Source organism: Dryobates pubescens, chromosome 1, assembly GCF_014839835.1.
Source record: "Dryobates pubescens isolate bDryPub1 chromosome 1, bDryPub1.pri, whole genome shotgun sequence".
Classification (NCBI taxonomy): domain Eukaryota; kingdom Metazoa; phylum Chordata; class Aves; order Piciformes; family Picidae; genus Dryobates; species Dryobates pubescens.
The window spans coordinates 4,024,251-4,312,608 of NC_071612.1; the positions used below are offsets into that span (position 1 = coordinate 4,024,251).

The 288,358-nt window shown below is 43.5% G+C and overlaps 1 protein-coding gene across 1 annotated transcript; it reads left to right on the top strand.

Moving 5' to 3' along the window:
• The first annotated feature begins 20,714 nt into the window (after positions 1 to 20,714).
• Positions 20,715 to 154,966, top strand: LOC104305110 (contactin-3). Its single transcript, XM_054180035.1, has 21 exons — positions 20,715 to 20,733; positions 53,456 to 53,590; positions 90,160 to 90,255; positions 106,546 to 106,749; positions 107,654 to 107,756; positions 108,978 to 109,162; positions 119,820 to 119,956; positions 122,151 to 122,280; positions 123,456 to 123,606; positions 133,374 to 133,501; positions 134,908 to 135,083; positions 140,359 to 140,476; positions 141,535 to 141,693; positions 141,812 to 141,961; positions 142,698 to 142,768; positions 143,631 to 143,865; positions 144,045 to 144,160; positions 145,838 to 146,024; positions 149,711 to 149,823; positions 151,938 to 152,106; positions 152,724 to 154,966. The coding sequence occupies exons 2-21, from the start codon at positions 53,536 to 53,538 to the stop codon at positions 152,822 to 152,824; spliced, it is 2,784 nt and encodes a 927-aa protein (XP_054036010.1). The 5' UTR covers positions 20,715 to 20,733; positions 53,456 to 53,535; the 3' UTR covers positions 152,825 to 154,966.
• Positions 154,967 to 288,358: the final 133,392 nt, after the last annotated feature.

Sequence of the window (288,358 nt, forward strand, 5' to 3'; positions counted from 1 at the left end):
AGGTTTTAGGAGCCAGATGGACCAGCCTGGTGTAACGGTTTGGCTGTTTGTGTTTGGTATGGTTTTCTTATTTACTGCTGGTAGAGCCAGGAGTGATTGATTCAGGTTTGCTGATGAGATCTCATCCCCTGAAAAGCCATTGCCTGTTCTCTGTTAACAGCATATTGTACAAAGAAAAGTTTCTAAAACAGTAATTTGGAGCTCCTTGTAGTCCTCTCCTGCACAGCTATTTGTCCTGGTTAACATGCACCCAATAATGTAACTGTCAGAATAAATCACAGCAGATGACACTTCTCCACATGGGTGTCACCAATTTCAGAGCTCAAGGTTCTGGGCTTTTCCTTTCAGGCCAATGGAGAGGGCTAGTTCTGTCTGAAATTTGTTGACCCTCAGACAGCCATAACTCTTAGCAACCTTCACTGCAAAAGGAATCAAAATACAAATCAGCCCTCTAAAATACGAGAACTGTGTCCTTTTTGCCTCTATTTGTAATTCCTTTTCAATAGCTCTATTAGAACTCCCACAAGCAAACCCATGCAGATCAGCTAGTGATTATAGACTGCTGTTCACCTTATCAGGGAAGCTGTCAATACATCTAGTTAATGAATTTATTTCTTTTTTTTTTCACGTCATGGGAATTTTAATTAACAGTTTATTAACTCACGATCCAATTCCCTAGAGGTCTCAGTAGAAGTCAGGCAAATATATTATGCAAATTCTTGTGCATTCTCCTAAATTTAGACAATTTCAGGTCCAGAATTATTACAACAATTTCACAGCACTGCAGATCCAGCTCTGGCCACCCCAATTATCTCTCTTCTCCAGAATACAGGAGACATAACTTCAAGCCATCATAAAAAACTTTATTAATGTAGCTTCAGTGAGTGCCAAGCATTTTTACTGCAGTGCAACAGAAAGCTATCTCCCACATTACAAAACTTGAGCTGTTTTCCTTGGCTTTCTAAAAAGGCTTTCTAAAATTCACAAGGATGAATAGTGGATCCAATTCAGAATCTGCATGGAAGCTTCTCTAAATCCCTGCAAAAACAAACAAGATTTAAGGCAAGAAGCTGCTGTTTTCTGAGCTTCAGAAGAGTGAGGATTGGCTAGGGACTGTAGCAGCTCTACAGCTCTCTTTTTTCTCATAATTTCCAAGGGCTGCAAGTTTGTTTGCTTACACACTTATTGGTGTGAGCTGTTTCCCCTTCAGCAAGTTTTTGCTGGTAACTCTGGTAGCAATAACTGATTTTAAACTTCTAAGTGTACTCTGAACTGCATTCTTCCCGAGATTTCTCAGTCGATATCCTGAACATTGGATCTCCCTGATTTTCAGGAGAAATCCAGCATTGATGTTTGTGAAGACCTGACCATTGTGCCCTGGAATCAGAGGCACCTGGATGCCTGACAGCCTGGCAGGAAGGGTCAGAGGTGAAGTAAAAACAGATGCCACTGAATAGATAAATGCTAGTATCTGCTGACCAGTGTATCATGGTCTCCTCCATTGTGGAGAAGCTGGGCAGCACTGACCCAAGCTGCTGCAGGTCGAGGCCTAAGTGGGGGGAAGAAAGGGCAGAGGAAGCCAACAGCCCAGACAAAATGAGATACTGTTGTGTCCTACCATCAGAGACCAGGAGAGCTCTGGTGGGGTCAGTCAGCCTGGGATTGTTTTGTGTAACTAGCCCAATGTGCCTCCAGCATGGTTCTCATTCTGCATCATTCATATGACAGGAAGTCTCAGAGGGATTTCTTCTACAGAATGGTCTGGGTTTGGAATGCAAATATCCTCTCTCAGTAGGGTTGCTTTGTCTGCAACAATGTTATTTTCCTGTGTTTGGGATAGATTCTGTACTTACTGAAGTGCTGAAGTAAAACAAAATTCCCTAAGATCATGGTAAGTCTGGCAGCTGCAGCAAACCCAGCTATTAAAACTGAGCCTGCTTTGCAACTTTGATGCCCACTGGTTCCTTCAGATGTAAAGGTTCTGATGTGCTCTTTGAAAATGTTAGTTGTCATGAGGGTTATGATACAATTAGACTGATTGCTTGTCAGTTTATATTACTGCTGGTCAAATATCTGAAACTCCAAATTCAAAGCCTGTCTTTGAATTACAGAAGACAGCTGCCAGAACTGGCAGCTTAAATATCAGAACTTCATTAGCTGTGCATCAGCCTCCAGCAGATGCTGAAGCTGAAGGAAGCACTCCCGCAGAGGCAATAGGAAGGCAGCAGCCAGGGCAGTGATTTGGGGATTCATGGATTTCCCAAATATATCCCACTGAGACTGCCCATCCCTGTGTAGGGAATGTTCACTACCTGGGAGCAGGTTTGGTTTTCTTTACTGCTTTGAGAAGTTAAGTGCAAACCCCCAACACTCCGTGGAACAGACAATGGAAATCACTGACCTGGATAATCCACTGGATGGGTGGAGGAGGAAGAAAGACAAATCCTGTGCATCACTCCCAACACAGCCAAACCTGCCGTGGGAGAGATGTGTACATTGCCCAGGGTAAGGGCCACTCTCCATTCCACAGGAGTATCAAATGTACTTTGAGAAATCAGAAGGTCTTTTTCTGAACTCTGAATGAACTGTTGCAGTTCAGGGGCTGTTAACTAGTGCAGACGCTCGAGGTTATGAAACTGTAAAGATAGATTCCTGATCTTGAGGCAAAATCCTGGTGACAAGGCAAAATGAGGAACAAATACAGCTTTTCTCCAGCGTAATAAGGAACCAAAGTGAAAGAACAGTTTGGAAACTGCTTCCAAGCCACTTAAGGAGAGTTTTTCTTTTCCACTCATTTTACTAGGCTTTTAATCAGGCCAATTATGGAAAGAACAAAATAGACTGATAGAAACTAGAGAGGTGTAATCACAATGTATGCACCCATTTGGAAATGGGGCACAAGGTGGACTTTTTACTTTACACAATATTTAATGCTCAAACTTTGGAAAACATTTATTTGGACTGGCAGAGAACATAATAATCTAGTAGGGTTTGTAGGCTTCTGTGGAATGCGAACTATAAAATATATCATCTACAAATTAAGGTTCAAAAGGTGACATGGGATCAGGATGTTAAATAACAGCATCTTTCCCTACGCTGAGTTAACCGTTACAGCAAAATTTATTGCCAATCTGGCTACAACATCTGCACAACTATAGGAGTTGTTAAAGAAAAATGAAACTTGTCTTCCTGCCAAAGTTTGGAGAGGCTTAAACACAAATTAATATCCCTAGGAAATCCTGCAATGTTTCAGAAGAATTATCTGGCTGGCAATCCCTGCTGCTTTTCAGAGGGAACAAAAAAATAATAAAATAAAGTGGGTTTAAAAGGCATATTTCACAGTGCAGCTACAACTTGCTCCACAGAAATTATGGTGCTTTGATACAATCACTTTCACATTTTGTTACTGTTAAGGTAAATTTATGCTAATCACACTTATTTCTAACAAGTCTGATGCATTGAACATCTCTGATACTTGAACATCTCTCCTGTGAAGAAAAACTGAGAGACCTGGGGCTGTTTAGTCTGGAGGAGAGAAGGCTGAGAGGGGATCTTATCAATGTCTATAAGTATCTGAGGGGTGAGTGCCAGGATGAATACATAGAATACATAGAATAAACCAGGTTGGAAGAGACCTTCAAGATCATTGCGTCCAACCCATCAACCAATCCAACACCACCCAAACAACTAACCCACGGCACCAAGCACCCCGTCAAGTCTTCTCCTGAAAACCTCCAATGATGATGACTCCACCACCTCCCCAGGCAGCCCATTCCAATGTGCAATCACTCTTTCTGTATAGAACTTTTTCCTAACATCCAGCCTGAACCTCCCCTGGTGCAGCCTGAGACTGTGTCCTCTAATGAAGGTGCCAGGCTCTTTTCAGTGGTGCCCAGTGATAGGACAAATAACAATGAGTACAAGCTAGAACATAGGAGGAGACACTTCTTTATGGTGAGGGTGACAGAGCACTGGACCAGGCTGCCCAGAGAGGTTGTGAAGTCTCCTTCTCTGGAGACTTTCAAAACCTGCCTGGAGGTGTTCCTGTGTGACCTGCCCTGGGTGATCCTGCTTTGGCAGGGGGGGTTGGACTCAGTGATCCCTGGAAGTCCCTTCTAACCCTTACCATTCTGTGATGCTATAATTCCATGAGTCTGTGATTTTCTCTCTTGCTGTCAGTGAGGACAAAATGTGTTTCTGTCGTATATGTGGCAAATTTGCAATCGTGACTTCTGTGTAGCTACTTCTTTTCCCCAGCTTCATTTCCCATACTTCATCTAAAGACAAAAAGAAATTGCCTGCAGGTCTCAAAGACACAGGCTCAGCCTTTATGAAACCTTCTAGATTTTTGTTTCAAAACTGCTGGGAAAAATCCAAATTGCACGTTATTCATGGAGAAAGCTTCAGCCAAGAGACAAACTATTTGCCCCTCATTCTCAACCCATTGTGAATGAAATTATTTATTTTATTTATTTATTCTCTCATTTTAAAATCTGAAAAAAAGCTCAAACATTTTTCAGATTCAGAAGTTGGTATTTGTTGACCACACAAAGCAAACAGTCAACTCTGAAAGTCATTCAGGTAGTCAATAGATTAAGTTGGTTACAATTCTGTGGCTATATGATATCTTCATTTTCAATTCCTTAATTTTCAATGAAATCACAAAGAAATTGCTCCTTGACCAGCCTGGTTCCTGTTCTAGAGCCTACCTGGGTGAGATTGGTTAGACTTGATGATCTTAGAGGTCTTTTCCAACCTTAATATTTCTATGATTCTATGAGATATGCTTAAAGGTATTTGAAGTCCCTTCTTGACATTTAACCACTTAGCCATTCTTTCAATAAAACATCCATCCACCAGTTCCTTTTAATTACTAGATTATAAGAGATTAATAGTACCAAGACATTTAGTCACTCGATGGCATGCTGCTTCTCTTTTTATCACTGAAACATGATGCCTACAGTCTCTACTATAACAGACAATGGAAAAGCAAATAATCAATACTGTTAAATTTTTAAATCTGAATTCCCTCTTCTTCTCCCAAGGCACCTCACAGAGGACAGGGGTCTTGGGGCTGTTTCATTAGCCAGCAGGAAGCTTGCAGTTGATTACCAAGCACCATCAGACTGGCTACAAGAGATGCCAGGATTCCTGGCTCAGGGGACAATGACAGCACTGCATACACTACTGGAAAACTTCAGTTTCCAATTGCTAAGCACAAAGAAGAGAACGTCAGTTACAAGGGAGCAGCCCTCAGTACGAACTTAGATCCCAGCTGACAGTGCTGAGCATGGTTAGGTGCTGAGATGCTGAATTCATGACCTGGAAAAATAAACTTTCATTAACCAGTGGTTGAGGGAGATCCAGAAAGCAGGAAGCTAAACATCCTTTGATTCAATGAAATCGTTTCATGGATTGTAAGAAATGCAGCACAGAGATGGCAGGAACTTCCCCAGCAGTGTAGAGAGCACTCTTCATTCCTGTTCAAACTGCAATAAATTTATCTATAGCATTTAAGGAGCGTCAGGACTGTGAACAATGAACCCTGTTCATCATACTTTTGTTGTTATGACAACTTCTGGCTGTGGATTTCAGCTAATTAACAGTAATTTCTTTTTTTTCCAGAACGTCTTTAGCTCCGGACTGACTTCACATCTTTGAAGCCAGTTGGTTCAACAGGAAAGGCACCACCCCCCCCAATTATCCCATAAGCACCTCTGCATATGGTGAGATTCAGTTCCACCATGGGACTGATGGCAGAAATTTTTCTTCCTGACATACTGAAATAGAATTGAGGTGAAGACTGCTGGAGTGGGTTCAGAGGAGGGCTGTGAAGATGATCAGAGGGCTGGAGCACCTCCCCTATGGAGACAGCATGTGCAAATTGGGTATGTTCAGCCTGGAGAAAAGAAGGCTCTGGGAAGGCCTTACAGCAGCCTCCCAGTACCTGAAGGGGGCTACAAGAAAGCTTGGGAGGGACTTTTACAAGCCTTGTAGTGATAGGATGAGAGGAAACAGATTGAAGCTGGAAGAAAGGAGATTTATACTGGAGATTAGGAAGAAATTCATTATAATGAGGGTGGTGAGACACATGAACAGGCTGCCCAGAGAGGCTGTGGATGCCACCTCCCTGGTGGAGGTTCAAGGTTTGTGTTGGATGAGGCCTTAAACAACCTGGTCTAGTGGGAGGTGTCTCTGACCACAGGAGGGGTTCGGAACTGGATTATCTTTAAGGCTCTTTCCAGTCCAAACCATTGTATGATTCCATGATTCATGGCTCTGGGCTTTCAAACTCACACAGTCCTCTAAGTGCCAGTAATGCAAGTCCCTCATGCATATTTGATGGCTGCCTTGGGTGGCAATATCCCTGCCTTTAATGTATGTGCACATTGTGCAGTTGCTGTGGGAACAGTAACTTTGAGGCTTCATGGTTTCAAAAAAAAAAAAAAAAAAAGAGAGAGAGAGAATGTATTTATAGACTTTATTTATTTTGCTTATGAATCAACATGTTAATATTGATGCAATAGAAGAAGAAAGCAAAACAAACTTCTGAACAGAAAGCACCACATCAAACACTGATCTGTTTTTCTCTTCAGCAAAGTTCCCAGAACAGGCAAAAGTGCAGCAAAGGAAAGGGGGAAAAATTATGAAACAAGAACCAGACAAAAGAGGAAGAAAGCAAGCTGCAGACATCTGAGTAGCTGAATCAAGTTGTTGAGGGATCAAGTTTTATCAGTCATCTATTACAAGATGTTAGAATTGCCATGGGGTTCTAGAGAACTGGCCCAGGCACTCTGAAGCTCTTCTAAGGCACTAGGTCAATGCAACAGGCTGCTCAGGTAATCGCCTCAGTGGTTTCTAGGTTCATCCATTGGGTTTTGAATTGTCACAAAACGGGGGGATTTGGATCTGCTTGTAGGTTTTAGCTTCATCTGAGCTCCCTTGAGGGCTATGCACTCAGACCCAGCACCTCTCTCACAGCCCGGCACTGCCCTCACTTTTTCAGTGTGCGTGATGCTGGTGATGGTGCAGTTACAGCTTCACCACAGTGCAAGGTCACATCAAAAATAAATCATTAAGGAGATAAGAAAAGAAGAGTCATCTCACAGGTGGCCCTGTGAGGTGAGATTGTTAATGGAAGTCAGATGTTTCTGTGGTCAGGCCAGGTGAGTAAACCACTATGGTTAATTTACTGAGCAAAGTGACTGCACAGAAGGATCCAGAATGGTCTCTCTCCACCTCCCAGGGCACGAGTGAGGTTTGGACAGGCTGGTTTTGCACTTCCCTCTCAGATGTGTCTTTTATTTGCACTTCACTAGTTGAACTGCTTGATTTCAAGGAAAAGTGAAAGGAAAGGACATTCCTTCCCCTCACAGTGAGCTGAGTGCTGGGCAGAGGGCTGGGGAAGCAGTTCTTGGTGTGTGCATGAAGTGACATGAATATGTATGAGGCTCTAATTGTCTCACACAAGTAACCAAGGTGCCTAAAGACCTGGGTGTCCTGGCTAATTGCTGTAACCAATTAATATAATAAGTTGGAGTCCTCTAAGTCCATACTGTCCAATGTAGCTTATCACAAGAGCAAGGAGTGAAGTTGGCTGCAAAAGCTGCCTGGAGATGGGGAGCACTTAGTGTTCCCATTCTCAAGGACAGAAAAGGTCACAGCCAGGCTGGCAGCATCCTCTGCTCTCCTTAGTGGAAGAGAGATGATGCTGGGGCAGGTAGGGCTTCCCTGGTGCCTGAGGGTTGTCTGGCATTGCTCTTGGTCCTGCTCATTTTATGCATCAGTCCAAGTGAAAATGGTCCCTGGCCAATTCACTTTTCTTGTGCTTAATGCATGTGTCACAGCAGTGTTCACCTCGAATGTCCAGGAGATGACTGGTGGTCCAAGCTGCCATGTCACAAGCAGCACAGAGCACATTAGACCTGGCAGCTGCCAATTATTTGTGGCATTTGAGCAGATGCCCCATTTCACCACCTTTCCCTCTTCTCCACCTTCCCTCAACATGGGCTTGCTGCATTTTTATCTGCACAGCCACAGTGGTTTTCTGCGGCTCCTGTTTTATCCTCTTCCTTTTTTGACTCCAGACAAACCTCTTCCTTAGTTTCATGCAAAGCATGATAAAGTTGCCCATCTGCAACATTTCTATCCATCTTGCAGCAGTTTGTGGGTGCCAGCAGCATGTTATAGTTTTCTCTTCTTTGCCTCCCTAGTATTTAAAATCCCTTTATCTGGGTCTTTAATTTTATTTCATTCTGCTACATCTTTCCCTTTGAGCACATTTGTACTGCTTTAGTTTGAATTTGCTTGAGTCTCTAAGAAAATCATGTGATATATACAAAAACAGAACAGTTTTTGTAGAAAGAACATTCTACTGATTCAGCAAAGAGACACAGTAGATATTTAAGCTGGAGTATTACATGACTATAAATTTTTTGGGGGTCCAATAAAATGAAAGCTTCTACAATAAAGCAAATATATCTGAACCACAATCTCCAGATCATCTCCAGATCATCTCCAGACCATCTCCAGAGGTCACTTCCAACCCCTACCATTCCTTGATTCTGTGAAACACATAGCAATTCAAAGCAACAGTCATGCCTGAAGTATTTGCTTTTATTAGAACACAGTTCTGGACAGAGAAGTTGGCAGAAAGAATTGTGTCATATGCACAAGAGTCCATCCTCTGCTCTCCAGGATGATTGCAGCTCATTTTGGCAGTGTAGCTTTCTCTGGCAGTGAAGCACTCAACAGTGGGCTGAGCTTTCTGAGGGGCTGACCCCATGCTGTTTGTACCTACCTCATTCCAGATGCAGTTACTTATGCATAAAGCCAGTTCTAGGCTACACTGTAACTTAATTCTGTGATTAACGATTTTGCTTCGGTGGTAAATAAAATCCCTTTCCTCTACAGAGGGACAATGCTGGAGCCAAGGGAGAGGTCAAGAGTATGCTGGCCTCGTCATCTGCTGATTATTAAGTTTTCTGGAAGGTAATTGTTTTTCTTCTTCTCTGATCAATGTAGGCTGGTATCCATTTAATCTGCAGTCCACAGCCACCACATTTTATAGCAGGTGAAAAATGAAGAACCCCAAACCTTCCTGCTAGGCTAAAGGAAATGGGTTTTGCTGACTTTCTGTCTGTCTCCATCCTCCACATGGATGCCACAGCTATTTTAGATTAGAACATTATTGCCACTGTGTTGAGTGGATTTTATATGATGGTATAAATATGTCAATTAGTATTTCAATTAGCATCCATGACTAATCCTGCCCACGCTGGGAAGTTGCAGCATGCAAGTCTCTAACCAAAGAGTAGGTTTTTGTTTCTTTGTTATTCGAGTGTAATGCCTGTTGGCAACTTCAATGGTGGGGGATAGGACAGAAAATTATAAGCTTCCTTTTCAAAGGAAGGTGAAGAATTGGCTAGAAGCATTTCAGTAGAGGGTGAGGTCTTAATTCTCCTGTATTATATGAAATTCTATATTCTACTTCACATTATGCATCAACTCCTACAGACTTCCTTTTACATGGTTGAAGGCTCTGAAGTTTCTATGAACTTTGTAAGCAATTCTCCTGTGAAGAAAGACTGAGAGACCTGGGGCTGTTTAGCCTGGGGAAGAGGAGGCTAAGAGGGGATTTTATCAACATCTATTAATATCTGAAAGCTGGGTGTCAAGCTGAAGGTGCCAGGCTCTTTTCAGTGGTGTCCAGTGATAGGACAAGGAACAAGGGGTACAAGCTGGAGCACAGGAGGTTCCACCTCAACATGAGGAGACTCTTCTTTGTAGTGAGGGTGACAGAGCACTGGAACAGGCTGCCCAGAGAGGTTGTGCAGTCTCCTTCTGCCTGGATGTATTCCTGTACAGCTTACTCGAGGTGATTCTACTTTGGCAAGGATGTTGGACTGGATCATCTTTGGAGGTCCCTTCCAACCCCCAACATTGTGTGATTCTGTGATTCAGTCACACAGCTTAGTTATACTCTCCAGCTGATAGCACAGCTCCTTAAAGTCTTATACAAATAAAGTTACTAACTTTAGGTACCATCCACACCATCATATTCACTCATGGTAAGGTCATATTATACTGCCTTAATAGTGTAAATATTCCTTTTATTACTTATTCTAGTGGAAAGTGTCCCTGCCCAAAGCCTGGGGGGTTGAAACTGTATAATCCTTGAGGTCCCTTCCAACTCTGACAATTCTGTGATTACTAAAAAATAAACAAAATCTGTAAGCAATTAATGGGCTAAGATTGAACACTGAAAATAATCTCTAACCTTCAGGTGTGATCGAAGCACACTACCAAATAAAACCAACAAACCCTTGGTGTTCACACTCTGTTTTGATACAACATCTGAAATTCAGGTGTTTCTTTCTCTTTTTTCATTATTTCCTTTATGCCAGTAGAGGGCACAACTGTTTAAATCACATTCATTTCACACACAGCCTGCCATAACAAAAGCAATTAAAAAATCCATAGGAGGGGATAAAAAAATGTATATATATACATCTATTTCCAATAATGAACATTCTGTGGAGTTTGGCTGCATTATCCAGGAACAGATAATTGCAAAGAGAAGGCTTTTAAATGATTTTGCATTCCAGAACTGCCAGAGAGTTTGTTTCTGTACAGTTCACTATCAAAAAAAACCCCACAATATTTTAGGGAATGGGAAGAAGGGAATAAAAGATAAAGAGATGGCAGTGAACAATTAGAATGAAAGCAATATTAATGTAACCTCCCCCCCCTCAAAAAAATGAATTGGCTGTTTTTAAATAATGGGGATTGGAAGGTCTGGGATTTATTTTTTTTAATTACAATTTTGTGTATAAACTTGGTAAACTTTATATAAAAACATTCCCCCTCTCTAATGGGAAACCAAAGCTTGGGCTAAAAAAAAAAATAATAGAATAGGATAGAATAGAATAAACCAGGTTGGAAGAGACCTTCAAGATCATCGCGTCCAACCCATCAACCAATCCAACACCACCCAAACAACTAAGCCATGGCACCAAGCACCCCATCAAGTCTCCTCCTGAACACCTCCAGAGATGGTGACTCCACCACCTCCCCAGGCAGCCCATTCCAATGTATAGAACTTCTTCCTAACATCCAACCTAAACCTCCCCTGGTGCAGCCTGAGACTGTGTCCTCTTGTTCTGGTGCTGGCTGCCTAGGAGAAGAGACCAACATCCACCTGTCTACAACCTCCCTTCAGGTAGTTGTAGAGAGCGATAAGGTCACCTCTGAGTCTCCTCTTCCCCAGGCTAAGCAACCCCAGCTCCCTCAGTCTCTCCTCACAGGGCTGTGTTCCAAACCCCTCACCAACTTCATTGCCCTTCTCTGGACTTGTTCCAGCAAGTCAACCTCCTTCCTAAACTGAGGGGCCCAGAACTGGACACAGTACTCAAGGTGCGGCCTAACCAGTGCAGTGTACAGGGGCAGAATGACCTCCCTGCTCCTGCTGGCCACACTGTTCCTGATGCAGGCCAGGATGCCATTGGCCCTCTTGGCTGCCTGGGCACACTGCATTCAATCTTCCATTCAATAGATTTAGAAGTTATCTAAAAAATTGTAAAGGAAAAATTAATTAACAGAAAGAGAATCCAGTAGGACAAATTTAAGAGAATACAGGAAAATAACCCCAAAACCTAACTTATTTTCTTCCCCTTTCTGCCCAACTTCTGTAAATTTCTGAAGATAGCTATGTGCAAGATTTCAGTGAGTAGAAAATCTAATATTGGATTTATTCTAACCCTGAAGTTTCAGATGTTATCTCCTAGCCAGCTAGCCCACTGCTGTCAAAAAAAAAAAAAGAACTTGGAGAAAAATATTGAAGGATGTGGGAAACTGGCAGCCATGGATACAATCACTGCTTGTGATAAGGATATGAGCAGGGTCAACATGGCTGAAAGTACCAGGACCCCACCAAGCCATCCTAAGGCAGGTTCTGGCTGGATCATTCAGCATGATGCCAGGAACTGAGCCTGAGACTCTTGGCTCTGCAGTGAGCTTAGAAGGGATAATAAGAATAATATAGAAGTGGAGAGCAATGCATGAACTAGAAAGTGCTGGCTTTATCAGGGCTGTGCAAACTTTTCCAAGTAATTTTTGAGTTTGTGAACCTCCACAACTTAAAAATGGTTCATTTTGTCTTGCACTTCATTTTTTGCTGATGTGCTTGCTGCAGATGAAGAGCAGATTTCCTGGTGCATACAGTTACTCTTAAAATAATCTGCATAACTAATTGAGCAGCAGGGTAAGTGATACTTAGCAAGAGCATCCTTAATACATGCAGCTTCCAACATCTCCCAATTCCCTTAACTTTCAGGTGTCTTTACAAGAGAGAGTGCCAATAACTTTCCAAATCTTAGCTGGAAAGTAGTAAGAAACAGCAATCTGGACATCATGTCCCTCTTGGAAATACTTAGCACAGTGACTGGCCTAAGCAGTGAGGTAGTCAGAGTCCTCCAGCCCCTCAGGATCAGCAGAGCATCCTCCTCCACCAACTCCTTATAGAATCATAGAATTCTTAGTGTTGGAAGGGACCTCATAGACCCTGCAAAACAGGGACCAGCTGGGAAGAGGAAAGAACAGTCAAGAAATGGCTTTATTCAGAAAGTGGTGGACTGTGGGAATTACCTCCCTGCATCCCTGCATCTGTATCTGAAAGAAATGGCCTCCCTTATCAGTCCAATTATTGTCCAGAATCATTCCTTTAGATTCAACTCATAACAACCCCCACGCCTGCAGGAGCGGCAGCACTTTCTCCTGACCAAACATCCTGGCTTATGTCCAAGCCACAGCCTCATGTACTGTTCCTTAACATTCACATTATAGAACTTTTCACTTGAAACTAATAAAATGCTAAGGCATTGAAAGGAAAGCAGCTGGCAATTTGAAATAAAGGGACAACAGAGTGCTGATTAAAGAGCGTGAGCTCCAGTTGTATTTGGAGGTGTTCTGGTGTGGGATGGCAAGGCTGTTCTGGAGTATTTCCAGCACAATTCCCACAATTTGGAGAGTCCAGAGGAGGGCTGAAAAGATGATCAGAGGGCTGGAGCACCTCTCCTATGAAGACAGGCTGAAAGAAATGGGGCTGTTCAACCTGGAAAAGAGAAGGCTCCAGGAAGACCTTATAGCTGCATTTCAATATCTGAAGGGGACCTGCAGGAAGGCTGGGGAAGGACTGTTTAGAAGGGCTTGTCGTGATAGGATGAAGTGCAACGGTGTGAGCTGGAGCAGGGTAGATTTAGGTTGGACATAAGGAGAAAGTTCTTTATGATGGAAGCAGTAAAATACTGGAACAGGTTGCCCAGGGAGGCCCTGTCCCTGCAGACATTCAGGATCAGACTTGATGTGGCCCTGGGCAGCCTGATCTAATTGAAGGTGTCCCTGCTGACTGCAGCGAGGTTGGACAAGATGACCTGATGCAAGCTGTGAATCAGTGACTGGTAGTCAATAATATTAGCAACTTGAATGTTCTCAGACTCCCTTTTGTTTGATAAGTCTATAAATATTGTTAAATTTGCTTCCAGCACGTTGAGGTCCACCACTGCCCTCACGTTGAGATGCAATAATGTTTTGGTTGGAGGCCACTGACATGCTGTTTTCCTCATTGTTTCTGTTCAAAGCACATTTCCATGGGGTCATTTGTATTCATACAGATGCAGAGTTTTCCCATCAGGGTATTTATAGATCTCAGAATTATTAGTACTTGACTTAGGCAAGTATTCCTAACCTAGACAGGACTTAAAGTGTGCATTTTCCCAGAGACAAACAAATACCAGCTGAAATACTTCACCAATCTGAAGCTCTTGGGGCATGTTTTTGTCTTGTTTATCTTCAGGTGTGCTGGGTTTTATTTTGCTTCTTCATAGGTCAGCGTTATTTATGCTCATCGTTTTATCTGGCTGCATCTGATCTTGCTGACAAAGTTTAGGATTAAATGCACTTACCCTTTTTTATCCCCTCAGACATGTTTGGGATGCCTGAGCTAACTCATGAATGAAAGTGCAGGGTATTAAAACCTGAAGCTACTTCATCATATTAAACTTTAAAATGCCAGATGATTTTTAAGGTTCTACACACAGAACTATGCTGCAGGAGCACCACTCTATGGATGGATGGAGGGTGCTGTGTGAGAAGTGCTGGGCTGATGGCTGATACGATGAAGGCAGTTCCTAGTATTAGTGTGTCATGACTGCCATGAATTTCCCAGCTGGAACTGAAAGCTTTGGACTGAAATCCAGCATTGCATTTGGAAGCAAATATTGCACCATTACAGAAATAACTTGAAAAATATGGATTCTTTTAAGTTCTGTGGAGTAGAATGAAAAATCACTGTCACGCTAAGAAGGGAAGGAGGAGTAGCCTGCTCTCTCCTCCACTCCCCCTTAGCATGACAGTGACACAGTGGTCATACTTCAGAGTGCTTTTAAGGAGTATTTCTTTGCTGGTCAAAAATTTACTAACCGTGTCTTTACTGGCAGTGGCTGCCTACACTTTGGTTTCCGTTTTCCGACCCTTAACAGCAAACTCACCGTCGTGGTTTGGATGCATTTATCCTCTGGGCATTCACCTCTTCAGAAGTCAGTTTGAGCCCAGGAGAAGAGTCATTTCTCCTCCTGAGAGAGCCTTTATGTCATGTGAGAGCTCCTCAGCACTCGAAACAAAACATCTCATTTCTTTAATACATTAAACTGAGGGCTTGGGTAGAATGAAACCCTCTATTCTAGTTCCAGCAAATGTTCTCTATTTAGTAAACTGTTGAACAGTTCATCAGGCATTGTGTTTGGACAAAGGATGGCAGGGATGGTGGAAATCTAATTTTGCACTTAATTCTATCTGATTAGGAAAGTTACCCAGCCCATAATTTTGCTTTCAGGACAGCCATAAAATGTCCTTGCCTTCCGCTGAGTTGCTTGCCAGGCCTCCAGGCATCAGGTTTGTTTCTGCTTAACACTTCAGCTCAAGGTTGTCAGTTAATAGGTAATGATAAGTACCAATCCATTGCATTTTAATAGATATGATAAAATCAAGCAGAAGTACTGTGGAAATAACTTGATATATAGGGAAGTAGTCATATTGTAATGCCTAGTAACTGCAGATGTTCAGATTGCTGTAATGCCATTAAAATGAGGATCTATTAATGCACAAATATTTCAATGGCACACAAAAGCAGAGCCAAACAACACACACACACACCCCCCCAATTAAAACAAAGCTAAAGTTGCCTGTTTATTAGAATTAGCTTATTATCACTTATTCATTCCTAATAGGTGGCAGGCTGTACATCTCAAATTATCATGCTCTCACTCTGTTCTCCTTCCCACAGTTCACAGATTGCTTTTATGCCTCCATCCACCTATACATGAAATCATTTCACTGTTTTAATTTTCTCTCTCTGTGATTTCAAGATATTGTATATCAGTTTGCACTCACTGGGCACTTAACCTTCCTATTATCATTTTCTTTCTGTATCATGCTCTCCAGTACAATTGCACTTAATTCACTTTCTTTTATTGGTTTTGTATTAGTCACTGTGGTCTGGTCTAGGTCCTGCCTGCATTAAGGAAATTTGCATCCATATAACACCACTGCTGCGGTTATTACAGCGGCGTAAACCCTTAATGCATAGAGTCTGTGTCAGGGCAAAGTGAGGCTTTCAGCACTGCAGTTTAATCCAGTCACATAATTAATTTCCTTAATACAGACAGGGCCTCTCATTAGCCTCCCCCCCACAGGTCCTTCCCTCCTGCTGCTCCAAACACCAGTTACACTCTCCATTTATTAGCACAAGCAGGAGCTCATGGAGACAATGAAATGGAAAATTTAAGATGCTGGCAATTTAATTGATTGCATTTGATGCCAAAGAAGGATTATCCTTGACTTTGATAAACTGGACACAACCATTCCTGGGTGCTTCTAAAACCGCTAAACTTTTTACCACAACAGCCTAGAGAGAGCAGGATTATACAAAAGAGTGACAAAATGCACATGGCCATGAGCATGAGGAGTGTGTCTGATACAGGTATCAGCACTGGGAATATTGAGTGATGACTGTGGACCAAGCACAAGAGATGAAATACACATAGCCATGAGCATGAGGAGCATGCCTGACATAGGTGTCAGCATCTGAAATATTGAAGATGACTGCGGACCAAGCACAAGAGACAAAATGCACGTGGCCATGGGCGTGAGAACCACGCCTGACATAGGTGTCAGCATCCAAAATATTGAAAGATGACTGTGGAGCAAGCACAAGAGACAAAGTACACATGGCTATGTGCATGAGGAGCATGTCTGACATAGGTGTCAGCATTGCAAATATTGAGAGATGACTGTGGAGCAAGCACAAGAGTGAATAAAGTTTATGCCCTGACACCACCACAATAGGGAGTCTCCTGTGCCCTGAAAAAATAGGTTGTTATCTTGTGATGTATATATTAAAAATACCATCTAGGTACCACATTTGACCTCAGTCTTAAAAGAAATGCAGAATCTAGTAACTCTGCCTGCAGATCGAGGCCTCAGATAAGCCGATATCAATGTTGGCTTATGGAGAGAAGCATGGCTTCAAAATTAGATTAAATTTACATTAAGAACTTGCCTATGGGAATAAGATTGCCATAAATACTACTAAGGAAAGTGGATTTTCCTCCCATTTATCTTCATCCAAAACATAGAATCATAGAATCAATAAGGTTGGAAAAGACCTCAAAGATCATCAAAGTCCAACCTGACACCCAAGACCTTATGACTACTAAACCATGGCACCAAGTGCCACGTCCAATCCCCTCTTGAACACCTCCAGGGATGGTGACTCCACCACCTCCCTGGGCAGCACATTCCAATGGCTAACATCATATATTTTGTCCATATATTTTCATCATTGTCATTAAGTGTCTGAAAGTGTGATTGGAAAAGGGAAAGTGTGATTGGAAAAGGTGGGCTACTATAACCCTTATACATAGGATCATAGAATGGTTTGTGTTGGAAGGGACCCTAAAGATCACCTAGTTCTAAGCCCCTGTCATGGGCAGGGACACCTCCTACTAGACCAGATTGCTCAAAGCCTCATCCAACCTGTCCTTAAACACTTCTAGGTTTGCAGCCTCCACAAAAGGACAAAAACCTACATTTTCATCTGTTATTTATTTTATTTTAATTTTAATATTCTACAGTCTAGTGGCTGTTTCAGATTAACCAAGTTATCTACCTCCAAAGAAACTGATAGCTGTGATTGTCAGCCATAAGACCAGACTAATGATCCATCAAGTCCCATTGACTATATCCCATTCTGACAATGTCCTAGGGGTCTTTTGCAAAACAAATTCCCTTTAAGCTTGAGGTGAGTTGGTATTTCTGCCAGGCTTATGAGGAAGCCTTTGAAAGCTAAAGCAACTGGGAGACAAGCTACAGCTACCTGAAAGGAGGCTGGAGCGAGGAGAGGGCCAGCCTCTTCCTGGTGTCAAGCAACAGGACTAGAAGAAATGGTTTCAAGATGCATCAAGGGAGGTTCATGATGGATAATAGGAAATATTTATTCATAGAGGGGGTTGTCAAACATTGGATTTTCTGCCCAGTGCTGTGGTGGAGTTACCTTCCCTGGAGGTAGGTCAAGGGTTGGACTGAATGGTCTTTGAAGTATCTTCCAAAAAGATGTATTCTGTGATCCTGTGGTTGTGTTTTCTGGAGGAAATCATAGTGGATCTGAGTCTACTTGCTAGTGGTAGCTAAATTTCCATCAAAAATTCAAACCCCCAAGGTTTGTCCAAGCAGACAGTGGACAAGAGCAGGGCACAAATGGTTATGTAGGCAATTCATGGGTTGAAAACCTGAACTTGGCAAAGAAATATTACTTGAAAGTTGACACAGCAGCTATGACAGTTAGCAGAAAGCAATCAGGGGGATGTAGTTAATGGGAGCAAGTGCTCAGCTGACAACTTAGCTCTCTGCCAGCCAGGATCAGGATGGGCAGGGTTAAATTGGGTCTTCCAATTAAATTATTTATTAATTGGGAAGTTTAAATAGCATATTCATTTACCTGCTTACACTCATGGTTATAAATTAAAGTCTGGGGTGGTTTTATTTTTTTTCCACTTTAATCCTTAGGAAGCATTAATTAAGCAACACTAGAGTAGAAGCATCTCTGCTCTTTGCATATAATTTCAGAGATGTTGACAGTGATGTCTGAATGACAAGTGGAAATGAAAAAAGCCATTAAGCCAAAAGCAGCGTGAAACCTGCAATTAACTTGTTATTAATGAACATATACATTACAGTTGGTCCAGAAGCCTGAGATGGCAGAAGGGCACCATAGTGTCAGGTACTGTGTGAAAACATGTCACCCAGACAATGCCACTCGGAGAATTTACTGCCTCCAGCTTGATTATCTTCAGTAAGTGATAGTGCATGTTTGCTGTGTTTTCTGAAATGAATACAGGCAAAAGCACTTAGAAAACCACTATTTCTACATGCCTGGTTTGCTATAAAATCAGTGAGGGAGAGTGCTTTATGTCCCTTTTTACTTGTCATCTCAAAGATTAGAGTCATCTTTTCGACCTCACAATCTCATAAAGTGCCTCTCCGAGAAAGTTTTTTTAACAAAGCATCTTTTTCTCTGTGCAACTTGATACCTATGATAGGAATTGAAAGTCCTTAACTTAACTGAACTGAAAGAAAAAACCCAATATATTAGTTGGCCAAAGCAGTCAAATTGTGGGGCTGGGTTGGAGGTGACAAAGGACACCAGGGAAGGCAAACTGCAGAGTGCATTTTCAAAATTCTAACAGCTCCTGTGGTCAGCCAAGCATAAAAATACAGGCTCTCCTTCTCATGCTGGTCTTGCACAGCTAAAGCTAATATTTCCAAGTGGAGAACTATGCCATAGGTGCCTGACCTTGTCAGCTCTCATAAGCCCAAGTGAATCGGGTATAGTGAATACGTGAACAGCAGCCCTCTGAGGAAGCCACATCTGCATTTTGGACTTTGCTCCTGGGTCTGTGCTCAGACAGTGTCCCAGAGAGGTGTCCACAGCCACCATGCTCCAACCTGTGCTAGAGTTTGCTGTAAAACTAAGGCTTGATTCAAGTCCTATCATAACACTTTGTGAAATAATAGCAATAAGCTAATACCATCTTCTTCCAACCCTGAAGGTGTTCAAAAAAGGACTGGACGTGACACTTGAAGCCATGGTTTAGTTGTCATGAGGGGTTAGGTATTAGGTAGTAGGTTGGACCTGATGATCTCTGAGGTCTTTTCCAACCTGGTTGATTCTATGATTCTAAAGTAAAAGCCCAAAGTGGAGTTTTGGCAATGTGATGGATTTACCATAACTGTAATACATCATCTGAGCTACAATACCAGGCTGAGTGCACGCTCCTGCTCTTCGCCAAAGCTGAGTTGAACCATACTAGTGTGAATCTCAGTGCTCAGCTCAGGAATGGTAACTCGTTAAATCACAGTTATTCTATCAGCTTTATGAGTCCTCTGTGATCACACTCTGCCAATTAAAAATGCATCTTGTTTTTCTGAGGTAATTCATTTTTTGACATAGCTTCCTCACACTGCTGCCACATTTCATTACAGAAGTGACTATGTTTCAGTGCTGGACATTCCTTAATTATAGACTTGCACATGTGTAAAGAAGTGAAGATGCCTCTTTGGGTCAGGGCTCCTGTGCTAAACCCAGGTCAACAGATGCTGCGCTGAGTTTCTACTAGTCCCAAAGGAGATGCCACCACTTCCCAGCCATCACATTTCAATAATTCACCACAAAAAACAGAAAGAAAGGGAAGCAGAGGTGGCAGCAATTTATATCTTACTCGTTGGAGAAGCAAACCGTTTTCTTCTTGTCCTTCCTCCCTATGCCCAGAGAGCAATGCATCACCACCCGTGTCCAAGAGCCCTCTGGGCAGCAGAGGATAGTCACCAAGTTTTTCCCTTCTCTGGCATCAACAGCTTCCCTGTGGCTCCAAATCCCTCCTTGGTGTTCAATTCATGAGTTCCAGCAAGGCAGAGTAGGCTAATGTGCACTTTATTCTAATGCATGCTTTGCTGTGCTTTGGGATCCTGAAACATAATAGAGGTTTCAGGAAACTTATTGCTATTTGTTATAGAACCTGCTAAAGAAAAGGGCTTATAGGAATTCAGCTCAGCCTTAATTACAGCAACACAGCTATAATACTGCGATCAGCTGGAGCCAGATTCAATAAAATCTCCATCCGGCTCCTGCACAGAGACCTACGTGAACCTGATTCTTTCCCTGGGCTTCCAGCCCAGAAATTAGATGGAGTTTTTATCTAAGCTCTTACGCGTTAACTTTCTCCACAGACACCAAGCTCGCTCAGCCTCGCGGGAGAGGGCAGCCCCAGATAGCACTCCCTCGCGGCGGGAGCGCATTTACCCCGCCGGGCTCGCTCACGCCATGCCGGGTAAGCCAAGCTTCCCCGGCCGCTCCGGGAAACCGCCGCTGCCTCGCCTCTCCGCTCCCTGCCCTCATTCGCCGGACGGGGTCCAGCCCGTCGCCGCACCGCGGCTGGGCTCGGCAGAGCTCAGCCGGGCTCGGCAATGCTCGGCTGGGCCGGCCCGGCTCGGCCCCTGGGCGGCGGGGGAGCGTGTGGGCGGGAGCCAGCCCGTGCCCGCCCCGCCCCGCCTCGCCGCCTGAAGCGCGGCGCTCGCCGCTTCAGAAGAGGCGCCGGGCGCCGCGGGAGCTGCAGGATTACGGTGGGTGGCTCTGCTGAAAGGGTTCAGGTGAGCGGCTGCGCCTTCGACGGGGAGCGGCTTGCTTTGAGGTGGGCAACTTTCGGGGAACAAAGTTGGTCTTACTTCGGGGTGGCGGCCGAGGTGTCCGGCTGCCCTCAGCGCTGCCACTGTTGGGGTTGCTGCGCCCCGCGGCATGGAGGGAAGAACCGTGCCCAGTTCTGTGCCTGGGCCTGTCCCGTGGGCGCCCAAGTTGCTGGGAGAGCGGGGCTGCAGTCCGGGCACTGGCGGCGGTAAGCGCGGGGAGAACGGCCCCGGCTGGGTCGAAGCCGGCAGCAGCCTCGGGGTGCTTGAAATGCTACGGGAGGGGTCCCCGCCAGGTTTGGGGGAGATAGCGGGGTTTGGGGTGCAGCTCGCCGAACAGTCCAGCACGGAGCGTTAATAAGCATCACGGGCACGGGGTACGTGCTCCTGCAGCACCGGTGCGAACCCACAGCTGCTGTTCGCCTGATAGATTGCCTCTAATTGCATTAGCGAAAGCACCTTTGCTCGCTGCCCGCGCGACCGGGAGCAGCTGTGAAGCTTTTCCCTCTCCCGAAGCATCTCCAGCTCGGCTGCAAACGCTCCACGAAACGCGCTTTGGGTCCCCAGCCGCTTTCCGAGGGGTTGGAAGCGCGCGAGGGCTGCGGGGCTGGGCGCTGCTGGGGTCCGTCTGCTCGGCCTGACCCGAGAGGCTGCGCTGGGCTCTAGAAACTACCGAAAATAGGAGTGGGCTTTGCCTTTTTATTTTTTTTTTTTTCCCCTCCAGAAAATTGGTTTCAGTGAGTCTGGAGTTACTCGAGTTCTTAAGCTGTGCTTCGCTGGCTTTGATTTTAATTAAGTAGTAATAATTGTCTCAATTTCTGAGCGTGAGTCTATGAGCTTTTCCTCTCTGATGTCAGTGGGAACGCTAAAAAACCAACTCAAACCCCACAGCCCTCCAGTGAAGGCTTTTTGAAGAGCTTTTTCTTTTTCTTCCCTTGCATAATCATTGTGCCCTTTCTGTGAGGCATTTGGGGACCGTTCAGTCACCGCTGAATTCTGACAAACCCAGAACTTTCCCATCAGACCTGGTGGAGAAGATTGAGATAGAGGTGAAGTTTCAGTGGCATCTCTCTGGGTGTAGTGGCTCAGCGCAGCAAAAGCCTCTCCTCTCCCTCTGTAGCTCTCTGCAACAGCCTCTCTGCAGGTTTTGCCTGCTCTGGTGTTCATCCTGTAACCAGTGATTTGCTTTCTCTTCTGGAACTTTTTGATTTTTATTGATGATTCATACCTAGCTGGGTGTGAGCTGCTGCTGTCCTCAGTGTAACTCAAGGTTACCAATTAAGTGTGATGCCTGGCTGTGATTAACCTAAATCCAAGCACCATTTTGTGTTGGAGAGAGATCAGTGCATTTCTGATGTGAAATGATCCAGCAGTAGCCTTGGGTGTTAGCTGGTTAGTCATGATTACCTTACTGATGACATTGACACACACAAAATCACTAGCATACTGATTTTGGGCTGTCCTCAGAGTGCTTGCTTTACACAGGGGGAAATAATACCGGTGTTTATATGATGAATGCAGACACAGAAACAAAGAAATCAAGACTTTACGAAGGATCAGCAAAGTCTCCAAACTATTGACTGTGGTATTTTGCAAGAGAAACTTGAGCTATGGCTTAAGCTGCATGCCAGGTTTGTTCAGTGATATAATTTTTTAATGTATATGGGAAGTTATGAACAAATGGTGGAAATGCTGAGCGAAGTTCGAAGTATTGAAAGTGTTCTGCTACTCTGTGTGAAATTATTCCAGAAAGTTATTTATTATGCAAGAGACTTCCCAGATTTATCTGGCAAGTGAATTTGTGAGAGCATTGGAGGAAAATGGTGTAGTGGAAGTGTATCATTCTTACTAAACATGCTGCCAACTCGATGTTGGGGCTGCAATTTAAAGGCACGTTGATGCCCCACGTTTTTTCCCCCCCATGCTGTGAACTCTGTAGCCTGCTACACAGGCACCTCTGTCGCTGTTCAGGGCTCTTACAGGCATTATATACTTTGTGTTCCTCTTAAGTGTTGCCTTGCACTGAGAATGAGCTATAGGCTTTGAGCAGCAAGCATTGGTGGTTTCTTGTGTGTGTAAAGCAGGAGGAGGTGCTGCTCTGGTCTGTGTTGTCAGAGCAGAGGATCAGCAAGTTGGCACTGGCATTTGCTACAGGATTTCTGGCGATGCTGTTTGTGAGGATGCTTGTGTAATGAATGAAACATCAGGTAGGGGCTTGCCTAATTAATCTGCGTCTTGGTACCTTTTATGTTAAGGGAAGGAATTGTAGGTAGACTCCTGAAGAAAGCCTGTGGGGTTCAGAGCTGCTGGAAAGTGGTGGCAAGCTCTGGCCCTGCATGTAACTCCCATAGCTCCGGCAGTCATTCAGTTCCCATGCTGGTGACCTTAGAGTCTTGCACTGAAATCCATGTGTCTATCCTCTTGTCTGCACACTTTGCAAATCTCTGGACTTGGGAAATAATGGATGTGAGAGTTATAAACCTGCCAAAACAGCTTCTTGGCATTCCTCAAGAGCAAGCCACTGTAGCTACACAGGGATGCCATATTCTCATGTTGCTTTTCTGCAATGTTTCTATTGGAGTTTCCCTCTGCAAATAAACACTTCCAACTAATCGTGCAAGGGGGATGGTTTTGGGGGATTTCCTTTGAGCAAGATTCACTGGTTTTCATTTTGTGCTGCACCTTTTATGTTCTTGTGGTATTCTGCAAATCATTTCAATCCTTTTAGATTTTATCCTGGAAGAGATAGTCTTGCAAGAGATGTAAGCTGCGGGGTTTATATGAATGCAAGTGGTTATCAGGGTCTGCTTTGGTATTAAAAGACACAGATTAATTACAATCTGCAAGCAAGGTATTTGTACACCTTTGATACAATTAAGGGAATGGTGGGGTGGGGTGTGATGCTCCTGCTTGCCTACAGAGAAAAGGAAGAAGTTACTGATGAGGCATGATCATGGCTGGTGAATGTCTCTCCAGAGCCTAACGATGACTGTGGATGGTTTGAGGAATAATTGCAAGATGGGGCTTTATTCACTAGAAAATGGGAGGTCTGTTCAGATGTCAAGTTACTTCGTGTGTGGATTAGAAGCTGTCCTTGGTGCTGAATTTGGCATTTAGGTCTGTCTTGTTCTGATTCCAAGTATGTAACCTTCTAGTTCATATTTGGAAGCCAGTAGATGATAGAGTATATTCTCCAGAGATGCACAGACACATTGAAGTTGGATGCCATTAGTTACAAGTGGTGGGAAATGAGTTGCTTGAGGGACTTCTGTGGTGCATGTCCTGCTTAGGTTTATGTTGTGCATGGATGATGTAAAGACAAATTAAATGATGCTTTGAAATCAGTTTTTATTGAAAGAACTTTGGGCATTTATTGTTTTGAATCTTTAAAACTGAATGTGCCACAGAAACTGACGCAAAATGGAGACTTGCCTTGATACTCATGCTCTGAGATGGTTGCTGTTGCTCCTAGCCTTAGCAAAACATATCTGCAGTGATAGTTAAGCCCTTCCATGGACTCCTTTTGCTGTTGTTTTGCACCTCTACAGCTTAAGTTTGGCTCAGAAGCAGCTTCTTTCAGCCAAACCAAAGAAAGATCATCCAGTGATTATCCTAACTTAAAACAATTAAAATGCAGAAGCATAGAGGTGCTAGAGCTGTAGTCTTTTCTTATGCCAACATCCCCACCTTTGATTTAGTGAAGCTAGTTAGTCATAGCCCTAGCTTCTCAATGTAGGCTTGAATATCCACCTCTTTTTTTTTTTTTAGCATGTGGTGTAGGAGAATACATTAGAGGAAAAAAATAAAGAATCTTCAGTGATACCTTGTAACTTACCTTAACATGGGAAAGGATTAGTCAAAGGCTGCAGGTCTGCAAAATTCGAGTGCTTTCCTTTTTACAGGTATTGATTCAGTGCTCAAAAGGCCACATTGTTCTAGTGTCCATTGAGACAGATGAAAAACAAATCAAAGTTGATGGCCTTTAAAAAGAAATTGTATCCAGAAGGGTACTGTTAGGATAACAAAAAAAAATGGGAGAGGGGGAAAAAATAAGAAGGTTTCACTATTAAATTTGCTTCATGAAATTTACTGTACATGGGATTTGTGGGGTTTTTAGTGTGTTGTCCAATACAAAGAAACAAGAAGCTGACAGAGTGAAGTGGCAGGAGTTAAATCTTGGATTCTCAGTCTTGAACTTGTTTAAGGTGCAAAGTTGGTGGGCAGCAGGTGAAATAATGTAGATGGTTGATGGGTTTTGTGTCAAGCTAAAATAAGCATATTGAATTCTGGTCTGAGAAAAGATCAATTGAACTATAGCTCATAATATTTACAGCACTGGCTTTAGGTGAAAGAACGTGAAGAAACTCTTTAGGTTTCTCTTTTAAATGTAATAAAGTATAATACAATTCCTTAAAATGGATGGCAATTCAATCTTGCATAGCTGATGTGGGGTTTTAGCTCAAATTATAATTTAGAAAGATTTTTCTCTTGGGGAAAAAAAAAAATATGTTTAATCAATATAAAGAATAATTAACTGGTAAAGTTGCTGCATTTCCAGTTGAGCAAAACAGCAACCAGAGCTACTGAAGTTGTGCTCAGCCCTGAACAATCAACGTCTGCACCCTACTCATGCTCTTTGGGCTAAACCTGCCTAGTGAGAATGGACAACCTGTGAAACCAGGCCTTGGATTTTAGTGTTTTCTGAAGCCTGATGGCACACTGGAGAAAACTTCTCTTTTTGCAGCATTTGGCTGTAAGTCATGAAGCATTTGAATTGTGTGCTGCAGGGCTTCTGATGTGGTGAACCCCCAGAAAATGAGCCATGGCAATATGGGTTGTAAAAGGCTTTTGAGCAAGTGGTTTGGATAATAGGAAGAGAAACCCAGAAATAACCAGAGTTGTCTGGGAGGTTCTTATTGATCAGTCAGTTATTGGGTGCTGGAATGAACAAGAGTAAACCTCAGGGTTTTTCCGTGAGAGAGTTACATTGCTCACTCACACGCCAGTGCACCAAACTCAGTGAAGTATTTCTTCTAACTGCTTTGCTCTGAGGTACTTTTTTTTTTCTCTTTAAATACTGGAAATAAGCAAGTTGTTGTCAAAGAGACTAATTCCAGATGGGCAGGCTGACATTTATGGTTATGAAGAGCATGCTCTTGAAATTTAACACTTCACTGAAATGTCCTTTTTGTTGTTGTTTTTCCTGAGCTGCTAGCTGCTTTATTTCTAGTCTTGTAGCTGAACCCAAACACTGAAGGAAAAACCCCATGCCTAACCATCACCACCAAAACCAAACAAAACCCAAACAACTCTGACAAACTACCACCATCAATAACAAAATGGGGGGAAAAAGGAAACAAAAATCATGCAGAAACCATCCCACCACCTCCCAAAAACTAACCCCAAACCAGTCTCTCAACACAGGCTCACTTGCTATGCAATACTTATGTGACTAGATGGATATAGACAGAGTTTGATGGAACAACAGTGCAGGGATGAGTGGAAGCTGCTTTTATTTCAAGGCTTATTTCTTTTGGCTGTGATGTGCAGATCACAGGCTGAAGGGTCTCTGTAGTACTGTTAGTTTTCTGACCAGCAGTTTGAGGGGAGAAATACATGTTATGATGACAAGGGGTTAGTAAGTGTGAGCATGGAGGAGCTCACAAAGACTCTGTGCAAGTGAAGTCTGACTTACAGGATGGTGCCACCAACCTCTTTGTCATCCTGGAGAGCCTTGTGTTGCCTAGGAGGTTACAATTCCAAGAGCTGCAGATGATGCAGGACACCTGTGCTGAACCTCCACCCAGGTGTGTTTCTGGTGGTGGCAGGTGTCTCTGCTTTTCTGATTTGTTTGCAGCAAAAATCCATGATGATTAAACTGATTCAGCTGTTAAAAATCAGCCCTCCACACCATGTTGTAAATTAAGAGGACTAAATAAAGCAGGTTTTTTACCATGCTTGTGTAGTGCCATGCCAGGGAAGCTGTGAAATCAAGACCTCCTCTGCTCAAGTGAGCTGTGGTGAATACCACACAAGAAGCACCACAGGCGCTGAGTAGGGACAGGCTTCGTATCTCTTACTATAGATCTATTTAGTATGTTATTTCATGGATTCATAGACTGGTTTGGGCTGGGAGGGACCTTAAAGATGATCTAGTTCCAACCTCCTTGCCATGGGCTAGACTGCTTAAGGCCCCATCCAACCTGGCCACGAACACTTACAAAGGCCTGTAGTAATAGGATGAGGAGCAATGGCTTCAGACTAGAGAAGAGTAGATTTAGATTGGATGTTAGGAACAGCTTCTTCATCATGAGAGTAGTGGAGCACTGGAACAGGTTTTTCAGGGTGTAGTTGAGGCCCCATCCCTGGAGTATCCAAGGAGAGGCTTGACAGAGCTCTGAGCAACCTGGTCTAGTTGAAGATGCCCCTGCTGACTGCAGAGGGAGTTGGACTAGGTGACCTTTGGTAGTCCCTTCCAACCCAGACCATTCTATGATAACTGGGGAAAGACACACTTGTATGTTCAATAGTAAAGGACAGCTGCAAAGGTCTGTGTTTTACTGTAGTCTTAAGACAGTAGCTTGAACTGAATTGAAAATCAATGGTTAAATTCAGATTACTGCATTTTAATCCAAGCAGTAATGGCCCAACCTGGCACTAATTGTTTTTAAAAATGCTCTTCTCTCTATTTCCATGTTTTGTTTACTGACTCACTTTAAAGGGAAAAAAAAATACCATCACTTCTCCAGCACTGCTGAAATCACAGTGCTGGGTTCATGGTTGGGGAGTGTGTTTCAGTTCAATAGGCCTTGACAATTCTGAAGAGGATTATTGTTCAACATACTTAGGTCTTTTATGAAATTTAAAATATAATAAATTACAGCTGTTTTGTGGCTGTAAACCTCTCTTGGGAGTAAATTGGTAGGGAAAATGAACTGGTTTTTCACAATCTGGCTCAATGTAAAGTGTGGCCAGCATCCCTGTTGCTTGTACTGAGGTCAAGACAATCATTTTTTAGCATATTGCACTACTTGACTACATAAGGAGCAATCCTGTCTAATTCAATCCAGAGCAGGTCAGTAAATGATAAATTTTGTTTAGCTTGCAAGCATACTGATTTTCACAGTTCATTTACAGAAGAATCATACATCTCTGCATTTGAAGATGCTCCATTTGTTGAAGTCGGTGTCTCTTGGCGTTCCCAGTGCAAATGTGTGAGATGAAAAATACTGTTTTAATGGCATGTTATTGTGGAGATATTTCACATGGAGAATTTGGGAACTTGAACTGGTATGATTCATGCAGAATCCATCATTTACTTTTCCTGAATGTACCCAAATATTTTGACTTCTTCTTGAGCTGTTAAGGCTTATTACAGTTGTGTGGATGCCTGTCCTGCTGGTTGAGGATAGTCTATCTCTAAGCCCATGAAAACAGGGTCTGTCTTTGCTACCACCCAGCCACTTACTGGGGGCAGGGTGGGAGGTGGGGATGAGCATCAGCGTTTTAAAGTGGAGCAGGTAGGTTTAGGTTGGACATGAGGAGGAAGCTCTTCACAATGAGTGGTTAAATACTGGAACAGGTTGTCCAGGGATGTACTTGAGGCCCACCCCTGGAGATATCAAACTTGATGTGTCCCTGGGCAGCCTGATCTAGTTGGAAGTGTCCCTGCTGACTGCAGGAGGCAGGGTTGGATAAGATAGCCTTTGAGGGTCTTTTCCAACCCAGTGCAATCTGTGGGTCTGTGCCACTTACATACTGAAGCAGGTAGTAACCCCTGGTGGTCTGGATCTTGTGCGTGCTGGACGGTAAATCTGTTCTCCATAGTGGTGGGACATACAGGTGCAGGGTCACATGCAGTTTTTGCATGCCAAACTCGTGGCTAAAATGTCAGCATTTACTGTGATGGCTTTTTATTTGAACAGTAACTTTTTTGGTGCTTGCTGCTCTAAGTGTAGTGCAGGTTGTTGTGTGCACAAAGCTGAGGTGGTGAGTGGGAGGAAAGCTTTCTTCAGCATCCTGGGTGATTTAACATCTCAGTCAAGTGTGATGTAGGTTGTACATATACAGCCTTTTCTTTGTCATTTATGTTTTACCAGAGTAAGTTATAAAGCAGAATATAGGTTGATAGCATTTCTGCTAGGTCAGTGCTTGACCCCCAGTGCCTCCTTCCCACTGAAGTGTAGTGCTCTGGGAACATGTGCTGGGCGATTAATAACAGTAAAATGTTTGTTGCACTTCTTAAATGCTCTGAAGAAACCTGGCACAGTGATGAAGAGCTGCTAGCATGTACTCTACCACATGTGTTGATGTACTTTGAGTCCTTGCCTTTATTAACACTGGTAGAAGAACCTTTATGTCCTTACCTTTTTAGTATTTCAAATCTGAGCATCCAAATGCTGTGGGAAATAGTGGTGAACACTGCCTCAGTCCTTCAGAGGAGTTAGGGGAATATATATCTAACTTCTAGGTTATTTTGTTGAGTTCTCTGTCTGCAGTTAAATATTGTGCTGTGGGAAATTATGTTCTCCATTGCCATAAGAGAGACCAGAGGGTGTTTATTAATAATTCTAACTAATTGCTGCAATCTATATACAATTTTAAAGCAGCAGGATTCTAAATTGAATGGAATGGGTAGGTTAATGATTATATAGGTAGGTATTGCATATTATTCAAGTACTCTAGGTTTGAAGGTGGGATTTTTGTAATTATTTTTTTGTCCCTGGCACTTCCCCAGTTATAGGAGAGAGCTGTTAACAGGATCTTCCCTAACTCCTGTTGGCAGTAGCTGTCTCCTTGACGATATGTTTCCAATTGGAAGCTTACAGTTAGCTGGTGAGGAGGATTTAATTTGGGCTCTGGTGTAGTTTGAGCCCTGTAGTAGATGCTTAGCAGTGATGCCAGGAGGGAATGTTACTTCTATGGGTGGGGCAGGGTCTCAGGGTTGTAGCAGCAGTCTTTTTCTTTTGCTATAAAGCAATTAAATCCCACTGTGCAGTTTTCTGTTGTTGCTTACCTAGCAAAAAATAGGGCTGGCTTAAACCAGCCTCATTAGAGAGGTCAGCTCTGTATTAACAGTTAGCATTTATTGAGGTGGTGGAACAGGGCTTTGTTCCACTAATTCTTTGGCTGTTAAGTCCTTCCATCCACTCTTCTCCATCTCATCTGTAAATTTTGGTCACTTTGAATACTCAAGGAGGCGATAGTTGTAGAGAAACCAGAAGTTTGTTAGAAGGAACAGCTGGTGCTCTTTTTATCTTCTCTTGCTGCCAACCATGGCTGGTGAGAAGGGTGAATCAAGGGCATGGTCACAGAGGGAGGCTGTTCCATTGAAGGTTGTACTTCATCACAGCCTTTCAACTGCCCTGAACATCCAAAATGATGTAAAAAGAGCCTGCTGCCAGCCCAGCCTGGTGGTGGGATGCCCTGTTTCAAGCTGTGTACTTGAATCTGCTTGTGTGGAACTGAGACTGGAGGGAAGGAGCAGAGCTGACTCTGGTCTGCCGTCAGCCTTTTAATTTTTATGATGAGGGGGTTTTCTGTTGTGGTTTTAATTATTATTTATTTTTGGACAATGGAGTATATGCCTGAAAAATTGGTAGGCTGCTCTTCCCATTTTGAGTTACAAGGGCACATTATTATTAATAATTGCCCTTGAAATGTGAACTTGTGAAGCACTAACAGTTTTTCCATCGTGTTGATCTGTACTGAATTTAAGTTTCACTTCATTGGCCCATACCAAGGAACTCCTTAATGACATCAATTGTTTCCTTTTTAACCTTGGGATTTAAGAATATATTGCCCTAGAGTTATTAAAAGGCAATTGAAAATATTTGTGCTACTTCACAGGGGGATATATTTAAACATTGATTGATTGAAGTTCCAGCCAGAGTAGCCTTGCCACTTTTGACAGTGACCCAGTAAGTAAGCCTTAGTTTTGAGCATTGCCACTGGCTTCTGGGCCATTCAGGTCTGCATCTGGCTTTTTAGGAAAATTCCTAATGTTCTTGTACATGAACTGGCATTTGTTACACACTGATGCTGGCTCCAGCACTTTCCTTTCCATCTGTCCTAGTTTATCCTTGTAGTGACTATATATATATCAAGTGTGGGTTTTTAACTGTGCAGATGAAGGTATGAAGATGAGTATGTGCTTTGGATAGTCTAGGTGGAAAGAATGAGGCTTGGAACTTTTCTCTCCTCATTTGTAGGAGGGTGCATGTAAATATGTGAAATGAGTCCATCTGTTAGCATAATGGCTTGAAGAGAGTAAGGGGTATGATTTATTCAGGGTTTCTAAGTGGTTCGGGTCACTGTCCTTCCAATGAAGCTGAAGCCACAAGATACAGGGAGGTGACACTTCCCCGAGACCACAGGTCAAACCGGTAGATGAATATTAATATCAGATTATCTTTTCCAGACATGCTTTCCTATGTCTGGATCTTATGAAATGGACCCTGTGTGGTGATTTAAATCAATGGCAAATGCTGCTGAGCAATACCTCCAGAATGTTTAGTGAAAACCCCAGTGAAGGCTGTTAGTAGTAGGTGGCTGAGCTTACAGCAGAAGAAAGGGAATCAACTGTCCGAACCATGAAGTCCTAACTTGATATGTCAATCACTTTTGTCATGTTTATTCTCTCACTCATGAGCACAAATACTTGCTTTAATAACTAATATGTGGATTAACTGATAGGCAAAAGGCTAAATTTTATGAAAGCTCAGCTAAAATTCACGCAGAGTATTATGTATGTGCTTGATTGTGTCCCCTTGCATTTTCTTGTGCCCAGTCCTTTTTTTTTTGTTTGGAAAACACTAGAAATTCAAAGATGCTAAGTCAGATATTTTGGGATCTTCAGGGAGACAGCTTGCAAAGTATCTCAGTCCAGTGCTTCAGGTAGATGTGTTGAGTGGAGAAGATGACTGCTTGCTAGTCTAAGTTTGGGATTTGATTGGGGTAGTACTCACTATTCCTTAAAATGTCATCCTGAATATTGAGTTGAGTCTATCTACTGGAGTGGAAGTGAGTAACAGTGAATGGAAATGGGACAGAAATCTGCATCACTGTGTCTATGAATGAAGTGAGTGCTGAGAGGATGATGCAAATAAACAAATGTGAAGAACTAGATAGAATCCCTTTAAACAGTGACTACTGAAATGTTGGTGATGTGTTTAGTGAATGTCTGTCTTGTGGTCTGTGGAATGCAATTTCTGGCAGATGACTTCAAACGCACTAAGACGTCCTATGGTGTTGACTAAATTTGTAAGCCTTCTTTTAAAGTAACTTGAACATAGCTCTTAAACTTTGTGGAATGCTGTTAGGATTGCTATTTCATCTCTTCAGATGGAGAGATTTGCAGAGGTGAGGAAAGGTGTGGTCCTGAAGTTCCCTGCAACTTGTCACTCATCTTGCCTCCCAGGGGAACATAGGTGGAAATGGTGTGTTAATTAGTCTGATCATTATGAGTTGGTATCTGTAGGTAGAACAGAGACTACTGGAACACTTCATTTTAGTGCTGACTTTCTTGTGCCTTCTTTCCCAAGAGCTTCTTGTCCTCCGGCTCAACATGTCTAGTTGTCCAGCAGGACGTCTGCTTTTCCCTAGGGGCGGGTGAGGAAGGGGGTGAGGGGAAGCTCTTGGGCCTCCTCTGAGGGAGAGGTACAACATGATGCTCAGCATCTCTGCTGAACCAATTGCTGGGATTTTTCTTTCCCCCTTTTTTTTCTTTGATAAAATCTGAGAAGGTTAAAATGGAGAAGTGTTTGATTCTTCATTATAAGTGAATTGATTTGTCCATTTTATCAGTGCTGTAACCTGATTTAAAACAGGCAAACTAAAACAACTTGGAGAGGGTTTATGTTTATCAGCCATATGGTATACTGGATTTTTAATGTATCAGTTGCTAGCTACCACACTTTATCTTCAGGAATTTTCTTACTACTTTTGCCATTAAAATCTGAGACAAGCTGCCAAGGTCAGGAGGTTGCAGATGATGCAGCCATATTAAAAAGGGAGGGAGAAAGTTTAGAGTGGAAATTGGAGTCTTAGGTAAAACCTTCCTGAATTAATTAGTTGAGGCTGAGTCGTGATGGAAAATAAATATCACTACATGCGTCCTGGAGTTTTTGCCACTTCCAAGTGATGTGCAAGACACAAGTTTGTAAGTCTCCTTGATGTGTAGTCATTGGCTTACAGGACAAAAAAAGGCAAAGCTAAAGCTTGGAGAAGAGAAGGAAGGTAAATAAAACTGACTTAGCAGCCAGGAAGGAAGGAGATATGGCTAAGAATAGAGGTAATACAAATTTGTTTAATCCCTTCTAGATAGGAAAGATTTTTGGGATAACAAGTGAAAACTTAAAGATGTCAAAGTGACTTAGCTTTTTCAGAGCTATAATCCTTGAGTTGAGGGTGATGTACAGGGGATCAAATCACCCGTCTCCTTAATAACCCTTTAATTAAGCCTACATCAACTCTGTGATTTTGGCCATCGCAGGTCTGACAATTGGATGTACCAGCATCACCTAAGGAGAGAATAATGAGTAGATGAGGATACAGACTAAATCAGCATTGCTGCTGAAAAAGCATTCCCTGACTCTAAATGATGAAGTCTTTTAATGAGGAAACCAGAACTCTAGTTTCTAAGGTTTGTGTTCTTCGTGTGGTCTTTAACATCTGAGTGTTCAAGCCTATGTTTTAGCAACATGCACCCCCTCCAGATAGAGATTTATTGGTTCAACAGAGATGTTCGAGATACTCATTAGGTTTCTGTGCATGTCATTAGTGGTGTATGGAAAGCCTCTATTTATACAACAAACTTTTTACACTCTAGGAAGGACTGTTCTGTTGTGGTAAACTAAAGCTCTCGTCATTCATGTAGAAAGATGGAAGATGTGTAGGTGTTTGCTTGACCAAAAGGTTGCCTGTTAAAGCTGGCAGAAAGTGGTTGGCTACACTGATGCTGAAAATTTTTCTTTCTTTTAATTCTTCCATCTTCATGTTGAGGTGGAACCTCCTATGTTCTAGCTTGTACCCATTGTTCCTTGTCTTATCTCTTGGCACCACTAAAAGGAGCCTGACACTTTCATGTTGACACCTACCCCTCAGATCTTTATAGATATTGATGACATCCCCTCTCAGCCTGCTCTTCTCCAGACTGAACAGCCCTGGGTCTCTCAGTCTTTCTTCACAGAAGAGACCTTCAAGTCCTGCAATCATCCTCATAACAGAAGCTATGGAACTCAGTGATGCTGTAGGCAGCCCTGATAAGCTCTGTTGCCATCATCACCCAGCTGTGATGGACATGTACTTAAATGTGTTTTTCTTCTTGACAAGATAAAGGGCAGCAGCTGCTCATGTGTAACACTTCTCCCATTCTTAGACATTTATTTGTTTGTCTATTTTCTACTCTTGACTAAGCAAGAGTTAGCTTTTGTCCCAGAAGAAGCTAAATTAATGTAAACAGGAGTTATTTTCCTATTCTTCCCTCACTTTTGAGGGTATGCTCTTTCACAAAGCACTTTTCCTCTTGTTGCTTGTCTCCTACTGTTCTAAAAATTCTGTTGGAAGTATAGTGAAAAGGCAATGAAGCCTTGCAGAGGACTGACAAATGATTTGTGGATTCAGATACAATTACTGGAGTAGCTGCATATACACAGTAGTTTTCCTTTTGTGTATTTAGCTTAGTCTGTTTATAGTTTTTTGGAGTTTATCAATTTATTACTACAATTGTTGCAACTATTGGATTTGGAATCTCATGTTGGCTATTTCTCATCTTTGCTATTGCATTGCTAAAGAAACTGGAAATCTGTGTGGCTCTGCTGAAGAGCTGTTTGTAGTGTTGTAGTGAAAGCTGAGGTATTGTCTGCTTGAACATAATTTCTCCTTGATAAGACCTCTTCTGTTTGCATTTTAAGCCTATGTCTAATCATGCTATTCTTCTGTCACAGTTACATGGAGAACAAGTAGGGTTTCCTTTGCTCTTTTCCTTTGGAGAACAACAAAAGAATTGTTACTTTTGCTTGGCATCTTGTTTTGTAGTAAGTTCTTCCATGCCTTGTAACTGTAGTTTGCACACTGGAGAGTTCCAGGTTTTCATTGGGTAGATATAGATCAGAAAGCCCTTCTGCAAAGCATCTGAAATAAGTGTATCTTCATCAAGTGAATCTTCAAAAGCACAGCCTGAGAACTGGCCTCTGTGAATCTGCTGTGGTGGGCTGTGCCTTCATCTGGTGTTTGATATCACTGTTATATTTCCCCTGGAAGTGGTGATGGTGACATTTGCTGCCCCTCCATAAGGTGCTGGAGTCCAAAAAGGGAGGATCATGGACTTTTCTCAGTGTTTTCCATGTCGCCTTAGGCTTTCATGAGGAGCATAGTGGTTCTCTTGTGTTCATTGATCAACTGAGTAAAGCTTTGATTCACCTTAATCAAGATTGTTGTAAGACTTTTCAGGTTTTGAACTTGTCAAGAATATTCTTGTAACAGGATAGGGATTAAAACTGTTATGGGTTCATTGGTTTACTTTCAGACAAAAAAATCCAATCATAAATCTTTTGACCAGAGTTACTGCAGTATTAATGCTCACTTCTACAAGTATTTCTAGATGACTGCTGCTTTGTCAGGCTCCACTTAAACTGTGAAGTAGTCTCTTGCCCATACTGCCCAAGTTGGAGTTAATTTGCAGATGCCCCATGTCATGCAAGGAAATGTCCAGGAAAAGTAGTATGACATTGGGCCTTTGGTTGTCTTGGTTCTGTGGCATCTTCCATTGGTAAGAGGGCAGAATCACAGTACTCAAGAGGTATCTGTCCCAAGTGTAACTTAACTTTAAAACTGTTTTGATAGCACTGGCTGAATGTACTCCAGAGTTAAAAGTTGTGTAAGCTCCTTATCTGAAGCTAAGCAGCTTAAGGAAGTTGCAAAGCTTCAGCACCTCGTGCTTCCTGCTGTTGTGAGCTATTTTGACATAGTCTTCTCTTCCCCCAGCATCTTAATATCCTTATGTTACAAATTCTGATGAACTGCCTCGTTAACTGCTCATGCCTGTGTTGAACTCTCAATTGGTTAATGCAGAGTAGCCAGCGTTCTTGCCTGGGTCATTTGATGCCCCCAATTCCTCATGAGGTATCCACTGCCTTTCTGGGAACCTCACCGTGTTTTGGTAGAAGGTGTTTCCTGGAGCTTTCTACATTACAGTAGGAACAGACATGTAAGCCCCAGACATATAAATCACTAACAACAAAGATGTACTTTGCCTTTTGTGTCGGAGAATGCTGCTCTTCTAGAATGTAATAGTCTACGGTAACACTTTGAAGAGAGCCAGACTTGGAATCTGTTGTTGGTCCATACAGCATCATCCAGAAGGGGAAAATCATATTTGTTTTCTCTGCAGGTATCTTAGCAAACTAAGCAGAAGAAAATAGTCTCCCTTCATCTTTTTGACCCTTTACAGTACTATAACAAAAGGAATCTTCTCCCAGCCTTTGGTTCCCTGTGGCAGGGGGGAAGAATCAGCATTTCCACAATATTTTCAGAAAAAACTTAGTGCATTAGTTGGGGGACTAAGCACTGCAGCCACTTCACTGTCTGCAATCCTAACTTCAATTTCCTCCAACTCCAAATTTGTAAAGATCTACCTTTTTTTAATATTCTTTTCCGAAAGACTCAGTGAATTGTCCAATAAGCCTAATTAAGGTGGTAATGAACGTATCATTCTTGGATTAATTTATTCCTCTGCTTCCTGGGAAGCAATATCAACTAGTGATTTGAATTAGTTAAATGACACAAGTGGAAAGAGGTGATTTGAGATGCACAAACACTACTGCAGTAGAGAACACAAGTGAAATGTCCATGTTGCAGTGATGCTACACAGATTTACACTTTACATGTGTTAAATTTAACCTGTGATGGCTATATGGAAGGAAATATGCAAAGTTATGCTCATGAATCAGGGGGTAGAGAATTGGTAGTGTCTATGTTTCTTTTTGACCCCAACCAGGTCAGGTTTGGCTTTGGCAACAGAAAACAATGGTGGTGTTCACATACACACACCCTGTCATCATAGTAAGTGATGGCAAAAGGTGACTATCAGTCTCAGTTATGCAAAGTCACATTCATTATACACATGGATGTTCCCAGTAAACAGCCAACCCCAGTGACCTGGAGGAAGGTGGAAGGAGCCTGGTGGGGTCTGTTTCTACAGCTGCTGCTCCATGGAGCTGGTTCCTCCCCCTGGCAGCTACAAGCTGTGTCCTGTGGTGCTGGCTCCAGTCCCTATTTACTCTACAGATACAGGCAGCTATAATTCTGGGCACACTTGTTATTTGTGTTATTCACCTGCTTCCTCTGCAAACCCTCCTGAGTGATGTATTATCCTGATAAATTCACAACTTTTCTCTGCATTGTGTGGAGGACCTTGGGAGGGGAAGAATCCAACCCTTCTTTGTTTCACTGGCATATGTTTTACATTTTATAGACTTTTTTTAACTAAAAGAAACTGGTACTTCTAGAAGCAAAATCCCAGCAAGCCTTTATCATCAATTGATGATGGTTCTATCATGGTATTCTTTCTCTCCACCATGTCAAATATATGCAGATCCAATTAATATTAGAGGAATGTGAAAGAAGTCTTGAAAGCTGCTTTTAACATGAGGCTTCAAAAAAAATCCTGCTTCCTGGCTTCATTGTGTGTTCAGGTGAATTTAATGCTCTTGTAGTCAAAAAAGACTCCAAAAGCCTTTGTAGAAATAAAATTACTTTTCATGACTTAAACACGAGCATTGTGGGCACAGCTTCACATGCTCTTGCTCAAGATTTTTCATAGATGAGTTTGTACTTTTGTGTTCTTGCTTTGACGATACCGCTTAAAGACCAGGTTGCTCAAGGGCTCATCCAACCTGTCCTTGAGCGCCTCCAGGGAGGGGGCATCTGCAATGTCTCTGGGCAATATGTTCCAGTGTTTCACCACTCTCACTGTAAAGAATTTCTTCCTAATCTCCAGTCTAAATCTGCCCTTCTCCAGCTTCAACCCATTCCCTCTCATCCTATCACTGCAAGTGTTCTTCAGGTGTTGTCATATACATAGAATACATAGAATAAACCAGGTTGGAAGAGACCTTCAAGATCATCACGTCCAACCCATCAACCAATCCAACACCGCCCAAGCAACTAACCCACAGCACCAAGTACCCCGTCAAGTCTTCTCCTAAAAACCTCCAGTGATGGCGACTCCACCACCTCCCCAGGCAGCCCATTCCAATGGGCAATCACTCTTTCTGTATAGAACTTTTTTCTAACATCCAGCCTGAATCTCCCCTGGCGCAGCCTGAGACTGTGTCCTCTTGTTCTGGTACTGCTTGCCTGGGAGAAGAGACCAACATCCGTCTGTCTACAACCTCCCTTCAGGTAGTTGTAGAGAGTAATAAGGTCACCCCTGAGTCTCCTCTTCTCCAGGCTAAGCAACCCCAGCTCCCTCAGCCTCTCCTCATAGGGCTTATGTTCCAAACCCCTCACCAACTTTGTTGCTCTTCTCTGGACTCGTTCCAGCAAGTCAACCTCCTTCCTAAACTGAGGGGCCCAGAACTGGACACAGTACTCGAGGTGCGGCCTAACCAGTGCAGTGTACAGGGGCAGAATGACCTCCCTGCTCCTGCTGGCCACACTGTTCCTGATGCAGGCCGGGATGCCATTGGCCCTCTTAGCTGCCTGGGCACACTGCAGGCTCATGTTCAGTCTACCGTCGATTATATGCTGTGTTCCAGCATAATTTCCACCTTCCTTCTCCTGTGCAGTTAAGTGTGCAAAGGTCTTACAAATACTTTTAGCAATTAGTGTCTTTCATGCCATATGTCACAGTTTGGATCATGATGATTTCATATTCAGCTTAACTTCCCCCTGTAAGGAAGAGTAAGAATTTAAGCTGAATGTTAGGAAGAAATTCCTCACGGTGAGGGTGGTGAGACACTGCAACAGGTTGCTCAGGGAGGTCATGGATACCCCCTCCCTAGAGGTGTTCAAAGCCACATTGGATGAGGCCTTGAGCAACCTGATCTAGTGCAAGGCGTCCCTGCCCATGGCGTGGGGGTTAGAACTAGATGATCATTAAGGCCCTTTGCAACCCAAACTGTTCTATGAATCTATGAACCCATTTAATATGTGTTGAGACAGACATGTACCTGGTTTTCATAGAAAAATGTTTCTCTTGATGAGGGTAACTCCAGCAAATTGTAACCCAGAGGACCTCTTTCTGTAGGCACCCTTGGAAATTGCTAAGGGATGCACACCTAGGTCTCACAGGATTAGGAAAAAGGCCTTTCGAGGAGCCTTTGCTGCTTTGACTACAGCAGAGGAAAATACAAATTCAGTGACAGATTGAAGTTCTGTAACATGTCTCTAGTGTAGCTGTTCATAAAGGATTTTTTTGTTGTCTTCTGGCTGCTGCTTCCCCTCCTGGCTGCAGACACAGATATGTTGTTAAACTACACAAACAGTTTCCGCTCAGTGCTTTAAATAAAAGGTGGTTGTGTATCTTGCTAAAGGGAGGAAAGCAGCTTGGCTGCTTGTAGCCTGTGGCAGAAGGGCTGAGCTTTCTGGTTCAGTGGTTTATTGGTTCTTAAAGAATTATGAATTTAGTTTAAGGTCATTTTTGCAAGTGCTTTCTCTTGGCCCACAGTACACGATTAATAGTGAGAGCAGCACCAAGTGCATTGCGACGTGAAGTGAACCTTGGAGATCCAGAAGAAAAACAGCGTCTTTTGGGGTCTGGGCCTTGTTGCTGCTTTAGTCTTAGTCACTGTAGAAAAGCTTTTGTTGTTGTTGTTTGGTTTTTGGTGGTTTTGGTTTTTTTTTCCTTCTCTGATGAAAAGGTAAAGAGGTATTTGGGAAGTGTAGGTTTTGTGAGGCTGTATTTCACACTTCCTTTGGCTCCATGAATGGTTTCAGAACAAGGTTATTAGGATGAAATAAATCTTCTCAACCTTAGAAAAAATAATTAAATTGGGGGTTGCTTTTGTATCCCCTTCTCTGGTGTAAACTCCATGTGCTCTCTCTGTGTGGCTCTCCAGCAGGTGTGTTTTCCTGCCAGGGCACTTAGCATGGTACTGAATAGCTTACAAAACCCTTAGCATCCCTTCCCCTGTTCTTTTCTTTCCCTGGCTTTTGAATGTCTGTCAGACAGAGATTTCCTAATTTGAATTTAGTTCCCATGTCAACAACTTGATTTAATTTTTTTAATTTATCTTTTATTTCCAGTACTTTAGATATTCTTAGGTTCATGGTGCCTGAATGTTATCTCAATATTGCTCTCTGCTCCCAGTTCTGCTTGGTTCTTCATAAAGCAAAGCTGTCAAGCTTATCCAGCAAAGCTGATGTAGTCTGTATCACGTCTAACCTTGTGCTGATATTTAAAGAGATCTTGCTAAGTAATTTTATACACTGCAATTTGTGAGGCTGCTGCTTTTTTTTTTAATAGCCTGAAAGTGAGGCCTTGTTATGCAGGAAGGATTAAAGAGGTGTTGTTTTGGCTACAGATCAGCTGTGGTTGCATGCATTAATTTTAGAATCAGACCCTGAAATTCCTCTTTTAGTATTGGTGGAAGAGAACTCAGTTGACATTTAACCTGTAGTAGTCTGCTTTTTTTATATTAATGGGTCTTGTGTCCAGACAAGAGCCAAGTCTCAGCATAAGTGACATGATGCTCATCAGTAAATTTGCGGACGACACCAAGCTGGGGGCAGGAGTTGATCTGCTGGAGGGTAGAGAGGCTCTGCAGAGGGACCTCGACAGGCTGGACAGATGGGCAGAGTCCAAGGGCATGAGATTTAACACATCCAAGTGCCAGGTTCTGCACATTGGCCACAGCAACCCCATGCAGAGCTACAGGCTGGGGTCAGAGTGGCTGGAGAGCAGCCAGGTAGAGAGGGACCTGGGGGTACTGGTTGATGGTAGGCTGAACATGAGCCTGCAGTGTGCCCAGGCAGCCAAGAGGGCCAATGGCATCCTGGCCTGCATCAGGAACAGTGTGGCCAGCAGGAACAGGGAGGTCATTCTGCCCCTGTACACTGCACTGGTTAGGCCACACCTCGAGTACTGTGTCCAGTTCTGGGCCCCTCAGTTTAGGAAGGAGGTTGACTTGCTGGAGTGTGTCCAGAGAAGGGCAACAAAATTGGTGAGGGGCTTGGAACACAAGCCCTATGAGGAGAGGCTGAGGGAGCTGGGGTTGCTTAGCCTGGAGAAGAGGAGACTCAGGGGTGACCTTATTGCTGTCTACAACTACCTGAAGGGAGGTTGTAGACAGACGGATGTTGGTCTCTTCTCCCAGGCAGCCAGTACCAGGACAAGAGGACGTAGGCTCAGGCTCCGCCAGGGGAGGTTTAGGCTGGAGGTTAGGAGGAAGTTTTGCACAGAGAGAGTGATTGCCCATTGGAATGGGCTGCCCGGGGAGGTGGTGGAGTCACCATCACTGGAGGTGTTCAGGAGGAGACTTGATAGGGCGCTTGGTTGCATGGTTTAGTTGATTAGGTGGTGTTGGGTGATAGGTTGGACACGATGATCTTGAAGATCTCTTCCAGCCTGGTTTATTCTATTCTATGCTCTAATAATAATCTCTAAATTATACAGAGCTGGGATTACCTGCTGGTATTTCCTTGCTTATTGTATTTTTTCCTTCCCTTTGCTTTCCATCATAGCAGTCTGGGCACTCTCCTTCCAGTGGTCAGTTAAAAAAGCAGATGCATCTGGACCGATGCTGAAAGTCCTACTGCCGTGATGAAGGGTTACAGGGGTGCGTGGGGCAAGACAGAGTAAATGAGGAATAGGGAAGTGTTCTATTCAAACAACTAATTTAAAAATACCATATTCTGTGGTCTTAACAGTAGCCATAACATTATCAGATTGTTTGACAGTGCACTGTCCTGTACAAGCTAATCAGCCACACTAATCAACTGAACATCTGTAATGGCTTTAACATATTCTCCAGTGGGTATTTTCTGCCTGTTCAGTTTAAGTGTTGCATTCTAGTTTTTTGTTTTGTGTTGTTTGGTTTTGTGTTTTTTTTCCCCCTGTTACAATCTCACTTTGGGGTTAATAATTCTGCTCCTAGTTTGAAATTTGACTGAAGTGCAAGATTCATTGTTTTTTTTTTCAGGCAGTGTCCCATAGTTTCTGCTTTAAAAAACCTTTGCATAAAGATATGTGAGCATTTTATTTCTGCTCATAAGAGAGGAAAGTCTCTCAGGCTGAATAACTTTTTTTAAAGTGAAACTTCATAGGCATCAGTGCAGATTAAGCTGCTTTGGTCTCAAGCAAGAAGGGAGGGGTGTGGAAACCTCCTGGAATGGGTTCAGCTATAGCCATTCAGCTGTGACTTTGAGCTTTTCTTTCCTTTCACATCAGTGCTCTATGCTGCAGGGGATTATTTTCTTGCATGTGACTTTGAGTGAGATAATCACAGACAAGATAGATTAAGGATACCTGTGGCCATATCTCCTGAAACTGTTCCCTTGCTAAAATTGGTGAATACTTCTCTTTGGCTCTGCTGTTCCCAGGCTATAGATAGATCAAAAGAATAAGAAAAGGCTGGTAAAGGCTGTATATAAAATGTTATTTCACTTCTCCCCCCTCCTTTTTTTGTCCCCTTTGTTTACCAATACTGAAAGCACTCTTGCTGTTTTGTCTTCTTAGTATCATATTTGGGTATTATATTTTTTTCTTGGACAATTGAACAGAGACAATGAATGTCCTCACCCATTGCACATTGGCTGCTAAGCTGTAAACAACTGTGGCTGTGGTGCATGTGGGGAAATGGAGCTGCGCCTTAACTTTGCAGGGTGAGCTCTCAGCTTGGAGCTGCAACGATGCATTCTCCCAGTGCTGTTTTTCTGCACTCTACAGCCACGTAAGGTAGTTTGAGAGTTATTCCCTGTCAGGCAACTGCTCATGTAGTGCACCAAGCATGGCCTAGTGTTAAGCTTAGTTTCTCCATTGCTGGAGGCAGTTTGAAGACGCATTGAGCTTTGGAGCAGAAGATTCTCCAGAGGAGCCTTTTGCTGTTGGCTTCCCCACGCAGACTCCTCCATGGATCACCACTGAGTAATGTTTCCAATAAAATCTATCCACTGTGTACATGTGGGTTTAAAGGCTGTTGTACTTGGAGATGTGTGCTGACCTTAAAAACAAGGATTTACTGCTAGTTCAGTGATGTATGTGACACCTTGCCCTTGCCTGCCATGGCAAAACCTGTAGATGTCTAATAGCTAAAGAAGAAACAACAAAGGATCCCCTGTGTTCACCTGAAGGCTTCTTCCTCTGCTGATCTGGCCGTGAGGCAGAAAACAAGCCTGTGGGGTCTGTCTCGGGTCAGCCTGCCTGTAGGTCATCTCTTCCTCTAGGCTGGCTTCTGCTTGGAGAGAAAGAAAAAACAAAATGTGTGTGAAGCATCTGGAAAGATTAACTTTCTTGGGTGGAGTAATGTGTCTCACCAAAAGGTTTGCATCAATTTGATGTCATTTTACTTCTAGGGAGTTTCTCTTGCTATTGGTTGAGAAACATTTAGTGAAGTAGTAAAATACCAAATCTGCACCTTTAATCCTACAACTCTATCAGAGGATCCATGTAAGGGGATAATTACCTGTCTTAGAGTCATGTAATGAAGTTGTTTTGGTTTGTTTCTACTATCTTTATAATGACTCACTGGTAAGGTTTATATGAACAGCTGAATCAATGGTTAAAAGTTTTATAGCTGACCAATTAGACCCAGGATGGAATTTTCTCCTATATTACAGTTCAGATTCTCAGTTTAATGAAAAGCTAGAATAGAAATGTTGAGTTTCTGTATGCTCTCTTGTAGTGAGAGACCAGAAAGGCTGGAATACACATTGAGTGGTTTTGGGAGCAGCCACGTTTGTTATACAGAGCTTTGTAAATCCAAGTCATTTTTTCCTCAGGAAAACTACTCAAACACAGGGGCCTGTTGGTGTCATTTTCAGTGCAGTCTGTTGTGGAGAACATTTCTGTGTTGAGTTCTGTGTGCTTTTGAGTCACAGCTCTCTTAAAAAGTAATATGTCAACACTTTCTGAGTGGATTGACTTGTGGTGGTGTTTCATCCAGTGGAATATAGCTGTCTGTCTATGCTTAGGGTTATTGTGGTGTTGGTTTGGGTTTTTTAATCTCTTCATATTGGGAGAGAGCCTGGGAAGTATTTTGGGGGGGTTGGATTCCCTTTGTTGGGTTTTCTTTGTTTCATTTGTGTAGGTGTTCTCAGCCTATTATTACTTTATAGTGTTTCTTTGCTCCCTGCATTCCTCAGTAAAGGTGAATATGGCTGCTTGAATTTCAGTTACTGGGTTTTAAAGCATCTTTCAAGGGTGGGATGAGTTTCAGTTGTCCTACATTTTGATGTTATGTGGGTATACTGTGCTTCTGCATGGGATAAACATGAGGGAGAATGGCACTTTCTGGTAAAAAAAACCCAAACAACAGAAACCAACCAACCAAAAAAAACACCCCCCAAACTAGATGGTATTACAATGAGCGAAAGGATTCTTGGGAACTCATCAGCCTTTACATTTTTGAAGTGGCAACTGCTGACAAATTGCTATAGGTAACCCTTGGAGCCAAGTCATCAAGACATAAGCAGCATTCCTGGGGGGCCCTGGCCAGAGGTGGATTTTAGGGTCAGCTGGAAAAAGGCAAGAGGTACAGATCAGCTTTGTTCTGGCCAAAGAATATCAAAGTGAAATTATGTATGCAATGGGAAGTGATGAGTTATATTTGAGCAACCATGCAGGATAAAAGAAGCTTTTGAAGTCATGAATTGTAGGAGATGGAACCAAAAGTCTTTTGAAAGAAATACTGCATTACTTGTACCTCACCAGAGACTGCTCTCTATACAATACAAAGGCTCCTTGCATGGCAATGAGGAAGGTCTAAAAAGTAATTCTAACAGTCAAGGGTCAGTTGTATTCTCAGAACTGCCTCATCAGGAACATGTCTTGCCATCCCAAGGCTTGCTGTGCTAATGGTCAACAGGTACTCTGGCAGCCCTGGGGAGCTGGTAATATGAGCACAGATATCACAGTCATCTGAGCTATGGAAATAGGAATCAGGTAGTCAGGTCCTCCTTTTCCCCCCTACTGCAGCTACACAAGGCATAGTTCATCCAACTTTGTGTTTGATTTTTCTAGTAGCCTTGATTTATTTAACATAATTCTAGACCCTTAGGTTATTTTGAAGTGATTTGTGACATCTTGTTGTCTGGGTTCAAAGAATGTCTGACCTCTGGAAGTACCTGTCTTGGAACACTTGGTTGAGGGTGATGACCCATATATGTTATCCCAAGGATGCCTGGCGTTGGTAAGTTGCAGGGGAACAGCCTCAGGCATACAAAGTATAGGAACAGGGGCTTGGAAATAACAGTGGAAATACTTTATTTGTGACAAGTCACTCTCCTGGAATTAAAAAAAAATAAGGCTTGCTGAAGTTGGTTATTGGCTTGAACTATCGTTATGCCAAGGAAGGAGGAATTGATGGACAGAGTGCAAGCTGTGTCATCAAGGGTGCATTGCAAGTCTAACCTTGCAGTATGTTAATCAGAGCTTTGAAATGCAAGAGGCTGTTTTACTGACATTTGTGTATTATGGGCTGGCAAGGTATTTAATAATTGACTGAAGTGTAGAGGAATGTATCTGTGTAATGGTAATAAATGGAGGTGTTTAAAGTAGCAGCAGAAGTTAGCTTTTGGCCACGACTGGTGAAGAGTAATATATATGTATTTAAATTTTAATGACACTTGTAGGGAAGTTGAAACTTTTCTTTGTGCTAAATAGACAAGACTCCTGATTACCAGGGGGAAAGAATTTTCACCAAGAAGTTTCAGTCTGGAACTTTTAGGTTGCTGTATAAAAAATAGTCCTTTTCTCCTGTGCTGTTTGTAGGTACAATTTTGGCACTGAAGAGAAGAACCTAGTTGGAAATTGGAGCTTGATGGTAACTAGGGCACGCAGGCTGTGTGCAGATGATCACTGCAGCAAACCTGCAAGCCTGCTCTTAGGGCTCCAGAGCCATATCATGGAGCAAGGACAGAATCTGTGCTTGCATCCACATTAGGACTGTGCTTTTGCCATTTGAAATCAAATGTCTGGGCTGCCTCTGCTGTTAATATTGTCATAGGAGATGCTTTGCCTAATCGTGTCTTAACGCTAGCTCTTCTGTGAATAACAGTCTTGTCTATTTTTCTTCAATCAAACCTTCAAAATTGTATGGGAAAAACCCCAACCTAACTTTTTGCTTGTTTGTGTTAAACTAGTTAATCAGAAGCCCTAACTGACTGGACAGAAAAAGCAAATTGTGTCAAGATAAGTGAGGTATCAAATGTGAACTTTGGTACAAGTCTGTGTTGTCTCCTCAACTTGTGTTTACTACTGTGTGAGTGCTTCATGAAGTAATATAGAAAAAAAGCAATATAATTCAGTTCAAATTCAAAACACACATATTGAATGTAAAAAATTAACCCACCTTATGAGCATGCCAACAGCAGAAATAGGCATGGTGAGAGTAACTTAAAAAACCCCATCAAACTGGAGTCACTCTGGAATAGGTCTTCATAGAATCATTAAGGTCAGAAAGTACCTTTAAGATCCATGTATGTGTGGTCTGGAGTTGCCATTGCTTAGACTTCCTGATTTTAAATTGTATCAGGAAGTTTAAATTGAAAGAGTTAAAAGATTCTGATAAACATTTCCTTGTAAACCTGAGCAAAAAAGCCAAGCTGGTTCTTTTGTGAAGTGTTCCCTTGAGTGTCCCAAAATTGATCAAGGTAGGCTGTCTCCACAGGTGCTGCAAAGTAAACCCCTCTGGCTGGGTTTAAAAGAGGCTCTCAAATTGGTGATAACAGAGTTGTGGAAAATGGTTGCCTTAAAGTAGGATTTCTGAGGACTTCAAAATGAATGTCCTTCTTTATTTCCTTTTTGCAACTTCAGTGTTTTGCTGACTTGGGTGGAATAACTCCCTGTGGTGAAAGGCTTGGCTCAGTTAAAGCTTTGCTCAGTGGTTACAGCTCTTAAATGGCAGAACTGCAGATTCTGAGTTCAGTAAACCTGTTGGTGTGTTCAGAGAGGGTTTTAACAGCATGACAACTAAGATCTGAATCAGAGATTCTCTGTGATGCTGCCTGTAGAACAATTAGTATGTGGGGAAGGCGGGCATTCGGTGACTACAAATGCTCTTTTTCCAGTGAGGAAAGGAAGGACTGAATTAAATGTAAGGCTAGGGGAAGATGCTCTGTAAACCAGAACCTCCAGTACATGCCACAGAGATTTAGGTAAGTGCAAAGGATGGATGGCCAGGTAAAGCAGGGGACCATGGACAAAAGTGTCAGTAGTCAGACAGAGAGTGATAAAACTCCCCACAGAACAGTTGCTGGTTCTCCTGTTTTAAGCTTTTGTAAATGAGTTTTGCTTAAAATGATGTTTAATGAAGTCTCTGCCAATGACACACTGGAGATGACTTTAAATCCTACTTAGTGCTTGACAATGGTTTCTCTGAAACTTTGTGTTCTCTTTGTGCTTACAGTCCAACTTGATCAGGATGATTTGTCTATTGTCGAAGTCCCTATAGGGATAGAAAGAAGAGCCACAGGCAGCCTCACAACTACTGCCTGCAAAGGCTCCTTCTAATGAGTGGTGCTACCATGCAGCCATGGAGCAAAGATCTAATGAGACCCCAAAGGAGTCAGAGCTGCCATGATTTTCCTTGGAGCACCATTTGAAACTTTTTTTGGAGTCGGGCACAGTATTGCTCAGCAGGGGTTTTTTAACTCTTTTGTCATATTAGTTCTTTTAACTGGTCAATTCTTACTCTTGCAGGTGCATTGGATGCATCTGCTTTGCTTTCAGAAGCATGCTGCCAGTGCTGACTCTGTAACAGCCAATACTTCCTCTGCAGCCTTGCATTTGTATGTTGTTTTTTTTTTATAAAGCCTTTCAATCTCAAACACTACTTGGATACCTTGCTCTCCAGATTTGCTCCTAGGCTCTGAGCAACCCGATGTGAGGTGGCCCTGCCCATGGCAGGGGGATTGGAACTAGAAGATCCTTGAGGTCCCTTCCAACCCGAACAATTCTATGATTGTCAGAGTTACTGGCACAGATTGCCCATGGCAGAGGCCCTGTCTCTGGAAGTGTTTCAGGTCAGGTTGAATGGGGCTCTGAGTAACCTGATCTTATTGAAAATGTCCCTGCTTGCTGGAGGGGGGTTGGCCTAGATGACCTGTAAAGGTCCCTTCCAACTCAAACCATTCTATGATTCTATATCCCTGCTTACTGCAAGGGTCTGGATTAAATGATCTTTAAAGGTCCCTTCCAACCCAAAGCATTCTGTAATTTTATGCATTCACTATTTTCTTCAAGGAACAGAAACCCCTTCAGAATTTTCATCTTGAACTGACATCATGTCTGCATCAGTGGGACAAATAATTTCACATAATAGAATAACAAAAGTTGTGATCAACTCTGGCATTGGCTAGATCCTGGGCTTATTGCTTCCATATGCCTTTAGCACTTTTGAGTTGGATTGATAGCAACAGAGACAGATCCCAGTGAGCTGGTCTGTCCTGGTATGAAAGCCAAGTCCAGACACCAGCTGATGTTGGAGAAAGACTAGCTTGATTAAATCATGTGCAAATTTAGTACTTCTGTAGAGGCTTTGGTTGGGTTTTTTGGGGTGGATTTCCAAAATCCTAGAGTAGTGGGTTAGTTTTTTTTTCTCTGTAGATACTAGATGAGCCAAGAATGCTTTCACCATGGCCCTGGTTTCTTTCTGTCTTAGAGTGAGCACTGTAAGAGGCAGAAGCTTGAATTAATGATGCAGAAGATAACAGTAATTTTTCACAGCTAGTAATTTCATTTTGAGGGAAATGAGAAATGGATATTCCTCCTCCTTCAAGAACTGGGCTACTTGATGTTGCTGAGGGCTATCCCACGCTCATCAGTGCATCTTCTCTTTACAATGCCCTGTGGAAATAACTTTATCATTAGCTAGAGAATTAATCTCATAATTTATTGAGATGAGATTCTAATAATTCTTTCCCTTTGCAAAGGTATGCTGACCTCTAGTGCCAGTACATCAGTTCATTTGCTGCTTTGTGGTTTGTGATCAATACAGAAAAAGTTGTTGTAGGTCTCCGTAGCTCTCCTAAGTTCCAGGAATCTCTGATTCATTTAGGCTGGGTGACACCACAAATTCCTTCAACTCCTACTGGTTTAACTTGAACTTGTCAGCCAGATCTGACAAGTTCCATTTCTGTAGACTGCAATAAAAATTCCACCTTTGGGGAACTGCTGCTTTTTACACTTGGCTCTAGGTAGTAAAATTAAGGTCACTGAATAAAATTACCGACTCTTGAACCTCTCCCTAACTTGCTGTTTCTTTCAGACTTCCTTGTCCATCACTTGCTGTATGATCTGAAAGCACATAGGTTTTGGAAAGCTAAATTTGAAGGAAGGAGAATCAATTTGTTTTTTGTTTGGTTGGTTTTGCTCTCTGTGCTTTCATCCTATGGAACTTGTTTAGCTGTTTGGGTTTTTTTTTTCTTACTGTCTTGTGATTGTCTTCAACAAGCTTTTCAGAGGAACTTAATTACTTCTGAAATTCAAAGACATATATAATAAAGTAATCACAGAATGTTAGGGGTTGGAATGGACCTCCTGGAGGTCATCTAGTCTAACCCTCCTGCCAGAGAACACTCACCTAGAGCAGGATGCAGAGGGTGGAGTCCAGGCCAGTTTTGAATGACTTCAGAGATGGAGACTCCACCAGCTCTGTGGGCAGCCTGTTCCAGTGCTCTGCCACGTTCAAAGTAAAGAAGCTCCTCCTTGTGTTTAGGTGGAACTTCCTCTTGGTTTTAATTGCTCTACTGAATTAGTCCTATAGAAAATCAAATCTGGGTTTGGGGTCCCCCCCTGATGTGTTCCCATCACATCAGGTTTCATTTTATTATGCTTTTAAAGTATCTTGGGCTTCTCCTGCAACCTGAGCACTAAGACTAGGAAGTTTTCTAGCTTAAAATATGTACTTAAGTTTCCTTTTGCATATTCTGTGGGTATTGCTGTTTCTTCACCATCTTTTCCAACCAAGTGCTGCTTGTCTGTCTTTCAGGCCTTTACATACAAAGTGCTGGACTTGTGTGGAGCTAATTAAAGTGCAGGTATTTCCCAAAGCACCTAAATGATGGTGTGGACCTGCCCCTTTGCTTCTGCAAAGTGAGGGGGAGGTCAAGTTTATTCGTTAGTATTAATATTGCATAACTCTCTCTTTGTAAGCTGTGACAAGTGAAACCTGGCAATGAGGTGGTCAGAAGGTAGGACCTGGGGTTTTTTGGTAGTCGCTTTTATTTTCTTGCCCCTTTCTGAATGTGGATGATATGAAAAACAACCATGGTTATCTAGGAGCTCTGAAGGTGGCAGAGATGCTCATCAGTGTCACCTGATTTTGAATCCATTTGCAAATGATTTCCATGTGATTGATAATTGGAATGTGTATGTTATGAAGAGCAGCTCGCTGCAACCTTTCTAATGTAACGGATTTTGACGTGTTACCTCTGATGGGGATCTAATTTTTAGATTAATACAATCATCTTAGATTAACACAGTAAGGCTGAGCTGCAGTGCTACTCAATAATACTTGATTTTTAGAGCAATTTCAAGAGCAACAAGCTTACTCCAGTGCTAGATATTCACTGAGAATCTATAAACAGCTTAATATGATTTTTTTGGAGCATTTTGGCAGAGACAACTTTAGTGCCAAAGGAAGACCAGGGAGTCCGTGATGGGTCTCATGCTTCCTGTACCTCCCAGCTGCACACTGGGGTGGTGTGAGCAGAGAAAATCCTCTTTTAGTTTCCTTGTTTTAGTGGGAAGGCTCTTGCTGAACGGTGAACTGAGGAGAAGCTTCGAGATTGTTATATTTTGACGTTAAATGTGGATGCATATGAATTTACATCATCTTTTTGTAAGGAACTGACATGTGGATGAGCATAAGGAAATGTTTATCTGGCTTAAAGCTATAAATTTGAACACTACTAAGTGTCATGTTTTACAAATGAAATTTTGGGTGTTCAGGAGCAGATCCTAGATTAGCAAACTCTGAGAGACCAGAGAGAAAATGAAGCATTTGAAGTAATTTAAATCTTGCAAGGTTACAAGCTGCTAGCTACCCTTCTCTCTTTTAGATATTAAAATGTATTCAAATACAATGCAGGCAGAGGTTGAGATGTATTTTTATTATACCCACATAATACACTTTTCCTTTTTTTTTAGGTTCTACTAAAGCCCTTTTTTTTCCTTTCCCCTGGCCTGAAACAGATCTATGCTGTTCTACTTTGCCCTCAGCACTTAAAAAACAAAATCAAATTAATTTAGCTTTTCCATCTCTTTTTTTTTTTTTGCCTGCCCTTCTAAGATTGCAAGAGAGCTGACATAGAAGAGTGACCTACTTTAGTATTCTTACTCCACCTCCTCCCCTTTCCCTTCCTGCCCTTCTGCTTGTCCTCAATGCTTGGGGCAATCATCACAGAAATAAAATCACTGGTTTCCATGGGCTGGGCTGGGGATGTTTTGGCAGGGTTTTGCATTGCAGCCCAAAACTGAGGGTATCCCAAGATGCTGCTTTGCCACTCTAGGGTGGCACTGGCACAGTCGTGGCTTCTGATGGCTATGGAAGCAGCTGGTACTTCAGCAGAACAGCCAGCTGTATCCTGGGCCAGTGTTTGGTTGTCATGCTTCTGCTCTGTGGCTGCTTATGAAAAACATTCCTTAGGGGATGGCTTTGTAGGTGGCCCTTGGGAACATGAAGTGGTGGGTGAGACTGGTTCCAAGCTTTAAGTTTCAACAAAAAGGATTATTATTTTTTTTATTTGCTGGGGGTGTTTTGTTTGGGTTTAATTATTACTGTTAAAAAATAGTAAGGTCTTGGACTGCTGATCTGATGCAAAACAGGTATCTGCCTTCCTTTATATGACTTCCTTAGCATGAGGAAGTCATCTGACCTTAGGGTTTTTTGGCTCCAGGATAGGGAAAACAATAATGTTGTGTGTGTTGTGGGGGGTTTTAAACAAGCAGACTTATCAGCAGTTTATTATACTTGCATGATTCCTCTCAGAAACCAGTGACACTTCAGCTGCAGATGATAAACTTCTTCAGATCTTAAGGGCTAAGAGAATTAGGTGCAATTCCTCAAACTGTCTGATCCAGAGAGCTGCCTAGGGGTGGAACATGTCAGTGTACCCCTAATTTTCGGTACTTGGGAATTGCTGTAACCCTTCAGGAAGCTTGCTTCTTGTACCAGCTTTGGCAGCAGATACCTGCTGAGTGATCAATGCCTACCGCTTGATAGAAGCGTGAGGGTTTGGGTTTGCCTAGTTTTTGGTTTAGAGGCATATAAAAAAAAACCAAAACCCAGACAGCAGCACTTTTGAGAGTAGAGAGGAAAGTATGCCTCTGTCAGCACTGTGTTGCTGCAGAAGCTGATACCATATCCTGTGTGAGCTGGGATTGCAGGATGAGAAAAGATACAGTTCTTGTGGCAAAGGTCCATAGGATGTTTTTCTGGGATGCTTAAATTCTCCTGGTGAGTCACGAAGCAGGGTGTGTGATCTCTTCTGGGGTGCTTAGCTTGAAATTCAGACCTATTTACAGAAGTATTAGAAACTCCACTGTGACATGAAACATGGTTTGTATGGAAAAAGCACATTCAGCCATTTGGTTCCTCAATTAATGGTTGCTTGCTTGGATTTACTATTTCTGTGCAGTGATTGTAATCTTATTGCAGAAGGAATCATTTGGTCTCGTCAGTGTACTACACAACCTCAGATTTTGCCCAGCTCCTCTTTCTTCAGAGAAAAAGGAACTGTGGAAGTGGCATGCACAAAATAAAAAGGTCATAGTTGTCTCACAACTTCAGAAAATGTACTGTAAAGCTGCTTTAGGATAAGAAAAATTAAAATAGCAATGTCACAGCCAGCCTAGGTAGACCTTGGTAAACTATTTATAATCTAGCCATAAGAAGAGTGGAAATGGAAGCCATCAGATGAGTTCATAGCATTGCACCTGATGCACTTGGGTGCAGTGTACTCACTAGTGTTGGTTGGTTGGTTTTTTTGGAGGGGTTGCTAGGTCTTCCTCTTTAGATTTCTGCAGTTCTGTTATGCATACCGAGTGCAGGTTGAGTATGGAGAGCAAGCAAAGAGTAAAGGGTTAGAGAGGGCTTTAATTAAACCAGTTATTGCACATGTTCAGATTGTTGCTAGCGGAGTCTATACAAGGCAAGCTCTTGTAACAAATGCATTAAACTACTGCATTTTGTGTGTGATTGCACCTCCTGTACTCTCTCTTCCTTCAAAACTTCTGTTTCTTACAAATAAATGAATGTTGGAGGGTGGTGAGAATCTACTTATCCATCGGTTCTGCTGCTGCTGATTTATACAACTTCTACCACCACCTAGATTTCTAAATGTAGTATGTGTCCCCTTCTGTTAAGAGCTAAGTCACAGGAAAAAGAGGAGGAACATTAGAGGATCTGACAGCTTTATGTTTATTAAAAAGTGCATTAACAAGGAAGCTGGTTCTTAAGGATCATCATGGGATTCACTTTTATGTTTGTTCTTTTAACAGGTTAAACCGTGCCACCTGGAAGACTAAAGATACAGTTCACCTGAGACTGAGCCACAATTACTGAATTTAGGTGACTGAAGATGCTGCTGCTGTGGAAACAGCTGTTCCTGGTATCATTTGTTGGCTGTCTTGGAGGTAATAATACACAATTATGTCTAGCTTCCAGTTTAGAGCTATGCCTAAGTCTCCAGATTTGAACTGCACTTCAGAAATAAAACCTTAGAGCTTTTGAAATGCAAATGTTGCAGAGTTTAGAAACCAAGCATGCAATACATACCTTAAATAATGCATTCATCCACTGTTAATATTTTGTAAGTGCCATATATCTTTCTCCAAAGTTACTACATCAGGCTGTGCTTTCAAAGCAAGATGGTGATACTTGACTACACGAAGGGCGTTATTGGTGATGCATGCATTGTGGGTATGCTGACTTAAGAGCTGCAATGTGTGTTTTTCTTTAACTGGAAACTGTAAATTTTTCCTGTCCCTAGAGAAATCAGCTGCAGCTTTTGTCAAAACTTTGTGTACTTCAGTATGGGTTTATTCATGAGGAGTAGAGCTATGTTATCACTGTACCTGTTCATTTCAGAGGTTTGATTTTTCCAACTCTGCCAGACAGTAATCCAGCTAATTCTCAGGGTTTGGAGCTTGTGCAGCTTTTCAGGTCTCTCTCCTGCCATGCTAGCTCTTCTGAGTTGTTTTTCTTTACCAAGGTCAAAGTTCATAGCAGCAGCAGCAGAAGTCACTCACTTTCCTTGGTGACTTCTTCATTCAACATGCATTCTACTTGAGCATCCTTAGTAATTCCAGGGGTTGTGTGAGGAGGACAGGAGAGTTCTGTCCTCAACAGCTGACTTGTGAGCCAACATTATGCTCAGGTGGCCAAGAAGACCAATGGCATCCTGGCCTGGATCAAAACCAGCATGTCCAGCAGGAGTAGGGAAGTGATTGTGCCCCCTGTATTGGGTCCTGGTGAGGTCATAACTTGAATGCTGTGTTCAGTTCTGGGTGCCAAAGTACAGGAAAGACGTGGAGATCCTGGAGCATGTCGTGAGAAGAGCAACAAGGCTGGGTGAAGAGTTTGGAGGGTGTCATATGAGGAGCAGCTGAAGGAGCTGAGGTTGTTTAGTCTGGAGAGGAGAAGGCAAAGGGGAGATCTTATTGCCCTCTACAGCTACCTGAAAGGAGATTGTAGTAAGGCAGTTGGTCTCTTCTCCCAAGTAACCAGTGATAGGATGAGGGGAAATGGCTTTACGTTGTGCCAGGAGAGGTGTAGATTGGACATTAGAAAAAGAGTGGTGAGGTGTTGGAACAGGCTGCCCAGGGAGGTGGAGTTGCCATGTTCTTTTGAAAGACAACAGTAATTTCACTCTGAAGTTGTATCTTTTAAAATTGCAGGGTATGCAAATCTTCTGGCCTCATGTAGTGACTTTAAATATGTTCTTTTATTTTAAATTAGGGAAGACCCCTTTGAGATAATACCTGGGGTAACATCCAGACCCAGGAGGGTAGGCTAACTCTTGAATAGCACGGGGTTCATCTTTGTGCTGTGTTATGAGCAATAATATAGAGAAATGTGTAAACATCACCATTTGGAGAGCTGCAAGCAGATTTTGGAGTGTGAACTGCAACATCTGCAGAACTCTTGGTGTGTCTCTCAAAGCTTTGCTTAGATCTCTTTGACCTTGGTAGTGATTTGTTTGGAGAACAACATAACCTACTTCAACAGGGACTTGGGTTTTTTTATCCTTTAATCTTTCTTACATTTTTTTATTTAATGTCATCTCAGTTCTTTTGGGTCACATTTAAAAGGTACTTAGATGAAAGCAAGTTCTGTTTTGCTGCTCATTGAGGAGGGGTGGCCTTAAGGATAATGTGAAGGTTTCTTTCCTTAAACAGTATTAACACCAAGTGTAACAAATGATTTTCCTGATAAAAACATCTAGTCATAAATGCAGCTCTGTGTAAGTGCAGCAAGAGAGACAGAATCAAAGGAATAGTGTTAGCTGCAAGTTTGCTAATTCACATATCTCAAAGTTCAATATTTTAGTACCAAAGCTGGTATTGACTGTCATGAGGTAACAGAAATGTTTCTTACTCAGCTAATTGCTAGTAGATTACTTAATTGCCAATGACCATTGCAATAACAAGGAAAATGTTGCTAACCTTTTGAGGCACAAATGATTCTGGCCCTGTGTAAGGCCTGTGTTGATCCTGCTAGCCATTCTTTGCATCTGTTTCAGTTCATCTCTCCTCAATTAGGATACTTCCCAAATGTCAGTTTAGTAGCCTTGGGGAGTTGGTAGATTGGAGGGACCAGCAAGAAGTCAAGCAAAAAGCTATTTTTCACATTGCCAAAAGCCAGATGGGTTGATGGAGCAGGACTGCTTGGAAGCCTTGAGCACCCATAATTGATAATATATATCCCTGACTTAACACTGCTGTAGTGCCATCGTGAGATTGTGGCTCGGAGTTACTCAGCACTTGCAGAGACAAGACTTGGAGCCAGATGTAATTTGCTGAACAGCCTGAACTGAGCATTTCCAGCTGCCTAAACCATCTCACTCAAAACAGAAGGTCTTAGTCCTGACATGCAGTTCTATTTGGAGACTGGGCATGTGTTTAAGGCTAACATTACCTGTTTGCTTCAATCCCTTGAATGTTATTAGTAGACCTTTGGATCAATGTGCTTCAAAAATCCACTTGAGAAGCCTGCAGCTGAATTTTATTTCAAGACAGACTTTGTTGTTAATGATGTAAAACAAGTTGTTAAACCATTCTGAGAATATTTCTTTTAACCCATCATTAAGATAAATGAGCAAGTATTCTGATTATGTGGAGCAGAATTTTTCTTGTGCTCTGCTGATAAACAGAGAGACCTGCCTGCAGTTCAGTGTTGTGGAATAACATTGCAGCTACAGAAATGGAGAGATACTGCTGATCTTGGCTTACAAACTTTGGCATTCTCTATCTTTGTAGGTAATATGTTTCAAACTAAATTCCCTTGGTGCAATGTCCTCTACTGAATTGCCTTTTGTTTATCCTGTGTGAATCTTCACAGTTCATCAAAGTGGAGATGTGAGAGTATCTAATGAGAGAGAAAATAAATGGTCCTTGGGTTTTTGTTTGTTGATGTGTGCTTATATCTGTGTGACTAATGATCCTGCAGTCTTTTTGTCTATTTACCTTGGGGAGCAAAAAGGTGATTAGTTAGCATTAAATATATATATATAGAGAGAGAGAGAGTTTGACAATGTCTACCTTGTTAGGAAAGGAATTTTAAAACACATACTTTAATATTATTATGTTTAAATTACTCTGAAGAACAACTTCAAAGGTAAATGAATAAAATATGCCAAAAATATGAACAGAAAAAAGATGAAAGTAAGCCATGATCTGTGGTCAAGTCATGAATTGATTCTGTGTTACAGCTTCTCCTGAGTCTTGTATAAGCTTCCTCCTCATCTGAGTGATCTGGTTGATTTCACTTAATCTTGGTTCCCTCACTTCCAGAATTTGGGAGGATAAGCACACTGCAGACTGCTGGTGCAGTGCCTGGTGAATATGGTGAACATCTGAAGATAATGAAGGTTAACAGCTATCATAGGCTCACAGAATGGTTTGGGATGGAAGTGGCCTTAAAGCATCTACTTCCAATCCCTGTGTGATTGCAAGGACATCTCCTACTAGACTAGGCTGCTGAAAGTCCCATCCAATTTAGCCTGTTGCAGTGCTTCAACACCCTCATGGTGAAGAATTTATTACCTTATAGCTAAGCTAAATCTACTTACTTCCAGTTTGAAACTGTTACACCCCATCCTATCACTGCACTTGCTGAAGTTGTCTCTCTCTCTATCTTTGGTGTATTACTTCCCTTTAATTACCCCAAGGCTGCTATAAGGTTTGCCTGGAGCTTTCTCTTCACCAGGCTCAAAAACCCCCACTCTTAGCATAGGAGCCTCCTCAGAGAGGTCCTCCAGTCCCCTGATCATCTTTGGCCAGCTCTGGAGCTCCTCAAGTAGGTCATTGTCTTTCCTGCACTGGAGGCCCTAAAGCTGGACACAACACTTAGTGGGGAACTCAGGAGAACAGAGCAGAGAGGCAAACTGGTCAGAGTATGATTGCTTTTCTTGGCTGCAAGTACACACTGCTGGCTCATACTAATTTTTTCAGCCACAGTATCAGTATCACAGTATAACCAAGGTTGGAAGAGACCCCAAGGATCATAAAGTCCAACCTGAAATCCTCATGCCCTTCATCAAGTCCACCAACATCCTCATGCCCTTCTTAGCAAGGCTACTCTTCATCTGCTCATCTCCCAGCCTATATTTGTGCATGGGATATCCCCAACCCACATGCAAAGCCTTGCACTTGGCTTCCTTGAGCTTCATGAGGCTTGCATGGGCAAGCTCTCAAGCCTATCAAGGTCCTTCTGGATGGCAGAGTGGCCCATCACAGAAGTGTATAAACTGCTTCTCTGCAGTTTGCATGACAGCTGCTTTTTCTTGCCACTCTTGCTGCTTTTGGCTTAATTTTGCTGCTGCAGTTCAATGCACTGCTCAACTAGAGAGGAGGAGTAAACTCTGTGGGGAATGACTCCACCAGCCCCAGCTGGCACCAGTGCTGTGCAGGTGCTCACCCAGCCTTTCCCAGCAGTACTGGTGTGATCACTGGCATTAGATTATTTTGGTTTCTCTTAATTTGCTACAGTTGTTGGCTGCTTTCTCCTGCTAAAGCTAACTGCTCTTTTCTCCATAGAAAAGGTATCTTTTTAAAGTTTCTCTTGAGAATTAAGAGGAAAAACAACTTTAGAAGGATGTTTGAAGGGGAAAGAAAGCTGTGAATAAAGAGAAAGTTCAAAGAAAAGAAACAAGGAGACCTGTGTGTGTAAATGCATAAAATTTTTGTTCTTCCAGAGATGAAAGGGCACATTTCAAACAGCATGTCTAGGGCCAGATCTGTAGAATTCACTAGGACTAACTTTCTCTGCTAGGCTTTATGTGCCCAGATTGGATGTTAGGAAGTTATTCCCCATGAAGGTGGTGAGACACTGGAACAGGTTGCCCAGGCATGTGGTGGAAGACCCATCCCTGGAGGTTTTGAAGGCCAGGCTGGATGTGGCTCTGGGCAACCTGGTCTAGTGTGAGGTGTCCCTGGCCATGGCAGGGGGGTTGGAACTGGCTGATCCTTGAGGTCCCTTCCAACCCTAACAATTCTATGATTCTAACTCTTTGCCACCACAGATAGTGTATCCTAGCAATGTCTTGAGGGTGCTTTGCAGAAGTAAGGCAAACAAAACCATTACCATTAACCTTTTTCCTCCAGCCATTAAAACATTGGCAAAAATAAGACTAAAACAAAACCCCCACTGAGCCAAACAATGAAACAAAAAAACCCCCAAACAAAACAGAGGAAGAAAAACCCTCCTCAAACAACACCAGAGCCCCAATCAAAAAACATTTGCATATACAGAAACTCTTTGGATGTTGAAGCCTGCTTCCTGTTTTGTCCCTTTACACTGAAGTTTGCAAACAGGGAGGTTTTCCTTCTAATTCCTTATTTAATAGTATATTTGATATTTAAAACTAGATCATATTATGTATTTGTCAGTTCTGATGTTTTCATGGGTTTTGCCTTTTTTTTTTTCATTTTATTTATTTCTCAGTCTAACACAGGAAAATAAAAACCCAAAACCTAAGCCCTCAGGCTCAGTAATGTCATGAATCAGATCCACAGCTTTCCTCTTTATTAGTATTAGGTTTAGGAGACTTATGAAATGAGAGAACATTCTTACTCTTTCTTGATTTTCCAAAGAGCATGAAGATAAACCTTCTGTGTACTTACTGATTTATTGTTACTATTAAATTGTGCCATGAGGAAAGCAGAAATATCCTCTTCAGAGGAAATCCTTGGCTCTCCATACCCAGAATACCATTTCATGAGGTGAGAGGTGATTTGTTTGCTGGGGGATGTGCAACAGATCCCAGTCAGGTTCTTGTTTAGACCCTGCAACTTCTGTCTCGTAGATTTGGAGAGGCAAAAAGGGGATCCCACCGACAAGTGTGGTATGGGGTCACTTTTAAATATTTTTAAATTAAGGTTGGAAAAAACCTCCAAGATCTTGAACTCCAACCATCTACCTAGCATGTCCCTGACCACTAGACCATGTCCTGAAGTACCACATTGTCTTGGTTTTCCAACGCCTCCAGGGATGGTGACTCTACCACCTCCCTGGACAGCCTGTTCCAATGCCTCGTTGCACTTGTTCTGGATCCTAAATACCAGGATCATTACCTATACCTGGATCAGTGAGATCCTGTTCATTCTAAAATCTGGTGCAGTCTCAGGAGACTTTCAGAACCTACCTGGATACATTCCTGTGTGACCCGCTCTAGATGATCCTGTTTGAGCAGGAGGGTTGGACTTGATCTCTGGAGGTCCCTTCCAACCCCTACCAATCTGTGATTCTGTGTGGAAACAGGCTTGAATGTTTGTCAAATCCTTACTGGCCAGCTGATCTGGAAAGCCAGTCCCTTGCCCTGTACCAGATGTGTGTAGAGATGCACTAGTCCATGTTTTCCCATCAGCCTGGGATATATATATTTATTTTTGAGTGCTGCTGTAGGATCTACTCACAGTAATGAATCTGGCCTCAATCCATGCTACCTTGAATTTGCAGGAGCAGTCTGCTTGGAGCTTAGTCTTCCACCCAGTATCCACAGGGGCGTTTGTTATCTTCCCCTTGATTAGCACTTAGGTGGTGAGATGTTGTTTCCACGTGGCTAAACATCTTCAGAAGATACAAGAGTGCTTGGTTTGTTTTGTTGGTGGGTTTTGGTTTTGTTTCCCTATTTCTTGAAAACAAGGGGTGTACAGCACATCAATATGTCGGTGATTCAGCGTAGATGTGGAAATAATTCATGTTTCTGGTGAATTCTTGTATTGAAACTAATCCCATGTAGGAGTATATTTGTGGTCATAAATGTGTAATTCTTATAGTAGGTTTCTTGGACATTGGCAGAATTCCAATGATACCTTCCCTGGTGCAAAGGAGATACAGCTCTTGGAAACTTGCAATAATTTTGATTTAGTTTTCAGTGAGGAGTTTCTGTATGGGAATCCATTTGTAGGAGAAAATATAGATCTGTCATCACTTACTAGTGTGCCACTGCTCTTGTTAAAATTCAGTTTTCATTAAGAGTTACAGCATTCAGACAGAGCAGGGCTATATCTTAATGCATAATGGGTTTGCATATTAATAGTAATATCCTTTTTGCCCATTTCCCGTGTACAGCCACAGCGCTAAAATGCATCTCTGCCAATAGTGACTGTCAGAACTGGTTAGCCTGGATTGCTGGTGCATTGCTAACAGGCTTCTTTACACTGATAGAAAATTCTGTTTGCTTATTGAATTAGTTACAAAATGAGGAACCAATCTTAGAGTTCTGTTTTTCTATGAATTGTTTGATATCACAGGCATTACCAGAAAGCAGAATTGCTGCTGTAAATCTTAAAAGGCACACATTGTAGATATCCCTTTGCACTTAAACCCAACATGTTATCAAGCTTCTACTCTTCTATTATGGTGAGGAAAAAAAAGATTATGCAGTGAACAGCCTGGTATATAAAATCTGGCAGGCAAGAAATTTGCCCTGCTGTAGACATCTTTCATCTATAAACTGACAGATGGTGGTAGCTGATTGGAGACCCAGTTTCACCTCTTACTGTGAACCAGTGTAAAACTCACCTTTGCTTTCCTGCTGCAACTCTTGCTCTTAAAAGACACATAGAGGTGCCGAGGGCATGGTTTAGCTAGAATAAGAGAAGGCTTGAACTTCATAGTCTTAAAGGTCTTCTCCAACCAAAATGATTCTAAGGTTCTGTGATCATCTAGTACACTGTGCCTTAGCAGTGTGAGCTTTTCTGTTTACAAGCTGCCAACAGAGCGCTCTCAAGAAATGCTTTTTTGAGCTTGTGTTAGTTCTTCATCAATATTGCAATAAAGGTGAGCAGCAATGCAGAATTATGCTAATCTGCTAACTTGGAATGAAGCAGTATGTAAACTTGGGAAGGTCCAAAGCAGAGAAGACTCTCATTGACTTCATGGACTTCAAGTTTGGTGGATTTACAGGAATCTGTATTCAGTGATGGGCATATTCCTATCAGCTGCAATATTCCCTAAGCTGGAAAATGATGTGTTTTATTAAAACTTTTTGAAAAGAGACCTTAAACACCTAGGAAGAGTCTCCTCATCTTCTACTTTGTTCTCCAAGCTGAAGTGGTTTTTTGGAAGCCACCACCTCCTTGCTGCAGATATTAGAATAGAATACATAGAATACATAGAATAAACCAGGTTGGAAGAGACCTTCAAGATCATCGTGTCCAACCTGTCTAACCTTAAAGCCGAGTACTCCCTCCAGACGATTCACACTCCATTTCAATAAGACAAATGCTAATTTTATCATTGATTAACCTCATCAGGGAGACTTTATGGCATTTGAACAGAGAAATTTTGGCTAGTGGCAATTCAATTTTTTCCAGGAGTTACCAAGAAGAAATTTTCAAGTGCTTTATCTTGCAATAAAACATGGCTAATGCAAATACTCTAAGCATAAAGGCTGTATGTCTTTATCTACAGTCCTTGTTCCTAGTTCAGTTAAAAGTATGGCAGAATATAGCAAGTAATTTCAATATATATATATGTAGTAAAAGGTTATAGAGCTTGGCTGCATTTAATAGTAACCCTTACCAAAATACTTGCTCAAATCTACACTTATTGATGATACACTTATATTGATGATAATGATGATAATTCCCAGTGCATTGAGACTTCTATTTCCTGAGTTTCTTGGTATTTCATTTATGCCTACTTGTATGACTCCTGTCTCCAAAAAGAAGTACATTTTGAAGGTACATAGCTGTTCCTTAGCATGTAGCATGGCTACTGTGTGATGAGGGTAGGACAGAAACCTCTCCACAACTGTTGGTTTTGGGTTAGCAGGGCCTAACAGAGGATACAGTCTCAGGGTGCGCCAGGGGAGTTTTAGGTTGGATGTTAGGAAGAAGTTCTATACATTGGAATGGGCTGCCTGGGGAGGTGGTGGAGTCACCATCATTGGAGGTGTTCAGGAGGAGACTTGATGGGGTGCTTGGTGCTATGGTTTAGTTGTTTAGGTGGGCTGGATTGGTTGATGGGTTGGACACGATGATCTTGAAGGTCTCTTCCAACCTGGTTTATTCTATGTATCCTAACCTGGCAGGGCCTATTTCTCATTGCCATTCTAACTTTGGCAATGCAGGGTTTTAGGAGAAGCATGGTCTTGGAAACTGTTGTAGAACAAGTAGCTTCCACCCTAACATCAGGCAGCTTTCCCCTCCCATCCTTTGGTGATATAAGGGAACTCTAGGAGCTATGTTGAGAAAAGGCTGTGTCATCTGCTCTCTGCAAGCTGGGATCCATCTTTCTTCCTTCCTAAAACATCAGTTTATCACTTCTTTGTCCCCTGGCAGTGACTATTAAAGCCATCCTTCTTTACTTGCCAGGCTGGCCCTGCTGAAGAGATAAAAGCTTAGAGCCTGGCTGGTTTGCCTTTCTTCTGCTGGTTTGTATAATGAAATGAAGATAAAGCTTTCACTCATTACCTGGATAGTGTCCTACTGAACAGGTATCCTGTTGTTTCTTCTGCCTTTTGATAACAGACTACCCAGAGGCATCCCAGGCTTGCTGTTCATCTGTTTTCACTGATTAGATTGCTTTCAGAAGTATCTGTCCCTGGTTATTGCTGAAGAATAAATGATGGTCAAAAGGGATGAATACTCTCATCTAGTGTGTTAGCACCTGTGGATGCTACCTTTAAGCTTCTGTTTTGTATCTGCAAACAGATCTAGTAGTGCTCATTGCTTTACAAAGACTGAGATTCACAGATTGCATTGAGTTGGTCATCTTGTCCAGTCCCCTTCAGTGAGCAGGGACACTTCCAACTAGAACAGGCTGCCCAAGGCCACATTGAGTCTGATCTTCTTGTGTCCAGGAACAGGGCCTCAACTGATCCACAGGTGAGTCATACTATAGAAATACCAAAGTGGGTAGGGGGAACCCCTTTCTTCTGCAAGCAGAAGGGTAAAAGACATCTGGGAGAAGAGGAATGCAAGGGAAAAGAATTCTGGGAGAAGTTTGCTGTGCAGAACGTGATCTGTACCAACCCCTGACTTGGGAAGTTCAGGACACCATGAGGAGGAAAGATGTGTATGAGTGCTTGTGAGTGACAGTTAAAAAACACTGCAGTGTAAAGCTAAATAATTTGGCAGATGTTCTGGAGAACAACAGAACTGAGAAGAAATACTTCAGTTTGTACACTTAAAAAGCCTTCCAGAAGAAACTGTTCTGATTTTGTTGTTGTTAATGATCGTGTTCAAAATGCATGCTTCAGATTTTTGCTTTTCAGTAATTTTAAACAGGCTGCTTGTGGCTTCTTGGACAGAAGCTTTATTTTTTGCCACAATTGACCTGTTAGTTTAGTAACAAATGGGATAATATTACCCTTTAACTCTTCCAGTACAAGATCAGTGATGAGATTTTGGGGGATCAGTATTTATCAGGGATGAGAGCACTATTTTCACACTGAGTTTTCAGGAAAAAACCCAACGTACAATTGTGAAGCAAAAGCTTAACCTCAACCATATTACAATACACATTTGAAAACCTAAGCAAATAGAAGCTCATTTATATTCTTGTCTGATTAGCACAATCAGAACTTATTGATGCTAAAAGGAACCAAATTTCCATAACTATAAACAGAATATTAAAATATAGCTGGCTAATGTAGCATGATGGTTTGGGGTTCTTTCCCTTCTTGGAACGAACAAATAGTTGTGACTTTCTCCTCAACTTTTTAGGAGTGTTTCAGCAAAGTCAAAAGCATTTCAAATGCATGCCTTTTGGCAGGAAACTAGACCTTTCCTTGGGGAAATTCTTCTTGTGCTCTTGGAAGAGCAAGCAGATGATGACACATAGGTGAATGCTCATGATTGACTCCTGTGCAGCCAGGGGTCAGATGTTCAGGAACTGACAAGTCAGTGGAGAAACATTTTAACATTGAAACCACTTTACTTGAACCTGGCATTGTGAATATTTGCTATTTCAGTTCATCAGAGGAGAAGAGAGCCTTAATGAAGAAGGGGAGGTGTGGAGGAGCTTTACGCAGTGCTGTACAGTAAGAAACTCTGTATCCAGAAAGCTGTTTGCCTGTGGTGTACCTGGAATAGCTTAATGCAAAGGATGCAGGGAGCTCTGGGTTTTGAGGAGACCTGCATTTGAATTGTAGTGGCTGTGACCTTGTGTAGGTGACTTACACTTCCATTCAGATTGCCAGCAAAAAGCATAAAGGTGTTTCCAAGTTTTTGTGCACTCCCAGTGGTCTATGTCAAGAGTCCTAGACCTGGGAGATACTGCATTGTTCCAAATGCACTTTGCAGCTTGTTCCTATCTCTTAAGTGTCATTTTGGTGGAGAACTACCAAGTGTGAGGAGTCAGTGGATTAGCAGAGGCAATGAAGTAAGTCAGGAGCTTTTTTAAATAAGCAGGAAAGTTTCCCAACCCCTCTGCAACTCCTTCACCATTGCAGACTGGAGAGGCTCAAAACGCTACCTTGTCTCTTGTGAACTGCAACTCACACCTTGCACACGTTTACTTTGCAAAATAATTTGGTACATCTTGCAGTGCTCTACAGCAGGAGACAAAGGACTGCAAGGAAAAAAAATTATTCCTTTCCTCTTGGCAGTGTCTGTGCAATAAGAGCTTTAAAGTGTTTTAAACTTCAATTAAAACCAGCTTAATTTACTTCCTGAGGGAGAGTAGGTTTAAACTGAATCTTTGGAAGTTCTTCAGTACAGGGTAGTGAGACTGCAATAGGTTGCCCAGGGAGGTTGTGGATCCCTCCTCTCTGGGGATGTTCAAGGCCAGACTGGGTGAGGCCTTGAGCAGCCATGTCTAGTTCAGAGGTTGGAGTAGATGATGTCTGAGGTCCATTCCAACCTAAGCTATTCTATGAATGTACCCCAGTAGAAATCTTGTAAAGGCATCTTAAAGGAGCTTCAGATCTGCTCCTTGGTCACTTTTAGGAGGCCCTTGCCTAGCTTGGAAGCTTTATATTTTTCAAAAGCCTCCCAGAAGCAACTGTTCTCCTGCAAATAAGAACCAGTCCTGAAAAGCTCTGGTGCATGTTCAACTTTTAGCTACTTCATTCCAGATTATATTCTGGTCTGTATGTTGCCAAAGATCATCCACCGGTAGCAACTTTAGGAATTGGATCTTTTAAGGTTTCATCATATTTCTCATTTGTAGGGTTCAGCATGTAGGGAGATCAGCTAGCATGTTATTTAATGAAGCAAGGCAACTGTGAGGATCTGTAATGGCAGGAAATACATTTTTCCCTGCGTTTTTCAAAACATGGAGAAACATTTATCCTGTATCAACAGCTTGAAAATGGCACAGATTCCTTCCTTCCTGTGATGTTTTGTGCTAGCTGGGAAGCGATTCCAGCAGGCTCTGATAAGAAACAGTGGGTTTTGAGATAAACTACTGATATTAATGGTGCCTTGACTTTTTGGGGAGAGGGGGTGGTGTGACAATTCCTTCCGTCTTTGAAATGCAGAAGAATTGCCTTTGACTGCAACTGTGGAGAAGAAAAGAAATCTGAATTTACTGAGTAGCTTATGCAAAACTTTACTGCAGATCGTAAACTGTGGTTTAAAGAAAGAAAATTATGTGGTTGAATCTAATTTATTTTTTTAATGTATATTTTATATGTAAACCATAAAGATTAATTCCAAGTCCCAGATCTTGCATCCAGAGCATTGATGCAGGGCGAACATATTTGGGTTTGTACAAGAGTGTGCAAGCGAGCGACAGCAGCGAGCAGCAGATTGGAAAATACTCCCATCTTCTCCTTTTTTTCATTCTAAAGTTTTTTTGGATCTTACCTTGAATTATTATATTCTGAAAATAGTATCTGAAGGGAAAATAAAATTACATGAAAGCATGAAGTGAATGCAGAAGTAAAAGCAGTTTTTGCAGATCATAACCTTACTGGTTGGGGTGGCAATTTCAATTCCATTTAAGATCTCATCCTTTTTATGTTGGATTAAGTAACGGTTTTTGTCTTCTTATTCCCATAGCAACCTTATCTATCTCTCTTTTTTTATTTTTGATGTAAATCTGCTCATCTCTATCTTTCAAAGCTCGTGCATGAATAGCTTGTGAAAGAGGGGAGGATGGTCAGGAGAGACGGCAGAGACTTTGTGGTGTGGGAAATGAGGGGAAAATATTTTGGAGAGAGAGAGATAAAATCTTTTTTGATTTTACCCAAAGCTACTTATTGCATCATTTTCAGTGTAGGGTATTTTCATGAAGACTAAAACTTTCATGCTATTTTAGTAGGTTGTTTGTACACAGTCAGAAATAGTTAATGGCATAGAGCTGTACGGCTTATATAACTTAGAGTCCCACTTTAATTGAAGTTTACAGATTCACAGATTGCATTGTGTTGGAAGGGACCCTCCAAGGTCATCTTATTCAACCTTTTTTTGTTGACTTTCCCTAGAATGTTGGGAATGTTCTTAAGCCTCTGGAACCTGACTTTTTTTTTTTTCACTTTTTTTTTGAGGGGGTGTTGTTGGGAGAGTGGGGAAAACAGTTTATTTACTGAAAAATCCAAGCAAGTTCTTGCTAGTGAAGGAATTTCAGCCCTTGTTTATCAGTATTACCTAATGGGGTCTTGGTAGCCTATTTAGCATACCATAGATAATGCAAAAAGTAATGAGAGGTTTAGATTAATACCACATTAAGGGCCTGATCTAAAGCCCATTGAAGTTGATAGGTATGTTCAGTAGCTATTTAAACTTTGATCTTTCAGCTGTAGTTTTGCAACTTTTAAAATCAAAACAAACAAAAAAGAAACAAAACTCAAGTTTCAGTCAGCAGAGACAACACAGATGTATTTGTGTCATATTTCACCCTTCATAGCTAATAAAACATGGATTTGGAGCTGTCTCAAACTGAAGTAAATACTTTAAAATAATAATTCTGAATGTATCCTGCAGTGACAAGTTCTGGAGTAGAAGTGGTGTTGCTAAAAGGTGTGTAACAAGCACAGCTATCTTGCGATGTACCAAATGATACCAACACCCATTAGGTATATAGTAAACATTTAACTGTAGGTATCCCAAGGCTGCAGCACACTCAGACCTCCTTCTGTTACACTGCCTTGCTTCTGCCTTTATTCTCATATTGGGAATGCATTTACATAAGTGTTTTCCAAGCAAGGTGGTGGTGAGCAGTGACAGAGAGCACAGGCTGCGAGTTGTGGGAGTCTCATTTAATAACCAGGGAAATTCTCATCACTTACAAGAGATGCAGTACCTGGTTTTTATTTTCCTTTTATTACCTCTCTTAGCCCTGTGCAGTCAGAGTTTCTTTCTTTCTTTCTTTCTTTTTATGAAATTGTATTTTTTTCAGCCCATGGCTCTATTAAATTGTAGTTAACAATATACTTCTGAGGATTACATCACCCTATGAGGAGCAATTTGGCTTTGCCTGGAGATCAATCTGCACATAGAGCATCTGTCACTTAACAATACTGCTTAGACACTGACAAAGAGATTTGAGGTCCTCCTGCATTTTGGGGCTTTTCTCATGTAGCAGTCTCAATCCACTAAAACCATCTCAGTAGCACTGGGATTGTATTTGCTTCTGTAAGTGGAATAGCAGAAGGTATTTCTGGGCAGCTGTTTTTTGTCAACTCCTGCAGCTTCTGTTTTGGAATGGTCTAATAGTGAAAGTATTAATCTAAGCGGTTGCTTGCTCAGGTGTAATCCTTTGTTCAGCCACATTTGTTCACCCACTGAAGGATGTGCACATTGGTACATCATGGCATATTAAAGGTTTATTGCCGCCTGCCACAGCTGTCATCTCTTTGACCTTTCAGTAAACTAACAGTCTTCCACATAATTTTACTTTCATTCAGGTGTAAGGCCATTACTGCGGAGGCAGACAGAATGCAATTCTCCTAAGATCTTGTCTCCTTCCCTTCTCTTCCAAAGAGGTTAATGTGCTCAAATGATCCCTGCGTTTTCTTTTTTCACTCTCTTGCTGTAACACGAGCAAAGGAGAAAGTGCTCTGGATCATGTTTGCACTAACTTTTGGGAGATGGAGCACACTGGAATGATGAACTCACTGAATGACGAGCTGACCAGTTAGGTGGAAGCTCTCTTTACCAATTCCAAAGGCCTTCATTTGTTTCCTGACCAACCTCTTTACCCAAACCAAACTAAACCATGTTTAAATATTAATGGGAATAACTTAAGCCTGACCTTTAATGGGTGTTTTGTCTATAGACATTCATATAATTTACAAGTGAACCATTTGAAAAAACAAACACCCTCCTCTCAGCTTCATGTGAATGTTTGCATTATATTAGTGCTTTTCAGGCAGTGTGGATGGCCTTGTGATCTTGCAGAGCTGATGGAGAGAATGAGAGCTTGTAGATGATGGGCTGAAACTGCTGTCTGGGGACCTCTATTCCAAACCTCGGCACGTCGGGCAGCAGCTGTCATGTCATTGAGTGCAGATTCTCTTTATGAACTCATTGTCATTGTAATGTCTAATGACTTGTATTTTCCTAGTGCTCTTTTATTGATTGATTCTACTGTATGTACTGCTATTTTAGCCAGTAATGAAGTTAAACAGTCAAATGAGTCAGTGATTTATTGGGTTTCTTGGTTTAGAGACTGGATCTACACTGCCACAGCTTCTCATCTGTTCTCGCAGCTTGTTTGAGATTTACCAGTAGGCTTCATCAGTCCCTTCCCATGTACTAAATAAGTGTATGTGGTGCTTTTTTTTTATTAATAATCTGATAGTAATAGTTGTTTTGTATTTCCTTATCAGTTGCTTCTACTCCTTTGCATTCATCTGGTTTTGAGCCCCTGCTTTCTTCATGCATATCTTTCTGGTTTTATTTGGGAGTATTTTTAAAGTGGTTTTTTTTTTGAATGTTGATCTGCTTCAGTTAAAATATAGCTCTTTCCTCCTAGTATTTGGTAACTGCTGCTCATGATGACACACATTTACTCTTATCTACCCTTTAATCTTTTTGAGTAACTCTTTTATTCACTTCTATTTAGGAGTAACTATAGCCTGCCTTTAAGCCAGTTCTCTCTTATCCATCCCAGCTTTCCTGATAGCAGTTCCACTGAATCTCCATCTTGGTTGGTTGCTGCTTTTAGAAACCCTTTTGCCTCATAATAAATCCTTCTCTACTTGGGGGGGGGCAAAAAAGTCTAGAGGTGCCAGTATCACAGTATCACAGTAACTAAGGTTGGAAGAGACCCCAAGGATCATCAAGTCCAACCTGTTCCAACAGACCTCACAACTAGATCATGGCACCAAGTGCCACGTCCAATCTCCCCTTGAACACCTCCAGGGACGGTGACTCCACCACCTCCCTGGGCAGCACATTCCAATGACGAATGACTCGCTCAGTGAAGAACTTTTTCCTCACCTCGAGTCTAAACCTCCCCTGGCACAACTTGAGACTGTGTCCCCTTGTTCTGGTGCTGGTTGCCTGGGAGAAGAGACCAACCCCCTCCTGTCTACAACCACCTTTCAGGTAGTTGTAGAGGGCAATGAGGTCACCTCTGATCCTTCTCTTCTCCAGGCTAAACAATCCCAGCTCCCTCAGCCTCTCCTCATAGGGCTTGTGCTCAAGGCCTCTCACCAGCCTTGTTGCCCTTCTCTGGACACGTTCAAGTGTCTCGATGTCCTTCCTAAACTGAGGGGCCCAGAACTGGACACAGTACTCAAGATGTGGCCTAACCAATGCAGAGTACAGGGGCACAATGACCTCCCTGCTCCTGCTGGCAGTTATCAGGAGAAGACTTGATGGGGTGCTTGATGCTGTGGATTAGTTGTTTGGGTGGTGTTGGATTGGTTGATGGGTTGGACGCGATGATCTTGAAGGTCTCTTCCAACCTGGTTTATTCTATGTTATGAGATTTGTCTACAATGTGAGATAAAAAAAGAGTGTGTAGTCAATCTGCCAAGCTTCACCATACCTGTATTTGGACCATCTGTCACCATACCACAAGGGCTTAATTCTCTTTGCCTGCTTAATAGCAGCACAAATGTCACAGTCATGGATGACTTGTGTGATGGCATCCATGGAAATGTCTATGGATCTGTCACGAGCCCATTGGTATGTTGCATCTCTGCCTTGATGTCCTGATGAATCGTGAGCCCACCGAGCTAAGAATATCTCACCTCGGTGTTTCCAGTCGAGATCAAGTTCAGAGTCCTTGTCTACTTGAGAAACTCTTGCAGCTAGATCTGCCTGATGGTTGTGCTGCTGTTCCTCAGTAGCTTTGCTCTTGGGAATGTGAGCATCAATGTGTCTCACTTTCACTGGAATTCTCTCGATTCGATCAGCAATGTCTTGCCACAGTTCAGCTGCCCAGATGGGTTTTCCTTTCCTCTGCCAGCCATTCTTTTTCCAGTTCTTTAGCCAACCCCATAGAGCATTGGCTACCATCCATGAGTCGGTGTAGAGATAAAGCTTTGGCCATCTCTCACGTTCAGCTATGTCGAGAGCTAGCTGGACAGCTTTTACCTCTGCAAACTGACTGGATTCTCCTTCTCCATCCTTCGCCTCTGCAACTCGGCGTGTTGGACTCCACACGGCAGACTTCCACCTTCGCTTGTTCCCGACGAGACGACAGGAACCGTCTGTGAACAAAGCATATTTCTTTTCATCATCTGAAAGGTCATTGTAAGGAGGAGCTTCCTCAGCACGAGTTACTCTCTCCTCTGGAGGTTTAGTACAGTTGGTATCTTCAGGCCAACTTGAGATCACCTCCACCAGACCAGGTCTTTCAAGATTTCCCATTCGAGCTCTCTGTGTTATCAGAGCCATCCACTTAGACCAGGTGGAATCTGTAGCATGATGTGGTGTGGAACCCTTGCCTTTGAACATCCAATTCAAAACTGGTAATCTGGGAGCTAAGAGAAGTTGTGATTCAGTTCCAATTACTTCAGAAGCTGCTTTCACTCCTTCATAGGCAGCTAGAATCTCTTTCTCTGTTGGAGTGTAATTAGCCTCTGAACCTCTGTAACCTCGACTCCAGAAACCAAGAGGTCGTCCACGTGTCTCACCTGGAGCTTTTTGCCACAAGCACCAGGTTGGACCATTGTCACCTGCAGCCGTGTACAAAATGTTCTTAATGTCTGGACCATCTCGCACAGGTCCCAGACCCACTGCTTGGACTACTTCTTGCTTTATCTGGTCAAAGGCTGCTTGTTGTTCAGGTCCCCAGTGGAAACTGTTCCTCTTTCGAGTCACATCATACAGAGGTTTCACAATCTGGCTGTATCCAGGAATGTGTAGTCTCCAAAATCCCACTATCCCCAAGAAACGTAGAGTTTCTTGCTTGTTCGTGGGATTTGCCATGGTAGAGACTCTGTTGCAGTTTGAGCTGGGTGCCCCCCTGGTGTGTTCACTTCCTGTGTCCAGAAGTCCAGCCCAGAGGGATGGACACAGGAAATTGTGTATTTCCTACCATAATTCTTTGCACCACTATAAGATCCAGTGCGGAGTCTAGCACGCTCTCTTTTCTTCCTCCTCCGCCAGCCGGTAACTGGGGGAGATGTCTCCTGGCTTTGGGCCTGGCTAGGCCCAAGGCCACGGGGGGATGGGCAGTCTCAGGCCTGGCCAGCTGAGACTTGCCCAGCAGAGGGAGGGGGAAGAAGGAGCCCTGAGGGTCTCGGGTGTACCCTCAGGTGGGAATGGGATGCCTCTGGGTTTGCTTTGGGATCTTTCTTTGTCACTGCGCTTTGGGTTCTCTGTAACATTTCACTGCTTTCTATTTAAACTTTCATCACTTTTGCAATCCGTTTGTCTGAGTGTTTTATTCCTGTGCCCGTGGTGGGGAGAGAGGGGGCTGCCTCAACCCAGCACATTCTTGGTAGCAGAGGATGGTTCTTGTGGGGAGGGGGTCTGCCTCCAAACCCACCACATTCTTGGCGAGCCAGGCAGGAGAAGGAGTTTGTTATTGTGCATTCTGCAGATCGGATTGCAAAAGATAAGAGAGTTTAAATTTAGTTCTGGGCGTCGTTCTGGTTCTCTGGCAGTTGGGGCTCAAGTGTTGTTGTTGGGGCGATTGTGCGAGTTCTCGTGGATTGCCGGGGGGCACTTGGTGCGTGGCCGGTGGCTCGGAGCCCCTCCTGCTATTTCAAGCAGGGGTGGCTCTTAACCATCGGAACTGGGGCATCGCTTAAGAATGCGGGACCTGCCCCTCCTCCACCTTTACTCTCTGCGGAGCGGCAGAAGCGGCGGGGGGTGAAGTGGGGGAAGGGGCAGCGGCGACCAGATCAAAGTTGGGTCCGTTCTCGCTGCGGGGTAGGGCCAGCCGCGGCGGAGCGGGCGAGCTCGGCTCCCGATACCCAGGAAGGGCGAACGGGAACTCAGTTCGAAAGCTGTTCTCAAGGGCCCTGGGGACGCGTTTATGGTTTTCGCTGGAGGAGCCGTTTGAATGCCCGAGGGGTGGAGGCGATTTTGATTCTGTACCGCGGCGGTAGAGGTGGCTGGAGCCCTGCTGTATGCTCGGTCTGCGGCGGCTGAGGGCCGAGCCGTGCGCTCGGAGCGGCGGCGGCGGCTCGGGCCGTGCACTCGGAGCGGCGGCGGGGCCAGCCCTGTTCTCTTCCCCGACGTTTTCGGACGAGTTCCGAAAATGGCGCCTAGCACCTGGCTCCACCTCCCTCCTTCTCAGCAGGTTGTGGAGCAGCCCCTCCTCTCCCGGGGTGGGGCTGTGTACTTGGAGCTGCCACATCTGCGGTACGCGAACGCCCAGTGGAGGGGCGGTGTACCTGTGGCATGCGTCTGTGGAGCCTCGGGCCACGGCTGAAAGCGGTCAGCACTGGGCTTGAGATAGGTCCGTGCAGTGGTGAGACAGGCTCAGCGTGCTATTTCCTGGAGGGGTGGAAAAGCAGCAGAGCCTGATTGTTCTGGCTGACTTGCCCCAGGGGTGGAAATAATGCCGCTGAGTGGATAGAGATGGGAATAAAGGTTTGGTTGAGAAGTTGTGAGGTTCTTTCCAGGTGACCAGGATGTCCAACGGATCCATGAAGAGCTTGCACCGCAGAAGAGTGAACTCTGCATCGCGGGAGGTTCCGTTAGATGAGAGGAGAAGGACTGGAACGGACTGACACTTGAGCCTGAATGAGAGACTGGTTGAGTGGACGCCCAGATGAAGATGTGGACTTCGCCGGACATGTCATCAGGAGATTTCTGATTTGGTGATGTGTTTAGGTGCAAAGATTATGGTATGAAATACAGGGGTGGCATGTTGCAGTTTGAGCTGGGTGCCCCCCTGGTGTGTTCACTTCCTGTGTCCAGAAGTCCAGCCCAGAGGGATGGACACAGGAAATTGTGTATTTCCTACCATAATTCTTTGCACCACTATAAGATCCAGTGCGGAGTCTAGCACGCTCTCTTTTCTTCCTCCTCCGCCAGCCGGTAACTGGGGGAGATGTCTCCTGGCTTTGGGCCTGGCTAGGCCCAAGGCCACGGGGGGATGGGCAGTCTCAGGCCTGGCCAGCTGAGACTTGCCCAGCAGAGGGAGGGGGAAGAAGGAGCCCTGAGGGTCTCGGGTGTACCCTCAGGTGGGAATGGGATGCCTCTGGGTTTGCTTTGGGATCTTTCTTTGTCACTGCGCTTTGGGTTCTCTGTAACATTTCACTGCTTTCTATTTAAACTTTCATCACTTTTGCAATCCGTTTGTCTGAGTGTTTTATTCCTGTGCCCGTGGTGGGGAGAGAGGGGGCTGCCTCAACCCAGCACAACACACTTCCAGACTCCAGCATGTACTGACTCCACAGCAAAGGTAAAATCGATTTATCACATACCCCTGTCCATGAGATGGCTGGGTTGGTCTAGAAGCTGGAAAAGGACTGTTATGCACTGTAGCTGTGTTCATTTGAGAGCAAGACACTGAGCCACACCATGCTACTTGTGTGCCACACACTCTGAATTGCATTGATTTGTCACTATCTGAGGTGTCCAAGCACATCAAGTTAGTTCTTAGAGCAAGTCATTGCTCTGCGTAATGAATTTAATTTATTCCAAGCCATGCTTGCAAAAGTCTCCTGTTCTTCCTCCAGACAATACAGTATCAGACACCAATTCCTTCTGAGCAAGACCAAATGCAGTTTTATCATCTCTTCATCCTTCTGTTTAATTACATAATGATTGTTGTTCCTGCTCTTATAAACCAAAACATGGGATTTGTTATCCACATGGGGATTATACGGCTTGTTTTCTAAATGTCTCTCTATTACATCTGGGTCAAAGCAATGATTGATATTTGAAGAGAAGTTTTGTGACAAGACTGGAGTTCTGGCACATGTACTGAAAAGGCCATTCTGATTTTCATAGGGGACATGAGGAGGAGAAGTAGATGTGACAGAGCAAATAAAATGTTGGCTTAATTGCAGCGGGTAGACTTTGTAGTTCCAGCCAGGCTGATCAGCCTGTGTTTGTGTAGCTGGTAGGAACATAGCAGTTCTTCAGTAAGATAAAAAGTGATGTTTGCAGTCTTTCCAATTGGAGAAAACAAACTGTGCCATGGGTTATTCATGACTTCCTAAGATGGCAGAACAGAACATGATCTGTTTTCATCTTCTGGATATCACCATATAATTTTACTCAGTAACCTTTTTGGTATTAAACAAGTAACTCACTGCTTCCTCTGAACTATTTGAAGCTTTAATTCTAACTCCAGTTTGTCTGGCTCCAACCTTTGGGTTTACCCTTGCTGAGAAGTGATACCAGGAGAAACTGTTGTGAAAATGTAATGGGCAGGTGAGTGGGCAGCATGCTGCTGAGAGCCACTGAATAGCCAACCTCTGCTCTGCAGGTCGTGGTGGAGTTTATCCCTTCACTCTGCTCTACATCATTTCTTTGCACTGCTGTGAGACTGTTGATGGGACAGTACAAGCCTAAGAAAGTTGCTTACAGTGAAAATGTATTTTAGTGTAGATAAGTAGCACTGCTGCAATGTCTTGCTGTGAATGTTGGAGCAACTGCAAGTTGCAACTGTTCATCAAGTTTCCTTAAACATCCTATCAGGAGCACAAAGTCACTGCTCAGCAAGAGCTGCCATGCACTTAATGCTGGCTGCGGTTCGCTCTAGGTGCAAAATAATTTGACACCTTCCACTGAACATTCAAATTCTCAAAAACTAATTAAATATACTCAGCAGCACTTGAGGAGAGGTTTCCAGATAAGACAAGAAACTGGCTGCTCTGATAGCTGGAAACTGGTACGAATCATCAACTCCTCATATTGAGCAGCTCCAAAATGAGCCCAGATGGCCTTTAGGCTGTTTTGGTTGAATTGACTTTTAGTCTTTGCTGCTTAAGAAATGCTTCTATCAAATTCTACTCCCCAAAGCTTCCCAGCTTTACTGCCGCATTTCCTTCCCCCTGTACCTTGGCTACAGGCAAGAAAATCCCATTCTAGCTCCTACTGTAGATGTCAAGCCTTACCATGGGAGGATGCTCAAACTCTTGATCCCTCTCTTTCTTGCTGTTTGTTGGTATTTCTCTGTAACACTCACCTAATGGATCGCTACTCAGATGAGACTGTCTTGTGTTCAGGTGCCAGCAGCAAAAGCTGTGCAATCCATCTGGGTGAAAAGAAAAAGGGAGGACCTAGAGGAATTTGGTTGTAATTAATATCGTGATCTTTGCGGAGAAGTATGAAAGGTTAAGGGATGTGCTGAGCCTGGGCATGGGTAGGAGGACCCTGGAACAGCTGTAGAAGCAAGGACTGAAGGGAAGCTGTTGAAGAGTAGGGACAGGATGGGAGGTGGTGTGAGGAATGGCAGAAATATGTAGGAACTGCAGCATAAGCTAAAGCATCTCAGAACTAGTGGGAAACCATGATGTTGGCATTGGAGTATTCTAGATCTGGAGATTTCAGTCTGTGACTGCTTCATGTGACCCCTGCTAGAAACACTCCTAGTAGCCTCTCAGTGTGTTTCCCAGATTCCATGTTTCCCCAGCCAACAGGGACCAATGTATCTTCCCTTCCAAGCTGTTGATACTGAACTCGTACTGCTTGGGCTTTTATCATTTTCTCTTGGCTGATCTTTGTGATCTTAGGTGACTTTGAATTTTGTCATTTTCTAATTCCAAATAATGAAGTTTGTAACCACAGTATGTTCTAATTTTATTATTGACTACAGAGTAATGTTCTTTTGTTGATTGTTCTTTTAAGAACTCATATTTGTGCACAGGTTGGAGATGAGGCTTCATGGGAAACTCCTCATCGTTTGGCTTTTATCTTCAGAGTCCAGGAGATGCTCCTTCCGCTTGGACTGTGCAGTGTCCTGTCTTCTAGAGATAAAGCTACTTCTTTCATTTTTGCATTTTTATGTGAACCTGGCATTTTTATTGTTTTAAACATCTCCCCTGTCAGCATCCCAACGATGTAGCTTTTTTCCTTTTATTTTTTTCCTACCTTATCTGCCACAGAAAATACCACTTTGCTTGTCAGCTGCAAATGACATGATGGTAAGAAATGCGTTTCACTGCATCCCTGTTGCCTGAAGTCTATAAGGAAAGTAACTACAGACCATCTGCTTTAGCCACTTTGGGCTACTGTAAAAGAAATGAACAAAATCTATTCTAGTTTGCTTTGATGTGTTCCTGAACATCCATCAAGCTACAACTTCAGTGTTGCTGTACGGTGCCTGGATGGAAATAGATCATTTTTCTTATCTATGCTGTCCTTCTGAGCCTATTAATGGAGTCTAATCCTAGCTGGTAACCTAAGAGATTTATAGTCATAAATGTTTGCAGCAATTTTCCAGAATCTGTTTTATGCTGTGGCAACATCTTTGTACTCAGCTAGATACTGCTGCAGTTGTAGTGGAGCACCCAAGGAGGAGCGTGTTATAGCCCTGCCTCAGAAATGTTCAGTTGGAACATCACAGAAGCAATTAATGTCAGTACCATGTGCTATCTTCAGGATACTGAGGCTGGGTTATTGTATTTGTCAGATGTGAAAATTCACTTACCTCTTTCTTCAAGTTGTGATGTGAGTAGCTGATACAGTAAAATAACTGCTCCACTTCTCTGTGAGCAAATGTGCTGCTGGGAAAATGTGTGACTTTTATTTCCCCCTCTGCAGTTTTATTCTACCTATAACTCTGTTAATAAAATTAGAAGTTTTAATCTCCTCCAAATTTCTCTGTAAATACTGTTCTTGATCACAGAATCCCAGCATGATAAGCATTGAAAGGGACCTCTGGAGATCACCCACAGCAGGTCGTCAGGGATCACAATGTCTAGGTTTGGGTTTGGAATCTCTCCAGAGCAGGAGACTCCATAACCTGTCTGGGTAGCCTGTTCCAGGGCTCTGGCACTCTCATGTGAAAGAAGCTTTTGTGGTATGTGTGTGTTTTTCTTTTCTTCTCCTGTTCAGATAGACCCTCCTGGGTTACTATATGGTAGATTGAAATTCCACGCACACCCCCTATTAACTTTGCCAGACCCAGCTCAGTTGGAAGCAAATGTAAGCTGTATTTACAAGCAAAACTACAATCTACAATGAAATGCAATGAACAAATAAAAATACACAATATTTACAATTAATAAACAGCACAAGAATCCCCCTGGCCAAGGCTTCTCCCTCCCTGTCTCCCCCTTCACCCCCTGTACAAAAGGGACAAGAGATAGAAGCAGAGAAGTTAATACCAGTCACAACAAAAGCCAAGGTCAAGTAGAAGCAAGTTACTATCTCCCAGCCCAAGGAGAAGAGAGAGAGGTTATTTACCAAACTAATTCTTATGGTAGATAACACTCCAATGTGATTGTTTAGAAATACCATAATTTTCCTTTTCACACCCAACAGTGATTTATTTACATTTTACCACTTTGTGTTCAAGATCTGTGGAAAAAAATTTTAAAGGCATAGCCCAAAACTACCACAATTCCAGTTTGTGCCCGCTGCACAGTATTAGTTTGGCTCTGTTTGCACTCTTATCCCCTCCATGGCTTACTTCAAGTAGGCTACTGAAATCAGTTGCAAACAGATAGTGTCCATGTTCTCTTATACTTACATCACACCTCAAGTCTTTAGTTTAATAAGTACCTGCCAAACCCATCAGGTTTTCATCTGGGTAACAGTATACTGGAGAATTATTAAAGTAAAAATAAAAATCCATTAAAATTGGCTCTTCAAGACCCCCAGCACATCAAATTCAAAATACCTAAAAGCAGCTGGAGATAGAGATAAAACCTGACTGATTTTGGAAATCAAAACAGCACTGGTGATTTTTGGCAGGGAAGGTCATGGGTTAAGGTTTGCTGCCTTCTGGTATTGCAGCTGACGTCTGGGGAGCAGGCTTGTTTCAATGCACATGCCTGCTGGTTGGTAAAGCTTGTGCGAGAGGGACAGGCGTTAATAGATAAAGCTACACCAGACTTTCAGTCACAGCAAGAAATTCAGTCTTGGAGCTGAAGATCCTGATCCTCAAAGAGGGGATCTGCAAGCTGTGAAAGCTGGGGGCTCACTCTGAAGAGCTGGAGCAGCTCCATAAAGACTCTTTCCTCCAGAGGCTTTGTTTTGAATTATCTCTGTTGGCTAATTCCTTAAGTTTGCTGTTTAAAGTTTTTGTGCCTTTCATATGATTTTGCTGTACCCAGGTAGGACATGTATTTTGGGATGAGAATTAAGTGTTCTGGATGTCTGTTAGTTTGGGATTTTTATGCTGACTAACAAGTTAGTGTATCTTTGTGTGAAGCAGCAGCTGTGGTAAGACATCTGTTGATAGGACACTTACTCATCTGCTAGATCTGTTATTTGTCATCATTACATCTGTTATAGTCCATATGGCCCTAATCAAAGCAGTGGGGCTTTTTGCCAGGTGCTCCACACCAAGTGAGATGGGGAAGATGACAGACTTTGGTTACATGTACCCTAGCAATACTTCCTGGTGACAACCCAGCTATATTCTGTAGTATTTGTGGGAGAATCCATTCATTTCTTTCAGGAAGGTGACTGTCTGGAAAGATAAAGGAATAAAGTCAGTGGCAGGAAAAAAAAATCTTCTTGTCATCAGTGTATTTAATTGATTTGAGAAAAGTCTTCTTGGATACACTGCCACTTCTTTAATAAACAAACAAAGCTTCAGGTAGGTAGACTTATCTGGTGAAGCATTTAGCCATCTGTTTATAGAAACATTGAATAGCCTGATGTTCTTCAATACTAAACCTGCTTTGTAGTCATGGGTAGTTAGTGATGGAAGTGCTATATGGACTGGCAGGATATTCTTAGTGCTTGTTTCAGGAAAGCTTCAGAGGGCCCAAATCCACCTTGCATCTGAGAATTTGGCTGTGGGATAATTTCCTTGAGCAAACATCCTTCCCTCCTGAGATATCTTAAATTACTTGAATTGCTTTATTCACTGCTGTGCTTGCCTTGAGTTCAGTGATAATTCCTAGATAATATGAGTTTATTGAAGGCATAGTTTCTGAAATATTTATGGGACAATTTTTCCTTCAAAACATGCTTTTCCCTTACAATGCTCTTTTCCAGATCTGAGTGCATTTTTTTGCCAGTGCATTAGTATGTTTACAAAAAAACATTCCCTGCTCATCAGATGTTGACTCAACTTTTTTGCTATTAATGTTCTTCTCTTGCTATTTTTTTTTTTACCCTGCTGTCTCTGGTCTCTTCTGTCTGCTCCACAGAGCCCACAAAAGCATCTCATCTTGCTTTGCCCCTCTTTCCCCTTTGTTACTACAGAATCTTCTGCCTCATTCCATGCTGGCATCTCATGTTCACCACACTGATAGATCCCTGCCAAGTTCTTTTTAGCTTTTCCTGTTTGGGTTTACATAATACAGACTTTGTTGTATGACTTCTAAATGAGTCTCCTTTAATTGGTCTAAGACTCTAATTCTTGACTGCTTCATTTTTTTGCTGCATCCCAAGTGGTTATAGGGGAGGTGAAGAGTTTGATAGTTTCATAAGTAAGGGGTTGGGGGTTTTTTTGTGCTGATGCTTGGTGCTGTTCATTGAAGCTGTCTCCAACAGCCTGTTAATCCCTGCATGACTTGCTCATTAGATGTTCAGCTTTTTATGCAATGGAAGCAGCCTGCAGGGTCTCTTCCCTCACCTGCCTGTGCTACGTAGAAGTTGGCTACGTTTTATTTGCACTATCTCTATGGGTGTGAGAAATGGATGGATTAATGAGGTGAGACTAATGGAATGTGAACAGGGACAGAACTGTCATTTCAAACTAAAAACTCCAAGTTATCCAAGTAGTGCTTTGGGTTGTGAGTTGTCAATTTAAGGGCTGGGCTGACCACTAAATGAGTGCCAGACACACTTTATTAACCCCTCGCCCACCCCAAAAAGAAGAAGAAAGGGATTAAGGAAGAGAGACTAATAGATTGGGAAACTAACAGCTTTAATTAAAGTAATACTAACAAAATATATACAAACTCAATATTGAACCTAAGCCTTTGTGGCAGTTACATCACTGTCACCAATGATGCTGGGGGCAAGCACTAGGCAAGTCCTACTCTGGACTCAGTGGCACATGGGAACCAGATTCAGGAACACACAGATTGTGATCAAATGCAGAATGACACTGGACAGTGAAAAAGAGGCTTGCTGTTGAAGATGCCCTGCATGGGCTGCAATCCCTTATTGTGCAGTTGTGGGACAGTGGGGATCACCTGTCCCAGCTGCTCTTCCCTGCAGGTGCTACCCCTGACTTCCTGCTCCTCCAAGATGGGGCATAAGCTGTGGTAGTGTCCTTGGTGTGCACAAGGGCAAGTCTCAGGCAGAGCCTTTTTGCAGCATAGCCCTTGGCAGGAGCTCTCCCCATCAGCTTCTCCCTGCTGGAAGAAGCCCCTGGCTGTGCAAAGCTGCCCTGAACTTCAGAAAGTGCCTTACTGAGCAGAACCTGAGCTGGGAAGTCACAGCACTGACCAGAATCTGTTCTGCTCTAGCTCAAACAAGTGCAGAATAAAAAGTACTGTGAGGGTGGGAGGCGGTTTCTGCTTACTCTGTTCTGGAGCCTTTAGGGTATGAATGGCAAAGGTGTCTGTGGCTGTAGAGAGCAGGGCTGAATCTCAGCCTGGGGGAGCATTGCTGCTGCTCATGGGTTGTACAAGGACGCTCACAAGGGCTGGAGCCGCTCCTCTTACTGGAATGAGGTTTAGAACCACTCCATAGTGTGAGTGTAACCTGCTATGCTCTCCTTCAGATAAATGTTGTACTGTAAAATGTAAGTTCAGCAGTGTGTCACAGCATTAAGAGCTGTTGTAGAGGCTGCTGTGAAATGATATCATTTCCCTGTCACACCAGCCTGACATAAATGAAACTGGAGATGGTTTTCCAGTAGCCACTGAATCTTGTCTCAAGTGAGAAATCACTCCAACACTGTCTGCTTTGGCTAGTATTTGCTTTTGCAATGTTAATGCTTCTACCTACAATAATCATTGACAATCACAGAGACAATTTTTGTCTTGCTCCTTCCTCCCTCCTCAGTATCGTTTTCCCATGTTTGATACAAATCCCAGGGAAGGCAGCAAAAAGTCTCAGTTGCTCTGTGGGCAGCTCTGGTTTGCTTGTGCTAAGGACTAGATGTCTGCAGATAGCTTGATGGAGTTAACAGGCAGAGTATCCCAACTATTGTGCAGAGAAGAATAGAAGGGTATCTTATCGACATCTATAAATGAGGGGTGAACCTCAAGATGCTGATGCCAGTCTCATTTGCAGGTGCCCAGTGGTGGGACAAGGAACAGCAGGTACAAGCTGGAACACAGAAGGTTCCACCTCACTATGAGGAAATTTTTCTTTGGTGTAAGGGTGGTGGAGCCCTGGAACAAGCTGCCCAGAGAAGTTGAGTCTGTTTCTCTGGAGACTTTAAAAGCCCACCTGGATGTGTTCCTGTGTGGCCTGCCCTAGTTGATACTCTTAGTCCAGGGGGTTGGACTCAATCTCTTGAGGTGCCTTCCAACCCCAAACATTCTGTGATTTCTTAGAGACTTCAAACTATGCCAAGCCTACAGTCAGTGTCTGGTACCTGTTTAAAGATGATGGTTAAGGAAATGCCTTTGTATAGCAAACTTTGGGGTCTACACTGGTGGGGAAGAAGGTTTGCTTGTGCACATAAGTGATTTTTTGTGATGAGTGTTTTTTTCTGAAGTTTGACATGTTTGGGTTTTTAAGGAAACACATTTGTCTTACTCCTTGTCCAGAAATTGCTACAGCCTCTGCATGCTCTAATAGCTATTTTTTTCTGAAGAGCTGGGAGACTGGGATTTGATTTCTTTTTCATCATGTGACTTCTACCAGGCTAAGCAGGTTGTGAATTAGTACTTCATTAGGTGCTGACATCGAACAGAGTCCCCACTTTGGAATTACCTATTCAAGAAAACAGTTTGATTTGGTTGTCTGAATCATTTAGGTACTTGAACATCCTCCCAGTACAGAATTGTACATAAAGTACATTTAACAAGTTCTGCTGCTTGGAATAATAATGAGCTTAATGAAGTAATGGAATAAATGTTTTTGTTGCTCTTATGGGACAATTATGCTTGTAGAGTGTGGACCCTTGTTCTGCAGTTATCAAAACATGGTAGAACTGCTAGTAAACATGTTGACAATAAATATCAATTGATGTAAGGGTAATAAGATGCTTGGCTATTACTGGACTTGGAGAGGAGCAGGATTCAGTAGGTTTCCAACTCCAAGGAGAGAATGTGTCATGTACATTACTTCAAACAAGTAAAAAAACCTAATAGAGACTACCAGAAATTATATCAGCTCCTCATCTTTTGATGACCCTGTGTACATTTGTGTGACCTGGGATGAATCATCACACAGGTTTCCTGGCAAAATGTGATACAACTCACCGCTGCCACAAGTGAGGAGTCCTGTGTTTGGAGAACTCTGTCATCAAAGATTCTCTGGTTTTGTCATCACCAGGTGTTCAGATGTTATGTCTGTGCTTTGGAAAGACACAGATCTGACTTTTCATGGGTTAGGAACTGGCTGGAGGGCCGAGCCCAGAGAGTGGTAGTGAATGGTGCCACATCCAGCTGGCAGCCAGTCACCAGTGGTGTGCCCCAGGGATCAGTGCTGGGCCCCATGCTCTTTAACATCTTTATTGATGATCTGGACGAGGGCATCGAGTCCATCATCAGTAAATTTGCTGACGACACCAAGCTGGGCGCAGGAGTTGATCTGCTGGAGGGTAGAGAGGCTCTGCAGAGGGACCTCGACAGGCTGGGCAGATGGGCAGAGTCCAACGGCATGAGATTTAACACATCCAAGTGCCGGGTTCTGCACATTGGCCACAGCAACCCCATGCAGAGCTACAGGCTGGGGTCAGAGTGGCTGGAGAGCAGTCAGGCTGAGAGGGACCTGGGGGTGCTGGTCGACGGTAGACTGAACATGAGCCTGCAGTGTGCCCAGGCAGCTAAGAGGGCCAATGGCATCCTGGCCTGCATCAGGAACAGTGTGGCCAGCAGGAGCAGGGAGGTCATTCTGCCCCTGTACACTGCACTGGTTAGGCCGCACCTCGAGTACTGTGTCCAGTTCTGGGCCCCTCAGTTTAGGAAGGATGTTGACTTGCTGGAATGAGTCCAGAGAAGAGCAACAAAGTTGGTGAGGGGTTTGGAATCAGGCTGGATGTTAGAAAAAAGTTCTATACAGAAAGAGTGATTGCACATTGGAATGGGCTGCCTGGGGAGGTGGTGGAGTCGCCATCACTGGAGGTTTTTAGGAGAAGACTTGACAGGGTGCTTGGTGCTGTGGGTTAGTTGCTTGGGCGGTGTTGGATTGGTGATGGGTTGGACGCGATGATCTTGAAGGTCTCTTCCAACCTGGTTTATTCTATGTATTCTATGGCTTGCTTGCTTACCTCCCTTGATTGTGCAAGATTACAGAAACCTAAAAACATTTTAGAAGGTGCTCACAATAAACCACAATAAATGCACTCAGCAGGCCTGTGGTCTGCAGGTGAAGATCAGGGTATTTTTGTTCTTTATCATGTGAGAACAAGGTTAGGTTTATCTTCTGCACATTCATAGAATGATTTGGGTTGGAAGGGACCTCTAAAGATTATCTAGTTCCAACTCCTCTGCCATGGGCAGGCACACCTTCCATTAGACCAGATTGCCCAAGGTTCCATCCAACCTGGTCTTGAACTTCTCCAGGGAGGAGCCATCCATGACCTGTTCCAGTGTCTCAGCACCCTCACTGTGAAGAATTTCATTCTAATTTCCAGTCTAAATCTGCTCTCCTCAAGCTTCAATCTGTTCCCTCTAATCACTACATGCCCTTGAGAAAAGTCTCTCCCCTGCTTGCTTGTAGGCATCTTTCAAGTATTGGAAGGCTGTTCTAAGGTTTCCTTAAAGTCATCTTTTCTCCAGGCTGAACAGCTGAAACTCTCTCAAACCATCCCTATAGGGGAGGTGCTCCAGCCCTCTGATTATCTTCATGGCCTTCCCTAGACCTGCTCAGGCAGTTTGCTGTCCCTGTTATGATGGGGGCACCAGAACTGGATGCAGTATTCCAGGTGGGGTTTCACTAGACCCAGAGGGGCAGAATTGCCTCCCTTGTCCTGCTGGTCACACTTCTCTTGATGCAGCCCAGGATCTTGTTGGCTTCTGGACTGCAAGTGACCATTGGCTGCTGATGTTGAGTTTCTGCTTCACACAGTACGCTCTCTTTCCCTCATGAATACACAAACCTGTCTTTTAATTGCAGCGCTTTTCACCTAAACTTCTAAATGCGTCTCTTCCAAAGACGTAAACCAGTTCCTACAGGCTATGATGCTCGTGTTCCTTTTCCTTCATATTTTGAAATCTTTCCTTGCAAGGTGCTTGGGACTTGAAACTTAACTTATTAAATGGAAGGAGAGAGCCCAATGGAATATGCAGTTTTCATATCCTTGCTGTTTGTATGTGCAAGAAGGCGTTTTGTTCTCCTTTTCGGGCAGAATAAAAGGCTTTTCAATAAAGCTGAATTACATTTCCTTGCTCCAGTTTATTGCAGTGGCATGTGTATTTCAGTTGATGTAACTTTATGTACTTGGTGCTAAAGCAATAAGGCAAATATGTATTAGCAGGGGAAAGAAAAAAAAAATGCTGTTTCAGGAGTCAGAAAAATCTCAATTGCTAATTTTAAACTTTCTTCTGTACAGCCAACTATAAATAGGCAATAAAAACATTTTCACTTGCAAATTACACAAATCTAGATTGGGTTACAATTGGATTTATATTTTTTTCCCTTGTGTAGTCAGGTTTTGGTGGCATTTTTACCCAGATTGTTCTCAGAAGTTTCCTGGTAAAGTTCAGTAATGAAGTTGCCCACTTCCTACTGCAATGGTAAGATTTCATATGAAAGAAGATAGAAGTAGGGCATAATAAATACAAGTAAGAAGATCTATACAAGACAAACTCCTGAAAATATTTCATTTTGGTGACCAGTTGAAGGCAGATAAAATTTTGAAACTCTGCTGAATAAGACAACTCACAGATCAATAGATAAAATGTACGAAAAAAATTGGGTTTGCCTTTTTCTCCCAAACAAACAATGGGATGTAGTCATCCCTGGAGGCACTGAATAGCAAGTCCTAGTCTGCCTCATTCCTTCTCAACTCCATCTCCTGTCCTGTTCTTGCCTTCATCCTCTATTTTCAGTTTACATTTTATCTATTAAGACATTTCAGCAGGGTAAGAGCCTCTGCTTTCAAATTGATCTGTGAAAGTAAACACTGTTCTCTGTTATTTACCCACCTTTTACAGTGTTTTATTTACCCTGTCAGCTTTCTGAGAACTTAATGTTCCTTCTCAATGATTTCATGTAATAGCAAATTTTGGTAGAAGATGCAGCACTTCTCCCCAGTGTTATTGCTGTTAGGATACTGCCTTTATTGGGAAAAAAAACCAACAACAAAACCCACCAAAACAAAACCAGACCTTCAAAACCCCAAACAAACAGAAACCCAAAACATTCAGTCCTGTTACTCCACCAGCCAGGACTGATTTTTGACCTTTAGTACTCAATCACTAAGCTGGGAGGAGACCTTCAATATTATCAGGTCCAGCCATTAACCCAGCACTGTCATATCCACCACTATGCTATGTCCCCAAGTGTAACATCTGGACCTATTTTGCACATTTCCAGTGACAGTGCTTCCAACACTTCCCTGCAACTTATTCCAGGTTTCGTTACTCTTTCAGTGAGAACTATTTCCCTAATATTCAATCTAAACCTCCCCTGGTGCAACTTGAGGTTATTTGTTCTTGTCTTGTCACTTTTCATTTGGGAAAGGAGACCAATACCCACCTCACTACAACCTATATTAAGATGTAGAGAGGGAGGAGGTTTCCCCTGAGCCTCCTTTTTTCCAGCCTGAAGAGCCCTAGTTAATTCATAAAATGGGTTGGGTTGGAAAGGAGCTTAGAGATCATCTAGTTCCAACCCCCTGCCATGGACAGGGACACCTTCCACTAGCCCAGGTTGCTCAAGGCTTCATCCAACCTGGCCTTGGACACCTCCAGGGAGGGCAGCTTCCACAACCTCTCTGGGCAACCTGTTCCAGTGCCTCACCACCCTTACTGTAAGCAATCTCTTTCTAATATCCACTCTAAATCTGCCTTCCTCAAGCTTCAGTCTGTTCCCTGAGCTGCTCTTCACAACACTTGTGCTGTAGACTCTTCAGCAGCTTTGTTTCTCTCCTCTGGACCTACTCCAGCATCTCAATGTCCTTCCTGGAGTGAGAGCCCCAAAACCCAGTATTTGAAGTGCAATCTCGTTAGTGCTGCTACAGAAAAGCCTGAAAATCAGAGCAGAATCTCATGTATAAGCGGGGAGCACTTTCCAAGGTCAGAGGCTTAGACTTCTTTGTATATTACTCATAGAGAACTCTATTAATATTTTTCATGGTGATTTTTAATTATATTCAAAGTGACACCAGACAATGTGTAAAGAGAATATACAAGCATATAAATTACTTAACTGATGATATTTCTGCGACTGTGTGATTAGTCTGGTGCTTAAACTGCTCTGGAAGGTAGGATGGAGAGCTTCCTGCTAATTAGTGAAAAATTATTCTTTCATTGTAGTATGGCTCATACTCTTTACCTTCTGATGGATTCTGCATTGCTTCTTGTTTCCCAAAAAACTATTCCCCTGTGAGAGCAGTCTTCATCTGCAATCAGTGAGTAATAACTTCTGCAGTACCATACTGCAACAGATTGAACCGCAGAGCTGCAGTGGGTCCCTGCTGGGTGCCGGCAGGATAAGGAGGATGTGCCTTTCTCGATGCCTTGGCATGTCCCACAGGTCACGTCCCTTCCTGTGGTGCTCTCAGCCCAATCCCATCTTTCCCATGCAGGTTGTTGGACAAGACAAAGACAAGCAAGCTTTTGAAGGTCTGTAATTGCAGTAAATGAGCACGTGTCCTTATAAATGCAGTGACACAATTTCTGTAATCAAATTGCAATAGTTTATCACTGGTTTCTGCCTTGCAGTAGCTGTGATGTAGGAGAGCAGAATTTTGTTTACATTTATTTCATTCCCCCCCCCTTCTTTTGAACTTCAAAATCCAAATGGTGTGTCTGATTTCATTCTAATGTAGAATAGTGTGTGTTCTCTGGGGTCCTGTCAGTTCTTGGTTCTTGCTTTGGTGGCTCAGGGGAATTGTGTTAGGGGAAGCTGATGAATCTACATTGCTTAGAGAAGGAAGGAAAGGATGTTTAGAAGGCCTGGGAAGAATTGCAAGGCATGGTGTTTTCACAGAATCATCACAGAACAACAGGGTTTAGAAGGGACCTCCTGAGATCCAGAAACACTGGAGTGGCTCAGTTGGTAGCACATAAGACCCTTAATGGCAAGGTTTGTGAGTTCAAGCCTGCAGTGGGCAGTAGTAGTGACAGGTTGGACTCGATGATCTTTGAGGTCTCTTCCAACCTTAGTGATACTGAATACTGAATCATCTAGTCCAAGCTCCTGCCAGAGTAGGATCACCTAGATCAGGTTGTCCAGGTGGCTTTCAAAAGTCTCCAGAAAACCAGACTCCACTCTGGGCAGCCTGCAGGCCCTCAGCAAAGAGTTTTCCCTGAAGCTGAAGAGAAATCTCCTGTGTTCTGGTTTGTACCTATTACCCCTTGTCCTATGCCAGGACACTAGTGAAAAAAGCTGAGCCCCACCCTTCAGCTCTTGCTGAGCATTGGGAACATCTCCTCTCAGTCTGCTGCTCTCCAGGCAACACAGCCCCAGCTCTCTTGGCCTTTCTTTGTAAGAGAGGTGCTCCAGTGCCCTCAGCACCCTCTCCCTCCCAGTGAAATCCGCTTGGCTCGGGTTGTACGTGGTCTCCACAACACGTCCAGTGAGAGGATCCAAACTTTGTGCACAGAAACTTAGGCACCGAGATGTGCCTGCACAGAAATTCATTCACAGTTGGAAAGCTGCAAACAGCCCTTTTTAAGAACCTCTCCTGTGAGCTTTGTAGACAGTGACAAGGAATAGTCCAACAGTATCTTATTGTGGCACTGAATGTATTTTTGTAAAACAAAGCACTGCAGCCCCCATCTTGCTCAGTGTTCTGGCTCTAACAGCTGTTGCTGCTCAACATTAAAAAATAGATTTGGGGAATTAGCTACTGTTGGTCAACTGATTACTGCTGTTGTGCTTGATTATAAAGGCAGCCCTATTTTCAAGACTCTTCTAGTATCCTGTACAAGGTTATAACCATAGGGAATTTTTTAATTGCTTGGGTTTATTATGGGGAAAACAAGTGTTTTATTCATGGAAAACCCTTTCTTTGTATAGACCCTCAATCTTAGTTTGTATTGAATGTTCTATTTAGCTCAAGTCAAGGTTTTAATGAGGCCATGCTTTCCTGGATCATGAGTCACCACTTAGGGAAAGTTAATTTAAATTTATGTTAAAATACTGCTGCTCTGTGACTTTTCATTTATGGAGACTCAGGAGCATTTCTTTCCCCTCTTACACAGCTTATAAAGATCCCAGAAGAGCTGAGGCCAGGCAGAGCAGAGAGCTGGCTCAGTACACTGAGGTGCAAAGTGCTTGTCTTCAGCAGAGCTTAGAGACATTACAAGGGATTCTGCCGCAGGGAGATGGTTGAGGGGTTTCCTTTCTGTTTGAAAAGATTTATATCTGGTTTCTGATTAACTCTGTTCCTAGTCTCATTTTACAGTTGGTTAGAGGAGCTCAGCAGGATCCTGATGTTATTTGCATCAGAACCTTCATTTCAGAAGTAGCAGTGGCTTAAAGACCTATTTTTAAGTTATGCTCCTGACTCCTTTCTGGTTGTCAAAATTAGGGTAGTATAAGCCTAGAATAAGAACAAAATTAACTGAATAAGAACAAAATTAACCATGGAATTTGCTTAATTATGTTGTTGCAAATTAGGTCAGTCCTAATTCTGTCATCCTCCCTCGTTTTGAGCAGCCATTTCTTCTGCAACCAGCTGACTGAACTCACTGAACTTGGGTGTCTCCTAAGAGGTCCAATATCAGGGTTTGAGAACTAGAAACTCCTGTATGTTTAGTCTTTTGTGCTTCCTAATATCTGCCTCTCTTTTCTGTCAAAAACAGAGCTTGAAAACTCCAGGACGAAAATGAGAAGTGCGGTATCGGTTCGAGAGGGGCAGGGAGTTGTACTGCTCTGTGGACCACCCCCTCGGGCAGGAGGTAAGAGACCTTCCAAGCTTCATGCTTCAGCCAGACTGTAAAGAGGAATATCTCCTGGAAATGCAATAGAGAGCAAGAGTGAGACCTAGTTCTGGAATAAATACACAGAGAGAGAACCAAAAGAGGGAGAAGTAGTACTTAGGATTTCCTTCTATCTTGGAAAGCCTCTCTAGCTCCTAGTGATTTCTGTGTGCTTAACATGTCTGATATTTTTTGATAGTTTCAGTAATTAATTGTCTTCTGGAGTGAAATTCTGCCCAGTTTCACAATTGCCAAACCTTCTCAACCTGGCTTTCTCTCTGAGTAGACAATTGCAGAGAGCAGATTGTTGTCTTGAATTATTCTAGTATCTACCTGCTTTCTTGTACGCAAGACATTTGATAGTGTAATGTCATGATGCTGATATGATTTAAAACACTGCTGTCTGGAGGGGGGTGAGGAAAATGGGTATATGGTTTCTTGGTGGATCAAAAGTTCTTCATACATTTTATCATTCATTCTGCATCTTGAGTCTGTGACTAATTGCTGTTGAGCCTCAAGCAGTATTTGAAAGTAACTGACTTTTATTTGTTTTTAATTGATATGGAGTCTCGTTATTGAAGGGTTATGATGTCAAACATTAGATTTGATTGCAAAGACAAGGTAATGTAAACTAAACATTCAATACAATAATATAGGTATTGTGGCTTCTTGAATTTGTCAGAGTCCAAGCAGACACAGCCATAAAGTGGCAATTTTACAACTGTCTGAGCTTGCAGAATTTTTTCCTCTGTAAACTGATACATACCCTTAAATCATCTTTATAGCCTTGCAACAGCTTTGTCTTTTCAGCTGCTGAGAAAATGGGTCATTCTTCCAACTATCTGTAAGAATTAGAATGATTAAATTTTGTTTCCACATGCAGTCCAAGGTCTCAATTACCCCAGCCATTCCTACACTCACGTCCCTTGCATGGCAACACACCCAGAGGTGACTGATAAAGTGACTACAACTCTGCCTGGCTCTTGCAATGTTTAAGAGTGAGGTGTTAAACAGGAGGTGAGACCAAACACATTCATGTTGCTGAAAACAGTGGTTCAAATCAACACGTGGAAGAGGTGAGAATTTCCTTTTGCAGTCAGCAGCTGGGATATAATTGATACCCCCCACACTAATTGGGTTGTTCAGGAAAACAAAACAAAACCAAAACAAAAAACCAACCACAATACAAACAAACAAACAAAAAACAACCCAAAAAACAAGGGAGCTGAGGGCTCCCTGAATTATCAAATGGAATTGAGAACTGATACCACAGTTATGTAAAATCCTTGGATGTGTCTGACAGATGGAGGATTAATCGTTGAAAGTTTTGGGGAGACATGGAGCAAGGTGGAAAAATAACCTCCCTCTTCTTTCTTCAACAACATGAACCTACAGCATGGTGGCATTAAGCATACAGTGCCTCTAGAGCTGCTGTGGTTAGATGCAGGTTAGAAAGTCTTAGATAAAATCTCCATCCATTTAGCAGAAATAGGAATAGCAGGGATGGTTTAGGAACAGCTGACATGGCCTGAGGGCTGTTCAGCCCTTTCCAGATCAGTGATCTAATTTTTTTTCCCTTTGATTCTGTATTTGTGGTACTGAGCTATCAAATTATTTCAGACAATACTCATTCTAAAAACCTTCTTAAATGTTTAGTCTTTCCTTTTAGCCCCCCAAATGCTGACCTTTAGTGTTCTGTCATGTTGTGCAATGTCTAAGTTCTTGCAACTTTAATTGCACTTAGTTCTTACATTCTCTGTAAAGAGTCTTCAGGAAGAGACTTGATTAAATTATGATTATTCCTCCATATACAGCATTCCAGTTACAATAGAAACCAATGTTCATCCCAGCTTATAGTATGGAAAAAGAGAAATTGCTCCCCTCCTACAATTTGGCATCCTTTTTCTTTGCTTATCTTAGCCACAGCTATTCATGTAATATGAATATTCCCTTTCAATGGGGAGCAAATTATTCATGCAGTTAATAGTACTTTTGTCCTTTCAAAGTCTGAAGTTCCAGTTTCCTCAGGGTATGGACATCTACCATTTAAACCAACAATGAAACTCCATTTAACTTCATAAACATGAGCTCATGTGCTGAGTTTGTGTTTTAGCTTGCTTTGTGTAATGGATGTTGGTGTATGGGAGGAGGAAGTGGGTGATCAGCATTTCCAGTTGAGGGTGCTCAGATAATTTTTGTATTGCTGTCATTAAACACAACCTCTATCACAAAACACACCGGTATTTTCTTTAGAGTTGCCATGTTTTCCCTTTGGGGCATTCCCTTTTTTAGCAGTATTGTTTGAGATTTACTGAATGGGAGATTCCATTGATGTGTGGAGGCTGGGGCTGTGAGGATAGACTGAGACAGCTGGGGCTGTTGAGCCTAGAGAAGAGAAGACTCCAGGGGGACCTTAGAGCTGCCTTCCAATACCAGAGGGGATCCCAAAGGGAGGCTGGAGAGGGATGTTTCATAAGGCTGTCTAGTGACAGGACAAGGGCGAATGGTTTTAATAAGCTGAGGGAGAAAATGTTTAGAGTGGATCTTGGGAAGCTCTTCAGTATGAGGGTAGTGAGACTCTGGAATGGGCTGCTCAGGGAGCTTATGGATGTCCCTTCCCTGGGGGTGTTCAAGGCCAGGTTGGATGAGACCTCAAACAGCCGAGTTTGGTTGAGAGGCATCGCTACCCATAGCAAGGAGGTTGGAGTAGGTGGTCTTTAAGGTCCCTTCCAAACTGAGCCATTCTATGATGACTTCCTCCCCAAATATTGTACTAATTCAGCTGGGTTTTATGCTCAATAATATAAGATGTATTATAATTGAGCAGTGATTTTGGGGTAATTAAGATGGTCATCTGTCATCGTTCTGTGTGACCATACTTCTGCATAAAATTCTAATTCAGTTACAAGGCAATCTGTTTAACTACCCTGTGTTCCCCACAAATCAGTAAATCATCTCACCCACAGACTCAGAAGATAAAATGGTGTCTACAATTGATTCATGTAGATCTCCTGCTATCTTTTTCAATTGTTAGGACCATTAAATTCTGCTGAACTCTCTGCAGCTATTTTTTACTGTGATACTGTTGTGTCTTAGCTGGTTTTGAAGAGCTGTCAATATAACAAAACATCTCACCAAACAAAACTTAATATTGGATACACTTAATGTGTAGCTGGTTAAAAAAAACATTCATGCAAGGCTAATTTCTTCCCATTCTGCCAAGAATGGAAGAGGCTAGGCATATGGAGATCTAAAAATGATTTTTCTCTGCTATTGATTTTGTTCCAATGTCAGTGACTGAGGAGCAACAAAGTCCCAAGGAAAGCAAATCCAGAAGTTCCTTTAGGGGTTTCACCTACTGTTAATACTGAAGGTGTAGCTTGATTATCATGTAGCTTGTCTTCAGCCATTTCTGTTTGCTGGATACTGTGGTTGATATTTGTTTAGTGCAGTCAGTTCTACTCATCTGACATCGATTTTGGATTTGTGAGGTATACTCTGCTCTTCAGGAGAGGAGGGAGCAATGAGGCATGGTCCTTTTCTGTTGTGGTGATTTCAGTGCTGCTTTATATAGGGAGAAAAAGGTACTTTATAATGGTAGGTGAATGTTTGCTTGGTGGTCATTCAGGTCGTTCAGAGCTACAGGCTGGGGTCAGAGTGGCTGGAGAGCAGTCAGGCAGAGAGGGACCTGGGGGTGCTGGTTGACAGTAGACTGAACATGAGCCTGCAGTGTGCCCAGGCAGCTAAGAGGGCCAATGGCATCCTGGCCTGCATCAGGAACAGTGTGGCCAGCAGGAGCAGGGAGATCATTCTGCCCCTGTACACTGCACTGGTTAGGCCGCACCTCGAGTCCTGTGTCCAGTTCTGGGCCCCTCAGTTTAGGAAGGAGGTTGACTTGCTGGAACGAGTCCAGAGAAGAGCAACAAAGTTGGTGAGGGGTTTGGAACACAGCCCTGTGAGGAGAGGCTGAGGGAGCTGGGGTTGCTTAGCCTGGAGAAGAGGAGACTCAGGGGTGACCTTATTACTCTCTACAACTACCTGAAGGGAGGGTGTAGACAGACAGATGTTGGTCTCTTCTCCCAGGCGGCCAGTACCAGAACAAGAGGACACAGTCTCAGGCTGCGCCAGGGGAGGTTCAGGCTAGATGTTAGGGAAAAGTTCTATACAGAAAGAGTGATTGCCCATTGGAATGGGCTGCCTGGGGAGGTGGTGGAGTCGCCATCACTGGAGGTTTTCAGGAGAAGACTTGATGGGGTGCTTGGTGCCATGGGTTAGATGTTTGGGTGGTGTTGGATTGGTTGATGGGTTGGACACGATGATCTTGAAGGTCTCTTCCAACCTGGCTTTTTCTATGTATTCTATTCTATGTATTCTATGCATTTTAAAGAATTCAGGCTTGCCTGGAAAAATAAGGAATTAGCATACTGTGGGTGCAGATACTCCCTGTAATCTTGTTACTGTGTGGAATATGACCATAACCCACAAGAACTTCAGTAAATGGCAAGAACATTGTGGAGCTGACAATCTGTTGCTTGGAAATTGCAAGGAAGTTCCATTTGTCATATATTCATAATTAGCCTTGTGTTATATGTGTTCTTGTTTCATGCAGTATGACAAAAACATTTCTCCATCTATAAACCAGCAAGAATATGTCCTCTGTCTTACTGTTGTGCCCTGAAAAACATGGACTATTAATCAATACATAGGAGTCCATTTGATAGGGAGGGATCAATTTGGCTTACAGCATATTGTTTTAAAGTTGTGACATGCTGATGCAAAATGATATTAGACAATGAAAAAATAGATCCCAATTTATTGCTGACTGTTTGCTGTGACAGATCATTCAGTGAATAATGTCATGTCTCTTGCAAATGAGCGTTTAGACTTGCAGATTTGTGCTCATGTCTCTTGCACTGCCATTTGGAGACCTGCGAGTTTTAGCAGGACCATGCTTCATGAATAACATGGTATGGAAAGTATCTCATATGCCAGGGATAGTTTGATGCTTTGATTATTTCTTTTCTGCAGCTCTTGAATATCAACATGCTATTTATTTATTTATTTATTTTAGGGAACTGCAAATTGAATTGATTTTTACTTGCTTGGCCTTGGAATCATTTCAGACCCTTAAAACAAAGCAAAATCAAACTGATAGGACTCCAGAATTCGTTTTCTTTTCTGCTGCCCCTCAGAGTGTTTTCAGGAGGTGGAAAGCATCCTGGATTTGCACCTCTCTTTGCTTCTGTTACATATCGTGGATGACACTTCTCTGGGCATGAGGAATAAATCATGCTTGCAGGAGGCAGGTTATGAGGTTTTTGCCCAAAAATGCATTCTAAGGAGAATAGTGTGTGGAATATTGTAAGAGCAGTGGCCTTATAAATGCTTCCGCAGTGTTCTCGAGCTGTTCTCAATCTGCCAAAGAGAAATGGTATTTTTATTTAAAAATATATCTTGCAATAGCCCTGCTGGTGTCTCATCATCATCATCTGCACAAATTTCAGCTGACAGTCTGAAATCAAATGGTACCCAAGAGACACTTACATTTGTCCATATGAGGGACAATAACACACATTCACAGCTGGATTTCTCAATGATTTCGATCTGTCAGAGCATTATTTTCACCACCAGTAACAAACCAACGCTTCAGAGACACTTTTGCTGCTCTGCACTTTGTCAAATGCAGTCTTTCCAGAGCACTTTTGTGATAAACCTGTGTTCCAGGCTGAAGGGCATCAGGCCAAGTATATGTTTGTTTTCTTCATTTATTTATTCGTGCAATGTCTACAGCTACTTACAGTACCTGATTTGAAGCTGGCATGGAAGTGTGTAAGTGGCCTAAGAAACTTTTAGCAGAAGATGGATTATTCCAGTTTGGGAAAGGGCAAGCTGGACAAGCATGGTATAATTCCCAATTCTAGCAATGTGCCTTCTTGTGGCCAGGAAGGTCAGCAGTATGTTGGCATGCATTAAGTGCGTCCAGCAGGTCAAGGGAGGTTCTCCCCTTCTACTCTGCCCTGATGAGACCACATCTCAAGTATTGTGTCTAATTCTGGGCTCCTCAGTTCAAGAGGGACAGGGATATGCTAGAGAGAGTCCACTGAGGGGCTATGAGAATAATGAAAGGACTGGAACATCTGCCTGATGAGGAAAAGTTGAGAGGCCTGGGGCTGTTTAGTCTGTAAAAGAGCAAGCTTGAGAGAAAATCTTACTAATGTTTTAAGTATCTGAAGTGTGATTGTCAAGAAGAACGTGCCAGTCTCTTTTCAATGGTGTCCTGTGATAGCACAAGGGGCAATGGATACAAACTACAACATAAGAAGTGCAACCCCAACATGAGAAAAGGCTTTTTACTGTAAGGGTGAAGGAGCACTGGAACAGGCTGCTCAGAGAAGTTGCAGAGTTTCCTCTCTGGAGACTTTCAAAACTCATCTGAATGCATTCCTCTGTGACCTGCCCAAGGTGATCCTGCTTTGGCAGGACGGTTTGAACTCAATCTTCAGAGCTCCCTTCCAACCCCTAACATTCTACAATTGTGTGATTCCTACAAAACTCTTTTGTTCACTTCATGTTTCATTATGCACATTCCAACCCAATGCAATCCGTGAATCTGTGACACTGAAGTTGTGAATGAGTATTTGATCTTCACAGAATGTTAGGGGTTGGAAGGGAGCTCAGAAAATCATCCAGCCCAACAACCCTCCCAAAGCAGGAGCACGTAGGGCAGGCCACACAAGAACACATCCAGGTTGGCCCTGCTGTAAGTCTTACTTTAAGACTTGTATGTAGATCGTGAAGGATATAGCTGTATAGCCAGGTAATCAGAAGAGCATAAAGCCTGGAAACAGGAATACTAGTTCTTTTGAGTTTTGTACTACATCTTGAATAGTCATTGCAAAATGATTATGGGAATATTGCAGCTTTTTATCTTGTTTTGTTTTTTAAGGAAAAATTCTAGCCTTCAGTCTTTTCTATGTATTTCTGTATTTGACAAGTAGCATAAAAACCAAAATAAAATCCTTAACTGTCAGTATTTTAGAGATCAATTATTGTTTTCCATAGTGGGAATTGAGAGCATGTCAGAACCTGTAGTCTGTGCAGTGAGAGGTACGATTTCACTTACAGCCTAAGGAGGACTTTTGCATAAGAGTGGCTGGCTGCAGTGCATTTGGTTTCCACTGAAGATTTACTAGGAGTTGGTTACTTAAAGCAGTAGCATGAGGAGCAATGAGTAAAGCAGATTTTTGTGGGAATAATACTGCATAAGTTTAATCAGCAAAATAGACATGGGCACTCCAGAAGACCTCAAAAGTCTATGGGATGTACACTTTATTGCTGATACCTGCTCTCATTGGCTCTATTTCCTGAACCTGAAAACCTGAGAGGCAGCAACATGGGATGAGAATCTCTTGATGGCAGATATGTCTCCTGGTGGGGGAGTATTTGTTGGAAAAAGGGGAAGATGGAAAGAAAGAGGTGGAAATAGATTAGGAAGAACCAAATTGCAAGCAAGAAGTTCAGACCAAGGCCCTTTGCTTAGCTGTTCCCAGGTCTCTCAAGCATGCCTTGGGTAAAGAAAAGAAAATTGGAGAAAATAACTGGATTTGGCCCTCTCTCAAGATTATTTTTATCCCTAAATTGTTGCTGAAGGGTTTTTCTCCTCCAGCTATTTATTATCTTCTCCACTAAAATATTTGAGCTTTTCTTTGGAAGCAGGATAATTGATTAGGAAGAGGCAGGAGGGAGATAGCTGCAGTTCCAGCACACAGTCATAGCTGATCATTACACTCTTAATCGGAGTACTGCAAGTAATTCTTGTTTTTCACAGGGGTTTACCAAGTCCCTTCTCCTAAATGAGTGCAAGACTACCAAATGAAATTTGTCACTGATTACTACTTGCACCTATAAACATTAGTAAATTCCTTTGAAAACTTACTCTTGGGTATTCCCATTAGTTTCCTTGAACTTATCTCCTTAATACTTAACATCCAGAAGAAATCAGATGTGTTTTAGTTGAGCAATAAACTAAACTATCATCTTTCTCTCCTCAAAATTATTATAGGCATGAAGCAATTTAAAACACTTTCAACTCATGAGAAAGCACAACAGAGTTGTTGGAAATGCTCTGAGCAATTAAATGTAAAGTTCTAGGGAGGTGATTAAAAGAACAATTTGTCATTTGAAATGGATGTGGCTAATGGGTATGTATTTAAATACTGCTTCCTAAAGCAGTTTCTTACTCTTCTGCATACTTCCAGAGGAGGAATAATGTGATCAGAGCCTGGACACTTTGAATAGCACAGATAGTCTGAAACAATTAGTTTGGAAATGTGAGAAAAAGAAACTAATCCATCATCTGGAGAGGAAGCAAAATTGGGTCTTTATTCCTCACTGGAACCCCAATGGAGAAATGCAGTTTGTTAGACTCACCTATTAACATCAGGACTCCCTTGGAGTACCGAGGAACATTTAACCCTCCAGTTAAGGAGCAACTTGATATTGTGAGGTCATGTTTGGTTTGAAACTTGACACTAATGATCAAATCCCATGTGTGACAGGGGAGAGGGGAGGGACAAAAAGCAAACAGATTAAGCAAGGCCACATTGACAAGCTGCTTTTCCAGTCTGGGGATGCGCTCACTGTGAGTGAGGCCAGGTTAGATGAGGTCCTGAGCAACCTGGTGTAGTGGAGCGTGTCTCTGCTCATGTCAGAGGGGGGTGGAACTAGATGGTCTTTTAAGGTCCCTTCCAACCCAAGCCATTCTGAGTCAGGGACGTGGGGGGGGGGCTGGGAAGTTTGATGGTATTAATAAAGAACTAATACTGCCAGTCTTGAATATTTGTGTTTCCCAAGGGTGAGCTTAAGACTGTTCCTGTTTAATTGCAATGGTGTGCTTTGCTTTTGGCACTGCTCTGAAAGACTTAGAAAAGTCTGAGTGTAGAAACAGACAGGCCTTCAGTGGGCCATTTAACATGGCTGGAGCTTTGTCACCTCAGGCAGAAGGTAGCCAGCTTGTTTGTGTGATTCCTACTTTACCAGTGTATGGCTGTGGTAAGGGGGGGAGGCAGGAGGAAAAAAAAAAACCAATCCAGTTCATGGTATATCGATGTTCCAGGAATTGCATCTGTTTTTACATCACACTGGCTCACTTCAGAATCAGCAAATGAGTGGATCCCTTACCATATTCCATTTAAAAAATGAAAATGAGGTGTTAGCCTGAAGTAGGAACCTTGCAGTTTCAGCTAAAAACATTTCAATATTCTCATTAAATGTGTAGATTGAAATTGCAAGATATTGCCTAGGCCCCTCTCACTGCTCTCATTGTTTGGGGTTATTCTATACACAGAAGTTGCATGCCTAATTACCTGCACAGCGTGCTGAAAATTGATCTTTTCTATTTTATCTACAAAATAATTCAACTTTCATGCCAAAAAGATTAATGGTCTGCATTAGTTTCAAATCAGGGTGTTTCCATTGTACTCTGGAATAAAATGAATTTCTCAGCAGATGTTCCTCACTTTTTGTTTTTATAGCTGGACTCTGGTTCCCATTGTCCTGTTTGTCTTGTGTGGACAAAGCTATCTTCAGCCAAAAGAAGAGTGTTATACTGGGGAATTCAGGGCAAATCTCAGAACCATTTATAAACCTCCAAACAAATTTTCCTCAAGTCTGGAAAATGATCCAGCTATTTAAATTTGAAGGAGAATAGTTTTAGATTGGATCTTAGGAAGGAATTCTTCACTATGAGGCTGGAGATGTTCGGGGCCAGGCTGGTTGGGGCCTTGAGTACCCTGGTCTAGTTGAGAGGTGTCTCTGCCCTTGGCAGGGAGGTTGGATTAGATGATCTCTAAGGTCTCTTCCAGTCTGGGCCATTCTGTGATTTTTATGATTCTATTTTAATGTGATACTCACTGTGTCACTTTACTCCTGGTAGCCACAATTCAATCCCTGTATGTAGAAAGCATCAACAAAAAGTCAACTGCCAACATCCAGATTATAGCTGGGCTGTGCCCTGAAGTGTGCCTGCAGCTTTTGGTGAAAAGCTAAAGACTTTTGCATTGTTTTCTGAAGCTTTCAACACAGGAAGGACGTGGACCTCACAGAGGAGGGCCATGAGGATAATGAAGCGGCTGGAGCACCTCCTCTGTGGGGACAGGCTAAAGGAGCTGGGGTTGTTCAGCCTGGAGAAGGCTCCAGGGAAGCCTATTATGGCCATCCAGTAGCTGAAGTGGTCATGCAGGATGGCTGCAGAGAGACTGTTTCCAAAGACCTGCAGTGTTAGGACAAGGGACAATGGTTCGAAATTACAGGAGACTTTGATTGTTGTTAGGATCAAGTTCTTTACCATGAGGGTTGTGGATCGCTGGAACAGATTGCCCAGGGAGGTAGCTGAGGCCCCACCCCTGAAGGTCAGGCTCAACAATGCTCTGAGCAACCTAATCTAGTGGAGGATGTCCCTGCAGACTGCAGGGGGGTTGGACTAGATGACCTTTGGAGGTCCCTTCCAACCCAAACCATTCTGTGATTCAGTGATTGCTGGTATAGCTACTTGCCTGCAAATAACTCAGGATGCCCCTGAGAAATACTGAGTTTTGGTTTTTTCCATCTGAACACACTCTGGGACAGTTTTTCAGTTTCTGGGCACTTACTGTGATCGAGAATATGCCCTAAAACCCTGTAATGCTGGACAATTTATTTCTAATAAAATTTTAAAGAGGTTTTTTATTGTCAAAACTGTATCTCTTTTGACAGTGGCACCTAAAGAGGTTATAGTCTCCAGTTACACATTTATTAGGAGATCCCACATTGGAGTACATAAACACCTTGTCTTATGCCTAGAGTGGGTAAGTTTTTCATTTGTAGAACAACCTTTAATGTTTGCCCAAATCTTGAGAAAGATGTGATTTATTTTATGGCAGAGATAAAATATTACCTCTTTTTTTTTTTTGGCTGAAGTCCAGGCACCAAGAGTAGCTTTGCAGCTGGCTTGCCAAAGGAAGAATGGACTTTTTCTGGTGGTGAACTAAGTGGTCTAAGGTAGCTAATAATGAAAGAAATTTAGTTAGTGAGTTAATGGTAGTGTGTGTAAGATAAAATGTATTACACCTCCAAGGGCACTCGCATCCATGAGTGGGCTGCATCAAAAGAGGCATGGCCAGCAGGTCGAGAGGTGATTCTGCTGCTCTGTTCTGGTGAGACCTTACCTGGAGTACTGTATCCAGCTATGGAGCCTTCAACACAAGAGAGACAGGGACCTGCTGAAGTGGGTCCAGAGGAGGGCCACAAAGCTGATCAGAGGGATGCTGGAGCACCTTTCCTATGAAGACAGGATGAAAGAATGGAGGCTTTTCAGCCTGGAGGAAAGAAGGCTCCAGGGAGGCCTTAGAGATCCATTTCAATTGTGGAAGGGGACCAACGGGAAAGCTGGGGAAGGACTCTTTAGCAGGGCTTGTAACAATAAGATGAGGGGCAGTGGTTTGATGCTGCAGAAGGGGAGATTTAAGTTGGACATCAGGAGGGAGTTCTTTATGATGAGTGGTAAAATACTGGAACAGGCTGCTCAGGGACGTGTTTGAGGCCCCATCCCATGAGACACTGAAGATCAGACTCAGTATGGCCATGGGCAGCCTGATCTAGCTGGAGGTGTTGCTGTTGACTGCAGGGGGGTTGGACAAGGTGACCTGTGAGGGTCCCTTCCAACCTGATGCAATCTGTAAATCTGTGAACCCATTGCAGTGGAATCGTCTAAGTATTAGGCTGCAGTGAGCTAAGGACAGATTACATCTAGCTGAAGAGCATTCTCTGGGAGTTTAATGCACTTTTACCTCATGCAGATTAATTTGCTACCTTTAAATGATTTGTTTGCACTTTCCTGGATGTTCCTGTGCAGACAGAGGTACAGAGCTGTCCTCAGCAGTGATGGCAAATCGGCATTTCCCTGTGACTGCCCCACAAAGCCATGTCTGTGAGCAAGAGCTTGCCCCTTCTGAGTGATGCTCATCTTCAGAGTGAGAGGCTTTTCTCCATGTTCTGTCATTTCATCACAGTTTGAGCTGAAACTGGGCCAAATGATGAACTAATTGGTTCCTTCCTTAATTATGGAATCTGTCATTATCCTCTCAAATTCAGTGTTACTTTTCCATTACTTTTAAGGTAGCTAATTCAAAATAGCTGGTTGCTTCAGATTTCCACCTCTTTAATTGCAGTTTCTAGTTGCTGCTGATTACTTTCTTGCAAAGAGTTTTTAAAAGCCATAATACTGCAGGTTAGGCAGAGTGCCAGCTGCAGACAGGAAACACCAGGATGCTTCAGCTTCTTGTATCTCTGTTACAGAATATTCTAAAATCTGAATTGGAGAACTGCATGAAGTGCTGTATCTTTGGGTGCTGATGACTGACACATGAAACGTCTTTAAACCACAAAACAGAAAACCTCTAGCTATTGTTCAGTCAGCTTGATGCACTCAAAATCAAGTGTTTTCATTTATTTTCAGGAGTATTTATGGAAACTTCACTAATTGAAATCCAATAGCTTTTGAATCATGGAATTGTTTCAGTTGGGAAAAAACCTTCTAAGATCAAATCCAACCATCAGCCTAACACCACCATGATCACTAAACCGTGTCCTGAAGTGCCACGTTCATACATTTCTTGAACATCTCCAGGGGTGGTGGCTCTGCCACCTCCCCTTGGCAGCCTGTTCTAATGCCTGACCACACTTAGACTGAACAAATTCTTCCTAATCTTCAACCTAACACTCCTCTGGTGCAATTTGAGGCCATTTTCTCTCATTCTGTCACCTGATACTAGGCAGAAGAGACCAACCCTCACCTCACTCTGACCTCCTTTCAGGGAGTTCTAGAGGGCATTGAGGATTCCTTTCAGCCTTGTCTTCTCTGGACTAAACAAACCCTGTTCCCTCAGCTGCCTCCTCACCAGACACATCAGTAGATTTGTTGCCCATCTCTGAACACCCTCCCCCAGCTCTTGAACATGAGTTTAAATCTGTTTCAGAACAATATTATTCACTTAATTTACTTTGGGTTCTTTTGGGACTTTGATTTAGATGTGAGTTTAGATGGGGCTAGTGAATATGTATCAAGCTACTGTATGGTCCAGCACACAAAGAGCAAGAGATGACCTTCAGAATTTGTGCATTTAGTGGATAAAATAAACTTCAGTTGTCCATATGTAATTGAACCCTCAGTTGCACAAAGCTTCTAGAACAGTGTGAGCATGCTGAGTGGGGCTTGGAGACTGCACAGTAAATAATTATGAGATAATGCAAAATAAAGAGAAGCTGCCAACCAAGACATAGTAAACAAATAAAAATTGAGTAATAACTGTAATTTGCAATTCCTTATCCATGTATGGTCACCAAATGGGGGGGGAGGAAATGCCCTGGAAAGCAAAGGCTTAGATCTCCAAGGAAGCCCAGGAGAGACATATTGCTTCCATTTATAACAGAAAATCAACTGAAAACTTGTAATTGACAGAAAGGGGAGTGAGTTTATGTCCCTTGAGGTGCCAAAGGATCAGCAACAGGCAAGTGGTATAAACATAATAAATCACAGCAGGAGTTGTTTAATATGAATTATTTGGGGAAAATAAGAATGCAATTTTGTAAAGTACAAGAAATATCAAATGAGATATTGGCTGTGGGGCCCTGGTAGAGAACTACCCTGCCCTGCTCTCTTTTATTTAAGAGAGTCAATGAAAATATATGTAGAATGGGAAATTAAGTTCCAGGAGTGCTTATTCATAGGCTGTTGAAGGACCCAATTAAACTGGAATACACTTTATGTGGCTTTCATAATCATAATGACCGATTACAATGAGTTTACTCTTGACTTAACCCAATATAACAAGAAGGAAACCAAGCTGCTGATTTTCTTGCTGTGTATCCAGATCTGTCTGACCCCTTTGAATATTTTGAATAATGTCTTTTTTTTCCCTTATAATTTTCTCCTTAAAAATAAAGAGAGACAGAGAGAGGAGTGAAAATAAAATAGTGAGCTAAGGAAAACAAGTAGCTCAATAAATACCAGAACCAATAAAGCCTGACTTCCTGCACTTGTGTGTCTTGTGAACATAGAGATGAAAATACAATTTCTTTCTTTCCTTTTCTTACAGTTCCTCAGCTGATACCTAATTTTGTCTCCAGCCCCTTCCTCAGCCTTGTGGATGCTCATTTCATCCATCTGCTCTGTAGAAATGGAATTGTTGTTCATTTTCTAGCCTTTGCTGTCAAAGAGGTTGTAGTTCCTTTCAAACTCTTTGGGTGTACTCTTTCTTTGGTTTCTTTCTTGAAACAGTTTCTTATTCTCTTGTTTCTGTTTGAAGTGGCAGGTTTGCTGTCGAGGTAGTGCCAGACAGCAAACTATTGATAACTGCACCTCGGTATTTGTTTTGTAAGATGGGGGAACAGCTGTACAGAATGTGTAGGTTGACTGAGTGGTCTTTGGCTTGTGTATGAGATTCTTGTGGCACATCTCAAAAGGCCTACTGGAGACAAGAATTTTACTTCCCCCTGCACCAACTCCCTCATCTCTTCTTGGCAGATCCTTGCTGCTCTTCCTTATCAGAAATCAGCTGCACTTCTCATGTTACGTAGGAAAGACCTTTTACTGAAAGCCACTGTTTCATCTGAGGATACACGCTGCAAGTCCAGAAGGATAAGTGACTGGTTTCAAGAATAAACATTTCCAAATATGACAAAACTTAAACTCTTTAAGCAAAGTCCTGAGACTGTTAATTGTTCACACTCTCTGCTCCTGCAAAATTATGTTAATGGAGGAAGTTTAAATATTGATAGAAGAAAATCAAATGCAATTATGATAAGCCATTTCATTTGATGCCCTTTTTTGCATTAGCCATAAATATTTTAATAATTCCATTTATTGAATATTTTTTTTCCTTTCATCTCCACAATCTTACCTTGTGTTAAATTGTCCTGTTGCTTTTGCACGTTCCTGCCTTGGTTTTCATCCTCACCCTCGAGGGTTAGGAGGGTGCCTGCTCTCTGTTTCGTGCCTGCAGCCGATTTTACGCACTTTGGAATTAAACCTGTGCCAAACAGGAGTGAACTCCATTTTTGTCGGGGCAGTGCAAGTGCTCCAAGATATTTTAACGTGAAGGCAGGTCAATCAAGCTGTAATCACCCCTAATTAGCGCTTGCAGAAGCTATAATCTTTTGATAAACTTTCAGCCGAGCGCCGCTTGGGTGAAAAATTATTTCTTGCCTGGAAAACCATTAAACATTAATTTCCTTTGATTCTGTAGGACATAAACGAGGCGAGCACGTGGCCTCGCACAGGAAGGGGCTTTGTGCCAATTAAAATTGGATACACACAGCTCAGAGCAGTGTGCAGGGGCAACAAAAAAAATAATACAAAATAACCCAAACCGATCGTGACGCAGCTGTTGCCAAATCTCTTGGGTTTATCTCTTGAAGTCTGCTTTTCCTTTCAAATGGCTGTGCCAAAAGGTAGGGAGGGCTCTTTGCCATATCATGCAAAGGCAGTGTTGGTGAAGTTTTGTGAGCTTTTGTAGGGGAAAAAAGTTAGTTTTACTGCCCACTGAGCAGTACTGGGACTCCATGCTTCCTTTGACCTTCCACACTTGCTGGTTTTAGCTGTTAAGTATCTAGCTGAGTTGTTAAGTAGCTACTGAATGAATAATGTTTCCATTTTAGCAAAATTTGCTCTCATTTTTGCTGTCTGTTCCTATTTCTGTGCATATTAAGTCTTACTAAAAAAAAAAAAAGAAAAGGAGCTGAAAAACTATCTTGCTCTAAAACACTCTTTGAATTCCTGTCACCCTTCTGCTGAAAGAGATATGGCTTTGGTGATGGCTATGGCTATGGCAGAAGTGATTTGTTTGCTTTCATTTGGTTTTGCTAGATCTGATCTAGGTAGAATACAGAATACAGAATTAACCAGGCTGGAAAAGACCTCAGAGATCATCCAGTCCAACCTATCACCCAACACCATCTCACCAGGTGTCCCTGGCCATGGCAGGGGGTTTGGAACTTGGTGACTCTTGAGGTCCCTTCCAACCCTAACAATTCTGTGATTCTAATACTTGGTAAAAAAAAGATTTTTCTCAGCTGTTGGCTCTCTGGTCCTGTTTGTTCCACAATACATTATGCTGTGTAATACTAGAATGTAAAATAGCTAACATGAACTGGTCATTGAAGGGGAAAAAAACCCCAAACAAAGAGTGGAAGCCCCCCAACAAGTGTCCTTCTTTCTTTTTTATTACCACCTAGAGCTGTCATTTGCATGGATCTTCAATGAATACCCATCGTTTGTGCAAGAGGACAGTCGGCGCTTTGTATCTCAAGAGACCGGGCACCTCTACATCGCCAAAGTGGAGCCATCAGACGTGGGAAACTACACCTGTGTTGTAACCAGCACCGTCACCAACAGCCAGGTTCTTGGCTCGCCAACTCCTCTAGTGCTGCGCACAGATGGTACGAGGGGCTCTGTTAGAGGGGCTGTGGTTAGCAGGTCGAGAGAGTTTCTCCTGCCCCTCTGCTTTGCCCTGGTGAGGCTGCATCTGGAATGTTGCATCCAGTTCTGGGCCCCTCAGTTCAAGGAGGACCTCAGGGAACTGCTTGAAAGAGTCCAGCTCAGAGCCATAAAGATGTTGAAGGGAGCAGAACATCTTCCTATGAGACAAGGCTGAAAGAGCTGGGGCTCTACCTTGGAGAAAAGGAGCCTGAGGGTTGACCCCATTCATGTTTATAAAGACGTGAAGGGCAGTGTCAGGAGGACAGAGCCAGGCACTTTTCAGTGATGTCCAGTGATAGGACAGGGGGCAATGGGTGCAAGCTGGAGTATAGGAGGTACCTCAGGAACATGAGGAAAAACTTTTTCACTGTGAGGGTGACCAAGCCCTGGAACAGGCTGGCCGGAGAGGCTGTGGAGTCTTCTCTGGAGACATTCAAAACCCACTGGGATGCATTCCTGTGTGACCTACTCCAGGTGATCCTGCTCTGGCAGGGGGATTGGATTGGTTGATCTTTCAAGGGCCCTTCCAACCCCTAATATTACATGAGTCTGTGACTCCCTTTTGCAGCATTAATAAATAACACATCTAGACATCAGTGAATGCTTTTGTCTCTTACAGTGTAACCTTTCATGCATTCTCAGGATAGTGATTGCTCTATAAGAAGTTAAACTATTTTGTGTTGCATGCTCCTCTTCCTCTCTGAAGTCTAACAGTGATTTCAGTGGCAGCTCCCAGTGCTTGTCTTTATAAATGATGTGCAAGAGAAATAAGCTTGGGTTTGAGTTTAATGTGATGTAATGCAAAAGAGAGGAAAAAAAGCTTTGAAAAACTGAAAATTACCTTTTCTCAATTCTCTCCTACAGGTGTGATGGGAGAATATGAACCCAAAATAGAAGTTCAGTTTCCTGAGACTCTTCCTGCTGCTAAAGGCTCAACGGTGAAGCTAGAATGCTTTGCACTAGGAAAGTAAGTTTTTGCCTAAACCCCTACTGAAATTAGACTCGAGGTGAGGAAAAAGTTCTTCACTGAGCGAGTCATTCGTCATTGGGATGTGCTGCCCAGGGAGGTGGTGGAGTCGCCGTCCCTGGAGGTGTTCAAGGGGAGATTGGACGTGGCACTTGGTGCCATGGTCTAGTTGTGAGGTCTGTTGGAACAGGTTGGACTTGATGATCCTTGGGGTCTCTTCCAACCTTAGTTACTGTGATACTGTGATACTGTGTGAAAGCTGAAGCACATTAGGGTTCATCTGCACAAGTGTCATCCAGTTCTGGCAGTTGTTTTGGAGCTGTTTTCTAAACACCCTATTCTAATCATCACATCATTATTGCTTTGGAATAAAAGGGCAAAGAGTCTTGGAGAAGTTTTTGTGTTTAGAAATAAAATGTAGATGTGGCAGCACAGGCATTTATGTTTCAGGTTATCCTGAATAACATCAGCGCAGTTTCACATCTATCCTTTGGCCTAACCCTGCCTTCTCTGCATAGGAGGAAATGTTGTTGAAACCTGCCAGAAGTCTGTCTGAATTTTACTGCTAAATGGACTTGATGCTTTCATAATATTGTTCTTCCTTTATAGCTGAAATAAAGATTAAAATGCATTCCTCTTCTGAGTGGTATTTCACACACAATTGATATCTCTTCTCCTTCACAAATGATCTGAGAATGCGTTTATGTTTCTGTAAATGTATTTACTTACCACTTTGAGGTTTATTTGCAGACAGCTTTGTCAGGTGTTCGTAATTTTAAGTGCCAGATTGATAACTTAATCACATGCTATTGCTTTGGTCCTTCAGCTAGGTGAGTGGAAGCTTTAAAATCAGAGAATGAATGGTGGTTTAGGATGGGAATTTCAAAAGGCTTGCCTCGATTCTCCTTCCCTGGCAGTCACTGGTGAACCTCAGCCATCTCCAGGGGAGGCCAGTGCCGATTTGTAACAAATTTGAGTGTCACTGGACAATCACACAGATATTAATGAAAAGTTTGCTACCACAAATTATGGTGCATGAAGCAGAACGCTACATGCAAATCAGTTGCCATAGAATCTGACCATCTGTCACGTACAGTGTGAATGCCGCTTTTAGCACAAGCCTTCGGTTGCTTCTCAGCTTTATTGTATATTAAGTTTTGAATTTTGCCGATCAAGTACATGAACCAAAGCTGTCTCAAATCCTGGTATTTTGATTTTCAGCCCCGTGCCTCAGATCAACTGGAGAAGAACTGATGGTCTGCCTTTTCCAAGTAAAATAAAGCTGAGGAAATCCAATGGCATGATTGAAATACCTAATTTCCAGCAGGAGGATGCTGGACTCTATGAATGTATTACTGAAAACTCAAGAGGGAAAAACATTGCCAGAGGACGTCTCACTTACTATGGTAGGAAACTTTCTCCTCCTTTCTGTGCAAAATAGAAACCACTCTAGGCTACTTCTGGGTTTGTAGCTTCTGCAGTACCATCAAGCTTTTGTGTCATCTTGACTACTCACGGAGAACTTCTGCACCAAGTCTTTCTGTGTAATGCTTGTAATGAATGCCCAGGCTCAAAAGGGTTGCTAAGAGTAGTGTGGAAATTGCTTGTCCTTATTTTTTCCTATGGTGGAGAGATATTTTTACATATCCTTGCTGGTCCACCGGTGAAACCTTAGATTTTCAGTCAATTGAATTTATTTGGGGGATCATTTAGGCCTCACATTTACAGGAAGTACAAATTTTCTATTGCTTTAGGAAGAGATTACTGATGGGGATTGTCAATCCTTTGCTTTCAAAGTGGCCAATTTTATTTTAAATGAGTAAATAAATGAGAGAATATAATCCAGCATAGGAAATGAAATAATATGAAATGTAATAGCTGGAAACAGAGTCTCTTGTGCATTTCAGGCTATAGAGTGAAATGAATATTGGCAAAGTACATTGGTGGTGTTTTAAAGCTAGAGTGATTTGCAGCAAAGTGGTAATTGACAATTTTTGTTAAAGCCAGATCTCAGCAAATATAATTTTCTTTAGGTAAATGGCAATTTAAGCAGTTTCAGACTGTGCTTTGCAATGCTTTGCCTCACCTAGGAATAGCTGAGTGAAGATTTATTTATATATTTATTAAGTTATATAATGCTCTTTACTACTTCTCTATGGGAAGCTGCTGTTTACTAGAACACTCAGAGTGATGCAAGGTAGATTTTAGTCAATAAAAAGTTTAATTTCAAGCATAACAGATTTTATAAGGAAGGAAAAGAGACTTTTGCCCACTCAGATTCCAGATTGGTAGTTAGGCTGATTTGATGACACACGATTTGATATGTCCAAGGTTAGGTTGCATGGGGGACTTGGAGCAACCTGCATTTTCCATATGTTTCTTGAAATCCTGTTAAGAAGACAGAAGAAAAGATCTGATCCTGCTCTGGCAGGGGCTTGGACTCAAAGATCTCCAGAGGTCCCTTCCAACCCCTAACATCCTGTGAAAGAAAAGATCTAAGATGGTTCATCTGCCAGTGTCATCTGTCATTCCAAATTTGGCAGCATGCATTTGACTTTACAAAGTGACTTCTATTTGCTACTTGAAAGTTTCAGACAAGTTATGGTTTGAATATCAGTTTGGGTGAGTATTTCTGCTCCAGTTTTAAACCAGGGCAGTTGTAAGATGTCAATAGAAACTGCGTACAGAGTTAGCTCTTGTAATGTAATTACAGCAATGGTCAATCTGGAGTGTTTGGCCTGCTCCCCAAGTTTTGTTTTGCTCATTACAGGACAAACAACTGAAACAAAGAATGTGGCTAATCAATAAAAGCAGGGGAGTTGCAGTTTTGTGACAGGAAAACTGGTGTGAATGTTTTCATTACAAATTCAGGAAGGCATCTGAACCCTCAAATTGCATTCATATCGCAGTAGAAATATCTGCCCACATTAGCTTCATCACTAACATGGATATTTAGACTAGAAGGAATAATGGGACCTGTAACAGCAGTAATGGAACCCCAACTGTTTCATTTCATTTGCTCTGCTTAACGAAGCCCATTCTGCAGAAGTGGATTTCAGTAATCTTTCATATTTTGTTACTTGCTTTGTTGTCACAATTAGAATGCCAACAAGTTTGTGTTCAGGGTGGTATCATTTCAACACTTTCTGATAATTTGAAGGGATTTTGTTCTGTTTGTGGATTAATAATGTTCTATAACTGAAAATAATTTCTGCTGGCTTGCCACTGTGTCTGATAGCAAGGCTCAGGAATCTGTCTGATGAAGAATTCCAGCCATATGCTACTTAGTCTTCCAATAAAAGATTGATATTTAAGGAAGTTGTTCTAAAAGCAGATGAGGTTTGGGGAGAAATTAATGCAGTATTCTGAAGACTTAAAATAAAAAAGCATCCATCTGCCAGGAAGTCACAACTATGGCAAAGATGACTAAAATCTGTGTGGTAATGTTAGTGGGTGTGGGCTACTGGTAAAATATTTTACTGATAGAAGTCTAAGATGTGTTTGCAGTTGTGTATAGAAAAAGTCCTGCACCACAAATAGACAAATTCCTTTTTACTTCAACACTGAAAACATTTCTTTTTCTCTCTTCAAAAGAAAAAAAGCTCTTTTCTATCCTACCTGGGAAAAGAATTGAAGGGTATTAGAATTAAGATTTGATTTTATTTTTTATGTCATCTTAGTGAAGTACTGTGAAAAATAAATCTTTTCAGGGAAGAATAAAGAGACACAAAAAAATCATAGAATTAACCAGGTTGGAAAAGCCCTCAGAGATCATCAAGTCCAACCTATTACCTAACACCTCATGACTAACTAAACCATGGTTTCGAGTGTCACATCAGTCCTTTTTTGAACACCTCCAGGGATGGTGACTCCACCTCCCTGGGCAGCACATTCCAATGGCCAATTACTCTGTCTGGGAAGAACTCTCCTCACCTCCAGCCTAAACTTGCCCTGGTACAGCCTGAGACTGTGTCCTCTTGTTCTGGTGCTGGTTGCCTGGGAGAAGAGACCAACTCCCACCTGTCTACAACCTCCTTTCAGGTAGTTGTAGAGAGCAGTAAGGTCTCCCCTGAGCCTCCTCTTCCCCATCAATAAATCAGTTGGAGAATTAGGTGGTTTTCTTCTCTTTGTGGAATTTAAAGATTGCTTGTGACTGAAGCATAAAGCTGGTCCTGAACAAAAGCTTGAAACGTTTCACCGCTCTGCTGTGAAGCATAACACTCACACTCTCCTGATCTGTTTTATGAGCTGAAACTGTAAAATTTGAAATCTGAAAAATGGAATTTTCAGTGCAAAAATGGTTTGATGTTAAAAAAAAACCCCGAACTCACTTATGTTTTCCATGCTCTCCTGCCTCCTCTTCCAGAAATGGAACAGAGGATCAACTTCATTTGTGTCCATAGTAATTTCCTTCAGAATGGTTATAAATATGCTCAGCTTAGAGATTCTGTGCACGTCACTAACTCTCTTCATGAAAAATAAAACATGTCTGGGGTGTTTGGGCATTTTTTGCTGGCTTTTGGGGCTTTTTTAATTTATTGTGGGTTTTGAATACAATTCTCAACCTATAGTTGAAGTCAAGAGTAAAAAACAGATACTCTAAACCAGGTATTCTGGATTCTTTCATGACATTACTGACAGGCTATTCATCTTCCTTTGTTTCTCCTGAAAGGTTTTGTCAAGCAAAGCAGAACATCAAATCATAGAATCACAGACTGTTAGGGGTTGGAAGGGACCTCTAGAAATCACCTAGTCCCACGTCCACCCAGGACAGGTCACACACAAGTGCACCCAGGCAGGTTCTGAAAGTCTCCAGAGAAGGAAATGTTCAGTTTATTGTCATTTGCACTGTTCCAACGTTTGCTTAATGTCATTTTTCTCCTGGGGGGATTTCAGAATGTGCTAAAAATAGGACACGATTGTCTAACTTTGATTTAATATAAAACCTGACTATAGGAATGATTTGCTTTATTAGTGTATTTGTTTCTCATCACTTTTAGCCCTTTCCATAAAGAGATTAGAGAAGAAGAAAGAATCCATGGAGGCGTTTCATGGAACGGAAAAATGAGAGGAGATGAAACAATTACATTTTTGTACTTTAAGATGCAATTAAACATGTAACATGGTAGAGCTGCATGGAACAATTTAAAGTAGAACTGGAAAAAAACCCAACCACATTTCCAGTCTTAATTAGCACATGCTGATCTGACAGACCTTATGGTTGACAAGTACCCAAGTGAAACGTTTAACAGAGAGAAAAAGATCTGCTGCTGTTCTCTTGTTCTGCAGGCAAACCCCCAGTAATGAAGAGACCCCACATTTTTTTTAGTGTATGAAAAAAAACACCTTTGTATTTCATTTATCTGGTAATAATGTGCCACCAAAATTGCACTAAAACAGCATTATTTTGTGTATGGAAGATCCTCCCTGTTTCAAGCATTTGTCTGATGGTTTGACTCTTTCATGGCGATGTCTTCAAAATGTTAACTACAAAACTGTAACTCCCTGTAATAGGACAAGGAATAATGGGTGTAAGACAGAACACAGGAAGTTCCACCTCAACAAGAGGAGAAACTTCTTTACTGTGAGGATTACAGAGCCCTGGAACAGGCTGCCCAGAGAAGTTGTGGAGTCTGCTCTGGAGATTTTCAGAGCCGTCCTGGAGGTGTTCCTGTGTGATGATCCTGCTTCGGCAGGGGGGTTGGACTCTATGATCTCTGGAGGTTCCTTCCAACCCCTAATCTTCTGTGATTCTGTGGTTCTATGAAATAATGTCAAGGAGTTGCTGAGTTTGATCAACCTAGAGTTTAGGTGGTTGAGACCCCGTCCCTGGAGGTGTTTAAGACCAGGCTGGATGAGGTTCTGGCCAGCCTGACCTAGTGTGAGGTGTCCCTGCCCATGGCAGGGGGGTTGGAACTAGATGATCCTTGTGGTCCCTTCCATCCCTGACTGATATTACTACTATGAATTGTCAATGCTAATCATTTCATTGGCTTTCTACAGAGTCAAACTGTCCATCCCTTTTACATGCTAAAACTTTCCCCAATGGCGTATCAATTACCTGTTGCTTGAGAGCATGTTTACTTCTGAATGGAAGTCAAATAATAGACATCTTCAGGGAGATGTGAGATATTTCTCCTGGTTCAATTGTTCTATCAGAAAAAAAAAGTTAATCATGCTTAAAGTCCCTTTGAGTTCTGAGGTAAAATGAGGTTCATCATTGCTGGAGGCATCAGCATGAGTGTCATAGCCTGACTTTCAGATATACTACCTAGAAAAATGAAGGTCATGTTTTCTGGTTGTTTTTTCCTCAGTATGCTTCATAGCTGCTTTCTCTTGAACTATGGAAAGTTCCTTTTGACTCTGATTTATGGCCCAACTGCTGAGCTATCCAAAAGGATTTTCAAAGGATATTTGCAGCCCAGCTTTCATACTGTAAATTTCAAAGTGGAGATAGGTGTATAAGCAGACTGCATCTTATGTGCAAGCCCCAATTAGGGACTGTTCTAGAAGAGCTTCCTGTAGTTTTCTGCCTCCAGGCAGAGGCCTGGCAGACCTCAGTACTCTCTGTGAGAGTGAGGTGTCTAGACAGAAGTCATGAGCCTGAAGCTCTGCTTCTGCTTTATTCATTTTCAATGACCTCAGGAATTAAAAAGAGATTTTTATTGGAGTCTCCTACTCTGAAGGAGATCATGTGTAAAAACACATGTTGACATCCATTGTACTTGGTACCCCACAAATCATTTACAAATTAGGTCTCAGCACACCTTCTGAGAAGTGTCAACTTCTTGAGCCATTGCTTCCAAGAGCTTTGAAGCAGTCACTCATTGCAGTTGGTCTTCATTCACATCAGCCCCCAGAGAAATTATTGCAAAGTGTTTCTTAAAAGTCTGAAACACCTTCCTTTCCTTAGGGAGTGCAGGGATGCCCTAGAGTGTAATGAAGCAACAGTTTTCTTCTTCAGGAAGACCTGCCTGGCCTAATTAGCTGAAAGAAAAGGGTGATCGTAGCCACCAAAGAAAGATGGCTGAGTCTTCTCACAGGGATAAATGTTAGGAATTTAAACACTTGTACCACTTCTTACCTGTGGGACCATGGGGATTGCAAGGAATATTTTAGGCCAGAGAAAGTGAAGCAAAATACAGGCAGGTGCTTTTCCAAGTGAGTGACCATGAGGCTGATGGCTAACCTTCAGTAGAGAATCAGTTACCCACAAGTATTTTGTCCTAAGGGAACTTTGTATGAATCTTTCATGACAATTGCACAGCAAGTTCCTAAGAATTCTTAATATTACCACACAGTATGGATTCCTGTCACACTCTCAAACCCTGCACTACAAACTGCATTAAAATCAATTTCCAACCCCTCAACTTACAGGGTATCATCACATTGTTGTTGGGGCTTTTTTCCATCTCAATGCCTATTTGCTGCTTAGGGAGGAAGGAGTGGTATCTCCTCAGCAAGATCCAAGTTACACACCAAGCCCATACAGTAGCTCAATGAGAGAATGAGGCTTTGTTACCAAGTCTTTAGTCTCTCTTCAGGAGCACACATGTTGTAGTGGTGGTGGAACCAGATGTTCTAAGTAGCATTTGCTTAACAGTGACTAGACCTTAAGCAGAATGACTTTGTGCATTCAGAATCATTTAGGTACACTCAGGCAGAGCTCAACAGAAAGGGCTTGGAGTCATGCTTTAAAAAGAGTATACAGACCTACTGATACACAACCTTCTGTCTGCACTTTTCTCAGTTGCTGCCAAGTGGACATCTTTGGCCAAGATTCAGAGCATTCTGTGGAATAGTCCCACCTGGAACTGCCCCATTTAGCTGCCATTTCAATTTTGAACTAGTTAGCTGAATTGTTCTGTTTCAAAGAGTTTCTGATACCTTTGCAGGTAGGCTGAGAGGGACCTGGGGGTGCTGGTCGATGGTAGACTGAACATGAGCCTGCAGTGTGCCCAGGCAGCTAAGAGGGCCAATGGCATCCTGGCCTGCATCAGGAACAGTGTGGCCAGCAGGAGCAGGGAGGTCATTCTGCCCCTGTACACTGCACTGGTTAGGCCGCACCTCGAGTACTGTGTCCAGTTCTGGGCCCCTCAGTTTAGGAAGGAGGTTGACTTGCTGGAACGAGTCCAGAGAAGAGCAACAAAGTTGGTGAGGGGTTTGGAACATAAGCCCTACGAGGAGAGGCTGAGGGAGCTGGGGTTGCTTAGCCTGGAGAAGAGGAGACTCAGGGGTGACCTTATTACTCTCTACAACTACCTGAAGGGAAGTTGTAGACAGATGGATGTTGGTCTCTTCTCCCAGGCAGCCAGTACCAGAACAAGAGGACACAGTCTCAGGGTGCACCAGGGGAGGTTCAGGCTGGATGTTAGAAAAAAGTTCTATACAGAAAGAGTGATTGCCCATTGGAATGGGCTGCCTGGGGAGGTGGTGGAGTCACCATCACTGGAGGTTTTTAGGAGAAGACTTGACGGGGTGCTTGGTGCCGTGGGTTAGTTGTTTAGGTGGTGTTGGATTGGTTGATGGGTTGGACGCGATGATCTTGAAGGTCTCTTCCAACCTGGTTTATTCTATGTATTCTATGTATTCTATTCTACAGCCTTCTCTAAAGATTTTGAGATGTGGCAGGTTGAAAAGAGTGTTTTTCTTCCTGATGGATTCCTTCATCAGTAATTTGAATGGAAAAAGAGCCTTCCTTGAGAAAATCACTAAAGTCTACGTCATCCCTCTTTGGTGGATAAGCAAGCATTGGAAATTCTTGTGCTGGGGCTTGGGAAACTGTTCTGTTTGTTTCTGGTTTGAGTGGTTGTCCTGCTGCCATGCTTTCCAAAGAGTTTATCACATCTGCTGTGGAGCCTTCTATGGAGACTGTCTGACAGGAAGAGTCCTGAAATGAACATCTGTGGTGTAGACAATGTTTTTCTTATTAATGGAATTGAATCCAAGAACTTGAACTTGTAAATAGACTACCTTTAGCCTACTTTCAAGTGGAGATAGGCAGCAGGTGTGAAATATTGCACATGTATGGATCCATCAATAATTCAAGCACTCTTGCACGTTGTGTGAATATTTAGGCATGCAAAGTGCAGGAGACATGGTGACATGGAGCCCTGAGCTTTCATCCCCGTGACACACGGGGGGCAAATACACCAGATGACAAAGTGAGATAAAGCAATGGCTCCTTCTCAAACTCTTTCTTACCAGATGAAGATTTAACTAAAATCATCATCAGTGAGATAGCACGTTTGTCTGACACAAAGATCAGTTCATGCTGTCTTTTAGAGCTGACCTTGAGAAAGAGTGTAAGAAAATTTATCATCACCAAAATGGTGAACTCACAGAAATATTCAGGTTGGAAAAGACCCTCAGGATCACCAAGTCCAACCCTGAACCCTACTCTCCAACGTTCACCACTGAACCATAGTGCCAAGCACCACATCCAAACCACCTTTAAAAACACCTGGGGTTGATGACTCAACCATATCCCTGGGCAGCACATTCCAATCCCTGACCACTCTTTCTGTGAAAAAAAATATTCCATAGTGTCCAGTCTGAACCTATCCAGTCACAGCTTGAAGCTGTTGCCTCTTGTTCTATCACTATTTACCAGTGAGGAGAGACCAGCACCAGCCTCTCCCCAATGTCCTTTCAGGGAGTTGTAGAGAGCAATGAGGTCCCCCCTCAGCCTCCTCTTTTTCAGTCTGAACAGCCCCAGGTCCCTCAGTCACTCTTCATAAGATTTATTCTCCAGGCCTTTCACCATCTTCATTGCCCTTCTCTGCACTCACTCTAGTACCTCAATATCTCTGAGGTGCCCCAAACTGAACACAACACCAGAGCTGAGTACAAGAGGACAATCACCTCATGAGGCATAAGGGATGTGCAAAACAAAAGTAATAACAGGGTTTCATTGTCAGTAAATACTGATTGAATTCCAAAACCTTTGCTAATACCTCAATTAATACATTCCAGTAAAGCCTTCTGTGAGAAGTTAATCCTAAGTGTATATACATCAATCATAAACACTATTAATCCTTGTTAGCAGAAGGGTGCTATTGTGCTTGGTCATGTTAAGATCTTATCTCTGCTTTGCAGAACACCTGATGGAGAGAAAATCTGTATGCTAGAGAAGAGGGAAGCTTTTTTTTTAATGCAATTAATACCAGCCCTCATCCAAGCATTGGTCTGCTGGTCTTGTGCCTGTGGCTATGGAACAGGTTCAGCTCTCAGCTGTGCTGCAGACTTCCTTCTGGCCAGTCATTCATTTCCCTGGCCAGAATTAATTGCTGGTGTAACTCCACTGTGGTAGGAATTTCAACAGGAATTAATCTGACCTTCTGTGCTTCCAAAACTCATCTATTAAATAATATTTTCCTGTATCACCAGGGTCTCTTTTTTCTTCCCTTCTAATTGCTCTGAAATGAGCATTACAAGATTTTCCTAAGTTAAAACTTTATGAAAATCTTTACAGTAATCGACTGACTCTGGAAAACTCTTTTGCCTTTAGCTATGTATTGCAACCCAGTTTCATTCTGTTTAGATCTGGTTTGCAAAGTCCAGAATTTGTCTTTTCTTGGGGAAACAGCATATATTGAGATAATAAACTTTCTAGTAAATTGAGTAGATTGAAAGAAAATTCCCAGGAGTTAGCTCTGCTGTGGGAAGTAGCACTAAAGGCATGAACTACTGTTGCCTTTCACACAGTGATGGTTTCTTTCCGAGTCAGCTTTTGGGTTTTTTTACCCTATGAGAGCTGTAACAGATGTTTTAAACTCCATCTTTAGGGTTGTAATTGTGTTTTCAATAATTCTGAATGATGTGTGCTAGGAATACATATTTTATTTTATTTTTAACCAGTGGGGTTTATGAACTTCCTTAAGGCCATGGTTTGATTTGCATCCCCCAAATGCTGGGCTAGGACTAACGTTTGCCGGACCAGCTTCGTATGTCTGTGCATCGTCATCCAGTTCTAGCATTAAAAAGCAATTTAAGTGGTGTTTAGAACTGGAGTTTACATACAATTGCATTTTAATTTGGGACTTAAAGGACTCACTTCAGTATTAATTTGATGATTTAGCTACATCAATTATTTAATCCCCGTCCCACCACTAAAATCTTTATCTTACGTGTACCTCAGTTTCAAAGCTGTGTTGTTTAATGATTAGTGGTTTGAATATTGGTTTCACTAGCTTGACTTCAGTGGTTTCTAAGCTCCATTTTATTTTAGTTTACTGCTTGTGATAAAAATGTGTCAAAGCAGCTCCATGAAAAAAAGACCTTGGAGTCCTAATGGACAGCAAGTTCTCCATGGGACAGCAATGTGCCCTTGTGACCAAGAGGGCCAGTGGCATCCTGGGGTACATTCAGAAAACTCTGCCCAGTAGGTCTGGGGAGGATCTCCTCCTCCTCCACACTGCCCTGGTGAGACCACACCTAGAATACTGTGTCCAGTTTGGGGCTCCTCAAGTCAAGAGAGACAAGAATCTTCTGAAGAGAGTCCACTGGAGAGCTACTAGGATGAGTGGGGGACTTGAACATCTCTCCCGTGAAGAAAGACTAAGAGAACTGGGGCTGTTTACTCTGGAGAAGGTTGAGAGGGGATCTTATCAATATCTATAAATGTCTGAAGGGTGGGTGAAGATGAAGGTGCCAGGCTCTTCTTGGTGGTGCCCAGTGACAGGACACGGAACAGCAGGTACAAGCTGGAACACAGGAGGTGCCACCACACCACAAAGAGACTCTTCTTTATGGCGAGGGTGACAGAGCACTGGAACAGAGAGGATGAGGGGTCTCTTTCTCTTTCAAAAGCCTCCTGGATGCATTCCTGTACTGCCTGCCCTAGCTGATCCTGCTCTCACAGAGGGGTTGGCCTCAATCTCTGGAGGTCCCTTCCAACCCCATTTTGTGACTCTTTGAACAGTGAGTAGTTTGTTCCATGAGGTTCTTTGAAGCTGAACCACTGTTGGTACAAACCATCTTATGAGTGCCATGCAAATTAACCCTTTGAAGCAATAACTTGTTAGAGGAGTTGTTGTTGATGTGTATTTATTTCTTCTGCAGCAAAACCTCACTGGGTCCAGATGATAAAAGACACTGAAGTTGCTGTAGAGGACACTTTATACTGGGACTGCAGAGCAAGTGGGAAGCCCAAACCATCGTATAGGTGGCTGAAGAATGGAGAACAACTGTCAATAGAGGTAACATCCTGCTTTGAAAACATGGTGCTATGTGAAATTAACAGTACTTCACGTGAGAATTAGGCTAGAGAAATACCTGTGACTGCTTTTGTATGTTTGTCAAGAGCATCCAGATGGAAACATCAAAAACTGCAATACCAGAAACACAAATGATGCTGTATAAAAATATCCCAGCTAAAAGCAGATTTAAAAGCAACGATAGAAGCACAGAGATAAGTGTGTAAGGGAATTCTAGAGAAGGGAGTTTAATTGAAGTTCTACATTAAGAACCACAAATGGGGGGTAGAGAACTGCAAGGATTTTGTTATACTTGCTATTGGCACTTCATTAAAGGTCATAAGAACGTATATTCAAACTTCTTGATAAGCAAAAACTCCTGAAGATTCTTAGGGTCACTATTACTTGATGCAAATAATGTCATGTAAGGAGCAGTGGAACAAAGGTATTGGCTTTAATACTGTTGTGAAGTCAATTAATGGAAAAGAATGCATCTAGTGACAGGGAAAAGAGGTTGTACTTCCAATATACTTTTCTCCCAGATCAGAAACACAGAAAGGCATCTGATAGCTATACTGATTTTAATCTCAGTGCTTCATTGAGAAAACTGCCCAGCTGAAGCTATCAAGAATGCAAACTATGGCCACTGCAGGAAGGTATTTTGGCTTTAGCTCAGTGTTGACCCTCTCTGTTGAAGAAGAAAGAGCCGACTGCTCAAGTGGATACAGTGAATGGCTATGAAAAGTGATCTACACCCTGAAAGCCATTTCTTACCAGTCAGAGTGTAATAGTTATATGCTCGCTAAAGGGAATGGCAGTGTTTTGTAGACAGGTTAAATGAGGGAGCACAAAGTCTCATCCTGGTGATTTAAGAGCATTGTTACTGTATCATACAAAGTCACCCAGGTAATGTGCTTTTTTTTTTACCTCAGTGGCTACAAAAATATCTCCTCTCATTCAGTCTTCCCATTTCTTCACTTCTGAGTCTTGGTGTCCAGCCTCTGGCATGGTGTTAGGGCATAAGCATGACTTACTCTGGAAATATTTTAAGGACAGTAAACTCTAGGACTAACCCGTTGAAGGCCAGCACTGAGGAGACATTGGAGGAGGATTTTTCTGTCTCTACCAATCAGTTATCTTCAGCTCCTTGGCTCCTTGACTGCAATGATCCTTCTTCTGCTGGGGTTGTTCCGCTTAGCTCCCCTTCTCCAAAAGAAACCCAAATCTTTTGTAAGGAAGGGTAAGAACAGCAGCTTGGAATGCTGGACAGAGGAGCAAGATGTAGAAATTCAGCCTTGCTCCCTTTTAGGATTGTTTTGTCCTTTGTCTAACTCGCTTGAGTGCCTTGCAAGAAACTGGGAAGGGGACCTGTCAAAGGAGGAGCTGAGCTGAGCTGTCCTGGCTGTTCATAGATAGCCAGAGTCACCCTGCAGTGGGGCTAACTGTAAGTACATGCCCTTAGGAAAAGGCAGAGAGTGAGAACCGTTGCTTTAGGCCTGGTAAGCCATGTCTAGATCAAAAATGAAATACCACAAAATGGTTTTGAGGACATTTTTTGTTCTTATGTCTGTTATTGTTTTTCTGGTTTTCCCTAGAGAGAAAGCTCCCTTGGTTTTGTCTTTGTCACCAGTTCCTTTTCTCACCATTCCACCCTCAAGTTAGTTACTTCTTCCTGTAATTAATATAGCTTTCCAAGAACAAGTGAGGGGAGAAGATGCCTCTACTTCAGTAGCTTTCTCAGCTCTAAGGCATTTAGATAGGTCTTCCATTTAATGACTGTTGGAATCTTTTCTGTATAGTATTACAGAGAGCTCATTAGCAAATGGCATGTGTGAAATCTCTAAATAGTACAAAATGCCAGGGCCATCTGTACAGTTTGGATACTCTGGGCTGTCATGAGGAGCCTGGTATGGTTTTGTCCATATTTCAGGGGACATGGGAGGGTATTTGGGATTGTAAAGCCTCTCTGAAAGTGAGCAAGTTTGAAGCCTCGGTTCCATACGCTGTGTTTCCATATTTGATGACTGTTGTCACACCATAATGCTGTCATGTCACTTACCCCAGACCTGTTCTCATGCTGCTGCTGTTACATTTGCCCCATTTGCTGTATTTATGCTGTCCTATTTATATTTCTTACTTATCTTAAATTTTTCACAGGAAGTATGTCATCAATAAAGATGTTTTTCTTAATATTCAGGGAAGGATCCAAATTGAAAATGGTGCACTTACAATATCAAATCTAAATCTGACAGATTCTGGCAGATACCAATGCATAGCTGAAAATAAACATGGTGTCATCTATTCCAGTGCAGAGCTCAGGGTTGTAGGTAAGATTTTTGCTTTCTCACTTAAACACAAAAGGCATTCTCCCTCCCCACACCCCCTCCACCTGCCTCCTGTCCCACCTCAGCATGATCTCAAATTTAACTCACTCGGATGCTGTCACCGAAGTAAACATTTTTGTCAGCCTAACATCTTTATCTGCAATGCTGAGGAATTGACTCATCTGCTTCCAGAGGATTTACAGTCCAATTCATTGCTTTAAAACAGAACACAGCTAAATTATTCATTAGAGGAAGAGCAGGGATGGGGATTTTGGACACAGGCCCAAAGATTAAAAGGGCTGACATGGTCAGGAGGCATCACTGGCTCCACGCATCAGTCAGAGGCACTCACCTTCTGCACCCTGGCTCCAGTGCTCCCTGTGGAACCATGGCATTTAAAAGCAATAGGATGCTCTTGTGTGCAAGGGGACAAGGGGTTGTCATTCCATCAGTCAAATGGTGTGTGTTTGAGTTTGAAATAGTAACAGCTGTTTGTCTGAGGGCAGTGCTGAACTTGTGATTGCCTTCTGCTCTCCTGCTTGTGTGATACTTACCTCTGACACAGACTGATTTCAGAACTAAGCTTGTAAAGACCAGTGTGTTTTGGGGACATTCTTTCTTCTCTAGTGTTCAGGTTACAGGCTCCTCCTTCACATTTAGTCTCTTAAAATACTGAATTTTCTTTCACTGCTACTATAGGTAGAAGCCAAGTGCCTTTTCTTAACTGCTAATTAACACAGACTATACCCATTCAGCATGAACAGCCCTCTAGTTTTGTGTCATCTAACATATCTGACACGCATTGTCACGTGGAACTAGAAGCCAACCACTTCCTTGAGTTGTAATGAGCCTGCTCTGCCTGGACTTGGGCAAACTCTGTGTGCTCACACTGAGGCGTGTGTCCAACGCTGGCTGGGTTTGGGAGCTTTATCTCAGATGAAGTCAATGGGATCTCCTGTGCATGCTTTGTTAGGTGACATACTGTGCACAGCTGAGACCTTTGCTTGTGTGCCAGTATGAGGAGAAATGCATAATTATCTACTGGAAGATCCATTTGAACTAATTCATGTTTTTAATTATGTTTGGAATCTGAGAAGTGTCATGTAAGTTCTAAATAGCAGTACCATTAACAGAGTTACAGGTGCTTTATTTCACTGTTTCTATCCCTTCTGTTTTAGCTTCTGCTCCAGATTTTTCCAAGAACCCCATGAAGAAACTGATCCAGGTTCAGATAGGCAGCACAGTTGATTTTGAATGCAAACCCAAAGCTTCCCCTAAGGCCAAATGCTCCTGGAAGAAGGGAGGTGAGCAGCTACACGAAAATGAAAGGTATCAAGTTACATTGGCTTGTTTTAATCTTAAAAAAAAGGTTGTTTGTGTCTTCTTATGTAGCAGTGGCTTGTGTAGATCCAAGTAGTTGTAAAGCCTCTCTGGCTGGGACCCTGGCTAGCTGGAAGCCTGGCTAGCTGGGAACATTCTCTTTGGTGGTTATTTAATTGCTGTTGTATCTGAACACCAAGGGTACATTCACATTACTATCTTTGAGGTCAAAGGCCAGGTTTTCTTCTCAGTTTAATGCAGAATTTAGCCTGTCCAGTTCTGGGCCCCTCAGTTTAGGAAGGATGTTGACTTGCTGGAGCGAGTCCAGAGAAGGGCAACAAGGTTGGTGAGGGGCTTGGAGCACAAGCCCTATGAGGAGAGGCTGAGGGAGCTGGGGTTGCTTAGCCTGGAGAAGAGGAGACTCAGGGGTGACCTTATTGCTCTCTACAACTACCTGAAGGGGGGTTGTAGTGAGGCAGAAGTTGGTCTCTTCTCCCAGGCAGCCAGTACCAGAACAAGAGGACACAGTCTCAGGCTGCGTCAGGGGAGGTTTAAGCTGGAGGTTAGGAGGAAGTTTTACACAGAGAGAGTGATTGCCCACTGGAATGGGCTGCCTGAGGAGGTGGTGGGGTCGCCGTCGCTGGGCGTCTTCAGGGCGAGGCTTGACAGTATGCTTGGTTGCATGGTTTAGTTGATTAGGTGGTGTTGGATGATAGGTTGGACATGATGATCTTGAAGGTCTCTTCCAACCTGGTTTTATTCTGTTGTTCTATTTAGAGAGAATCAGGTGCTGCTAGAAAACTGGAGAGACAAAGCCTACAAAACAATACTAAAAGCCTTCAACAAAATACCGACAAGGAGGCAAATGAGGCATATTAGAGCCATGGTGATGATGTGGCTGAGAGAGGGGAAAAATGTTAATAAGTTGGAGGTCCAGAGTCACAGATGAAAACACAAAAAGAAAATTAAAATACCCTTTCAGGTTCTCTTCAAGCAACCATGAAATGTATCTACCCATGATAACAAGTTAGTGTTTACACAAGAGGAAACGTGTTTTGGTGTCAGTAATTCTCAGTGGAGAGTCTTGTTATTCACCTGTGTCCTCAGCTATTGACTTCCCACAAGATGTAAGCATGTTTTCCAGGAATAACCATTAAAGCATGCTTGAATTAGTCATAAACTAAACTGGCACAAGCCTGCTGATTAAATTGTATAATCAGGCTGCAGAAGTGTACCTCTCTGCTCTCTGGAGCAGCTGTTTGCTCTCTGTCTCTCCAGCACTGGGGACTGCTGCCTTTTCCTGCTTCCTGTTTTTACATTTCAATATTTGCAGAGAATGAGAGTTATAGGTAGTGAACTGGACAGGGGGAAAAAACCCTTCTTGGATGAATGGTGTAATTAAGATACTTACATAAGTGATTTGGTGTGGAACTAGGCAGTTTGGTACTCAGGACATTCCAGCTGCAGCACTTCAGAGGCTGTGAAAACTCAGAGGAGCAGAAAAACTATTTGGGAGTTTCATCTGCCCCGAGGTCAGCTTTTCTGCAGCCAGGAGCTGGAGTGTCTGAGTTAGATACAGGCAGTAGTCACAGCAGCAGCCACCGAGAGTCATCTAGAGTGCACCTGGATGCAATGAGAAGAGGGTGACTATTAATGCTCTTGCAGCACTCTGGTATCACCCTGTACTTGGCAGGAGAACCTGGGGACAATGGTATCATTGAAGCATCCAGAAGCCCAGGCACGGGCCTGCACACTTCAGTTTTGAAGGAGGATTGCTGTGGCAGTGTGTTGTGATTTCATGAATGTACCCATCTCCTGTAGGTCTTTGTGTTAGGTTTTACAAAGCTTAGCCTTTCATCTGGAAGGTATTTCTGAGAGGTTCTTCTGGTCCTGGTGTTTCTGTAAAACACCACATTGTGGGTTTGCTTTGAAATTCCTAAACACAGATGCTGCTGCCAGATGACTCAAAACTTTTAGCCACCACGACTGAGACCACTGTTCAGTTGTAAGGCTGGAGCTCTCTCCTTTTACCCAAAAGATTTGGACATTTGCTGTTCTTGATCTGTGCAGTTCTGGCCCTTTCTTCACAGAGACCACAACAGTGTTCAAGTGATAATATGTGGCAATTTGGCAGGAGATGAGGTGTCTGTCAGTATAGAGCTTGACATGGTACCACAGACTCTCTAGCTGTCTGCGTGCCTGCAAGCAAAATCTTACTCACAATAATTCCTACAGGCAACCTTCCATCCCATTGTGCATAGCAGCTGATTTTCTCCATTTGAGAAAATTCCTAGATTTTATCCCCATAGAAAAGCAGGCAAGAAGATTGGGATCTTTCCCCTTCCTACAGTCTCAAGCTGCACCAGGAGAGGTTTAGACTGGATTTTAGGAAGAAGCTCTTCATAGAGAGAGAGATTGGCCATTGGAATGGACTGCCCAGTGTGGGGTGGAGTCACCACCACTGGAGGTGTTGAGGAAGAGACTGGATGGGGTGCTTGGTGCCATGGTTTAGTTGATTAGATGGTGTTGGACTCAATGATCTCAAAGGTCTTTTCCAACCTGGTTAATTCTATGCTATGCTATGCTATGCTATGCTATGCTATGCTATGCTATGCTGTGCTATGCTATGCTGTGCTATGCTATGCTGTGCTATGCTGTGCTATGCTATGCTACGCTACGCTACGCTACCTGTCTAGGTTTGATTCATGATAGTCAAAGTTGCCAAGCATGCTTTGCAAGGCTCTACGTGTCGAAAAGCATTCCAGCCACTACTGCATTGCTTTGTGAGCTGTCTGGATGGATGGAGTTAAGATCTGGTCTTAATGGTCTGAAGGCACAAATCCAGGCTAGGTGCAGACTGGGTTGAGAGTAGCTCTGAAGAAACAGACCTGAGTGTATTGATTGATGAGAAGCTCCCCATGAGCCAGCAGAGCACTCATGCAGCCCAAAAGGCAAATCATGTGCTGCATCAAGAGGAGCGTGGCCAGCAGGTCAAGAAGGGATTCTGCCCCTTTACTCTGCACTTGTGAGACCCCACCTTGAATACCACATCCAGTTCTGGTGTCCCCAGCATAAGAAGGACACAGAGTTGTTGAGGTGAGTCCAGAGGAGGCCACAAAGATGATCCAAGGGCTGAGACACCTCTGCTGTGAGGATAGGCTGAGGGAGCAGGGGTTGTTCAGCCTAGAGAAGACTCCAGGGGGACCTTAGAGCTGCCTTCCAATACCAAAAGGGATCCTACAGGAAGGCTGGAGGTGGATGTTTCATGAGGATGTCTAGAGGCAGGACAAAGGGAAATGGTCATAAGCTGAGGGAGAGCAGGGTTAGACTGGATCTTAGGAAGAAGTTCTCTAGTATGAGTGTGGAGAGACTCTGCAATAGGATGCCCAGGGAGGTTGTGGATGCCTCCTCCCTGGGGGCGTTCAAGGCCAGGTTGGATGAGGCCTTGAGCAGCCAAGTCAAGTTGAGAGGCATCCCTGCCCGTGGCAGGGAGGTTGGAGTAGATGATCTTTAATGTCCCTCCCTCCCTCAGACATTCTGTGGTTTTGGATTGCCTTTCCAAAGTAGCACTTACCAGTTTTATTTGTGGCTGGTACCAGGCTAAAGAATACAATGTGTAGTTTCTGAAAGAGCATTGAGCATGCATGGTGCTGCCTGCTTAGATTCATGAACATAAATGATGGCTTTTAGTTCTGCAAAGTGCAGGTATTTCTAAAATAGGGCCCAAAGTGTCTCCTCCTGTATTTTTGGACACCCCACTGTGAGGAAACAGAATTAACAAAGGCAGTAATGCTGAATTAATCTAAATGAAGTACACTCAGCTCCAGAGCAGAGCAGCAGTGTGATTCTTTGCAGAAAGCACTGGAGTTCATTACTGTCTGCCATGAATAATTGCAATTCATGGATTCCTTGCAGTTCTACAGTTCTTGCAGTTCAGGAAAGTGTTGCCAATTAGCAGGACATTTTTCAACCACTAACTGCATTTCTAATGTAGAAGGCTGTTGTGGGGGTGTCTTAATTGCAGGAAAAGGGAGGAATGAGTCTCCCAGAAGGGGGTAGTGCTGGTCACAGAGCTCCAGTGTGCTCATTGCCTAGGAGAGACACGAGAAGCAGGATGAGCTCAGTTACATTTGGAACTCAAATCTGTGATAGGGATCAGGCTCACAGAGTGCTCCTTAGGAGAGATGGAGATTGAGTGTGAGATGGAGACAGACTTTTGGACTCGATGATCCTCGAGGTCTCTTCCAACCTTAGTTATACTGTTATACTGTGACTTCCCTCCATTAGAATTGCCATTTACTTGTAAAGAGCAAGAAGGAAATCAGTCCTCAAAGAGTGCAGCAAGTTATTTTGTCACCATAAATTAAACTGAAACAGGGTGTATTTAGATTGGACATGAGAAAGAAGTTCTTTACTATGAGGGTGATGAGACACTGAACAGGTTACCCACAGAGGTTATGGACACCTCATCTCTGGAAGTGTTTAAGACCAGGCTGGATGAAGCTTTGAGGAACCTGGTCTAGTGAGAGGTGCCCCTGCCCATGGCATGGGGGTTGGAACTAGATGATATTCAAGCTCCTTTCCAATTCAAGCCATTCTATGAAATCAGTTCCTGTAAGGGCAGGTCTCTTGCACTATAGCCCATGTGGACAAACACACATACAGTTTGCTAAATCTATTTGCCCTTGGCTAGTTAAAACCATATTCTTGTTGATGTTGGTAGATCTGCTGGTGCTGTAGTGGAGTTCCTGAGGGTTGGTAGAGAATGGGGCCATTGTCACCTAAATAAGCATTCGAGTCTGTAGTCTTCTGAGGATGTGGCAGCACATTCCACCAGCACTGGGATGGATGCCTTGGTATAGACCATGCTAGTTTACAGGATCACAGGATGTTAGGGGTTGGAAGGGATCTCAGATCATCGAGTCCAACCCCCCTGCCAGAGCAGGACCACAGAATCTAGCACAGGTCTCACAGGAATGCATTCCAGCAGCGCTGTAGTGTGAATCCCTTGGTGTAGCCCATGCTAATTTTAATTGTACCTAAACTGGGAAGTCTTTTGAGAAGGCTAAGAGACCAAACGTGGCTTAGCATGAGGGTGGAACTACTCCTTGAAGTCAGCTGTAAAAGTGACACCACCACCTAAGGTGCAGCAATGGGGCCTGAGTCTCACTTTTAGGCAAATTCCCATTTGAATAATAAGAAGGAGGCACAAACCCTCCATTACTTCAGTGTATTCCCAGCCTTTGTTGTAAGAATGTTTATGTTCAGCTGGAGGTACTGACCGCATTCCTTCAGTAAAGGCTGACAGGTTTTCATTTTGACGGCACCGTTGCCTTCCTTCTTAATTTATTTTTAACTGGTGCTGCGTCCTCAGTATGGAGATTGGGATAATGACTCAGTAAATTTTAATTAAATGAGCTGAATATCATGTGTCTTGTGGAGGGAAGAAAATATAATTCAGCATGGATTCATGAGCTCGAGACTGAGAAATCACTCAGTGCTGAAAAATGCAATCTGGCTTCGTGGCAGATTTGCAAACTATGTCATTTGCAGGGGGGGGTTATTATGTTTTTAATATTTTGACTAAAGAGAAGTGGACAGAAAAGAGCAATGAAGTGCAGAGAAGTGAAAGCATAGGGGGCACTGCAGAACACGCAGGAGGAAAGACAGAAAATGGGGTTTCAGTTAATGAAGGATTGAAGGAAGATGAGCTGCCCACCAGAATGCAGGAATGGACATTTGCAAGAAATAATTTGGAATGGTGGAATGAGAAAAGTAATCAAGGTGAGAGGTTCTCCTCCCCTTCTGCTCTGCCCTGGTGAGGCCACATCTGGAATATTGTGTCCAGTTCTGGGCCCTCAGTTCAAGAAGGACCTCAGGGAACTGCCTGAAAGAGTGCAGCACAGAACCACAAAGATGCATAAGGCAGTGGAACATCTCCCTTGTGAGGAAAGGCTGAGGGAGCTGGGGCTCTTGAGCTTGGAGCAGAGGAGCCTGAGGGGTGACCTCATTCATGTTTATAAAGATGTGAAGGGCAGTGTCAGGTGTATGGAGCCAGGCTCTGCTCAGTGATGTCCAATGGCAGGACAAGGGGCAATGGGTGCATGCTGGAGCAGAGGAGGTTCCACATGAACATAAGGAAAAACATTTTCACTGTGAGGGTGACAGAGCCCTGGAGCAGGCTGCCCAGAGAGGTTGTGGAGTCTCCTTCTCTGAAGACATTCAAAACCCACCTGGATGCATTCCTGTGTGACCTGCTCCAGGTGATCCTTGTCTGGCAGGGAGGTTACACTGGATGATCTTTTGAGGTCCCTTCCAACCCCTAGCATTCTGTGATTCTGTGATCATGAAGCTCTGTAGCAAATTAGTTGCCCTTCTCATTCTATTGACCTCAGTCAAAGAGCATGGGCATGAGTTAAATCATCTGATGGGTTTAGATTATTTTTTAGTTGGAGTTTTTTATGTCATTCCTTTGGCTATTGAAAGAAAAGAATCTTCTCAGAGACCAATTTCCTGTAATTTTGCTGAAGAGTTAGCAAGAGATTATGGTTTTATTTTGTCAATGGTGCTTTGATCCGATGACCAGATAGGTTCTAAATTGATCTCCAGTCCTGCAAGTGGAATGCATCTCTATTTTACAGGGCCAAAGGTTTCTGCCATTTGCCAGTGCATCAGAAGTGTGCAGGCTGTTGAAAATGGAATTCACTTTGAAATTTGCTGGCCTTCAGCACAATGTGTTGGAGAAACGCTTGCAGATAAAGGGAACGCCAAAGGATGTGTTGGTTTTTTATGTTAGAGTTCCAGCTCGGTCCCTGGCAGCGGGCCAGCCACGGTGCACTTGTTTTATCACAGTGTCTGAATATCTAATCATTTTAAGCATGCTAAAAGCTTCAGCTTCTCTGTTTCAGCAGGAAGGGGCAGAGCTATTTCTGGGTTTAGTGTTCTCAGAGGTTGCACTGCATTTGCTGGTTTGTAATTGAAAAAGTGAAGCCTTTCTCTCTTTAATTTACCTGCAAAGATTTTCTTTTGTTTTGACAATGGTTTGGTTTTTTTTCTTTCTTTTCTTTATTTCTAGAATTGATTTGCTGATTTTATTTTATTTTTTTCTTTCAATTCTGGGAGGGGGAAAAAAAAAACCAACCCCACACAACTCGATTCTTAATTATATTTCAGTTTTAATAAGCCTATTGCTTAATTATTTGAGGCAAGCTAGACTTGCAGATAGCTGAGAGCACTCTAAAACGGGATTCATTTTAATTAAACAACAGACATTTTCTGGTTTGCACCCTGATCCTATTGCTTTCCTGTGTCTGAGCTCAGGCTTTGTCAATGCTGGTGAGTTTTTATTTGGTTCTGCCTTTTGTTTTTTTCCCTACTGGAAACTGGTTGAGAGCAGATGGTGCAACACAAACCTTTGCAAACTATACAGAAAGCTGGGAAGTCCAACAACTCAATAGCTTGCTTGCAACCGTGGAGGATGCATTTTAACACTTTTGACATCTAAAATGTATTAGTCCTGTCTTCAACACCTGTAAAATGCCTATACATTGTATTGGAAGATTGAATTAATTACAACTGTGCTAACTAATACAAAAGGTCTCCTTATCAGGGATGGTAGTGATAGAATCATAGAGTGGCTTAGGTTGGAAGGGACCTTAGAGATCATCTATGGGCAGGGACACCTCTCAACTAGGCTCTGATTCTCAAAGCCTCATCCAACCTGGCCTTGAACGCCCCCAGGGAGGAGGCATCCACAACCTCCCTGGGCAACCTGTTCCAGAGTCTCACCACCCTCATACTGAAGAACTTCCTAAGATCCAGGATGAGGGGTAACAATTTCAAACTAGAAGTGGGGAGATTTACATTAGATATAAGAAAGAAATTCTTCATGGTGAGGGTGGTGAAGCACTGGGACAGGTTGCTCATAGAAGCTGTGGATGCCTCTTCCCTAGAAGTGTTCAGGGCCAGGTTGGATGAGGCTTTAAGCAACCTGGTCTAGAGGAAGGTTTCCCTGCCCATTGCAGAGGGGTTGGATGATCTTTAAGGTCACTTCCAAACCAAACCATTCTATGAGTCTGTGAAGTGCAGCCAAATATTACTTGGACTTTTCCAAGAGATGCTGACAAGCCTCAGGGAGGTCACTTGTGCTGACACTGATGAAGCACACCCCCCTCACAAACCTTCTTCAAACTACCACCACACTGTCTCAGGTACCTCAGTACACTTTGAAAGATGGTCTCCTCCAGATGTAAGCTGATTGAAGTGTCTATTTTAACTCTTTTCTCCCGCACAGAAGATGCTTTTGTCATTCTAACAAGATGATTTGCTATCACATACAATTTGCATCTGTTAACTCCATTGTTGCACCTCCTTTGCCCAAAAGAAATGTCTGTCAGCTGCAGCCATGAGCACTGCAACACCTTCAAGAAAATGCAATAATTAAGAAAAACAATTGGAATTGGTGCTTATTTCTGGAGTGTGTTTTGTTGTAAAGAGATGAGTGGTATCAGTGCAGCTGTGGAAGGAATCCAGATTCCTGTTTTCAGACATTTCAAATGCAGTCTCTGCGCAGCCCTGAGGATTAGGTGAACTTGCTGCTAAGGGGAAGGAACAGCATAACTTCACAGCCACAACAGATTCACACCAGTGTGGGCTGTGCTTAGTGAACATGGTTATGGAGGATCAGAGAAGTTAAGGGTGAAGAATACAATCAAACTCTAGAGCTGCATTCTGCTGCTCTTTATTTGCCAACTTAATTATTCACTGAAATAATGAATTCAGGCATATTGCTTAAACACCACCACACCCCCCCCAAGCACATCATAGCACTGTATTATTTATCATGTAATGACTATGAATAATTAATGACAGTGCAGTTTACTGAAGATTCTACCTTTTATGGGTCAACTTTTATTTTTGCAATGCAGTTACATCTAAGGTGATGCACTCACCTGCTGTGTTTTAGCTGTGCCTGGCTGCAGTCCTAAAAGACTACAGATGCAGCTGGTGCAGAGGTTTCAGCCTTGCAGTGTGTCTTTCATCAACCACCTACTATGGCACACGTGGGCTTTCATGTGAGGGAATTGATCATGCTGAGCTGTCAGATACACTTCATGACTGCCAGAAGAGCAAGGAACCATGCTCAGGACAAGCTTTGAGAAGAAAAGCAGTGATCCTAGTTTCCACCTAACACAGCAAACTTCTCCATTGCCTTTTTGTTGTATGTATTTAACTTTCCAGAGCTAAACCCAAGCTGGGACAAGTGAAGATGGAGTGATACTAATTTGCCTGAAATATGTTTCAAAGAACCAAGAACAGAGATATACATTTAAGCAATTCTGCACTGAATAGAAGCAGGTTAATAATGAAGTACATGCAAGTGAGAAGGCAAAATCCTGGTGACTGCTATCTTCCCTTGCTCAGAAATGTTAAGGATCATGCCATTGGGTACCTTTTCAGTTGATACTTTGACAACTGTGATACTTTGGCAGCTATTAAACTCATGATGTTCACCTGGAGTGTTCATGTAGGCTTTTCCTCCCACAAACATGTTTGCACACATACATGTCTTAAACAGTGCTTCTGCTGATGGCCAAAATTGTGGCTTCAAGATATGAGTTCAAGATGAGTTCAGATTTAGATTGTGTTGCCAGTGTATGGCCACAAATATTTCAAGCACACATTTGGATTGCTCTAAGGTGTGAGTGTCAAAGTGTCAAAGTGCTTTCCCTACAAACCAGTGCTGCAACTTTTTAAATCTCTTCATAATCTTTTAGAATCACTCTTTTGAAGGATGGTGGATTAAGAATAGCCAATGTGACCAAAGCTGATGCTGGAAGCTACATGTGCCTGGCGACAAACCAGTTTGGAACAGCCACTGGCTCAACAAGCTTAATAGTTACAGGTAGGTGAGGTGAAACAGAGGGGTGTCTGTGAGGTGATGCAAAGTGAATTGCAAACTCTGCAAGAGAAGTCTGTAATGATGTGGAGTCTGAGTTTGCCTACTGAAGAACCACTAAATGTGGTGGAAAGTAAAGAATGTGAGAAGTTCTGTGTTGGACAATACATAAAGCTAAAAGGGTATTTGCTATAGATCTGTTATTAGTTGAGAGGAAAGAGACTTTATGTCATTGATAAAGAAAATTCTCAGTTGTGAGGGAGTTTTTGAACACTTCCTCCCTTCTCTCACTTAACTAAATCCTAAGTAATGCAGTTATGCTCTTAAGTTTGGAGATGTTTCTAATTTGTTGAGAAAAACAAAACAGAACACCACCACCACCACACAAGCAAACAAAACCCACATGGCCATCAAGAAAGCATTTAAGGAAATTTTATATTCCAGACCAAAATATATCTAAAAAAGATGTGGTAGAGACTCCAGCTGCAGGAGCCTTCAGGGACTCCAGGGGCAGTAAAATCTCAAGTCTTTCAGAAGTGAGTTCTATCCATGGTGGTTGTTAGATGGGCTCTTGCCCCTTCCTCTAAGTCATCCATTACTAGCTGCTAAGACACTGGTCTGAAGTTGGTCTGAAGAATGTCTTTTCTCATGATCTTTTCTAAAGGAGGAGTATCTGAAAGGCTCTGCAAAGTCAGAATTACCTAATCCTACTGTGTTCCATATCCTAGGGAGCTCATAGATCCAAACAGAATTAGTTTGGTCAGTGAAGTAACAGCTGCACTTTGTCCATCTGTGCTCCTAAATGATTCATTTCCCTTTATATGGAAATAATAGAATTATATAGAAAGTCTTTCTAAGATTATATTTCAGTTTTACAATATTTACTTGCAACTTGTTTCCATTAATGTGATGCTGGAATAACAAGCAGCTGTTCTTACTGGCACTATTTCTGTTCTATATGATATGTGGACCCAAATATCCAATGCCTTCTACCCTGTCTTGATTTCCTCTAGTTTCCAGATTTTATTAGCTGCTCCACTCACTCCTACCTCTTAATCTTCCCAGTGGCTGCTGCTTACAGCTTCCTGCTCCAAAACCTGAGTGTTATTACTGAGAACCACACAGGCTCTTGAATTTCATTGCTGTGGGCTGCAGCGCACTTAGCTTTGTAAAGCACATTGGCCTGTGCACAGCAGGTTAAAATTTACCTTTTCAGGATCGAGTAGCTCCTGCTGGTAAACGTGCAAGGACAGAGTGGTCCAACAAGAGGGTCAGGCAGCAGCATTTATAGTCCAGCTGCATAGTCTGGAGTGACAGCCAGTAATTAGATTTGAAGAACGTGGTAGAATATTAGCGGCAAGCAAAGCTCAGCAATACAGAGATCCAATAACTGATACTTCTGCTCTCAACAGAGCCAACAAGGATTACCCTGGCACCTTCCAACATGGATGTCACTGTGGGAGAAAGTGTTGTGTTGCCTTGCCAGGTTCAGCATGATCCTATACTGGACATCAGCTTCACCTGGTACTTCAATGGAACACTCACAGACTTCAAGAAAGATGCTTCTCATTTTGAGAAGGTTGGAGGGGTAAGTGGCAAATATCTTTGCTTGCCTTATGCAGCACAACCTTATTTATTTTCTCCTTTTTCAACATGCTAAAATTAGGATGTTTCTTCTCTTTTGAACATGTACAATTTTCACCTGTCTTGGTGGGAAATCATTCACTGAGCTAGCTTGCTGCCCACAACCCACTGTACAGGCACCTGGTATCTTAGACCTGAAGCCATGCAAGTTCCTAGCTCTTTTTATCCATCTGACCTCATGTGACTTTTTTTTCAAAGACTGAGGAACTCGGCCCAGACTTCATAACCCCCAGCCTAAAGCCAAAGAGAAAATCTCATCTTTCCTTGTTTTTCCTCCACTTGCCTCGCAGTGTATCCCTGAACATGCTGCCTGAGCCTCCCTGGGTGAGAAGCCATACATCTCATTACATATTTCCTATGTGGGATGCGGAGATGCTGCTGGGGGGTGTGTGGTGGCAACACTGGTGCCTTCTAATCAAAACATGAGAAGTAAAGCAATAGGACAGATGCAGGATCTATCAAGAGAATGAAATCAATTACAGCAAAAGAGCTCATTACAGAGCAAGCCACAGCCAAGTGATGACAAAACAAGCAGCTGAGCATCGGTGTGAAACTGGCCATTAGAACCCTTCATAAAGGTTCTTTTTGCACATTCTTGCCAGATCTCCTGCTCTGGAGGAATAGCTGCGGGTTAGACACTGCTGCCTGTGAAACTGTGACACTTCAGTACCTAACTTGCTTCTTTTTTTTGCTTGTAAAACCTTGAAAGATTTAGCATTTAATCAGTAGGCACCAAACACGGGGATTGTACTGCAGTTTGCAGTTGATTAAATAGAAGTGCATGTGGAGATGATGAGATTTCCTTGCAGGAGCCATGAGATATTCATATATCATGTGCATGTTCACAGAAATGTTTTGAGGATTACAAACTGACCATCTGTCAAGCTGTAATGGGAATGCTCTGATTTCATAGCCCGTTACCTTCTAGGATTGCTACATGGGCTTTATTTGTTTAGAACTATTTCCCCCCAGCTGCACTCAGGTTGTATATACAAACAGTAATATTAGAAAGGAACTGTTAAAACCAGACCACAACCTGGATCTGACAGTTGGCTTAATTAAGGCTTTGTAAGCTGATTGGAAACTGTCATTTTCTCACTAAAAAAAAAATCCAGCTTTTTCCAAACCCAAAGACAGGCCAAATTTCAAATCAAAGCCTGCTTTAGGTGGTTTGAGTGTCTCATTTTGTTTCATTTCATTTCATTTCATTATTTTGTTTCATTTTATTTATTTGATTTTGCAGAGGGACCTCGACAGGCTGGGCAGATGGGCAGAGTCCAACGGCATGAGATTTAACACATCCAAGTGCCGGGTTCTGCACATTGGCCACAACAACCCCATGCAGAGCTACAGGCTGGGGTCAGAGTGGCTGGAGAGCAGTCAGGCTGAGAGGGACCTGGGGGTGCTGGTCGACGGTAGACTGAACATGAGCCTGCAGTGTGCCCAGGCAGCTAAGAGGGCCAATGGCATCCTGGCCTGCATCAGGAACAGTGTGGCCAGCAGGAGCAGGGAGGTCATTCTGCCCCTGTACACTGCACTGGTTAGGCCGCACCTCGAGTACTGTGTCCAGTTCTGGGCCCCTCAGTTTAGGAAGGAGGTTGACTTGCTGGAACGAGTCCAGAGAAGAGCAACAAAGTTGGTGAGGGGTTTGGAACACAAGCCCTACGAGGAGAGGCTGAGGGAGCTGGGGTTGCTTAGCCTGGAGAAGAGGAGACTCAGGGGTGACCTTATTACTCTCTACAACTACCTGAAGGGAGGTTGTAGACAGACGGATGTTGGTCTCTTCTCCCAGGCGGCCAGTACCAGAACAAGAGGACACAGTCTCAGGCTGCACCAGGGGAGGTTCAGGCTGGATGTTAGGAAAAAGTTCTATACAGAAAGAGTGATTGCCCATTGGAATGGGCTGCCTGGGGAGGTGGGGGAGTCGCCATCACTGGAGGTTTTCAGGAGAAGACTTGATGGGGTGCTTGGTGCCGTGGGTTAGTTGTTTGGGTGGTGTTGGATTGGTTGATGGGTTGGATGCGATGATCTTGAAGGTCTCTTCCAACCTGGTTTATTCTATGTATTCTATGTATTTTATTGTAGTATTTATTTCTTTTTCTTTTTGCCACTGGGGTTCAAAAAAGGCATCAAAAAGTAGTTTTTCACCAAAAAGTCTCCAATGATGCTGGATACAGATCCAGAGGGTGAGCATTGCCTAACTCAGAACCCTGAATCTAGAGCATTTTACTTGGACAGAACTGGGGGGGTGGAATTTGTGGATAATAGCCATTTAAGGTTTGGGGTGGGTTTAAAGTTTTATTTGTGTAAAGAGGGATTGAAGCTCGTTAGCAGAAAACTTAATAAGTTGCTGAGAAATCCAGGAAAAGATTTTTATGAAGTTTATATCACATGAAAGTCAATGAAACAATTCCATGGGTCATGGTGAGTAAACATACACACAGAATCATTTTGGTTGGAGAAGAACTTTAAGATCCAGTCCAACAGTTCTCTAACTCTACCAAGTCTGGTGCTAGGCCATGTCCCTCAGCACCACATCTCTGTGTCTTTTAAACACCTCCAGTAAAGTGGATTCAACCACCTCCCTGGGGAGCCTGTTCCAGGCTTTGAGAACCCTTTCAGTGAAGAAGTTTGAAGAAGTTTCTTCTAAGATCCAACCTAAATCTCCCCTGGTGCAACTTGAGGCTATTTCCTTTCTGTGCTATCGCTTGTTAAACGGGAGAAGAGACCAACACCTCCTCTCAAGGGGTTGCAGAGAGTAAGAGGGTCTCCCATCAGCTCTCTTTATGTTCCTTCTTTGCTTATTCTAAGCCTTCCAATAGCTGCAGTGTGTGGTTTTTTTATATACCCATGCACAAACAATTTTCTTGGTCACAAACATGGCAAAAGCAAAGTAACTTTTCACCAGATAGTTTTCTGTGCAGTGACATCTTGGAAGTCCCTGTCACACGTGCCTGAGCTGCCCAACATGCAGTAGTTAGTGGGAATGTTATGGGACCACCACCTGGTCTTCCAGATGGTTAGAAAAATGCAGGATGTAACAGTGTCTTCCTGCTCTCTTGTGTGTTATGCAGATGATATATCCAAAGAGCAGAGCGCACCAAGCAGATTCCCACAGTTTGAACAGATTGCCTCTAAACTGTTTGGGGTGTCACCTGCTCTCAGAGCACAGCAATTGCTCAGGGTGTTACCCAGTCAGGAGAAGCAAAAGCAACTTCAGCAGCTGCATGGACAACTCAGTCTTTGTGTGCTGTGTAGCATGGAGAAAGGAAGATGATCTTCCTGTCACCTGGCCTTGTCCATGCTGACAAGGGTTTAATTTGGCTAGGCAAGAATGTGGATACTGCTGCTGGCCTGCAGAGCCATGGGGGTGTCATCTGCTTGGGAGCTTTTTGCTGCTGCAGGTTTCTGGGTTTTGCCCACTGCTTTGGGATTCTTCCCCAAAACAGCCACAAAGCATTCAAGTGCAGTGTTAATATTTAGCCTGGAGAAGAGGAGACTCAGGGTGACCTTATTGCTGTCTACAGCTACCTGAAGGGGGGTTGTAGACAGGAAGAGGTTGGTCTCATCTCCCAGGCAACCAGTACCAGAACAAGAGGACACAGTCTCAGGCTGCGCCAGGGGAGGTTTAGGCTGGAGGTTCGGAGGAAGTTCTACACAGGGAGAGTGATTGCCCATTGGAATGTGCTGCCCGAGGAGGTGGTGGAGTCACCATCACTGGAGGTGTTCAGGAGGAGACTTGAGAGGGTGCTTGGTTGCATGGTTTAGTTGGTTGGGTGGTGTTGGATGATAGGTTGGACATGATGATCTTGAAGGTCTCTTCCAACCTGGTTTATCCTATTCTATTCTATTCTATTTCGGTGGGGTCATTCTGTTCAACAGGCCTGGTGGTCAAGATGTTTCAAATTTAGTTTGCTGAAACAAGTTTGTGTAGAGCATGATTTGGTTGTGAGTGTGCAGTGCTGCTGCTGCTGGTCATTCCCTGAATATCCATTTGCAAACAGTAGATGGATTTTAGATGGATTTTAGATTGCCTTCATCTCATGTATGGTAGGCAGTCAGCACTGAGTTGTGCTTTCTCTGAATCTCCTGATCTCTGCTTTCACCAGGCAGAGAAGGGAATCAGGCTTGATTGCTTTCAGTTTGTGTTGCATAAAGTATTAAAACATCCTCATGCTGAAATAATGGGGGTGAGCATGGAAAGGTTGCTATTTTTTTTCCCAGCACTAAAATAAACTCCAGAATTGTCTCTTACACTTTCTCCCAAACTATTGTACACCCCAAAATCAGTCCTGTGGCCAGAGTAGCTGAAGATACCCACCAGATAGGGTTCTGTCCTCCAATGAATTTCTGCTTCTCCTGAAAACTTTTAGAAAATGGAAAACTTCTACAAATAAAAATCTGATTGAGAGATTTTTCACCTGGAAAACATGTCCTGACCTTGGGTTAATGCAGTAATTCAGCTGGCACAAAGAGGAAATGTCTGAAGTGACACTGACTACCAAAGGTCTTGGAAATGTGGAAAACAAATACCAGGAGCCCTAATGTGGTAGGAAGTTATTACAGCTGTCACTCAAGTTTTATGGCTGTTTCCCGTGATTCAGAAGATGATATGAGAGAGACAGTGGGGGAGAAAAATGGTTAAAGGCCATAAACCCTGCATTTTTCTCTTAGGATTTTGAGATAACTGCTTGGTCACAAGGCACTGACTCACTCCATGGTTCCTAGCAGCAGTCAGGAGGTACATTCCCAGTATGAGCAGCTCACTTTTCCTGGAAAAGAGGGGCACTACCTCATGAGGTGCTGAGGGTTTAGCACCAGAATTGGTAGAGAATGGTTGGACTCAACATTCTTAGAGGTCTTTTCCAACCAAACCAATTCTCTGATTCTGTGTTTATTAGGAAGATGCTGAGAGACAGCTGCATGGAGCAGCTGAGGGGCTGGACTGCCCGGGGGGGTGGTGGAGTCACCATCCCTGGAAGTGTTCAAGAGGGGATTGGACGTGGCACTTGGTGCCATGGTCTAGTCATGAGGTCAGTGGTGACAGGTTGGACTCAATGCTCTTTGAGGTCTCTTCCAACCTTGGTGATACGGTGACTTGCTGCCCTGCCAGTGCCATCTTTAACAACTTTCTTTTTTGGTTGATTTCATTTACAAACATTGCTATTAAACACCAAGGTAGTAATGTTTATGTTAATAAGAACTTTGTATTTTGACAGAGTGCAGCAGGGGATTTAATGATTAGAAACATCCAGCTGAAACACAGTGGAAAATACGTTTGCATGGTGAAGACGGAAGTGGATAGCGTAGCGTCGGCAGCAGACCTTATCGTACGAGGTACCTTTCAGCTTCACTTCCCATGAATCACATTCTCTAGCATTTTTATATTGTAGATTACAGAAACAACTGATGGTTGTAGATTACAGAAACGATTCATGACTTGCATTAAGTGATGAATGACCGTGACTGGAATTATTCCATTCTGCCTTGCAGTTAGGGAGACTTCCAGCTCAATTTTTGGACGAAGCCTAATTTTTCCCAGAGAAATTAAGAGCTGGAGGATATAATACTGACTTCACAGCTTTTCTGCCTGTGACAATCCTTCAAGTCAGTGATGAGAGGGAACTTGGTACTGGCAGCTGTGACTGAGCGGCAAGCTGATGCCTCTGCAAACTGAACAGTTAGGATTGGTGACTTTGGAGTCCTTCTGTGAAATGGGCAACGGCTGCCAGAGCCTGGGAAAGGCTTTGCTGCAGGGACACACTGGAGTTTAAAGCATACAGTGCAGGCTTATTCCCTTTTTTTCAGAGCTGAAATGTTCATGCTTAAGCCAGAACTGTAGCTTCCCACCTATATATAATGCAAGAGAGAAGCTTTGATCTAGGAAAGCACATTATGAGATCAACACTTATTTGATGTAGTTTAAAATACTCCAGATATTTACTAATCGTCAATGTGCTGTTAAGGTATTTCAACCCCTTTGCTGGTGCTGCAGACACAAAACCCTGCTGCTCAGGGTACTGATCACATATTGTGCTGAAGAATTGCTCCAGTGCATTGTACAGTAGAACAGCTGTAGATGAAAAAACTAGCAGAGTGCAGCAGTGTGTTAGTGGGTTACAAGAGGACACTGGGGACTAAAGTAAAAGGCACTGGAGTGATCAAGGGATCACACTGAACAAAGGCCCTGTCACCTGTGCTGCAGTTCAGAGTGGTTCTGAGTTAGATGCTCAGAGTTTAGTGAATGTAAAACAGTAATTCCAAGTGTTCTCATCCCAGGCTGAATTGTTTTCTTCCTCCCACAGCACTGATAAAGTGGGGATCCAGGCTGCTGCGTTAGAGCTTTCCAGGGTACTGCTTTACAAAATGCTGTGTCTTTTTCAATCTGATTCCAGGCTCACCTGGGCCCCCTGAACATGTGAAAGTGGATGAAATTACTGATACCACAGCACAGATCTCCTGGCAAGAAGGCACAGACAATCACAGCCCAGTAACCACTTACACCATACAAGCGAGGACGCCCTTCTCAGTTGGCTGGCAGCGAGTTACAACAGGTAGAACACAATTCCTGTGACAGGCTCTGTTGAATTGTTCTTGACCAGGGACACCATGTTCTTACTTTATGGTTTTTGTGAGGTTTTTTGTTTTGTTTTCTTCTTTCTTTTTAAATAGTTCCAGATGTGATTGATGGAAAAACTTTCACAACCACAGTTGTGGATTTAAATCCTTGGGTGGAATATGAATTTCGTGTGGTTGCCAATAACAAAATAGGAGGTGGAGAGCCTAGTTTACCCTCAGAAAAAGTAAGAACTGAAGAGGCAGGTTAGTGGGTTCTTCTATTTGCTTTTATTTTAAGAATCTTGAATGTTTGTTTAAAAAAAAAGGAGTGTTCATATCCTTGGCTCTTAGCAAACAATCTTGGAATGCCCATGGGCTACAAAAGCCTGTAACCAATTCGTGATTTTTCCGTTTAGCTGTGGACAGTTTGTGGTGCATTATTGAGCACCACAGAGGCATGACATCTAAATACCTTTAAACTGTATTTAGCATGCCAAAGTCTGCCAGCTCAGGCAGTGCTGCAGAGTCTGGATGTATTGATGGATGGGAAAAGGTTAATTTTGACAGGGTGTTTTCATTCCCAGTGTTTGATCAGTGTACACCTCCCATGTAACAAGCATGCGGCTCAGAAGAAGACATCAATTAAAACCCCAGGAGGTCCCTGGGAGTAAGGCCATTGCCCAAGACATCTGCATAAGTTAACTCTGCTAACAAAATGAAGCATGCCTCCAGTTTTTACAAGCATTAGCTTGCATGTTTCAGACTGCAAGCTAGTGAGGGTCCTCAGGCACTCAGAAAAACATCAGCCTGCCCCAGTGATGGGCAGCAGCAAGGTGTGGGACAGGACTGCGTCTGCCCGCCCTGCCTCAAAAGCATTTCCATTGGTTTGCAAAAGCAGTATGAATACAACCAGGTCAGCTGCAGAGAAGGAGGATAACATGATGTGTTGTGGTCTCTTGTACCTGCACTGTGTAGACAGCTGTGCATTTCCTTTCCACAGTTCCTGAAATCCCCCCATCTGAAGTCAGTGGGGGAGGAGGCAGCAGGTCTGAACTGGTCATAACATGGGATGTAAGTTTCCTGGCAAGCAATTTTCTTCAGAGAATGATTGTTTTCATTCAAACTCCTTAAAAAATTAATTTCCTTGGCTGCAGCAGCTTCTCATCTGGGATGTATATGTGCTCAGTAATAGTCTGTGTTGTTGGCTCTGCACGTTTGCCTTCCCCCTCCCGCTTCCCTGTGTTACTGTGCTGGATGGCAAGCAGTGGGGAGCTTCGTTAGTGTGTCTGAGATTGCGTCTCTAACAAATGTGGAGGCTAAAAAAGGGAGGAGGAGAATGGGGGGAAGAGAAAGGGGAGTTGCTCAAAGGTTGAGCCAAAGAATTATGTTATTCAGAGCAAATTTGCCTTCCTACCATTAACTCTGGATGCACATTCTAGCCAGTGCCAACAATCAGACACCACTTTGTTAGGTGTCCCCTTTTTAATGAGGTAAAAAATGTTAACATTCTTTTGCTAACACTGCTCCGTGTGGCTATCTAATCATAATCACAGCAGAGGATGGTGTAAGCCATTTTACAAAGGTAGTATTGGATTCTGGAAGAGCTGAGTAAGCAATTATTCATTTTTTATGAATTATGGATTGTGAAGGTAGGGAAAAAAAGGCATTTCCTGAAGAGTCTTAAAGCAGTATACTTAGTGAAAAATAAGGAAAGTACCTGAAGGTTATTCTCTTCTTGAAGTGCAAACCTTAAAGTAAATTGAAAGGAGCACGTTTTGCTCTGCTGGTCCAGAGTTAATTCGCTGGTGGAACAATACCAAAAGCAGTACCAGAACCTGGTTACAATCATGTCTGTGGGTGCTTTCTTCCTGCAAGGCATGTGCAGTGCTGTGTGTAGCATTGCAGACTTTGTCATCTGTTGCTTTTCTCACAGCCCGTCCCTGAAGAATTACAAAATGGAGAAGGCTTTGGCTATGTCGTCGCTTTCCGCCCCTCTGGCACCACGACTTGGATACAGACTGTGGTCACCTCTCCTGACACACCACGATATGTCTTTAGGAATGAAAGCATCTTGCCCTTTTCACCATATGAAGTCAAAGTTGGGGTCTATAACAACAAAGGAGAAGGGCCATTTAGTTCAGTAACCACAGTGTTTTCAGCAGAAGAAGGTATGTGGCTGAGGTACCTCAAGACCGAGTGAGTTACCTCCAGATATTTACATGAGATGTTTCATCAGACAGTGTAACAAGCAGGCAGTAGAAATGAGATCACTTGGAACATGGACATGTTTTGATCTTCAGTCACCAGTGCTGCTGACCATCTCTCATTTACTGATTTCCCAACACAGAGCCAAGCACAGCACCTTCTGGTGTGTCTGCAACAAGTCTGTCATCCTCGGTCATCGAAGTCTCCTGGACAGCCATTCCCTGGAAGATGAGTAGTGGAAGGTTACTGGGCTACGAGGTAAGCTCTTTGAATGTATAGTGCCACTGGTAAGGGGCTGTGAGCCACAAGGGCCATGCAGGCTGCAAGTCAGCAGCACACCTCTGTGCAGGTGAGGCAGATAAGCAGAGTCCTTCTCACACAAACCAACCAAGCAGCGTGCTCTGACCTGCAAAAAGTAAATTTTATTTTGCTGTTTATCTCCTTCCTGGAAGAAGTGTCCTTGCCTGTTTGAAGGGCTTGCTGCTAGGACCCTGTGTCTTCCTAACTGGCCCCTCTTTGCTTTTCCTTTTGTTTTTTTGTTGGTTTGTTTTGGGGGGGTGGGGGGGGGTGTTTGGAGTTTGTTGGTTGGTTTGGGTTTGGGGTTTTTTTGTTGGTTGGCTGGTTGGGATTTTTTGGCTCCTCTTGTAAAGCACCAAGTGCTGGGTAAATGCAGCTTGCTTTCTTCCTGCCCCATCTAGACCCAGAAGGAGGCTATTTTCTAAGTGCCCGGTTCTACACATCGGCCACAACAACCCCATGCAGTGCTGCAGGCTGGGGTCAGAGTGGCTGGAGAGCGGCCAGGCAGGTGGGACCTGGGGGTACTGGTTGACAGTAGACTAAACATGAGCCAGCAGTGTGCCCAGGTGGCCAAGAAGGCCAATGGCATCCTGGCCTGCATCAGAAATAGTGTGGCTAGCAGGAGCAGGGAAGTCATTGTACCCCTGCACTCAGCACTGGTCAGGCCACACCTTGAGTCCTGTGTCCAGTTCTGAGCCCCTCTGTTTAGGAAAGATGTTGAGATGCTGGAAGGTGTCCAGAGAAGGGCAACAAAGCTGGGGAGGGGTTTGGAGCACAGCCCTGTGAGGAGAGGCTGAGGGAGCTGGGGTTGCTTAGCCTGGAGAAGGGGAGGCTCAGAGGAGACCTTATTGCTGTCTACAACTACCTGAAGGGAGGTTGTAGCCAGGTGGGGGTTGGTCTCTTCTCCCAGGCAACCAGCACCAGAACAAGAGGACACAGTCTCAAGCTGTGCCAGGGGAGGTTTGGACTGGATGTTAGGAAGAAGTTCTTCCCAGAAATAGAGATTGGCCATTGGAATGTGCTGCCCAGGGAGGTGGTGGAGTCACCATCCCTGGAGGTGTTTAAGAAGGGACTGGATGAGGCACTTGGTGCCATGGTTTAATTGATCAGATGGTGTTGGGTGATAGGTTGGACTTGATGATCTTGAAGGTCTTTTCCATCCTGGTTAATTCTAGTCTAGTCTAGTGTAGTCTAAAACAAAGAGCACAGAATACAGACCTGTTTTGCTGATAGCCATGTGTCTAACAGTGCTTCCAAACTGTCACTTTTTCAGCATTGCATTTACTCACAAAGGACCTGTTTTATAAGGGACAGTTATTCTAGGTTTAACTTGCTGTTTAGATGAGGTGATGGTTTTGCTCTTGTCATCTTTTAATTTAAGCAAGATCTAATATTTCAGTTTCCATTTTCCTACAGTCACAGTAAATAGAGCAGCAAGTGTGAAAAGCAAATGGATAAGTATTATTATACCTATCTTTTTTTTTACATAGTAAACTTATTTTTGGATCCTGAATGTAGTTTCACCTTTCTCAGTTGAGAACAAATAAAAGGCACTTCAAGGAGTCAAATGCAGCGCTGTGGGTGAACACTCTATTCCAAGCAAGATTTTTTTAAATGGCTTGGTTTTCTGTCTACTAGGTTAGGTACTGGAACAATGGTGGAAAAGAAGAATCTTCAAACAGAGTAAAAGCTGCAGGGAATGAGACATCAGTAAGAATAACAGGTTTGAAGAGCAACTTAGCATACTACACAGCTGTCCGTGCTTATAACAGTGCTGGAGCAGGTCCCTTCAGTGCCACAGTGAATGCTACCACAAAAAAGACACGTAAGTAGCTGGAATTTCAAGTGGGGAGAGCTGTAAGTGTGTGTTAGTGCTTGCAGGGAAATGAAAACAGGCACCTTCCTGGGGACCACAATCTGCATAACTCCTGAATTCTCTCACAGGCCAGGGGACTCATACAGATCTTCCATTTTCTACCCTCTGCTGCTTTTAGCAGGATGAGTAAGTAAAACCCAGCTGTGCTAGTGAAGCTGAAGATAGATATCTAATTTCTGCACAGACTCTTTTATTATTCTGCTAGTGGCTGGAAGAATTTGAAAAGAACAATTCCTGTTATTTGAAGGCAAAAGCCAGACTTGTTGAATTTTTCAGGGTTTTGTAACATATTTATAAGTTCTCTAGGGCATGGCTTTTGAAATGCAGCGATCCTCATCCCATTCATGCAAAACAATCCTTCATGTCCATTGTTTCCCCTTGAACGAATTGCACAAGAGGCCACTTTACTATTAAAAAGGAGAAATTAAGCTGGGGAACAGCTTGTCAAAGGCTGCACTAATTTGTCTACAAATGGAAATATTTTTAGCGTGCTTGTGCATTGTATTGCAACTCAGAATTAGGGTCATCAATCTCCAAGTATTTCTGTCACAGTCACAAGAATGTACAATTAAATCTGTCTGAAAGGTCAAATTCTCTGGAAGAGTCATTAACATCCTGCTTCCAAAAGCAGTCACATCATCAATATTACAAAACAAGGCAGTTTATCAGAAATGATTATATGCAGCAGTGAGTGGCAGCCTGTCACTGAGGACCAAGCCAACACAGATGAACTTACATTTGCTGGACTTTAAATATATTCTATGCATAGTCACCATGAATTGGCTGAGCTGAACTAACTCACTGCCTGTAGCCTGTGCCTGACATGATGAGAAGCTTTCTCCAATTAATCATCTCTCTGGCTGCTCACTCAAGGTCGTGCCAGTCTGGTCAGTGATATTCCATGAATGAGACCTGGGCAAGCACCTGATCCCACTGCTACAAACAGGAGCTGGATCAGGCCCTTAGTCAAGATAAGATCACTGCTACTGGAGTAATTAAAAAGAAAAATTAATTGCTTTATGTCCACATGTCTTGCTGGTGAATAAAGAGAGCAAAAACTGCAGTACAGTATCATGTCAGTCTGAAGGATTTTGCTAACTGCTAATTGAATTGACTAAGATAAATAATTCTCTGTACTGCTGCAGTAGAATCTGATTTTTCATTCAAATGTCTGATTTTTAATCAATGCCAATTTCTACCTTAACTTGAATATTGGTGATTGATGTGTTTTTCACTGAGAAGGATTTCTGTGCACACTGCATTTACATTCACCCCACATGATTTACAAGATACTTCTCAGGGACTGTTTGCTACATCAAAGCAAACAAATACCTAAGGTCAGCTGGCAGTATATTTCAATATTGAAAAGTCAGTGTTTATCTTAGACCATTAAAGTATCTTTGCTCTTATAATTGAAATCCACAGTCACATTCCCAGCCCAAAATAAGAAGCATAGCTTAGTTCTGTAAAATCAATCGCAGAATCACAGAATGCCTTAGGTTGGAAGGGACCTCAGAGATCATCTACTCCAACCTCCCTGCCATGGGCAGGGACTCCTCTCAACTAGACTTAGCTGCTCAAGGCTTCATCCAGCCCGGCCTTGAACACCCCCAGGGAGGAGGCATCCACAACCTCCCTGGGCAAACTATTCCAGAGTCTCACCACCCTCGTACTGAAGAACTTCTTCCTAAGGTCCAGTCTAAACTACTCTCCCTCAGCTTCAAGCTATAACCTCTTGTCCTGTCACTAGACACCCTTACGAAAAGTCTCTCTTCAGCCTTCCTGTAGGATCCCTTCAGGTATTTCAAGGCAGCACTAAGGTCCCCCAAGAGTCTTCTCTTTATGCTGTACAACCCCAGCTCCCTCAGCCTATCCTCACAGCAGAGGTGTCTCAGCCCTTGGATCATCTTTGTGGCCTCCTCTGGACTCCCTCCAATAGCTCTCTGTCCTTATTCTGGGGACACAAGAACTGGACACTATATAAAATGGCAGGCAATTGAGGAAGACCTGCCTACATTTATAAAAGAAGATATTACACTTATTTCTTATTTAGAAGGTCTTAAAATACAAGAAAATGTTCCATCCATCAATTCTAAGCACTAGAGTATGTGACCAGGCATCTGAGGAGCCTCAGAGAAATGCACGTAGCTTTGTGCATGCTTAGCACTGGGCACGTACTTAGGTGAGGTGGTGGTGGTTCAGGATCTGACCTATTACAGATTATGTTCTGCAGTTCTGAAGATTGGAGATTAGTGGAGATTTTGGTATGTGAAGTGAATTGGAGCCTACTGAATCACTTCCAAAAGTCAAGTGGTAGATAGAGGCTTATGGGGGTTTTAGCTATAATTACTCTTCATTTTTTCAGCTGTCATATTAGTATGTTGTTGTGGATTTAAAAGAATGACTCATTTCTTTTGAAACTCAGCTTTAATATCTCAGTGTGGAAACTGTTCAGATATGCTGTAACACTGAATTCTCAGGAGTAAAACAATCTCCTCTTACATTTACACATAGGGGCTTATTAGTGTATCAGGTTAAATCCTATTTAGTATATAAAGCAGGGCAGATGCTGGCAAATACATACATGCAAGTGGTTACTTGACTTCAGAATCATTCCTTTAAGGCTCATTCTTAGATTTTATTTTTTGTGTGTCTGCTTTTTGTTATGAAGTATAACCAGGAGGGGGTTGACCTGACTGCTCATGTAAAGGAGGTAGGGAGCTACCTGTGTGAGAGAGTTTGAAAATAAGAGTGTTTAAAAGCCCTGTCAGTGTTTACTACTGAAACCTTCAGCATCAAAGCATGGCGTAGTCCACCTAAGCAGCAGTTGCCTCCACTAGGTGACAGCAACAGTAAATTGTTTTCCCTAACACATTTAGAAAAGATTTTAATCATTGATTGTGTCACTGTGTGACCCACTTTCTAGCAAACCAACATGAGGCATCTTAAGAGGTTTGTCCTTACCTTTTCCTTCCCTGTAAGCTCGGCAGCTCAAGGTACATTGAAGTGGACAGCCAAAAGCATGCTAGTGCTTTTGAAACTAACAGTCTCAGATTGATAATGAACAAAAACCCCAACAGATTTACTTGGCCATAGCACACTGTTGTTCCAGCTGCAGGGACAGAAGTGGTACAGACGGCATTTCAGACTCAAAGCTCAAGTTAGAAGAGCAGCAAAAACCTGTCAAGTATTTTTTCCCATTACAAAGATGTTAATCAGCACAGTGTGTGGAATGGAATAGTCACTAAGACTAGGTTTGTCTAACAAACACACAACCTGTTGTGTAGTATTTGCTTAGTCCTGGCAGGATACTAAAACTAGAAATTGTCTGTTACCATCATTAGAATTTGTGCTAATTGCTCACTCATGTCCTAAGATCTGTGCTTTTGTCTGGCTGTATTTATGGAAAGACATCACCAGGTAATATAACTTCAGAAATAACATTTTGTGCCATTCTATTTTTCCTTCTTTTTTTCCACTTCAGTCTCTGAACCATAAAGTGTACAAAAGAGGCTGCCTTTCAGTTGCTTTTGCATCTGACATATAATGACAGGCAATTACCTGAGCTATTATTTCCTACTGTTGTATAAATCACTAATGCCAATTTAAGTCATGCTTTCGTTATGTATTTGAAGCACCCAGTCAACCCCCGGGAAACCTTGTGTGGAATGTCACCAACTCCAGAGTAATCCTCAACTGGGAGGAAGTAAGAGCCATGGAGAATGAATCAGAGGTCACCGGGTACAAGGTAAGGGAAAACAGACCAGAAAAATACCTGAAAGCAATCCTCTCTTTAGAATAGAATAGAATAGAATAGAATAGAATAGAATTAACCAGGTTGGAAGAGACCTTCGAGATCATCATGTCCAACCTATCATCCAACACCACCCAATCAACTAAACCATACAACCAAGCATCCTGTCAAGCCTCGCCCTGAACACCCCCAGCGACGGCGACCCCACCACCTCCTCAGGCAGCCCATTCCAGTGGGCAATCACTCTCTGTGTAAAACTTCCTCCTAACCTCCAGCCTAAACCTCCCCTGACGCAGCCTGAGACTGTGTCCTCTTGTTCTGGTACTGGTTGCCTGGAAGAAGAGACCAACCTCCGCCTCACTACAACCCCCGTTCAGGTAGTTGTAGAGAGCAATAAGGTCACCCCTGAGTCTCCTCCTCTCCAGACTAAGCAACCCCAGCTCCCTCAATCTCTCCTCATAGGGCTTGTGCTCCAAGCCCCTCACCAACCTTGTTGCCCTTTTCTGAACACACTCCAGCAAGTCAACCTCCTTCCTAAACTGAGGGGCCCAGAACTGGACACAGTACTCGAGGTGCGGCCTAACCAGTGCAGTGTACAGGGGCAGAATGACCTCCCTGCTCCTGCTGGCCACACTGTTCCTGATGCAGGCCAGGATGCCTTTGCTTTGTCTTGTCTGTTTGCAAGGCAGGAGTCCACAGGATGCATGCTACCACCTCTGAATCATTTCAGTAGTGCCTCCTTTGAACAGAAACTAGATCATATTCTAACAGTGTCTCACAACCTGTGGTCCTTTAATGTCCAGTAAATGCCTTCTCCTCCTCATGCAGGCAAAGCCAGGAGCTGCCGGCACTGCTGCTAGCTCGTGGGATCCCATTTACCCAGATGTGTAATAGTTGGATGTTGTAACATATCTAACAACACTCATTATAACTCTGTAACACTTCCCCAACTGTGTAACAGCTTAAAAGAACCCAATTAACCTAAGATATAGCTAATGGGTGCAGTTTATTAATAGTTAGTAATACCATCTATATCAAAAGGATATCCTTAAATCTCACTCTTCTTACCTGCTGAGGGACATGCTCATTGTCTTGATAGCAGTTAGATTGCTGCATCTACTCCAATTCTGATCAGCACACAAATGTACAAGTGTTTCAGTGTGTCAGGTACCTTAAGTGCGTTTAGGAGAATAGCTGAGGCTGTTCATGATGAGCTGCAGAAGCTGGATCACACATGATATATTCCTGCATAAAAGATTCATGCTGAAAATCTGACTACTCAGTGTTCTAAGTTTACTGGCAAGAAATACCTGTTTATAGCTCAGATACAGCCATCCAGTTCCATCGATGGTAGCTGACCTAAAAACACACCCTGCAGAGTTTCACACTGCTTGCTGCCTCCTACACCACTTCCAGGTTCCCCTGTGGATAGCAAACATTGCTGAGGGTAAGCTGAATTTTGATAAAGATGCTTAATTTTACTGAAGTAAAGCACTTATGGGGGCTGGGTTTATCGCAGAAGGCAAGGGCCTTAACAGAACTTAGTTTGAACTCAGGGGTTCATCCAGCCTTCAGGAGCAAAGGGAGGCGGATGTTGCTCTTAAATCCTTCCTGCCTGATCATACTGAGCAGCAGGCTGTGAAGTTCAGAGAAGGCTCCTGCTCCTTAAAACAGGGGATGCCAAATGCAGTTCAGTTTCATGGCAAAATAATCACTGAGCACCTGCAGAGCATCTTCCAAGCACAAGCTGTAATTTTGATTACTTTACTCCTTCCCAAGCTATGTATTGGCATAAGCTGATCTAGGTAATGACAGATTCCAAATGGTGGGATAATTTCTAGAACAATACAGCATCAAGATACTTAACAGATTCCATTATTCATGTGTGATCATTACACATCATGTCATTTTAGATTAAAGCTGCAATAAGAGAGTGATTGATGTTACCTTCCTCCTTTTAATGCAATTCTGCCCCCTAATATTAACCCCAAATCAGCTCTTTCCTCTCATGCCATCCTTTTAAAGTCTGAAACCTTGTTTCTAAGAAACACAGGATCTGCTGCTCAGTGTGAGCAATGTCACACTGCAGCTCTTGGCTCCCGTTGCAGGTTTTGTACAGGACCAGCAGCCAGCCCGGTATGAATGTGCTGAGCACGGACAAGACAACTGCTGAACTTCTGCTGCAGTCTAATGAAGATTACATCATTGAAGTGAAAGCAACAACTGATGGTGGAGATGGCGCCAGCAGTGAGCAGATCCTGATTCCCAGGCTAGCTAGTAAGTTAAAGCTGAATCACCATTATTTTATCACATGCTTATATAGTGTCCCCTGCCAATGCCAGCACCTCCTTCATGCTGGTCATGGTATAGAGACACAGCTCTCTGCCTTGGTGTAGAGAGTCATTACTAAATCTACAGCTGACACCCTGCAGATGCCACAGCTTGTCTTTGCAGGAAACGAGTCCTTACTGATGGGAGGGGGGGAGGTGAAGAGAAGCAATAGTGTGTGTTGTATGGTAAAAAAAAAGGTAATCAAAAGAAAAGCAATTAAGAGTCTTCATGCCCTCATGCATGGCAAACTTCATTCTCTTGAACTGGTACATTACCAGCAAAATTGGTATGAAAAAGATCACGTTGTTTTTCCACACTTTTCCTCCCCCCCCCCCCCCCCCCCCCCCCCCCCATTATTACCTTGAAAGTCAAGAGCATTCATACAGTTTCAGCATTTTGCAGTCAGAAAACATTCACTGTCTTTTTGCATGTTTTCCTTGCTTGTCAGAGATACAACTTTGCAACCCTTTTTGCTTAGCATGTAGGAAGAGCAGTCATTTATATTTTTTTTTGGCACAGCAGACAGTCATGAATTTAATCCTGACCTTTTTCATTTGTCACAGGTATGGATGCAAGAGGTTCTGGTCCATCAGTCTTGAGTATCTTCAGTGTATCCAGCTTCTTGCCAACACTGTTTTCCTTGACTCTTAACTCTGTGTTGTGATGATGCTTTTTTTGTTTGTTTGTTTGCTGGGGGAAAAAGAAGGAAAAACAGAGCAAGCATCTGTTACTACAGAGAAGTGCTGGGGGTTTCAAGAAATCTGCAGTGGTTAATGCATGTTTTTTTTCCTCTATCCTGATGTGTTTTTAAATTCTTTATATTTCACTGTAGGTTGAAGTAAAACTCTCCTGTAAAGTTTAGCAAATCCTTTAAAAAGGAATCCCGAATGCCTTAATACTTGAACCAAAGGAGTTTACATATGACGTACTTCAGCTACAATGTGAGAGACAGAGAGCAGTGGCACCATGACCAGAGCAAGGAGGAAGAGCTCAGTGACAAGCTCCATTTTGCAGTGACACTGAATCATTTTGGGTGTGTTGTTCTGATGTCAGGATGACATCAGGGCTGTGGTTTTTCAGTCAGTTGGTAACATGCTGACCAAGAGGCTGTCCTTAAGACACTGTCATAATCCAATAGGTTTGGATCAATTTCCTTACTGCCATTTATAGAAATTAGTCTAAATCTCGCAAGAAATCAGAGAGGAAAGGTAGAGAGCAGTGCCACTATGGATGTTAGTCCAGGCTGGACTGTCCCAGAGGCAGGCTTCCACTACTACCCTTCAGAATAGAGCTGTGTTTCAAAGGTGGCTCTGTTTGATCACAGTGTATATTCACCCACCTTTTGCAACACCCAACCCTCCTCTCCAGCAAGACATTTTGAACTTGATTTCCTTATGTACCCACCTTACATTTCTTATCCAGCTTCCTCATTCATTACCAAATTCTCCCACCTTCCTTCAGGATCATTCTGTTGCCCTTCTCTGAACTCCTGTCAGTGTTTCACTAACAAAAGTGCCCAGCTGCAAGCATTATTGAGATGCAGTTGCACCACGGCCTTATGAAAAGGGACTACCACCACCTCCCTACCTTGTGATGTGGTGCTTCCAAATATGCAGCCCGAATCATCTTGCTCTGTCGTCTCCACTGTGAGATCATCCCTCATTCGGTGTTACATTCATAACTCCCCTCCCACTGCTCTTGAACCAATTCAAAACTTACTTCACCTGCTCTGGCACTCTCATGCACCCCACTGCTGCTAAGCTGCTGGCAATACTATAGGTTAGAAGAAAAGATAAATACATAAAGATGCTTCAGGCTTGCTGTCACAGAGAAATCCATTTTCTTTCACAGCAATACATTAAAAATCCATTAAACCTGGTACATTTGACTTCTCTAGTTGTGAATTTAGTCCAATCAGCCAATCCAATCAATGTAGAGAGCTGCCTACACCCATGGTAGTGTTCACGTGACATAAAGCAAACCCTTTTAAAGAGTTTGGTTTTCCTTTCACAACATTATTCCAACACAGACAGCTACAAAAGGAGAGAACCAGGATTAATGAAATTAGGGTAGCACTGTAAACAAAAACACAAACCCACAAAACTTTGGATATGCATTCAAATAGCAAATCACCACCTTAGTATCACATCCAGATGGACATCTGTGCTAAGTGTTGAAGTAAGCAGGCTCTGTATATACTGTACATACCTAGTTATAAATGGCTAGTTGCTTTTCAATGTGGCTAACCAGTGATGTTTGCAGACACTTGCAAATGGGGGGTGGGGGAGGGATGGAAAACCAGGTGTTACTAGTTGGTATCTAGTTATGTTCCATGCAACAAAGGGTGACTCTTTCTAGTCTCATCCCACACCATTCTAGTCCCTGTCCCTGTATTGCCATTTCCATGTGATTCCATTGTCGTCTTTAATTTCTAGTTATATATCTCCATGAGATATGTGCCCAGTACCTTGTTTCATATTGAAAAGTTTGAAATTTATCCTTAAACTTCCAGCTGTGTGTGTATCCTATGGTTATCTGTATGCATTTTTTTCTATTACTCTAATAAAATATTTATTACATTGAGGGAGAGCAGAATATTGCAGAGTATTACTGCTTGGTCATATTAGAGATTTGCACACATGGGGATTCACTGCAGCTACAGACAGTGCTTACTGTGTCTCCTGACCTTTCTGTGCTGACTGCTCAATAGATCTCCATCATATCTGCACTAAGTGGCACTTGGGGTAGGAGTGGTTTCCCTCTCAGTGGTTCTGCTGCTGAAAGATTACAATCCCACCCCACCTATCCAGACCTACTTACACAGAACACAGGGCAGGAGGGTGAAGAGGAGCAAGGATGTAAATGTGTCCCAGTCATGGCCTGGAGGAGTCAGACATGCACGGAGCAGGGACCCAAGGCTGTGCTTGAGCTTCTGAGCTGCCCACTTGGCTTGCAGCACGCTGGACAAAATACCACCTCCCTTCCCTTGGCTTCATTTCCCATATATGCAGTAAGGCTGTTTCCTCTTCTCTGAAATTAAAAAAAAATATAATGAAATTATATTGAAGAAGAGTTTGTCCTTTATATTTATTTATTTAGTGTATCACTATTTAGCATTAGGCTGCATGGCATGGCCTGTGTTCTCTTACAGATGGTATAGTCCTTCCCATAAAGCCCAAGGCATTCTAGCACTAAAAACCTCACCAGGAACATGGGCAAAACAGAACTATTTGATACTTTCAAATCCTCTCTTCTTCCTGCATAGCAGGGAACTAATCCAGATGCTGCAGTAAGGGTTAACAATAATCCCAGCACCTCTACAAATGCATACAAAGAGGCAAGACCAAAGTAATTCTTCTCGAGCAAACGGTGTTTTCCCTGTCAGGTGGTTGTAGGTGGACACCTGCCCTGCTCTGTGTTCCCCCCCAATGGTCTGATTAATCTTCCTTTAAACTGATCTCTGTTCCTCAGCTCATGTTAATTAATGCACTTGATATCAGTGTTTATTTGTGGCAATAAATCTGCCTTGATTCTGCAGGGAGAGGTGGGAAAATAAAATTGTCACTGGGGAACTTAAAGAGGAAAAGGTGAAAGGCCACTAAAGGGTAAAGTGAGAGGCCCCTAAGCCAGCCTACCTCTCAAAAGGTTTTTCCAGAGCAGCTTCTGTGGCTAACCAAGATCAGCAATTCAGACCTGAGGAGAAAAAGAAAAGAAATTAAGTCAATGATGACTGTTTGCCTGGAACTGGGGATGGTGGGGAAGGTATTTCTGCCATCCCACTTGCACCAAAAATAGCCACCACTTTATCACTTACAGTTGCTGTTCTTTGAACTCCAGTAGGATGAGTCACAGGTTTTTAGGAAAACACTACTGTGAAGTGTGTGGGTTTAATACCTTGCCCAAAAATGTAGCTGTTCCTCCAGGGGTGGTGAAGGCTACCAAAGCCCAAAGTTGAGTAGAGCTGGAGAAGGAGGGAAGAGGGGAGTGCTGAGATTTGACGGTCTGGAGGGTGAGGGCTGCTTGTTAGGTTATTTTAGGTATGGGTTTAAGGATTCTCACCCTGCATTGCTATCCCCACCCCACACACATACAACCCCTTCCCCTCCAAGATCTGCTTTCTGAGGGGTTTCTTCTGCCACCTGAGTAATGTGAAGATTTTTCATTCTGTTTATAGCAGGGCATTTGAGAACTCCCCCTGTGCTTCTAGAGTGTGGATTTTTCAGCTGGAGCTGGCATAAGAATTTAAAACAAAAACACAAACAACTTTTTCCTTGGACAATTTACTCTCAGATATGTTGGGAACACACAGGCTCCCCTATGAACCATAGAACTGTTGAGGTTGGAAGAGAGCTCCTTAGAGCTTGCAATCCCACCACTACTGCTATGAATACAAACTAAGTTAAAAACTTCCCTCTAGCCCTAGAAAACATTGGATATCTCCATTTTCTACTTAATTTGCCTTGTGCTGGTGGCACACAGACATGGGCAGTGCCTGTCAGCTTGTGTATGTTATGTCTTAATAACAGGCAATAAAGCACACGGTCCTATGTGAGGGAGTGCATTAACCTGACAGCTCTCTGTCTCCAATAAATAACAGCCAAATATTGTGAAAATAGAACGAGTTTGTAAACAGGCACTGGCTCTCTTAGGAAAAACAACCTCCTCCATGGTTTTGTGCTAATGCTTTGAACTCCTGAAAAGCGGTACAAAAAAACAACAACAAGGATGTGCTTAGCAGAGCTGGATCTGGATGTAGGCTCCTGGTGTTTTAGTCAGCCTGCTTGACAAAAAGAGGCATCACTGCTCTTCAAATCTGATGCCTACCCAAGTGCAAGCTGCAGCATGACAGGGGGCAGATGGCACAGCTCTTCACTGGGTCTCCAGCTCGCTCTCTTACCCTCTTAGAGCACAGCTTTGCTTCAAAGACTTCTCACAGTTCGGAGCTGCCTCCCTGGCGTGTGTGCAGCTTGGGTCTCTCCAGGAAGCAGGATGTACAGCCTGTAAAAAAAGAGACATTTGTCTTTTTCTAAGCTTAACACCTATTTCAGCAGCCTCAGCAAGCAGAGGCTGCCTGCACCCTGCACATAATTGGAGCTGCTTCTCAGAGGTGCTGTTTATGTCTCACCTTTGGCTTGGAAGTCTCTCCCAAGGTCAGCAAGGTGCCCACATCCTTGGCTAGCATCACTGGTCACTAGCACTCCATGACAAAGCACTGGCTGCAGGATGAGGAAATGCAGACAGATGCTCCCTTGGCAGCCCTCCCAAAGACCAGCATGTCCCCTCACACTGTCCTTGGCAGAGGACATCCTCTCCAGTACAGACCTTGGGTCCTCCCGGGAGCTGCACAGCCACTGTCCTGCCTCTCAGCAGGGAATTAGCGCTGCAAACTGCAGCCAGCACAGTGGAGGAGACCTCAGCAGCAGGGACCATGTCCTCTCTGCCAGAGGAACACAGCTATCTGGAGATGTGCTCAGAGTATGTGTGTATGTCTGGGCATAAGTGCACTTCCCACAAACACACGTTGATGCCAGTCTAAAATAACCTCCAATTTTGAGTCTATTTTCATGATTTCCTCTTGCTGACAGCGGCAGTGCATTGCCAGTCCTCTGACTCTCTCCTGCCTCTCATTAGGTGCTCCAAAAAGTTCCCCTCAAAAAACTCTCCTTTCAGGGATCCTCTCCATCAGCTTTAGCTGCCATGTTGCAGTGTCTGTGATGGCCTTATTGTAATTCATGCCATGCTCTTCATTTGCTTTGGTTTTGAACTCTCTGGTTTGAGACTTTCCAGTTTGTGCATGAGAGTCTTTTAGTATTAGAATTTCACAGGACCTTCATGTGCATCTCTCCTTTGTTTATCCCCATCGCTAAGGGTCAGCAAAAGTTGATAAACTCATTTGGTATTAAATTTCTTTTCTTGAGCTCCTTGCTGAGCTATTTGAGGTCAAGAAGTATCTTTGAAAGTCTCTCTCTTTTTGTTGTTTAAATGCTCAAATATAGGAGCCATGCCAGCAACCCTATGTAGCATTACCAAAACACTTTCTTCCCAATGCACCCAAGATTATTTCCTTACCCTTTAAGAGCATAATTAGTCCTGTGAGGTCTGGACCATGCCTGCTCTCTGCGCTGTGCTCTTCATTCCATCTCGGCAATTAATCCGCTTTGGGTGGGAGAACATCAAGGCACTGGCAAGTGCTGCATGAGGAGGAATTAAAAGCATCCTGTTAGGAGCCAACAGAAAGGGTGCAACTTCAAGATACTCATTAATTTGGTCCACAATGATTTAAACTCAAAGCAGCTCCTAGGGACAGGAGGACATTCCAGAGTTGTCCATCAGGAATGAGCAACTTTTCATTAAGTCCAGCCATTAAGCCAACACTTCCAAGTCCACTGCTAAACCCTGTCCCTCAGCACCACATCTACATGGCTTTCAGATCCCTCCAAGGACAATGATTGAACCACTGCCCTGGGCAACCTATTTCAGTGCTTGACAAACTTTTGATGAAGACATTTTTCCTAATGTCCAACCTAAACCTCCCCTGGTGCAACTTGAGGCTGTTTCCCTCTTCCCCGTCACTTGCTGCTTCGGAGAAGAGACCAACACACACTTGGCTCCAACCTCCTTTCAGAGAGTTATAGAGAGTGAGAAGGTCACCCCCTAGCCTCTTTTTTCCAGACTAAACAACCCCAGTGCCATCAGCTGCTCCTTATAACATTTGTGCTCTAGACCCTTCACCAGCTTCATTGCCCTTCTCTGGACCCACTCCAGCGCCTCAGTGTCTTCCTTGCTGCTCACTCAGCTTCCCAAATCCCACTCTCCTTGGGACACAAAACGACTCATCTGCAGGAGGCGAAAAGACGTAGTGTTCCTTCTCCCCCTTCACTGCCAACTGAGGGTGAAGGATTAGAATCACACAGCAGCACAAGGGGAGGGTTTGCACACACTTGGTCAAAAGTGGACCTAAAATCAGCTACCAAACTTTCTGGCCATCAATAAAAATGCAAACAAAACAATGAATCACAGAATACATTTGGTTGGAAGAGACCTCAACGACCACCCAGTCCAACCTTTGACCTAGCACTGAAGGGTCAACACTAAACCGTGTCCCTAACTGCCAACAATGCTTCCTTGGAATGACAGCAACTGGCAGCTGTGCTCTGGAGCAGCTCCCTGCTCTCCCTCAGCACTTAGTGCAGCATCCTCCTACTTTGGGACACAGAGGGATTCAAAGCAGGCATGGGGACTTATTTTTAGGTGCTCTGAACTCTCTGCTCTGAGGCCACAATAGAAGTGTGGATTGATTTCTCTGTCACCCCCAGAGAAGGTGCCAGCAAATGCTCCCCTGGGATTTGAGCAGCTACCTCTGCTCCCTGTGCCTGTTAATTGGGGAGGAATATTGACAGCAGGAAAGATGCTCATGGGGATTGCTCTCCCTGGTGATTTCACTGTAGGGGCTCTTTCCACTCTGTGCTGGCACACAAGCAATGGCCTCTTACATCAACTAAAGACGTAAAAAGAAAAGAGACAGAGAAAATAAGGGGGGAAACCTCTTTTTCATGTCTTTTATGTTAAAATGATAAATCATTTTCCCAGCTGAGGACCTGTGAAGGAGTTTATCAAAAAGGAGGTGTTTAACAAAAAAGTCTCTCATTAACAATCCAAGGGGGGTTGTGGGTAAAGCAGACAAATAACTTTTGTCACCTTTCCTAATACTGCCACCAAACTGAGGCACTTAAAGTGAGACTTGTGTCTGAGACCGCCGAGACAACTTGTCACAACACTAATTATCTATGTGAGCAGCAGAGCTCTCAGCAGATTGAATGAGTTCCTCTGCAGTGAGAAGAGATCATTTCAGCAGCAGCAGCATCTGATCCTCATTACTTTTTTGCATATTAGCTGTAAATCGACTATAACGACAGGAAATGCGGCTTGAGTACCTTCACAGCAGCTTCGGATGAGACAGAGGGGAACTCTTCTGCAGCAGCCAAAAGCTTCTGTTCATGCACTGGAAGACAATGTCTTGAGGCTTCTGTGTTGCCTTGGAAACATGAAAAATAAAGCACCATTAATTACCTGGTTTTGAGCAACCAGAGCACCCAGCGCTGAGGGCCTGAGCCAAGCCTAATCAAACCCTTACCCCAGTTTCAGCAGACTGGGGCTGATCCACCAAGCCCTTGCAATAAGGAGAGGACGGAGGCAGAGCAAAGCTCAGCCAAGTTTTACTCTGACAGCGTTTCCAGGAATGTCACCAGAAGGCTTCAGGCAGACACTCAAAGGGGTGGTTTGCAGTGGTCCCTTCTTGCTTTCACATCCCTGACTCTTAACATTGTCAGCTGCTTCTTTTCTTAATACAAGCCCTCTTTTCTGTAGAAGATCACCCTGACAAACACCCTTGCAAACATCCATGTGGGACCTATATAAACCCACCTAGACATTTGCTCCAGACAGGAAATCGTGCCAGTAGTGCCAATCATGGCACAGAAGCATGAGTTCAGCCAGACCTTCTGCTATCATCCTTTCTGCCCAAAATACTGCCAAGTAGCAAAGTCTTTACTACTTTATCTTCTCTAAAATAGTTTTTAACTGTTAATTAGAAACATTTTTTAACTGCAGACTGCTTGCTGCTGCTTCTGCTAGTACTGGAGTTTTGGGTCCTAGCTATGAAGACTAGAATCAGCCTCTTCTTGGGGGTGTTTGAGGCTATGCTAAAATCTTCCTTTGGAAAGATTGTTCATCCTCTCTGCCAGCACTGCCCAAAGCAATCAGCTAAAACTCCGGCCACAAAGATACAGGAGGATAAAAATAATTCCAGTGAAATCTCCTTAATTTTCTCCAGCAATCCTCCTCATGTATGACCTACACAAAGTGTCCCTTCCCTTTCATTTACAGTGAATATTAATCTTTGCCTATCAACCCAAGCACAGCTTTAGGGTTTTCCACTCATTCATATTCACAAGCTCAACCAGCACTGCTAAAGGACGTTGATTATCTGGGTTTGGATTTGGGCTGGGTTTTAACACAGCCCTACTTGACACTCCTGAAAGCATTTCATCAAATAGGTGCTGGAAGGAGGTGAAGCCTACATGCTGCACAGCTTGCTCAAAAATGGGCACACACTGATGAGCTGGAGACACATCAGAGTCTGAGACTCCATCTGCAGCCATAGTGGTCACCCTGTGCAGCAGGCACGGAGTCCATGGCACAGCCTGGAAAAACACAGAGCACCTGGAGGTACTGAACCAAGGGGACCTGGCAGTGTTCCCCAGCTGCTTCCCTGGGGTGTTAGCAGGGGTGCAGCAAAGCAACGTCGGCACACAGCTCCCTGTGGGCACACCTTGTCCCCATCAACTACATTGACCCCTTCCTGGCTCCAGCCTCACCTTCACGGTGGATGGCACTAAAGAGGGCACCATTCAGCCACAAACCCAAAGCTGACTTCACCACTTAGCCCCAGGAGCCTGACTCACCTAATTCCAACCATTTCTAGCTTTTCCATCATGTGTATATTCTTCTATAGAATCATGGAATCAGTTAGGTTGGAAAAGACCTTTCAGATCATCAAGTCTAACCATTACCCCAGCATTGCCAAGTCGACTACTAAACCATATCCCTATAAGGTACTCTTATGACCACTGGCACTACCATATATGAAGTCCAAGACCCATTTCAGTTTTTGCAGGCAAAGTGCCTCGGCAGCATTTCAAACTGCCTCCTCCACTTAGCAGGTTAATGAGCAAAACCCACGGGAGACAGACTTTTTCCAGGTCTCTCTCTGCTTCCTCCCTACATGAGCTGCTTCACCTCTCACCATACTTCTAAAGAAGCATAATTAACATTTTCAGGGAAGTATTCCACCAGGAGCATCCATTTCTTGAGAAAATCACCTCTAACCAGATTCCAACTGCTCCTTTTTGTCTGCTGATACTGTTCAACACCTACAGCTGAAAGGGACCATAGCAGCCACTGGTGATGGTCACCACCACTGGGTGAATGTGTGCTGGGGGTACACCACAGATCCAGACCCAGAGTTGCCCCACATCCCACCTCGTCCCTTCACTGCAGCCCTGGGGATGAATTTTGAATCTCCTGCCCATGGCACAGAGATGGGACACAGCTACCTCCCAGGCTGCTGGAAAAGAACCACTTTCATCCTGTAATGCTTTGTAAACATGGCAAATGCTATTTTTACACTCGGCCTCAGCTATTTTAAGGAAAAATTTGCTTTAAAAGACACCAACAGACAACCTTTTCCTCTAGCTAGCCATCCATTTATAATGAGCTGCTTAGATCACTAATTTGGAGTTTTCTTTTCTCTCTTTTCTCTTTCCAACTTTCCTCAGCAATAATGCCAAGGGCATCCATGAATCTCTTTTGACTCCTTCTGAAGGTTAAACTGACTACAAGAGAGATGGATTAAAGGGAAAGGAAAACTTCATTCTAGAAGCACAAAAATGTTTACATAACACAGGATAAGCAAGAACTCCTCATTTCTACCGTGCAGACATGCTTGTAAAAAGTGTATAAAATTAGGCATTTTTAGTTCAGCTGGGGAGGGGAGTAGAGATGTTTTATAGAACAGAGTAGAATAGAATAGAATAGAATAGAATAGAATAGAATAGAATAGAATAGAATAGAATAGAATAGAATAGAATAGAATAGAATAGAATTAACCAGGTTGGAAAAGACCTTTGAGATCATCAAGTCCAACCTATCACCCAACACCATCTAATCAACTAAACCATGGCACCAAGCACCCTATCCAGTCTCTTCTTAAACACCTCCAGTGATGGTGACTGCACCACCTCCCTGGGCAGCACATTCCAATGGCCAATCTCTCTTTCTATGAAGAACTTCTTCCTAACATCCAACCTAAACCTCTCCTGGTGCAGCTTGAGACTGTGTCCTCTTGTTCTGGTGCTGGCTGCCTGGGAGAAGAGACCAACCAGCTCCTGGCTACAACCTCCCTTCAGGTAGTTGTAGACAGTAATAAGGTCTCCTCTGAGCCTCCTCTTCTCCAGGCTAAGCAACCCCAGCTCCCTCAGTCTCTTCCCATAGGGCTGTGCTCCAAACCCCTCCCCAGCTTTGTTGCCCTTCTCTGGACACCTTCCAGCAACTCAACATCTTTCCTAAACTGAGGGGCCCGGTTCCAGCTTATGGAAGAGAAGAGAGACAAGGCTGGCAAGCAGAATGGTCTGGAATGCAACTAATTGAAAAGATGAAGAGTTTTCAGGGCTTCCTGCCTCAAGGAGAAGAATCCCTGGGAGCCATTTTGATGCACAAGAGGAGAGAAGAATGAAGCATCCCATGGCAGCCTGGGGATGACACCTCCAAGGAGCAAACCAAGGACCACAAGGAGCCCAGCCAAATAAGCCAAAGGTTCAAATGTCAAATGGCCAACCTGACTATGAGAATCATAGAATTGTTCCATTTGGAAAAGACCTCTGAGATCATTGAGTCCAACCATCAGCCTAGCACTGCCATGGCCATTAAACCATGTCCCCAAGTCCCATGTCCACATGTTCCTTGAATACCTCTAGGGATGGTGACTCCACTACCTCCCTGGGCAGCCTGTTCCAATGTCTGACCACTCTTTCAGTTAAGAATTTTTTCCCTAGTACTGACTGGGAAATGACTGCCAGAAACAATCAGATTCGTGCAGGCAGCCCTGGGAAGGACTTTATTTCATCCTCCTCTTATGAACTGCTCCCTGAGCTCCTCAGCTGTGAGCACCAATTTTGGCAGCAGTCTACTAATAGGACTGATGAGAGATGATACAAATTGCCTTTGAGTTGGTCAGTGCAGAGCAATAATAAAAATCAACATAAGAAAGACTTTTTTTCACAACGTACTTCTCAGGAATTGGTCTCTTTTGGGCCAGCTCTAGCACAGCCAGAATAATGAGAACTTCAATACACTTATTGACATTTATTCTAACAAGTTCATCATCTTTCCTCACTCATGTGCTGGAACCAAATCCATAAGTGTTTCAATATCAAACACCCACCCTTGCCTGCCCTCTCAGGAGCAGAGCTATCTGTTCTGCAGTTAATGAGCTATCCTCTAGGAAGAAAGGAGAAAGGCCATGCTTTAAATTAGACCCATCTGGTAAAGGCTTTCTTGAAAAGATGACACTTATGTCATGCTTTGCAGCTATCAGAGGCAGAGGTTTCCCAGCAGAGGCCATCTGTCCCAGATAACCGCTGCCAGTCCTCAAGATTATCAATTAGTCTCTAATGATTGTTTATATGAGAGAGGTGACAGAGGGGTCAGGAGGCTGACCTCTGAATATGAGCATCATGGTGCAGCCTCACCAGGTACTGAGATGAGGAGCAGGGCATGACTTCCCAGTACCTCCCTTTCCTTCAAGGAAACAGCAGAACTCTTGATGTTCTTTGAGCTCAAGAACCAAGATGCTGCTGCTTGTGATCACTATCCCAAAGTCGAGAATATGCTGGGAAGTGAGAGGCAGGTTTGGATCCCTGCCATGCTCAAGCTGTTTTAATCCAATGTCTCTGATTTTCTTGAAGCTTCAGGGATTAGAACCCTCTCTAACACATACCTGAATTTCCAGCTGGATGTCTGATATGAAAACCCAGCTTTCAGAGATGAATACACCATGATTTCTAGTTAGCTCCATTAGATACAGTTCATGGCACAGCCACAACTACACCTTTCAGACTGAATTGCCACAAACCCCACTTCAGAGGGCTTTCAGACCACAGCCAGGCTTGAAGCTGTTCCCCTCCCCATTCTATGTAGTTTCAAGTCCTTTCCAACAGGGCACATGCTCTGCTCTCTGGTCACAGTGCAGCTGAAGGGCTGTCACACATGTCCTGCTGTTACTAAAGCAGCTTCTGTCTCACTGCCCTTATCATGGCAGCACAGGGCTGGGATCAGCTTGTGAGGAGAGAAATTGCTCACATAATTTATGCTGTCTCCTGTTGTCAAATTATCCAGACAAGCTTCAAAATATAAGCAGACACCATGAGGAACAATATATTTAAAAAGTGGAATTATATGGCAGGAGCAGAAGATGGGAAATACCTGAAATTAGAAGAGAAGAAAACTGGAAGGTATTAGAGAAATGTCAAATTTCACTGGTGTTCCACCCATCACTAACACATCACACATGGCTTTAAAGGCAGAAGATGATGATGTCCATGTGGCTCAAGGAAGCTATTTGAAGTACCAAATAAACATTACTCCAACAAGTAGACTCTGCTGCTGGCACATCACACTTGTGACCTCCAGGAAGGGACCTGCCAGACATGGGCTTTACAGGCACACTTCATCAGTGACAGGGAAAGGGCATGATTTAACAACAGATTTGGTAGTTAATGGTTGGGCTCAATGATCCTGAAGGCCTTTTCCAACTGAAATGGTTCTAAAAACCCTTGGACATCTATTTCTCCATGTGTCCAGAACCCTGTCACGCGAGCATGGTCACTCTGACACAGAGACCAGAGACACACAAATGAATGTGCCAAAAGGTGCTGAGGCATTGGTCTTCACCACAGGAAACCTTCCTCTGCACACCTGCAGCAGGAGAGCACTCCTGGCTCCTGACTTCACTTAAACAGGTGAGGGAAAAGACAAAAAGCACATAAAGAGAGGGAGCAGGGGGCTGCTTTCTAAACACCAGAGGTGCTGCTGATTTTCAGGCTGGAAATGGACACCACAGATTTTGGAATTAAACTCTTCAGTTGCTGTTTCTTCCTTTTTTTAAGCACATCAGTTGGATTTGTGACTGTGGGAAACTTTTCCTCAGAGAGGCTCTTTTCAGAGGAACAGCAGGGCGAGGAGTGGTAGCAGTGAGCAGTGAGAGCTGCTGCAAAGCTGGGCTGTCCTGCAGGGAGCCTTGCATTTGCATGGTAAGCTACAGCTACCCCCTGGGTGCTCAGACACATGAAAGCAAGCCCAGATGGGTTTTTTTTTTAGTTAGCAGTAGATCTCTTTGCTTCAGCCTGAATTTAAAGGTCAGGAATGTTTAGAGCTTTTCTCACACTTAGCTGGAGCAGTGTTGCCCAGCAGCTCTCCTTAGGAGAAGTGAGGAAAGCTCCAGCTCAGCCCTGCCAGGATGCCAGGGTCACAATCCTGTCTGTAGCAAACAGTGTCTGACATCAACCCCCATTCCCAGAGACGGTGGCCCTGCTACACTGGGATGTTGTGTGAGAGACACTTCTCTGATACCAGTGACCTTAACAGGAGCTTTTTAGCACTTGTCAGGGCTCTGACAGCTGAGTCATTTTAGGCATGTAAATGCAGCACGACTGGAAAACAACCAAACGAATCTCCCCGGCCTTCTCACGACACAGTTCTCAGGGAAGTTCAAGACATTGAAACTCCATTTTCATGAAACTCCTTTTTCATCTTCTGCCAGCAGACCTATTTTGGACCAGGCTGAAGATTTCCTGCCTGACATGGCAATTCATAGAATAGTTTCGGCTGGAAAGGCCCTCAAAGATGATTGAGTGCAACCATCAGCCTAACACCACCGTATCCCCAGGTGCCATGTCTGCACATTTTTTGCACTCCTCCAGGGATGGTGACTCCACCGCCTCCCTGGACAGCCTGTTCCAATACTTGACCACCTTTTCAGTAAAGAAATTTTTCTAAAATATCCAACCTAAACATCTCCTGGAAGAATTTCAGGCCATTTCCTCATGTTCTGTCACCTGATACTAGGCAGAAGAGACCAAGCCTCACCTAACCACAACTTCCTTTTCAGGGAGTTGTAGAGAGCGATGAGGTATCACAGTATCACAGTATAACTAAGGTTGGAAGAGACCCCAAGGATCATCAAGTCCAACCTGTCCCAACTGACCTCACAACTAGACCATGGCACCAAGTGCCATGTCCAATCTCCCCTTGAACACCTTCAGGGACAGCGACTCCACCACCTCCCTGGGCAGCCCATTCCAATGACGAATGACTCACTCAGTGAAGAACTTTTTCCTCACCTCGAGTCTAAACCTCCCCTGGCACAGCTTGAGACTGTGTCCCCTTGTTCTGGTGCTGGTTGCCTGGGAGAAGAGACCAACCCCCTCCTGTCTACAACCACCTTTCAGGTAGTTGTAGAGGGCAATGAGGTCACCCCTGAGCCTCCTCTTCTCCAGGCTAAACAATCCCAGCTCCCTCAGCCTCTCCTCATAGGGCTGTGCTCAAGGCCTCTCCCCAGCCTTGTTGCCCTTCTCTGGACACGTTCCAGTGTCTCAATGTCCTTCTTAAACTGAGGGGCCCAGAACTGGACACAGTACTCAAGGTGTGGCCTAACCAATGCAGAGTCCCCCCCAGACTCCTCTTCTCCAGACTAAACAATGGCAGTTCCCTGAGTTGCTCCTCAGAAGTCCTGTTCTCCAGACCCCTCACCAGCTTTGTTGCCCTCCTGGCCTGCGACTTCACACTTTGGAGGGAGCCCACCTCCTCCCTCCCACCATCAACAGCACCACCTCACAAGCACCAGCACCTGCCAGCCAGGACTGCAAGACACAGACACTCAGCTATGCTCTGTGCTCCTCACTCCTCATCATCCTCTCATGATGTCCTGACAAATGGGTGAGCATCGCAAGGTTGTCATCAACATCACTGAGCTTCCCAACATGCCATTTCCTCCCTTTTTTCAGCATTAAGGAACAGGTGAAGAGGGAGATAAAGAATAAAATTATGACCCTTGTCATTGTCCTCCAAATGAGAAACACTGTTGTGACAGCATATTGGAATAATCAAGGGAAGGGGCAGATCCACACACCTGATTTACTGACAGAAATACTGGTCTCAGCTATTGAGCTCCTGGTGCTGATGAAGGCTGCAGAAAAATTATGTGTATGCAGAATGGATAAGAGGGAGGGCTTGCTTCTGCCTGCCAATATATGAAGGACTTCAATGATGGTTTGCTTGGGTTTGTGATCAGATTGGCATGGCTTATGCCAAAGTCCACCTCTGATATAGATGAGCAACTAAATAGCAATAGAAGCTGGGATCTTTGGATTCACCTGAACTGCACTGGGGAGCACAGGGAAGGACCTCTGGAGAGACTGGTTCAACTGCAGCAAGGAGCAGGAACCCTCTAGAGGATTGTTACTGCAGTGCTTCTGGACTGCTCATTTATCTCCCATATGCTGCTGAGACAGCACAAGGTACCATCCCCTCTGGGGTGGAGCACAAATTCTAAAGCCACAAGAAAGGAGGCAGACAGAGGTGGGGACAGCTCACCTTACACACCTCCATCAGTGACACACATCCCCACCCCCCAATACTAACTGCAGTGGCAAAAACTCCTCAGATACTTCAGACTTCCCAGCATAACTGCATGGAGTAGGACTTTGAAAGACCTGTTTGGAGATGCCCTCCTTCCCCTCCCTCTGCAGCTGAGGCAGTTCCTCAGACAACTGAAGGAGAATGCCTAGCCTGAGAAGAATGTTCTTCCAGAGATGAGCAGGCCTGACTTGTGTCCTAGCTGTACTTGTTCGGTGCTTCACCGCAGGGTGAGCTCAGGACTGACAGCTCTCAGGGGCACCACCAGCGTTACACAGGGGCAATGGGTAGACAGCTGGTGGCACTAACCAAGCAGACTCACTTAGCAAGGCAGAACATCCACCTGGGGCTTTGAAAGAGTCAGGCTCTGGCCTCGCAGTTCCCTTGCAAGAATGCATTTTTGCTATGCTCTGCTGCCTCCACAAGTGCTGACAGCACTGAGGCTCCAGGTGTGCTGAGACCACTACTTACCCTGACAATGAACATGACAAAATTGCTTGGGGTTTTGGGGCTTTCTTAGCTGCTTGTTTGTCTGTATCTCCATAAGTCCCTTATCTTGCACTTGGAGTAAGTTTTCTGTTACTTTCTGTCTGTAAACCTCCCACCCAAGGGATCTTCTTCCAGTACTGCAGACCCTGGGGCATCTGTTAGATAATATTTGGTGCTGCAAAGTCTTGGGTGTTTGCTCTGTAACCCAGCATCAGAGAGCCCTCCCAGCCCCAAAGCACCTTGGTAGTGCCTTCAGGAGTCCTGTTGTACATCCACCACATAGCACAGGACCATAGGCTGGATCAGACCACATGCTGAGGAAGATGAGGAGAAGAGATTCTCCTTTTTCCTCTCTCCTTCATCAAACCCATGCCTCATCACCATGCTCCTTATGGCAGCTGATGTAACTTTGCACCACTTTGCATTCACCTCTTCCCTCCCATTTGGTCCTTGGGCATATTATAAATCTGTTGCCATTCTTGGACTCAAATGCTACCACTGAACTTCCCCAGAACTCTTCTCCTTTTCAGCTACAACCTTTCCACCCATGCTGCACTAAGTTTATTGCTACTTTCAGGGCACAGAGTAGAAGTCACACAAAGCAGCAGCATCCCTGTAAGGCAAAACTGATCTGATATGGGATGGAAACATATGCAGCTCACAACGACCACCTGAAATGGGGTTGCATAAAATTGCAGAGAACACCAAAAATTTCAAAATAGAGAGCAGAATTCTCTGTGACACACTTGTCAAAGGGAAATATTGTACATTACTTTTAAATGTGTAATTTTATGGCAAAGGTGGTCATGCTGCATTTATCTGACTGACCCAGGACTTAGTGCATCAGTTGAAAATTTTCATGGTCAAGAGAAAAAGAAATCATTTTTAAAAGCTTTGACTCAGGGTTGCTCACCTTTAGCGTGGTCATTTGGGATCAATTCAGGCTTTCAGGCACAAACAGCTCCAAATCACAGAATCACAGAGTGTTAGGGGTTGGAAGGGACCTCCAGACATTATCAAATCCAACCCCCCTGACAAAGCAGGATCACCCAGGGCAGGCCACACAGGAACACATCTAGGCAGGTTTTGAAAGTCTTCAGAGCAGGAGACTCCACAACCTCTCTGGGCAGCCTGCTCCAGTGCTCCATCACTATTGTCTCTAGTGTATGATTTAATGGTCTCAAAAACACACACTCAAAAATCAATCAATGATAAGCACGTGTTGGAGATACAGAGCACAGCACATCCTGGACTAATTTATGTGTGAGACAGCAGTCTAAATTGGGAATTCTTGCCTTAAAACCAATTAAGGTCTTTGTATGGTCACAGAGAAGCTAAAAAACCACATACCCAACTCCTTTCTGTACTCTTGAAATGGACAACAGAATCATAGAATCAAAAAGTTTGGAAAAGACCTCTAAGATGACTGAGTCCAACCATCAATCCAAGGCCACCCTGCCCACTAAACCACAGGCAAGGTGGTGTTAGGTGCAATGTCTGTGTGGTTTGTTGACCACCTCCAGGGATGAATAGAATAGAATAGAATAGAATAGAATAGAATAGAATAGAATAGAATAGAATAGAATAGAATAGAATAGAATAGACCAGACCAGACCAGACCAGACCAGACCAGACCAGACCAGACCAGACCAGGTTGGAAAGGACCTTTGAGATCAGAGTCCAACCTATCACCCAACACCATCTGATCAATTAAACCATGGCACCAATGGCCTCATCCAGTCCCTTCTTAAACACCTCCAGTGATGGTGACTCCACCACCTCCCTGGGCAGCACATTCCAATGGCCAATCTCTCTTTCTATGAAGAACTTCTTCCTAACATCCAGCCTAAACCTCCCCTGGTGCAGCTTGAGACTGTGTCCTCTTGTTCTGGTGCTGGCTGCCCAGGAGAAGAGACCAAGCCCCACCTGGCTACAACCTCCCTTCAGGTAGTTGTAGACAGCAATAAGGTCTCCTCTGAGCCTCCTCTTCTCCAGGCTAAGCAACCCCAGCTCCCTCAGCCTCTCCTCACAGGGCTTGTGCTCCAAACCTCTCACAAGCTGGGCAGCCTGTTCCAATGCCTGACCACTCTTTCAGTAAAGAACTTTTTCCTAATATCCAATCCTAAACCTCCTCTGGCACAACTTGAGGTCCTCTCATCCTAGTGCTAGGAGAAGAGACCAGCACCCACTTCTTGTCAGGTAGTTGTAGAAAGCCCAGCCCATGAGCAGGGCTGTTCAGCGACCACCCACATTATACTTTTCTTAATCATACATAAAGCTGGACAAACAACAAGAGAAAAGTGAAGGCTGATGTGTGCAGCATTTCATATTTCAGTCTCAGCTCTGCCTTGTCATGTGTGCATTGGTAAATGGATTAACTCATGGGGCTGGAAATTACCAAGCAGGTGTCTGGAAGACATCCGTAAGCACTTCTGCTATAGTCTAATTAGTGCTCTAATACACATCACACTGCAGAGTCATCATTATTTCCTCTTCATTAGCTGCTGGTATAGAAAAAAAAGTCTTAACTCCTTTTTCTTTTCCTTTCTGCTTTTCCTTTTTTTCCCCTTTTCCTTTCTTTTATTCCTTCTTGATTTTTTCTTTTATTTTTTTTAAATAAAAAGTCTTCACTCCATTTTTTTTTCTTTGTTTTTTCCCCTTTTTTCTTTCTTTTTTCTTTTTCTTTTTTCTTTTTTTTTCTTTTTCTTTTTGACTTTTTGTGTAAAAAAAAATAAAAACACAATAATCCCAGAGCTTCCTTCTCCCATTAACATAACAAAGGCAAAGGGAGTATGATTCATGCATGCCACCTAAACTATGTGCATTAAACATCCAAACCCTACACACCAGCACCTGCAAAGCCTGCAATGCACTTGTCAATATTAACACTGACACCAAATAAAATGTTGTTTAGAAAGGAAACAACAGAAGGATAAAGTTTTTCTTCTCCCTGCCTTTTTTTTAACTGCTGATCTCTTATTCCTATTCTTTGGAAAGAAAAAGACCACCAAGTTCATCAGAATGCATCCAAAGTATTCAAAGCCTGGTCTGACCCGGTGACTGGAGAGCTACAGGGTCTGTCTAGCTTGTAGGCACTTCAGAGAGAGCAGCCAGTGGCAGCTCTGCACAGTTCAAAAGCACTTTAGCTAGTGATAGCACTCTGCCTGAGCACATGGCTGGATGATGGAGGCACTGCTCAAACACCACCCATGCTCCCAGATGGACTTTGCAACAGGAGTGAGATCAGCCCTGCTGCAGCAGAGCTCCTTGAAGGATCCCAGCAAACCTAACACACCTCTGAACTACGGAGACACCTCTAGAGCCTGGAGCTGCCAGGCACTCATGTTTGCCCTTAGGAGCACCTCTGGTACCTCTCCGCCTTGGGCTGAGGTCATATCCAAGCTCATGGTCAAATTTTCCTTACATTTCAGAAGCTTAACAGCTACCAAAGTGGGACAGACTCAAGTGCTCCCTTCCTAGAAATCTTCTTACATCTGCCAAAGAAATCTGTCTCAGCAACATCTGTATTTAACTTGTAACCCCGTTCAACGCTGCAGCCTAGGGGAAGAGTGGCTGGAAAGCTGCCCAGCAGAAAAGGACCTGAGGCTGTTGGTCGACAACCAGTTGAATACAAGCCAGCAGTGTGCCCAGGTGGCCAAGGCAGCCACCAGCATCCTGGCTTGGATCAGAAATAACAAGGCCAGCAGGACTAGGGTAGTGATCATGCCCTTGTCTGTACTCAGCACTAGTGAAGCCATACCTTAAATATAGGGTTCAGTTTTGGGCACCTCACTACAAGAAGGACATTAAGGTGCTGGAGTAGGTCCAAAGAAGGGCACTGAAGATGATGAAGCATCTAGAGAAAAAGCCTTATGAGGAGTGGCTGAGAAAACTGGGCTAGTTTAGCCTGAAGAGAAGGCTCAGAGACCTCCTTGTTCTCCACAGCTCCCTGAAAGGAGGTTAGAACAAGGTGGGGATTGCTCTCTCCTCCCAAGGAATAAGTGACAGGACAAGAGTAAATGGTTTTAAGTTGTTCCAGGGAACAGGAGGGACAATTTCTTCCACAAAAGGCTTGTGAAGACCTGGAACAGGCTGCTCAGGGTAGTGCTGAAGCCACCATCTCTGGAGGGGTTTCAAAGCCAGGGAGATGTGATGAGGGACACGATTTAACTGTGACCTGGCAGTGCTGGCTGAAGAACTGAACTTGATGATCTTAAAGGTCTCTTCCAACCAAAACAGTCCTGTGACTATCACCACCCAGCTGGCAAACTGATCTGTGCAGCTGAGCTTCTCTCCCAGTGGAAATTAAAGTCCTGGCTACAAGTGGACCCAGTGGTACAGCACATTTAGTTGTACAAGCTGAACAACTGGTGGTAAGGCCACTTACCCAGCCTGCCCTCTCCTGCTGTCAGCACATCCCCTACAGAGACCTTTTGATAATTTGAGAGATTGAGGGATATGTCAAGGACCCAGCTCCTTTCCTCCTAAGCCTGTGCAGCTTGGATATCCCCAGAAAAGCACTAAGAGATAGCAAGGTCTTACTAAAATAAGACATGCCCTTTTCCATCTCAAAATTCAATTTTCCATCAAAGGTTGAAAATTAAGATGAACTCACCAGAGGGGACAGCAGCTGAGGAAGGTACATTTTTATGGCTGCTTGGCCTTTGACAGCAGCCCTTTAATTACAGCACATGGCAAGTCTTCAGCAACTTGCTAATTATGCCTGATCCCCCAAACTCAACTTAAAGCTTCTCTGCAGTTCTGCTCTCCACCTTCTCTGGAAGTGCAATAACAGATGCTTCACAAACTAATCCCTTATGAAATGTAACACCAAGTCTGTAATGAGGTTTTACTGCAACAACAGATTTAACTCTTCCCCTAGAGATTTACAGAAATCTGGTGAGTTTTTGGAAGAGTTCAAGTTCTAGGGAGCAAAAAAACTCCAAAGCCAACCCAGTCTTGAGCCTGACTCACTTGCTCTGCACCCAGCATCCATGGAAACACAGATTTAGACCTTGAACTAAAAGACAGTGGGTAAATTGACATCCTGCTGAAGCTCACTGGTGTCTCACCAGTGACTTGGCACTACAGTGTCACTCTGTCCTTACAGAGAATGAATCAGCTCCATATTAGCACCATCAAGGGGCTGGTGAAATCACACCAGGATTTGCAAGGGACATTTCTGTCCATGGCACAAGGACATGAAACATGTGGGCAGGACACTTTGGGATATGGTTTAAGAGCCATGGTAGTCATAGGTTAACAGCTGTCCTTGGTGATCTTAGAGGTCTTTTCCAACCCAAACATGATTCTATGACATGTTTTCCTTGAGTTGCCTGAGCTCATCACTTCCAGCCAAGATGAGAGGAGGTGCTCAGCTGGGGCTGGCTCCTTGCTGAGAAACACTGCAGCTCACTCTACATCATATGGCTATGGGCACACACCAATGAGGAGTCCAAGTCTCCCATTCCCATTGAGGGATGAGAAGAAGGATTTGCCAGCAACATCTTCAAAGCCAAGCCAGGATCAGTTCCCCATTCTGTACTGTCATGTCTCAACAGACCCACACTCCACTGCAACATTACGGAGCGCTGCGGTTCAAAAGCGCCCCACAAACACAGCAGCTGCAGTGACTGATGCCACGGGCTGGCAAGGCTTTAAAGACAGGGAATCAGCAGCAAATAGGTTAAACCATTTAGGGAGGGTTGTTCAATAAATCGGTTTGCAGAGCCTGGGCTGAAATTCAGAGATCCTGTCTCCTGCTATTGTCTTGATTTAACTTTGCTAGAGCCACCCTAATTACTTTGTTTTGTTACAGGCCTAAACTTGAGCATAGGAAATAACATAAAGCCCTGTGCAGTGCTGAAAAGAAAGCTTGATGGGATTTTGTCTCCTTTAGTGAGAACACCCAGGAGAAAGAGCAAAAGGTTGAAAGTAGATGGGCCACTGAGTTTTCTTGGTTTGTTTTTACAGTGGTTTTGTTTTCTTCTCCTTATTTTATTATTATCCAAGATCACTGAAGTTTCCAAGGCAAAGGGTAATGGTGTCAAGAAAATTTACCATGTATTTGAGCTGAATTCAGTGCAGCTCTATTAGCTTTAGATCAGCTGCTTTTTTTTTTTGTTCTCTTTTTAAAGACAAGTTTACATCTCAGCTTAAAGAAACTATTGAACCACATATAACTGCAGTGGTGTGCTCTACCTGGAGACATATTAAAGTAGGCAAGAAGCACAAGAGTGTGATAATGTCTTAATGCACTATGGACATAGCATTGGATTTCATATATTGATCACTGTATACAATTAGTCAGGTAAGTGCAAGTTTACAACTGGTCCTGCTCCTCACTCTTGTTTTCTGTAGTGAATAAAACTGTCTGAAGCAGAAGTGTAGGAAAGCAATTGTGTCTCCTGACCTTAGCAGGGACACCCATCCCCAGTAATGAAGCACAAAGGCTTTGTGAAGTCATGCAGAAGAGCAGCCCATTGAAGTTATGCTGACTGGTTTCTCACCTGTAGTTTAAAAGGATTGAAAGGGATGCCTAAAGAAACATGGTTTAAAAATGTTTCTCTTAATTGAGGTTAACCCCCAGCTTCATGTAAATCAAGAGTGTGATAACTTGCTTAATTTCAGTCCCAGGCACACTTATATTTGACAAGCAAAACCTGCAAAAATGTTCATAATATTTAAAGGCAATAATTTTCAAGTTTTTCTTCCTCCTTTGTCTCATTAGCTGTTGCAGATATTGATAGTGTATTCCAGAACTGTAATATTGTACTCTGGTCTAATATTGTATCCCAGCTGTGCCCAGCTCTGAAGATCCCAGCATAAGAAGGACATGGAGCTTTCAGAGGGGGGTCCAGACCACAAAATTGATCAGAAGGTTGGAACCACTCTGCTGTGAGGTCAGGCTGAGAGAGTTGGGAGTTGTTCAGCCTGGAAAAGAGCAGGCCCCAGGGAGAACTTACTGCAGCCTTTCAGTGCTTCAAGGGGCCCGTTAGAAAGCCGGGGACAGACATTTTAGCAGGGCCTGTTATGACAAGACAAAGAGTGATGGGTTTAAACTGAAAGAGATGATGATGGTGACACACTAGCCCAGGCTGCCCAGAGAGGTGATAGATACCACATCCCTGAAAACGTCCCAGGTTAGGTTGGTTTGGGCTCTAAGCAACCCAATCTAGTTGAAGATGTCCCTGCTGACCACAGGGCAGCTGGGCTAGATGACCTTTCAAAGATGCTTTCTAACCCAAACTCATGCAGGATTCTATGATAACTGTTGGTGACTCAATGGCTCTAAGTAAATGTCTTTTATGACTGAGACTTCTGAAGATGTTATTTTGACAGGTCCACAAGGACCAACACCCACTTAGCACATCAGGAAGTCACTGCAAAATCAATTATTTCAACAGCTATTCCTGCAGCCTGGAGAGTAATTGCCCATGAAATGCTGATGTTTTTCAGGATAGCAGAAATCTTTCATTTATGCTTAACCTGGACTATTTTTCCTCTCTGGGCATTTAAGAACAGCAAAGAGATGCTTGGATGTGCAGACAGAAAATGGCAGATGCTGGTGAGCTGGTTCTCATACATTCTAGACCAGTTAAAACACTGTGGTAGAACATGAGTAGATCTTCCAAACACACACTGAAACGCTAACCACAACCCTACCACTTGAACACCAAGGTAATGCCTTCTATTTTCACCTCTACCACCTTTCCTCTGATTTTTGTCCCACAACCAGAGTTTGTCTCTGTAGAATTGGAGGTTTCTGAATACTATCTGTGAACGTCTTCACAGTAAGGGTGGTGATACACTGGTACTGGTTGCCCAGAGAGGTCATGAATGCCCTCTTCCTGGAAGTGTTCAAGACCAGGTTGGGTGAGGCCTTGAGCAACCTGGTTTAGTGCAAGGTGTGCCCACCAATGCCAGGAGCACTGGAACTAGATGGTCCCTTCCAACTACAAACCCTTCTATGAATCTGCAGGGAGCCATGCCCCACCTCAGTGAACACATGCTTTCACAGCATCAGCTCCACAACAGCAAGTTGGAACAGGTTGGACTTGATGATCCTCGGGGTCTCTTCCAACCTTAGTTACTGTGATACTGTGATACTGTGTGAAGTTGCCATCTGCCAGGCTTTGAGGAATGGAATGGAATGGAATGGGAATGGGAATGGGAATGGGACCATGTTGGAAAAGACCTTTGAGATCATCAAGTCCAACCTAGCACCCAACACCAGCTAATCAACTAAACCATGGCACTAAGTGACTCATCCAGTCTCCTCTTAAACACCTCCAGTGATGGTGACTCCACCATCTCCCTGGGCAGCACATTCCAATGACCACTCTCTCTGTGAGGAACTTCTTCCTAACACCCAGCCTAAACCTCTCCTGGTGCAGCAATGGGACATGCAATGGGATTGGGGTTTCCAAAAGCTCTCCACGTCCACAGAGCTACGCCAAGAAGTCTGCTCCGGTTATGGATGCTGAATATTAACAACAACTCTAAACATCATAATTAGTTTATCTATCTATCTCAGACTTACAGTAGCCTTTGTGTAAAAGTATTTTACAGTTGGGTAACTTTAGTGGTTTTTTTTAGCTGCATGTAAACCAGGCAACATCAGTATAATCCTTAGCATCTAATAACGATTCCATCAGCGTAAAATCATTATCCTTAGGCAAGAAGGAAACCAATTCAATTATGATGTGGGTTGAAAAATCGAGGGTGCAAAGTTGTAGTACATATTAAACTTGAGGCTGGAAAAGTTGTAGTACATATTAAAATGGTTCCTACAAAATTTGTGCATCCAGGCTAACAAATGCTAATCCGTTCTTTTGTTCCCTTCTAATTTAGATGATTCATGTAAGCCTGCAGCAAGAGAAACTTGTTTTAAAATTCATCTACGTTAACAAAATAGCAATGCAATGAATTGTAAAGTTATTAGCATTCATGTCTGGTTGTGTTATTAAGCTGTACACATCAAATCTGGTAGTACAAGTACAGAAATGTCATAATGAAGTAGAACAGCATTTAATCAGGAGAATTTTCTAAAGGTCATCGGAGCATCATATAAATTCATCCATGCATGACAGCAATGTGAAATAAGTAACTGAAAGAACACAATAAGAATAAACTTCAATCTTGGAGCTTTGTTTCCAATAGCAGAAGAATTAGCTGAATTTCATGCTGAGAGAACAGCCAAGGAAAAAAAATAGCACAACACCCTGAATTCTGTAGCTTTAATTAATGAAGGACTAATACGAGGCAGATAAGGAATTTTACACAAGGGAGCTAACGAGGGATGTACACTGATAGCTTCCTGTGAACAGCTGATCTCATACATCTCCTTAAAACTGAAAAGAAGTGTTCAGCTCAGTTTTTTCTTCCTCATTAGCCAGATGAGCCCTAAATGATGTCGTTTAAATAACCAATGAGCTGTTAATATTTTTTGCACCCATAACTGCAGTTGGACTGCTCTAGGACATGTGTTATAGGCCTGATACTTGGCAGCTCCAAACTTTGAAGCTATTTCAATATTTCATGTTAGTGTGGTGACAGTCTCTGTTTTCCTTGCTGTGATGCTCTGGTATGGTCAGAGCAGATGTGGTGGCCATCCAGGGCCAGGCTCTGGTACCCATAGTCAGAAAAAGCACAGAATGGTTTTGCTTGAAGAGGTCTTTCAGATCACAGAATGTTAGCAGCTGCAAGGGACTGCATTGAGCAGCTGCATCAAGCCCAACCATTCAGCCACCACAAAATTATGTCCCTCAGTACCATATCTCCATGTTCGTAGCTGTGTTCAGCAACATCTTGCTCTGCACAAGACCAAACTGATTTCACTTTTCAGAATAAACTTCAATTCACAGCAACCAATGGCACCAGGAAGGTGCATTCACATGGTCCATGCAGGTGATAGGATGCAGTGGCTCACAAGTGTAATGGGACAGGCTAAATAACTAATTCACCAAGGACTGCTTCTGAAGGCCTGCGTGTACCCATGGCTTTCACTGGTTTAGTTGTGCTGGTCATATGAAGAATCACTAATTCATGGAATGGGTTGGGTTGGAAAGGACTTTAAAGTTCCAACCACTGTGCCATGGACAGGGATACCTTCTGCTAGACCAGGTTGCTCAAAGCCCCATCCAACCTGGCCTTGAATTCTTCTAGGGATGGGGCATCCACAGCTTCTTTGGGCAACCTGTTCCAAGGCTTCATTCCCCTCACTGTAAAGAATTTTATCCTAATGTGTAATCGAAACTTCCCCTCCTTCAGTTTGAAACTGTGCCCCTCATCCTATCACTACACTTCCTAATGAAGAGTCCTAACTTTGGAGAGGCCTTTTGCTTTGATCTGGTCTCCAGATACAGGTAGAGGAGCTGGAAGGAGACAGAGGGTGGTGATAAGCCCCATTTCCCTTCCCTAAGCAGCCCCCTTTGGGCAGGATCAGAAGCACTGCACTGGTGCCCTAATACTTTATCCTGGACAATTTGAAAGGTACAGCCTATAACTACCACAAATTATAAGGATTTTGTTTGTTTGTTTTTTACTGGTAGTTCTTTGCCATGATTGAAGCAAATCAGGTTCCTGGTCCTGCACTACCAGCATCAATGCTGACAGAGGAGAAGCAGCAAAGCTTCCAAGCCTCCAAGCACTGAGAAGCCTGTAAAATGGATCTCTGAACTTTCTTAGCCTAATTGCAAATGGGAATTTCCTAAAAGCCACCAAATCTCTCCTGCTGGATCTGTAAATCCTCTGACTCTGTGTGTGTGCCTGCATCTGTGACAGCCTTTTCCCTTAGAAAGGAGCACTGATAGCCACCGAGGACACTTGGGATTTGACACTGGAGCAGACACAAAGTCCAGATGCTATCTATTTTACAGCAACAAGCCAGCTGGATTATCTGTGACTCTGCATCACCAAGAGGAAAAAAAAGAGCACTCTGTTCTACGTTTCAGACTTGGAGAATCCACTGCTCTGCTTGTTTGATTCTCAAGTTATACAGAACTGCCTGACTCCCAGCAGCTTCTCCTCTCCATTCTCCTCCTCAGTATCTGTGCATAAGGCAACAAAGACTGAACCTACAGCATTGGACTTCAGTTCCTTTCTCCAGAGCAATTCCTACACTGAGTAATAATAATACCAAAATCTCACACACTGGGTCATAATACCATTCAAAACTCAATCTGTACATCACCCATCTACTCAGGCAGGACAGGACACGCAGCAAGACAATGTTATACCATCATTTTCCATCTCCTTCTTTCCCATATCCCCTCTGGGCCCCATCAATATGGTTTCTATGCTTCTTATTTACTTATTTCTAAGAAATGACTGTAAAAAGCAACAGACAACTCCAGAGGCTGAGTACAGTTTCATGCATCCTTCCCTTCCCCACCCCCCCACCCCCAATTCATTACTGTCTGCACCAAATGAAAGAATTTATAACCACACTCAGGTTTCCTGAGGAATCATCCTAGCAGCACATACACTGAATCAGCAGGGGGAAAAAACCCAACCAAACAAAAAATCCCCAAACAAAATGAAGTCAGGAAAGAAAAAGCAGCATCCAAATGAAAGCTAGAGGAGCTGAAAAGAACCATAAGATTATAATCTTAAATTAAAGCTGCAGTCAGGATAATATAAAAGATATTCTAATCACTACACCCAATTAAATGAACTAAATCACTAAAGCATGTTAAGTGCCTTAACTATTATAATAATTAAGAATCAAACAGAAATCAAGCATCTCAGAAAGACTGATGATGCACATTAGTGAACAGGGAATGCTGCTTTCCATCCAAATGCAGAGGCAGAGTGAAAAACATAGATTTCTCCCTGCCTAAAGCAACCAAGGGCATGAAGGTGGTGTCCCACGTGGGACTGCCACTGGAAGATTGGACAGCCCTTTCCCCCCAGTGCCAGTGATGTCACGCTCCCAAAACCAGCCTCTAGCCAGCTCCTGCTCAGGGAAAGCAGCTCTGTGCTGCCTATGAAGCCACATCTCCTACACAGGACTCCCACAGATGTCTGCAACCTTCTCCTCTGCTCAGCTCCTGACAGCCCCTCTCCTCCCCAAGGAGATAGGCAAACAGAAATCTGATGAGAAGTTCCATGAAAAACATTATACTTCAACTGTAATGCTGCAGGCAAACACAGCCTTGTGCATTCCATGGTCTCACTGTCTGAGCCTCCAAAGCAAACGTATGAATTAGAATGATAGACTGGTTTGGGTTGGAAGAGACCTTTAAAGGTCATCTAGTCCAGCTGCCCTGCAGTGAGAAGGGACATCTGCAACTAGAGCAGGTTGCTCAGGCTCCCACCCACTCTTCCAGGGTTGAGACATCTACCACCTCTCTGGGCAACCTGGCCCACTGTCCCACCACCATGACTGTAAAATATTCCTTCCTGATATCTAGACTAAATCTCTCTCTCAGTTTAAACCATCAGCCCTGGTCTTAAGAGGTTCCTCCTATGGCTCAGTGTCCACATTACCAAACATTTCAATGAGAATGGTCATTACTGTCCAGATCCCCTCAGTCCACAATTCCTAGTTCCTCACAGCTGAAACGTTCTGGCCCTAACACAATGATAAATGACACCACAGCCTTTCAGATCAGAATCTGTGGTTCATGTACAACTCCTCATTAAGTCAAAGTCCATCACCTTCCTATTCTCTATCAGTCTGAGGCTGTTCATGGGTGACAGATGAGTAAAACTAACAACCAAGAAGCACAATTTAAATACAAGATTTGTCTGCACATGATAGTTCTCCAGTATTTCTCCAGTAGCTGGAGCTAAGCTCTCTGAATGCAAGCATTGCTGTTGTGCTAGGCTAAAGTAGCATCACACTCACAGACCTCACTGATGACTCCTCTACTTCAGAAAGGCTTCAAGAAATCTTTTTCTTTTTGAAGCCAGAGCATTTTCACTTTATGTAGGACCCATTTTTACTAAATTCCACCATTTCCTTGCCATCAGAAACCTGTGCAGAATAAATTAAATAGGGTGAACTCTAAAACTGGAGTCAAAATTGTACTTTGTCTAGGCAAGATGTACTCATGTTTGGAAGGAACAGCTACAGATGGAATCAAGGGAGGGACACCTGTCCTGCTGGAGTCATCAACTGCACCAAGACACCCTGAAGTGCAGTAGGATGTTTTCAGTGAGCACAGCAAAGGAGGTTTGAGAGGAAGCTGGGGGCAGAGGTTGATCTGCTGGAGGGTAGAGAGGCTCTGCAGAGGGACCTCGACAGGCTGGGCAGATGGGCAGAGTCCAACGGCATGAGATTTAACACATCCAAGTGCCGGGTTCTGCACATTGGCCACAGCAACCCCATGCAGAGCTACAGGCTGGGGTCAGAGTGGCTGAGAGCAGTCAGGTGAAAAGGGACCTGGGGGTGCTGGTTGATGGTAGGCTGAACATGAGCCTGCAGTGTGCCCAGGCAGCTAAGAGGGCCAATGGCATCCTGGCCTGCATCAAGAACAGTGTGGCCAGCAGGAGCAGGGAGGTCATTCTGCCCCTGTACACTGCACTGGTTAGGCTGCACCTCGAGTCCTGTGTCCAGTTCTGGGCCCCTCAGTTTAGGAAGGAGGTTGACTTGCTGGAACGAGTCCAGAGAAGAGCAACAAAGTTGGTGAGGGGTTTGGAACATAAGCCCTACGAGGAGAGGCTGAGGGAGCTGGGGTTGCTTAGCCTGGAGAAGAGGAGACTCAGGGGTGACCTTATTACTCTCTACAACTACCTGAAGGGAGGTTGTAGACAGACGGATGTTGGTCTCTTCTCCCAGGCAGCCAGTACCAGAACAAGAGGACACAGTCTCAGGCTGCGCCAGGGGAGGTTCAGGCTGGATGTTAGAAAAAAGTTCTATACAGAGAGAGTGATTGCCCATTGGAATGGGCTGCCTGGGGAGGTGGTGGAGTCGCCATCACTGGAGGTTTTCAGGAGAAGACTTGATGGGGTGCTTGGTGCCGTGGGTTAGTTGTTTAGGTGGTGTTGGATTGGTTGATGGGTTGGACGCGATGATCTTGAAGGTCTCTTCCAACCTGGTTTATTCTATGTATTCTATGTATGTATTCAAGTTATGCCAGGGAAGGTTAGGATGGATAAGAAGAACAATTTCTTCTACCAAAGGGTTGTCAAGACGTGGAACAGGCTGCCCAGAGAAATAACAGAGTTACCATCCCTGGAGGACTTTAAAAGACATGTAGATGTGGTGCTGAGGGACATGGCTTAGCAGGAAAGTTGGTACTCTTGGGTTAAGGGTTGGACTCAACAACCTTAAAAATCTTCTCCAGCTTAAGCAGTTCTCTGATTTTATGGCCATTTGTGCAGCTTTCTCCTTGTTTCACTAATACCATAGCTTGATGATTATAAAAATCCAGCAAGTTCTTTTAGCCATGTTGCCCCACACCTCAGAGAGCAGGACTAGTATTTCAAGTGCTTACACATACTGGATTTTAAGGACATGTAAGTAATTATTGTTAACAGCCCCCCCTCCATTCTCATTTTGCTCACCCCTTTTGCTTGGCAACAGTTTGTGAATGAAAAACACACCAAGACAAACCAAAACTGAACAAAAGCAACACTGAGTTTTGTTCCAGTTCTTCTTTATGTTTGTTTTCCCTGCAAGGAAAACACATTGAAGAGCTCGCTGTGGGATTTCCTGTGCTGCAATTTTATCTCAGGAAAGTAATCTCTCCCACACCACACTGTATGAAAAGGAAGAGAATGCAGCTGTAATGTGGGGGGCTTCATTCCTATCACTTCTTCATTGCTGGCAAGTAAATACAATTACACACCATGCACAGCAATACCTGCTAAAGCTGTAAAATACCTGCAGTATATCCAAGCCTGTCTGAGACCTTGTCAAGTCTCCATTCAGGTAAAGAAGAAGAAAAGAGAAAACTATTACAGAAGGATGGGCTCTGCTTTTGGCAGCAGGAAAGATCTCAGGTAGGAATATGAGCAACCTGCAAAGACCAGTGCAGCACTTAGCCAGTACCAAAAGGTTTATTAAGAAGCTGTAATGCTCCCTGCTCTGTAATCACTTTTGCAATGCCATTTTTAACAAGCTCATTTTCACCAAGTCCAGATCATAATCACTTTTGTGTCTTGAACCATAGAACTATTGCAATTGTACAATATTGGACTAAGTACAGTCCAATGGTAAGGCTGAGCCTGGGATTCTTTCCTTGTTACATTCCCTAAACATAACCTGCTCCAGTCCCAGAGAAGAGAGATCTTGGCAGTCTCCAGCTCTCTCAGAAATCAGCAGAATCCTTCCCCAAAATGGTACATATGCCCTAACTGCAAACTGCTGGCACTCTCACTCACCACCCCCAAGCACTGTGCTCCCAAGAGCAAATGCAACCAGCCTGGCCGGTGATGCCGAGACCCATTCCCATCACTTTGAGTTGTAGTCTCTTGGTTCCTGCTTGAATGCCAGACTAAACACAGAAAGCTGTTCAATGCACTCAAGAACACAAGCTTTGTAAAACTCAGGTGAGCACTGATGTGATTTGATCTGCCACAAAAGAGGATGAACCCACTAGGATGGTATGAAAATCCAGCACTAGAACTTCTTTCAGACACACTCACCTATGGTGAAGGGTTTAACTAAGGCCTCCCAGCTAAACCAGGGAGCACTAGATTAATTTCCCAGTGGAGCTGGATATATTGACATGTTACCACCCCATGTGCTGTTCTCAGCTGTAGCTTTCAGACCAAGCTTACACCAAAATACAGTCCCACCGAGGGGATCTGCAGTATGATGCTGCATTAAAAAACCCACAAGTTAAGATGAAAGGCAACAACAAAGTCACATTAATGCAAAAATCTCAGTAGAGGAATCTCTTCACATTAGATACTTTTATCCACAAGCCAGTTCAATCTTTCTCAATTCTAGTACAAAATATTGCAAACCACATTGGAAAAACTTCTCAGATCCCCAGCAGCAGCCTCCTCCTTCAGTGCTTGTGCCACACCACAGCTGAGTCTCTACTTGCATTGGAAGCTTGTTTGTTTGTTTGGGTGAGTGATTACCCTTACGGATCTCCCCAGCTACCTGTGGCTCCTCCACCTGGCCAATGTGACATTTTGGTCTCTCCTGCCCTTTCAGACCTCAGCACTGCTGCAGCTCATGAGTTCGGGTTCAGACCTGCTTCTCTGGGTGATTTTTCACCTCCAATGGACTCCTTTCACAACCTGCCTCATCCATTATCTACATCATGTAAGTCTTCAAACTCCTATCCCCAAAGATTTAACCATACTCCCAGGTCTTTCAGACAGTTCCTCACTCAAGAGCCTCCACTTATCTGTGGAAATATTTTACCTTCCACCATATAAAGCTGAGGTTTTTCTGTGTTTGAACTTTGCTCCGCTTCATTTTATCTTCTCATATATCTCAGTGCCTTTTACAGTTCCTGGTTATATTATTATGCATTTGAGCAAGTCTCCCCAAAGGAATGACCTTATCTATAGGTATTAAAGCCTGACAGCTTTCAGCTGTTCTTTTACTGCTGGATTTGTTCTTTGGGCTGGGGAAGGCCAGGTTCAGTGGATAAGTTTCTACTGCGATCTCCCTGCCCAGACTTAACCCTTTTCACAGGCTCTGTCTGTAAAGTCCTGGATAATTGCTCTGTCTTTTCTTTCCCCCAATTATCCCAAGGAAGGGAAAAAAAAATTTGCATCTGTAGCAATGTTTTGGAGGTTTGGCATTTCAGAAATGAGGATTGCTTCCCCAGCTGCAGAACAGGAGGATTTGAACAGAGCGGTGGTCGGCATGCATGATCACTCTCCCCCGTTAGTCATGCTGACCAGTGCCTTCCAATAGAGATGCCAGCAAGACAGAAGGCAGCAACTGGCCTTCTAAATGAGCTTCCATCAAGAGTTACCTTAATATTCACCATCTAGTTTTGCAGCTCATCAAAAACACATCCTTATTAATGGAAGCCTAGATGTTCTCATTATGTATGCTGCTTTTTAAACACACTAAATTGTGATCCTGAATGCTGCCTGCTGAGTTCTTCAGGGCTCCTGTGTACAGCACTGCTCTTCCCATTACATTGCCAATAAAGTATTTTCATTCTTATATCTGAAATCCCAGAAATGGCACTAGAGAAACCTAGCATTTAACTCTTAAATTTAATACAAACTCTTTCACTCAGCATGAAAACATTTCAAAATAACTCCAGTGCAGATTGTGGTTCACTGTTGTACTTGGTGAGCTTAGTATGTCCATGGCAACTGATGAATATTACTGCTGCCTCTGCTATAAATAACAAACCTATTTGGCAAAGTCAGAGACGTAAAGATTAAATCCAGCACAAAGGCAATTTTCTGCTCCTTCTTTTGCTCCCTCCTGAGTTAGGAACCCACTCTCACATGTCAGTACATTATTTCCAAATAGATCTGCAGGTGTCACAACATTGCAAGCAGCAGCAATTCTGACTGACATTGTTTTCAACAAGAAGCCCACGTTTGGGACGAGGTGTGGGAGCGATGGTGTGTGACACTGGGCTGGGCTTTGAACCATGGGTGCCCCCCCAGGCCCAGCACTGAGGTGGTACACAGAGAACACATCTTTTGGACAACCACCAACTTTTGTGGCTTCATTTTCAGCAAGTTAAAGGCAGAGCCTCATGTGCAGAGCAAGATGTGCAAGAGGGTCACTATCTAGCCTGTGCAGATTAGACATGCAAACGGAGCTAATACCTTTTTCAACAGATGGTACCGCTGACCGTGAGCCCCTGATTGGAAACACTCTTCTTTGGAAGGAGTGCCAGAAATGCTACACATGATTAGGAGAACTGAGCCCAGTTACACTGCCCAGTGCATTTGGGAAGTCATGTACTGTCAAATCTCTACACATTTCTCTGCTCCTCTTGGCCACTTTCCCACTCCTGGTGAGGGAGAGGGGGACATCATTGCTGTCCAATGATGCTGGGATGAAGCATGGCAGGAGCACTCTGTAATTGGGCTCTGATTAGCTGGGGACAGTGGCTGTGTGCTGTGGTTCCTCCTCGTGAGTATGGTGACTCGTGGCTTGGTGGGGCACGGATGGAGAGCAGACCTGTCACATCCCAGGCAGTGCCCTCCGCACTGCTGCAGCCAGGCACCGGAGGGGGTGATAATTGCTTTTGAACTGCCACTTCATATGAAGAATTCAGATGAACTGCAACAGCACTTCATCCCTGCTGCCTTCCTGGGCTCTGCCAGGAATGCCACTGGCTGCTGCTGGTGGCTATTGCAGCCTGCAAGCAGTTAGATCATTGTCTCATCCGCAAAGTGGCAACTCTCCACTAAGGGATAGTCACAAGCAGCTTCCTAAATTGCCATTCTGCCCCTGCTGCCCAGCAGGCTGGTTTGCCTTCCACCTCTGGGACCTGGAGGCTCTGCAGAGACAGCCTCCAAACCTCCCTGTGTTTAAAAGACATGGCAAGTGAGGAGCTTGGAGGCAAGCCTGAGCCTAGATCCAGGTCAAATGTGAGCTGTACCTGCAGCAAACACTCTCCTTCCTGACCCCACTGTCCACACACATCTACACTCAACAGCACTGAAAAGGGAATCGATGCATTGTGTCCTACCCAGACCACGCTTTCCTGCCACTCCACCAAAGCACCAATAATTCACTGGGACACTGCAGTTCCACAGCTCTGTCATGTTAAATATTCCAGGGTGCAAGCCAAGACACCAGGTAGCCAAGACACCTTAGTCAGAGGCATATTGAAATACCCTTTGACACAGCATCAAAAAAATCAGTATTGAAGCCACCTGAAGCAGGAGAATCACAGAATGGTCTGGGTTGGAAGGGATCTCCAAAGGTCATCTAGTCCAACCCCCTCTGCAGTCAGCAGAGGCATCTTCAACTACATCAGTTTGCTCAGAGCCCTGTTGAGCCTCACCTTGAGTATTTCCAGGGATGGGGCCTCAGTTACATCCCTGGGCAACCTGTTCCAGTGTACCACAACCCTCATGGTAAAGAACCTATTCCTAACGTGCAATCTAAATCTGCTCTTCCCTAGTTTGAATCCATTGCCCCTCACCCTATCACTACAGGCCTTTGTAAAGTCTCTCTCCATCCTTCTTGTAGGCCCCCTTCAGGTACTGGAAGGTCACTATTAGGTGTCCCCTTCCATTCTTCAGACCAAACACCCCCAGCTCCCTCAGCCTGTCTTCATAGCAGAGCTGTTCCAAGCCCCTGACCATTTTTGTGGCCCTCCTCTGGATCCACTCCATCAGATCTAGCACAGACCTCCCCTCCACCCAGTCATTTTAGTCACATTAGATAAACCTCCCCTTGTTCAGCACAGTGACTGCATGGAGATGTGTGTGCTGCTCCTGACGTTCCAGGTAAACACGAGCGTGGGAGAAATAAATGGGAATGGTAGAGAGCTGCTGCTCAGACGCAGCGCTAAGCCCTCTGGCACTCGACGCTGCAATTCTTTGTCATAAACACATCAATTACAGTGTTTATATCAAAGCTCTCAATAGATCATGCTATTAATGCAGAGATGACAGCTGCCACACAACACAGACAGCAACCTCCCAGTTCTGAAGCCTTCAGCAAAAACACAGGGTTTGATTCTGCGCAGCTCAGGTTTGTGCTCAGGCAAAGAGTTGATTTAACTCAAGGAAACTACTCAGCTACATAAACAAAGACCTGGGAATCAGTGCCCAACCTGTGCTTGTAATGCAATTTAAGTGCATTTTTCTCAGGCAACTTAACTAATTCTTAACATAATAGGAACAACAAGTAATTAAATTGTAAATGTGAGCAACTATGGATTTTTCAGTGTAGGTAATATAACACCACTTTCAACACAGGGAGAGATCAAGCCCCTTTGACTTCAGCTAGTCTTACAGCCAGGCACTCAGAGTGTGAAGAGGGTCCCCTACTCATGAAAGTGAAGCTTCAGAAATGAATACATTTAACTGTTGTACCTGGAGGTGAAGAATCTCTTCAGGAAACACTCAAACACATGATGTGCTGGCTGGAGACCAGTGATAACCACATCCATGACCTTACAGAACCACACCATGAAACAGAGACAAGTACATGATGATCTTTAACCTCCTCATCACACACTCAAGGGCTCATGCAGCCTGCTCATAGAAGTCCTCATTAAGCTTGCTGGTGTTCAAGATGTGGAGGGTGAGACTTGAGGAGCCCTGAAAGGGGCTCCAGGCAGCAGCAGAAATTCAGAGCAAGTGCTGGATTTAGAGCTAACATTCTGCAACAGGCTCTCCACCAGAAGTCAATATATTGAAGTGAAGAGGGATGAAGGCAAAGAGAGGATCAACCTTGATATCCAGCACCACAGAGCAGTCAGCTCTTGCTGTGAGCAACTATAGAAACTCATGGTAGTCCTTTTTAGACCTAACCTGCACCTGCAGTATAGAATCATAGAATCATTTTGATTAGAGGAAACCTTTCAGATCAAGTCCAGCTGTCAACCTAGCACTACCAAGTCACCGCTAAACCACGTTCACCAGCACCACATCTCCAAGTCTTTTGTAAACCTCCAGGAATGGTGACTCCATCACTTCCCTGGGCAGCCTGCTCCAGGGCTTCACAACCCTTTTGGGGAAGACATTTTTCCTAATATACAACCTTAACCTCCTCTGGTGCAGTTGAGGCTGTTTTCGCTTGTCTTATCACTTGGACTTGGGAGAAGAAACTGATTCTCACCTTGTTCCCATCTCCCTAGATAAAGTTGTATATCTACACACATATTTTTAAACAACTGAACCATTAAACTCTGTATTTACCACCTGCAGTCAAGCAATGAAACTATGTCCCTGATTTCTTGGATAATAATTTATTATGAGCTGTAACTGCTGGTGTGTCACCAGGACAATTTGTTGGAAAAGAATAAGCTCTGGGATTCTTTATATAAATCCTAAAGCTAGAAGCTTTAAAAAACAAACAAAAATCATGCAAAGTATTACACTTAAAGATTTTAGAGCAAAAGCTATTTTCTTCACAAAGGTAATTGGATAAACATGGAAATTAGAGCGTTTTCTAAACTGCCTCAGTGGAATGGAATGGGCAGTTCAGAGTGTCAAGCTCTGTTCTACACAGAATCATAGAATCAGTCAGGGTTGGAAGGGACCACAAGGATCATCTAGTTCCAACCACCCTGCCATGGGCAGGGACACCCCACACCAGATCAGGCTGGCTAGAGACTCATCCAGCCTGGTATTAAACACCTCCAGGGACAGGGCCTCAACCACCTCCCTGGACAACCCATTCCAGGGCTTCACCACTTTCATTGGGAAGAACTTCTTCCTCATGTCCAGCCTGAATCTCCCCACCTCCAGCTTCATTCCATTCCCCCTAGTCCTATCACTACCTGATATCCTGAGCAGTCCCTCCCCAGCCTTCTTGTAGCCCCCTTCAGATACTGGAAGGCCACAATAAGGTCACCTCGGAGCCTTCTCTTCTCCACACTGAACAGCCCCAACTCTTTCAGTCTGTCCTCACAGGAGAGGTGCTCCAGCCCTCTGCTCATCCTCGTGGCCCTTCTCTGGACACCTTCCAGCACCTCCAGATCCCTCTTGTAATAGAGGCTCCAGAACTGGACACAGTACTGCAGGTGGGGTCTCACCAGAGCTGAGTAGAGGGGGAGAATCACCTATACATGATCAAGGTCTGGGATATGGCTTGGGCAGCTGGCCACGGGATACCAAACACAAGAACAGACACTGGGGTAGAAAGGAGGTGAAAGCATTTGTTCTAGAAAAGGAAACAGCAACCAAAGCCCCAGATGAAAAACATACATGAGAAGCATTTTAATTTGCACATTCATATGGTAAGCCCTCCCCCCCCCCCTTACATACTGTCCACAGGAATAATAGTAATTAAAAAGATCATCCACATTTAATGCCAGCTTCAGTTGTTGTGGAATGTTTTACTAAAATAACTTATTCTCACTGAAAAAAAAAATCTGCATCTGGGAACCTATTTACTGCCAGAAGTTGAAAGAAGCTGTTCTTCAGCTTCTTCTCTGAGGTAAATCCCTGCAGTAACAGATCATTCTGAGCAAAGAAAACACGGAGCTGAGATTTCACTCAGGAAAAGCTCCTGCCGACAGCTCCTGCAGGTGCTGTCTTGAAGGCTCAACAACAAATGTTAAGATTTCCGTGTTTCCAGACTGAGTGGAAGACTGGAGGTGGCCTATGAAAAACATGAGGTCTGTTCATTCATTTAAGTACAATTAAATATAATAAATTTAAAGAGAACTTTCCCCCCCACACACACACAGCAGGCAGGTACAGGCTCGGTCTGAGGATGTGCTTCCCACAAAGGCTTAGATTCTGTTGTTTTCAACTCAGCTGCAACACTTAAATCCTCCTCTGCATCTTGCCCTGGGCCATTTGAAATGCACAAACAGATGCAGACTGAGTCTTTCTACTGTGGAAACACCCCTGGAGAGCCTCACCACCTTCCAAGCAGCTTTGCATTTTGTTTACTGAGTTTTATTGTCCCTGCTTCCCAAGTGTCCACTTTTAAAAGCTCTGCTGCTTCCTCTAGTGTTGCTAATTTTACCAGTTTGGGCTATTTTAACGTCCCACCAGTAACTGTCTGAATTCCCCATTATGTCAAAATGTTCACATCATAACCCCATGAGCATTCCCAAATCAGCAGTTTTTAAAAATCATTTCCATTCTGCTGCCTACACTTTGCTGGTTTCACCCTTCCTCCTCATCCCACCAGGACCCATTCCTGTCTGCTGGGGTTTGGGGTGCAGTAAAGACTCCACTGAGTTATTTTGCAAACCTTTTTTTTTTTTAACCTCCAAGTTTCTGAGAGTGCACAAAAATCTTCCAGGGGAAGGGAAAAAAAAAAATAAAGAAAAAAGGGAAAAAAAAAGCAAAGAGAGAAGTTTTACTGCCACAGACACTGAAGAAAATCAATTTATCTTTGTTCTTATCTATAGGCTTCATCTGCAAGAAAATATCAACCCAATATTTCAATACGCTGCTGCCGGTTCTCATTGTCTGGATTAAACACTCCCATTTTGCTATACATTGCCACGCTTCAGATATTTTATTGCCACTTTTGGAGATGGGAAGCTCCTGTTGTTTAAAAAATAAAATAAAATAAAATAAAGAAAGGACCCATGCAGTAGCAGAGAGAATCGTTGCTTTATCAGCTGAACCAAGTAAGTGTGGGAGAGAAATTCCCACTGTCAGGAGCACCTGCAGCAGAGACCTCACCTTCCAGCAGTTTGCAACTGCTTTTTGCCCCCTGAATTACAAGGCAAGACCAGGAAGGAATCTGAGAAGGCAAGACATGACTGAATGGGAATTAAGACACGACCTGGCAGCCAGCTGGATCTGACCCTGACACACGCTGACTGTTGTCCCAGCTCCACCAGCACACCTTGCTCTGGGATCCTTCAGCTCCCCATGCCTGTTCTCCAAGCACAGAGAAGACAACCAGGCTCTCCCAAGGCTGCAAATTTCACTTTCCCAGTGTTTGCATCCAGGGTAGGTCTGTGTATGTCTAATGGAGGAACACTTAAGCCAAACGCTGGCTCCATAAGGATCACTGAATGCCAGGTTGGAAAAGAACCCAAGGATCATCTGGTCCAACCTTTCTAGGTGACAGTGTAGTTTAAAGGAGCTGGCCCAGCACCCTGTCAATCTGAGTCTTAAACTGTCCAATGTAGGGGAATTCATTGCTTCCCTTGGGAGATGATTCCAATCTCTAACTGTCCTAATAGGGAAACATTTTGCTCTGGAGCCCAACAAGAACGTCCCCCAGCAGTCACTTGTCCCCACCACCACTTGTCTTTGCCATGGGACTCCTTATAAAGAGAGAGTCTCTGTCTTCCTGGTAGCCACCTATTATGTACTGGTACATGGTAATAACGTCTCCCATAAGCCTTCTTTTCTCAAGGCTGAACAAACTTGATGAAGAAGGAGGACCTGGGAGCAGACACAGCTGTCACCAGCTCCACTGCTGCAAATCCTGTAACCCATCCGCTGTGCAGATCCTGGGAGCCGGGTTTGAACTCACTAACCCAGTGCTCAGGCAATTAGTGGGTTTGATGTAAATGTGCTCTAATTATAGCCGCTGCTGCTACTGCCCATCATTGCCGTTTGTTTCTGTTTACACGATATTTACATAACTGTGTAAGGCTATTAGGCACTTGCACCCAATTAAAGGCTGAATCATTCACTGGATAATTCACAGGCGCTGACCCAGCTGCTCCACTCCCAGCACTGGGACCAGTTTGATGTGCCACGACAATGCTGTTCTCCCTCGCAGCCGGGGAAGGAGCTGACAGCACCTGTCCCAGCACAGCACTCACACCTCACCTGGCACTTCCAAATGTACAAGGGTCTGCTCTGATCTCTGTGCTGTCGATTCTGAACTTGTCTGACATCCCATAAGCTCCATAAAATGCCAAAGTAAAAGTCTACAAACCGTCATCCTTTCAGATGATACACATTTCGTCTCATCCAATAAAGCTGCTAGCACTTGCTGCAGCTCCTTCCTGAAGAAGCAGCTTCATGTCATCTACACAGCATGTCTGCTGCCTGCAGCTTCCATGGGGCTGGGGGAGATGGGGTGGGTCACAGAAAGCACAGACTCTGTCAGGGCAGCCGAGTCACAGCTGCTCACGCTGAGCCTAGACCAGCACAGGCAGTGCTGGATCCCTGCAGCTCCTGACGGAATAAAGCAAATCCCTGAGGAACAAAGCAAAGTCAGAAAGGTCTGAGGCAAATGGCCAAGCCAGGCTGTTGGGTATTTTTGTCTGAGTGAATTAACATGCTGACAGCTCATGGTGTCTTCTGAGCTCATGCTGTCAGCCTCCTCACTACCTAGTCTAAAGCAGGTAGAAAACTTGGCTAGAAGAGGTATTTGGACCTTTCATCTTTAAAATCTGAAAGGTGCTCCTGTTTCTTCTAGATGCCTTGTTATCCTTTCCAGCTGCTCTCCTCACCATCAGCTGTCTCTGCATCATGAGGACATCAAGTTGCTGTTCCAGCTGATGACATGGAAGCTACAAAACCCATCCCCAGGACACAGTAGCACAGATTCAGGCTGCAGAAAGCCAGAAACCCACACTTCAGCCTCCCACACCCAGAACCTACACAGGAGACAAATCCTGTCTGGGTCCCGTTCCAGGTCTCAGGCTTGCCATCCAAACAGCATGGCAGGAATGAGGTAGGACCGTGGGACAGGCACCAGGAGCAGTGAAGAGGTGAGCTACACAGAAGGCCAGCAGCAAGCACTGCTGTAACAGTGTTTTTCCTTTAATAAAGCAGGGGGGGAAAAATAAAAGCCCAGCCCCTGATGTATGAACTAATGGCACCAATGCATGAACATGTAAGAAATAAAGCACATAATCCATGCCACGAGTCCTCTTGCCCTGCTACTTTGCCCTCACCCTTCCCCAGAGTGGCCATTTTATGCAGTTTCCTCCCCCCCAACTCCTTCCAGCAAGCTTTTATACCTTTCAGGCCTAGCTTGCAGTGAAATTTATTTCCATAAATTCCTTGAACTGTAGATTACTTCACAGCAAACCATTTCCTTTGCTGGCTAATGACTCCCATGTGTTTGAGCATTTAAAGCCACTTTCAAGCATGCTTTGCTATCTCTCCTTAGCACGTGCAGCAAAGTCCCTGCATGGGGGTTTCAGGGTGGAAGTGTCTAGCATGGAAAAAAGCTAAACAGAGAACTTACTGTCACCAAAGAGTTGAGGGGGGGAGGAGGAGGGTGTGAGGACGACAGAAAATAAAGCAAGAGCAAAGCTGACAAGAAGTAAAACTGGCACTGGAGTCATGCCAGTCTGGTACAGTCAGTCTTGGGGCTGGCAGCAGCAATGCCATTAAGTGGAAAAAGAAGAGGGTCTCTGCTGACAGGCTGTGTTAAGCACAGGCTTAACACAGGGTTGATTAAAAAAGAAACAGCAATTTAAAAGTCACATTTCTCTCTCCTTAGTGCCAGTAACAATCTCTTGCAGCTCACAGACATGGCTGTGCACAAGTTTATAGCATGCAGTCAAAGAGAGCACCTCCTCAACCTCCCAGGTCAGAGAAGACATGTAAAACCATCCAGCCACCCAAATTTGGGTTTCTACAGGTTCAGCTTTTTTCCCCCCCTCTCTGGGGCAAGTCCTCCTCTTGGCACCAAACTCAGAAAAAACCTTCTCCAAGAGCAGGTCCAGCCTTGGTAATTTTAGCAGCTCTGGGCATTGCTGGGGTGCAGCCACGCTCCTCCACCACCAGCATCCCATGTGTGTGCATCAGCCTCATCCCGTTTCTGTCCATGGCAACTTTCCATTGCTGGATCCATTAGCACTAGAGAGTCCTATGAAGTCACCCAAGCTGGTGCATCTCTGGCCAAGCTCTTTCCCTCTAGGGAAGAAGCAGACCTCATTCATTTTGCCATGGAGTTCGCAGAACCGTTCTTTATTTATCAGCATCACTTGGGCTCATTTAATGATTTTAAATAAATGGGACTGGAAAATGCAGCTTTTAAATGCTAGCTATTTGAAAGTAATTAGAAGTCTAAGGATGCAGACAGTCACCTAGTAGGATTCCTCTTCTCAGTGCATCTGTCAGTACTTAAATATCTATGAAAACTGGCCCAGTACCACATTTTTGGAAATAGGAATATGCAGCAAGATCTTTAAATGAGTTCAGATACCCAACTCCCATACATTTTCCTCACAGCTCCTAAATCATGGAGTGGTTTTGAAATGTTTATCTTGCAGCTAAACAGTATCAGTTGTCTGAAAACCATAAAGGCAACAAATATCTGCCATGGTAAATTACCCAACCAGTACAGCTAGTACCCAGACACACGATTAAGTTGCCATGGATTAACAAGCAACTACAGTTCACTAAGCTGCCTGTACCAACGCTTTTAGCCCAATGCAAATGAAGAAAAATGGGTTAGCAGAAATGTATCTCACTGGGGGATGAGCCTGTATTTGTCATGGGCAGAGGACACAGGCAATCGCCTGCTGCAGCTCAGCAGCACCACAGGAGCTCTCTGGGACTCTAACAACCCCATCAGTGGGCTCCAGAAAACAGAGAGTGGCAACATTCCTTCAAGAGACCAAGGGAGAGTCATCGCTGGTGTCTATTATCAAGCTGGAGGGAAGGCAGAGGAGAAATCAGCGATGCTCTTGTCGTTTGGCAGAGCCTGGAGCAGGCAGCTCCTCCCTAGCAAAGTCCCTCAAGCCCAGGCTGCACAGCAGGCACGAAGAGCAGCTTCACAGCTGGGTGGGGAAGGAGTCAATATCATACATTAAATAAACCAAAGCAGCCTGGTAATAATGTGCTAAAAATAATTGAGTGAGCACATCGCTTAGAAAACTCTACACTCCCTGCCAAGTCTTACCAGAGTAGGACACAGCTTCCTCCCCCTTCTCAGGCATCTAAAATAGATATTGCAGAGGATTAAACAAAATAGTAATAAATAGGTGACAAAAATTTCCACATGGGAGGAGGGGGGGATAAAAAATCCCCTATGGATTGCCAGTGTGTTTTCCTCCAAAGCAGCTGGTGCTGGCCACTGTGAGGGAAAGATCTTACATGGTATTGCAGTGGTTTTGTTTTATTCCATGATGTCAATACTATGTATTTGATTCATTCATTGCACCTGGTATAAAATCCCAGGTTCTGACCTTAGCAGAAAAGGGTGGCCACATTATTCTCATGTTGTTTTTCTGCATAGCCCTTTATAGATGAGGGGACAGGAGGCTTTCTGGAGACAACTCCTTTTCTTGCTTTGTTTCCTTCTTTATCTACAATAAAAGATGTTCTTGACAAAAATTCATTTGTACAGTTTTTTGTCAACAGAGAGCTATAGTTAGAGCTGGCTGGGTGACCAACAAATTGGGTTCCTCAAAAACTATCCATGTTTTAATGACTGCTCTGATTCTGCATGAGGATGGGAAGAGACTGAAGGAGCTCAATGCTTGGGAGGGAGATGAAGGCAGAAGTTGGGGTCCCAAGCCCAAAGTGGAGGCACATGCAGAGCTCCATGAAACTGCTTCCCCTAGCCAGGCAAGGATTCTGCCACAGAATTACCTCCCTGTGCTCCCAACTCATCCATCCCCCAGAATCAATTATCAACACAAGGCAAGACCACCCTGACAGCGCAGATGGAGGGAGACTGCGAGTAAGAGCAGCAAGGTAGGAGCAAGAGTCTCCTCTCCACCCACACCCTTCATAACAAATGATTTTCACTTTCATGATCTGACTCCTGGCCCCGCTTTCCCTTCCTCTTTTCCCTACAAACCTCCTCAAAGCATTTCTGAGCTGATGTGGCTGAAATAGTGATCCCAAACCATGAAGAAACATTGAACGGGATGAACTGATGGAAGAGTCAACAACATGCATCCCACGGGGGAAGCAAATCTCACCACGATATCCAAGCAGTGCGGGGGCAAAGCTCAAGTTTTTAATCCAAGCTTCAGCTTGGAAGTAACTCCAGGTACAGTTCAGACAACACAGAATTACAGAAAAAACATTCAAAGAATGAAAACAAAAAAAAAAACCCACTTACAACAAAACACAGCAGAGGAAACCTTTTGTTTGGGGAAAGAAAGAGATTTTAAACTAAGAGACAGTTAGTGTCCATTCTGGAAACATCTCAAAACTGCCCAGAGGCAAAACAAACAAAACCAGTTCTTTGCTGGCATTTGGGACACTAGGATTCTACTTGCCCTGGGTACTTAATTTAATATAAAACAAATCACCCTGGAGCAACAAACAGAAAATTTGCTAGTAAACAAGACAGCTCTAATTATTTAACAGTGGAATCCAGAATAATTAAGTCACAGCATCCAGAGCAGCTACAAGCTAATTATATAAGCAAGTCCCCCAAATATTTCAACTCTCTTTTGAAAAGCAGGAAAAAAAAAAGGCTGCTTCATTTCAAGACCAGAGAGTAGACAGCATCTCCGAAGAGAAGCCTTCAGGGTGGTGCATCCTTGCCTTTCCCAGTGGCTATCTGGGACTTGGCCTCCTTCCCTGGAGGTGCTGGCTCATAGGAGCAGCTGGTCTCCCTGTGGGTCTATTGCTAGCAGCTTTGAGGATTCTGTTCCAAATTCCCTGCCCTCACTTTCTCCCTGGGATGCTGTCAGGTACACCCTGCTGCACCAGTAATTCATTCCCCTGCCCACCCAAATGCCCACCCCACTCCTCATGTTGGGTCCAGGCTCAGCATGCACAAACCTTGAAGAAGCAATGGGTTGGGTTTTTAAGCACTTGAGGTGTATGGGATGGAAGAGTTGGCACCAGGAGGGACAGTACAGCATTTAGACAGGCACCTGGGAAGCTAGGGGCTCATCTACATGGCAGAGAGCTTGGAGGCTGCATCGTGGCACCAGGCAATTTTGGCATCTCAAGGGACCTGAAAAGAGTCAGGCAAATGTTAGGTGCCAGGAAAGGTCGAGGCTGTCGCCTGCAGTCCAGAGTAAAGCAGTCACTTCTCCTGATGTGGGGGAGTGCAGCACTCAGCAATGTAGAGCTCCCAAAGATGCCAGAATCAAGGACTGCTTTGTGAGTCCGAGCTCTGTGTGGTACCTCACTGTCTCATTACCCTGTCATGAGAAAATTGCAGGTAGAGCTTCTCAGGGTAATGAGCTGCTCTTGCTGAGGAGCTGGGATCTATGTGAACTGCTCTGGGTGGTCCTGCTCTGGCAGAGGGTTGGGTTGGACTGGACAATCTTTCAAGGCCTCTTCCAACCCCTAACATTCTATGATTCTGGGGCTGGGCATCTGAACCATGATGAGGGACTCAGTTCCTGCACTGTAGACAACAGCCCCCCAGCCCAATGCCTCTGATTTCATTTTCTGCAGTAATCTCAACTCTGATCAGCTAATGACACTGGGTTTGTGTTAAAGTCACTCCCAGGGCATCCTCAGAGCCACGGGAGGGAACAGCAGGGCTCTCAGAAACACAGCCCCTCCGGGGCAAAGCAGCAGCTAAGAAGCACATCTGGCTCCAGATCTCCACCTCTTCCTGCATCCCATTGACCAGCAGCAATCACAGCAGCTTTGCAGATGTTTTTAGGTGTCTGGGCCCCGTGCCAAACCCGCAGGCCGACCTTTGAACAACAGCTATTTTACCGTGACCGTGCTCAGAGCATCAGCTCCGCTGAAACCATCAGTCTCAGAAGTGATGATTCAGTCTCTGTTTCCCTTCAGACTTCATCATTACAAGGTCATCAAGCACAGCATGGTTTAAAACACACAGAAAGCAGCCACCAGAGTTCTTAGGAATATCAAGCAGTTTCAATATCCTTCTGCAATACTTCAGTCTGGCTGCTGATTAACTCTCGCTTCACATTTTAAAAGTCCTCTTGCTCAAAGAATGTCTGAGGGGGTGTGCAAAAGCTGAACAACATGACTGTGATTACAGTCAAATGGATGCTGCATGGCTAAACCAGGACTGCTCCAGAAAGAGCAAGGGATAAAATGCAATACTTGAGAGAAGGATTAAAAAACAACAAAAAAAGAGGAATAATAATGAATCCCCCAAATGATGAGGGTTTAGCTAAATGCTTTTCAATTCCTTTAAATTTGCCTCCTGGCTTTTAACTGCCTTGCTCAGGATTTTGCCTGTTATGAGTGTTAGAAACAGGCTTTAAAATAATGCCCAGCTCCTTGCCCAGTCACATGAGTCAGAGAACATGGGTGTTGGAAAGTGCATGGCTCAAACTTACCTTTTGGAAGTTGGCAGCACCGCTGTATTGCCAATTTCACAGGCTCCTCCTCACCAAAGGAAAGTCACCAAATGTTGTCACCACCTCTCTTCTGTTAATTTCTGCCAGCATCCACACTTTGACCAAATCCACTAAATTTTATGCCAAAAGTCATCCCTTCTTTCCTCTTCTCTTTTTTTAAATTCTTGCTTTAGATCACTGCAACCTCCTTCTGTCAAACCTCCAAGCTTTTCATCTCCCCTTGCAGGAGCACATGCCAAGCAAGGTGGCCAAAATACCTTTTCTTCTTTTGAATTTCAGCCCTTTTTGGAGCCAGTTTTAAACTGCCTTCATGACATGCAGCAGAGAAACCTGTTGATGAGGCAGACCCTCTGTGCCTACTGCTTTTCCCATCACATACTGAGTCTTCTCCCATTCTTGCCCTGCATCTTGCTGCCACACAGGACTGGGGCCACACCTGCACCATGCAATGTGCCGCAAACACATGGGGCTGCACCTCTCAGCTTTGCTCTTGCTGTTCCCAATGTCCTCATGCACTTCCCTTGGGTGCTGTCTAGCACCATTTCCACAGCTGCTTCCCCATCCCTGCCCACAGCAGGTCTGTGAGGCTCTGTGCAGACCAGAATTATTGCCATTTCCCAGCAATTCAAGGGTTAGAGGCATCACTTCTCTCAGGCTGGGCCGTTCATGGCTGCAATATGCTGTGCTGGACTTACTTTAGCTATCCACATTCCTGCTGAAAACTCACTTGCTTGAGCCAACTTGCTTATTATTTGAGTTGTTAATTTTATGGTTTTATTAAGTGACTCTGAATGAATGCCATTGTAGCACATGGTACTTTGGCTGATTGAATGATTGATTTTACACAGTTGCCTTCTTCCTGCACTCCCTAAGTACTTTGATTTGCGATTAACAAACCTCAACGTTTTGCTATTCCACTTCACAGCTCTCTGGCTCATTTTAAGCTTCCCTTTTTCACATGTTCCTTTATGGGCCAAAGAGGCTGTTTAGGCATCTCAAAATAAAACCAAAAGAAAAAAAAAACAACAATCTGTAAGAGATCAGAAGTGGACACACACTTGGAGGAGCTGGTGAAAATGCGGGCTCTGACAGCTAGAAATCATGTGAGATTTATCTGCTCTTCACAGGCATGGACAGAGAAAGGCAGGCTGAAGGTTAAGGAGGCTTTATTTTTTTTCCTTTGAGTGGTATCTATTCGGGATTATTTCTTGTTTTAGCTTTTTTGGGGGCTTCCTGGGGTTTCCAGGCTTTGTGGGAGACTATCCCTTTGTGGGAGACAGGCCCTTTGTAGGGACAGCAACCACTGTTCTAGCTTTATCTCCTCTCAGTCCGGAGCTTCGTACTTCTGTGCAGTATAAGCCAGGAGCAAAGGGAGAAACAAATCACAAACCAAACAAACTTTGAGGAATGATACCACAAATTGTTTCATGTTTAGTAAGAATGCTATTTGCTTTGCTCAATGCTATAAAGCTGTTATTAAGGAGCACCAAAGATCTCAAGATATATATGGTGTGATTTAAAGTATCTTGCTAAAACTAAATACAACCAGAAGATAAGGTTTGGTAAAACCAAAACAAAAGGCATAGTTTTTTGTTAATGTATCACTGATATAAATATAATACCAAGGAATCATAGAATTGTTGGGGTTGGAAGGCACCTCAAGGATCATCTAGTTCCAACCCCCTGCCATGGGCAGGGACACCTCACACTAAATCAGGTTGCCCAGAGCCACAACCAGCCTGGCCTTCATAACCTCCAGGGTTTTTACCTCCCTGAGCAACCTGTTCCAGTGCCTCACCACCCCCTCACTTCTTCCTGACATCCAATCTGAATCTACCCATTTCTAGGTTTTTTCCATTCCCCCTAGTCCTATCACTCCCTGACACCCTAAGAAGTCCCTCCCCAGCTTTCTTGTAGGCCCCCTTACAGTAATTGGCAAAATGTTGGCTTTTTTTCCCAGCAGAAAATTCCCTCAGAATTTGACATCTTGAATCCTTTCTTCCTGGGACAAAACTTCAGCATCTTGACATTCAGCATAACTCAGGTGCAATGTTCCATCCAGAGCACTGCTGAGACTATTATTATTATTTTTTTTTTAATTCTCTTAACAAAAATAAAACCAATTTCAGTACCTCAGCCATTTTTATAGACAAACTCACTTTGATCCAAAAAAAGGTATTGCAGACAAACAAGTGATGCCAAGTCCTGAGCCTGAGGCACAGAGAGGACGCAGCGAGCTCTTGGCAAGATGAAAGTACAGCAGAACAGGAGCACTTGCTTTAAAAAAAAAATCCTTAAAATAGAAGAGGAACAAGATGATATCCCATAAAGAAGTGAAAGATTTGAAGGCTGCCTGATTGTCTGTTTGGAGACTGTGGGAAGCAATCAAAAGTTTTATATACATTAGAAAACTTTATACTGCTCACCTCCAAAAAAGGAGGATTGTGGGGGGAAAAAAATTGCCCTCAAGTGCTCAGAGAATTTAAGGGTAGAAGAGGCTGGTAGTACAAACTTGGTAGTACAAGCTTCGACTAAGACAAAGAAGAGAGTTTATATTGCTTTCAATTATTTTAGGCCAAGTATCACAATGGGCAAAGGGAAAAGTCAAGCAGGGATAAGAGCAGAGGATGGAGGATACTTCAAGGTGGATTTCACAGACTCATGGAATCATTTCAGTTGGAAAAGACCTTCAAGATCATCAAGTCCATCCATTATCAAACTCTCCCAAGCCTGTTCAAAACCCTGTGTGTAGCTCCAGCCACAAGCACCTCTGCCTTACTGCCCAATCCCACAGATGAAACCTTTCTTACCCTATTGCAGATTGAAAGTAGTGACAGAGTTTGGTCCCAAAAGGTGAAAGGGGCAGCAGGCATAGATCACACATGTGAGGCTGGGAGAGGTACTGTTGTTATTATTGAGCAGATGTTACAGCTGGAATCAATGAACAAGCCTCTGTGTGTCCAGCCCTGAGCTGGTTTCTCAGAATCAAGAGCCAGAAGCTGAGATCCACCCAGTCAGTTAACTTTGACTGACATTACTGTAATGCAAGAAACTTCATCAACCATCTGCAGCTGTGAGGCTCCAGAGAATATTAAGCATTCCCCAAAACCAGAACATGTACTTAGCACAACAGCCCTCACACAGACTGGATCCAGGATGGACCTGGTTGTCCCAGATGAGACGTTGCACGATTTTCCCAACCAAGTCTTCCCTGGGGGTTTGCAGCCCCAAGCTACCTACACAAAAGAGCACACAGGCCTCACACAGGGACAGCTGGGAACAAGAAACATGGCCTGTGGGAGCTGCTTGCTAATCCAGGAGGAAAAGGCAAGCAGAGAAAGAGGTCCAGATGCTGGATGTGGAGTGCACAGAGCCAACTGCTTCATTCGGGAAGCACAGGGCTGAGCCAGCGCCTTGCATGCTGGAGCAAAGACCTTTCTTTAAAACATGAGGAGAGGCAGAGGGATCAGCAGTGTGTTAGAGCAGAGGTGAGAGAGGACAGCAGAGCTGCCTTCATCTAATAGCTCAGCAATTTGGGCTCCGTTCTCTCTTCTCTGTTGCTGGACTCAAAATACCTTCCATTTCCCAAAGGAGAGCCCTGGCTGGCAGCCTTCAGGCTGTGCCGGAGCCGTTCCGCTCTGAACAGCATCACTGACGATTTTTGTGCCATTCAGAGTGATTCTTCTTTATCATCATCATTGTCTACTTTCTCTTCAGAGTATTCAGCCAGGAAAGGGGGGAAGCATGGGGTCTCAATCCATGCTTCAGTGATGATTAAAATATATCAAGCAGTCATTAGAGAGGGTAAAATCAACAAATACTCACCAGGGCATGGACTAGAGAGGAGGGAGGAAATCAAACTATTAACAGAAAGGGCAAGAGGAGCATTTCTAAGCAAAGTATAAATTCTTTCAAGGGGGAAAAAGAACAGTAGCATTGGTGAAGAGGGAGAAAGGGGAGGCAAAAGATGTATTAAGTTCTGAGATTAAAATATGAAATAGAAGAGTTTTGAAGAGAAGTGAAAGGAGAATGAGGAGTCTGAGTGTGTTGGAGTAGAAAGTGTGAGAAAGTAGAAAGGTGATGAGGTCAGCCAGAGTGGAAAGCACTTTGGCAGCTCCTTTAAGCAGGACAGGGAGGTTGAAGCAGTGGGTGTTTCTGAGAAGGGGTCACTGTCATCCAAACATAAGGGGAAGAGCAGGCTGCACAGGTATGGGCATAAGCAAAAGTGCAGTGTTTCAGAGAAAGAGTACCCTCTGTATGGGCAGACAAGGCTTGGGAATGGATAGAAGCCAAGTTACAAAAGCACAGAGAGCAACACTCATGGACACAGCAGTGGTGGACACTGCATTGGGATGGTTGCAATGCTATAGCACAGTGACAACAGCCTGTGTCTTCTCCAGAGGAGTTCAATGCTTGGTATATTACAGTTACAACAGTGTTAAGGCAGCAAGAGAGATGAGAAGAGCTAGATCCAGTTCTAGGCTATCTATCCTCTCATCTAATAGATGGTTTGAAGGCAAGCTTGCTTCCCTGGAAAACCTTTTAAATCTTTTTGGTCTAACCTTGTTGTGGCAGAATCCCCATCTCCTGGCTTCTGATTATACTCCTTACCCTATAAAGACTCTGCACAAGTACAGCCCTACTAGTAAGGTATGATATTAACAGCATGCACCATCACAGTAATCACTGCACCAGTAACACCTGATCTATCAGAAGATCTTGATCCCCTGTTCCTTGTTCACCAGGAACAGAAGTCAACAGCTGCTAGAAGTCAGATGCAGAAAAGCAGCATTAGAAAAAAAATGCAGATTTGTACAGGGGGAAAAGAGGAAGTAATTAAAACAACCTACTGGTGCAGTTTTACCCACATACCAATCTATATCCACCTCTAGCTGAAACAGGGTTTTGTTTGGCGACTGACACATCTTTGAGTCACAGCTGAGGGGAGAGAATAATGCCCACCTGCTGGCATATTGTTCTCCAGCTGATTGTCCTCTTGATCTGTAGTGCTTGCATTCACAACGGGGAGCACACAGAGACAGAGAGAAGAAAAGGAGGTTGGACAGACCAGAGAGATGTGCTGGAGAGAATAGTCAACAATGCACAAAATGGGCTACAATGTGAAAAGTCAGGGTGGTTGGGGGGGAAGAATTAAAAAAGAAAGTTTATGAGATGCAATTTATATACGTATATACATTCACAATGACCAGCGTTAAGTTAATCCTTATACATCATGCAAATAAACAGCTCTGACAATCTTACAATGTGAGGGTGCATTTTCCTTTCACAATCTACCACCTCTGTTGACTTTTTCGTGCTGTACTCCACCTTCTGCACTGCTACTGAGTCACTCTGCAAAGACCAGCACACGTGGACACCCTCCTACAGCCCCATGTGCATGAACACGAGACCAACCATGAGACCAGGCTGGATGACCTGCTTGGTACCTGAGGCCACACATCTGTCTGCAAAAGGAAAGGATGTAATGTGAATGGGGACACCTGCAGCACTTTTCCTGGCACTGACTGCTGGTAGAGACTGATCCTGAATGACCAAATGCAACAGGCACAAGTTCACCCCCTTGGCTCCTACACAAAGCCATAGCAAAATGCATTCATGTGCACACAGCAGATGGATGATGCAGCTAAATGTTGCACTTGACAGCAAGGCTGGGTGCAGAAATAGAGATAATTACTGAAATAGTCTCCTCTTGTAACAAGAGCCTCCAGAATGGGTGCTCATAGCACAGCCTGGGGGTTCTATGCTCGAGGATGCAGCACAGGGACCTGTCTGCAGCAGGGGCTCAGGCCGGAGTTACCTATCTTTATTTTCTGTGAACAAAACCCTTCTCTACCAAAAAAGCCCTTGGTAGCTCTACAGTAACAGAGTCTAAAAAACCAAGTGCAACCTACTGCTTGAGCCTGTCCCCAGCACAGCACAAGGCTACACATTTCCCAAGACAGTTTTACCCTGTGCATAACACTACATTAATAAAAGCATTAAGCAAAAATCACATGGAGTCAGACTGTAACCTAAAATCAGAAACCTAAATCTGAGCAGTTCTCACCCAAAATGAGCGCTTCCCCTCCCCCTGCTTTTTCCCCCCATTAAGTATTTTTATAGACCTGCACAGACCAATCTCCCTGTTACCCACATACAGAAATTTTCACTCAACTGACAGCTGAGACGTGACTACTGGCCCTGTGAAGGACAGCTCCAGCCTCAGCTCAGAGCAGGAGCCGCTCAGGACTCCCTGGGTCTCCCGTCAATGTCACTGCAGGACAGTGAAGGGATGAGCATGCAGCACATTCCTGGATGCCAGTTTACATCTTCTCCCACAGGTGCTGTACACCAGCAGCCCTAATGCCACGACAGCCCATCTGCCACTCACACCATATAGTCCTGCTCAAGAACTCCTTGGGAACTGAGAGCCAGCCGCTCACCTGCTGCCAAAACAGAGCTTACGTGGGACACAGCTCCTATGCTAAAGAGCTTTCCATTTGCAAGAGAAATCAGTGTGACAAATAGAGAAGAAAGAAAAAAAAACCAAAGTACCCCCCCAAAACCCTCCACCTTTAAGCCAAGTTTTTCAAGAGTGATCCAGCTCCTAATCCCACTGTGTGCACAATGCTGTCATGTGGGAGTGTGCAGCTGCCCCAGCACCCCTGGATGTGCACTCCAAGTGCCTTCATGTTTGAAGGGAGTGATGCCTTCGCACTATGTTTTTACAGTTAAGTTGTTTGTTCAAATGAAGCACTTTTTGAAATGCCCATGATCCCTTTGGGATCCAAGCTGCTGATCCACTCACAGGGAGCCTTGTCTGGTTTGTGCTGAGGCTGCACAGCAGTGGTGCCGCAGCCCACCGCCCTACATCCTTGTTGCTCTCATACCCAGAGACCCCCCCAAAGTGTCAAAACCAGCTGAGTTTAAAACAAAGGAAATGTAAAACTCATTATATCCATGATAGACTGAGGCCACTTTGACAAAAGTCCAGGCTTAATCATAGTGTTTCAGTTCATCCTGGTGTCCTTAATGAGAAAGACTCATTAATACATGCAGTCACACTCAGGTTCCCTACCTCGGAGCACAGTGCAGTCCTACACTGCTCCAGTCCCTGCTGCATGGGCTCCCATTAAGTATGACATAGATTTGTTACGTTGCTGAGCTGGCTGTAAATTGAACTTGTCATAGTGAAGTGCATGTTTTCTAGTTCTTCATCTCTTTGGTTCCTGTTGCTATAGTGACCATCAGAAATCAGAGCAAAAAAAGGCAAAGAGAAAGAAGATCCTTTCTCCCTTTAAGCAGCACCTTCAGTCTCTAGCACTGGCAGAGTTCTTTGGGCTCAGCTTTACTTGTTAGGACAGACATACCAAAGGAAGAAGCTCTCTCAGATTTCAGGGGCTCATCCAAATCTGCTGAATTCAAAGGCAGTCTTTTCAATGGCTTCAAGGAACTCTAGATCAGGCCTATACCATCTAAAAGCTGAATTCAACACAGATTTGTGGTTCATGTGAGCTTCTAATCCCTGGTACAGGTGTACGCTGATGTCCTGCTTAGACGAGTGACTGATGCTGTGAGCACAACAGGACATTCAGACATGGATAGTCAGTGCTGAATCTCACCTGTTATCACACTCCTTTTCATGTCCTGGCTTTATCTACTACTTCTTTGTCTAAAAAAATATAATAATAAATGCTCCTTGATGCTGGGCATTGCTGCTAAAAGACAAAAGTAAGCCAAGCTCTAAATGACAGGTCTTAGGCACAGTCTGGCCAGCCACACCAATGCTAAAACCCACATTCCAGCCTCAACACAGTGTGTGCGTGTGACTGGTGAACCCAACCTCTTCAGCACCAGAAGTTTGGTGCAGGGATCTGCTGGTGGTGTTGAAAACAGGGAAGACAATAAGAACCATGAACTGCTTTCACTGAGCTGTAACCCTGAAGCAGCTTGAGCACACTCAGCGTGCAGTCAACTACAGGTGCACGATGCCTGAAGAGGGGCAGGTGACCATTCAATGGTGATAACTGCTCATTAGCAATAATGCTATATTAAAGTTAAATACTGCCTGTGCTCAGGTTTCTCCTGCCTACCCAGGGGGGATCTGCACAGATTACCTCCTTGCTGCAAGCCACCATGCTCAGCCAAGCCTTAGTTTATTTTAGATAATGCCATTTCTGCCTTTAGAGACCTTGTCACCTGAATTGTAATGAGCACTATCTTCTAGAGCAGTAGTACCCAAACAGCAGCACATATCATAATGGTAAATGAGCTGGGTTCAAGCACTACATGAAGACAGGCTGGTACAGGAGCTGCACACCCCCTGCCACACAAGATAGTACCAAGGCAAAGGTCAGGAAAACCTACATCTGAAAGCAAGAAACTTCTGTATTGAATAGAAGGTAACTATTGTACACATTGAATTGATAGCCCTGAATCCTGCTACCCTTTGGATCAGTGGTACTGCAGGTTTGCTCCTGTGTGTAAGCATCAGAGACAGTCCTACAGGCAGATTGAGACTTTTCAGAGACAGAACACTGAGGGGAGAGGTTTTGAGGATAGTTTGTGTGCAGCCACAGTCACATTTGTATCTCTCCACAAAGATCCACTTCTCTATAAGTAAGAAAAAGCCTCTTGGTGCCATTATGAACCCAGCTCTGGCAGCAGTGCCATTAGCAGGAGCACAGCACCCACAACAGCATGGCAGGACAGCTGCAGTGTCATCCCCAAAACAATGATTAAAGATGATATTAGACAGGAGAAATTTGACCAAACACTGCTAATGCATCATAGCAAAATACAACAAAACCCAGCTTACCACCCAGCAGGCAGCTGCCGGCTGCTGCTGAGAAGCTCATCAAGGAGAGCTGTCTCATTGGCACTGCTGATGGATGATGACCCACCACTGCAGCTCTTTGCTGGGTAGCAGTTAGAGGCAGCCAGGAGCATCAGCCCCATCCACAGATGGAAACCATTCAGCCTGAAGGATGAAACAATCCTCAGCTCTAGCAAGAGGGATTTACAGAAATATTTCAAAATGGGCACCAGGAAGATCACTTTCAGCAGACCAAATGCAACTCGAAGTCTGTCAGACTTCCACCACCTCCAGCTCTCTCTAAAAATGCTCTAGAGTTGTCAAGCTTCAAGAACTCCTCTTAGAATCACAGAATGTTTTGGGCTGGATGGAAGTTTTGAAGATCATCTGGCACAATGCCCCTGCAGTAAGCAGAGAGATCGTCAACCAGACAAGGTTGCTCTGAGCCCATCAGAGACCTTGTATCTTCTGCTTGATAACTGAACTGAGGAGTACTGAGGACCTTTTCATAGTGTTTATCCCACTGAGTTTTGGACTGCTGCTGAAAATTACCTGAAGTTTATCTAAACATTTTCTCCCTCCTAAGAGGCACAGAGCTTTCTTGTGCTATTTATCATGGGTTTGCCAGGAAAGTGGGACTTGAGCAGCATTTCCTTTCCACAAGATGGGCAGGCAAGGAAATCCTGACCATCTCCAGCTGACTTTGTGTCCCAGTAGTAGTGCTGGACCACAAGGAAACAAGGGGCTATGCTTTTCTGCAGATTTACTGACCTCAGGTACTGAATTCAAAATGACATGCCTGAGGATCATCTATTTTCAAAACCAGGAGAAGCAGGATACAAGAGTCTTAATTTTGATACAGACATACCTGGTCAAGGTGTAAACCTACTCCTGTCTAGCAGTTTTGATTAGAAAGATAGAAGTGAAGCTATAGCAGAGTTCTAGCATGACTTCTTATAACATAAGAGTATTTTCCCTGTTACAGCTGATGCTTGTCCAGGGAACCTGCTCCTTCCTTTTGTAGTGCATAACTGCTCAAAGTGCAAAGAGTTCTGAAAGCCTATGATGACATAATTCATTCAGCAAGACCTTTATGAACAGGCAAAGTTAGACATCACACCTGAGAATGGACCTTAAAAGTTGCACTGGCATCCCCTGTATCTGGGCAACTCAGGTGCATATGCACAGATTCCTATTCACACTTTAATTTGATGCCTGAAATAAAAGGTACCAGAGTTACTCTCTTTGGCTCATATATCAACAACATGCTCCTGAAAACTTGACACTATCCGCCACTCATTGCAACAATAGCTCATCCTTCTACCTCAGAGACTCCCACACTCACTCTGCTGATGCTCCAGCCCAGAACATAACTGCAGATGGAAACATTTCTGAGTCATCTTTGAAGTGCTCCATCCTCTAACATCTGTCTGTTTTAAAGTCCACATTTAAATGCTTCAGGATGCAAAATCATATACTCAAATTCACTTGCTGATGAGCCTGCCACTTCCCCAAATCCTGCCTACAATAAATGCAAGCCATCAACATAACACCCTGCAATTTACCCACACTTGCATTTGATGGAAATATTAAAAATGAAATGCCAAGCAGATGTTCAACAGACCTGTTATGATAAGAAAACAAATTATAAGTTATGAAACTAATGGCTTCTTAAGGGGAGAAACGCAAAGAGCCTGAAATTTGATGGTAGCAGAAGGAAAAATTTGGAAATTATAAGTTTTGACTTTTTAAAAATAGGTCAGAATCACAATTTTGCTTGTGCCACAGAGAAGCACCCAGTTTCGCAGCTGACAGCAGGTGGCAGCAGGATTCCCACCACAAACCCCGGACTGAGAATGACATCCCCTACAACAGATTTGAATACGCTCATCTGTGCCCTAAGCTTGCCTGATATGTGGGCTAACAGAAGCAAAACAGGGTTGGATATATCTTCATTTACACAACTGCAACTTTGCTGCCAAGTTTATGACACAAGAGCTGAGGATCCTTGGTGTTTAACAGTTCTGAGGAACATCGCTCTTTCTCCACTATAAGCCACTCAAAAGTATGTTGCTGTTCCATTACAGCACTCATTGCGCACGGCTGCTTAGAAACACCAGCTGGGAATCTAGAGATGGAACATTTTCATGAAGCATCAAGGAATCATTGCTAAGCATTTCTGGGAAATAGATGGAGCTGCATCCTGGAAACCTCAACCTAAACAATTGCACTTAGTCCAGGGAATCGTTTGGAAAAGGGATGCACAGACAACAACTGAAATGTGCCTGAGAAAGCATCAAATCCTGGTCAGATTGGTACCTAAAGAAGCCTTATTGAATTTAGGAGTGATCAGAAAAAGCAGGGAAAAAATGATTATTGATGATACAAGGTTTTGCAACATTTAAACAAAACCATATTTCCAACATCATTCTCATGTATTACAGCATACTGCTCACTGGGCAAGACACAGACATCAAGCTGTTGAGTGAGCACTATGATAAGAGTCTGCTAAGATCTGGTGTGTGTGCCCCAAGGAGGGGTTTAATGCTACAAATATCTAAAACTCAAGAGTCCAGACTCAACTCTGCTCCCTCAGAAACCAAAGCTAGCACTTCCTCTGCTGTCAGCATGGGAAGAGGCAAATGAAAACTAACATGGGGAATTTCTGACTATTCCAGCCTACCTGCAGGCATTCAGGATTAGTTTGTTACAATAATCTGAAACTGCAGATAAAGAAAAGCAAAGCCAAAATGCTTTAAAGTACCAGGGAGAGTGGGTAGGGTTGGTTGGGGGTTTTTTTTATGCCTGAAGTAGGGAGGAATTGTAGCTTTAATATGACTGAATGAGACTGGCTGTCTGGAGCAGGAGAAATTAAAGGACTATTAAGACAGAAAAAGAGAGCTGGCAGTCATGGCCAAGACAGCCAATTGTGGCAGAGCTGACTGAAGCTGCTGGCTGAACACAAAGGTTGCGAGAGACCCTGAACAATGACCCAAAGCCCACTGTGGCCAGGAGTAATCACAGGGTTTGAATGAATCCCACAAAGAATGGAAAATCCAAGGAGCAGAACACCAGAAGGGACTGGCTCTCACTCTGGCAGGCTCTGAGTTTGCTTTTCTCACTGCAGCTTGCAGACCAAGGAGGGCACAGCCTTCTGCTCCCATTTACCCACAGGAACCATCCTCATATCCATGGAAAAAGGGTTGCTTTCTACTTAAAATCTGGGTGCCTGCTGAGCCTGGCACACTGGGTGAACGAGGCTGGGGGCTTTATTGTTTTTTCCCTGTGTGGTTCCTTTTTCCTGCCTCTCTGAAATTCAGAAATATTTACCATGAGACAGATCTTGCTCCAGACCAGCCAAAGATATCCTGCCACACTGAGAGCAGAGCCAAAGAAGCTTCGTAAAAGCCCAGCTGAGGCTCCACTCCACAAGTCCAACTATTGACATACACATTCCCACTTCCAAGCAAAGAAAACTTGTTCAAAATAGGCAGTTATCCTGTTTGAGTTATCTTCTGACTCCAGCAGCCATGGTGACCCACATGTTGGAAAGAGCCTGGCTACTCCAGTTTGCTTTTGGGCAGGTTTTAGTCCACTAGGTGAATGTCAGCAAGTTCAGCTCAAGGAGTTTTGTTTGCTGATGCATCTGAGCTTCACCTGTCTCCACTGATCACCCAATCCCAAAGCACCTTTCCAGAAGGAAGGAGACATATCCCAAGGTGCTGAGGCTGTTCCCTCAAAATCCTGCTGCTCACTCATATTTCACAAAACACTCTGTCACAGAATATTTGAAATTACCTAATTCTCTGAAGGATGTATGTCTTTTTTTTCAAGTATTTGTTTGTAGGCTTAAATAAAAGAAAACTTCCACCAAGGTGAGAAGTGATTCTCTCCTCTGACATCCTGCTTTTAAAGGATGAGATCCAAGTCATTAATATTACAGTGACTTAACAATTCATTTACATACTCTCACTACTTTTGACAAAGCACAGCTGAGTTCCAAGCCTGATGAAATATTGTTATCCACATAAGTCACTTCGTGCAGCTTCAGCAAGGCATTTGTGGCTGTTCCCATTTGGGGCTGAAACTGAATTGAAAATTCATGTGTAAGCCACATGGATGAGGCAAGTTTGAGTATCTGGAAAGTATCAATTAAATTTACCTTCAGCCTGAAACAGCGGCTTGATGCAAAGGCCTTGGAAAGAGTCCCTGTTGTCATATCAACTGAAGACATGGAAATAACTCAAGCCAGAGGTGAACACAAGCTTATTTCAAGACATAATAATAACACTTCAATCTAGTTTATTAACAGTGGGAATGTTGATTGCTGTGCAAAGTAATAGGAAATAGCAGAGCAATTGATGGTTTTTCCTTTGATGACATGCACTTGTTAAGGATGTTATTGATTAAACGTAAATTAGCAGCTCACTGATTAACTCATCCCTCATCTTTACATTTGTATCACAGCAAAGAGCATGTAAGCAATTTAGGAATGTAGATATTGCTGTGGAGCTGTATCAAACTGACAACCAGACACAGATACAAAGCTCTTGGGGGAATAACACTCCTACTGGGTAACATTTGGGGGGTTGATTTTGTTTTCCATGGGCCACATATTTCATGAAGCCAAGATGAAAAGTCACTATGTAGAAACAGAAATTGCTTTTCTAGTGACAAGTGAGTATAACAGTGCTGGAGTTTCAGTTTGCTGGACAGTCCTGAGAGTTCTGGTGCTTCCCTCAACCTTTTCAGCACACACAATACAAACAAGTTCCCTTCCCTTACAAAACTCCTGGTGACTGCAGCTTCCAGGTAATTCTGAACCATACCTTGATGTGGGGCATCCTGCAACTACCATCCCAAAGCACCCTGCTGTGTGAGCATACAGAGATGCAATGGGTTCAAACTAGAGAAGAGTAGATTTAGATTGGATGTTAGAGACAAATTCTTTACCATGTGGGTAGTGAAACACTGGAACAGGTTGCCCATGGAGGTGGTTGGGGCCCCATCCCCAGAGATATTCAAAGTGATGCTTGACAGGGCTCTGATCCAGTTGAGGATGCCCCTGCTTACTGCAGAGGAATACATTGGCTCTAATGAGGCTTTGACTTGTTCTCAGGATTCACTTGGCCATAAAGCACAGCCTGCAGTGGGACAGAGCCAAAGACAATACTGTGGCCATCCCCTCATGAGTGTTTTGAAAGAAAGAGAGGAATGACAAAGTATGTTTGGACTGGAACCATCATATTTACAAGTATTCTAACTTCCACTCTGGAAATTAGTTCTGGAAGCCTAAAAATAGCTTAAAATCACATTCTCTTCCTCTCTGGTCCCTGCTTGTACTCCTGAGAGACACACCTCTAGGTCAGAAATCACATTTCTCACCAATTGACCCAGGACCTACTGGGCAGCTGTGCTGACATCTCACCTGAAAATAAAAATATCCCAAAGTCACCTGCTCTTGCCTGAGATGCACAACACCAAGGACTGTGCTGCAGGGCTGCCAAGAGTCAGATGAGCGAAGGATTACACTTCAAAGATAAAGATTACAGAACAGGGCCACCTAAAGCTTCCTGGCAAGATACTGCTCTGTGTTGGATAATTCTGACTAATCAAACCAGAAGAGCCACAGCAACATGTCAGGATTCACATCTTGCTTTAAAACTGCAAAGAGCTCTTTACTGGTGCTGTAAGACAACATTTTAACACGTCGCAAAGAGAAGGCTGCAATTTGCAAGTCGGAAAATGCATTCTCAAGATTTTTAAAGCCGAGGATAATATCAACTCAAGAGGCAACACTGGGGAAGGCATTCCAGGTTCATGCATCTTCAGTGGCCTGAAATAAAGCTAGGAGTTGAAGATAATTTGTGGGTTTTTTCAGAAGGCAAATAAGGGCACATTTTACAGAAAAATCATTCAAAATGACAGCGTTTCCCATATTGTGAGAGACCTAATTTCCATCCAGCACTCCTCAGCTAAACACACCTAGATGACATGAGCAAGAATACAACATGTTGTTCAAATTGCCTTTTCTGACCTGACTTGCAATAAAGCCTTGAGCAAGCAAAGCATTTTTGCCTGTGTGTAACTAACATGCAAAACCATTGTGCACTTCTGAACCATTTGTGTGCCTTCAAATGATTTGCTAGTTGGAACCTAAATTCAATTTGCTTTATAAAATCCAACTGCAGCCATTCTGATATAGTCTTCACTACAGCTACAAATACCACTTGGAAAGAAACCCTGCTGGAAATGTAGTAATCAAATCAGAGGCTGCCCTGACTGTGTGTCTGGACAGACTGAAAAAAAAAGAAAACCAAAAAGCACAAACAAAAGTCCTGCTAAAAGGTCTGAGCACAAGAGCATTTGTCTTAGCAGCCAGGTAACGTCCAGCTGGGTAGGTAAGGGGTTGCTAGAGCCTCTCAGTCTCACATAGGTCATTAAACTACATACATGGTGGTGCAACTGTGAAAGGTGCACTCAACAGCAGAGTCCATTTAATGCCTCGTGCCCCCCATTTGGGTTGTTAAGCAAAGGGAACTCAACAGCAGCTCCTTAACCCTGAAACCTGCATCTCATTTGCTTCTCCTTTGTATGCAACACAGCTCTAACCTGCTACCCTTCCTCCTCCAACAGAGAGATTGAAGCACAAGGTTTCAACTCCCCCTTGTAGGTCAGGTGGGGTATTTTCAGATTCCCTGACATTTAGCCTTCTGAACGAGGTAGATAAAGGATGAGTATTGAATGGTGATAATAAATACAACACACTGAACAAAGCAGATGAAACAGCGCAGGCTGAAGATCATACACAGCAGCAGAGTTACAGTTGTGCAGGGCAACCCAAACTGCAGACATAAGAATCAGGTTAGAGCAACCCAAACAGCTGAAATAAGCAATAGAATAGAACAGAACAGAATAGACCAGACCAGACCAGGTTGGAAGAGACCTTTGAGATCGAGTCCAACCTATCATCCAACCCTATCTAATCAACTAAACCAAGGCACCAAGCACCCCATCCAGTCTCCAGGGTTTTCTGCTTCAAAAAGAACTAAAACCCTCGTGCCAAAGTAACTTGTAATTTGGAGTTGCATAGATATGGATGCTAGATATGGATATTTTTCATGTCAAAAGCATGAGCTTGTTCACAGTAAGGAATTTTTTGCACAGCCTTCATTCTCTTGCTTTACCTTGCCAATACACCTCTCACCTCCTCAAAGCACACAGAATTATCCTTACCATGTCTTAGGCAACACAACACCCCCCCCCCCCCCATTCTGTTTTGCAGCTTCTTTTCCCTTATTTTATGACAAGCATCTGAATTCCAAACACTCAGGTGTTTTGGCTCTTCAGATTAACTATGCACCTGAATGATGCCTGCTCAGTTGTAAAATTTCAGCTTTTCATCCCAACAGCCCTCTGGTGATATAAATCCCACAGCATCATTTTGAAGTAAGTTAATTGCAGACTTGAATTTCAAATGCCTACTTCCCGTGCTTATCTTTTGAGTCAATAATTCCTCCGGACTGCATATCACCTTGTCACTTAGCTAGGCTGGTGGAAAGGCACATGACAGAGCCCACATTTGCTGTAAACCTTTCTGCCTTTCACTGGGAATGATTTAAAACTGGAGCATTCCTGTTCATTTGCACGTCCTGACCTGCAGCGATGGAGATATTTGATCACTCCAGCAGCAGCTGCTTATGTAAAGAATACTTTTTTTCCTCTGCTTTAACATATGCTAACAATGATATCTATGCCAGCACTTTCCCAAGAGCTTTTGAGAATAAGTCAGATTCATCATCATCTCTCCCGTAAGTGGGATATGCAGACACATCCACAGGACTTTTTCAACAATATTTACACTCAAAACAGGCCTCCAGGATCAGGAATGTATTTTTAAACTTTAATCCTCCCCGCAGCATGCTGAATTTTGCAACAGGAGAATAAAGATGTTAACATAGTGCATTTCCCACTTTCAAAGGATTTGAAAATGTCAGTCTGTCCTGTACTGCTTCAGGGGGGGGGAGGGAAAGGGGGAGGGTGGAACTTGCTGGTTTTCTCCATCACCATTCCAGTTATTAACTGCCACTAAAAGTAAAAAAATCCTTAAAATATGGTAAACCCCATGCATGGTAGAGTCCAAAACAGTAGAAGCAAACTTTCATTGCAAACATAATGAAGATAGGAGAAGGCTCCAGGGATACCTTATAGCAGCATTCCAGTACTTGAAGGGGGTCTTCAAGAAAGCTGGGGAGGGACTTTGTACAAGGACTTGTAGTGATAGGATGAGAAGGAATGGTTTTAAGTTGGAAGAAGGGAGATTTAGACAGGATATTAGGAAGAAATTCTTCACAGTGAGGGTGGTGAGACACTGGAACAGGTTGCCCTGGGATGTTCTGGATGGTCCTGCCCTGGAGGTGTTCATGACCAGGTTTGAAAAGGCCTTGAGCAACCTGATCTAGTGCGAGGTGTCCCTGCCCATGGTGGGGGATGTTGGAACTAGATGATCTTCCAACCTAAACCATTCCACAATTCTATGACACCAGTGTACAATATTTATTCCCTCAAAGTGTTCTGAGGTTAAGAAGTCCAAATTCCACAGCTGTATATACTGACTTTCCTTTTTCTCAGGGCTCTTCCTCCCATACACAGTTGGTATTTATTCTGGGTTTAGAAAATACAAAGGTTGTTTTAAAGAAAAAAAAACAACCAATAAAACAAACAAACACCAAAAAAACCAACTACCCAACACAACTACACACAACACTTCCACTTTCTCTCCAGTCACAGAAAAAAATCACAGAATCACAGAAAATCACAGAATCAGCAAGGTTGGAAGAGACCTCTGAGATCATCAAGTCCAACCTGCCACCCAACACATCATGACTACTAAATCACGGCACCAAGTGCCACATCCAATCCCCTCTTGAACACCTCCAGGGATGGTGACTCCACCACCTCCCTGGGCAGCACATTTCAATGACTAACAGTTCTCTCTGTGAAGAACTTTCTCCTCACCTCAAGCCTAAATTTCCCCTGGTGCAGCTTGAGACTGTGTCTTCTTGTTCTGGTGCTGGTTGCCTGGGAGAAGAGACCAACCCCCTCCTGGCCACAACCACCCTTCAGGTAGTTGTAGACAGCAATAAGGTCTCCCCTGAGCCTCCTCTTCTCCAGGTTGAACAACCCCAGCTCCCTCAGCCTCTCCTCATAGAGCTTGTGCTCGAGCCCTCTCCCCAGCCTTGTTGCCCTTCTCTAGACATGTTTAGGAGTCTCAATTTCCTTCTTAAATTGAGCGGCCCACAACTGGACACAGTACTCCTCTGGCTATCCAAAGCAGAGCTTAACAATGCAAGGATAATCTGCATCCATAGCCTTTTCTCTTCAGACAGTCCTTAATACATACATAGAATACATACATAGAATAAACCAGGTTGGAAGAGACCTTCAAGATCACCGCGTCCAACCCATCAACCAATCAAACACCACCCAAACAACTAACCCACGGCACCAAGCACCCCATCAAGTCTCCTCCTGAAAACCTCCAACACTTGGACTCTCCCAAGGTCTCCAGAGGTTGGATGATCTCCCAAGGTCCCTTACATAAATAGAATAGAATAGAATAGAATAGAATAGAATAGAATAGAATAGAATAGAATAGAATAGAATAAACCGGGTTGGAAGAGACCTTCAAGATCATCATGTCCAAAACCCCTAACATCCTGTGATAATGTATATAGCCCCAAAATCCCCACAATTTTCACTTGGGGTGCATAGAGAAGAATTAGACAACAGGGATATTTTCTGTGACTCACAGTATGTGGACACTCTACTAAGTGATGGGGGAAAAGCTAAATGTACCCCCAGGGAAATGTGAAGGTTGAGGTAGATTCCAGTTACCATGGAAGGCCACGAGACTCAAGAAGTAGCAAACTTTTTCCTCCAAGGCTGCCAAGAAAATAGGCAGACAAGTTATATATTTATTTTCTTTCATAGATATATATAAAAGAAGACAACAAAGCCTAGGGAATGCAGCCAGAAAAACACCAACAATAACAGATCAAAAATGACAGAAAGGAAGATAAAAGTATCTAGCACAAAACCAAGTTGTGGTTAAGGACCTTGCTCACCCTTGACACAGTGTCATGTTAGACATTCCTCTAGAAGACCTTGCTTTGTCTACTAACTACAGACTCCCCTAGACGATCCCATCTGTAGGTGTCTGTGCTGGTACGGAGGGGGAACAGAAACTGAACTCCTTTACCAGCATCGTCGTTCTCTCACTGAGAGTGGTCTCAAACCCAGCAGGTTCCACAAGAAAATTCCATCATGCCCTTGACAACTGAACACAAGAAATGTCTATCAGGACCCTTTTCATTGCTATGACTTGCTTTAAATGGTTCCTATACAATAACATCACATTCCATTTTAAACTCCAATATCCCCATGTGCCATACATTAATTGATTTCTTCCTCACAAACAGTTTAACCGTGCAGCTTCACAGGAACGTGTCTGCCAGAAAGGAAACGCAAGTTTATCTCTGAAACTAACCTATCATTTTAGGGCTGCAAAAAGAAACGATTAATATTGGCACATTAACTGATGGGTGCAGGGGTTTTGTCACTAAAATGAGTTGGTTTTGTACTGTTTCTCCATCCTAATTATAAGCTGCCAAGAGACTGACGTGAATTACAGTGCTGTGATCAACAATGTTGACCTTTTTGCCTTTTTGGTACTTCTGTTAAGTCAGTTAACTGGGAGAGCAAAATTAGAATGAAGACTGACACTGGAGTAAACACCAGGAAAGCAGTGAAAATGGTGGGAAATTACTGTTCTCCCTCCTCTCTGCAGCATTAAGAGCAGAGTCTTATTCTCAGCTGAAACCTTAGTCTGCTAAATTAGGTAGAGGTTTGGAAAAGAATGTTCTGATTGTTAATCATGAAATGTGCTGTAATCTTCTGCAAGGCAGCTCTAACCTCCTCAATCAGCAGCCTTTTCTTACTTAATTGCATGATTTTAAGTACCACTAAGGAGGTGCTGTCAGATTTACATTGGAGTTCTCTTAGAGATTACCACTGTAGTCATGGTGATGATATATAGAAATGGACAAAATGCCAGAGACTGGAGAAAATGTCAGAGTTATGGTACTCCCACACTTGCTCCTTGCCTAGAATTTACTCATTTTTTTTTTTCAGTTAGCTTGAAAGATTATCTTAGCCACTATATTAATATACCAAAACAACAAGATTAATAGTACATGTGTAATCTTCTTGCTAAACATTCGCACACCAAGGCAATTCTCACCTCGAAGCATAATTCATAACTGTTTGGGAGACCCATGACACAGGACCTGGGTGGGAAAAGGGCAGAGGTGGGTGCAGGACACGAGGTGAGACTGGGTACACAGTCAGTGTTTTGTTCTTGCTGCAGGCAATGCAAGCCTGCAGGAGCAGCTTTGCTTTGCAGAAACAAATCACTTCTGTGATGCCAGTTGGCTATTCTGGCCTGGGAGCCAGGTCCCATTGTTCTGACCCCTGAAGTCTGCCTTCAGGCTAATAATTATTCCATCCTCAGATGCAGAAAATTATTGTTACCTGCATATTTAGAACCAGGGGAAGGAAAATCAGTGGTTGTGAAGAAAGCAAACTATGAATATCTCTTCATACATAGAATACATAGAATAAACCAGGTTGGAAGAGACCTTCAAGATCATCGCGTCCAACCCATCAACCAATCCAACACCACCCAAACAACTAACCCACAGCACCAAGCACCCCATCAAGTCTTCTCCTGAAAACCTCCAGTGATGGCGACTCCACCACCTCCCCAGGCAGCCCATTCCAATGTGCAATCACTCTTTCTGTATAGAACTTTTTTCTAACATCCAGCCTGAACCTCCCCTGGCGCAGCCTGAGACTGTGTCCTCTTGTTCTGGTACTGCCTGCCTGGGAGAAGAGACCAACATCCGTCTGTCTACAACCTCCCTTCAGGTAGTTGTAGAGAGTAATAAGGTCACCCCTGAGTCTCCTCTTCTCCAGGCTAAGCAACCCCAGCTCCCTCAGCCTCTCCTCGTAGGGCTTATGTTCCAAACCCCTCACCAACTTTGTTGCTCTTCTCTGGACTCGTTCCAGCAAGTCAACCTCCTTCCTAAACTGAGGGGCCCAGAACTGGACACAGGACTCGAGGTGCTGCCTAACCGGTGCAGTGTACAGGGGCAGAATGACCTCCCTGCTCCTGCTGGCCACACTGTTCCTGATGCAGGCCAGGATGCCATTGGCCCTCTTAGCTGCCTGGGCACACTGCAGGCTCATGTTCAGTCTACCGTCGACCAGCACCCCCAGGTCCCTCTCAGCCTGACTGCTCTCCAGCCACTCTGACCCCAGCCTGTAGCTCTGCATGGGGTTGCTGTGGCCAATGTGCAGAACCCGGCACTTGGATGTGTTAAATCTCATGCCGTTGGACTCTGCCCATCTGCCCAGCCTGTCGAGGTCCCTCTGCAGAGCTCTTGGCAGACCTTCGTTTTCTTCAGGTATTGTGACTGACAGCTCCCATTTTACAAGACCCTTACTACTGGTGAGCAGGATACTTTGATACCATCACAATTTCTAATCACCTGCACAGATTCATAAGAGAAAGGCTACAGCATCATGCTCTGTACTTGTTGCCCCAGGAGGTCCCTCAGCTCAGTCCTTGTGGTTTTGTAGAACACCATGACTGCCATTTACCCCCAAGGAAGATTCCCTCATTTAGGCCAAAGCAAATACGCTTTTTAAAGTCAAGGTTACACAACAGTAACAAGCAACAGACCAAGCTCCTGACTTCCAGCTGCTAGCTAAGGTAAGAGTTAAATACCCTTGATTAGCTCTGCAGTTAGTGTACACCCTCTCCAAAGACAATGAGGTTCTAAAATTCACACCAGCTGTAGATCTCATCTCCAGCCTCTGCAATTACCCCAGTTGAATAAATGGATGATTAACAACCATCCTGGGTTTATTTCCCTTTTATTACTAGTTCCCACACAGGCTGACTTCCATTTCTGTAGTGCCTGCATAGTTCACACATGTAAAAAGGTGGTTGGTGCTACAATAGCATCTCAGAGTTCCAGGAAAGGGAGAGGGCTCTGCTGCAGAAGGTTCAACATGACCCACGTGCTCCCTATTACAGGGATATGGTTATGAGCACATCATTCCTCACCATACATGAATATAGCTGAAATTCTTATCTTTATAGAGTAAGGAGGTCAACATTTACTGCAGCACGCACTGGCAGCGCACAGTACTACAGGCACAGCTCACCTGTTCATAATTTTTATGGTCTGCAACACATTTCAGAGTGAAACATTGCCATCTTTAAAGGGGTCAGGTGGACAATTTCTCTTATGCTGTTCCAAAGAGATTTTTGTTGTGTTTTCTTTCCTCATTTTGCAACGAACAAAGGTACAGAACACCCCAAGGAAACATGAAACTGGAGGCAATCAGTTCTCAGAATCAAGGGGTAACGACTCTTCTGTGTTCTCAGAGAAAAATTAGAGGATATAAATCGAAAAGAGAGCCAGGAATTAGAAAAGACCACATCAGCTAGAAACATGCTACAAGTGGCGCAGGAGCGGTTACCAAGGTAAAGCAGTTGCAGATAATAATGTCCTATCCATCTACATTTATCAGTGCAAAGAGGTATTCTGGAACAGAAAGTAACTACCTGTGCTCAAGCTGCAGAGTTCACAGTACATAATACGTGACATCCACGTAATGGACCTTATGGGAATAGGGGCTGAAATCCCATTTCCTGGCTGGGGCATGGTTGTTGGTCCTGATGCCTCTTTCCTTCATCCTGCTGATCACTGATAAGTATTTGCTTATTACAACTATCTTGTCAGTTACAAAGGCCATCACTGCAAGTTAATAATGTACCATTCTGCTGGATCAATATCTTTACAGATTCTCCTGGCCCTGATACAGAAAAATTATTAGAAAGATTAGACTGCTTGAGCTCAATTCACTCATTCCGTAATGCAGGTGGCTTCTGCGAGCTCACTCCAGGGACAATCTAGTCTGTTGTGAATAGACACAATGAGAAACAGCTTGAGAATATGATCATGGCACAAATGAAAGAGGAGATGGCTTTTTTCTCTCTAAGATTAACAATTAAATCAAAGCAGCAATTACAAAAGTAACTGTGAACCTTCAGTAAGCTTCATGCATAAAACCCTACTTCATTACAAAGTACTTTTTAGATGTGGGAGTCACAGCTACGTTCTTGCTTTTGTCTTCCTGCAAACTAGCAGAGCTCTTGTGACCAGCTAAGATGCTTTAGCTAAAGCACCTGATTTACTGGGAAATAGCAGAGTTTGGAGTTTATTCCTACATCGAGTCAAAAAGCACAGAATGGTAGGGGTTGGAAGGGACCAACTGCTTTTGAGCACCTGAATGAAAATACAACAGGTTTCAGTAGAACTAGGCACAGAACAGATGAAGTTTCATAGGACAGTTTGGGTTGGGAGGGACCTTAAAGACTCTCTAGTTCCAGCTCCCCTGGCATTGGCAGGGACAGTGCCCACTAGACCAGCTTGCTCAAGGCCTCATCCAATCTGGCCTTGAGTTGATTTGTTTTCAAGATACTCTGAGTTTTCTTAAATCTGAAAGCCATGCTCCAAACTGAGTGCTTGCCCTCTAGATCACAGAACTACAGGATGGTGGGGGTTGGAAAGGACCTCTGGAGATCATCTAGTCCAACCTCCCTGCTATAGCAGGGTCACCCAGAGCAGATTGCACAGGATCACATTCAGGCAGGTTTGGAATTTCTCCAGAGGAGGACACTCCACAGCCTCTCTGGACAGCCTGGTCCATGCTAATTATTATTCACATCTATAAGTCATATGTTTAGTTATGTATGTATTGGGTAGTGGAGGGAAGAAACCCCTGCCAGCAACCTTCTTACAGAAAAACAGCTGTCTTCTTTTACATTGCTTGACACCATAGGGATCAGAGAAACAGCAATTTTACTCTTCTTGTGAGAATGCATTATATGAAAAAAGTGAAATATTATCATACCTTATACCACAATAATGCCACAAATGGCCAGCAGCTGTCTCCAGTGTCATGCTGGGTTTAAAGAGCCATCTCATCAGCATTATCCTCTGCTCCACATGGAGCATTTATCTGCTATTGACATGCCTGGATTTCATTACAGAAGGCCAAGAAGTATTAAAGACCTCCAGAGGGTTTGCTGCTCACTGCCTAGGACTGCTGCACTCTTCAGTGAAGCCATTACTACATATCATTTCCTTGTCCATAATCATTTTCTAGCAACCACAACACATCACTCTATTGGGTTGATACATGGCCCTCTGAAATTCCAGAGCACCACTAGGTTTTTGGAATTAGGAGCAATTCCCCTGAAATACAAGAAATGGTGTTGGCAAATAAAAGGGCTGCAGAGTTACCATGATGCAGGATTTAGTCAGGACACCTCAGAACTGATTGAATCCATCCATAATGAAACTTCTCAGTTGGTAGATTCCTGTATTTAATTTTGCATAATTAACCAACTTGCCTTTACAAGTGACACAACCCTAATTAGATGTTCCAGGTAAGATTAAAAAGAAAAGGTTACTGAGAAACCAAAAAAAAAATAAATAAAGCTTCTTTGCTTCTCTGTTGTGTATTAAAATAGCATTAAAGAATGGATTTCTAATTGGATGGTTTTAATCTTACAGCAGCACTGAGATTGTCAAGTTCCATCTTTGCTATTTTTCCTACAGGACTTGCTGAAAGAGTAGACATCATTTGAAAAGTGATTATTTTCAGCCAAAAAAAAACACCCCAACAATTAAACAGGAATTGCTGAATCTTTCAGAGAAAACAAATTCTTCTTTATCCAAGTCAGCTATTTAAAAAATCATGAAATATTATAGAATCATTGAACTGCCCAGGCCAGAAGGGACCTTCAAAGGTCATCCAGACCAACCTCCCCCGCAGTCAGCAGGGACATCCCCAACTAGATCAGGATGCCCAGGGCCTTGTCGAGCCTCACCTTGAATATCTGCAGGGATGGAGCCTCAACCACCTCCCTGGGCAACCTGTTCCACCAGCCTCATAGTGAAGAACTGCCTCCTGATATCCAATCTAAATCTGCCCTTCTTTAGTTTGAAGCCACTGCCCTTCGTCCTGTCACCACAGACCCTCTCTCATCTACTTAAGATTAAGATCTGTGATCACAATACTACATCTGTCCCTCTAGGAAAAGGACAGGCAAGAAAGGCCTGCATCAGGAACAGTGTGGCCAGCAGGAGCAGGGAGGTCATTCTGCCCCTGTACACTGCACTGGTTAGGCAGCACCTCGAGTACTGTGTCCAGTTCTGGGCCCCTCAGTTTAGGAAGGAGGTTGACTTGCTGGAACGAGTCCAGAGAAGAGCAACAAAGTTGGTGAGGGGTTTGGAACATAAGCCCTACGAGGAGAGGCTGAGGGAGCTGGGGTTGCTTAGCCTGGAGAAGAGGAGACTCAGGGGTGACCTTATTACTCTCTACAACTACCTGAAGGGAGGTTGTAGACAGACGGATGTTGGTCTCTTCTCCCATGCAGCCAGTACCAGAACAAGAGGACACAGTCTCAGGCTGCACCAGGGGAGGTTCAGGCTAGATGTTAGGAAAAAGTTCTATACAGAGAGAGTGATTGCACATTGGAATGGGCTGCCTGGGGAGGTGGTGGAGTCACCATCACTGGAGGTTTTCAGGAGAAGACTTGATGGGGTGCTTGGTGCCGTGGGTTAGTTGTTTGGGTGGTGCTGGATTGGTTGATGGGTTGGACGCGATGATCTTGAAGGTCTCTTCCAACCTGGTTTATTCTATGTATTCTATGTATTCTCTGGACAAAAGGTAAGGCTTTTAAATAAATCAAATCATTTTATATATCAAGAAGAAAATCAGGCATCAATTCCTTGTTTTTTGTTTTAAGCCCATCAATATTAGTAACAAGTTACCTTCTCATTTCTTCTGTTTACATACTGAGAGTGGAAAAACAGCCTGAAAACGGTCCTTAATTCCGTGACAGTTCTACCTCCTGAATTTTGACTCTGATGACAAAAATAGAATTTGGGCTTCTGTGGAAGGGGACAGGGAACTGGGAAAACATTTTCAATCAGAATTTAATGAAATCCTGGAAGATAAAAAGCATCCACATCCCCAAAACCTGCCGCAGCGGCGAGAGATCATCTCTCGCTCTGTAAAATCGCATCGCATTAAAAGGCAAGACTAATAAAATGAACTCTTTAAAATTTCATCTGAAATAAATTAACTATGCAGTGGGTTCAGGGTATAGTTATCAACAGCAGCCCAGCACTCCCGACACCGCAGGAAAGATGCTTCTGAACGAATGGGTTTGAAACATCCTCGCATTTAAACATCAGAAGACCTCAGTAACAAAGGAGAGAACTGCGACTGCTGCTGTACAGCTGAAAATATTAATAGTCTTATGTTTAATCTTCTATAAATTTCAAATAAAACTCAGGACTGATGACCCACCAGTCTCCAGTCCACATACTCCAGGTTAGAAATGTTTCTATTGAGCTCATTTCTTCAGCAGGAAGAGAAAAGAAATGATAGTCTCTTTGAAGAATTCTCCAACTAAATTACATCCTTCCAGGGCTTCATATTCAATCGGCCACGATAAGTTAACAATGTGGGATCAATATTCTGTTAAATTATCTCATTGAAGAGATTATAATGCAAGATCTGCTCTAAGTGGACTGTTACATTCTTCTGCTTATGGAAACCAGTCTCTACTAGACAGGCATTGAGCCAACATCAAACAGACTGCCCGTGGAGAAAGACTGCAATAACTAATGCAAAGGACTGTGGAAAAAGAATCTGTAACAAACACAGACTGATGCAATGCTCATTAAGTTCCTAGAAATTTCTGTTCCTGCAGCCCTGCTGATCTATAAGGCAGGTCTATGTTGAGTGGTTCAGCTCTTCCCCTGCCTCTCTTTGATAATTCATCAGCCCTCTTCAATTCTCAGCCCTGTCCAGTTATGCTGAAGTTTTGTTTGGCAGGAATATGGAAGTGTTAAATGATGTGAAATGTTTCTTCAAACAAACAAACAAAAACCCACAAAACAAACAAAATCCACAAATGTTTATCTCACAATAAAGTTTTGTGGGAAACACATACATAGAATACATAGAATAAACCAGGTTGGAAGAGACCTTCAAGATCATCGCGTCCAACCCATCAACCAATCCAACACTACCCAAACAACTAACCCACGGCACCAAGCACCCCATCAAGTCTCCTCCTGAAAACCTCCAGTGATGGCGACTCCACCACCTCCCCAGGCAGCCCATTCCAATGGGCAATCACTCTTTCTGTATAGGACTTTTTCCTAACATCCAGCCTGAACCTCCCCTGGCACAGCCTGAGACTGTGTCCTCTTGTCCTGGTACTGGCTGCCTGGGAGAAGAGACTAACATCTGTCTGTCTACAACCTCCCTTCAGGTAGTTGTAGAGAGTAATAAGGTCACCCCTGAGTCTCCTTTTCTCCAGGCTAAGCAACCCCAGCTCCCTCAGCCTCTCCTCGTAGGGCTTATGTTCCAAACCTCTCACCAATCTTGGGATAAGCTACACTTGGCAATATTGTTTATTTGACATGGTCAAAACTCAACAATATATTAATTATTCACTCCAAGGAAGAGAGAGAGGAACCAGTAGAAGGGGACTCAAATCCAAAATTCACTGCTGATCTCTCACAAACCTGCATGAGACCTTCTATCAAGGTCCAGTCTGTATTTCTTGCTTTGAGCCCTCCTGACATTACTCAAGCCCATCTTACTGAATGCCATCCCATGCTCTCTGCAGGCCAACATAACAAAAATTCAGTGCCAAAGGCCATACAAAACACTTCCCCCCGCCCTCCTGGCAGCACAGATCACACCACAGTCTCCAGTAGTGCTCAGACTATGAGGGCTCTAACATTGTGCCAACGTGATGCTTTTGCAACAGCAAAGAACTGGGCAAGTGACAAACTGGGAAAACTTGCAGCTTCTGTAGGAATATGCTCCTGGTTTTCCATCACAGGAGAGAAACACAGAAACCACTTCCTATAGTGCAGGCAGCCAGGAAGTTTACAGAGGTCTTCACTCTTAGGAGAGCTCATCACGCCTCACCCTATTCAGTCGATGCTCCCGCATTGAAGGGAAAGTCTCTGATGCCATGGGATGGCAAAGCCCTGCTGCTCACCCCTTCCCTACACCTTTGCCTGAGCTCTGTAAACATTCTGCACTTCAGACATAATTCCTGTGGTCACTAGAGAGCAGGTAGCAGATGGGATCTGAAGCCTGCAGACACACACAGACCAGGATTTAAGCTGGACATGGGCAGCTTTTCTCTTCTTAGGTATATGTTTATTGTCTTAAAGCCTGTAAATAACCTCACAGTTAATTCAGGAATTGCTGAGTGGGAAAGTGGCTGCTTACCCATGAAAAATGGGAGCAATTTGCCAGCACCATCATTCATTCCCATTGTGGAAAGAGCATATTCCTAAGGAGGCAATAAAAATCCCACCAAAACCACTATCTCAGCATCTTTGCTCCAAGATTGTCAATTTATGTGCAGTGGAGTGTCATCCATGCTCTAACAAGTGGTTTTAGGTCCACTCACACTACACAGGAATTTTCTGGGGCCAAGGGTGAGCATTTTGCTGCTTGTACAACATCAAGAACAGAAAAACTCCACCTGCTTGGTCAGCTCCTGTTGATTACACGTAAGGAAAGTAACAAGTGCTGCCAAATGTTAAATCTCTTTTCATAACCTGCTTGTTTTCATCAAATACTTTTGTTCAAGGATTTCACTTTCAAGGATGCTTTTAACTACTTTCAAGGATGTCTGTATGAGCATGAACAAACACAAAGATGGAAGCTCAACACCTGTGAAGTCTTTCCTTTCCACTCTAATAGGTGGGTCCAGACAACAGTGGCTAGCAGACAGCAGTGCAACAGCTCAACCAGGCATGGGGCATGTTAATCAAGAGAGACTTCCAAAAGAGAGTATCATCAGTATAAATCACAGAATGGTAGGGTTTGGAAAGGACCTCTGAGGACCATCTAGTCTAATGCTCCTGCTAAGGCCTGTTCACTTCAAGCAGGCTGCCCAGGATCATGTCCAGGGGGAGCTGAAAGTCTCCAGAGAATGAGACTCTACAACCACTGTGGTTGCACATGTTTGTGCAAAATTATCAATACACTAAGGTAAAACAAAAAGAAAAAGGCTTTCCTTTCTTTGCATGTAGTTTTAAATGAAGCCCAGCAAGTCTGACTTTCCCTGGTTTGAGAGTTTCAGCTTTCCTCCCTTGCTCAAAACAGAAGCTGTACCATGAGACCTGCGATCTGCAAATGTGAGTTAACAGTGCTGCAGCTGTGGGGAGGAAACAAATCAGTTTAGCAGTTTTATATTTGAAAGTCTTTTGCCTGCTGATGTTCTCTTCCCTCTCTGCTCATTTCATATTAAAGCTTTATTGTTGCTCAGCTCCCGCTTTTATTTGTTAGCATTACAGTAATCCGATTACAAAACAGGAAAAGAAAATAGCATGCAGTTTAGTAGCTAATCACAGCCTGAATGTCAACTTGTAACACCGGAATCCCTGTAAAAAGGAAGTTTGGGGCTGATCCAGAGACAGTTGATATTAATGGAAACAACAGCAGGGTGAGCACAGCCCGTGGGGAGCTACCAGAATCCTTGTAACTACATCTTTATCATGTGAATCTGATCAAACACATAAATGGGCAATTTTACTCACCCAGCCACAAGGAGTTAAGTTCAGCTATAAAATTGTTTAATTCATGTCATTTTTCTTGATCTTCTCCCCTTGTCTAAACTATCAAGTCATGCTGTGACTAAGAAGCCAGCTTCTTTGCTGGTGTAAATGCATGTCCCTCTACAGTTTTCAAGGCAGTAGCTCAATTTACACCACCAGAGAGTCAGAGTTTGTCTCAGTCTTCAGTGGGTCAAGCTGATGTGCTTCCCTACATCTGATCAGGACTGAGCAGCTCCCATATAGGTGTGAGACAGTGAGACTCTACCTTAAACAGACAGGATATCCACCACACCATCATAGCATGACATCCACCCACTGCAGGAACTGCTTTGCCTTGCACAAGATTTAGTAGATAAACGTTTCTAGCTGTACTATTCTACAAATGTTAATGCTTAGATTATTTTCTTTTTCCTGTGATTCTGATTGGGCAGCAAATGTTTAGGAAAACATCAGGAGTTAGAAATAGAAGACTGTACCCAAGAAGCTGTCTGGTGTCATACAGGGATAAGGACATTCTTGACACTCAGACACTAGGTGAAAACTTCTCTCTGGGTTTGACAACCCAAAGCAGCATGGGATTTAATGCAATCTTGTACCAATATTCAGCAAGGTACAAGGCAAGCAAGGTACATCATTTTAAAAGCTACACTGCTTTGTACAGTCCTGACTTCACTCTGTAATAGCCCAGACTGGGAAGATGGGGAAAAAACATCATAGGTGGGAAAGCTTTGAGTTGATTCTGAACATGAGCCTGCAGTGTGCCCAGGCAGCCAGAAGGGCCAATGGCATCCTGGCCTGCATCAGGAACAGTGTGGCCAGCAGGAGCAGGGAGGTCATTCTGCCCCTGTACACTGCACTGGTTAGGCCACACCTCGAGTACTGTGTCCAGTTCTGGGCCCCTCAGTTTAGGAAGGAGGTTGACTTGCTGGAACGAGTCCAGAGAAGAGCAACAAAGTTGGTGAGGGGTTTGGAACATAAGCCCTACGAGGAGAGGCTGAGGGAGCTGGGGTTGCTTAGCCTGGAGAAGAGGAGACTCAGGGGTGACCTTATTGCTCTCTACAACTACCTGAAGGGAGGTTGTAGACAGGCAGATGTTGGTCTCTTCTCCCAGGCAGCCAGCACCAGAACAAGAGGACACAGTCTCAGGCTGTGCCAGGGGAGGTTTAGGTTGGATGTTAAGAAGTTCTATACAGAGAGAGTGATTGCCCGTTGGAATGGGCTGCCCGGGGAGGTGGTGGAGTCACCGTCATTGGAGGTGTTCAGGAGGAGACTTGATGGGGTGCTTGGTGCCATGGTTTAGTTGTTTGGGTGGTGTTGGATTGGTTGATGGGTTGGACGAGATGATCTTGAAGGTCTCTTCCAACCTGGTCTATTCTATTCTATTCTATGATCTGAGTTTATTTGCCTAAGTCCACACAAGGAGATGATGGCTGGATCTAAACAGGGGCTTGTTTGGTCTAACAGCATAGTGGTATTAGCTAAGAAACCTGTCCAGTGCCCCACTGCATGGCATAAGCACATCCTTATTCTCCTCATGCACCCATTCTCCTAGTTCCAACATGAGGACAATCACAGTCTAGCTTATCAGCCATTGTCCCTTTTGTCTATTTAGATGGCATTATATTTAAGACAGGACAATGACTTCCATTTGTAGATGACACAGAGCAGTGACACCAGTGGTCTGATAACACAAATATAATGTAGCTAAATAGAAAACAAAATGTACCAGAATGTCCCACAGGCTGATCATATCTTTTTCATAAGCCTTCACTTGTCCTGTTTGTTAAAAATGAAGAGCCAGAGGATATTATTAAAACTGCAGAAACAAAGTACAAGTATAGGTGAAAATCCAACAAATCTTCTAATTGCCCTGCTATTTAGTTTTCAGTAAATAGATGCAGTGATCCTTCTTTCATCATCTGTTGATTGACAGTAGCCCAAACAGATGTGACTTGGTTTGTAAATATTTCTGGCAGAACTGTCAGAGCTACACCAGTAATGAGCATTGCAGTGAGGCAAAGCAGGTCATTCTTTCCTTTAAGAACCAGCAAGGATTTTGAGCCATTGAAATGCTGACTTATGAGAAGCAGATGCACTGAAGACCTGCACAGAAGCAAACTGCTTCACAGATACTCTGTAGAAGTTTTCTATTACTGGAGCTAATCACCAAAGAGCCAAATTCACTGTGGAGGCTGATGGATTTAGAGACATGTATGTGCAAAATTGGCAATAAGATGCTCTTCAAGCTTTGAAGTGGTTCAGTCCACGTGGAATTTCATTACCAGGTATAGAAATATTAAAGATGCCATTAAAAAAAAAGAAAAAAAAAAAAAAGGGTTTAAAAGATCTGTACTCCCAAATAATGTTTCTGTTAGTAAAAACTTCTGATATTGTATGCTCAAGAAAACTATAAAAGCCTTTAGAACCTGCAGAGGGAAGTAGCACAGGCCTGAAGCAAAGAGTTTCGGTTTAGCCCACAGACACTCACCAGAAAAAAAGGAAGGGGAAAATAAATAAATAAATCAAATCAAATCACTTAAGCAAGAATATGAAGAGGGCCTACATTTAGAGACTGAGTATGGAGTTCCTCTCTTTCTTTAAACCAAGTCAGTTATTCCCACTTTTTCTCCCTTGGGGCACATCACTCTCCAACCTCCTCTGGTTCCTGGGCATTAACAGTGAACAGTAACATGGTGCAGGTAACACTATCCTTTGTTTGTTGTTCACCTCAGATTTCCTTCTTTTTGTATTTTACATAACCTGAGGCATCTTTGGAAGATGACCTCACAGGCAAGGTGTTGCCTATAGACAGGATAGGTTGGGTAGTGCCAAGCAAGAGACTCTTAATTTTCCAGCAAACACAGCTCCAAGCCATTGACCTAAGATATTAATTGCTTACTCAAGAGTCTTCTCACTAGGGGCAAACAGTAATTCACTTTTCAAATGCAAGGTTCTCTGTCCACCTGTATTCACTTCCATGCATATGCCAATAAACACCAGTTTGCTGGATTAAATCTCATGCCGTTGGACTCTGCCCATCTGTCCAGCCTGTTGAGGTTCCTCTGCAGAGCCTCTCTACCCTCCAGCAGATCAACTCCTGCCCCCAGCTTGGTGTCGTCAGCAAATTTACTGATGATGGACTCAATGCCCTCATCCAGATCATCAATAAAGATGTCAAAGTAACTCTTCCCACTAACCCTTAAAATTAAGAAATTGGTTTCAATTCCAAATTTCAGTAGTAGTTTTCTCTCATTCATCACAGCAACTGGATACTCTATATTCATGCTAACGACTTGCACATACACCTTAAGAGTATGTTTGAACTCCCATCACTTCCTGGGCCACATTGCAATATGTGGAGTTGAGCAGAGAGATGTCTGAACTTCACCGGTGCAAAGACAGTCCCTTCATTCTCACACACTGCTACAGAGAAACAGATCACCTTGCAGCTGGCAAAGATGCATCTGGCAGGGGAGAGAATTCCTACCAGCTCTATAGACCACTAACAACATAAATAGTTTCATGTATCTGCTCAACCTAACACGGGGATTGTTTCACGCCACCACTTAAGCCACCCACGCAACCATTTACAACTTCCCCTCTCATTCAGCCTTTCACTGAATCAGGGGTCTGTGCTCTTCACTGAGTCTTTTGCTTTGTGTTTCTAAGCAATTCCTTGTTGTCAATTGGTGTGTTTGTTCTTTGGCTAAACTTTACTTTCTCATGCCTGGTTCAGGCTCTTTTTGATCTGTCAGTCTGATTTCCATGGCATCTCACTTCCACTGCTTTCCACTCATTTGCATTTCAGCTGCCTTCACGGTTCCTAGCGTTGCCTTGCTGACAGCAGCGAGCTCCTCTGTGTGCTTCTATCTATTGGATGCAATTTCTCCAACGAACATAACACAGGGCCACTATTTGTGTTAGCCTAAAAAGCAATTCCTTCTGTACCTGCAGCTTTCACATCCAGTCAGCAAGTAATCTACAGCTTTTTAAAGCCCTGAGACAGATATCAACATCCCAGGTTTCTTTTTGGAAAAACCCACCCCTCCAGCAAGGATGGAAAGGGAAGAACAAGAGATGTGTTTTAAAACTGCCCAAACTGCAGCAATAATCCTAATGGTCACGCAGGGATGATTTAACTTCAATTTTCTCCCCCATACTATATTTTGAATACAGGACAGAGGCACGAAAGGCAGCTCCACTGTAGACTTATTAATCTATTTGGTAAAGAAAAGGCATCTAGAAAACAGTCCTGCAGGAAGAGATTAGAGAGCAAATCCCAGGCTCTTTAGGGAAGGAAGGCAGCCTGGCTGTTGATACATTGTCTGCTGTGGCTTTATCTAGAGAATGATCTTGCAGAAACTGCTGCACTATGCATTGCTCACCACTATACATCCTGGTAATTTAAGACACTTTTCCAAGGAGGGGGCCATCATTTTTGTCCTAGAGAACTATTTATAAATAAAGCTGATGTTTGTCAAACCTCTGACTCCTGTTACAGACCTCGCAACCATGGGCTTCTTCCATTAACCATCCAGAGACTTACGGCTGAATAAACCTTCACCATCTATCTGAGAGGCAGTTCTATAAATGTCAGCATAATGGAAGATGGGATTGGAGTCACTTCGCTGGGAGACACGCAGGTGCAGGTGGGCTTCTGGCTCTGCAAGCCCCCTTCCCTCCTGCCGAGCAGTGGCTTTGCTCTGTATGAGGAATAGCCTATCATTTTTTTATACTGATGGTATTAAATATTTCTGAACTATGTTGTTTGGGGTTTTTTTCCAAAATGGTTGTAAATTGACACCCACGACTTCATTTGCTCTTCTCCATTAAAATTTTATCCAATGATCAGAAAATTACTTCCCCCCTCCACCACCCCCCCTTTAATAACTCGTGTATGACAGGCAGCCAATCTCCATCACACCAGATTCTTGCAGTGCATACTGAGGACCAGGAGGAAAAAAACCTGACAAAACAAATCACAACAAACTAGCAACTACAAGACAAATCACACATTGTGGAATCAATATGACATGATGTATCCAACCATTTTTTACCCCTGAAGACAAGAAAGCCCTCCATCAATTCTGTTCTCCAGAAGAAGAAATCTGCAGTGGAACTCTCTGAATAATCACAAGCTTAATTACAGTGAGCAAATATAACGAGGGTAGCCAGGACACATACAGAATAGCCCTCCAAAATGCTAATGCTTTTTCATGCTTTAATTTTAGCAGGCCATTTGCAGGGAAAGTCATGAGGTTACAAAGAACTTGTGTGTACTGCAAAGGCAGGCTGGGCTCCATATGTGTGCTTTTGTGACTTCCAGTGTTTTGCCACAATGACATAGTGACAAAGAAGGTGTTTGTTCACCAGCAGGAGTACTATGAGATGCCCCTGCTTTGTTTTACAAGAGTTCAGGCAAACATTCATCACAACATGCACAGAGAAGGGCAAGAAGACAGGGAAGGACATGCGATGATACCTACAGACAGCAGAAGACCCTCAAAGCAGCTCTGTCACACCAGTATTTGCCATTCCATCCCTCAGCATCATGTGCTAAGACTTGGACATATCATTTGAGCAGGATGGATGAGAGCTAAGAGAGCTGGAAGGGGCTGCAAATGCGTATGTTTGGGAAGGATAGACTCAGACTCTACCCTGTTCTCACCACCAGCCGACATGCCCTAGTCTGAAACGAGGGGCAAGCAGGTGTTTCATCTTTTAGAGGAAACTAATCACTGCATTAGCTTCATTTGAAGTGAGGGCAAATAAATGATCAGCATCTGTCAGAGAACAGGCCAAGATGACTCATACTGCACATTATATTCCTTTTCTGATAACAGGAAGCATCCAGATGTGTTTTGAAGTAAAACATCTAGCTAGAAGATAAATGATCCCTTAATAATATGCACCATGAACCCTTCTTTCATTTCAACTCACTGAAGAGCTACAGGGAGATTTAAGGTGATGTTACTGTGTGCCATTGCTTTGTCTCCAAGGCTTGCAGCCAAACCTGTGGCTTGCTGCAAGGTGCTGATATCACACATACTTTATATACATGCCACCAAACTAAGGATCCGACTCTACTTTGGAGACATCATCTACCACACGTGGCACAGAGGACAGACTCTTCTTTCTCATTCAGTGAAGTTACAGGACAGAATTTAATTCACTCTTACAACATCCTAAACTATTCTGCTTCCACTGCCTTGAGAGACACTCAGCACTCTCTCATGTCCCTCTCAAAGCAAAGGGCTCTTTGGAGAGTCTTACAGGATGTATCTGTCTTGGCAAGCAGTGCAGCATGAGTAGATCTACAAGGTGACACAGTTGGTGGTAAAGTCCATCCAAGCACCCATTCAGTACCTCTTTCAGGGACTGCCTGCTAGCAGTTAAAGCTCTTATGGGTTTGCTTAATTCAAAAGGAACCTGGAGCTTTTGCACTTGGAAACAGATGTGTAATGTGAGTCAAAGCATGGTAAATGGGGACTATCCAAAGATATTCCAGAGTGCACTCCTAGTCCCTTTTGGGCTAGATCAAAACTTGAAACAAAAAAATAGCCCTTGGACACAGCTAGGTATAGCACTGCTCAGGTTTGAGATGGCAATTTCAGTACTGTGTTAGACAGTCAAGCTCCTCATCCACTGAAAGTGAATTAGGAGCCACAGAATAAAGACCAGCAGATCAATATGCTACCAGTGAGCAGGAACAGAGTGCAAAATGACAGCATTGATAATCTAATCAAATTAGGAACATCACTGACCAATTCAGCCCTGACTAGTTAGAAGCATTTCCAACACACGCAAAGAAACCAGCTTTTAAGAAGAAATGTAGGAGTTAAAGATCCACACCAGATACTTAAGACGTTTGGCTGCTCCTATGCACAGAAGGCTGGTGTACAAAGCTCACCAGATAAATCTATCTCTTCTATACATACCTCCAGACCTGGCCTTCTCTGCTGTCCTCTGGGGAAATTGCAAGTTCAAACTCAAGCTCAAGACACTGCTCACTTCTCAGCAAACCTAATTTGCATTTTTAATCCATGTTATCATGAAATGGCTTATGAGCAGGGGTCCCTAAAGGTAAGAAGCAACCACCACTACCCCCTGCTTCCCTTCTGGCTTTTTTTGCTGAGTGCAGCTGCAAGGTCTACTAATAACACATTGAGTCAGTCTCAAGGGTGAAGTTACCTGAGAAGCAGAGAAGCGTTAGGCTCAAATGAATACCTTCACAGCTGCCTGAAACTCTGACAAGATAGAATAAAAATGTTTCTGCAATCCAGCATTGTGCAAAGCACAGGACAGAACCTCACTCTGTCTGAGGATTCCAATGAGGATGAGGATGCTGCTCAGAGTGGCCATAGAACATAAACACCAGCATTACCCCCAGCTTTCCCCATCTCTCAAGTTTCTGCCTCCTTTATTTTGTTTAAGCTGCAGAACATATTTTATGCAGGAGGACTGAACAGACACATAAAAATGAGTATTTTTGAAACAACTTCTGAGCTATGGGATCTGAGTTTCTTCCTAATCCAGAAGGAAATAATGGAATTGTAAGACTCTGATGGCCTGTGGAGGCTTGGCTGTCAAAAAGTGCTGCCACTACTTGCTTAAAAAGAAATTGAGGTTTGTTTGCATGGTGAACACAATTAAAATGCACAGCAGTCCTTCTCTAATAGCCTGTGAGAGACTTCAGTAGGATTGTTTGGCTGTGAACTCTGCATTTTCCCCTAAAATTCTCTCTCTCTTTACATCATTAAAATGCTTTCAGAAACTCTAAATAAACACCACAAAGTGCCTTGTGGTGTTTTTTTTATGGCACCTAACTGGAATGCAGGGCAAACCAACAAAAATATCCGAATTTCAACAGGTAAAGCATCTCCAGATTTCCAGAACAGATGATACAGATAATAGAGGCATTCATAAACATTTTTTCCTATCCAAGGCTGAAGAACCAGTGGCAGCACCTTGTTTATGGGGTTGATGAATCAGATGGAGCACTTCCCTGCTTTTGTCTCTCTGCTAATTGCCCTTTAATGGAGACTACTTACTTTATGGGTGTAAAAGATGCCTGAAAGTGTGTTTTCTAGGCAAAAAGCCCAGTACTCTAATTAATACCTCGAAGTGATCACTGATTAATGACACTGGTTTGGGGCTGTTGCCAAAAGGGGTTTTGTTTGGTTGGGTTTTTAATTTTTCCTAAAACCAGGAAGATTAATGATGTTATCATTAGTAGAGGAAGCTCCACCCCTGAAAACATTTTGTGGTGGGGAACACACACAACACTTAACGATTGCTATGGAGCTTGTGAAGGAAGAGAGAGGACACCACACAGGATGCCTTCAGGAGGAATGAACTCAATATTAATGTTGTGAATCTTTCCCACAGACTTGGAGATCATCACATTTTTTCCCCCCTCCATCTTGTACTAGTTGTATTTTGTAAGAGATTGTCATCTTTTATTCTTCCCCCCACCCTCAATAAGGGAGGCTGGAGAACAGACATTTTAAACCTCTCAACCCCTGATTTATGTTAGTCAATACACTTGCTTCTTGAAGTGTGGAAGGAAGCTAATAAAACTAAAATCTGCATTAAGCACCCATTTGTTTCCATGGTTTAATGCTGTAGGAAATCACAAACTGCTACACCATTCAGGTATGTCAGAATCCACTCTGTAGGGCACAATCCATTATCTGATAACAAAATTATGAAAACCAGAGGGTATGAGGATTGTAAAGAAGCTACAGGCAGATCAGCTGACAAGGACTTGTCTGCTGAGCTGCTGTAGGTGCTGCCATCACAGCTGTGTTGAACCCAAGAGCCCTTAGTCCCCCTTATCTCCACTGAAGACAGTTTAAGCCTCTGGCTCACACCAGCAAGGCTGCTCTCACTGCTCATACCACAGTATCACAGTATAACTAAGGTTGGAAGAGACCTCGAGGATCATCGAGTCCAACCTGTCACCACAGACCTCATGACTAGACCATGGCACCAAGTGCCATGTCCAATCTCCTCTTGAACACCTCCAGGGACGGTGACTCCACCACCTCCCTGGGCAGCACATCCCAATGACGAACGACTCGCTCAGTGAAGAACTTTCTCCTCACCTTGAGTCTAAACCTCTCCTGGTGCAGCTTGAGACTGTGTCCCCTTGTTCTGGTGCGGGTTGCCTGGGAGAAGAGACCAACCCCTTCCTGTCTACAACCACCTTTCAGGTAGTTGTAGAGGGCAATGAGGTCACTCCTGATCCTTTTCTTCTCCAGGCTAAACAATCCCAGCTCCCTCAGCCTCTCCTCATAGGGCTGTGCTCAAGGCCTCTCCCCAGCCTTGTTGCCCTTCTCTGGACACATTCAAGAGTCTCAATGTCCTTCTTAAACTGAGGGACCCAGAACTGGACACAGTACTCAAGGTGTGGCCTAACCAATGCAGAGTACAGGGGCACAATGACAGAGAGACATGGCTCAGTCAGTATCAAATATTCCCTTTCTTGCACCTCCTCCTGCCATATCTGTGTCTCTGTTCAGCACAAACACAAGAGCACTCAAAAATCTCACTGAAAACCTCCCCATCTCCTAAACACACCAAGACCCAGCTGGTCCTACAATGAGGATCTCATGGGCTCTCCCAAGTCCTGCATCCAGGGCAGGACATGAGGACAGACTGTCCCTCTCTCTGCCATGAGCACATACACTAACACTGCCTGGGCACACTGGCTGCCTGTGGCATAGCCTGTTCTGTACATTTGAGCTGAGTCTCAAAGCCATAGATCATCCCAAGAAGCCTGAAAACACTTTCCAAGCATGTGCAGCTGGACTCAACTAGGAAAGTCTGTCCCTGGTACAGCTGTGCTCTCCCCATGACATCAGATTGCGTCCCAGCTCAGAAAACTTTGCCATTTTACATGATGGGGAGGTTTGAAGTGCTGCAGTGTCCTGGAGCTACCATAAAGGCTTATTCAATTATTAATAAACAAAATTAAAACATGCAGAAGCAACTACTGTGCCCTTGGGTGCTGGGACCAGAGGCATCCACAGCTTATACCCATTCCCCTTGTCCCCAGGATGTCTGGATGCTGCAATCCTTACACAGGCAAAGCTCCCACTGCAGAAAAAGCATTTTGCTTGGTAAGGACAAAGCAGCAGCATGTGGTTGCCCAGCATCAGTGCCCATTCTAGCCACAAAGCTCCCTTCCAATTTTCCATGCCTTTGAGAATATGTGAGGCTTTATTCAGGGGTCGAACAGAGTCAGTAGAGTTATTTGCCAGTGTGGCTTTATGTGGCTTTGTTGTTGCTTGAAAATATTGTTCATTTTCAATGCAAAGAACACACGAGGGGAAAAGTAGAGCCTGTGCTATGGAAAAGAATGTTGCTGAGTAGGAGGAAGATGCAGGATAGAGAGAACATCTAACTCGTTTAACCGATATACTGAAGACTCTTCTTATTCCTGTGCCTCTTCTCTATCCTTCTCTATCCCTCTGGCAGCGTTCTCTTCACAGTATCACAGTCTCACAGTATAACTAAGGTTGGAAGAGACCCCAAGGATCATCAAGTCCAACCTGTCCCAACAGACCCCACAACTAGACCATGGCACCAAGTGCCACGTCCAATCTCCCCTTGAACACCTCCAGGGACGGTGACTCCACCACCTCCCTGGGCAGCACATTCCAATGACGAATGACTCGCTCAGTGAAGAACTTTTTCCTCACCTCGAGTCTAAACCTCCCCTGACACAACTTGAGACTGTGTCCCCTTGTTCTGGTGCTGGTTGCCTGGGAGAAGAGACCAACCCCCTCCTGTCTACAACCACCTTTCAGGTAGTTGTAGAGGGCAATGAGGTCACCTCTGATCCTTCTCTTCTCCAGGCTAAACAACCCCAGCTCCCTCAGCCTCTCCTCATAGGGCTGTGCTCAAGGCCTCTCCCCAGCCTTGTTGCCCTTCTCTGGACACCTTCAAGAGTTTCAATGTCCTTCTTAAACTGAGGGGCCCAGAACTGGACACAGGACTCAAGGTGTGGCCTAACCAATGCAGAGTACAGGGGCACAATGACCTCCCTGCTCCTGCTGGCCACACTATTCCTAATACAGGCCAGGATGCCATTGGCCCTCTTGGCCACCTGGGCACACTGCTGGCTCATGTTTAGGTGGCTGTCAATCATCACCCCCAGGTCCCTCTCTGTTTGGCAGCTCTCCAGCCACTCTGACCCCAGCCTGTAGCTCTGCATGGGGTTGCCGTGGCCAAAGTGCAGCACCCGGCACTTGGACTTGTTAAATGCCATCCCATTGGTCTCTGCCCACCTGTCCAGTCGGTCGAGGTCCCTCTGCAGAGCCTTTCTACCCTCTAACTGACTAACATCTGTTCCCAACTTGGTGTCATCTGCAAACTTGCTGATGACTGACTCAACCCCCTCATCCATATCATCAATGAAGATGTTAAAGAGGATGGGGCCCAGCACTGATCCCTGGGGGATGCCACTGGTGACTGGCCGCCAGCTCTTCATCTGAGCCACAACTCTGTGGTGCACAGGGAAGGATCTCCCCATTAGATCTCCTGGTACCAGTCATCAGCTGTAGAACATACTCCAAAATCATCTGCAGCTTGTCTTGACAGAGCAACTTTGCCTGCCAAAAACACTCGTGTGAGGTGGGTGTAGCAGACAGCAGCATCAGATAAAGCACTTCCTCTAATGACATTTGGATAAACAATACTGTAAAGAATAAATGTAAAATATAATCTTGGCTCTTTACTTGCTTCTTATTAAGAAAGGCCAGGGTGAGTACAACTGAAAATTATTTCCTCCTGAAGGGCCCCTCTGCAATTAGAAGCTGTACCTGCAAACATGGCCAGTACAGAGATGTTTGTGCCATAGAGGATTGTTTGCTGTTATGATCCATGACACTTGGCCAAGTGAGATAAGCAACACCACCAAATTACTTCTGTGCCAGAGTAAATAGGAGCATCACAGGGACTCTGAAAGTCCAGTGTGCCAGAAAGCAACTGGAAATGTAGCAGACATGATGGTATTGGCAGTGCCGAAGACACGGTAAATTTTCCCTGCACATAAAAGCTACATGCTCAGTAGTTCTCTCCACAATACATCATTGCACCTGGAGAAACTGTCAAGAATTACAAGTTTCAGTAGATAACTACTAGTTCTTATCTAAATTATCATTCAGTTACAAACCCTGCTCGTGTTATCATCGTACTCCTTGATCAGAGGAGAGATCTGCCCTCATTATTTGCACTGTGATCTAGTAGTAGCGCAGCATATTCAGGTACCAGAATTATCCTGCTCCTAATAGGTGTAGTACAGTCCTTAGAGGAAAAATTACTGTGAATTCTTCCCTTTCACGCTGTAAAAAGGCAGCAACAGATGGCAGTGCAAGGAGGGCAATAACAAACCAGTCCTTTGGCCTTCCTGCAGTTCTTATATCCTCCTTGCAGACAGTCTCAAGAGATACACATAATGGATGAATAGCAGGGTGCTATCATCATCCTTCTGTTTTCCCCTTTTCTCAGCTACTTGTTATAGTGCAGAGAGCTTCTGCACCTGGAACCACTGCCATCCCAGCATCTTTTAATCCTCAACAGATCCTGGAGCATCAATGTTTGCACCATAGCTTTGCAGAAATATATTTCTCTAGGGAAAGAAGAGCTGCAAACCAATATGCGTAGGCAAGGATTTCATTACCTCAGATGCTTTTCTGAATATAGAACTTTTCCCAATCCACTTGAGACGAGGGAATCTGCATTGGGGATGGGCAGGGTGCCCACCCTGGTTTGGATGCTGTGACTGACAGGTTCCATTACCCAGGAAAACAAGCCAGCTAAGAGTGTGCTTCCAGCCAGATTCACAATAAAGATCTTCAGAGCTATTTCTTATTTTCGCTCAGGTGCAGCATCACATCTGTACTGTGGGGTTCACCTCTGAGTTATTCTCAGGGTTTTAAATTGCTCCTCATAAGAGCAGTAGCTCCCCATTGGGATGTCTCATTAAAAAAAACCAACACAACAACAAAACAACAACAACCAAAAAATCACCAACAGAAATGCTTGGAGATAAATGCTGTGAGTAAATAACATCACCATTTTCTTAGGCATTATGATGACAACACTAACATGAAAAGCTGTAAGACGTTTTTCTAGTGCTATTGGGTTTGTTCATTTAAGTCTTGTCTTAGAAGTAATTCAGAAAAAGAGCCTTTGGAATGGAAGCCCTCTCTGTAGTTTAACTGTGACAACAATGAGAATAAGCGCAGCTCTTTTTCTCCCGCTGCCATTACATACTTCAGCAAGCATAATAACGCCAAATGTGTTGCCTGAGAAATTAATGTCAACCTTTCCACTATGGAGTCTAACTTACTTGATCTAAACTTTAAGCAATTTGGCTTCGATCCTAAGGATCTGCTGAGCAGCTACGAATCCCACAGAAATCAATGAATGTAGGCTGGGTACCACCTCAATAGCAGATGCTCTCAATAAAAGGAAATGTCATAATGTTGGCTAGTGTCTCAAAACAGTTCTGTCCTCCCAGAAGCATCACTTCCATGTTATGATATACTGCCAGCAAGTACAACTCTGCTGTTAAAACAGCAGCTGCAGAGACAGTGCCTGCAGCACATACAGGAGAGATGTATATTTAGTTTCCTGTTCTTCTCATCTGGTTCATTCTGCTTATAGGCTTGGTGGAAGCATTCATCAGGAGTGGGAGCATTCACAAGGCTTTACAATTGGTCTCTTTATAGTTGTACAGATACGACTGACAAAACATTTGGACATTCAATTACTTCTTGTGTAGTAAGAAGAACATGGTTCCAAGTTGAGGGAGTTTGCCCTGGGCAAGGTGGAGAATATCATTATTTGCACAAATGGCTGCAGTGATCTGATTATAGCTGCTGCTGGTGCATTGCTGTCGTTTGCTTAAGTTAAAGCTTTTGCTTTTTCATTTCTGTTATTGGTGGCTAAGTAGATTGATTATGTATCAGTTGAAAGAGCATGGAGGAGTTTGCTAATGCTGGTTCCATTACCATTAAGAGTACACTTTTGTCTTGCAGCATTAAGTGAATGGAGGACAGAATGACAGAATTGACTGCTGTCAGCTTAGGAAGTCATGAAAGTGTGTAACTCACCTCAAACATTCCAGCACACAGCATCAGGGAGCACTGAGAACTCTCGGCAGCTGTACTGTAGTCCCTGCAGTTGAAGGTTCACTGTTTTGTTTGGTTTTGGGTTTGGTTTTGTTTTCTTGGGGGGGGGGGGGGGGTGTGCACTTTGATTTTCTCCTTGGGATCATATAAATGAGTCAAGGTAAAAATGAGAGTCAAATCCCACTCCTGAGACTATGAAATTCATTCAGTTCCAGCTGAGATGCCAATGTCCACATGCTTCCTCACTTACCTCACCAGAGGTAATGGGACTCATCCTAACACAGAAAGCCAAAAGAGCACATGGAGCATTAGCATCTTTTCTCTGCACTGACCTCTCCATGAGACCTGGGCAACAGATTTGCAATGAATTCTTGAAGAATTTCACATATCATCATACAATTTCTCTAACTAAAAAGGGTCCTGGCTTCATGGAAAGAATCAAACACTTTCCATACCCTGAAAGAACAACAGGATTTCAACTTCATTTTTAATTAGGAGGCCTGTGTGGGGAAAAAAAATAAGAGATCATATGTATTGCTTCCTGAGTTTTCCATTAGAACCCAGAGACTCTCCAGTTCCCACCCACACCACGCAGCTATATAGCACAGCAAAACTGAAGGGCAGTCGTTTGGACAAGGTCTGCTGGAATCCTCCCACCACTTTGTTCTCCTCCAATAATTCAGTCCTCATAAAACCAGGTATGAGGCTATTTATCACTGGAATGTAGTTGCTTACATCTTTTTTAAAGTTCAAAGCAGTAAGAACTAACAGGGAATACAGAGCTTTGTTTTTCAACAAGGTGTTAGAAATGCTAGATGGTACTCCAGCAATTTATTTCTAATGGCAGAGGGAGGAGAACTTTATCCAAGCATGCAGCGAGCTCTCAGGAGTTATTCTCAGCGTCATGCAGCTGAGACTGCTGCAGGATCGGAGCTTCCACCACCTTTTGGTTACACTTCAACAGCAGGTTTTATTGTTATCCCAAGATAAGTATCATAAAAATCATTTGCTGATATTCAGAAATGTGAGCAGCATTTGTAACCACATAAAGCAGATATTTGATAAAGCATAATACAATAGAGATACTTTATCTCTTGACAATAACCAGAGAAATTTTAAGTGTGCCCATAATAAACGAGCTTTTCTTTCCACCCTAGATACCCAAAAAGATTCATGGGATTTTTGGGTTTTTATCTACCACCTTTCCAAGGAAAGGAGTCTGGTTTAAGTTGTAAAGAAACAAGAGCCATTATCTCTAAGTAAAAAAAAAAATATCTGTGTCCATACAAAGCTCTCTTTAAAATCCTTTGCAGCTGTGAAACTGCAGAGCTCACCCTGACCGCTGTTACTTTGTGGCTTCTGTTGTGCCTTAGAGCCTCTACTATCTCCTCTCTGATAAAACTTTAAACTTCCTGAAGCCAGATCTCCTTTTTTTTTTTGCTCTGTCTTTGAAGTCCCTTAGAATGTAATGTCTGTGACTGCGACTCAAAATACAACGCTCATAATAAATAAAACCACTTTGCCTGAACTGTTCAACTGTTGAAGCAAACCTCTTGTTTTCAAGCATCTCCCAGACACTGGAAATGAGCTGAACCAGCTGATTCTCACTAAGTTAATGTTCTCCTGCTGGGAGGGCTTACAACAACAACAAAAAAGTTATATCCATTCTGCCTATCTCAGTACCACTTGCAATGCTCCAGTTTGAGCTTTCTATTATTGTTTTCTATCACACATATTACATTTGTTGGAAGATGGAATCCCTTCCTTGTGTTTCAACCGGCAGAGAGGGCACGGGAGATGCAGAGCAGACTCACTCACACTAATGGAAATGCATGAGTAATATTGGAGAACACAAAAGTTCAAGGTTGTAAGAAACCTGTAGAAAGCCATTTGATAAAGGACATAAACTGAGCAAACAATAGGAATGTGAAATAAGGAATTAACTTTTAGGAAGGAAAATGCAATTTATTTGGAAAAGCAATTCTGCAGCAACAGGATGAATCACCACAAAATATTGTACCTACAAATAAACAGAGAGGCAATAAATTTGCAAATACTGGTCTCTGCAGACTGAGCACTGACAGAGGAGCTTACAGAAGAGAATCTAATCAGCCTGTGTAAACCAAGACATTGGAATTCGTTCATTAACTGGGGAAGTTACTATGTAGTGTTGGGCACAGAAAAACAAACAAACAAAACAAAAAGCTTCGGGAGTCCTTTCCTTGGCTTCACTTGGGTTTGGGTTCAGGTATGTGCCTATACAGCAGCAATAAGCACTTCTCATTTTAGTGTTTAGATTGTGTATCTCACAGCATTACAGAATGGGGGTGGGGGAGTAGGGGTGGGGGGTTGGAAGGGGTCTCTGGAGATCATTAAATCAACTCCCCTGCTAAAGCAGGGTCACCCACAGAAGGTTGCACAGGATCACAATATCCACATGGGTTTGGAATATCTCCAGACAAGGAGACTCTGCAACCTCTCTGGGCAGCCTGCTCTAGGGCTGCAGTATCCTCACAAGAAAGAAGTATTTCTTCATATTCAGATGGAACCTCCTGGGTTCCAGCTTGTGCCTGTTGACCCTTGTCCTGTCCCTGGACACCACTGAAGAGTCTGCCCCCATCCTCTTGAGCTCTGCCCTTTGGCTATTCATCAACACTAAGATCCCCTCTCAGGCTGTAACTTCTCTAGGCTAAATAGTCCCAGAGGTCTCAGCCTTTCCTCCTCACAGAGATGCTTCAGTCCCCTCAGCACCTTCGTAGCCTCTACTGGACTCTCCCCAGTAAGCTACCTGTCTCTCACAAACTGGAGAACCCAGAACTGCACACAGCACTCCAGATGTGGCTTCACTAAGGCAGAGGGATAGGAGAATCTCACTCAGCCTGCTGGTCACACTTTTCTAAATGCATCCCAGGATTTTGATAAAGCTTTCCTCAGCCATCACTAGAGGGAACAGCTGAAAGTGTTTTTTCCTTTGATTGCAGATCACATCCCTCACACTCATCTGAAATCCAAGCCCAGGTCCTACAAGACAGTAAGACAACCATGAGACCTGAGGGCTCCATCGCTTCTCTCTGGTGTTTGTCACATTCAATTTCTCTCACTCATTCCACTTTGCCAGCTAGCAGGCCATTAATGACACAAGATATAAATTAAAAGAAACAAAGAAATTGGTCCCTCAGAGACACCAATTCCCCTGTATTTACACAATGCTCAACTGAAGCACAGCTCCCAAGGCTGACTTCTTGCTCCTGCTGCCAGCAAAGAATTATCACACATTGCATTCTGTTTCTGAATGTGAAGTGAGATGTTCCCATAGCTACAGAGCTGAAGCTTTGAAATAAAATAAAAACAAATATAAATATAAAATACAACCAAAAAGGGGGGGGGGGGGGGGGAATAACTGGTATTTGTTTGTTTGCAGGAGGGGCAGTGAGATTAGCATCAGCTCCTGAACAGCTTTCAGAGCACCACAGGGTGCATGCTTCAGACTTGTGGTTTAATACCATGCCCTTCAGAAGACTTTAGCCTTCAAGACTGGTAGCATGGGCAGCCTCTGCATGTGCTTTCTGTAGTTTTTTTTCCCCCTCAATAAGCACTAGGTTTCATGCACAGTCACTCACTGGGTGTCTGTTTCTCTCCAGCACCTCTCAGCAAGGGCATCCAAGCTCCTCACCTATTGACCAGCGCTTGTCAGCAAATCACATCCTGCACACACAGCCCTGAGGAACCACGAACCGTGAGACGGGGATGGCAGAAATTGCAGACAAGCTTGGAAAGAGGCCTCCTGCCCACCCTCCCACTCCTGCCCATGAGGGTTTTGTCTCTGACAAGTGGGGCTGGCAAGATGCCCACAGGAATGGCCAAGCTCAGACATGTCAGAAGAAAGCAAGCAATGCTAATGAGCATTTTAACTTCTCAGAAATTAACAAAGCCGTGAAAAAAGCTAAAAACTAAGCAAACTCCTACATAATTAGCTGGAGCAGGGCAAAAGACCCTGCCCTTTATTGGTGAAAGCAGAAGAGCCTATTAGTGTCACACTTCAGCCTTGCAATCCTGGAAAGCACAGCAGCCTGGGCTCAGGTCATGACCCAGCAGCCCAAGTGCGCCCCAGCAGCAGTCTCTGTTCTTTGGGGATGACATCCCCTGCACTGCACCAGGCAGAGCTGATTTAGATTTTGGCCAACTCACCCCATCTTTGCAGGAAACCACTACTTAAAATGCTCAGCTTTCTCACCCTGATTGATACAAATCCCATCAGCTCCTCAGGCTGTGCCATGTATCCCAAACACAACACAAAATGAGCTGAAGGTTGCAGCAGCACCAAGACATGGGCAAGCAGCAGACAGAGCCCAGAGCTCTGCTCCCTGACCCACAGCACTCCAAATGGTGTGGGACCATGTACCCCATCATCAGGCAAGGATTAGCTCCCTGCAGCCTTTGCTTCATACTGTAACTGATGCCTCAAGACTAAATCATCTGATGAGTCAAAACACCACAGGGTTTGCTGCTCCTCCTTTAAGTTCTCTCCCCTCAGTGGGTGCTGCAAGGAGGAATTAGTTAAGGTGAGGACAGTGCTTAAGTCTTTACAAGGTTATCACTTGGCAGTTTGAAAGCAGTATTACAAATGATACATGTTGCAGAAGTAAATCCCTACCAAGTTGACTTCTTTCTTTTGTTAGTGTCATTCCAGTGAAATGCTGTCCCAGGCTGCCCAAAGACGTGGTTGATACCTCAGCCCTGGAAACATTCAGGGTCAGGTTGAATGAGACTCTGAGCAACCTGCTCCAGTTAAAGGTGTCCCTGCTCAGTGAAGGGGTTTAGACTAGATAATCTTCAAAGCTCCCTTCCAACCCAAACTAGTTAAGAGAGACATGGGACTGATGGAGCAGGTCCAGAGGAAGGCCACAAAGCTGATCAGAGAGCTGCTGGAGCACATCTCCTATGAAGACAGGCTGAAAAAAATTGAGCTATTCAGCTTGGAGAACAGAAAGTTGCAGGGAGACCTCATAGCTACATTTCAATATCTGAAGGGGACCTACAGGAAGGCTGGGCAAGGACTGTTTAGAAGGGCTTGTTGCAATAGGACAAGGAGCAGTGATTTGAAACTGGAGCAGGGTAGATTTATGTTGGACATCTCGAGGATGTTCTTTACAATGAGGGTGGTAAAATACAGGTACAGGCTGCCCAGGAATGTGATTGAGGCCCCATCCCTCAAGATATTCAAGATCAGACTTGATGTGGCCCTGGGCCGCCTGATCTAGTTGAAGATATTGCTGCTTACTGCAGGGGGGTTGGACAAGATGACCTTTGAGGGTCCCTTCCAACCCAATGCAATCTGTGACTCTATGATTTGCAACAGTCAGATCCTTGTCCCTTCCCTTCTGCTCTCATCCTGCCCAGAATCTGACCCCACACTCCCCCAGTGCTGAATTTGAACCAGGCAACCACTCTTAATGCATGGATTTATGGTTTTTAATTATAAGGCAATATCATAACAGGAGCTATTTTTTGCCAGCCACAAACTTATTTCTCTTCTGAGGTTGCTCAGGGTTGCTCCTGATTTATATCAGAATGGCTGGAGAATCGTGCCCCATTGACCACGTGACAAATGAACTCCTTCAGAGTGGAAGCACGACAGCACAGAAAGCTCAGAGAACAGCAAAGCCACATATATTCTACATTATTACATTTGCAAAAATGAACACAACTAGACTGCATTCAAATCTTACTCATTAAAGCAAAGTGAAGCAGCAACACCGCGTGGAGATCAAAGAACATATGCAGACTAAATGAAAAAGCAATTCTCACGTACCCAAATGCTGCTACAGCATCAAGGCTGTGTCTGGAGAGAACACTACCTAATTCACCTGCTTCCATTTCTGTGATCTTTCACATAGCCAATGAAAACAGATGAAAAATTCAACCCTGCATTTACTTTATAAAAAGTGAGGAAAAGGTCATTTATTGGCCTTTTTCATTATTAATATCTGTCTATGCTTTCTTTTTTAAATACAAAGAATCTTCCCATCAGCCATTTGTAGTCAAGGCCTCCGAGCAGTTTTACAAGAAGTCTCAAATACATCTGCTAAGTTGAAACAAACCTCATCCTTTTAAATTAATCATGCTTGTTTCAGCTTTTTATCAAGTGAAAAAGAGCCATCCAACACCACTACCATAACAAAGACAGATTTTCAAGAAGCCTGTGTGGTAGAAAGAGTTGAACTGAAGCAAATGAGATGGCAAAGACAGCACTGAATCCAACAGGAAGACTAATTCAGGGACCAAGGTGTTCTAGAGCCTTTGAAAAGGACCAGGGCAGTGCTTGTGCCCCTGTACTTGGCACTGGTGGGGCTGTAACTTGAATAGTAGGTTCAGTTTTGGGCCCCTCACTACAAGAAAGGCATAAAGGTGCTGGAGCAGGTCCAAAGAAGATCAGTGAAGCTGGTGAAGGGTCTAGAGCACAAGTCTTGTGATGGAGCAGCAGAGGCAGCTGGGGTTGTTTAGCCTGGAGAAAAGGAGGCAGAGAGGAGGCCTTCTTGCTCTCTACAACTACTTGAAAGGAGGTTGTAGAGAGTTGGGTGTTGGTCTCTTCTACCAAGTAACAAGAGGAAATGGCCTCAAGTTGCACTGGGGTGGGGGTTAGGTTGGACATGAGGAAAGATTTATTCCTCAAAAGGGTTTCCAAGCCCTGGAACAGTCTGCCCAGGGCACTGGCCAAGTCCCCATCCCTGGAGGGGTTTCAATGCCTTCTGGATGTGGAGCTGAGGGATATGGTTTAGCGGTGACCTGGCAGTATTGGATTAATGGTTGGACTCAATGATCTTAAAGGTCTCTTTCAATCAAAAGATGATTTCATTTTAACAATTTCAATTGGCATTTATGAAATTTAAGTTTCTTTAATGAAATCCAAACATCACTGAAGGAAACAGAAATGTTCCCATGATTTTCAAATTGAAACATTCGCCTCACCTTCAGCCCCAGCCAGACTGAGTCAGAACCTGTATCCTACTACTATTGCCCCTCCTGCAATCATCTCATTTTCCTTTCTCACTGTCTCCTTCTTGCCTGCAGTACTGAATTCAGCGTCATAAGTGAGGGAAACACACACAACAGGGAGCTTCCTTAGATATTAGCACACACCATGGTCTCACTAGGCAGAAAATTTTGTAAAAATGCTTAACAATCCATGAGTGCAACAGGGAAGCCCTCTCCCTCCAGGGGTGGATGCTGAGTACCATAAAATGTGTCATATGGCTCAGATGGTTGAAATAAACTCAAATTATAGAGGTAACAACATGATGTGGGAAATAGGAAGGCAATTACCTTGCTTATAAATAGTCATGCTAGCACCAAGCAAATTTAGGGAGAAATACAGGGAAATGAGAGAGGGAAGACAAAGATGGAGAGGTCAGCAGCAGTAGAAATAAAAGTTCTCCACCCTATATGAATAATTCAGTAAGAAGATTTAATTTCTAAAACACCTGTTTACATGAATGCATTGAAAGACACATGCTCCACCTCACATCTGGCTTCCCTTTCAAAGAGGCTGCCCAAGAAGTTTGCACAAATATGATTCATCACAACACGCACACTGCTGAAATAATTCCTGGTGTAATTCTGCCAAGCACAATCATAAATCTGACAGACTGCAGCGCTCATGGATGCATATCTTCCAAAATAAAGCAATATAAAAAGAAACTCTGGACTTCTAGGAGCTGCTTCAATAAAGCAGCCCTTCTTTTGGGGAGAAAATGCAGCCACACAGCAGCCAGTTGAATATCTGTGGGCTTTTATATATGTTGGTTTGGTTTGGTGGTGGTTTGTGGGGGTTTTTTTGCATGGCATTCACATTCATATTTCCAAAGACTGTGCAAAAAGAATGAGGCTGTGATACACAAAACTTCTGAACAACAAACACTGTACATGCTTTCATTTTCATATGGAACCAGAGTTTGTTAATGGAAGTTCATTTCTAGATCACTCCATAAAGCAGGTCAAAAAAAAACCCCCAACCAACAAATTACACACATCATTATAATCACATAAGCCAAAGATTTGGAACACAAAATTATATATGCCAAAGATTTGGAATCGGATAGAAGTTTGCAGTCGTCAGTCTGGAGGATTCCTGAAGACCAGCCTGAAGCACAGCTTTCTTAACAGCCCATTAGCACCCATTAAAGAGGCGCAGTGTCACCTGAAAGAGGGGCCATGCTGCTATAGGTCTGTTTGCAGCCAAAGAGGGAGGTATTTTCTGTTACCTTTGCAAATTCCGAGTGCAGAGACCAGTTAATTCTCACTCAGCTCTTCTTTACACTGGTCTATTTTTCGATAATGAAGGACAAACATGAAAGGAAAAAAACTTAATAAAACTATAGCAAAGCCAAGATAAAGGAAACCAATTTTTATGACTCTGGAGCAGAAAGAAAAAAAAATCCCACCAAAACCAACAGGGAAATTTCTTCTTGCTCTGATAGGAGGTGGAGAAAGCGAAAGCTTATCAGTGATGAATTAGTGGGTCATCAACACCCAAATTAACCTCCAAAGTATATGCATTATGATGATAATACTAACTACTTACCTCAACAGATTTCCTAAGGTTATAAATTAAGGCTCACATCTAATAGAATTACAGTCAGTGAGAATTTTGGCTTTGACTTTCATGAGCATAAGAATATAGTCATTTTTTTAAAAAGCATTAGTTTTTTAGAAGAACATTACCAGAAACTGCTGACTTGAGTGACTCCTGAGTACATCACAATGCATAAGTCACTGAATCAGCCATCTCCAGGCCAAACAACCACAGCTCCCTCAGCCTGTCCTCACAGCAGAAGTGTCCCAATCCCCTGATCATTTTCATGGCCCTCCTCTAGAGCTGCACAAACAGGTCCATGCCCGCTCTGTACTGAGGGCTCCAGAGCTGGACCAAGCACGCTAGGTGAGGCCTTACCACAGCACAGTAGAGTGGAAGAATCACCTCTCTCGATCGGCTGGCCACGTTTCTTTGGATGCAGCACAGGATGTGGTTGACCTTCCAGGCTCCAAGTGCCCACTGTTGATTCATACCCACCTGTTTTCTATCACCTCATCAGCCCAGGTGCAGTACCCTGCACTTCATCTTGTTAAACCTCATGAGGTTCACCTGTGCCCGTCTCTCCAGTTTAGTCCCTTTAGTTTGGCACAGAAGTTGGCCACTGATATTTTTGTAGAATCTATTTTCCTCTTCAAATAATTTGATCAAAATAAGTGGAGCTATTCACCATATGAAATACACCTCATATTGGATAAGGAGTCAAAATGTTGCCCTTTGAGAAAATTAAATTCTGGTTTGGATCTGGATATCTTTTCAGACAATTTGCTCAGCCAGATAAAATCTGCTGTAGATATGCTTTTTGCTCATTGCCTTTCTAGTAAATCAATCCTTGTAATAGTACATAAAACCTAATCATTATCCAGATGAGTCCCTACTTATCAGGTCATTTGATGACATGCTGCCTAAACCAATCTTGTTTATAAAGTCTTCTCTTATCCTTTCAATGCCAAAATTCATGCCTGAATGTGCAGCATTCATAATTAGCAAAGCCCATGGACCAAAACAATTCCTAGGTAAATCAAAGACCAGTGAAATGTACCTTGTGCAAGTGATGCACACATCACAAATGAAATCATTACTGTTTCTGCTCCTATTATCTACTCCATGGAAATAACCTAAGTCCAAGACTTGTCTGTTACATCAGATGTATTTTCATTACACAAGGACAGTAATGGCAGACCAGGATCATCTGGTTCATCACTCCTCATCATCAGCTCTTTTGGACAGGACCTTCCTTGAGGAAAATAACTTCAAATACCAATCACAGAAGAACTTCCAACATGTAATTTACTGAACCATTGTTTCCCTTTTCCTGTTCACAAATTTCCCATGCACAAGTTGCCAGGTTCTCAGTGGCATTCACCATTCAAAGTATTTCACCTGTTTCAGCAACAACTTAATTCTGAGCCATCAATAATTTTCTAATTACAATAATTAATAATTTTCTAATTCAGTCAAGGTCTGCCTGTATGTGAGAGAGCTCTACCTCACACAAAAGAGGTCTCACCTCACCTACCTTCCATCATCCAAACAGCATGGTGTATTAAGCACTATAGTAGTTAGATTCCTCTCCAGTTCATATGTGGCCTCAGTGGTTTTCTCCAGTACTGATTCATCACAGACTGAAGATGGATAGTGAAGGCATGCAGAGAATCTCCCCTTCAGAAATTACTCACAAAGGCCAGCAGAGGTGGCCAGCTTTGCCTAAATGTCTACATTTTGGACAGCTAAAGTGAAGCAAGATGAATTCCAAAGGCACAGTTTTCCTCCTCACTAACAATGTTGTGCAACAAACAAATACAGTGAAAAATAATGCAGGGCAGCATAAAACTTCTCCTTATGCTAAGTCCAGAAGCATAAGGGAGCACAGAACTTACTTCAGAGCTCAGACTGCTTCCAGGCACTACAGTTAGAGCTTTGACTGTATTCTACCTATTCATCAAGTAGGCAGGAAGAAAAATCCCTCTTCCTTTAAATCTCACTTTTATGGAACTTGACTACTGTAAATAAAGATTTCCATTTCTGACAGTACAAAAAATGGTGCCATACACATGCAGGTCTTTGAATGCAAATGAGGCAGGAGTTCTAAACCTTCCTACAACCTGAATGTGCTGCAGGTGTTACTGATTAGAGCATAATTCCTTACACATTCCCACTTACAGAAATCCTATTTGTACACTTTGGCTATGATTTCTTTTACCAAGGAACAGGCATTAACAGAATTCTAACCTAAAAGTGGCTTATTTAGCAGACAGCGCTGCTCCTTTCCTTGTCCAGTTGTGCAGAACTAATCTACAATACATCCTTTCAGTTAGAAAAACAGCTGTTCTTTATCCAGAGGATAAAAACATCACTTTTGGAAAACCTAACCTGTTGTTAAGAAACTCTTCACACCTACAGACATTGCCATGTGAGTCTCATCTTAGATTTGCCACCAAGATGAAGCACCTCTGATAAATATTCCTAAGGGGAGGCTTTCCACCCTTATTTTAATGCCTTTTTAGCGTTGCCTTTAAAGATGGAGAGATGCTCAGCCATGGCACCTTTCCCCTCTACTTCTGTGAGTAGCTCTGATACATACTGGCAATTTCAGGATTTAATTTGGAGCCACTCTCCCCCCCACCCCCCCAGCCTTAGAAAAACATTCATGTCTTCATGTACCCCAGGGAGAAGATTTTTGCACCAGTATTATCTCTTCCTTTGCCTGGGACTGAAAGGCTGTCAGCACGTTGATAGCAAATTCTGTTTAGTGCTTTATTATGCACAATGGCAAAATATTAAACAGATCAATAAGAAAATGAAGCTGTTGAGCTGCTGTAAGTTGATCTCCACGGAGTGGGGGGGGGGAAAAAAGTGCTGGGGAAATAAGAATTATTAGGAAAAGGAAGCAAATTAAATTTACACATTTGAGATAATAAGGCATGTCGTCCATCCTCAGCGGCTTCTCTAATCTAGCTTTACTTAATTGTGTTCTTTGTAAAGACATATTGTTTCATTTCTTCCCCCAATGGATCTTTTTTTGTTGGAGGAGTATATAGTGTAATTACTAGCTCCCAGCATTATCTCCACTTTTGTAATAAAATGTCATGATTCTGAAAAGGAAAATTTCATGCACTATATAATGTCAATCATCTGTCTTTATGAGACGGAACAGCACTGGCTTTGCTCAAAACGATTTTTAAGGTGGGATGGAGGGGAACTGCCTTTCATGGAGGGTCATTTGTTTGAAAGCTCTATTCCCATCTGCTTAGCAGAAGAGCAGAGTCACAGTTATGATCACCCACTTTGAAGGAAATTTGTGTGTGTCAATAACAGCTTTTAAGTTTGGATGTACAGATAAAGTCCTGCTGGTGAAGAAAGAGGAGAGCAAATGTTAATACTATCCCAAACTTCAAAGCTCTGGTGCTGGTTTGTTGGGTGGTTTTTTTCCATTTTAGGATCTTTGTGATTAAAATCAAAGCTGCTGTCACTGTGCAGCATCTGAATTTTACTTGGGAAAATCTGACACTTTCTTCCATCACTGTTTCACTCAAAGAAATTTCACAGAGAAACCCAGCACCCCTTAATAGCTCTTCAACCTTTAACCCTCCCCCAAACAGCAAAGACTTATTACGTTTACAGGGCATTCTGACTACACGTGCTGTCATCCATTACATGACACAGGGGAGAGGAGGTGACACAGAAATGAAGGAGCAGCTTTTATTTAGCCAAGGGGCACCGCTAACATTCACACACAGGGCTTGGCTACCCTCCAAAATTCTCTATTGTTTAGTAAATATTTCTAGAAATGCTGTTTGGCTTTAGCTAGCTTGATCCCATAATCTATACTTGACTAAAACTCCCGCTGAAGCCCTGACATTTTGTTACAAAAAAGCATCAATCACTGGGAGTTCCATGCTCATGCATTGACTAAAATGGGCCCTGAAATGTCACTGAAAAGACAGAAATCTCCCAAGCCAAAACAAGAGAGCAAAACTGCAATAGATCATAACATCTGATCTCATAGAAAAGGTTGGGTTGGAAGAGACCTTAAAGATCATCTAATTCCAGCTCCCCTGTCATGGGCAGCAGAAATATTGTGATAGAATCACACAATCATTAAAAGTTGGGAAAGACCTCTAAGATCATGAAGTCCAACCTTCAAGCCACCACCACCATGCCCACTAAGCCATGTCCCAAAGTGCCATGTCTACAGGTTTTCTGAACATCACCATGGCTGGTGACCCCGACACCTACCTGGGCAGCCTGTTCCAAAGCCTGACCACTCGTGCAGGGAAGAAATTTTCTCTAATATCCAACCTAAACCTCCTCTGATGCAATCTGAGGCCATTTCCTTTCATCTTGATCTCAACTTCATGGCCTTTTGAACTGGATAAAACTACCACAATCTAATGCAGTTAATGGAATAGCTATGAGTGAAAAAAAAGCCCCACCTGAAATTCTAATGAATATTCAGAAAAGTAAGAGAAATACCTACTCATAACAGCTTTAATTATTTATATTGTAAATCTATGCTTGGCACATACTTATGAATGCATATTTATGCACAATTCATTATTTATTGTAAATTATATTTGTTATAATTCCTTGACTTGCATTATTCAAGTATATTGCTGAATGTATTTGTGGGGAGTTGGATGCAGAGCCCAGAACAGCACCCCCTGAACGCTGTAAGATTCTTCTGCAGTTGCTGCAGCATTCCTGTACTGAAGAGGACGCTTTGATAAAGTTTTTCTACACACAATTTCTTCCAGGCCTGCACTAACTTATTCTGAAGCTGTGAATTTCATATTTTAAACCACATATTAATAAGGAAACCAGCTTCAATTTAAGAGCTCTCTGGGATTTTTTACATGCCTCAGAAATCTTAATGTTATTCCAGGTCCTGGAAAAAATATTTACATGTTCTTGTATTTACTGCTCTGTAAAGATGACTGTTAAATGCAGACCTGAATCTTTAAGTCAGAGTGAGTTTATTCAGTGAGTGTTGCCTGTGTACTGGAACATAATTTATGCAAGATCACCCCTGTGCTTCAATTAGCACCAAACCCTTCTTACAAGAGGTTCTGAAAAAGGAGAAGACAACCAGGGCATAAGCAGCTCTGAAGTATCCTGCCAGCAGTTAATGGCTTGCAGCTATGATCACACTATTTGAAAGGATGGGCTTATTATTTTTCTGTTCTTCAGCATCCATATCACACCATTAAAAGACAATACAACTCATCTCTTTGGATACAAGACACTTACTGAAACTCTGCAATGGTCAAATTCCAACCTGATGGAAAGCTTGCTACTTGTAAATTTGGGATTTTATCCTAAGTCTCATAATATTGCAGCCACAGTTGCTCAAGACAAATGATTAACTGAAGAAAAACCTATATGAAAGAACGATTGCAGTCATTTCCCACACATCTGAGTGGAAAAGATTAGTGCAAGATGAATACTGGAAAAAATTAGAGAGCATCTAGAATGGCATTATAAAGCTATTCTTCAGATGAGGTATTTTCAGGGAGCTCAGTGTGCTGGAGAACATTATCTAACAGCCTGGAGTGATTACACCTCAGACAAGTCACATTCTTGGGAATGAGGCATCCAATTCCTCCTGTTACTGAGGTTGTAGCAGCTCACAAAAAGCATTAGAGTCAAGTCTGCACGCAGTGTGCCTACAGCTTCTGTTTTCCTGTTGGATCCACCCCGAGATCACCAGTGCCTCCCCTTTGAGATGACAGCACAAGCTGAAGGGTCACTGAACACAGGCATTTTTCAGTAAATCAGAATTAAAGGCCAGTGCTAGACAGACCATGGCACAGGGATTTGCTGAGAAACAGCCTAATCCTTCTTATTTTATTTTCTTCTCAACAAAGGCGTATAGAGGCTATGAAATTATTGCTTTTATGTTACTTATAAAGATATTGTTTGTTTACCTAAATGTTTCTGCTTTTCTGCAGTTCAGCCAACTTCAGAGTAAGAGCCAGTATAATTTTCACATATGAGTATGCAAATGGCAGATACAAGGAGTCACTCAAACCTCTGAGTGCATCTGTTTGAGGTTAGGAAGTGACTTTTGTTTCAACACAAACACATCAAAACAGTCATTATTCTGCTGCTGGAAGGGAGGAGGAGGAGCACTGAGTTAGCATCGTGGGATGAGCACAGGAGTTTGTTTTTCAGACATTTAAGGAAAGCTTCATTGCAGGCACAAGACACACAGGCCATGTTCCTCACCTCAGAGATAAATCAGTACTAGATGAGCATTATAGGAGTTTCTAACCTACTGGGGTATAGTCCTGGCAACTTGCAGCAGTTCAATATCAGGCAGTTTATTCCCCTGAAGTTCCTTCCCTCTGTCTGGGGAGGGACAAGGCACTTGGTTCACTAGCTATAATTTAAACAGAGCAGGGTTAATCTTCTGTTATCAGTGTCTCATCCTAGGGGAGGAAGCAAAATACCTGCCCTCCTGAATTAATTGTGCAAGGACAGACACGATGGGCAACTGGGCATCGTTATTTTCCTGTGGAGACTGCACTAGCCATCATCAGGTAAGACAGCACCCACAGTTCTTCCTGACAGAAAAATCCTGTTTTGTCCAGGCCAGCCTAAATTTTTAGCTGGTATGAAAGGGGCAATATCCCTAAAGTCAGGGTAAGCTAGTTTGCCACCTCCACTGAGTTATTGTCAGCAAGCAAGCTGGCCAGTCTATGATTTGCCAGTGCATAACTATTTTGTGCTTAACCTCTCTGCCTGAGGTCTAACCATGGATTGTTTAGCCTCATTCAGGTAAGCATGACCTGGTGTCTTCTCCAACAACATTAGTGCCAAAGGCATTAGTTTGCTTTTCCCAAAACATTAGGAAAGTGACATCTGAGGTACACAACATGTTAGCACAATTAGGTATTCTCCCTTGGCTCTTTATGATTATCCACTGGACTTTTGACCTCTGAATTTTTGTGCAATCACATCACTGTAGCTCAGTGTAGATCACTGCACAGTAGTTTATACAGCTCTGCCAGTAGTAAAATAACATCAAACTGTTTAAATCACTTGTGGTTAGAACATGATGTTTTTAGAGAGATTTTTTTTTAATGACATAAAAAGGAGTTCTTTCACTTGAAGTACTCATTCCCTTGAAGATTTATGGCATATTTAATTAGTCATTTGGAGTGCAGATCACTACATTCACTACAGATCAATATATAGTAACTGACTGCAATCTGGTAAGAAAATATAGTTGAGTTTACAAGGATAGATGAAGCTCAAATCTAAACTGAGAGGATGCAGATAGGAGATATGGGAACATGATCTGCCCTCAGGCATCTGCTGTTAATGGCTGTAAAGTGAAGCAACCAGTTCAGCCCAGCAGCAGGAAGGCTGGGGGATGCTGGCCAGACTGGCCAAGCAGAAACCGCATGTTCTCATGGAGTAACTTGGCTCTGCTGTCACCTTCTGTTCTCTCCAAACATGGTGAGTAGCTCTATGAAAGACTCCACCTGTACCCAGAAGACTGCAAACATCCATTTCTCTGCTTCTTTAGTAACCTACACACACAGATTGTGATCTGCTGCACTTAAAGTGGCAGCCACCATGGTAAAGCTGTGACCATGTAGAACTCATGGCCACCACCATCATAACAAACCAGCTGCTTCAGAAACTACCAGGTTTTTGAGCATTAGGATGGATTATCCAGTATATGAAATACAACTAGGAAAAGATCCCTCAGCAGAATACTCTTCTCTCCACTGCCTCTGAGTCCTTACAGTGCACAGAAACAGAAGTTTAACACAAAATAAATTTGCATTTATTAATGCATCTCTGGGAAGAGCTTTATTAAGGGGCCAGAAGTTAAATTACATTGTAATGGGTAATAATAAGGGCTGTATACTGTAGTTTCTGGTAATATTGGCTTAGATTTAGACACACAGCTAAGGTAACCTTCTATTTCTGTTCTTTCATACAAAAGGCTACAGAAAACACTAGAGAATAAAAGAGACTGTTGTTAGTTGTCATACTGTGTCTATAATTACTTACTTTGTTCCTGAAGCCATCACCATGATAAATTTGCAGTTTTTCCCATCTGCCAGGAGTAGTAATGTGCAATACATTTAACAACTGAATTTGCATATAGAAAGTATCATTGACCTTTGGATTTAAAAGGACAAAGATTTACAAGGACACCCTCTTGAAGCAAAGTGCTTCGTTTAGGAAAAATGAACCAGCGCAAGAGAAGTAAAACACACTATCTCCTGCATGTAGGAAAAGTTGCAGTTTTTACAAGACATTTGTAATCCCTATGAAATAGCTCCCTCATGAGTGGCCACATAATAAAGGAAACAACTGTCAGCTATGAGGAAAATAGTAAGGCAGGATTTGGCATGCCTTTAGCATCGGCTAAATGGGATGCTGCAGCACACATGACTTGGCTGGAAGGCAACCTCTGGACCAGTGACTTGGGTAAATGCAGGGTGACAGTCTGTGCTCTGCCTTAAAGGGTCTACTTAAAGGGCTGGCTGGTGACAGAGCAGAGCAGGATCTGCAGAGCTGCACACTGAGGGCAGGGAAATACATGGCTTCCCAGCAGCACTTCCCTCTCGAGCTTGTTATGCCACTAACGGAGTTCAACAATCTTTGTTCAACACTGATTTGCATCTGGGCCGGGCAAAGCATGGGCAAGGCAAGCTCATGACAGTCATCAGCAGGCTTCCTAAAGAGAATGGAAATTGCATTGAAAGGGATGGGGGAAAGGAAAACAAACAACAACAACAGTAACAAAATCCTTAGCTGCACCAGGATCTGGGAAATCCCTTGCCCCAGTTCAAGACATTGCTGGCTCATGGAACTGCCCCCCTGAGCAGCTCTCCCAATGCCAGGTTAGCCCAGACACTAGCTGCGCATCCATCCACTTAATCTGCCCATCCCAAGATTTCCAGAAAGTTTTCAGGAAGTTTTCTAGTATCTGCTTTACTTGTCTACACAGAGGAATGAGCATGACTCCAGCAGCTGCTGTAAACCCTGACTCAGAAACATAGGTTTGAGCAAAGTGAGTTAACAGACTCTGACTTACTCTCCAGCTTGTTTCGTTAATGTTATGAAGGGAGACAAACTGCAGCTGTGTGTCCACTAACAGTTACTTATGCAGTGACACAAAGGGAAAGCAGAACTGAATTAAAACAGAATCAAAGCCTTACAACAGCCTTGTGACTTCAGGTCATCTAGTCCAACCTTACTGCTGTCAGCCAGGACATCCTCCACTAGATCAGATTACTCAGAGCCTTGTTGAGCCTGACCTTGAATATCTCCAGACATGAGGCCTCTACCACCTCCCTGGCCAAACTGGTCCAGTGTTCCACTACCCTCATAGTAGAAAACTTGTTCCTAACATCCAATCTAAATCTGCTCTTCTCTAATGGCATACCGTTGTCCCTCACCTTGTCACTGCAGGCCTTCTTGTAGGCCCCTTTCAGGTACTGGAAGGACACTGGAGGGAGACAAGAAGGTCTCCCTGGAGCCTTCTCTTCTCCAGGATGAACAACCCCAGTTTCATCAGCCTGTAGTCACTGTAGAGGTGCTCCAGCCCTCTGATCATTTTCATGGCTCTCTTCTGGACCTGCTCCTTCCCATGTTGAGGGCTCCAGACCTGGACACAGTATTCCAGGTGAGGTCTTACCAGAGGAGAGTCAAGTGGCAGAATCACCTCTCTCAATCTGCTGGCCGCACTGCTTTTTGCCCAGGATGTGATTGTCAGTTCTGTCCTCATAATTTCTAGGATTTTATTTACTTTTTTGACTGCTACTGCTGTTAAATTCATGTGTTTGGGGAACTATGTTTCATTACTAAATCTTGCTCCCACGTACTAAGTCTGAATTTAGATGAAGAGATTCCAGGTAATTCCGACTTTTCACAGCTCAGTCCTTTTGTGAATCTGCTACAGGCAGCCTGTCATGGAGCTGGCACAAGTGGCATACAGCAATGCATTCCCATTTCACAACGCATTTAAGGTGTGGGATTTGGGGAGGAATATAAGTAAGAAAAAAATCCCACTTTCATTCCCAAGATATTCCCAAGAGGCTACATGCAGACTTCCTCTTTCTCTTAAACCTATCTTTGCTGATGTCCTTTTGTTAACAATAATTTTGCTATTGTAAATAGCTCTTCCAAATAACTCTTGGGAAGAGATTGCTACAGTTCAGCTTACCACATCATGAATGAATTATTCATAAATGCCACTCTGTCTCATAAAAAAACCCTTTAGATATTAGTTCAGAACATAAGCATAAATACAGCTTTAACACAGACTGCACAGCCCTTAACTCCTACACTCCAATACTTTCCAGTAAGCTAATTCAAGATAAAATGACACTTGCAGGATAAACATCTTAAAGATGTTGTCTTAAACTGTTGAATTCTGAATTTCTTAGAACATGGGGTTTGGTCATTCTTAAAAGAGTTTGCCCAGGCTTGCTACTGCATCCCCTTTCCATTCTCCCTAGAGCACTTCAAAGTACCCAACTACATCTTTTCCCCTCCCTGTTTACACCACCAAAGAGAAGAATCAAGGCACTATTTTCTTACAATATGCTCCCTTGTGACTCAAGACACATGTGTGTCTTTTTGCATACACTTCAGTTGTGCCTGGACAGGCTGGAAAGAATCATTAGTTGCACTGTCAATCTTCTCCTGAGCAATGTAAAATCACAGAATCACCAAGGTTGGAAGAGACCTCAAAGATCATCAAGTCCAACCTGTCACCACAGACCTCATGACTATACCATGGCACCAAATGCACTGTAGATGCAAGACATTCCCATTATTTCATTTCCAATTGTGACAAACTGACCAAGAAAGAATCCTTCCAACAAAAGGGCAAACAACTATAATAAACAAATTTTAAAAAAAATTAAAGAGGAAAAATACTTTAAAAAGACAAGCTTAGAAGAGGAACAGGGTAAGTAACATGAAGGACTTGTTTTTTCCTCTCCAGCACTAAATAAGCTGCTATGAGAAAACAGAAGCTGTAAAGAGAACATGCAGCTAAGAGCTTCCTGAAAATGTTATATGTGGAGAAACTCAGCACTATTAACATAGAGTCATAGAATGCATTGGGTTGAAAGGGACCTTTAAAGATCATCTAGTCCAGCCCCCTGCATCTTTCATAGAATCATAGAATCAACCAGTTTGGAAAAGACCTCAGAGATCGTCAAGCCCAACCTATTTCCTAATACCTAACACCTCATGACTAACTAAACCATGGCTCCAAGTGCCATGTCCAATCCTTTTTTGAACACCTCCAGGGATGGTGTCTCCACCACCTCCCTGGGCAGCACATTCCAATGGCCACTCTCTCTTTCTGGGAAGAACTTTCTCCTCACCTCAAGCCTAAACTTCTTCTGGCACAGCTTGGGACTGTGTCCTCTTGTTCTGGTGCTGGTTGCCTGGGAGAAGAGACCAAGCCCCACCTGACTACAACCTCCTTTCAGGTAGTTGTAGAGAGCAGTAAGGTCTCTCCTGAACCTCCTCTTCTCCAGGCTAAACAACCCCAGCTCCCTTAGCCTCTCCTCACAGGGCTGTGCTCCAGACCTCTCCCCAGCCTCGTTACTCTTCTCTGGACACTTTCAAGTGTCTCAATATCCTTCTTAAATTGAGAAGCCCAGAACTGGACACAGTAGTCAAGGTGTGGCCTAACCAGTGCTGAGTACAGGGGCAGATGTCACAGCCCGACATGGAATGAACAAACTTTTCCAAAAGAGGGTAAGCAAGCTTGATTGTGTTACCTACAATTATTTTAACAAAGTCTACCTGTAAGTATCAGTAGCTATGGGACAGAATAGATACCCTACCTACCACTTATTTAATGTTATGGTTTGCAGTTGTTTTTCCCATGCTTGCTTTTCACAAGCAGATCTCAGAAGGCACATGAGTTTTAACTAATATCCCTCCCATTAAAGTTTCATGAATAGTTTCAGCAAAGAATTCATAGTTTATATACTCTTAATCCCATGGAGTATTTACAGGTTGCCTCAATTTGTTATCCCTTCTGCATCCATCAAGAGATTTCCCTGCGTTAGCACCCGTGTGGGGATTTCTGGCACAGGTTGCATTGATTCATTCTTACTGAAAATTTACACTTAATACCTGAGCAGCATTTAATTTTAAATAGACCTGAAAACTTTCCCAACTCTAGTGACTTCTTTGCTTAATCTTCACATTCAATAACTGCACCTGGTATTAAAAAAAAAAAAAAGGAAAAAAATACCATATTGAAATCTGCTTTTCACAACTCTTTCTCAAACACTTTCTGCATTAGCAAACATCTGCTGTGAAGAGAGGTTTCTGGAACGCATACAAGCAGCAACAAAAGGGACAGGAGTTTGTGATAGGAAGAATAATCAGGGAGACTTGTCAGAGGTGCTTAACTTGATGAAGTAAAATAGGACTTTGAAGTGATATATCAGACTGAGTAACATTGGTAGGTGTAGTTCTGCTCTTATCTTCCACCAGATGCGAGTTTGGCCCATTGACTGGGAGATGTGTCATGGCTTGGGCTCATACACTGAGCATATGGTGGAGTTAGATTATGGGCAGAGAGAGAAACTCTGTCTCCACACAGTAACTGTGGTCCATTTTCGCTAAATCTGCTTGTTATTGGCTCCTTAACAAAAACAAAATCAAACACCTGTGTACCAGGCTATATCTGGCTGTTCAAATGCCAGCACTGATCCATCTGCAAAGCACATCATTAGCCAACTTCTTTTCTTTGGGTGAGATGCAAGACAGATTCATCAGAGCAAACCTACAGCACCACTAAAGGAACATTGTGTGCTCCCAGCCCAGCACTCTCAGCTTCTTTCTTTACCTTTTCAGGCTGCTATAATGGTGATGAATAGTGATAAAATACTCATTTCTCTCCATCTTATCAGGTAATTCTCCAGGCCCTGGACCAGCACACTGTGAGCCTCATGCCCTCTTCTTTATTGGCCCACCTGCCACTTTACTGGCAGATCCTTCCAGCGTGCCATTCCCTTATCTGACTTCTCTTCCTGTGCTCCAGACAAGTGAGATTTTCCAAAACTATGGAAATGCTGCTGTATTAGGTCAGGTTGGGCTGCAGGGGTGACCTCTGCGAGAAGATGCCAAAAGTGTGTCCTCATCATCATCACTCCTTTGACTTACTCTGGGAGTACAATGTCACCTGAGTCATCACATCTTCATCATAGCTCATGATATGACCTATTTAGGTTAGGATTCCTTTAGGATTCCTGATTGTCCTTCCTTACAATTACAGTCCTAGGTATCTTAACTCTTCTTTGAGGTTCTATAATGGTGCACCATCACATAAGTAAAGGTTTGGTAGAAGATGATGTCCTGCTCACTCTGACAAAGGCTGAAGAGGAATATTTCTCTCAGTTACATTCTTAACATGAATACAAAGAGCAGAAGTGAGCAACTTGTGCTGTGCTGATCAGATATTATCACCTTTTAATTTGTTGAAGCTGAGAAAATGCAGAAACTTGGAAAGATCTTGTTCATTGCAGGTGCACTCAAAACAATTTAGACAAGAAGCAGCAGGCATGAACTGACACAGAAGACTGTTAGCTGTGGAAATGCAGATGTACAGCAGCATAATACATTTAGGCTGTCAACTGCTTTCTAAAATAGCTGTCATTGTGCACATTCTGAAGGACCAGAGCCAGAAAGCTCCTTGCTGTTGAGCACCAAATTTCAATATTTTGGTCAATCCCTGAGCTCTAGAGATAGGAATTACATAAACAAACAAACAAAATACCACAAACAACAAAAAACCCACCACAAACCTGCTAGCTCAAAGATGTCTTGGCCTTACTTTTCCCTCTTCCATGCATTCCTTGTATCATTTTACATGACAGAAGACTTTCCATCCTACAGGAAGAATGTATGCAGATAATGTGTGCCCTCAGGCACGAATATATACAGTACTCCAGGGTACAGCCTGGCATCAACTGGTTTTACCAGCCTTCACCCCCAATAAACAGACCCAAATTCAAATGTCTTTATTTCACATTAGTTTGGCTTTCCCTTAAACCTGTTGTGATCCTGCAGCTACTGGCCCTAGATTAGGGGTTTTTCTTTCATTGGTTTCAAATTTACCTGCAGCAGCTTTTGCTGGGTGAAATTTCTATCCTGCCAGCCAGGAAGGTATAAAACAGGCAGGCTGAGCAATTGCTGTTGCAACCTTCACAGTCCTAAACACTTGTTACCTTTCTGAACGCTACAGCAAGCCAGGCAGTGCAGTGAAGCTGCACGCTGAGGCATTTGCCAGGAATTCACTCTACCTCCTCCCAGAGTCCAGTCCTCACACACCTAAAAATGTAGTATCTGCTATCCAAATTCAAGCAGACAGGTGAAGTACTCCCTGTGTATGTAAGAGAAGGGAATATCAGCTCAGGCCTGTTGAAAACAAAAAGCAAGTAAAGGTTCTCCTGGGGGGATGTAGTTTGCTCATCTCTTTCCTAAATTTTCAGATTACAGCTCAGCTTCAGTTCTGTCCCTCACTCCTGATCTGCACCATCAGAGCTGTCAGGCTGGGATCACATTTATATTTATCCCTGAATAAAACCCATAGATCCTCTGACCAGTTTATCAATAAATGGCTGGTAATCTTCTCATCTGCTTACTTCTGATTACATCTACTCAGTTGTTACAGCTGCATGTAAATACCAACAATCCATACATAGGAAGGGTGCTGTCATGGAAATGAGACACTTTTTCTCATCTCTGAATAGTGATGAATCCTGAGATTGAAGAAGGTCAAGGTTAAATCACAGAATCACAGAAAACATCTGGTTGGAAGAGATCTCAATGATCATCCAGTCCAACCTTTGACCCAGTTTAGGGTCAAAAACTTAAAGTATCTACAACCTCACATTTGCTTGATACATCATCCAATGAAACCAAAATAATTTCTTTGCAATGGGCTAGGGACCAGATCCAAACCCTGTCCATTTGTCACTTTCACAGGGACCTAACACATCTTCCAGGACAGAAAGAGAAGGTAGATTGTGCAGACACAACACAGAGTGAACGTAGTGTAGAGAAAGGAACAAAGGTGCACATTCACCTTAGCAATATCTTTGGATTAAGCTAAACTAAGATGACATTACTGCTATAATGAGCAGTACTTCACTAATCCTCATCACTTGGTCAGAGTACACTCCCCGCACGACTTCTTACAATACTAACCTGGGAGCAAACTAACCCAGCAAAAAGCCCCTTGTTGTTGTTTTATTGCTGTATTTAAAGCATTAACTAAAGACAGTTCGTTGTGTGGCCACAGTCACTAGTGCAGCAAGAGTTTGGATCTGCCCTTACTGGCATTATGGTGATTTGAGGTCTGCTTCAGCTATTCATTTTTCCTCTTATTTGTTTTTTCTTGCATTATCCCAGACATGTATGGGATGGAAAAGCTATCTGGAAAAGAGGCTGGAAAAGGTGTAGGAATATACTGCCAGAAATACTTAGCCTCCCTGCTTTTCCCAATCCCTGTGTTCAAATGAGTCATTATACAGCACCTGCTTTAGCTACGGAGTAGCCATCAGGATTTGATTCTACACAATCCACTTGGATGATGCTCTGAAAAAGGCTTTCATTGACTCACTCTACTTAATTGATAGAAGAGCAAACACAGAAGAGCCTGGGGTTTTGAGATAGTGAAAGACATTTTGTTCAAAACTAGGATTACTTGATAATAAATCCATTTGCAAGCAGATAAATGCCAGCAAAGAACTAGAAATAGGAAGTGTCTGTTAAATAAAGCAGGTTAGTGACATTAAAAAAGGGGGGAGGGGAGGAGGAGAGATTTGGATTTATTTTGAACAAATAAACCAGGGTTTAAAGGTTATTGCACTAAAGCAAAGTAAAAGACAAAGCAGAAATTTATCCTATTCAATGTAAACTGCAGAAAATTAAAGAGCTGCTATTCCCACAGTACACATTGATTATTGTGTACCCCTTTTAAGCACATGACTGCTTTTCACAGCATACAGAACAGACCCCTCAGATTAATTTTAGACTTCATATTTAAATTATTTTGCCAGACTGAGAGCTCTGTGGAGAAAAAGAGGAAAATTCACAGTAAGTCAATTTACCCAGAGAAGCAGAGATGCTAATGTGGATCTAAACAACTTCACCAGTATTTTGGCTGTGCCTTAAAGGAAACTGTAATGATCTCGATGGACCAATATTTGTAAGATGCAGGCACTATTATTTCTATATTATAGCTTGGGAAATTAAACTAAAACACCAAGAATCATTACTGAAAGAAGCAAAACGTCCTCCTTCTCCTACAATGTTCAGACTTGTGTTGTCAGATGTTCAATTCTTGCTCTGCATTGGATATCCTTTTCAGTTCCACAACCATTCCCACCTCTTTTCCACCTATTCCCTGCGACCACATTTCTTTCAGAGAAGTTACCCAACATTAGACACAAGGAACAATTTCTTCCCTGAAGGGTTTGTCAAGCCAAGGCACAGCCTGCCCAGAATGGCAATGGAATCCCCATCCCTGGAGGGATTTAAAAGATGTATACACATGGTGCTGATGGACATAGTTTAGTGGTGCCCTGGCACTGCTGGGTTAATAGTTGGACTCAATGATCTTAAAGGTCTTTTCCAACCAAAATGATTTTATGATTCCATCTGTTCTTATAACAGAGAATACTGCTTTGTTGTAGTCCTGCCATTTACTGCCTTTCTTTTGCCCTGCATAGATGGAAAGAAATAGATAATCAAATATGTATGTACATTTCTGCTGGCTATTTCCAGACAGAAGCCAGTCTCTGCATCAGCTTTCCCATCAAAGGGATACAGATGATGCATATCAGAGAAATAATACATGAAGAGACAAACAGAATCATTCAACTAAAATAAAAAAGGCTAGGTAGGAAAAAGAAAGCTGACCATGCACCAAGTTCCACAAATGGGATAAAAACAGAAAAAAGGAGCTATTTTTTACCATTTTTTTGCTAAAGTGCTTTTCAACAAAGTGTATTAATTCCTTCTGAAATAAGGATGGGACAATTGCATGCAGTCTTTAATATTAATTGTTGTGTAAGCTGTTATAAAAGATTTGCTGCCTCACAACTCCCACACAGGTAAGCCCAGCTGAAGCCACCTTGGTGGCCAAGGTAACACTCCATGGTAAGAGATGCATCAAATCAATAGGCCAGCAGCAAGCCCTCTCCTTCAAAAGCTCTGCTCATTGCACAGGATCCGAACACAATGAACTAACATTGCTACCTGCAATTGAAGGAGCTTTTAAACACCCTGGGATAGCAATCAAGCCAATGCACCAAACACCTGAATTTCTGTATCTGGTTAACTCTTTAGAAACTCTAGATGACAGAAAAAGGTATCAGAGGGGAAAAAAAAATATTTTCCAAGTTCTATTTTAGGATTAACAAGAATTTAGAAACAGTAATTCTGGAATTAGGCAGATTACAGCACATCTGTCAAAGTACTCCTTTCTGTAAGACGTTTGACCTCTTCAGAGCATGAATTTAGGATTTCACAGTATCACAGTATCACAGTAACTAAGGCTGGAAGAGACCCCAAGGATCATCAAGTCCAACCTGTCCCAACAGACCCCACAACTAGACCATGGCACCAAGTGCCATGTCCAATCTCCCCTTGAACACCTCCAGGGACGGTGACTCCACCACCTCCCTGGGCAGCACATTCTAATGACGAATGACTCGCTCAGTGAAGAACTTTTTCCTCACCTCGAGTCTAAACCTCCCCTGGCACAGCTTGAGACTGTGTCCCCTTGTTCTGGTGCTGGTTGCCTGGGAGAAGAGACCAACCCCCTCCTGTCTACAACCACCTTTCAGGTAGTTGTAGAGGGCAATGAGGTCACCTCTGATCCTTCTCTTCTCCAGGCTAAACAACCCCAGCTCCCTCAGCCTCTCCTCACAGGGCTGTGCTCAAGGCCTCTCCCCAGCCTTGTTGCCCTTCTCTGGACACGTTCAAGTGTCTCGATGTCCTTCCTAAACTGAGGGGCCCAGAGCTGGACACAGTACTCAAGGTGTGGCCTAACCAATGCAGAGTACAGGGGCACAATGACCTCCCTGCTCCTGCTGGCCACACTATTCCTAATACAGGCCAGGATGCCATTGGCCCTCTTGGCCACCTGGGCACACTGCTGGCTCATGTTTAGGTGGGTGTCAATCAGCACCCCCAGGTCCCTCTCTGTTTGGCAGCTCCCCAGCCACTCTGACCCCAGCCTGTAGCTCTGCATGGGGTTGCCGTGGCCAAAGTGCAGCACCCAGCACTTTTCACTCAAGAGGAATCAGGAATCAGTATTTATCTTTTTATCTTTACTTTCATTATCTTTTTTTTTTTTTTTTTAATCTTTATCTGGTGCTAACTACCAGATAATTAGAGTACACAGTCTCAAACTTCACCAGGGAACGTTTAGGCTTGAGGTGAGGAGAAAGTTCTTCACAGAGAGAGTTGTTAGCCATTGGAATGGGCTGCCCAGGGAGGTGGTGGAGTCACCATCCCTGGAGGTGTTCAAAAAGGGATTGGACGTAGCACTTGAAGCCATGGTTTAGTTAGTCATGAGGTCTTGGGTGACAGGTTGGACTTGATGATCTTTGAGGTCTTTTCCAACCTTATTGATTCTATGACTCTATGATCATCTTTGTAATTCTCACTCTCAAAACGATTGCATTGGATAGCACAGGTACAACTGGAGTCAGAATTCAGAAGATGGAACAACCAACCTACAGAGCTCCCTTTCACAGGAAGGGAAAAAAGCCCCCAAACCAAACAAACCACCCCTTCTCCTCCTCCCCCCCAGCCCCACTCTTTTCCCCCATTCAAAAATAAAGGCCAAAAAGCCCTGCAGCCACACAAAATATTTCCTGTGCAGTTACAGAAGGGATAACCCTGACCCTTATGTTAGACTGGAATACAGCAGAGCTTCACCTGTATAGCAAAGGATAATTAATGATGATTCAGAAAGAAGAAAGGAAATGCAAGAAGCTGCCTCACCATCCAAGAACAATCACCTTCCCAGCCTTTCACTTGAGCTCACACCCACCCAAGTTCCCCTTTTATAGCCCCACGACTGCCACATCGAGGGGCGTTTCTTGCTTGCTTTGTCCAAAGTAGCATCAAACACCTGGAAACTGTTTGAAATACACCACCACATAACTTGGTCTATGGGTTTAATCATACTCTCTGGACCTGCCTCTTCCCCTCTTATCACCTGTACATGGATAATTGCCCTTTTTATCTACAGGTAGCAATGCAGGAGTGACACCTCGGGTGTGAAAGCTCTACCATGATGTCTCACACTGCTGAGCAGTTTGTTTATGTATTGTATTGTGAAGATTTCCATTTTTGCTACAACACTTTTACTCCTCACTGTTTAAATGCAAGCACATTCTTAGCAGTGCCCACTATCACCAAACAGAATGCACTTAAGCTGTCACCTTAACGCTCACTATTTATTGGAGTTGGATCCCATTGTGCAGCCTCACTCTTTAAATAGAAGTCACTTCTTAGGTTGCAAAGCAAGTAGACACCAGTGCAATACTCTGAAATGTGTTTCCATTTGATCACATTGCATATGGTTCAATTTTCCTAGGGCCCTCTCCTCATCAATACCTCCCCTCACGATGTGATCAAATCTTCCTCTTTTGTCAGTAAATGCATACTGCTCATCTGTTGTGAGCAAATTGGAAAGTCCAGGGATGTTATCTCTTCATCTAACTACTGACCAGCATCAGCCATGAGGAATGATGCCTAAAATCATTCTAAAATCTAACCCCCACACCCTCCTCTTGAAAATTCTTTGCCAGATTAGCTCTCCAATCAAATTTATCTACCAGTTTGCCATAAATCAATTGCTGCTAGAGAATGTTATCCATTAACAGAAAGGATTACAATAGCCATTAAGAGTCTCTTAGTGCTGCCTGAGAAAGGGGGGGAAAAAAAGAATAGAGGGGAAAAAAACAACTTCACATTCTTTGTTAGGAGTGAAGTTTCCCTAAAATGAATTTTTGGTAAAAGCACTAAAAACATTGTATGAAATATTCTTTGGGGGGAAAACAATAAAAGAAAAGCTTTTAAAACCCAATTTCAATTGCATTTTGATAATTTCTTGGTTCAAATTCTGAAACAAAATAGAACTCTACAAAGGAAGCCCAGCAGGGTTTAAAATTGCATTAAAATGTCATGTGAGGATATTCCTTATGAGGAGAGCTGGAGAGAAAAGTAACACTTTCCACTCCCTTCTCAAGCCAGTTTCAGAATGGAACATTAACTATGATAGGGCAAGTATCTCTATAATAATTGAATAAAACAGTCATTAAGAACCTAATTTCTTGTGTAGCCTGTAAGATTCTGTATTTTAACTAAATGAAGAATCAATGTTCAGCTAAATTGCAAGGAAAAAAAAAAAAATCTCATGTTCCAGTTCTAAACTCAGTAAAAACTAAACTCACAAATTAATTTCAGTTCATAAACTGATAGGCTCACAAATGCATCCTCACCCACAAGGTAAGATAAACCATCAACTGAGTTGGTATTCATGAAGTAAACCAACTGTTCTAAAGCGTCTTCAAGGCAGGAGACTGGTGCACAGCACTCAGTATTTCACTGCCTTTTCATCTGGGTGCAGCCCAAAAACCCTTTCCAGCCAGCTACTGCCCAATGCAGCCCAACAGAGGGGTAAGGATTTCTGGGAGTATTTGTAACTCAGCTACAAACATTCAGCCCACAATACCAATGTGCTCAAAAAAACCATCCAAAATCCTCAGGGTCACCGCAGACATCCCTCATCACCAAACTAAGCTTTTTGAACCCCAGGAGGGGGCAAGCTGGCTCTGACAGAGGACAACTGCTCACCAGTGAAACCTGGTGAAGAGTGTCACATGGATATGACAACCACACGTGTGGAAATATTAATCTGACATAATTTTAGAGCCTGACTAGCAGGCTGCAGCAAGATGTCTTGTGTTTGGGTGAGTTTATGAGAATCACAGAATAGAAGGGACCTCTGAGGATCATCTAGTCCAACCCCTAAAGCTAAAGCAGGGTCACCCAGAGCAGATTGCCCAAGATCACAATGTCCAGGTGGGTTTAGAACCTCTTCAGAGAAGGAGACTCCACAATTTTTCTGGGCAGCCAGCTCCAGGGCCCTGGCACCCTCAAGTAGGTAAACATTTATCTCTATGTCCCCCTCAAACACATAAATGCAGATATGGCATGATTAGCAATGACTTCTAATAACCAGCAAGGCTTTCAGCAGAGACCACTGCTTAGGCTCATTTTTGGTGGAAAACTGCTCGTATTCTGGGATGACAAATCGAGTCAGTTATAAATAATTCAAAGGCACCTGCTGTGACAGACTCTCTGCGCAGCCACCAGCAGCACTCTTGGAAAACAAGAAACTGTAGTGCCAATAAGCTGAGTACAACCTAATTCTCCTAACTCCTCTTGCTGCAGAACCCTGGTGTTAGGAGTCACTGGTTTGCTGTAGTCAACAGCACTTCCAGACACAACCTGAATTTGGCTCTTTGAGCTTACAGCTGACTGAACTGGAAATTTGGGAAGCTTGCTGGCAAGGTAAGCTCAGCCTGCTGTGTACTCCAGCTGTCTGCACCACACCGGCAGCAGCCTTGCGGTAATCAGGGCAGCCAAATCCAACACACACCCAGTTCTGCATCTTTTCCAATTGCTGCTCATTGATCTGCTAATCCAATCTGGGATAATGAGAACATGTCGAGACAGCCTGCAAGAGGTCAAAGAGAAATCTAATCGCTGCTGACACCTCTGCCTAGTGCCCAGCTATGGCAATAAATAGATGCAGTCAGCCACGGGAGGATTTCTTGTGTTCCTTGAGTCAAAATTGGTCAGCTTTGTTCATTGCTTTACTGTCCAGAAAACGAAACACAACATGACGAAAACCAGACTTGAAACAGCTTATCCCTGATCTCTACTCATGCAGGCAACTGAAGAGAGCAAGTAGATTTGGCCCCAAAGCGATCAGTGAGCATTCTCTCCTGTTGCTTTGAGCCAAAGTGAAAGCAGGGCAGGCTGGACTGCTCAAAATGCACATACCAAATACATACAGAAACCAATGCATGTGTAAACGTGGGGAAAAAAAGAAGGTGGTGATTGCTCCAGCTTCTACAAGACCGTTCAGTTTCTTAACTGCTCTTCCATGGCAGAGGTTCAACATCTTCTCTCCATCTCTGTCACACACATGAAGTCAAGTCCCAAATCATAGTTGCAGAATCTAGTACAGGAATCATCTCTGTAACAAGTCACTTAAGTATGTTTGATGCATGCAGAGAGTTAATTGCATCTAAAATTGTTTTAGCAGCAAGAGACTGCCCAAGATGGTACATGAAGCATCTGGTCATGCAAGAAATACTGCTTGTGGTTTCCAAGTCCAGCAAACAGCATTTCATTTGTACTTTCACCAGCAGCACATCTGACTATGGCCAGAAGAAGATGCAGGTTATTATCCAAGGAGTTCTGAGGTAGAAGTGAATAATAGAGCTATTCCAATTTAAAGTCCCAGATGGAGAATTGCTTACAAGCGCCTGATAGCATAAAAGTTTTACTCTCCCACCACACTTCCCAAGGGAAGCAACATAAATGCTTCTAACTGGAAGTTCTGCTACCTCTAGCTAGTTTTCCCTCCTGCCTTCAGAAAGCTCATGCATCACGTAGCTTTTAACTGGCGGTTTAGATCACATCTGCTGCTAATAGTTCCGTGAGAAACCACCGAACTACAGCAGCACAACACCAACCTCTTCCAGGGATTACAGCTACAATTAACTCCCTGTATGCACCAAATATTCTAATGAAGCAATGAATGGGGGCAAGAAGTAAAGAGCATTAGGTGCTCAGGCAAACAGTGGGAAGGTAAAATCAGAGTGACCATGAAAGACAAAACCCTGAGAAGTACCCTTTTTCTGAGCTTCTTGTAACTTCAACATTGAGCAGGATAAAAATACCAACCTGCTGCCATAACTTACAAAAAGATATTCTCAGTAGAACTTAAACATTTCCCATGCACAGTCTTCACCAATAAAGCAAACCAAACTACTAGAGATTCTACTCCTGATTATAATATGCACCAGTGATTTCCAAAACAGCAGGCAAAGCAGATGTTGTACTAACTTCCATGCAATGGCATGTGACAGCCACCTTGATTGTCCTTTTCCAGCCATTTAATTCAGTTACTGGGGGAAGCAGTGACACTGATACATCTGCAAGTTCCATGTGTTCCCATAAATCAAGTGTTTATATACTTTTTCCTTCTTTTTTTTCCCCAGAAAAACACAAACCCAGTTAGGAAGGTACTTAATGGAATACCACAGCACCAGAAGCACCAGCAGGTGTACTATAATGGGGCTCCAACACCTCCAGAGCAAATGAACTGCCTGGTAATTCTGAGCATCTGAGCACAACTGTGAATTCACATGGTTGTGGGGGGAGTGGGAAGTTTAGCCCATCCAGTTGTAACATGGGAAGATTCATGAGGATTGCCCAAGGGGATATTTGTCAGCTGCAATAAGCTGTCAGCAGTTCTGTCCAGCTACAGACCTGCACAGAGATCATCTTCACATCCTAAAGCCCAACATTAGTCACAGGTAACAAAGAAGAATTAGTAATTTTCTTTTTTTCATCAGTGTCTTTGAGCTGATATGGAATTGTTGCATTGCAAGAGTTAATGTAACTATTTTTAATCAGAAACAGCCTGACCTAGCCATACGACTGTACTAGTTCCAAAGACATGGAAGAATCCAAGACAGGCAAAGACTTCAAGGTATTACTTCCAGATAAAAAGGCAATCACAGAGGGAATGAGCCAAAACAAAATTGTAGAATCACAGAACAGTGTGGATTGGAAGGGACCTTTAAAGCTCATCTAGTCCAACACCCCTGCAGTCAGCAGGAACTCTTCTCCCAGGCAACCAGTACCAGAACAAGAGGACACAGTCTCAGGCTGCGTCAGGGGAGGTTTAGGCTGGAAGTTAGGAGGAAGTTTTACACAGAGAGAGTGATTGCCCACTGGAATGGGCTGCCCGAGGAGGTGGTGGGGTCGCTGTCGCTGGGGGTGTTCAGGGCGAGGCTTGACAGGATGCTTGGTTGTATGGTTTAGTTGATTAGGTGGTGTCGGATGATAGGTTGGACATGATGATCTCGAAGGTCTCTTCCAACCTGGTTAATTCTATTCTATTCTATTCTATTCTATTCTATTCTATTCTATTCTATTCTATTCTATGTACAACTAGAGCAGGTCACTCAGAGCCCAAATCAACCTGACCTGGAATGGTTCCAGGGATAAGACATCTACCACCTCTGAGCAACCTGGGCCAGTGTTTCACTGGAATGACACTAACAAAAGAAAGAAGTGAATTCCACAAAGCCAATAGTCTCACTTTCCACATTTGATAGCAAGGAGTAAAATTTTCAGCCCAAGACATTCTCTTTTCCTTCTCTCAAAAGCCCTTCAGTCTTCCCCTCTCTATAGCTTTCCTTAGGGCAAAAAAAAATCTTGTAAGACAGAAAAATCTGTGCAGAAATAAAAGTATTGTACAACACTGTCGTCGAGGTTCAAGAGCAGGGGAATCCACTTTGTCACAGTCACTTTCAATGAATACTCCAGTTTATGATAAGTTTCATAAAACCTGCTTAATTCAACATTTATGAAAGTACTGAAGATAGATGAAAGGTGCAGAAATAGGAATCTTGCCAATCAATCATCCCGTTGAAAATGAGCACCCAGAGTGATAAGAATGAAGATGGGCTTTTCATGTACATATGGGCTGCTAGATAGGATGATTGAATGTTCTTGCATTTTTAATCAAAATCTTCCCACCACTGCACTACCACATTCAAATCATTTTCTTCCACCACTGAATATTAGCAGTCTTTTCCCCGTGGGATTAAGTTGCTTTCACCATTCCCAAGGAGAAAAGCAAACATCTTGTGTGGAAAGGTGCTTGATAAAAGACCAGCTGAGAAAAAAACTTGGGAAAAGTATCTTCCAGCAATAAATGATCAGAACTGAAGACAGAGGCCCAGCTTTCAAACAACATTACAAAGAGGAACAAAATGGTATTCTGCCAGATCACAGCATTTGAATCTCAAACTACTTATGCAAGGAAAGTTTTAGGGCAGAGACTACCTTTTTAATAATGAAATTTTTACAGCTTTCTGTACAATAAATCTTTGCCAGAAATTATGCTCCCAGGCATAATCATGCTGCAAAGACTACTGATAATAGCCTGAGTGTTACTGTGAAACTGTGCTATAAACACCCAGCCAGGGTAGATTGTGCCTTCTTCCTTCTGCATCCAGTTCTGGTGTTCCCATCATAAAGACAGAGTCCAGAGGAGGGCCACAAAGGTGATCCAAGGGCTGGAGAACCTCTGCTATGAGGACAGGCTGAGGGAGCTGGGGTTGTTCAGCCTAGAGAAGACTGGGAGGACCTTAGAGCTGCCTTCCAATGCCTGAAGGGATCCTACAGGAAGGCTGGAGAGTGACTTTTCATAAGGGTGTCTAGAGAGAGGACAAGGGGCAATGGTTTTAAGCTGAGGGAAACTAGGTTTAGAGTGGGGGACTTTGGAATAAGTTGTCTAGGGATGTTGTGGATGCCTCTTCCCTGAAGGTGTTCAAGACCAGGTTAGATGAGGCCTTGAGCAGCCAGTTCTAACTGAGAGGCATCCCTGCCCATGGTGGGGAGGTTGGACTAGATGATCTCTAAGGTTGCTTCCAGCTTAAGCCATTCTGTGATTCAACCACTTTCCTGGGCTAAAGAGCCCAGGCTGATGGAGCTGGGAACTTAGTATAGTAAGCTCTTCTGTCAAGGTTCCAACCTAAGAGCAGTGGGGAGAAAAGCCTTATTTATTAGCTTCAAATCAAAAATGAACTTTTTCTGTCCTTTTCTATAAAAAGAGCCAGGTAAGATCAGCCCAAAAAAAGGGCAGCTGACAGAAATTTTCCTATTTCTCTTAAGCTTTTGGAGTTTCCAAGAAATAGGTTCAAGTCTCTAAAACAAAAGAAAGAAAACTCAGGCTTTCCTGGTCTGAAAATTAACCTATTTCCCCTTCAACAAAATTGTGAAAGTTACAGCTGAAGACTTAAGCGACGACATATGGTGCAATAAACACTGTTATCAACCCATGAGTTGTTGCAAGTAACCACCCAAATTACCAAACTATTTCCATGGAGCTGGACACAGTGGAATTGAATGCAGATTCCCTCTAATTTCACAAGTGGGAACATTTATCACAGTGAAGTTTCCATTGACTTTTGCCAGTTAATACTCTGTAAGTGCCAGTGTTATCTTTCCGCACTTGGAATATCTGCTGGAAAGATAATGATTCCCTTACAATTCTGATTGTTCCCATCTGACTAATAAGGCAAGTTCATGATTTGTAAATAGTGTGAGGCAAAGGTAGTACTACCACTTCAAATAATCTGCATTAAGTACTTTTTACTCCTCTGATGCTTCAGTTTTGCACACAGAGCAGGAAATGCAAACCATGAAGGTAAAATAATGAATTATTACTCAAGCTATTCAAGGGCTTTCATAAATAACTCTACAGAATGGCAACATCTGTTCAGAAAAACCCCTCCTGCCTGAGTCTTCATTTGGTGCAACAGATCAACACCATCCATTTCAAAAACTTCAAACCTCTGACTGAGCTGCATTCACACTAGGACATCCTGCAAGATACCCTTAACTGCCATTAATTCAAAAGCAACATGTTTTTGTGCTCACCAACTTCAGCCTCAAATTCTATTGCATAGAAAAAAAAGGCAAGTGTCAAAGAAAGAGGCACATTCATGGGAATAAAAGAAGGGAAATATTCTTTACAGTTCTGGCACTTGAAGACTTTTCCATAATAACAGAGAAGAGGTTACCTGTTCCTGAAATCCATTTCCATGGATCACAAGACAAGTAAAGCCTCATGGGTTTTGGACATTCTTAAAACTTCACAAGTTTTGTGTTTCTGGTTTGGGTTTTTCTTCTGGATTGCAACATCTGTCACATTTATGGCATCACCTTCAACTGTAGATCTTCTGTTGTCCAAGAGGCTAAATCTGTAGTTTAAGTTTTTGTCTGACTAGAAGGACATGTGGAAAAGAGCTGAAAAATCCTAAAGATTTAGGTTCATGTAGAACAGTAAGATTCAAACCATCTGAATGCTCTGCCTCCTCTTGTGTCTGGCCAACACCACCCTGCAGATTCAATGCTGGCTAGAAGCAGAGTGTTCAAGGCAGACCTGCATGCAGACAGTTTGGTCACACATCATCCATCTGCTTAGGAAACAGTGCTAAAACCCCCAGCAGCTGACCTGGTCTGCATGTCACGACCATAGCCCTGCAAAGAAGACTCACAGATAGGACAGAGCTCTGTGACACACAGCAAAAGGTATGGGGCCACCCCACACCGTGACAGCCTTCATCCCCACCTCCCCTGGGGTACTTCAGTGCTGTACACAACAGGGCTCAGCTTCACACTGAAAGCGATCAGTAGGGACAACTTTGGGGTTCCTTCTGCTTTAAGCAAGAGGCTGCCCATCCTCCTCAGGCCCAAAAGTACTACAAAATGACACAGTGCTTCTGCAGCTTGCCACATCTTCTGAAAATCATTTCTGTGTGGTAGAGGGGAGGAGAAATAACCAATAAAATAAATCCAATCTGATTATTTTGAAAAGGACAAAGACAAGCAGAGGTGACAGATGTGTAATTGTTAGTCAAGCTTACAGCACTTTCCAGTAGAGCTATTTAACATTTGATTCCACTGATAAGAAAAATAATAAACAAAGTTATTATGAAACTGTTCTGTCAGCCCAAAGTCCAGTGAATCATTTATGAACACATACACAGGGCTTCTCTCCTTTCTATTCTCTCTCCCCATCAGAAAGTGAAGGCAGTTAGATTTGGGGTTTTGTTTTCAAACCATCACTTTTATTTTTTAAATCAACCTGAAAGAGATAAAATATTGCAATAAGCCAAAATACAAAATCAATGTTTGTAGTACTGTAATTCTTCGAAATGTCAAGGAAAAACATAAAAAAGTATGCTCTGTAAGTTTTCAGCTGAACTTGGCATGACAGTCTATCTATTATTTAAAAGATGTTGAAGCTCAATTCATGAATTATTAAATTCTTGTTACATTTATTTTCCAAGGGAAAAAAAAATTATTTCATTCAATATAGGAAATTCAACTTACTCTGTAGTGCTTTCCTTTAAAAACAGGGGATTTAATCTCCTGAAGTTAATCTAAAAAGTGAAATTACTAGTCTAAACTTTATAACTAATGTTACTGCCTCATTAAAAAGATGTCCTGGATATTCAATAATCATCACCAATCCTTCAGTATTCCCACATCCACTGCACAAACGCTCTGCATGTGAAATAACCTGCAGTGCAGGAGAGAGGTTGGCAATAGCTGCCCCGTGTGAAACTCCTGAACCTCTAATTCCTCCAAGCTGCAGAAGCCAAGCAGCCTCTGGATCCTCCAAGCCACTTGCTTCCCACATTTCTCATGAGACTGACCTCAAAAGACTGCTCACACCATGTTAAAGCACAGGCAGGTCCAACAACCAAAGCAAAGTCTATATCTTAAGCTGGCAAACTTTGATTATAAATCATATCTAAGAGTGCTCAGGAGGTACCTCAGAGGCGAAGGGCCACCCAGAAGAGAGCCTCCTGGCTGTTAGCTTGATGAAGTGCAGCAAGGCTTTTGAATTTAAAAGAATATATCGCTCTTCTGAGGAGGATTCCTGCTCATGATTAGCAGGATGATTTGAGAAATCTCTTACTAACTACTTCAACCAATGCAAAGTGTCAGTGCTTTCAGTGACCATTCTTCAGCCAGCCACCGATGGGACATGAGTGTTGGTCACTATTCTGGGACCAGCTCTACAGGAATTCCCCGCATCAGTCCAGGACAGCAAACCAGGCTTGATGCACAGCAGCTTTCACCCACAAGGAACCTACTTACACCTTAGCTCAGCCAACAGCTGCATCTTGGCTTTAGACTTTGGAACTTCATTTGTATAGTCTTGCTAATACAAGATTGGTTCTGCTCTGGAATGAGGACTTAATAACTGGAGGGACTCAAAACAAACAGCTGACTGAACTGATTTAATAAGAGAGACACAAAACAAACTCAACAGCACTACTTATACTGCCTAATAAAGTTATTTGACTGTACTCTGGAGCTTAGCTATTCAATTGGCTTCTGAAAATCTACGCCAATATTCTTACAAGGCTCTGAACAAGCTGACACAGGTGCAGTGGTTACTCTGTGTGACACATGTTTCAAAGGCAGCTACTCAAGCATATGATCCCACAGATAGAAAACATAATAAAAGCACATTATTATGAAGCTGCCATAACCATCAACCCAAATTACAATGACTGATTAGCTTACACAGATAAATATTCCAACACCCACTGGGGTCTTGCTTCCCAGTAAGAAAATAAGGTAAGAGTTAGTTTGCTGCATTTTTTCACAGAGACAGTTTAAACTTCCAGCATTTCAAGAAGTGTTGCCATTAAACAGCAGAAAAACACAAACACCCAAACCAAAGTTAAATGCAAGCCCTGTAAAATATTCATTCCTTTAGCCATTAGTTAATAAATTTTCACCCAAGCAGATTTTTACATGATGTTATCATAAATGTAAACTACCACTGAAGTGTTTGGGTTGTTTCCTTGAGGTGCTTTTTAACCACCTTAACAGTGTTGGCCTCCTGACTCTTTATTTGTTCTCAAGCCCTGAATTATTCATTTCCACATCCAAGCATAAGGATGTTAAGTTCCAGACCCCTCCATCCCCAGGATGCACCAGCAGAATGGGTTCAGGGAGAAACTTCAAAGAGCTTTGCCTTTTCCACCAATTTGTTCACTTCTCCCCACCCCCAAAAAAAAATTTCACCCGAAACTCCCAGTTCTGCACCTTGACTGGGAGCAGGGAAGTCATCCCACAGAGTAAAGTGCTGGATGGAAAGACTTGGATCATTCCCAAGGGACCAAGGATCTTGTGAATATAAGACAGCAGAGAAGAACTGGCTTAGCATCTTCTCATTCAGGACAGGAAGTTTGTGATCCATGTATGAATACACATCTTGTCAACACTAACCAGCCTAACAGACTCACTCCTCCAGCTCTCGAAGCAAAAATCTTCTGGCCTTTTCAATGCCATGGGAGATGAGCAACACATCTAGCTTCCCAGACCACATCTTCAACTGTCCTGAAAGGGCTTCCCACTCAACTGCTTTCTTTGTATCGTGATAAGTGACACCACTCTCTTCTTTGCAAACAGAGTCACTGAGTGGAAGGCATTTTGCCCTGCACCACCATTCGCCTGCAATAGCACTTTTAACAGTCGGGCTTTGCAAAACAGTGAGCTACTTCTGCTCTGTGCTGAGCTTCCTGGTACAATCCAACCTTCCAGCTCTGAAGTATATTGAGAAAGAAATAAAAATTCTTGTTGAATAGAAAGTATAGCTGTTCCCCCTTAGGCATTCTGCATTTTGGGAACAAACTGATGATCCCCTATGGGAACAGGCTGAGAGAGTTGGGGCTGTTCAGGCCGAAGAAAATAAGGCTCTGGGAACAGACACCTTAGAACAGCCTTCCAGTACCTAAAAGGGACTACAAGAAAGCTAGGAAAGGATTTTTTGCAAGGGCTTGTAGTGATAGGACAAGAGGGAATCAACTGAAGGTTGAGGACTGCAGACTGGAGATTAGAAAGAAATTCTTTACAGTGAGGGTGGTGAGACCCTGGAACAGATTGCCCAAGGAGGTTGTCGATGGTCCCTCCCTGGAGATGTTCAAGGCCAGGCTGGATGAGGTCTTGAGCAGCCTGATCTAGTGGAAGGTGTCCCTGTCCATGGCATGGGGATTGGAATCCAATGATTTGTAAGGTCCCTTCCAACTCAAACCATTTTATGAACAAATGAACAAATAGTGGACACACCTGTAGCACCTGTCTCCATAGGCAGACGTGATACTGCGTGTCCTTGACCCACCAGTATCCCCACTCCCTGAGCTTAGAGGAGGGCCTCTCTCCTGCTAACACCATCTAGCAGCGGGCAAAACTCCTTTACTTTCCTAGGGATGGTGCTTGTGCAGATGGTGGAGCAGCATTAGTAGTATTAGAGCAATACTGGATACAGTATAGTAACCTGAACAGCTTGCCAAGCTCTCCATGCTTTCTGGTGTAGCTTTCTGGGCCATATTTTTCACCTTTAACCGAGGCATCTTGTAGGTTCCTGATGGGGAGTTGCATAAATCAAGGTTCAATGCATCTTCACTCCTCTCTTACTACAATTACACAAAAGTATTTTTGGTAGCTCTGAAGAATACTGAAATACAAAAATAACCTCTCAGTGAAGCAGTAATGGCACAAGCAGCAGGCACTGCGGATATAAGGATTTTAAACAACTGAAGCAACCAACTGGCCAAGTGCAGTCTGAAAGACAACTGCATGTGTTTTCTCTGTGGGAGGTCAGGTATCTGGAACTGAACTCTCTAAATAAGCAGAAAATGTTTATTTTTAAAGTATGTTACATGGCAAAGTTACCAGGCAGCTTCCCAACAAAATGCTGCCATCTCTGTGCTTAGCAAAGAAACCCAACTTTTCCTCTAACCTGCGTAAGAGGATATAGTAGAGAGAGCAGCAGCAATCACATTCTGTCCTTGTTGTTAAAGATGCAAATTCAACCACTTGAAAGTTGGAAATGTCAGAGTTAAGATTGACTGTGCAACCTTAATTTGCCCCTTTGTGCCTGTGCATAATGATAGGGTCTTTAATTAAATGAAGACAAACTTCTCTTTTAAGATTCTGCCTTATGTAGCATGCTTGACAGATAAGGAGTGATGTCTGTTGGACTGCTTTATATGATAGAAATGGGAAATCCTTAAAGATGCCAGAAGGAATATGAAGAAAGCAAAAAGGTGGTCTCATGGATGCAGTAGTTCAGCAGCAGAGCCACCTCACCCATCTCAAAGGGATCAGGTGTGAGTAGTGCTAGGCACAGAAGATTAGTCAGTACAAACTCTTCTCCTACCTACACTGAGATTTCCCTACTTGGACTTAGCTCTAAAAACATCTAACAATACTGTGGTGGGTTGGTGCACAGTGTGAAGGACTCTACCATAGACCATGCAACATTAGACTGATGGAGCCCAGGGAAAAGGCTTGGCTGTTTGTATCACATCTGCCCCACATGCCAAGAAGGGAACTAAAGGAAGAACCTCAGCCTATTTTGTCTCCTTTGCTCTCTCCACAGTTGTGAGGCTCACATTCAACAGACATTTATCTGGAACCCCTGACCAAAGGCACACACCTGCACTTCCCAAAGTGCCCACAGCACAGCTGAATGCTAACATCAAACTCTAACAAAGCCCCAAGTCTGAGGGTCAACCAGTTCCACCGATTGGAAAAGTATTATGCTTTAAGAGGGTGAATTTCTAGTTGAAACTGTTTCACTCTCACATCAGTATTTTTGAGAGCAGAATTTTTTTTTCCAGTGATGCAAACTATTTCCAAGATTCTTTTCTCCTTGGTGTTCCTTAAACAAGAAGCCAGCAGTAAAGCAACCACTAAACCAGTGTCTTGTGGCACTGGGAGGACTCACTGGCCTATAGTCCACCCCAGCTCTAACCACCACCCATCTCTAGTACAGGCTGCCTTTGCTTTAGTTTCTCCCTGTGAGAAACAGGACAGACAAAACACTTTTTGGCTGAGATCCAAGGCAGTTGTTTTACTGATCACATTCTAATCACTTCACATCCTTCAACACTAAACAGGCTGGTTGTCCCATGAGGGCTCCCGTTGAAAGGGTGATCTCCATGGCCCTCTCTAGCAGTAGTTTTAGGTTCCTGCAAAGGGAGTTGTTCTCTGAAATTTGCTACAATTTAAAACCATTTAATTCTTAAGACTAGGTGCTTTTTAAAATTCAGAGCCTAAAGGAAGCAAAGTGAGACATGCTTTGTATATAGAGCTTTGGGTATCACCAAACTATCTATGAATAAGAAGAAAGTCACTCAACAGGACACAGCTGGCACAAGAAACTTGGCTGGCAAAGGTGTCTGGAAATTCTTCTGGTTAAGGAAGAACCACCACTTCTCTACCTCTTCCTGACCAGAGACCAAACTCTCTTCTGTTGCTCCTCCTTTCATCTCATGCTTTGGAAAGTGGGCAGTACACAGTACCCAGCTAAGACAGGGTGAAATCCATCCTGGTGTAAGTCTGATGACACTGAGAAGCTTTGCCCTTACCTACCTTCAGCTTCAAAATGTGCTGTGGCTTCAGAGCAATTTTTTTATTCCCCCCCTGTAGATCTTACAAGAGCCAAAAATCCCTGGCTACTTTTGATTTATAATAGAGGCAAGGTCATCCTTATAATGAAAAAAACAAGGTCTATATTTTCAGACACCAAGATACAATTTATCATAGAGATCAATGACACTTTTATTCTCTATAGAGATGAAGTATCCATTTTGCAGTAAAATTATCAGAGGGGGTTTCTCTTTTTTCTTTCTTTTTTTAAGGCTTTTTGCAGGTGCTGCACCATTTGAAAACTAACTTATAATAGAATATTTAAGCATTAGCATCCAGTTCTCCCAGCTGTCTCTCTAAAATAGAGTTCACTTTTCTTATATTAGCAGCTGGAAGAAAAGGGACTGGTGAAATCAGTGAAGCAAGACCTGTTTGGGTGGTCAAAGGTAAGACTAATGGTACCCCCTGATTCAGGAGGTATTGCTAAGCCCTTTCAATTAAAATAATTGCCCCTTCCCAGCTTTCAGTCTGTCCTCAGTACTGGAGATTCACACCAGTCTGTACCAGACTGAAGCAGTCACAATAGATTATCCACATGGTTACTCAGTGGGACCTTTTCTTTAGTAAGTTCTTTTCCTTTTTTTACAGTCCTATGTGAAATTCTCCCCAAGCCCAGTGAAACATGTCTTGATTCTCACCTTCAGCAGCATTTCTGCAGCACCCAAAAGCCATTTCAGGCATTTTAACATACCAAGACATTTTGTTTGTCGCAAGCTTTGGAGTTTACATAGGAACTGTGGTAACTAAAACTTAGCCTTCATGACTGAGCTCTACCAGGTAGCTGCATCCTCTACCATCTAATGAAGGAGAATCAGATACTCAGGAGCACCATCCAACACACACACTGTATTATCAACACCACTGACACAGCTATAACTGTATGGAAATAAGATGTCTGTGCCATCTTTTCAAACAGCATGGACTGAGCCACGAAGGATGTGATAAACAGGTCACATTTGGCAGCTTGCATTGTACCTGCACCAGAGAGCTGCATCAGCAGAAAGTCTGCAGTAGAGATGGCCTAAATCTTTGAAAGGTAATAATGTGCATTCCCATGCTGTTTGAGTTACAGCCTTTGTCTCCTCTGCCCTCTGTATCCACGGTAAGATAAGTCTATTAGGAAGATTTCTTTTTGAAAGGTACTCCTTTAAAGCGCATGAAATTCCTGATTTCACTGATGGCTGCCGAGGATTAAAACCTTATTCAGATGGATTTCCCTTAAGCCATACACTTTCTCTAAGCTACTATCATTATTTTCAGGAAAGGGAGGCATTTGAGAGTTTTTCCAGTGTTTCAGTTTCATTGGTACCAATTTACCACACAGGTTTAAGATTTTCACCGTACCTGGACTTCCCAAAGGAATATTTTCTGATTACTGATCTTAGGGCTGCTGTGGGCAAAGTAATCTTTTGCACCCAAGTCTATCCAGCTCTCCACTGCTGCTGCATACATTTCTAGTCCAAAAGCTATGGACAACACTATGTTTGGAGATACTGACACAGACAGGACAACACTTGTTTATAGGGATTTCCTTACTTTGACGGCTTCCAGTTAATAAGAGTTGAGAGATTAAAGGGAACCTTATTCTCTGCTTAGTCCTGCCAGTTAACCATAATTACTTTTAAAAAGTCACAAATCACTGGAATTTTTAGGAACTTTTATGTCCTTGACTAAGCTATTTTCAATTACAATTTCCAAAACACCACCTCCAGGCAGCAAGAGTGTGTTTATGGTGAGGCACCATACTGCTTCTCAAGGTACTTTTTCACCACTTACATGCACATCTAGTGGAATATTTGAGAGAAAGAATACTTCCCTCATGTTTTGGGCTTTGGTGGGGTTTTTGTGGTTGTGTGTTTGGTTGGGTTTTTTTCACTGGCATTACATTTCATTCATGTTTGCCCAGGCTTGTAAGTCAGTGCCTGGCAGGTGTCCTGTAGATGCACTGTTATGTGGCATTTCAAGGAGAAAAGATGCTACAGGACAATAAAGGAGATGTCTTAACTGTCTTGAACCTTCCAGAGTAAGTCATTGTGCTCTTCCATATTAGAGGGACCCGCCTGGTGGATGTGGGGAGGCCTGTGGATGTAGTCTACCTGGACCTCAGCAAGGCCTTTGACACCGTTCCCCATAGCAAACTCCTGGCCAAGCTGTCAGCCCATGGCTTGGATGGGAGCACACTGAGATGGGTTAGGAACTGGCTGGAGGGCCGAGCCCAGAGAGTGGTAGTGAATGGTGCCACATCCAGCTGGCAGCCAGTCACCAGTGGTGTGCCCCAGGGATCAGTGCTGGGCCCCATGCTCTTTAACATCTTTATTGATGATCTGGACGAGGGCATCGAGTCCATCATCAGTAAATTTGCTGACAACACCAAGCTGGGGGCAGGAGTTGATCTGCTGGAGGGTAGAGAGGCTCTGCAGAGGGACCTCGACAGGCTGGGCAGATGGGCAGAGTCCAACGGCATGAGATTGAACACATCCAAGTGCCGGGTTCTGCACATTGGCCACAGCAACCCCATGCAGAGCTACAGGCTGGGGTCAGAGTGGCTGGAGAGCAGTCAGGCTGAGAGGGACCTGGGGGTGCTGGTTGATGGTAGACTGAACATGAGCCTGCAGTGTGCCCAGGCAGCTAAGAGGGCCAATGGCATCCTGGCCTGCATCAGGAACAGTGTGGCCAGCAGGAGCAGGGAGGTCATTCTGCCCCTGTACACTGCACTGGTTAGGCCGCACCTCGAGTACTGTGTCCAGTTCTGGGCCCCTCAGTTTAGGAAGGAGGTTGACTTGCTGGAACGAGTCCAGAGAAGAGCAACAAAGTTGGTGAGGGGTTTGGAACATAAGCCCTACGAGGAGAGGCTGAGGGAGCTGGGGTTGCTTAGCCTGGAGAAGAGGAGACTCAGGGGTGACCTTATTACTCTCTACAACTACCTGAAGGGAGGTTGTAGACAGACGGATGTTGGTCTCTTCTCCCAGGCAAGCAGTACCAGAACAAGAGGACACAGTCACAGGCTGCGCCAGGGGAGATTC

Coding starts and splice junctions, on each gene's coding strand:
- LOC104305110 (XM_054180035.1), top strand. CDS start 53,536: ATGCTGCTGCTGTGGAAACAGCTGTTCCTGGTATCATTTGTTGGCTGT. Junction 140,477..141,534: donor AGCAGACCTTATCGTACGAG/GTACCTTTCAGC, acceptor ATCTGATTCCAG/GCTCACCTGGGCCCCCTGAA. Junction 146,025..149,710: donor TGCTACCACAAAAAAGACAC/GTAAGTAGCTGG, acceptor ATGTATTTGAAG/CACCCAGTCAACCCCCGGGA.